At 40.9% G+C, this 258,276-nt stretch overlaps 4 protein-coding genes across 12 annotated transcripts; 3 read left to right on the top strand and 1 right to left on the bottom strand.

The window, feature by feature from the left end:
- Positions 1 to 32,695: 32,695 nt before the first annotated feature.
- SLN (sarcolipin) lies at positions 32,696 to 34,515 on the top strand. The gene is made up of 2 exons (XM_048295207.1): positions 32,696 to 32,797; positions 33,857 to 34,515. Exon 2 carries the CDS (start codon positions 33,966 to 33,968, stop codon positions 34,059 to 34,061), a length of 96 nt encoding a protein of 31 aa, XP_048151164.1. The 5' UTR covers positions 32,696 to 32,797; positions 33,857 to 33,965; the 3' UTR covers positions 34,062 to 34,515.
- Positions 34,516 to 54,517: 20,002 nt separating this feature from the next.
- On the bottom strand, positions 54,518 to 98,080 carry ELMOD1 (ELMO domain containing 1). 4 transcript variants are annotated; one of them, XM_048294720.1, is made up of 13 exons: positions 97,700 to 97,786; positions 82,678 to 82,772; positions 76,377 to 76,499; positions 72,703 to 72,848; positions 72,523 to 72,551; positions 71,235 to 71,332; positions 65,695 to 65,824; positions 62,510 to 62,643; positions 61,227 to 61,295; positions 60,914 to 60,937; positions 58,794 to 58,844; positions 57,182 to 57,315; positions 54,518 to 56,338 (listed from the first exon to the last, which is right to left on the bottom strand). In XM_048294720.1, exons 4-13 carry the CDS (start codon positions 72,845 to 72,847, stop codon positions 56,166 to 56,168), a joined length of 987 nt encoding a protein of 328 aa, XP_048150677.1. In that variant the 5' UTR covers position 72,848; positions 76,377 to 76,499; positions 82,678 to 82,772; positions 97,700 to 97,786; the 3' UTR covers positions 54,518 to 56,165. The 4 variants fall into 4 exon arrangements, with proteins under 4 accessions (XP_048150677.1, XP_048150674.1, XP_048150675.1 ...); XM_048294717.1 differs by lacking the exons at positions 76,377 to 76,499; positions 97,700 to 97,786 and adding an exon at positions 97,881 to 98,080; XM_048294718.1 differs by lacking the exon at positions 76,377 to 76,499 and having other exon boundaries at positions 97,700 to 97,785.
- Positions 98,081 to 108,957: 10,877 nt separating this feature from the next.
- Positions 108,958 to 153,726, top strand: ALKBH8 (alkB homolog 8, tRNA methyltransferase). 4 transcript variants are annotated; one of them, XM_048294833.1, is made up of 13 exons: positions 108,958 to 108,994; positions 109,686 to 109,871; positions 113,875 to 114,015; positions 115,534 to 115,774; positions 116,827 to 116,958; positions 117,812 to 117,907; positions 119,267 to 119,371; positions 122,396 to 122,466; positions 140,337 to 140,443; positions 143,487 to 143,641; positions 144,452 to 144,717; positions 151,691 to 151,840; positions 153,013 to 153,726. In XM_048294833.1, the coding sequence occupies exons 2-13, from the start codon at positions 109,686 to 109,688 to the stop codon at positions 153,580 to 153,582; spliced, it is 2,220 nt and encodes a 739-aa protein (XP_048150790.1). In that variant the 5' UTR covers positions 108,958 to 108,994; the 3' UTR covers positions 153,583 to 153,726. The 4 variants fall into 4 exon arrangements, with proteins under 4 accessions (XP_048150790.1, XP_048150791.1, XP_048150792.1 ...); XM_048294834.1 differs by lacking the exon at positions 108,958 to 108,994 and adding an exon at positions 109,277 to 109,298 and having other exon boundaries at positions 113,875 to 113,952; XM_048294835.1 differs by lacking the exon at positions 108,958 to 108,994 and adding an exon at positions 113,350 to 113,473 and having other exon boundaries at positions 109,785 to 109,871.
- A 14,764-nt stretch (positions 153,727 to 168,490) lies between these two features.
- CWF19L2 (CWF19 like cell cycle control factor 2) lies at positions 168,491 to 239,469 on the top strand. Of its 3 annotated transcripts, none has more exons than XM_048294705.1 (18): positions 168,491 to 168,572; positions 181,572 to 181,652; positions 182,397 to 182,516; positions 183,900 to 184,007; positions 186,312 to 186,431; positions 187,579 to 187,672; positions 188,822 to 188,937; positions 189,226 to 189,950; positions 195,871 to 195,964; positions 198,849 to 198,938; positions 214,192 to 214,317; positions 215,569 to 215,706; positions 225,083 to 225,295; positions 226,822 to 226,938; positions 231,041 to 231,196; positions 232,509 to 232,589; positions 234,830 to 234,931; positions 235,940 to 239,469. In XM_048294705.1, exons 1-18 carry the CDS (start codon positions 168,507 to 168,509, stop codon positions 236,078 to 236,080), a joined length of 2,688 nt encoding a protein of 895 aa, XP_048150662.1. In that variant the 5' UTR covers positions 168,491 to 168,506; the 3' UTR covers positions 236,081 to 239,469. The 3 variants fall into 3 exon arrangements, with proteins under 3 accessions (XP_048150662.1, XP_048150663.1, XP_048150664.1); XM_048294706.1 differs by lacking the exon at positions 168,491 to 168,572 and adding an exon at positions 168,608 to 168,784; XM_048294707.1 differs by lacking the exons at positions 168,491 to 168,572; positions 181,572 to 181,652 and adding an exon at positions 182,928 to 183,439 and having other exon boundaries at positions 182,459 to 182,516.
- The last annotated feature ends 18,807 nt before the right edge of the window (positions 239,470 to 258,276 follow it).

Raw genomic sequence — 258,276 nt, 5'->3', positions numbered from 1 at the left:
GAACTGCTCCCCTTTCTTTCTGCAGCAGAGTAAAACTGTCTTTAGCAGCATTATCAGGCTGCTGGCAGAACTTGGAGTCAGGTTCATAACAAACTGAATTAAGACTGTTTTAAAGAAGACCTGAATTTTTCTTTTTAATTTGCTTGTTGCGCTAAGAAGTTTTCCACAGGGACTGCCTCAATTTGCCCCAGGTCATTTAACCACAATTCAGTTAGCACAAGTGATGGATTAATTTCATTAAAATGATCCAATATTCAATTTTGATTATAATTTGGAGATGCTGCATGTTGAGTTACTCATTACTGGATCGACCTTTAGCGTCACAGAAGAACTCTTCTGAGGATTGCGCCCCACGTCCCCCAGACAAGGCTGACAGGTTTGTGTCCATGAGGCACTGACCGTGTATTGAGAACAAGGCCGGCCTTAAAGTCACTGCAGAACAGGTGCTGACCTGTGACCAAATCCTTCACACTGTTTCCTTAAAGCAGGGAAGAGAGACCAGATGACAACAGCCAATCTAACTTCTCACAGTAAGGAACTGTCATATGGATGCTTTTGTTGGATGTATTTTGGTCACATTCCAGGTTTAGTTGACTAAAGCTGGCTAAAAAGAACTTGAGCGCATTGGTCTTCCCTTTCTGCCATCAGCCACAGCGAGGTCAGTCTTGCCCCATGATGGATATGTCCCGAGCAGTGGCTGCTGGCAGCATGGTCTGGCAGGGGGGATGAGGTCCTGAGTGGCCCTGTGGGGCCCAGGAGGGAGGGTCATGGGCATGGTGCCCACCCCAGGTCTGCCTGCATTCCCCCTCTGCTGCTGAAGGCTGCACAGACAAGTGGACACTGAGGTGTGATGGAGCAATTCTGAGTGACCCAAGCAAGAGCTGTGGCAGCCAGCCTTGGGGATGTGACCTGCCGAGGCACCCCTGAGGTGTGCCAGCATTCCAGCCTGGACACAGTGCTGTGAAGCACCTGACCATCCTGTTGCTGAGATGTAACCCTGCCTCCTCCAGGGATGCAAAGCTGACTAAAGAGCCTCTTCATTATGGAGGACACACTCTCTCTCCTGTGCTCCGATGCTCTGGTGCTTGCAGTGAGGGCCCTGCTGCCAGGAAAGCCTTGCAACTGCGTGTGCAGCCACATTCATGGGGTTCCAGTTCTGCCCAGCCCCTGGAAGCCTTTGATCCAGCACAGCATCGAGATGCAGCGGAGTTGTGTCCTTCTGGGACTACTTCCCATCCAATGAAGCTTCTGTGTGCTGTGATCTCTATCTCAGTAGTAAGCTGATCCTCTGGCAGGGTATTCGATCAGAAATTAATTAGTGGGAACAAAATGTTGTGCGTAAGTACACTCTTAAGTTTTTATTCTAATAACCTAGTTAATCATTTTGCTTCCTCAAGCAAAGAAAAAGTGTGAATTCCAGTGCTTTGATCAGGCCTTGACATTTTGATGCTAAATTGCTGAGATAAGAATCCAGACCAATAGTGTTATACAAAAGCAATTTGAAAGACTTTTGGTAGTTTTGAAAGTGCCCTTTCTGGAAGATGGACCAGGCACTCAGAAAAAGGTCTGTGCCCCAACATGATACCAAAAAATGTTGGTGCTATATGAGGTGGGGAGGAAGTTGCGCATTATCCAGTGGTAACTGGATTGAACTGCAAAGTACTCAAGACTTTAATTATTTTCCTTAGGCTCTGTTTGTGAGTGGAGGCTTTTGGGAATCTCAGGGATGCAGAGCAGGCTGCAGGAGAACACCCCCTCTGATACCACCGCTCCTTGTTCTGCTATTCCTGTCCAGCCAAAGCAGAACATGATTTTTGCTCCAAAGTCTAGCAACACTTAATTTTTCTCTGCTTATTCTTTTCATTCATATTCCTCAAAAATGAACATGGACTTTATCTACTTGGTACAGATCTTCACCATCTGCTGGTGACACTCAATATTCTCATTTTGTTTTGAAGTGGCCTAATTGAGTAGAGATCATGTTGCAATGAGACGTGTTAGAGAACACGTCTGCAGGCAGGCTGCAGGAGTCAATAGAAGCAGTCCCTTCTCACTGAAACAGACAGAGCACCTTCCTAGAAGGAAATCATGAGTTAGACCACTTACACTGGTATTTACACGAACAACCCATTTAACGTAAACACCAGAGCAGATGGACTCCAGCATTCCAATGCCCTGCAGCTATGTGCAGCCCTGGAATCCCAGCTCGGCAGAGAACAGCACTAACAGGAGCTCCCTGTGTCCTGTAAGACAGGTCAGCAGTGCTCATCTGCAGGTTTACTGCACTAACAGGAGATGATTTAATGTTGGCATTTTGAAGCTGGTTGTTTTACTGAGGTAGCACAAAGGCAAGGATGTGAGGTTGGGGTGGGATGGGGTGGGGCACTTTTCCACATCTGGGACTCTACTTACAAGCTAGTGGAATATTTTTTTGATTCTGAGCTTAGTTTTCCGTCTTTCCTTTCGTATAAACCTTTTTATTTTGACATGAAATCAATAATGCAAGCCACTGGGACACTTGCCCTTAGTGGGCTGTCATCATCACCAGAGTACACAGAAATACTAGCTGTGGATCAGCTTGGAGTTGTTTGGAGCAGGAGGGCATGTGGCACACAACAAAAATTGCTCATGGCCAAGTGGGATCATTCTTAGCAGAGTGAGCTTAGACAGGGATTTTTCATGAATCTGGCACCAGAGCTGTGGCACTTGTGCCCTCTGCTTGGTGGAGGTTGAGACTGGAATACTCCAGATTTCTCTATGCAACCCTTCATCAGCTGATTAGAAACCTGAAATCTTTCTGAACAGAAAAATAATTGGAAAACCTCTGTCACATTTCTCCAAGTTCAAAAATACAGTTCTGATAACTCGAAACATCATGGTAGGCTTCAGAAACTGGGATAGTACTCGTCTGTTAGACATCATTGTTGCAGTGGGGATCCTGCAACACGCATATCTCAAACCAGGAGTCCCGTGGAAAGGAAATATATATGGACAGACAGATTCTTGATAGCTGTTTCAGAGAGATGTTTATTTCTCCAGCCGCATGGCCGGGGCTCTGCTGAGGAACTGTTCCAGTCACGGGACCAAGGGTCCTTCTGCCCGCGCAGGGAACACAAACCAACCAATGGGAACGAGGCTGAGCAGGGGCAGGGAAGCCCCGTGTCTGTGCCCTCAGGGCCCCTCTCCCAGGGCTCCATGGCAGGGGAGGGACCCCAACACATCATCTGCCTTGATACCCATAAGCTCTTTCTAAATGGAGGGGAACTGTAAGGAAAAGTGATGTACTGCAGTCTTGTACCTGATTTCTTAGCACTGGAGTGCCTTGAATAACTACTTTTTGTGTTAGTTAGTTTGGAAATAATGTCTGTTATTGCTTCATACCACTTCTGTCTAGCCCAGCATATTTCTGGTGGTGGCCTTATGCAGTGAAACTTCTGTGTTTTGTAAGTGGCTGACATTAGCTGGTCAAACACCAAATAGATTTGTTTGCAGTGACTTTATTGAGCTCTGTTTTGATCTTCAGATCTTCCTCCTTAGGAGTGCTGCCTTGCAGACAACACACTTCAGGTTTAAGTCCCTGTCTGGAGAAAGACTTTCAACTGCAAAGGTGCTATAACATTTTCAAAGCTTTCTTCATCACAGATAAAGATCTATACTTGCCTACAGTCAACACCTTTGAAACACCATAAGCAAAACAGAAGCCATCAACAAGCTGCATTAATAGTTTAGAAAGGTGTTTAATTATTTATGATGAAGCTTCAGCATATTCTTCATATAAAACTTCACTGTAAAGGAGTTGTCTTTAGATACACTTCTCTCTGCTCACTACCGTACCACTGGGAACAGTTTATAGGGCTTTTATTTATCAGAGATCATCAGCAACATTTAGTTAACTTGGAAGAAGTGTATTTAAGGTATTTTGCATACAGAGGTTGTGGTTGCTGCTTGGGTAGGCAGGAGTCAGCACAGGCTTATTTGGTTTCTGCTGGCAATACTGGCAGAGGGAGAGTGCAGGTTACTTAGAAAGCATGGATATAAGGTATTTTATTACAGGTTCTCAGATAACACAATGAAACTGCCATGGTCTGAGCAGCTGTACTGATAGCTGAGACCCCAGTGCTGAGCCGGGAGACTCTGTCTGCCAGAGCACTGGGAATTGAATAGTCATTTGATCTTCCAAACTCAAGTTTTCCAGGTATTAGAGCAACTTCCTTTGTAAATGTTTGTGGAGTTAGAAACAGCTTATAAGGGACTCAACAGTCTCAAAGGACTGGGAGTTAGAAATGGATTAGGAATATTAATATCTAAATATTATTATCTAAAAGTTAATTTATCTAGCCAGACAAGAATATAATTTCCTCCCTGATGTCCATTAGAGGACCCTTTAATGTGCAACATTGATTTTATGTTGTAGCACCAATGAATCCAACAATTTAATTTGCCCGGCCAGAACAGGTGTCTCTGTGTCACTCTCCTCTGCATACTTGGCTTTCTTGGGGAAGCTGGAGGTGGCAGGAGAGAGTCAGGGACACAGAGTTTGTGTTTCTGTCCTTGGCTTGTCTCAGGCTGAAATTAAACAAGTGTGACATGAGGTGAGGGCAAATGAGGAATATGGGCTGAAAAGGTAAAACAGATTTTCAGGAGATAAAATCTGGTTTCTCAGAAGCACTTCTCTCACCACCAGCATCTCTCCTGTTACATCTGGATGCTCTTACCCTGCCTTTCCAGGTTAATTTTTCCCGTTTGCAAAAGGATCTTAACATTTCCTGCATTCGTAGCATTGCATCCAAATGTATAATTCCAGAGACTATCAATGAACTTTCACAAACCCTCAGATTTACCAAGGCAGAAGATGTTAAATGGTCACTGATGTATCAAAAGACCATTGCTAAACATGGAAGTTGAATATTGTCTTCCTGAGGTCCAAGCTGGTCCCTACTCCCACAGCCCTGGGGTGTGCTCCACCTTCTGCAGAGGTGTCCAGATGTGTCACCCCTTGATGGAGCTTGGGTCACTGCATGGAATGGCTGGTAGTCTAAGTCCCGTCCTCAGGGAAAACATAAAGAGCAGGATAATTAGGCTAAGAACACAGATTCACAGGCAGATTTTTTGCACATTTATTGGTACAGCCAGTGGATAGGAAAAAAAAATGGTTAGAAATAAAGAATGATGTAGTCTTATACAGTAGCAGAACTAGAAGGAGTGAATTTCACAGCTTCTGCTGGGAGTTCATCTTTTCTTTGACTACTGCTAGCCTATACCTGCTGGGCATCACTTTTATCTCTGACTCATAGGACACTTCTGAAGAAATGTCCTTCCCTGGCACTTTTTAAACTTGAAAAAATCTCATAATCTAAGGCATTTCAAAGAGGAAAAAGAGGCTCTGGACCTACTTGCAAGAATGTTATCATGCTACCCTCTAAAAGTCCTGGTTTTCCCCTCTGTATGTGAAACAAAAAAGTGCTGAAGAAAAGAGAAGAAAAGAAGACCAGGTACTGTTACAGTGCAGATACTGCAACACGTGTATCAAACAACGAGGCCCGTGGAAAAGAAATATATAAGGACCAATTCTTGCTAGATGTTTCAGAGATGTTTATTTCTCCAGCCGCATGGCCGGGGCTCTGCCAAGGAACTGCTCAATCGCGGGACCCGAGGGTCCTTGCCGGGCAGGGAAACACAAACCAACCAATGGGAATGAGGCTGACCAGGGGCAGGGAAACCCCGTGTCTCCCCCCCAGGGCCCCTCTCCCAGGACCACATGGCAGGGGGAGGGCCCCAACAAGGTACCAAGTCAATGTGCTTGGAAAACAAAGCAGCATTTAGAGACAGGTTTATTTAGCACTATGCCTGTGATGTTTTTGGTCACCTTGGGAACTTTTAGACCTGTGGGTTCTGAAGATCTGAGATGAGGCTCTTGCCTTCTACAAATAGTAAATTTCTTGCCCTTGTGCTTGCAGAGGAAATACAATCCAAAGGAATAGTAACAGCCTAAGTCAAGAGAACACCTTTGCTATTTAAAGAAAATTGTGTTTGGACTAGGGGGAATCTGGCTCATCATACTTAAATATTTGAACCTGGCAGTAGTAGCCTAACTCTCTGTTTCCCCACTTGAAACTTCCATGGGCTCTTCACAAAGTAATCATCGTGGTGACAACACTCAGGGACCTGAGTCTTCCCTGTTTGTGCAAAAACTCACAGTAATGGCACAGCTTTGAGCTTTGGTGTTCTGAAACAAGAACAAGAGGAAAAAGAAAGACAGGATTCAAATCAAATTGTACATTGATTTAACTAGCTTAGATCCCTTCTCCAAGGAAAATGCTGCAAGAGCAGAGATCTGGACTTAATGATCTGAAAGTTGTATTCGTGTTTCAAGCTGAGGTCCAGCTCTTCTCGCAAGACATCTATTGTATAGGCAGGAAATGTGAAGTTTCTCACATTTTCTCAGCTCAAGAATGTAGATGGAAACACAATCATTTGCCATTTTGCAGGTATCTTATTTTTGTTCTACCAGAAATGTGTACCATTGAAATTACTACTGCATAAAAAGTCACTAAAGTATCATATTGAGGCATGGTGAGATGCAATCTTCTTGAGCAGGCTTTTGTTTCTCCTATGAGAAGCCCATAAGTAGAATGGAGATGTTATGGAAGTCTTTCCTTTAGGTAGAGTATGAGAGCTCTTGGACACTTTTGTCTCACACAGCAAATTGGCTATCACTGTCCTAGGCAAATAAACTGCTCCAGAGCAGTACTCCCTCTCATCGCTCTATTCCCAAATAACAACCCCCTTTCCCATGTGGACAATTATGAGGAAGGTCAGCTCCCTTTCTGTTCACTGTGCACATTATGCACATACATGGCAATCCTTCGGCGTGTGGAAATTTGCTCCAGAGGCCCTTATCACCTAGGAGACAAGTTTTTAGGCCAGCACCACTACTATGAACCCACTAGATGTCCATGCACAGCCTCTTGGTTCCTGGGGCTCTTATTTGTCATCTTGTTGTTGTGAGAGAGGGCCTGGTTAAATTAAAACTGGAGAAGAGCATAAGCACAACTTCAGCACTCCTGCAAGAGTCTGTTGCCACTCTCAATATCATCAAGCTCTGGCAGAGGAGGGGCTGTGGGTTTGTGGCCCAGCTGAGCTGCTGCATAATATAGTGTGGATTTTGAGGATGTAAATGAGTTTTAACCAGCATTGACAATTGCATGCATCCGTGTCTTTCCTGCAGAAAGTCCTGCAGAAACAAAAGCAATTATTCTGGTTAAAAACAAGGCTGTAGAGCAGGCAAAATGGGCTCCAAGAAAGCAAGCATGCTTTTCCATTAAAACAATTGGCATAATGTAGTTCTATGAAACATTTTCTTCATTTCCAAAGTTATTTTTATTCACTGAGCTCGATGTTACTTGCTAATTAAAAAAAAAAATTTAAGCAGAGGAAGGGTTTTAATTTTAAAGGCTTCCTCTGCCTTTTTGAAGTAAGAAACTCAAACCGAAGCACTAGTTGGTAGCTTAGATTCAGAAATAACTCAATGCAGATCTCCTTCCTATCAAAGATGTTTGCTAACTCAGGGGTCACTGTCATTGTAGAGGGGACACAGCGGGTATGCAGCCTGTGACATAGCTTTCTGGTTACCATGCTCTGAAGCTATCAAAAACTTAAGGTCCAGGTTATCCACATCCTCACCCTGAGCTGGATCTGTTTCATTCTGGTTTTTTTTTTGGTCCTACACACATTCTGCTCTGAGAGGCTGATGCCTTACCCAAGGATTGGATGTTTGCCTGTTCTGTGTGTTTGCCTCTGTTTGTTCTGTGCGTTTTGACTTCATGCGTTCAAAACACCATCAAACAGAAGGAGAATTAACAAACCCTTAGTGTGCTGGGGGTTGAGTGGTCATATCAGCATGCAGAAGCTTCTGGCCATGGCAGCTGCCTTCATTTTGGGGAACTGAATGCCCACTTGGTTAGACATAGCAGAAAACTATTGCATGTGGGCAAAGTGATGAGGATGGTGAGACACTGGAACTGGTTCCTGAGAGAAGTTATGGATGCCCCATCATAGGAAGACGGACTAAGCTTTGAGCAACCTGATCTAGTGAAAGATGTCCCTGCCCATGGTCAGGGGCTGGACTAAATCTTTAAAGGTCCCATACAACCTAAACCATTCTATGATTCTATGATGAAGTGATGAGTTTGGACCCTGGGGTCCAGGTTGTTTCCTAATGCTCTGACTGAAAAACCTGAGTAGGAAGGAAAGATGTGGTAGCTGCTGTGTATTTGTGAGAGAAAGAGGGAAACCATCAAGGTTCTGCTCTGTAGGCAACCAGAGAAGTGCTTTCTGTGAAACTACCAGAAAAAAGAAACAAAGCATGAAACTTGGCGTGGAAGGAGTCAAGGCCAGAGAAAATGTATCTTACTATGTACTCAGGGGAAAAACACCCTTTACATACTTGGAAAATAACATACCTCTCAGCCTTTTTTCCTAGTAGAAACACTTTGCAATTTTGTTCAATTCCTTGGATCAAAAGAAGCAACTACCCAGGCAATTCAGACCAAGCTACAGACCACAGCCCTGGTTTCCTTGTGCATCACAACAGCAGGGTGGTGATTGCTCTGGTGCTCCTTCCTGGTTGTCCTGAAGATGAGGACTGGGTAAATGAAGCAGAACAAAACCAACATGGAGAATATTATCATCGGTACACAGCAAATGAGTCACACAATGTTCCAGGTATTTGAGTGCAGAAGTTTTCTCTGCTGGATTATTTGAATGAAGCATATTATATTTGATTGTGTCGGTAGAAAAGATTTTTCCTCCAGTAGCATTTTTAGATTACTTGTTCTTCCTCATGCATTTATTTGCAGTAGATGCAAAGAAAACGTGTGTGTTCTGCTATCTCTTTTTATACTGTTGAGCATAGATGTAAGTTCTTTAAGACAAGGATGTTATTATTTGTAGCAATGGGGAACAAAGACTCCCAAAGTTATTTAACTGCTTGGTGCATCCTGGGGGCGGTCTGATCTTGAAACACTAACATTGTAATAAAACATGATGATAATAGTGTCTTTGGGAGGGCACTTACTGAAATTGGTTTTTGGGTGTTGTCAAGCACTTTTATATACCAAATAGATAATAGACAATAAATTAGAGGTAGTAATTAAAAATTGGAACTTATCTGAATGTAATTTTCAAGGAGATAAGGGTATTGCTATTCATGAAATCTACAGTGCTCAGTCAGGAAGGTGACAATCGTGTGTGATTCAAGTGATCTATGATATTCTAAAGCGGCAAATCACATAGCTGTGGCATTTAGTAACAGCTATCAGGTGACAAAGAAAGATGGATCAAAACATGTTTGTACAAAACATGTCCATTATGAATGACAAGTATTAATAAGTACCACTGATTTTAATGCAAATAAGCATCACATTCATAAACATCATATTCCGCTGAGAAGCCCTTCATATTTTAAATATGGTCTCTCTTTCTTGCTGTTGTCTCAAAGGCTGAGAGTGTATAGGTCTTAAATCTTCCAAGTTTTGACCTCTCAGTCAGGATCAGTTTTTGGCCATTCCCTACCACCCATAGTCTCCACAGCAGCTGAAGGAAGGGGAAAGTAAAAGGTGGTGGAGACCCATCCTCCAACTCCTGCCTTCAGGAGATCTGTGCATAGAGTCTGATAAATCCTATCCTCAGTCTGTGAAGGTTTGGGGAATGGAGAGGCTGGCTCTAACTTTCTGTTGGGCACTTAGTGTAAATGGTTAAATTTACATGGGAGAGTAGTGGTTTGAGTGGCCAGAAGGGAAAGGGCTTGGTGTCCATCTCAGGGACTGTAGGAGAGAAGATGCCTCACAGCCACTCTCCATGGTGAAAAGCTGGCCAACAGTCATCAAAACTAGATTTGATTAGCTGGGGGCCCAGGCTCACCCCAGTGAATGTCCTGCTTGGTCCTCTGCTTGAAAAGGGGAAATTAATATCTCTCAGGCAGACCTGTGGGAAGTGGTGATCCTGTAGCTGGGGACAGAGAGAGCCCTGGCACAGGGACAGCAGGGGAAGAAGACCTGCCCTGGCTGTGCAGGGAGAAAAGCTCTTCTCTCCCACACATGGCTGCCTGGGGCAGTCACCTTTCCCTTCACTCAGCTTGGCCCTCACCGCTCACCTTGGCACTGGGGTCTCTGGGCTCTGGTCTAATGCACCACAAGGCATCTTTCTCAGGCTGGGAGCAAGGGTGTCCATGCAGCGGAGACCCCCATGGGGCCTCCTCTACGATTTCCCTTGCACTACTCCCCAGTGCTCCCTGGGTGAGGAACCATTTGTGTCTCCAAATGCAGCACTGAAGCACGTACTTTGTCCCCAAGACCTGTCAGCTGCTCTCAGTGGGGAGGAATGTTCAGTGTAATTGGCACTTGGCATCCCAGAAAGAACCAAAGGTGGATGCTAGCAGTGGCTCTGGCACTGGGTGTGGATGCCCTGACCCACTGGGGGAGCTGCTGCCTGCTCATGGCTGCAGCCCTCGTGCCCGGCCTGGCCTTGCTGGGGCTGGTGGCCCGGCTTCGAACGTGGCAGCTTTGCACTCTCACATGGGGCTGTCTGCGCCTTGCGAGCCCCAGTGATAAATCTGCCCTGGGATTAGTCTCCAGCAGCCCTGGCAGCTGCCATTCCTGCTCAGCTCCCTGTGGTGTGCAGGGAGAGTCAAGGTGCCCATGGGGTCCGTGGTGCCCTGGGAGGGCACACTGAGGCTGGGCAACTTGGCAAGAGTCCAGCCAGCCCCACAGCCTGGGTGCTACAGCCATGGCACAACCAGGGCAGCACTGCAGCCTGCCTGGCACAGCAGGGCACAGGGCCACGGACATGCCTGCTGCTGCTTTTTGGCCTCCCTCACACTCCCTGGGAAATGAACCCAGGGATTTGCATGGACCTCACCACCCGCCAGTGGAGAGGGAGTGGAGGTTCCTCCTTTGCTTTCTTTAAAATAAAAATTCAACCCTTATTCCATGCCCTCTCTGCCTCCCACACAACTTCTAATACTTGCAATTAATTATTTTTGAGTTTCATTTTTGTAAAACACAAATGTTTCTCAGGGAGAGAAATCTGACAGCTCTTACCTAGAGGGTGCTATATAATCCTAAAAGTAGGGGGAAAATTAAAAGTAGAAATAAAAGCAGGAAAAATCAAAGATATCTGGCTGTCACCAGAAACCCATGAGTGTATTTGATCTCAGGAAAAAAATATGTTAAAATGAAGTGGAAAACCCAGAAAACGATAATGGAAAGACAGGTGTAAAATTAGGACCTGGTGCAGCCAGCAGTGAACCAGGGAGATCTGAGTCCTGAGCACCATGAAGAGGTGGGCTGAGTGCTGCTGAGTGCTATTGCAGTGACAGGGAGGGCAACTTCTTGCAAGGCTGGTTTTAGGTCACAAATACTTTGCAATCAGCTTTTTTCCCTCCGTCAATAAGTGAAACCTACAAAAGGCAAAAGGCATCTTGTCGATGCCTTAAGTGGAAAACACCCTCTCAAGTATGTTTGATAGTGATCTGAGACACAGCTGCCAGTCCTGGCAGGCAGCAGCAGCCCAAACATGCTATTCTTAGACCTGGAAAGCGTAAGTAGGTCAAGTTACAATTGGTTCTTATAAACACCATCTCCACTAAAATCAGAAATCAATATGAGGTCAGAAATTTGCAGTATGTTGAATCAGCAAGATAAAATGGATGGGGTTGGTAAGAGCATGGTGCTAATAGCACCAAGGTTGCGGGTTTGATCCTCCTGTGGGCCATTCATTTCAGAGCGGGACTTCATGGTTCTTCTGGGTCCCTTCCAGATTAGACTATTCTGTGATTCTGTACTTTTGGTTCATCCCCATTTTTACCAAATGTGGTTTTGCTCCATATGCTATCAGCAGCTGGAGACTTCTCCCTGGCTGGGGAGGTACCATGAGCCCCCTGAAGGTCTGGCAGATACAAGACAGCAGTACAGTTTGGGGATGGTTTTTATTTACACATCCTGAGGTAAAGCTAAATAGTTAATGAGATTCAAAAAATAATTGCAACTTGTCAAGTGCTTGGCGATTGATAATAAACACATGGCAAGTGTGACTGGGCTGATTCCAGAGTCACAGGGCCTTGCTTGCCACAGCTGAGAGGGATGCACAGGTTGTGCCAGTCCATCCGGGTGCCTGACTCCTGGAAATGCAGTTCTTCAGTCATGCCTGTCCTTGGCCAGTGCCAGCCAGCCAGGAGGCCTGGAAGCTTGTGGGAGTGACCACTTCCAGGCCGTTTGCTGAGCATTCATTTCAGGTCCCATTCTTCACTGGCTGCACCAAGGGCTTCCCAGGGACTGGGGCATCAACGGTGACTGGAGGCACAGCAGGAGGCAGAATTCTCCCGAGCAGGGCTTCCCAAGGTGTCCTAGAGGAGTTACCATCACTGATCTCCTGTGTCTTTCGGAGCTGCTCACAGCTGGTTGACACAACCCTGAGCAGCAGTGGGCTGCTTTTGTTAAACTGCTGGCTGGAAAGGAGGCATGAGGAGCAGCAGAGGTGGATGGGGCTGGGCAGCTGAGGTGCTCCACAGGGCACTGTGTCCCTGAGAGGGCTGTGCCAGTGTCCTGCCTGCTCCTGAGGGTGGCTATGCCTCCACCAGTGTCTCTGCTCCTCACACAGGACACATCACCAGGGTCCTGGCTTGCCCAAAGCCACTGCTCTCTGCTCTGTCTGTGCTCTTGCCTCTCTTTCTTTCTGGGATGGAAACATTTAGACATGGAGGGAGTTAATTTGTAGGCCAAAATGTGTAAAATGTGTAGAAATTGTTGTAAAATGTGGGTAGAAAATACAGTGTAGATTTTAATCCTGTATTCTCTTTTCCCCCCACCCGTTTTCATCTGCTCAATTTTATTCCATATTTTATCCAGTCTTTGGGTCTGGCATTACAGATTTGTTTCTACTCTATTCCACACAAGTATTACATTACAGCTCAGGGACCTCCTTCACATCCATTTGAGCACTGCCTAATTATAGCTCGAGCTGGCCTTGTAAATAGGCACAGAATCTTTTCCAAATCATGTTCCTCTTCATCCTTTTCATTAAAAAGGCAGATGGGCTGCAGTTATTTACAGCCACCTTGGTGGAGGAACCAAGACCAGAACATCTTTATCAGCACTGAGCTCATACTGATCATGAAGAAAACATCCATGCTTGATTGCAGACAATGAGAAGGGAGGAATACACCAAAAGGAGGTTTTCAGATAAGTCTGATAGGCAGGGAAATGTCTGGAGACTGATCAGTAAGCTTTTGACAGAAAATACTAAGGCTTAGCTGTACCTGAAATGAAAGAGGGATCTCTTAATTGTGAGTCTGATACTGCAACTGAGTCAATGGACTGATTTAATTCCTTGCCCTCGTTAAAACAGATTCAAAGTTCTGGCATGCTTGGGATCCCGTTATCAACCAAAATCTAAGTTAAATCTTTAAGAACTTCAGTTTTCACTTGGTATAAATGTGTCAAGTCCTGTGATGCATAACGATTTTCACAGTGTCTTTGAAGTTTCCCTTGCAGCTCCAGCATGAAGAAGCATATTAGCAAACAGGAATACTCCACTTAAACTGAAAATCATATGTGCATTTACTGTAGTTAGAAGTGCTTGACAATAGGAGTCCTGAGGTGCAAAGCCATCCGGCAAATGACCTCCTAACCTAGCAATTTGTGTTTCACCTTTCAAGCAAATGTTCTGGTTTCCAGGTCCTAATTCAAAGGGCAGCAACAGCATCACTGTTAAGTTCTTAAGTAGCCCTTGGCCATACTGCAGCTTTTAATGTAGGAATAAAATTGTACTTATGTATTAGCTACAGCTTGGGTAGGTCCTGCCTATGTAACTGAATATATTTTTCATTATATCCTCCAGGCTGCTCAAGTCCACTGATGGCAGTGTTTAGAAGACTAGTAAATCACACCAACTTAACTCTAAAATGAAATCATTCCCTAAATTTATTCATTAGCAACACACTTCCAAACAGGTATTTCTTGCACCATATTAAGCATTGCCACTACAAAGAGAGAAGTCTTAGTCCCTGACAGTCATAAAATTAACTGTGAGTGTATGATACCACAGAGTTTGCACTGCTGGCTACAGTCTCGGTCATTCATAATCACCGAAGTCCTGAGAGCTCATCAGAAAGAGAACTCAGAGCACAGGTGGGCTCTTTCTTCTCTGATTTTCCTTGTTGATGCCTTTGATTTTCATGCTATTGACCCTCTCCAAAGAGCAGCAGAAGGTCTCTTTTCTTCCTGATGCCACTTGTGCTATTTTCTGTTGTCTTGCCAACAGTTCTTATCCCATCTATTTCTAGGCCCCTGTGCTTCTCCTCTCTCTGGGCAAAGAACCATTTGTGTATCCAACTGGTTTTTTTACTGGGATATCTCCGATGCACAACTACAGCTATCTTTTCCCCTTTGATGGTGACTTTGCTCACATGGTTTTGCAAAATTGTGGCTACCAATGCCATCACAATATGACAAAATACTTGCATGCAGTTGGTAATTGCCCTGTTTTAGTGCCCAGGTTGAAGGCAAGTTATCACTGATGTTATCTTGACTAGTGCATGTCTCTTTTATAGGTGTCAGGCCTCTGTTTTGACTGCACTGTACTGGTATGGAGCAACCCAACCAATACTCCATCTGCAAGGACATGCACTTCTGTAACTGAGGTGTTAAAGAACATGGTACTGAAGCAGACATCACATCAGTCAAAAGAATCCCAGAAAACCAAATGCAAAATAGAATCAAAAGAACCAGTTTAACAAAAACCAGCAGGGGCTAAATCAATTAGAAACTATTATCATAATTTTTTAGTAGTAAGTTCAACCTCCTGCTTCTGGCAAGATCTGCCTGGCTGCAGGACATTTGAGGCTTGTTGAGGATTCCTGGGAGCCCTTTCTCTATATGTCTTTATGGAGTACTTTGCCCTCATTTTGTTTGACTTCTGACATCCTCCTGGAGGTTTCCAGCTGGTACCAATGCTACAACAGGCAAAACAGTGGTCCAAAGGGCAACACCTTCTTTTACTGACCCACCCCCAGGATGAGACTCTGAGCAAAGAATGACATTGAAGGCCTCTGAGAAAATGGCCAGTGATCCCAAAATTAAACCTATCAGGCTAGCTGTGGTGATGATCACTGGGATCTGAAGAGGGACTGAGACAGAACTGAATCACTTCAGATTCAATGTATCTCTTCAAATGATTCGAGCCAAACAACAATATGTTCCTGTATGTTGCCCAAATTCATCATGCTCCAACGTTTGGGTCCAGGATCTGAACAGGGAACATGGGTTGGCATCACATCTCACTCAGAGGTCTCCAGAGGTGCCACCTGGTTCTCTTGGAGCCTATATATTGATCTGTGCATCTGTGTCCCCACACTTCTAGGAAGAGGGTCCTCACTAAATTCAGTGGTGGCACTGGTGACTGCTGTGACAGCTGCTTGTCTGGAGTGCAATGAGAAATGACTCCAGCATTCACATGGGAAATAAAAGACCTGGAGTCAGTTTCCTCAGCCTAGGGAAGCCTAGGAAATACCCTAGGGGGATATTTTTCACCCAGTGCTGCAAAATGTGGCATTCAAGGCTCATGGGATGATAGGGACTTGGGTTGTGGGGGGGATGGGGGTGACAGGACAGTAACTGAGGTGCAAAGTGTCCTTGACCTGTCTAGGCTGAATATGTGGGACCAGACTGCTGGAACACAGGGCCATGGTCCCTCCCTTTGGCTCTGTGGGCCGTGGTACATGGTATCACCCTCCTGTACACAGAGCAAGGGTTATGTACCCATTTCATGTACTGCCTGAACATGTGGCTTCTGGCTAATGGAACGGAAAGCTTCTAAAAAGCTGAAACTGGTTACACTTCAGCTGTATTGGCATTTTCGTGATATTTCTTGGACTACAGAAAGCCCCTCTATTGGTCAGTGGCAAAATCTCAAATGGCTGGAACAAGACTAGATCCAGTTTTCCATTAAGAGCATTACCATTTGAATATAACATGCCTGCATAACAATTTGCCTGTGGCCTGATTCAGCAAAGATCAAGTGCACCCAACTCTGCGTGAGAAGAGCTATTCTGAAATCAGCAGCTGACTCACGAACAGCTAAACATGCACTTAAGCACTTGTTGGGATGCTGCAGTGTGGCTCCTTGCCAGCGGGGACCTTGGCACCCAGCCAGGCTGGGGATGGAGGGGATGGACATCCCCCACCCCCTGAGTTGTATATGTATTATACTATCACTTTTTTGCCACTAGGCAGAAAAGAGGTTGGGATCTAAGAGCCAGTGGCACTGAGGAATTTTTCCTTCCCTGTCCTGGCTCCCTTCAGTTCCAAATGGGAGTGTGGCTCTCAGAAGGTCCCCTCCTGTAGTGTCAGCTGGGGTACAAGCACGCAGCAATCTGTGCACCCACATTCCTTCCACTGTATAACTAAGGCACTTACTTAAATGTCTTAAAACGCTTGGCTTGTAAGTGAGAAGGTATTTTTTCAGGCCCAGAACACTCACAGGGAGGTTTGGTTTTGTTGCTTACTTTGATTTCATCAGCTGTGTCCATTTTGGGGTTGCCTCTTAGTAGGAAGAAAAGGGCTGAAGGTGACAGTGGATTATTTAACCAGTGCCCTCAGTGAAGAGTTATCTAGTCCTCCTAATTCTTCTCCATATGTTCTCTTGACTTCCATGCCTGGAAGAATAAGAGTTCCAAACTTTATCTGAAACATTATACTGCAGGATCCTCACTGTAGAAATAATTCATCCAAACAAGTCCTTCTAGGATTAGATAATGCCCACCCAGTCCTTGATCAGATTTTGAAGCAAGAGCTGACAGGTGTCCTGTGGCAGGGATGGATGCACATTCCAGGGACAGCTGTGGGGGGGACTTTGGAGCCCCAGACCCATGGCAACAGTGGCATGATGTTGCCTTGGCCACGTTGTCAACAGCAGGCTCTGGCTCTACAGGCTTTGGCTGTTTGAGACCACACAACTTGTCCCAGGAAACCTGCCAGGCGTCACGACTGCACTGGAACAGGGCTGGTGTGAATATATAGAACTACGAGCTGTAAGGAATACTTCAGATGCTGCTGCAGCAAGGACTAATGACTGAAAAGGAAAACTCTGCTTGAAATTCAGGGTCTATGAAGATTAGCTTTCAACCCTCTACAGACTATCAGAATCTGTCCTTTGCCTGTCCATAAATACCAAGGCCTTCAGATTATCTCCTCACAGGAATGACATGATCCAAAGGTCTGGTAAAAGACCCATATTCACAATCATAAAAAAAATCACAGTCCCAACAGGGAAATCTTGCTACCTAGAGCATGAGCAGGGAATTTGTGGTCGGTATGTTTCTTTTTGAAAAAATAATTTTTGAAATAGACTTTAAAAAACCTGAGCTTTCTTAGATTGTTACAGAAGATATTTGCAGTACATAGAGTATATTAACAAGACAAATAGTTTTAAATGTATGACTTTGACAAGTGAGACTGATCCTGGCTGGGTTTAGATTGCAATTTTTAAGCAAATTTATTTCGGTGGCAATAAAGGGGTTAGTGGTGAATCCTGCATGAACTCCAGACTTCATATCTAGACTTCCTCTCCTCCTTGCTGAGAGCATCTTGTGCCATGGCCATGTTCTTTCTGTGTTCAGGAAGCAGGTTTGTATTGGAATAAAATGCTTATAACATATGAGAGTTATTTTGGCATCTTTAATGGTGTCTAGTTATGAAAATATTCCTTCTGGTTCTTCTCCATCTCCAAGCTGGAGATGGAAGCAAAAGTTGGAAGCAAAAGAAGTTACTTTTCTAGTTGTCTGGACGATGCTAAAAAGAAATGTAAATGTCTTGTGCTCATACATATCTATACGGCTGCTTTTTCTCTATTCATCTCCACCTGAGACTGAAGCAGGTGGCCTGTGAAAGTTGGAGAACTCAAGCTGTATTAAGGAAAAGTTGCCCCAGCCCTTCAGCACTCTCAGGAATTTCTTCTTGTGTTTTCTGGCCTCTGCAGATACCACCAAAGCTGTTCCAGTCCTGTGTAGACTTGAACTGCAGCATGACCCTTCTTTATAAGTGCTGGACATGCAGGGATCCTTGTGCTCCTGTGAAAGGCTTGGCACTGATCTCGTGAGGTTGGCTCAGGAAGGCTCATCCCCATTCCTGGGGATCTGCAGGTTAGACCCTCCCCACAAGGGGTGGTTGGGACCAAGGCAGACATCTGCCCCAGCACCACCCCACTGTCCACAGTGGCCTGCACTGGCTGACATCCCTCAGAAGAGTCTCCAGAGATGCTGAGGTTGGCCTTTCTCCCCACTGACTGCTGGGGCATCTCAGAAAGATTGGCCTTGCTGGGCTGAAGTTGTGCTTTGGCTGTGTGCACCTAAGTCTTCATCACACAGACAGGTGAGCAAAAAAAAATCGTGCTGGCTTTCTGTATACATCTTACTCATCTTCCCCCTGCCCCACCACCCCCACCCTGTTCTCTCCTCTGAGTTTATCTAGGAATAAAAAAGAGTCGATGCAATTGTTTCATTGTCCATGAACTACTTACGGCAAACAGCTTTCCAGTATGCCCTTTATCAAATGGAAAGACTATAGCTTGGTCTTTAGTAATCCTCAGCTTTGAAATTCAAAGAAAAGAATTTGCTGTCTATAAAGTAAACAAATAAGGCTTTTGAATGGAAAACAAACCCCAACCTTTTTTTTTTTTAATTAGCTATATTTTCAGGCTTTCCTCTTTCTGTCTCTTCAATAAAACATCCAACACTTTTTCAAAGAATTTTTTGTCCAAATGAAATGAGTAGACCTGAAAATATTTTCAATTTTTTCACAATAGCTTGTCCTGCAGGTCCATCCAGTTTTCACAAGAGTGTGAAAGGTCCAAGAGATGGACAAAATAAGTATTGCTTGAGCTAAAAACATGACAGGGTCTCTCTGCATTTCCTGGGGCTTAAATCAGGCCCTAGAGCGAGGTTGTTTTGCCAGCTGTGATGTTTCTCCCTGAGCTCACTGCAGACTGCAGCTACAGTTTGCAGTAAACATTAACTGCTTCTCTACTGCAATTTTCACATTTGTCCAGAAACATATTATAAGAAAATGAAGAAATAGTACAATATTTACAGATCAGATGAATTTATGTATTCACCTCAGTGAACTGTTCTTAGGAAAGATAGTGAGAAATAAACTGTGAATAATTCATCCCCAGTCCTACCAAGAGGAAGATGGGAGAAGAGGCATTTTAAAATCTCACTCAATGTGTCAGCAATTTTCTCCAGGCTTTTTTTTAGCTCAAATGGTTTTTAGCAAAATTAAAAAAAAAAAGGTGTTAAAATAAGTCTTTTTCAGAAGTTTTCAGGGAATGTTTCTAATGGAAAAAGGTGCATACAAACCCCAATGCACCTAATTTAATACTCTTGACATTTTCTGGTAGCTGGGATTACGCAGAATGAGGAAATTATGCAGAATGAGTAAAAGCTATTGAAGCACATGGACCTGCCTCCTCTTACTGCCTTCCTGCCACCAAGCTGGTTTTAGGTTAGAATGTGCTAGCTAGGGTGAAAGGCTGGTGAGAAATTAGGGGTTGCCACTCTGCTTGCGTTATCTTTCTATGGCAGAAACCAGGATATTCCTGCAGCGAGGTGTGCCTCCTATTGGCAATTCCCACCTGTATAGCACGCTACCCTTTAGAAACACTTGAAATTGGGAGAGTAGCTATTAATGATTTACGTCCTCCGACATGCATTGATTGGTGTATCTAGAATGTAAGCAGGAAAATGCCATAAGATTTCCATAGCTTGGCTTCCTGAAGTTGCCTGACTTGGCTTTGACTTTTACAATGCCATGAAATCATAACATAGGCTCCATGGGTACTGGGCAGTCCCTCAAGGTCCCATTTGCGTGCTGCTTCCAGAGGGCACTACAATGATATTTGAGTTCCTGAACACCCTCCTGTGTTGGGGTGGTGTGCTCACGGCGTGGGTGCAGCACCGGTGCTGTGCTGCTCTGCCTGTGCTCAGCCCAGGGCTGCTGCCTGCCCTCCCTGCACCGCAGCAGTGCTGCGTGTGGGGTGCCCGAGCTGAGCCGTGCTCCACCTTGTGCTGCTCCAGCTGCCCCAGCTGCGAGTCTCGTCTCTTCCTCCCCTGGGAAGTGGATATCAAACACCGACATGAGAGGCTGGACAGATCCACAGTCCAACTTAGGAAGGGAACGTTCTTGTAGCCTGCATTGATGTACAAAACCCAGGGGCAGTCAAGTCCCTGTTGAATTCCCCAGAGAAGACAAGCCTGTGTCTTTCCTTCTGAGTCAGCAGACCTGCTTGGGTCTGGCATCTCCTTCCAGAGCTGCACATGTGGTCATGGCTAATCCTGGGCCTGAGTGGCCCTTGGCACAAGGGGCTTCTCAGCTACATGCAGATGTACTACAAATTCAAGCAGCAGAGGAGGGCAGTGGTGTTCCTTCAGGGCTGCTCTTTGCCGCAGGACTGTGACCTTACAGTACTTCTAGTGCTTCATTAATTCCAGGAGGTGACATCCTATTAGACCTCCTTATCACATTCCAGAAGTTTATTTCAGAAATATTACATGGACTGTAAGTGGGACAGCTGTTCCCTTGTGACACTGTTATTAGCATGGATCCCCTTTGTCAGGAGTCCCGGAGCTCCTGCTGCTGCTCCTCTCCCAGGCTCAGTTTAACGCTTTGCTTTTTCTTTCAGCCCAAAATAACTCAAATGAAGGTCCAACAAGGTGTACCAGGCAAGGAGGCTTGGAGAGCTGGGCAAGGGGCAGGACCGAGGGCAGGTCAGGCTACTCTGAGGCTGACCAGCCTGGCACAGTGTTACTCCTGTGCAGCTGTGCCTGTGCTACTAAATAAAACAAATCAGGGCCATCATTTGCCCTGAGAGGGGGAGGTATGGCCCAGCTGCCCTGCCTATAGCTCTCTTCCCTCTTAAGATGGGATGATCATATCCAGACTGCCTCCAGTGCAGGGTCCCAGTGTCATGCTGCAGAAGCCGTGCTTGGGGACATGCCTCTGTGGGGCTCAGCCTGTATGTCCTGGGTGGACAAATGGTACTTTTTGGACTAGTGGGAAGCACAGAGGTGGAGGTCATCTGTATGGCAAAGCGAGGAATCTCTGGGGTTTTAGAGGGGAGCAGAGCCCTCCACTCCTGTGTGCCTGGACGCTTTGCTGAAAAGACAAGGAGGAGCAGAGACACAGTCCTGACAAATTTATGGGTAGGTGAATCCTGTCACATCTTTTTTTTTCAATCTGGAGCTTAGCTAAATTACAGCAGCCCAGTAAATGAGGATTTGCACCTAGCCATGTGTGAATTGTGGCAAGCTGTGCATTGTTCAGTAAAAGGGCCTGCCTCCTACAGAGGATACTTTTGGGTTTATGGTAAACCTGGTGGGACTGAGATCAAATAATACAACATGCCTTTTTCCTCACTTGCTATGTCATGTGCAACCTGATAACCTGTGATGGGAACCTGAAACTTCTGAATAAAGCACAACAGAAAGGGAATACAAAATACAGAGCAGTGAATGGGACAGACATGCAGAGCTGGTGGGCACTGGATCTGAATTCAGAAGAACAAATTTCCTTCCTCCATGAGGACAGGGCTTGGTGGGTACCAAGTACATCATGAAGTCCCTCAGGGTGGGCACGGGGAATGCTGCAGACAGATGGCTCCAATTTTTGTCTCTGTTGTGCACTCAAGTCAGTCACAAAACTCATCACCTCCTGCATGTCTTCCGTGATGTGTTTTGGACAAGACATGCACTAATGAGATTGAATCCCAAATCCAAGGTTGTATTTGTAGGTGGGATCAGCAATATTTCTTGCTGAGATTATGGTTGTTTTACAGGCATCAGCCTGCTAAAGTGCCAAAGGTGTTTATGAAATTCATAGCTTGAACAATTAAGAAAACCTGGGTCTGAGCTGAGTGGTTATGGATGAAGAACAGAGGACTGTTGTGAGGGAAGGAAAGCAGCCCAAATAACCTGATTTTAGAAACAATCTCTGCGTAACGAAACTGGAACAGGCTTTTTGTGCTCTTGCCTACTGCATTCTTAAATCTGTAGCTGTCTGAATTTCTGCTGAAGAAGGGATTTTGCGGTTAGTTGGTAAAACCCAGTTATTTATACAATCATGTTTTATTTGCAGTTTTCTGCCCAAAATAAAATGTATTTCCCTGACATTTCTAAACCAGCTCTGTTATGCTTGGTTAGTGCAGCAAAGCCAGAAGAACCAGCCTTGGCCAGTAATCACAGTAAGTCCCATTTTGGGTACCACTGCTGACCAAGTAAAAACTGATGGTGGGGTCGATCATGATCAAAAATATTTGTTGCTGGATGCAGAAAGCTCTGTGCCCTACATCTGTCTCCAGCTGTGTTCAGCCCTGTTCTGTCTGGATGTGATCTCTGAGTCCTGCCAACCTCACTGTAAGTACTTGGGGCCCAACAGCATTTTCTAAGTCACTGTGACTGTCACCAGTTTCCCTGAATTTGAATGGGGCTCTGCTTGGCCACTTTTCCCTCCAACCAAGTTTAATAGACTGTATTTCTTTAGAAGACTAACGGGGCAAGACCTTCTTTTACTTCCAAGTTAAATGGCTTGGGAGACAGTAAGCAGGCAAAGGCATGCAGTCATGCCTCTGGGGGTGGGGAGCAAGCAGGCTCCTTGGCTCAGAGTATCCTGTGCATCCTGCCCCCCTTGGATAACACACACTCCTTGGCTGACATTTCCCCAGCACCTTCCGTTCTCTCAGGCTGGTCATACCCAAGCCACGTGCTGCAAACCTCAGAAAATAATTGGCACAGAACCAATAACTTCTTGTTATGAGGAAAACTGCACGTAGAAAACAACACAAGCTAGCAAGGTTCTCGTGCCATTATTGCCCAGGTAATCATCAACAATTTCAACCCTTGTCAGTGTGTCGGGGTGGAAAAACTGAACTTTAGCTCAAGCTAATGAAGCAACATCCCTCTAATGTTGCCTGGAATAACAAGTTTCTTGTCTGACCTGGCACAGATTGCTGCTTCTCTCCAAAAGCATAACAAGCCCCACAGGAGCTCTGCAGAGGATCAGAGTGTGGTTCCCTGGCTGTTCCTGATGGATTAAGAGATCCTTCTATCATCCAGGGTTGACACAGGTCAGTGTCATGTCATCCAGCCTGAGCAGTCTATTAGGTGTCAGATGGTTGCTTAGGTCCTATGGGCAAAGTACTGATCTTGTTAATGTTATCAAATCAAGTCAAAGAGCGCACAGACTTGCACCCCTGACCCTCTCTTGCAGGGAAGAGTCATAATCATAGAATCATTTAGGTTGGAAAAGACCTCTAAAGTCACTGAGTCCAACTGTTAACCCAGCACTGCTGTGTTCACCACTAAACCATGTCACACCAACCCCTGGTGACATATCTACGCATTTTCAAACATCTCCAGGGATGATGACTCCACCACTTTCCTGGGCAGCCTGTTCCAATGCTTGATAATCCTTTCAGTGAAGAAATTTTTCCTAATAAAATCTAAACCTCCCCTGTGGAAATTTGAAGCCATTTCTTCTTGTTCTATCACTTGTTACCTGGGAGAAGAGGCAGACCCCCACCGTGCTACACCCTCCTTTCAGGCAGCTGTAAAGAGTGATAAAGTCCCCCCTTGAGCCTCCTTTTCTCCAGGCTAAACACCCCCAGCTCCCTCAGCTGCTCCTCACAGGACTTGTGCTCCAGACCCTTCCCCAGCTCTGGTGCCCTTCTCTGGACACGCTCCAGCCCCTCAATGTCTTTCTGGCAGTGAGGGGCCCAGAACTGAACACAGGATTGGAGGTGTGGCCTCAGCAGTGCCGAGTACAGGGGGACGGTCACTGCCCTGGTCCTGCTGGCCACACCACTGCTGATCCAGGCCAGGATGCCATTGGCCTTCTTGGCCACCTGGGCACAGCTGGATCATGTTCTATGATGGGTAGGAGTTCATTCTTGCTGACACTTTAGCCAGACCACCTACCTGGAAAGTGTCTCCTGTGATGCAGAAAGCTCCGGAAGATGGCAGATAACACATCTTCCAATAAAGAAGAACTGGAAGATACTTCAGAGGGGCAAGTGCCAGAGGCGCCCTGAGCCAATGCTTTCAACACAGCACTTTCAAGCAGAGCATCTTGTAACCATGAAAAGGTTTGCACTGTGCAGAATGGGTAGCACTGAGGAGCACATCCAAGGGTGAAGGGAAGGTGGGGTGCCCAGCTCCAGCTGCCATAAACACTGAGTGCACGCTGGCAGGTCACCTATTCACTGCTGCAGGATTATGTCCATGACCTGACTCAAAGAGAGTCATGCTGACAGCTGGTTTGGTAGTGCACAGGTTTGATATTAACAGTTACCTAATCAAGCCCTGAGAGGCTAAAACAAGTAGTTTCCTATTCTAGGGAAGGGAATGAAAGATAGAGTATTAATAGAGGAAGGGAAGGAAAGGTATGATAGCTGAGCAGGGAGTGGATCTCCTATTTGCCCCTTAGCCATATAACACTTGAGTCTGTGGGCATAAGCGTGGGTGACTGTGTGCTGCTCACTTCCTTCTTTCTTGCAGTTGTACACCCTCAGGTAATGAAGTCTCCATCTGTTCATGCAGAGATGTGTTAATTGATTTTGTAGAAAGCAAAAAGTGGATTTAACTATTCATCAGTGATGCACAAACTGTGATTACTAAGACAAGAAGAGGGCAAAGAACATTTATCGCAAACAACAGAGGAAGCTTAACCTTAGTGATGCAGCTATCTAGTGTTGAAAGACTTTGCTCCCAATACATTACTGGTCAGTAGTCCTGTTAAAAGTTATTGTTCACTCTTAACACTTGTCTTTCCAAGACCCAGAACATACACCCAGCAAAACAGACTGGGAGAGCAATTATAATAGATGTGGATTTTGACTAAGAGGAAAGAAGAAGCACTGGCAGGGCCTGGGCTGAGAGTGCTGGTTTGGACTGTTCCACTAATTTGGCTGTTCAAACTTTTTTTCTGGATTAAATCCTGACAGTCTCAAAAGCTTTTTCAGCTTCATTTCATAGCCTGGAGAAGCATCTGGGTCCTGGAGAGGGAAGGGGTTACTGGATTGTTGAGAATATCCATGTTTTTACTTCTTCTCATTTATTCCATATAAGTACATTGCTCTGAGAAAGAATAACAGTTTCTTTTCATTAGTTAGTTACAAAACTCTGGTCTACATTGTCTTGAGTCAAGGTTTATTTCAGATTTCATCCCACTTACACAGGGTCAGTGACTGATGTAATTAGAAAGTCATTAGAGACCTCTTGACTCTCTTTGGCTGTGTATAGACACCTCAAAAATGAAGGGTGAGTCTGTGTTGAGAGAGGATCTTCTCCTGCTTTCCCCCACTATCAAGTCAATCCAGCCCTTATTAGGTCTGGTTTTTTTCTAATGAACACAAAGCAATGCAACCAAATCCTTTGGGTTCAACTCAGCCCTTGCTAAAACCCATAGCAAGATTCCTCTGGAATTAAGTGAGAGAAGGATCAGATCCTTCATGAGCTTTTCTTGCTAAGTAATACCGGCTTTGGATTTATCTCAATGGATAATACTGAAATGTGAGTGTCAGAATCTCTGCAAAGGGTATTTGTGGTAGTGGTGGGCTAGAAGAGATGTTTTACGTCCTGTTTAGTGGCAGTTTATCTATTCATCACATGCCTTTACATTTGTAGAGAACACCTAAATCTTGCAGAAGTATTAGGTCTTCCAGCCCTGATGGCTTCCCCCTGTCCCAGGCATTGTCTGAGGGTTCTTGTCTACAGCATCCAGAAACTCAGACTACTGTAAAACCCAGTATCTAACTGATGGTGCGTGCTAAATTGTGCTTTACCAGGGCTCATGCCATGAAGCATTTATAGAGATAAACTTTTGTTGTTTAAATTCAACAATATTCCTGGTTCTAATACAGATACCTAACTTAGTGTGGTTTCCTCTTTACCAGTCCTGAGCTGGACCCAGAGCTCACCCCACATGTTCTCTTTTGCAGACCCCCATGCTTCTTTTTCTTGATTCCTGGATGAAAGTATGTGGCTTGCTGTGTATCTCTGAGCTCCACAACTCCAGAAGCAGGGCAGTTGCTTTCTATTTGTTTTTCTATTTCTTGGTGGGGTTTGTGGGGTTTTTTTTGGTGTCTTTTCATTTGTTTGTGGTTTGGTTTTTGTTTTTCCTTCCTCCTCAGCTTCAGCTTGCTGGTTCTGTTCACATGGTTCTCTGAGTGTCCCTAGGGAAGAACAGTTCCTTTCCATGTTCCCAGGAATGGGCTGTCTGTCTTCTTACTGTGGATGCTGGACTATATAACATGCCTACTGCTGGTAGTTACTTCCTGATGATCTTCTGACTGAGGGTGAGGTCCCACCATGGTGTTTTTTGGTTGTTTTTTTTTTTTTTTAATTGAACCAAGTGCACTATTTTGTCAAAGAGTTTGCTGTTGGTGTTTGTAAAGTAGTGAGAATGGGAGGGAATGAAAGCTTGTACTAACAGGTAGCACATACCCAGAATTTCTTGCTTATTGGAGTGATATTTGAGAACCCAGTTTGGCCAAGGTTTAGTCAGAATTCCAGGGTTCTTTCTTTGCTGGGTTCAGGTGGAGCTGTCAAAGGATTTGTTTCCCAGGTGCACTGAGAGAAAGTGGCCCCCTCCACTCCTTTCTGACTGTGCATGCACAGGCTGCTCCCCTGCAGCATTCTTCCTTCCATAGTGCCTATCCTTCAGGACAGCCCCCATCACCCCTCTGAAGCACACCCCTCTTTGTATTCCTATAGCCAACTAGGGATGTTTAACACTCCCCTGTGACTGCCACAGCTTTGTCATGAGGATTTGGGCAGGACATTGTCTGCCTGAGGTGAGATAGTGCTGCTTTCTTGAAATGCAGCACCTGCTCCGTGGCATCTGTGTTTGCTGTTCCGTGGTAAATACGACAGAGGCGGAGGGACCACACAGCACACCTGGGGTAAGGGCAGCCATGTGCTTTGCAAGGTGCAGCAGAGATGGGCTGGGAGGTTCAAAGGCAGGTTCATTGGCCCACAGCCCTGAAAACCACACAAACGCTGTTGGCTGGAAGTACCAGGATGTGTTGGCACAACAGCTGGTGGCTACTTAGTAACTAAAGGCAAACCTTTTTCTCAGGAAGGGGTTACAGGCTGCCTTGTGAGTGACTTCAGAGACGCAGAACCCACACAACAGCTGTATGGGTTAAGTTGAAAGCTTGTCACATACCAGTAGTGCTGATAATGTTATTCACAGAGATAAAAATTGTATTTCTTCATGGCGCCAGGACATAGTTTATTGAAGACTCACTTCTTTCCACGGAAGAGATCAAACCAGGCCGTAAGTGCACAGATGCCTCACTCTGTGCTAGAGTAAAGGGAGAACATGACTGACATCAGTGGAAACTCGTGGCCTGACTCCTACTCAGAAGTTACTCTACAATTACTTACAAAGCTGCCCCTTTTTTTTTCAGAGATAAGCACCCTATCTTTGCTTATATGCCCATTTACCAGGACGCAACCAACAGGTTGTAGGTTCACAGCCACCCTTGTTGCTCTGTGTCCATACCTGTTCCAGGATAGCTGGACCCTTTGCAGAGACTTGTGACATGTTGATAGCTACAAGGGCATCAATAATTCTTAATGAAAAAGCACTGAACACCAAGGCCTGAGTACAGAAATCTGCACTTCTTTGTCTGTGACCCTGCTGCACCAGTCTCTCCTCCACCACATGTAGAAATTTCCTGCACCACTCAGAAATCACTTTAAAAAAGATTGATTTTGTTTCTGATTTGAATGTGTTCTTCTTCCACTGCAGCTTCTGCCATCAATCCCTCTCATGTATTTCCTTACTAGGTTGCAGATTGTTTTTTCTTTGAACCACTGATTACTAGATTTTTGATCTGTTCTGCTAACACCTTATGCCTGTGGACAGCAGTCTGCTGGTTCAAGCATAAAACCTCATAAACGGCATTCATCAGAAGACAGAATCTTTACTGTTGTGGCAGAGGTCACAACTACTGTGCTTCTGATGTTGCCAATGCAGGGGTTCATATTCCCAGGGATTTAATGTGCTCCTGCCTACTCTGTCTGCCCAAACTACAGCTCTGTCTGGCAGCACATTTTAAGGTGGTATGGAAGAGTATGGCCTCAGTAATCTACACATCTGTGACCTTGATCCTGATTGCTGAAATTCGCTTTATGGGCATTTAAGCTCAAAACCCTCTCCATAGCTTCCCTGGTGCTGTCTGGACAAGGAAGCACAGCGATAGCATATCCCAGTGCATAGCCATGAATTCCTGACTAGCCTTTAGTTAAATTCCTGGAGAAACTCATTAACTTCAAGGTCTGACATTTAGCATCATGGAGAAGTTGACTTTTAATGGTTTTCTGTAAAGCCCTGTGAAAGACAAAGTCTGTGTCCCAGAATTCAACTCCATTCAGAACAAGTGGGATGTAAGAATATAGGAGCCAAGATGTAAAATACATCCATTTTTGTCTAACTTTCAACGGCATTTTTGCATAATTTCATCTGTGATATTTAATCTCCTAATGCTACTCATTGCTTGATTGTCCCTGGAGTGACTGGGTCACTGCTGTTGAAAGTGAATTGATGTTTTCTTCACTCTTGACCTGACATTTAAATTTTTTTTGAGACAGCCAGCTATAAATGTTTAAAATCAAGGCCTCCTCTGCTTTATCTGTCTTATCTTACCTCTCATTTGTGGTGCTTTAGAAGTAATTTCAAGTTTTCTTCTTTCCCCTCTGTGTTCAGGGTTGCACGTGATCTTTTATTGGTCTGACTGCATTGCCACAGAGGGTTGTAGTTATGTGCACAGGATTGCAACATTTGTCCAGTTGAAAATGTTGTAGAGAAATAAAAGGAGTATCTTCTGAAGTCTAAAATTAATAAAACAACTGCCAAAACCTAAGAAAAATATTATAAGAACAAGTATAAAGAACAAGTTCTGACAGAGAACAAGGAATTATGCTGGCAACAACTGTAAACATCTGTGTGATTCATGGCCCATACTTATACATACATATACTGCATTTGGTAAGAAAGGTAATGCTGAGAGCAAAAATGAACACAATATCTTCTGTGTAAGAATGGCTTTGAAAGATTATATGGTACTTCATTAGTAGGCTGGGAAGAATGTGAGATAGTAACAGCAGCTTTAAATATAGACTAGAGCCTTAAGTTTGAGTATGCAAGGCATGAAAAAGGAGTTTTGGCATGGCCACATGAAAGCTGAGAACATCCAGATCAGTCAGAAAAAGAAGAAAAAGTGACAATGACTAGCATTTAAAGTAAAATCACTACGTTCACTCTTTCTCTCCTTTCTACTTTCCTAATCAGTACTAAATCACTTGGACAAATAAACCAACTTTTTAAAGATACAGCCTTTTAGGTCCTTATGCTTTTTGTTCATAAAGAGCAGGAATAAGCGGGGTTTTGTTGGTGGAGGGGAGAGTTGGGTGGAGGGGGCAGAAGTTTCAACCTCTGGCAACCTCAGACTCTAATCTATGGCGAGTTGAAGACAGATGTTCAGACACTGGTTGGATTCACTGTTAACATCCAGGCACATTCCACAGCTCAGGGGTGTTTATTGGACCTCCTGGTCAGTGCTAAGCCCTTTTTTTTTCACAAGTCTGTGTGTGTGTGTGTGCGCGTGTGTGTGTACATACGTAATATATAGGTACATCCTGTCAGATGACATCAGAAGTAAATGTAATATAATTTGGCTCTTCTAAAGTTACTATGGTCTATCTCTGTCAATCAAAAAGTGTTTCTTGGCTACATGCTCTCACTTCTAGCAAATGAGCTGCCTTCAGTTTGCTGATGGGTTCAGAAAAGTTACTTTCTTTGCTATACAGAATATTTTAATTTGCCATATAATTTTTATAATGAAAGTATGTAGCATGTTGTGTAGAGAAGCTCAACTATGAACAAGTTGCCTAATCTAGAATTATGCATGGAATGAGCAAGAGGGAGCCATAAATCCAGCATGTTTGTAGTACCTATCTAGCAATCCCAGTAGACTGATTCCCAGACGTTTGAGGATACCTAGGCAAAGATCATGTTACATTTGCTGTGTTTCTCTATGCTTTTCCTGGATTTCCCTACCAGTCAGTGTGTTGGGTTAGATGAGTTTTGTTCTGGTTCAACAAAGAATTCTTGTGATCCTAGATGGTCATCCATGGTCTTCTGCAAGATCCTCAGCACAAAAAATGAGAGAGATGTCTGTGCCTGCAGAGGTGAGTTAGGGTGTTCACTGTGTGTGCTGATTAGTGACATTTATAGCGCTGTTTCCCTGCTTTGAAGAAGGGAAATTTTCTAGCTGCCGTGCAGGACATTCAAGAAGGAGATGAATTGGGACAGAGGAGGAAGGGGTTCTCTGTCAATGTAGAAGTGCAAGTACAGGCCTGAGGACCAGAGCTGACGGGTTCTAGGTTAAAAATACACTTTTTGAGTTTTCTGTTAGCAGAGAGTAAAATAAATCCCGAGGTTTCCACAGCCCAAGGGGAATATTTGGGCAGTGCTGTGTAACATTCAATAATTAGGGTGAATGGCATTCAAATGTTTCACCATTTTTCTGGTGAAGATTTATGTGTTTCAAGGTGAAGTAGATGAGGTATTGCATGAGAAATCCACAGATTTCTGCTTCAGAACATGCCAAGGGAGGAAACAGTATAGGGTAGGCTCATGGTAGTCATAATCTTGCTTCCTGCGGGCTAAAAGGAGCATTTTCAACCTATATTTCCCAAATCCCTGTTAAGTGTGGGATGTTTGCCCAGGTTTTCCTTGAAAGGATGGCTCAGCAGAACAAGCATGGTAACAGGACCCTACAAGCCTACTTAGGCATGTAACCCCTGAATGAGGCATGGGTTAAAGCCTTTGCTGTTTGAACTGTGTACTTTAGCTCAAGACTCCCACGCAGCATACTGGCTTTTTTGAACGTGCTGCCTGGTTGTGTAGGAGGGCAGTGGCAAGGCAGTCAAACCAAAAGGAAGGCTTCTACTGTTCTGATCCCCCTCCTACCTCCACTGATCCCATGGGAAGATTATTTAGGGAGATCATCCAGCAAAACCCAAGTAACACTCCCCTCCTCCCCCCTGGTTACCCACAGCTGTTTGTTTTGTTGTGTTTTCCACCGGGTAGGTTTCCAGCCAGCTGGCCTCCCTCACCGGGCCATCGTCCCATGATATGAGTGCCAGCGTTGGTGCAAAGGGAGAAACCTGGGAGCTCAGGGAGGGGGACAGTGACAAACAAGCTTGGATACTCTGAGCTAAGGTATGTCCGAGCATGGCTGAATATAAATATACAAAAGGCATCAGAATTAATAAATAATCTGCATGCTATATATCACACCGTGTTTGGCAGTGAGAATAAGGTCAGCGTTGTGGATAGCCTTACACACTTTAGCTTGATCAGGATCCCCACACTCCTCTGGCAGTACTGTGCTGCAGAAGTGACCCCTCTGACTTCAGTGGAAGTACTTGTATTTTCTAAGTAGGGGGAAACCCATGGCACTCCCAGTTCATTCCAGCTCACTCTGCTCTGTCAATTCAAAGGAAGCAAATAGCCATTTCTACTTGTTCATGTTTAGAGCAAGTTCTAGCAGTGGCTTGAGCAAAGATAAGGGAATGTGGGGTTACAGCTCTCTAGGCCACAGAGCAGTGTCTTTCTGGGGTGAAACACTGCAGGGTGGCAGAAATATTTGTCTGTTTGCTCAGACAGGTGAAGCATTCACACCAGCACTGAAATTCAATGAGGGAAGAGCATGCAAGAGTGACAGCAGTTCTTTAAAGAAATGATTTCCACTTATCAGCACAAACTAGTCTCGAACTTTTCTATCCAGCAAATGATCCTGTTTCAGTTATTTGTATTGAAATGAAAAGTATATTTTGCTCCTATTCACTTTCTTTTAAATGCATATGAAGTTGAGAAGCTGTGCAAACTATAGATATGTGGAACAGCAACAGTTGTACTGTACTCAAAAAGGTAGATATGTAGACAGGCTCCATATCCTGGAAATGATCTTGAGATCCTTAGCTCTGCACACAGAACTCTTCAAGTTCTCTTTCTTTCCCTTTCCCCACACTGGGGAAGACACCAACAGGCTAAAGGAAAGAATGTAGTTACAGAACATGGGAGAATGGCTTCCATCTCAAAGAATAGGTTTAGATTAGATACTAGGAAGAAATTCTTTACTGTGAGGGTGGTGAAGCACTGGCACAGGTTGCCCAGACAAGCTGGGTGCCCCAATTCCCAGAAGTGTCCAACGCCAGGTTGGATGGGGCTCTGAGCAACCTGGTCTAGTGGAAGATGTCCCTGCCCATGGCAGGGGAGTTAGAACCAGATAATTTTTAAGGTTCCTTCCAACCCAAACCATTCTGTGATTGTATGAAATTCTCTATCAGATCCAATTGACTCCCAAGGGATGCACACAGCTCTGCTGTTAGCACAGCACCATGGCAAAAGAAGCAAATCAGCCCACAGGGTCCACTGCATAAACAGCCTTAACCAAATCTTCAGCCCAGCTTAGACCTTTAAAAATATTTGGGGGGGTGATGTCAGCACCTGGGTTGCCAACACACTTGTTGGTCTCCACCCTCAGCCTACTTTAGTTCCCACAGAGGGACAGAGCATCCAGACCAAGTGGGAGATAGGCAGAAGCTTGGAGGGAAATAAAATCTGCACTGACCCAAAGTCCAGAAGCAGAACCACTGGGCTCCATTTACCTCCTCAAGGTAAAAGAACTGGCTTACTTATTAGGTCAGATTTTCTCATGTGCAAGGACATAGGAGGCTGGCAAAACAACTTGAAAATGTAGGAATTTGTTAACTGCATGCACTAGGTTTTTAATATTTAATCTGCAAACTAAAGCAGTTTCAATTGAAACTCTCTGTCTTCATACTGGTATGGTCCTGAGGCTTCTCATTTGCACCAGAGACGTTACAGCCTAATCTGGTTGCGTAGCTGAAATTCTTTGTCTAGAGTTTATGCTTCATTTGTTTAAAGGTTCTTATTTTATTTACCTGGTATGCAAATTGGATTAGTTCATGACATTCATGATAAAGTATTCTCTTTTCTCTGCATGAACTCCAAAAGCATGTAAAATTCAAAAATTGCTGTCATAAACTAAATAAAAAACAATAACCAACAGAAAAGTTTTTGAGTACAACTTGAATGGGATTTTTGAAATATGAGATTTTCAGCATTTTTCAATTCATTCTTTCCTTGAAATTTTAGGAAAAGAAGGAGTTTCTTGAGAAAATACTATTTCATCTGTAGGAATGACTCACAAAATATGTGAAGTTCTTCAGAAATGAAAATGTCTAACCTTAGGTTCTCCTTGTACTTTTAGTGGTAACAAATAATTCAGATTTATTAGTCTTTCTCTATAAAATAGTAGTTTACACTTAGTTTCTTAAAAAAAATACACAGATAAATATAGGAATTTAAAAACTCTTACCAGTAGTATATTTACAATGTATTCTTGTTGAAAATGTTAATTGGGGCTTGGGCATTATTTATTTGAAAATGCTTGCTCTAAGCTGGATTGATGTCCACGGACTGCTCACACCTGTGCACTGTATTTTGGGGTGACACTGGGAACGTCCTTGTCAAATGCTGGAAATCAAAGAAGGTGATGAGCTGCCAAAGATGGCTTTTACTTCTTAGCACCCCAGTGCTTTCTGACTCCTGGCCACTGAAACAACATTTCTTTAGACCAACGTAAAAAGTTCTACTGACTCTGCCACCTTCATGCATCTGTCCTTTACATATTTTTCTTTTATTTTTTTAAGAGAGCCTGAGACTTGAAGGTTGAGCTCAAGGACACATCCAAGCAAGTCACCGAAGTTTTCCCTTTGCTCTGCCTGCTGACCTCTGCTCTCTCCTCATTATTCCCAAAAAATGGAACATTCCACACGAGAAATTTGCCTCAACTTCATGATTGTCCTGATTACTGTAATCCTCATGTGGCTCCTCGTGAAGTCTTACCAGGATTGAAACTCTCAGGAACTCTGGAGGTGATTTCAGTGTGTGCCTCCACAGACATCAGTAACACCCACAGCATGCCACAGCAATTAGCTTTCAGTCAATTGAGGATGTCATGAACCCCTTTTTTTACTCTGTCCTATCTTGTGCCTGTGCTGATGTTTGTTATGGGTCTGTGATGGTGGAATTATTTTAGTCTGCAGTGATCCAGCTGTAAAATGTAAGATGCTTAGGAATGGTTTGATGTGGCTCTCTCCTCTGGTAGTTTCTGTGAGTGCTGTATCCCCAGCCCACCATGCTGGCTCATTTGGCAGCAGTGTGGGGTACTTGAGGGTATAAAACTGCAGTGTGTAATGCAAGAGCCTGTATTTTCCAATGTAAGAGGAATAAACTTGCTTAGAGAAAGGAATATGAAACCTCTGCTTTCACTTGCACATTTTGTTTAAATAAAGACCATGTAAAACCATTTTTTTTGAGCGTTCCTTATCCCTCTCCTGACCTGAGCTGATAACAGCTGTGGTACAGTGTGATATGCAAGTGGGGTGGTTTGCTTGTTCCTCCTACTTACATTTTAATTTGTATTTAAAAAAAAAATGCCGTAGAATGGAAACCCTGCAGCATAACTGACATGTAACCACATACACGACCTGTTGGGGTCACTTTTCTGTCCAGAGAGACTTACACACTTGGTGCCTGAGGATACGGACTTCAAAGAGAGCCTTTGTCCCACTGAGGCATTGTCAATAATTGCGTTCTCTGAGGCTTGATTTTGGGCAGGGATTCCCACAGTCCTATTTTTGGCCAAGCTATTTTTGGAGCAGTGCCTGGAGGGATGAGCCTGGCCAGTTGCAGGCATAGGTTCCCGCTGGCACCCCAGCCCTGCCATGAGCCTTGGCCAGAGCAGAAGTCCCTCTGGGTCCAGTGTGGCACACCAGGTGCCACGGCACAGCCGTGCCCAGCCTCAGGAGGCTGAGGTGTGACTGTGTCTGGGTTGCTGTGATGTTGTCGTCACCTGCTAAAAAATCTTGAGCCAGCTTGAAGATCCCACAGTTCCTGGGCTTGTGAAATCAGTGATCAAGCTCCTCCTCATCATTCCCCATCTGTCATTTTAATGGCTTCAGAGAATCAACGTCTTCTACAAAGTACAGCTTCCTGTAGGAAGGCAGTTAAGTATGTGCCATGCTGCTGATTACACATCTCTTTTCTTTCCAGGAGCCTGGAAAGAGCAGGCAACATTGCAGGGCTGTGCTGGGCTACCCAGGTCTTTGATGGTGAGGCAGAGCTGGCCCTCACAGGTGGCATTTGGGCCCACGCTTCAAGGAAATAGCAAATATTCTTTGTCGCTGTTGTACCGGGGATGGTGAAAAAGCAACATGGAGTTCAGTCCAGGAAGGGAATGGAATTATTTATTAATTTCCAAACTCATTTATATAACCTGGTTCGCCTGAATGGCATAAGGTTATTGGTCCTTTGACCATCCACCTCTTAGAATGATTGGTTAAACCTACAACACCCATTTCAAAATATTTCTCCAGTCAGTATCATAACAATACTGCACAACAATCTTGCACCTGCAAGATAAAGGATTGATTTACAAAAACCTCTCACTGTTTTCAGCAAGCATGCTTGTGAAAGCAAACTTTCACATGGATGCTGGCAGAAAGCTGGAAAATTTCTCAGCATCAAGCTTTCCGCATCCACAATTCTTGTAGCACCACTTATTGAGGGGTTTTGCTGCTTAAAGTTTGCTAACAAATGAGCCCTTGCCCTGTGTCGTTTGTACTGTCTGGGTTTGCAGTCTTGCAGTATGTGCCTTTCATTCTCCCAGTCAAGGAATCCCCACTGCAGTGCAATGATAAAAAGTCACCTCTTGTTTATTCTTGGCTACAAATGAGCAAACTTGCCTCCAGCACTTCTAGGGATGGCAAATTTTCTGAAAAAAAAGTGCTGCGACATTGAAATGAACTTCTGTCAGCAGTGGATGCAGCCTTTCTCTGCAGCCCACCTTGTACCAGATGCTGCTCTATTATCAGTATTGCATCTGGTCTGTTTGTGTTCATAAGCTTGGCTGAGATATGCAAGCAATGGCTGGAGAAGGACATGGAAAATCTGTTTTTAAATACTGTGAATACTTTATAATTCAGTATGAAAGATGAGAATCTTTCACTGGCTGTAACTCCCAGAAGAGAGCAATACCATGAGTAAATTGACATTTTTGGGCTCATCTCAGTCTAGCAATGGAAAAACCAGAGGTGTGGGCTTCACTATCTGAACTAGCAGTGGTTCAGAAACAGTTCAAAGTGATCCTAGCAGTTTTCAGATAGGAAGAATCACAGAATGGTTTGGTTTGGAAGGCACCTTAAAGATCACCTACTTTCAACCCCCCTGCCAAGGGCATGGACACCTTCCCCTAGACCACTCTTTCACTCTAGATCTATCCCCTCTTGTCCTATCACTATATGCCCTTGTAAGAAGTTCCTCTCCACCTCTCCTGCAGACCACTTTAGGTATTGGAAGGCTGCTAGAAGGTGTGCCCAGAGCCTTCTCTTGCCCAGGTTAAACAGCTCTCTCAGCCTGTCTTCAGAGGAGAGGTGCTCCAGGCCCCTGATCATCTTTGTGGCCCTCCTCTGGACTCACTCCAACAGCTCCATGTCCTCCCTGTGCTGGGACCCCAGAGCTGGATGCAGCCCTGCAGGTGGGGTCTCACCAGAGCAGAGCAGAGGGGCAGAATCCCCTCCCTGGCCCTGCTGCCCACACTGCCTTGGATGCAGCCCAGGACACCTCTGGCTTTCCAGGCTGTAAGGGCACATGGCTGGGTCATGCTGAGTTCTCATTATCTCATTATCCAATGCCCCCAAGTCCTTCTCCTCAGGGATGCCGTGAATCCATTCTCCACCCAGCCTGTATTTGTGCTGAAAGATGCTGAGAAAATGTTCTAGAGAGTATGGATCATCCACAACTTTTAGTCACCAACCTTTTTCGGAGTCGACATGCGTCTGACTTTGACAATACAATTAAGGTAAATCACCTGGAACAAGTTCCTGAAAGTGAAAACACCAGCCTAAGTGGTTCTCTTTTCAGGCATTTCTAGTTTTCAGGCAGACTTTGAATGAGATAAGTTACTTGCCTAGGTCATTTGCCTGAAACTGAGGAAAAAGGCAATTCAGTATTTAGTGCCAAATGCTGTGAAGAGTCAGCACTTTGTAGGTGTACAGGCACATTAATGTCAAAGAACTTCAATCAAATACAGATCTATAAATACAAAATTTCCTAGTTTGAGGGGCCTTAATGTAGGTGTTTGGTGTGACCCTTAAGGCTGAAACTCTCCATTACCTTCCTGCTCACCAAAGAACCCCTGGATGAGAGATGGTTCTGTGAAGATATATGCTATCATGATTTTCCATCCCTTTCCAGTATAAAGGAGATGGAGAACATCAAAGGACTTCTGGGCTAATAGTGATTTGTCTTTAGTCTATCAGCCAAATTATTTTAGGCAAAATTGTAATTAAAACAATACTTTAGTGTAAGTAGCTGCTCTAGCCCCTTCAGCCTCCCTGGGTAAAGTGTTGGAGTGCTTGACAGTCCTCACAGTAAAAAAGGGTTTTCTTATGTTTCCTGAATTTGGGTTTGTTCTCATTTCCTCTTGTCTTGCTGTTGGGCACCACTGAGAAGGGTCTGGCCCTGTCTTGTTCATTCCCTCCCAGCAGGTGTTTACATACACTGAGATGATCCCTCTAAGCCTTGTCCAGGCTGAACAGCCCAGCTCCTTCAGCCTTTTTTCATATGTCAGATGCCTCCTCATCTTCATGGCCCTTTGCTAGAGTCTCTCTCTGGAAAGTTCAGCTCTGGGCACAGCATTCCAGATGTGTCTCCAGCTCTGAGCAGAAAAGAAGGATCACCTCCCTCAATCTACTGGCAATATTCTGCCTGATGTAGCCCAGGAGGCTGTTAGGCTTCTGCTACAAGGGCCATGGTTGGTTCATGGTCAGCCTGGTGTCCACAGTGAGCCTCAGGTCCTCTGCAGAACTGCTTTCCAGCTGCTTGGCCCCATGTATGCATTTGTATGTCAACATTCGACCCGCAAGAAGTTTCATACAGTGTGCCCAACACATCAGTGCAGCACAGTTCCTGCTTGTGAGGAGGATTGCCCAGGTGACACTTTACTACCCTCATTCCCTCTGCAATCCCACCTCCTCTGTTAAAGGCACTGTGTGCAGCAGCAACTGCCCACAATGAACAAAACAGTGGTTGCTCATGACTGACCTGGCCCAAACGGGGTAATTTTCCCTCTGACATCTAAGCACAGAGGAATTAGCCACACACAGATCCAGAAGTCCAGCAGCAGTCTCTCTGGTCACTTTACTGGGCTTTGGATCAGGCCATAGCTACCTAATTCCAGATGTTCAGATTTCAGAAGCTTGACTCTAGACCTGGTAATTTGCAATTGCTAAGCCCTTAGCACCTCACTCCACAGAAACTCAAGACACAGGGTGTTCAGCATGCTTTTGGGAAAAATCAGACCACTAGTTTATGTGCCTGGATACTAACCTAGAAAAAATTTAGGCACTGAGATTCAAAACTTTGGCTAAATTGTTCAGTGGGGTTTACCAGAATGCTTTTATCAATTCAGTGTGTTTTCAGCTGAAACCAGTTTCTGTATTTTTTTTCAAGAAAACCACTTTTATCAAGGAAAAATAAAATTTGTCAAAGGCAAACGTCATGATTGAAAGCCAACTGTGTCCACTTTGCTTTTGAATGATGAGTCACTGCTGCTGTAGGCTGTGTGACCTGTGCCCCCTTCTCCTTTATTGCCCAGGCTCCAGGCCAGGCAGGTTCTCTATCCCATGTGACATAACCAACCACTCTCATGACATGCTACCTCCAAGTCACAAGGTAGGAAACTGTGATGCAATGAGAGAGAGGTGAGTAGAGAAAAAAAAGTGATTGACATCAAGGAACTGCACATGCTGCATTCCTAAGTGAATTGATTACAAACATTTTCTTAGTGACATTTTTTTAGTTTGCAAAGATACACTCAAAATTCAGTTTTCTGCAGAAAAAAATGGCACACTGTGTAATGTCTGTGTTCAGCAGATGGAAATATATAATGTGAAATGTGTAAGTTCTGTGTATGTATTCAGCAGATGACATAAAAAAGAAGAAGGAAATGCAAAACCTGGGATTCTCAACCTTATCAAGGCAGCATTCCTCTGTATGCACAGATTCTTTGTCTGGGTCATGCCAAAAAAACGTGAAGCATAAATAACTTCCTCGCTATGTAGCAAGTCCAGCACAGTTCTCTTTATACAACTGCATTTGGAAGTGTGCCAGAGGCAATAGATGCCCTTGCAATTCAAGAAGAACTTGGCACAATCATAATCTATATTTTGCTGGTGCAGTGAGCTAGAAGGGATCAAGAAGACTGACAGGTGCTGACACCTGGGTTGCCATTGCAGGGGCTCCTAAATCACTCCTCACCTACACAGCTGAGCCGGTTTGCCCCCTGCGCGCAGGGTTTACCCATGGATTAGTGTCTCGTGGGCCTGAGTTGGAAAAGCCTTTGGCACATTTCTCAGGGCCACATACAGCTTCTGCTCAAGCCAATCAACTCTGACCTCGCAGCTTAACAGTTCAGCTGTCAGCTTCTGCAGAGAGATGACAGCATTTTCAGGCAGGCTCTGCTATGCTTATCAGCTAATGCCAATCTCTACTCACACTGATCTCTGAGGGAGTGCAAAGAAGCCTAAATTCATACATGGAATGAACAGAGATGGTCATCTTGTCCCACTCTGTGTGCTGTATTCCACTTGTACTTTCCAGCTCTTGGCTGTAGTGGCTGGATGAGGGAGATGAGTAATAATTTGGTTTTGGCAGCAGTGGTTAGATAAATGCAGACCCATTCTACTACAGCTTGTATGGCAGGCTGAGAAAGTTCTTATACGTGCCTGGATGTGCCTTAATCTTTTGGCTTTGCATTTATTCCTCTTGTTGTACCCAGAAGAGCAGCCACAGCTGTTTCTCTCTCCCAAATGACTGTTTTCCTGTCGAATTTCCTGCATGTTCACTCGTCAGAGGAAATCACTTCCAGGGATGGGACTAGGCGATTACACAAATTTATTGTTTAAAATAACAAACACATCAGTCGAGGCATGAGCTTTTACAGCACCTCCCAATAATGGTGACTAGTCACAAGATTTAGAGTTACATCGTAATTTATAACTTTCTAATCCAATAGGCACTTAAAATGACACTTTGTTTTGGATTTATGACCGATCACCTGTGGCACTTCTCACTGCAATGCAGCTGTGTCTTGACCAATAACTTCTCATGTCACGTACACACAGATGTCTCTCTTATACCATCTACATTCTTAACTTAAACTATATAAAATCACACTATTATATTTTAAAGTCCTCCACTAGAACACCCAGTGTACAATTTTACTTATAATGATAGGAACACAAGCTTGTAATCCTTTTGCTTAAGATCTATACATCTCTGTCAATTAAGCCAGACCTAGTCTCTTCCAGGGCTGTAAATAAAAGCCTCCTTTAATTGCAGGAGTTTCTACTCCTCTGTCTCCCACATTTTCCTTGTGTTTCAACTCTTCCCTCTTGGGAAGCAGGCAGTGGGTTTTGTCTCAGCCTCTTGGCCAGAGATGTACACAGTCTACCAGAAAAATGTCATGCTCTGTTCATGTCTGCCCCTCCCTGCCGTCCCTGTCGTGTGTATGAAGGCCCAGAACAAGTGTGGCTCAGGTGACTTGAAGATCAAATTGATGGGGCCAGGATATTCATGATGATCCAGGTATCTAGGTTGCTCATGGAGATGTGCCTCGGGAGAAGGGCTCCTGGAGAAGATCCTACCTTGTGCTCATAGAAATCTGCATATTTCTACATGCACATGCTGTGTATGTGGGCTTGCACATCACTGTGACAGCCTGGCCCAGATGCATAAACCAAAATATCTAGTGGGAGTGACCCAATTCCTTAATCAAAACTATGGGACATACTGAGCAATAAATAATCTAGAATGAATTTTGCATGTACCTCTTTTCCCTGCTGTATTCAACCCTTTTGCTGTTTAGCTTCTTGTCCACAGACATCTCTTGGCATAGCTGAAAGCAGGCACATAATTTTTTAATACCTGCAGCACAGTTTCACTGGTGACTGCCAGTTCCAGTAGGATTGAGCCAAACCTTGTTACCATGACAGACAGGATCTGTTTCTGCTTGCTGCAAACCATTTCCCCAAAGTGCTCCAGTGGAGCTGGGCCTGGTTATATCAGACAAGGATCTGCCCCTCTGTGTCTCTCTGGTTCTGATCTGCCCTCCACAAAGTTCTGTTTTAGCATCATCAGGAAGAGATATGCCAGAAGTAGCTTTAGATCTTTCACATCAACACAATTTTCAATAAAAGAATTTCACTACAAGCAATATTAATTAATACTTTAAGGAAGCTATGATTTGGAAACAGTAAGCCTCACACTTTGAATCTATAGCTGTGTTTCAAACTATGCTTTCGAATTGCTAGGTTCTAAAACCTATTTGGCTTGGAACAAAATAAGTAATAACAATTAACTGAGTTTAATAGACTTCTTTTGCAACAAATTTATTTTTACAACCCCAGTAGAACTTTAAATCTAGTCTATTTCTTTTTTTAATGGTTTAAATCTAAGTAAAGTCAGAAGATAAGCATTTAAAACACTAAGCCTTGGTTGTTTTCTTCTTTCTTCAGTATAGGATATTTCCCTACTTAATGATACCTCTGGATACTTCAGCTGCATTTTCACTTGTGTTGTGTATCAAGAAAACTGTTAAGCTGAAACTATCTCATCAGATACAATAAATTCCATGTCATAATGAGGCTAAATAAATAAGTGGGAACTTACACCTGTTGACCCAGAGTTGCACTCCCTTTGCAGCCTTGGTTGTGAGTTTTGACTCTTTTCTCTGCTGAGGCTGCACTCACTTGAGCACTGAAATTACTGGAAACTCCCTTTCAGGCTTGGGGAAAGCTTGTCTGCATAAACAGCCAGCTCCAAATGTGTAGTGCTCAGCTTCTAGATTTAAAATCATACCATACTGCATCCCCTGATATGGATCAGGGAGAAATTCATATGGGAAACAAAACAATCAGCAATTTCAACAAATAAAGGCCCATTTAGCCAGAAACAGAAAAAGATCACAGTTAGGCATATTGGTTTTTTGGAGTTTTTGTTTGTTTGTTTGTTTTTCTGGGAATATTACTAACCACAAAATGAAGCTGTGTGATTTGGAACATCTGTTTGTTAACCAGGACTGGCCTCTGAGAGAGGTGGGAACTGGGAGACAACCATAGGACGTGGTGTTAATGAAAATACCAGAAAGACAAAGACGACAGTATCAGTAAGGAAGGTGCAGCATACATTAAAGAAATCTTTATCAAAATAAACTAGCTGTTAAGAAATATAGTAAGCTTCTAGCCTGACATTTAAAAAATAAGAAAAGTGCAATGAGGACTAAAGTGTGAACCAGAATAAGACACCATAGAGGCTGTAAGGCAGAAAGCACAGTGGCCATAGGAAACATCAGCTTCACACTGCCTCCACAAAGCGGAAAAATGTCAAACTGGACTCTAATTCTGGCTACATTTTTTAGCAACATAAATTATTTCTCCTTGGGCAGTCAGACATCACAGAGGGAGAAGCCATGCAGCCATTAACAGAGCACAGGATCAGCATCAAATGTTACCTTTGTAAAATGATGGTGTGACCGTCACCACAACGTGCATGAGTGAAACTTCCTTATGGGACTAGGAAGGGTAAAAGAAGAATTAGCAAAGCACAGGGAGGAGTTATCAATAAAATACTACTACTCAAAACACAGAAAATGTGTCTACATTGGCAAAACTTAAAAGAACTCAGAAAAGTTAAATAAATGGTTGTAAGGAGGGCAAGAAAAATGTTGATTAACACCAGGGCAGATGCATTAAAAGCTAAAAATAAAATACATCAGAAGCAGGCAACCTGCCAGGAGACTGCAGGGTTTGCAGATGATAGATACAGAGCAGGAGTGCTCAGAAAATATGTTTGGTATAGGAAAGGTATATTAATTACCTGCAGCAGTGCTCACTGTGGAAGGGATTAGGAGAGTTTCCATGCTAGAAATTTTATCTACAGGTGATGAGAAATGGTCTCAACTGACAGGCCAGAAGCCAATAGCATGAACAGTGATATATCAGCGGGACCAGATGATGTTCACCCAGTGATTTTGAAGGAGCTTGGATATGAAATTGCCTGCCAAGTTACTGTGGAGTGTAACTTATTGCTCACTCAGACTGGTACCAGAGGAACAGAAGGTGGCAGATGAAGTATCAGTTTTTTAAGAGGACACCTGGGCAGTTACAGACCAGGAAGCTCCCTTTCCATATTGGAAAAAAAAGCCAAACCACAGAAAAGAAACAGACAGAATCCAAAGGCACAAAATTGCCTTGGGTTGCTAAGCATTAGAACAGGCTGTCCAGGGAAGTGGTGGAATCAACATCTCTGGAGGTATTTAGAAGATGTGTAGATGTGGCACTCAGGGACATGGTTTAGTGGTGGACTTGGCAGTGCCAGATTAATGGTTGGAGCTGATGATTTTAAAGGCCTTTTCCAATCGAAACAATTCTATATTTCTATGATTCTAAGTGGAAGAAGTCAGCAAGGGTTCTGCAAAGGGAAATCCTGCTTTTGGTATCTGTTACAATTCTGAAACCATCAGTAAAAGTGAGCTGATCAATATGTTTTAAAAACCACAAACTGTCATGGGACAGAAAGGGGAGTTCTTCCTTTAACTGGGTGAAAGACAGAAAGAGGATGGCAGTGAACAGGGAAATTGTGTAATAAAAGGAGGTCCACAAGAGACTGCACTGTTTAACATATTTACAGGAAAAGCAGAAGGATTGCAAAATTTTCTGGTGGTATAACTGTCATAGATGAGGGGATTGCAGAAAGTCATCTGAATGCCAAATCGTAAGTGATAAAATGGTAGATAAAATTAAAAGTTGATAAGTGTGAAGGAGGATGCATAGGGAGAAAGAACATTCCAACACATGAAAAAATGAGCTCAGCAGACACTGGCATAAAGGAAAAATCTAGGAATTACTGCAGAGAGTTTCCTGAACACATCAGCTACATTGTCAGTGTTGGAAAAATTGCAGAGGGCAATAAGAACATAAAAAGCATTGTAACAGCTTTGACTTGGGAAGAAATTAAGTAGAACTAGATCCCTTTACCTTAAAAAAAAGGTAGCTGAAGAAAAGACATGAGTAGTAGCAAATAAAGGCACAAAGACTGGCTATTTGCAGTCTCCCAGTCCATCAAATAAATAGCAAACATAATAGCGACATATAAAATGAAGAAAGGCATTTCACAGAGCAAAAATGAGATGTAAAACTCGAAAGTACAAGATGTTCTGAAAGAAAACAGAACAGATGTGTTTAAAAATGTTTAGACAAATCGACAGAAGGAAAAAAAAGACATCGAGTCCTGACAAATATGAGGATAGACCTGCTGGCTCCATAGGAAGGTTAACCCACAGACTGCTAAATCTCAGGAGGTATTCAGGAGAGTTATTGCTCCTTGTTTCACCTGTCATCAGGGCACCAATGTGACCAGCCCCAGCAGCAGACACCAGGCACCTCACTGGGAATGGGGGTGGGCCAAATAAGACAAAAGGAGATTCTTAACAGCCTTCAAATACATACAACATAGCAGCAAAGAAGAAAGCAAAAAGTTCTTTTCATTGCACACAAAGTAATGGGTTTGGATGTTAGCAACAGAGACTTCAGAGCAGTTTTCTTAGTCTAACTAACAAGTGGCATAGTTGATTACTGTCTACACTGTTGAGAGGTGTGGGGCTACCAATGTCAAGAGATGCTGCCAGTGGTCCCATGGAATGGGTTCAAAAATCCATCAGAAATCCTTTATAACAACCGTCCTAGCTTGGAGAGGGATATTGCCTCTTGAGGAGCTCCTGTGAAAGCAAATATCAAAGGCTTCTTTCAGGGTTTAAGAGGCCTCAGCCTTCCCAGCCTGGCACAATGAAGAGGAGAACATTTTAGGATGGAGAGAACCGCTAATAGAAAGCTGCTGCAATTTTCTTACAGGAACAAATGAGGGGTATATGAACAGGCCTATCTGCACTTTCCTTGATGGAATTTAGGAGGTGTTTAGGTGACTCAGAGCAGTGCTTCACAGCATGGAAAATGCTTGCCTCAGGGAAGACAAATGCGGCACTGGTTTTATTTCCTTCAGGCTGCTCCTGTCTCTTTGGGATGTCTCAGATCTTGAGGTGCAGGATCCTTGGCAGACTTTCCCCAAGGTGAGGGAATTCACAACAGCCAAATCCTATTCAGGCAACTTTTGATAGAATAGAAGCATAAATTATGTCAAGTTGGAAGGGGACCCATAAGGATCATCGACATCAACACCCTGCTCCTCACAGCAAAATGTAAAACTAAACCAAATGGCCAAGAGCATTGTCCAGCCACTCTGTGAACTCTGACAGGCAAACTGAGCGAAAAATCACCCGGTACAGTTCCAAAGCCCTAAAGGGCATGGCCTCAACATGACTGCCAAACTCTGAATTCCATCAGAAACTCAACTATAGTTTACCTAATTTTGTTACCAGGGCTTTCTTGGCGATGGTTACAAAGCATCTCCACTGCTATTGTTCCAGCACTCAGTGGCAGCAAAGGGCTGTAACACGGGAATAAGCAGGAGCTAGCAGGGCGGGTTACTATTTTTGCCTCGGAGGCCCAGTACGCCCAGTCAGTAGCCCCGGGAGCGTTCTCTGCCCTGCACGCCCAGCGCTCTCCGGCGCTGTCCAGGGTGCTGAAGCGGCGACACTTCACCCTCCGCGGCTGCGGGGGCCGCTCTGACCGGCGGGAGGCGGTGGCAGCGCCGGGGTTGGGAGGGAGGGACCCTGGCACCGGGAGAAGGGGGTAGTTCAAAATCTCTGGATGTTTTTGAGAACAAAACGAGAAATCTCGTTCTTTTAGCCCAGAATGGTCCTTGGTTATAACACAGAGGGGTCAACTGGAAAGAAATTAGTCATAGAATCACCTGAGTTGGAAGGGATCCACAAAGATCACCAAAGTCCAGCTCCTGGCCCTGCGCAGGACAACCCCAAGAATCGCACCATGTGCCTCAGAGCATTTTACAAGTCCTTCTTGAGCTCTGTCAGGCTGGTGCAGTGACCACTTCCCTGGGGAGCCTGTTCCAGTGCCCAACCACCCTCTGGGTGAAGAACCTTTTACTAATACCCAACCTAAACCTCCCCTGACACAGCTTCAGGCCATTCCCTCAGGTCCTGTCACTGGGCACCACAGACAAGAGATCAGTGCCTGCCCCTCCTCTTCCCCTCACAAGGAAGTTGTAACTGCAATGAGGTCTCTCCTCAGCCTCCTCTTCTCCAGGCTGAACACACCAAGTGATCCCAGCCACTCCTCAAACAGGTTCCTCTCTAGACCTTTCACCCTCATGATGGCCCTTCACTGACCATAATGTGAGGCTGTTCATAAAAATGTTGGTGCTTATGGCTTTGAAGTTGTTGTTCGTGGTTTTGTTTTTGTTTTTTTGTCTTACAATTCCAAAGTCATTGTATAGTCAAACATCAGTGGCAAAGACTTAGGTTGCGGGGGCCTTGCAAGAAGAAAAGTTTTGAAGGGGGAGTGAGACTTTGGTTTTGAGGAGATAAGAATACAGGTGAAAAAATAGGCAAGGAGACAAAACCCAAAGGTATGATGGTCAACTAGCTAGAAACTAGAAAAAGTGCCAGGCATTAAACAGAGAAAGCTGCCCCCTCTGCCAGGGGTATCTGACTTTCTGTATTTAGGTGGTGGTGTGGTTTAGTCCCAGATGGCAACTCAGCACCACCCAGCCACTCCCTCATCCCCCAGCAGTGGGATGGAGGAGGGAATTAGAAGGGTAAAAGTAAGAAAACTCCTGGGCTGAGATAAAGACAATTTAATAGGTAAAGCAAAAGCCTCACACACAAACAAAACAAAATAAGGAATTAATTCACCACTTCCCATGGGCAAGTAGGTGTTCAGCCATCTCCAGGAAAGGAATCCATCACATGTAATGGTTGTTTGGGAAGACAAACACCGTCACTCCAAGCATCCCCATTTCCTCCCTCTTCTCCCAGCTTTATATGCTGAGTATGATTCCATATGGTCTGGAATATCCTTTAGGCCCCAACTCTGTCCCCTTCCAAATTCTTGTGCACCCCCAGCCAACTCACTGCTGGGTTGGTGTAAGCGCTTCTCAGCAGTAACAAAAATATCTCTGTATTATCTGTTTCCAGCATAGATCCAAAACACAGCCTCACAGTAGCTACTATGAAGAAAATTGACTTCATTTCAGCCAAAACCAGCACAGATGTTGCTTAGAGGTCAGATTTCAAGTGCTGCAGGATGATGACAATGATGTGATAGCTTTAAACAAGATGAGACACTGTGTTCCATGCTCAGTGGATATATGTATGGAATAACACAAAGTTCAGCCATGTCAGAGAAGTGGCTGGTACAGCAGCTAAGACAAAACAATGAGATCATACCTGAAATTTGTATTCACCAACTATAAACCAAGATATTTCATTCTCAGAGGGTATCTTACTTGTCTTTTGGAGAAAGCTTCCTCATGGCTAAAGCAAGAAGGGAGAGCATGGGAATTCAGGCCTCTTCCATGCACTAGCATAACTGAGACCTGTATTATTTTGCGCCTCCTTTTCCTCAAATGTGATAAGTAGGTGTTCCTTGTCTGGGTACAGGAATTTTGTGAAACTGAATTCTGTATGATGGGCAAAGCATTACTTGTAGTCCTTGCTGGAGCATGGCTATTGGGACTCAGGCATGCAACAGCAGTTACCTGAGATACACTGATATTACGTGGACTTGTCAACAAAAAAATTTTCTCTCTCTAAACCACAATATTTTTCCCATTTCCCTTTTGTTACAGACAATTTAATAGGAAGGAAATGAAAATATTGCAACTGCGTTGATCCCAGGAGCAGCAGTGAGCTGAGGTATCCTGGAATTAACTCCTGGCACAGTGCAAGACCGATGTAGAAGTCCCACTGCTTGTACAGGTAATTCATCACTGCAGTCCCCAGCTGCAATGGGCATTTCAGGCGTATCTTTTTCCTAGATAGGTACATGGTCTTATCAGCATTTTCACTTGTGCTTATATTCCTCTCTGAAGTTTAGGCAATTGATATCAGGATTATATTGATTCAACTTTCAGTAGCATCACAGATGACCTAACCCAAATGACACAGGCGGCATTGCCTCCCACAGTGATCTACCCCAAAGGCAATTCTCTCTCTTTGGGGAAGAGAGTCTCTAACTCTCATCACTCGGATGTCTAGGAGCTGTGATTGCTGTGCCTAAAAATAATGGAATAGAACTGTGACATAGAAGTTAATCACCATTATGTATAAAACTCATAGGCAGTGATTATAGACATCCATAAGAAATTTAAGAGGATCACAAAAGATACTGTTTCTAGACAGTGACATTTAATGCTTTATTCTCTATCCTTAAATTGCACCTATACATGCAAAATAAATTGCCAGCATCTCTCTCTGGTTTGCGGTTCAGACAGCTCCAAAATGCAGTTCCCACCACTTCTCTGTATCTTTTGGATCTCTACTGGAATTAGAAATTAGTTTAGTGCTCCAAAAGCACTGATACTTCACACAAGGAGAAAGTCACTGGCAAACTTTTAAAATAGTCTGTATGGCTATGAATGCTTAGTCTACCCTTTAATGCAAGGGCACTCACACCAATGGTCAAGGAAGTCCTTCTGACCCACTCACTGTGTTGCCAGATGAAAAATCATCTACACCTGGTGAGCTAACACAATGCTTATTCTTCAAAACCCACTGGTCTGTGGAAGTGCACAATGCCCATTGTGTAAGGAGAACTGGAAAGCAACCAGCCCCAGTTCTGCTAACTTTTCTAAGGTCACCAATCATTCAGGTCTGACTTTGGGATTGCTGACCACCAGGGACCACCAAAGACACCCCCAGCACAGAAGAGCACATGTGTGAAGGGGAGGGAAAATAAGTCAATGATTTCAGGGAAATGACTATGACAGATGTATGTTTATTCTGGAACAATCAGTGAATATGTATGTAAAATACAGTATATAAACAAGAGCTTTCCTGTACTCAGCATGGTATTTTGGAGGAGATATTCCCTCATGCCTCCAGATGAATAAATAATGCCTGATTCTTAATATTGCATGGTTGTTAAAGAGTTTATTTTATTTTTACTGATTTTTGGTTACATACAGCTAGATAGTTGATGTTCAGATCTCCCTCAGACCTGTCTTTTTATCCAGCTAATGAAGAAGAGTACTGTGCTGGGATTATAACTTCTTGCTGGGGCTCAGGATGCCTTGTTCTTTGCTGTTGCTGAATTCATTTTTTCTGGTCAGATTTGGAACCAGTGTAAATTTGCTGAGTTTCACAGCAGACAGGCAAGAATTACACTAACTGAGGCTGGTCTCGGGCATGGACACAAAAAACCCCCCAAACCCCCATTCTATTCTGCAATACAAAAGAAGCTGATTCTCCCTGGAGAGAGCCTGGTGGGAGGTTGAGGGTGCTTTAGGGGCAGAACAACCCCATGCACTGTTAGCAGCTGAGCTAGACAAGCCCTGGGTCGTCCATGCAGCCACATGCTCATGTCCCTTTCCCACAGCCCTCAAGAAAAGCACAAAGCAGTTGGAGACAGCAGCCTGGAGACAGCCAAGCTTAGAGCATCTTTCCTACTCCTGGTGTCACATTGGCCCCCTGCAAACTGGGACAGGAGGAGCGGGCTCCCCAGGTCAGGGCACTTCAGAGCAGCCTTCTCAGACCTCTGCTCCCACTGTTCTCCTTCTGCTCTCTTTTGGCCACAGAGATACGGAGAAGTGACACTCATATCCTCTGCAAAATGGCTTGCTGACAAATGTGTGAGAAGGGCCAGTGGGGCCAGAGGCATGGAAACCAGAGGCGAAGTGTGTGCCAGTTGGCTTAAATTCAAACCAACCCACTGTGAATGCAAAACTGGGAGAGAGTGAAGAGGCAAAAAATGGCTTAGTCATAACAGCTGAAAGGAATATGTGAGACCATCCAGAGCCAAAGCAGCATCACAAATTCCCCTATCAAAGAGAGACAGCAAACTGCATCCTTGGGTCTTCTGCATCCTGCCCCTTTGGTATTCCCCCATCCAGCACATCAAGCAGAGGCAGATTCTCAGGGGTGAGCAGGCAGGTTTCACAGGCTGATTGCCTAGAAGCACTTTCTAACTGTGAGGAACACTCCTATCTTGTCTCTGGGCTATGACCAAGGGCCCCACTTTGGCCCTTAACCTCCCTTCAGGGCTTTACATCTAGGCTATGTCTACGTCTTATTGATACTTCCTGACTAGTCTCTTTTGAAAATCACAGATTTTCTTCTCATCTATGAGGTAGGCACCAGGGATCACAGAATAGTAGAACGGCCTGGATTGGAAGGGACCTTAAAGTTCATCTGGTTCTAATTGACTGCAGAGACGCCATTCACTAGACCACGTTGCTCAGAGCCCCATCCAGCCTGTCCTTAAACACTTCCAGGGATGGGGCATCCACAGATTATCTGGGCAACCTGTCCAGTGCCTCACTACCCTCACAGAAAAGAATTTCTTCCTAATATCTAGTCTAAACCTGCCCTTTTTAGTTGAAAGCCATTCCCCCTTGTTCTGTCACTACATGCTCTTGTAAAGAGTCTCTCTCCATCTTTCTTGTAGACCCCTTCAGGAACCGGAAGGCTGCAATTAGACCACCCCAAGGCTATGCTTTTCCAGGCTGAACAATCCCAATTCTCTCAGCCTTTCTTTATAGGAGAGGAGCTCGATCCCTTTAATCAATCATCCTGGTGTCCCTTCTCTGAAATCACTCAAGCAGGTCCATGTCCAACCTGTGCTGAGGACCCCAGAGCTTGAGGCACTGCTCAAGCTGGGGTCTCACTTCTGTCCTCATTTCCAGTGTCACAGTGCCATGCCCTGTTGTCCACTGGTTAGGTTTTTCACAGTCACCTGCATGTACCTCCCTTGGTTACCCTTTCAATTGGGCAATACTGCCTGTAAACATAAAACAGGAGACCTCATGCCCCTTTTTTCCAGCTCCTCTTGTGCTGCTCTGCTTTGCTGAGCTGCCAGCTGTGCTGGTGTGTGTTGTCCTCGTGCTCCCCTGTCCTGCTCCTCTTCCTCATTCCAGGTTGTAAGCTCTTTGGGGAATACACCACCTACAGCTTTGAGAGTCCTTCAGCACAGTGGAGCCCAGGCCTAGGAATGCGACAACCCAGGTAACCAGCCCTCTGCCCTTCCTCATAGCTCATTCAGAGCTAAGCTGCTGTACCCAGCTCTTTCTTGGAGGTTTTAGAGCTATATCTCTTTTCTAATTATAGTTCTATATAGACTAGAATACTTTATTAGAATGAGTAATGACCTGATTTCTATGTGCACTGCTCACAGGGGAAAGCACAAAGCCTGTCCTGCTATGTTCCTATAGGATCTGGTAGGAAGAGTCCTGTATAATCTTTGGCAAGTCTTACAGAAAACCTGCATTGCCGCAAACTAAGGAAAACAATGAATAATTCATTTCCTTATCCATTTCAGGATTGTTTTCTGCAAAACATCTATTTTAATAATTTATGTGATTTTTAGCTGCGCCATGCCGCAGATGCAAGAGTACAGAGGGGAGCCCCACTGTTTTTCTCAGTGTAGCCTAGAGGATTCATTAGTGCAAAATCTGAGCTCTCATTGGACGAAGTTCCAAGTGAGGAATGAGAGGTGGAAATCAGGGTGGTTAACAAGATTCAAAGTACAATTCTCTGAAAATCACAGTTCCAGAGGAGTCTTCCTGTGATGCCAAAATGGTCATATGTTGATGATGTCAAGCCTGTTAAGAGCCAGCTGGGGGACAGAGGGAAGTATATTCAGAGTTCTCGTATTTCCCAATGTGTACACAGAGTTTCCCTATTTTCCCAACAGCACTTGCCAAAGACATGAACTTAACAGTAATAGAATTGCACTCCAGTTACTATTTCAGGCTGTAACTGATTCCTACCTCGAGTCGGGTCCATCCAAGTGGCAGAGCTGCAGATTGAGGTTTCCTTTAGAGCTCGGGCAGGAAATGACTACAATCTGCAATACCCCACTAGGGGACAACCCTGCAATGCTGCTCACTCCTGTGAAGGGTCAAAAATCTCTGGTCACATTCTGACAAAAAGGGACAGGTCAGCAAATAACATGTTAAAAACTAACCACAATCCATGAAGGGAGGGATTAAGAAGGAAATGATCCCTCATAATGGAAGGCACTGTGTTCATGATGCTACCAGTGATTCTTTGGGTCAGTAGAGGTGGATCTGGGTTCATTAACCTGACCATCAGCACTCTGTTCACATACATCCTGTTCCACCTAACAGCACTTACTTCAGCTGGGGATATGCTGAAAATGCCCTGCTTGCAGCAAAGTGTTTCAGCCTGCTAAGTCATCACCATCTGTCTGTGCCCCATAGGGCACACAGTGGGCACAGGTGCTTTTAAAGATTGCTCTTTCATTAAAAAAGACAAGAAATTAATGTCCTTTACCCTCTATATGACAGTAATTTTTCAATCAAGCTTCAGTGCTGCTTCAAGGAGCAGCCAGGAGACACAATTGTCCAAGACAAATCATATAGATAAGGTAGACCTTGTTTGCGTCTAAAAATAGTATCTAGAAATACCACCAGCACCGTCATTTGAAAAAATACCCTCCAAAAGAGCCAATTAGAACAGCAGCAAAATTATTTCTCCTTGCCTCAAAGGAAAAAAAAGCTACAAGCCAAGAAGTGTCAGGAAGCTGTAGGTAGCACTTGCTATCCTCCTCCTGGCTGTCATCAACCCCCCAGGCGCAGATCCTGTTGGCTCTCACATCCCAGCTCCACAGATGCTGGCAGAGCACCAAGGTTAAAGAAGACAAGTCAGTGTCCACCTCTGTTGTTGAAGGAGCCCTGGCACCAATTTAATTACACATTAGCTGGGATAAGAAAATGCTATGGGAAGTGCCTGAATCTGTAACAGAGAGAAATATAGGCCACCCTTATAAAATTATGCATACAGAATTAAAGAACTCCAATAGTACATAGCCCTTTTTTTTATCCTGGCTTTAAACACATCAAGGTAAATATTTCTGCATTTTAACACATTCAGCCTTCCAATATTATACTTTCATCAATGATAGTTTCCTCTGCTGACCCAAAGCAATACATATTCTGCATAGCTTTAGCATGCTATCTTGAATTTTATACAATAAAGTAGCAGCTTAGACTTACAACACAGCTGGGCCTTTTTAAAATGACACCTGGGCTGTGTGGCATTGTCGATGTAAATTAATTACCTGAGAAAAATTATCTGTTAAGAAAGAAGGTGTCCATTTACTTTACAGTCTGGGCAGGAAGCACTTGCTGCCCAAGATGCACATGGCCAGGCGTGAGCCTGTGGGAGAGCTGGGTGGTAAAATGCAACAACCATGAAGCTGTGGAAAGTCTGTCCAAAGATCCAACCTAAACTGTCTCTATACTTAATGAAACCAAACTCTGCACCCTGCAGTGAGTATAAACATTGATTCTTCTTTATTGAAACAACTTTTTATACTTTTCCCCCCCATTTCTTTCATTTTCTCCTCCCTAGGGAAAGCAGCATCCAGTTGCTCACAGGTCAGTTTGGATCTGTACTAAGTGATAGTGTAAATTCTAATTTTTTTAAGAAAAGCTTGGGTTTGTGTCATGGTAAGAGGTCGTTCCAGAGGAGGAAGGAGGGCAGTGCCAGACAGACACCCTCCCTCAGCAGTGCCCAGCCAGTTTTAGGCACTCTCCAGGGATATTCTCTGCCCCAGGTTTGACATGGATTTTGGGAACAAGCATGTCACAGGCCAAAGCTGAAGCACAAGGGGGCAGAATGATAAAATTTGGAGGCACCAGAATGCAAGGGCTCCACAGGAGAAAGAATTTCACACTTAGCTTCATTAAATCCATCTTCCTGCAAGACAGGAAAAATAATCACCCAAACCAGTTAGATTACAGTGATACAATCTGACACAGAGCCAGATGACATTTTCTGATTTTATTTGAAGTTGACACCTTGAGACAAGGCATAGCTGAGAGGATCAGAGCAGTAAAAAGGTAGCAGACACCTTCCCTCCCTCCCCCGCAACTCCATGAACTCCATTGCAGAGTATTAAAAATAAACCAGTGTAACCTAATAAATTGCAGAAGATTTTTAAGTCAGAGTGGGGCAAGGAAAGAAAGTGAGAGCCTAAAATTTGAAACAATGGAAACTGTTCCTAGAAACCTATTTTAGAAGCTTCAAGAGTGACACAAAAAGTCCTTAAGGCCTAATGACTATAAAAAATCACTTTCCAAAATCAATGGTATTAAGTTAAACATGCATAGTTTTTATTCCTTGTATTCTCATGCAAAATACGCTAATATTTCCAGTTCCAAAATTCCAAATTCATTGGAGAAGACTAATTATTGCAACAACCATAGAATTTTGCTGATTAACTCCACAATGAGTGCAAGTTTCCAGCTGTGTAGAGAAGTGCTGACCCCCAGCTTACATTTTAGCGAAGAAACGAGAGGGCTTAAACCCAAGGAGTTTCCCAAGAAGTTGAAGTATTCCAATTTCTTTATTTTTTACTTTTTTCTTAACAAAGTGATGGCCCAAGCAGTAACTAAAACGATATAAAGCACCTTATCTGAAGAAGCTGCGATCACACTTCAGACTTGGGGACACCACAGAGCTGTTACATCCCATTTTACCCGATCCATTATGCAAAATATTTTTCCTCTGTATTACTGCATCTCTCAAAAATAAAACCCACAGTGCTTCAGTTTAGAATGATGTATAATTTATTCATATAATTCACAAGTAGTTGGACACTACTCAATTTAATCTCCATATGCAAGTGATTTACACAAACATATAATACTAAAATTGATTGCTTAGAAGGTAAAAAATACCATGGGTATGAAATGCCATGGTAGATGTTGTTCAGTATACTACACAATCTTAGTGTCAAACACTTTTATTCATTTATGGTTTTAGAAAAAAGGCAGTTTGCCATTTTACATTTTTTTTTTAAAAGTAGTCTGGGAAACACAAGCAGTTTTGTTCTAAACCTTCTAATTAATTATTTCTCCCAGCTCTTAGGAACTGAATTGACAACCAAAGCAACATTTTCAGCAGTTCAAAGAAAAGATACGTATTTTTGTTCCCCTGAATTTACCAAGCACCACGTGACCAAATCATGTTGCCCTCCGATGTGTGACACAAAACACTAACCTCTGTATACCTAAAGGAATGTGCAGGAATCTGGACCATGCTTCAGCACGGTGGTGTTGGTAACAACAGCCTGATGTTATAATTTTGGCCCCTGCCAGTATCTGGTAGTTGTGAGTGTGTTCACAGTTCACTGTATTAGCATCACCAGACCATTTGGAATTCATGCATTTGATCGTAATTCTGCGTAAACTCTTCCCACTGAAACTTGTATCTCATAAGCCTCATTAATTTTGCATTAAGCATATAATGGCTGCATGGAGAAAATTGGACTTTAATGTGTTTGCCTGCATTAGATTAAATTACATTATCTTCTAGATGAGGTCCAAACATATATTTTGCTTGAAATGCCAGTAGTTATCTTAAAACATACCGAGAAGTTAAAAAGCTTTCACAGTACAAGATCCAGCTACTTATTCCACATATACAAAACACTGCTAGAGAAATACAATTCAATTGTCAATGCTGAATTATGAGGAAAGTCTAAAAAAATAGAAAAACTCTGATATCTGGACATCAATTCAGAAGGTAACACTGCATAATGAGGCGATATGAGCACCCATTTAAAATGAAAAATCCCCAACAAGAGAAGCATAAGGGGATCATGTGACAAAAATAGATGAACACTGCGCCAAAAACATGCACACGATTGCCATGGTCATTTCAGTATGCTAGTGATGGTCTAACAGTGATCTAAACCAAGAGTGAGACAGTGCTTCCAAATAAAATCAACTGAGTAACTACATATTGATTAAACTTTCTGATGCAGCAAAATGAGGACACAGAGCCATCTCTGGGTTCTGGAGCTGTCTCAAGATTCGCTTGTAAAATTTCTCTCTGACACGATTGAATTCCATTATGTCCAGTGGATCCTCATCAATCCAGAATTTGTGGAATTCATGCATTAAGTAGCCTACAAAATAATAAAAAGGAAGAAGAGATAAATACAGCATATAAAGATGACATATAAAATTAGAAAGTAGCCTGGAATTAACTATTAGGATTTGCACAGAGAATCCTGGTCACTGAGATCTGACACCTCATGACACTGTGCAGGAACAAGACTGAACCAATTCTGGACAACCCCAAAATTGGATGAATATTACACACACTGGCAGAACTTCTCACAATAAACACAAGAAGTCACTACTCATCCTGACATATGGATTCACGAATTGAAGCATAAAACCAGGGAAAGATGCTGCAGGTGCTTATTATCAGTTCCTTGCCTACACATTGAAAATATTAGAAGTGTTACTCCCACTGTGCAAAGAGGAACAGCAGGCCTCTGCTGTAGAAGGGATGCTCAAATACAGGGGAAAGAGCTGTCAAAGCATTATTTTGGCAGGGGAGCTGCAACTCTGCTGAAGGGTGGAGAGTAACACTTGAATGTAGATGCAAGTATCATATAGCAGTTGGATTAAAGGGGAAGCAATATTCAGACACTCCTTAAAGCACATCTGCTTTCTTGTTATTATTTAAAAAACCAGGAAGGTCATTTGTTAAGGCACTTAGTGCATTTTTTTGTTTGTGTTTCTTCATTTGTTTTACACCTTGGTTTGGTAGTGGCCTCCATCACAGCTAAGAGCTGAATCCAAGCATCCTAAAGACAGGAGAGGGAGACTAGCATTACAGTCTCTGTGCTGTGTCAGCAGATTTTATTTCTTTTTTTAAACTATGGGCAGTACAACAAGTGTTAGCAGAGCACCAGTTACGCCTTTCCACCCCTTGCCCCACACTCACACCCAGCACTTACAGAACGTCTGCTGGAAGTGAGTGAGCGTTGGTGCTTCTGGAGCAACGTTGTAGAAATGGGTCTTCAGAGCCCCACTCACAAGCAGGTTGTATGCAAGGTCTGTTATGTTAATGCCCACGATAGCAAAAGAGTAGCTGTAAGGAAAAGCAGCAACTTCTGTTGAGAGCTCACCTTTCAGCACATTTTAAGAAATACTGATGACCCTGATGTTGCAGATTGCATGTTACTGAGATGTATTAATTCTCTCCTTTGTGAGTTTCCAAGGTGTGTGTGGGGTGGAAAGCAAAGAAAACATTTATTCTGCATGCTCTGTACAGTATTTCCCTTGGGAAATACATGGTCACAGTTAAAACAGGAATTTCATCACTGTGCCAGCCATTTCAGTGGAACGGTACCGATTAATTCCTACAAAATAGGAACAAGCACAGACCTCCCTGTGCGCCTGCACTCTCCTCTTAAACAGGGCAAGGACTCCACACGGTGGCCACAGCTGCAGGGTGACCCATCATTTGCTATTTTTAACTGCTGGAGTTCCCCCTGGAACTCATTACCGATAGTTAGGAATATCAGGTTTCAATAACCTGTCCTATAAAGACATTAATGTGGCTAAAAAGCTTGTGAAAAAGATCCAGCCAAGCCACCTCTAATTTCTTCCTAAAAGAGAACTAGAGACAAAGGCCAGAAAACAGGCAAAAACCTAAATCAGAGCATGCTGGAAACAGAAACATGAAAATCAGGCTCATTAAGCAAACTCTGTCCTGCTAAGAGATACCAACAAATGAAGTATATTTAGGCACAACAAAGCTCGGAAACTGGAATTTAATTTGTGAGGCTGGTGCATAAAGAACTTGACATTTCTAGCAGTGATTATTTCCCAAGAAAGCATGTAAAGACTCACATGGACATTTAGTGATAAAAGTAAACATGCTTGGATATTCGTTCTCAGCTAAAGACACCTGTCTTCTCTAGACTGTCCTGGGTATTTTTTCAACTACCTCTATCAAGCAAACCAAAATATTTTCTTTTTCTTCAACCTTCTTTTGCATTTCAGGAGGAAAAAATAAAAACAGAAGTCCAGAAGTTAACTTCAGAACGAGGCCTAATGGCAAGTTTCACAGAAAAATTAAATATGGGAAGTAAAATCTTGTATTACAGATTTTCAGATACATTCAGAAGGAACATCCAGTTCCATACTCATGAATAATGCAGGTATACCAAACCCACTGCTTAAGAAAAAACCCACACTACTGTTTCTTCCCTATTATGCTTTCCTGAAAGCAGTTCTGAACCTGGCTTTGACAGCAAGAAGTGAGACTTGATCGTGTCATGTTCTAAGAGGAATTTAACAGATATTAATCACTGCACTATACATAGCACACAAAGTTTCTCCTTGTTACAAAATTTTTGGGTTATTTTTTTCTAAATGTAGCTTGAACTGTTTCTCCTGTAATCTTTCATCAAAACCAAGGTGTGGTCAAGACAGCAGATATTCATACGCTCTCAGAAGTTTCCTTTAAAAAGTAACCAGGAAACACCTTTTTCTCCTCAAATATACAGCATCATGGTTACCTGCTTTAATTTGTAGCAAATTAAAAAAGATCTTTAAACTTACCCAATTGCCTTATCGAACTTTTTCTTCTCCCATTCAGCTTTGCTAAGTTGGCTGAGGAAAAAAAATAATTAAAATCTAGATATTGCCAAGCATTACTAACTGACAAATATTTTCTTTCCACTTTTCTAATGTTATAACATTGACTGAACATGGTATTTTCCCTTCTTTTATATGGCTAGTCCCATTTAACACTGCTTCTGGCTGAATGGATTGATATAAACAGACTTGAAATGGGTGACTAGTTTAGAGCACAGCCAATAGACTTGTCTCACCATTACAAAATGCACCTATGTCAATGCTCTCAGCAAAAGCCCGTTGTTTTCTGAATTGACCACAAAGATGATCCACCTCAGTTAAGCTTGAGCTGTACAAAAAGTTGAAATTACATTTAACTAATCCAAGATGGCTTTAGCTTTTTTGTGTTTTCAGAGATATATGTTATACTCATCACTGGAGGCATGATCCACCTGAGGCAGCAAGCATGAAAATACTCCTCTGACAGTAAGTTTTTATGACCCGCCAAATAGAAATCACTCAACAGTCAAAGACAAGGAACAGTGTTTCCTATTATTTGGCACAATAATGCAGTGCTTTTCAAGGACACAGAAAACGCCTCCCTTAAAATAAAATTAGTTAGGGAACAGATTGATTTTAAACTAAATTTCAGCTCTTCAATGATTCAAAAGAGCTGTGTGATCCAACCAGTCAGCCAACATCCCGCTAACCAGATTTGAGTCTACTGAAATAAGCAAGTTTAGCAGAAATCATTGCCTGCATTTATAACCAGCTAAAGGCAGGCACAGAACTGACCCTAACCAGGGTGCTACAACCTTGACATGGCTGTGGGAGTTTTGCCTTAGTAAGGCAAATCTGAGTTTGCAAGCTTTAGGTCACAAATTATAGGCAGCTATGTGTGAAAGCATTGTTCTTAGACTATTCTTGAACTTCAACAAGTGTATACTTGTATACACTAAAAACAATTCCCTGAGCTTCAAGTAAATATAGTATATAAAAATTGTTGCCATTAAGTACTTAAGATGCTAACAGATTCATACCCATCGTGACCTGAGGGTTACTAGGTGGCATGCATGAGGACAAAACTTCAGCTCTTAAATAGCTTAGCATACAGGAATACACTGTTCTTTGCTCCTCTAAAATCTGAACCATCTTTGTAGGCTGTGGTATAACATCAGTTAGAAAACCCCAGGTAAAGACCCAATAATAAAGGTGGCACACATAGGATGTGGGCAAGTGAAACAGTTCAACTGAGATAGAAAATCCACTCATCACGATCCCATCAGAAAACAGCACAGCTGCTAAGCAACCACATCAGGAAGATCACCATGGGCACCACCTGCAGCATCTATCTTCTACTGAATGCTCTGTCAAGGCATAGAAATTGCACATGCTCACACAGCACTCCAGGACTGCCCTTGGTAATCAAACATGCAAACGAAGAATACCAACATGTTCCAAGGGCTTTTTGTCACAGAATTACCATTAGGAACTCAACAAAACCAAAACCAAAACCAAAAAAAAACCAAAAAAAACCCCCAAACCCCTGAGGAGATCAAAAGCTTCAGGATTTAGGTGTGAACCAGCTTTATGGATATCTAACATTACTGGCAGAAGAAAAATGTCTTTTAAGGCAACTGATTTCTAACTGGCTAAGAGGCCTCTATCCCCCCAATAATTATGGAGTAAGTATCTTACTGTCAAATTACTCACAACACAGTTTGTGACACTTGAAGATACCTGATCTCTTAACAGTCAGGACAATGGAGTAGCCAGATTGGAACCATCATTAGTCAAGGTAGACAGGGTATGTGACCATAATTAAAGGGGCTTTTCAGCTCTGCTAACAAATATTTGGCCTAGACTACTTATGATTATCAAGTCAGTCACTACAACAAGCAGGATGGATTTCATTTTTGATATATAAGCATGCTCATATATACCCAGTGTTCCATCCCCAGGTATGTTTGGGTCAACTTTAAAGAAAAGAATATGGATCTCTTGGTGTTGCAACAAAGACTTAGATTTTATAACACACCAAATTGTAGTCCGATCTTTATTTACATGTAGTGTCTCAGAAAACTTAGAAAAAAGAAAAAAAATACCTTAGTTCCTTCTTAGTGACTTCCCTTTATTATGGAAAAACACAAACAAATTAAAAGAAAGGTAAATAAAAATACAAAAATCACTTGAAAACAGAAGTGATAACATTTAACGCTAAATTTAACTATTTCCAAGATTCAGAATACAAGTGTGCCTCTTGCACTTGATCAACTTTCAGGATCAGTACTTTAAAACAGACATCATGTTGCCATACCCAAGGATATTCCCAACAAAGAGAAAATACCCCAGCCCCCTTCCTCAAACAGAGCCAGCAGAGTGCTCTCTCAAGTTATTGTTTCTGGTCTCAAGTATTACCTGTATTTAGGGTGAAGAGAGTCAGTGAGAACTTGCTGAGCTATCTCAGTGTCCCATTCAGCAAAATACCTGCAGACATATATGTTTAGGGAGAATTGTTAAAAAAAAAACCAACAACAGCAAAAAAAGCATCTGAAGTCATACTAAGTTGTCCATACACGCCTTTTTAAAGGTCAGTGCATGTGTTACACAGTATGAGTAGCATTTGACATGTTAAACTCATTAAGCTGCCACTCAGACCCCCAAAATGAAAGATTAAAGCAACCACAAATGACAAGCACACTCCCATATGAGTTTAGTGAATGTGCATTACCAGAGTTTCCTTTCTACCAACCCTACACAAAATCAGTTGCCTATTACTAGAGCATGTTGGGTGCTGAGCTCAAGGGAAAGCAGCTCAGGATTCTTGATCTGGCAGATTCATTAAGCCAAGATGAGTCATCACAGAAGACTAAGAAATTAAATACATGCTAGGGATTAATTTCAAATGGTAGTTCAAAGCCAGAGTCAAGAGTCCAGATCCTCAACTGAGATTTACTAGAGAACAACATACGGACAGAGGATGATTTATATCCTTCAATCTATAAAAGCAGAAAATATTTCTTTTTCGCCTCAGAAGGAGAAGTTATTTTACCAAATGTTTCCAAGTTATGTAACTACCTGCAGCAAATGCAAGGGCTGGAGAAAATAACAGGCATTAGTCAATTCCCAAATTACAAAGCGCAGCTACGGCATTAACACCTGGTGTGTGTTAGTTGGAAGGAAAAAGTGATGTAAACTCACTGCTTAATTTTGAATATCGACGGAAATTGAAGTAGTATTCAAACTGCCTAAGTGGGCCATCAGTGACTGCATATCAAGTGTTTTGCTTATGAATTCAGCATGAAATTCCCAAAGAAAGCAGCTGAGCAGTAACATAACCCTCCCACCTACATACTTCCAGGGTGTTTTGTTTAAGGAGATCTAGGTACTGGTGAAAATACACTTTACAGTTTCCTTCTCGTAGGAAGAGAGTGCTAACTTACTGTGTCACAGAGAAACTAAAAAAGGAGCTTAGCAAGTGGTATTACGGGGTTGAATTATGAATACTGAAAGAAAGAAGACCACTTTGAGAAGAGAAACCCTCCAAAAATTAGGCTAGCAAATAAATTCTTTCATTTTCTTAATATGAAGTCCCTAGCACTTTTATAAGTTATTCCCACAGATTTGCTAAACTCTGCAAGTAATGCTGCTTTTCATGACTTCAGACACACATAAACCCATCTGCACAGGAACATACTTACACCAAATTATATAAGCCGAGGAGACCCATTCCTCTAAAGTCTGTTTTAGGATCGTCACCTTGGAAACCAATTTCGCACCATTGCTTTGAAATCCGAGCTTTCAGTGGTGAATTTGGCTTCAAGCATTTCCACAACTAGGAAGATTACAGGTAAAAAATAATTAAGCTTCCACACAGTACACCTTGGTTTTTTTCCTCTTTTTAAACCAAGCTAAGTTCTGATTTAACATCACTGCATTGTTATCCCAGCAACCCAAACACAAAATCAAATGAAGTTCCTCTGTATGGGGGGGTGTGGGGGGAAGAATCCCAAGCCACTCTGAAGTACTGCAGACATTTCAGCCCTACAAGGCCCTTCTGGCCCTATCATCTGCTCTAACATCTCACACAAAGACTTGTTTTGCTCATGCTTTGTGCATCGAAGTGGTGTCTGCCTCCACAAGCACAGAGACAAGAATGGCCTGGAATTTGGTTGTAAATCACTGACAGAGCAGCAGAGCAGCTTTGAGTCCCTGAGGCTCTGCAGCAATCTTTTCTCAGGCACCTTTTGCAAGTCTCTGGAAAGGTTATAAAACAAGAGAGCTGACTTGGCTACCACAGTGTTGAAGAGCAAATCGGAGAACATAAAAAAAAAAAAAAATCCATACAAGGATAGCATGTGCACCACCATATTTAACTAAGGGAAGAATCATTCATTGATCTCACATAAAGAAATGTCCAAAGTGATTTAACAAGCCCCATCATCAGCTGGAATAAATCCATTTAACTGCACTGGTCCAGCAACTTTAGTGCCTAAGTACCATGTTGCTATGCACCTGAAAGCAGCCTAAATCGACATATGACAAATACATACCTTTATGCACACCTCAACTGCCATATCACAAACTCACCCTTTCTGAAGTGTATTAAGAAATCAGAATTTAGAACTAAGAAAGTGTATTAATCACCAACCATGAGTTGGTTAGTACGGCCTCAAGAAAAGCACACAAAGCCCACCCAAGGGAAAGAGCTGTATGTGCGTTTCCCAAATAAAAACAGAAATTGTTTTAATTTTAGCAATTCTAACAGCATTTAAATTAAGTGCCCTAGGAAGGTTAAAACTTTAATGATTTCACTTTGTAATGACTGCATAAAGCATCATTGTTTAAACCAATGTTCATCCATCAACAGTAAACACAGTATTAATCATTAGTCCAATCACATTAAGTTAATCTTTCTCTCATTCATAAAGTGCTCTCCTGGTAAACATGAATAAATGATAGCCATTAGGAACCTGAATTACCCATTGCAGAGATCACTTAGCAGAGTATCTAGAAAGAATGAAAACCAACCAGCCACAGTGAGGATTGGAAAATGAATTAAACCCTTGGACATATTTCCATTTGACATTTGCTAAAGTGGAACACCTGCTGTAAACAAGTGCTAATACGTAGGTGAAACTGATACTTTTTTCAAAAGTATGAGTTTGCATAATGTTGCATAAGCTGCACTGTTTAATCTCTCCTCAGACAAAAGCTCAGTTTCTATTCTGTTTTTATGCTCATGCCACTATGATTTTAAAGCACTTACATGACTATACATCACTGATGACGTGATTCTCAGGACCTTGCCCTCACAGGCTGGGTGGCTGGGAGAGACTACAGTCAGCTCCTCGGTCCTCCTCACCTATGATCCCACCCTCAGACCCAACTTGCTCCCTGGGCAATGTAGATTCCCAAGGTATTTAGGAATGCTTTGCTGGAGCCAAAGACCCTCTTTAATCTGCAGTGAGGTGCCTGCTATTTTCAGGGACCTACACTGTAGGCTGGCACCTGGATCTCTCATCTCCAAGACACAGGCTTCCTCAGTGGGTAAATCTGTGTGTCCCTTTATTTAAAACTCACTCTATTTCCACAAATTTGTGCATTTGGCTGCACAGGGGCAGGACGTGAACAGGAGGAGCCCGCCCATCTGCCCAAGTCTCCCTGATGGTTAGCACACTCCAGGGCAGCTCTGGATTTTGACCACTCCTTGGTGACACTCCCACGTCCCAGCAGTGGGCAAACCTTAAAGGCAGCTTTCCAGACACCAGAGGGAACCCTGACCATTTGAGGCATTTATAGAAGCAGTTACTTGCATTTGACAGTGCTTGTATAATGTGCCTACTGGGATTTTTGGAAGACCAAGTAACTGTGGTAAAATTTCCAGAAATTCTCACTGTAACTTGTGCAAAGCCTTGCACTGCAAGCTAGAGCATGGAAGATATCTTCATCATCATGTGGTATTGTTAAAGTTTTCAATATTTTTGTTTTAAATAATTGAAAAAGAAAAATCCTCACAACCGAACAGGTAGTATGTTTTTATAAGAACTCTGAAAATTCTCTAAGAAGGCCTTTTGCTTGTAGCTAATAAGCTCACTATCACTTATTCTGTTTCTTGGCATTCCTCTGAAGCATCTTGCAATAGCGGTGGTTAAAACCGGGATCAGGACCAGGGCTTGCTATTAGACGGTTTTCCAGACCCTTTAGTCTTTCCTCAGTTTCCTTCTAGTATAAGAACTCTCTAGCTCTTCCTCTGCTTATGGCTTCAAGAAAAAAAAAAGCTTTTATTATCTGTTCCAGTGCAAGGCTTTCCTGAAAGCACGAAGGAAGTAAAACCCATTTGGTAAGGATTGCATAGCTCTGCATGTCTTATCTAAAGAATCGTTTCATTTTGTTTTCATTCGAAAATATATTTGGTAACTATAAATGTGTAAGTCATCAACTCCCACTCTTCCATTCAACATAATAAAAACAGATGTTTGCCACTGGTAGACACTGCCCTCAAAAATACAAGAAATCAAAAAAATTAATTTGTAATTTGATTAATAGAGAAAAATATCCTTCTTGTGTTGGAGAAAGGTGTACTGAAGTAGGACATAAAGCTATTTTTCCAGAGCTCACTGCAGAAAAGTGCTCTAAGAGCTGCATATCCAGCGCCTAGACATAGTCCAACCAAGGGAAATTCATTTATCAGCTGGGGAGTGAGCTGCTTGCTTGGCAGGTGTTACACCCAGACCAGATTATAATGCTGTGTAGTCTTATCTTCAAACAGGTACACGATAAAGGAAGGTGACAATAGCTCTGGATGTTTCAAATAGGTTTATGAACCAGGCTTGGGAGCTGACATGAATACAAGATGCCCTCTAAGTACCTCTTCAGCGCCTACCTTCAGGAGCATTTCCTCGTGTTGCGGATTCTCTGAATCGTAAGGCTCTCGGCGCAGCTTCTCAACCTCTGCAATAAGGTTTCTGTACCCCACAATCTGCAGCAGGCATGCCTGAAGAGATACTCCCAACCTGAGGGTGGGAGGAGCAATATTCTCCAACTCAATCATGTATGGCCATGAAACAGTGCTACCATGTACACACACAGTTAATACACATGACTAGTGTTACCTCCATGAATTGATAGCCTAACACTTCAATTGCAACGGGAAAATTTCCAAGAGATCAATATTACATTAAACAAGGCATTGTGAAAGGCATAGTCTCATTTAGTGCCTTCCTTAGATGATAATACTTGGGATTTTTTTAAAACCGTGAACAGTGATTTTTCACACTGAAATCCCATAATAATTATACACAGCAGCTTTGAATGCCTATAACAGCACATTACTGAATCTTTCTCCTCATTCCAAAGACAGCTTCTCAAACAATTCTCTGGGATCAGAGATGTGAACTTGAAAAGGGCTGAGGGGGGAGAGAAAACTCAGCAAAAAGCAAAAATAATCATTTTGCTTCTGTGCCACAAAAGCTAGCATAAAGAAGCTAAAACCCCGAAGTAATATAGTTTCAAATCTGCCTCCAGGCAGATTTGGCTTTTGTCTATGTTAAGAAGCATCATAATGGTTCTTTTTTCATTATAATGCAGATTTTTGTGTTTCCTTTTTACATTTCCTGATGCATCATCAAAAAAACCAAACCCAACACACATGAAATAACTAGCCTCAAAAAACCCCAATCCAAACTTAAAAAAAACCCACCAGAAAACCCTGCACCAAACAACAGATTTACATTAAGATTTTATAATACAAAATGCAAGTCATGCAGTGTGCAACTCCCATGCTCATAGAAATATATGCTTATACGTGGGAATAAGTCCTTTAATATTTAATAGTGTCTAAAATTATTTGAACACCCTAGTATGAATTTGGAGGGCAAGCTAAGCGTGCACCCTTATTCCTCTGTGGAACACAGGCTGCACTGATACTAAGTTGCACAGGTTCCTCATCTGTCGTGTTTGATACACTGAAACATTTTGTTTATTCGGTAATACTCTTAAATTTTCTGAACAGAAGAATTTTCACTGCTTGTCTTTTGAGGCAGGTCCTGCTTGTCTAAATTGATCTCCTTCTATGGCAAGGTGACCTGCCTAGGGGATGAGGGAAAGGATGTGGATGTCGTCTTCCTGAACTTTACTAAGGCCTTTGACACTGTTTTCCTCTACTGGAGAAGCTGGCTGCTCGTGGCTTGGGTGGGTGCACTGTTCACTGGGTAAAACACTGGCTGAATGACCAAGCCCAGAGAGTGGTGGGGAATGGAGCCACATCCAGCTGGGGGCTGGTCATAAGTGGTGTTCTCCAAGGATCATTTTGGGACCAGTTCTGTTTAATATCTTTATCGATGATCTGGATGAGAGGACCAAGTGCATCCTCAGTCAGTTTGCAGCTGATACCAAGTGGGGCAAGAGTGTTGATCTGCTGGAGGGCAGGAAGAGTCTGCAGAGGGATCTGGACAGGCTGGATCAAAGGGCCAGGGCCAATTGTATGAGATTCAACAAGTCAGAGCTCTTGGACCCCCCACGACAAGAAAGACATTGAGGGGCTGGAGCGTGTCCAGAGAAGGGCACCGGAGCTGGGGAAGGGTCTGGAGCACAAGTCCTGTGAGGAGCAGCTGAGGGAGCTGGGGGTGTTTATCCTGGAGAAAAGGAGGATCAGGGGAGACCTTACTGCTCTCTAAAACTGCCTGAAAGGAGGCTGTAGCCTGGTGGGGGTCAGTGTCTCCTCGTAAGTAACAAATGACAGTACAAGAGGAAATTGCCTCAGGTTGCCCCAGAAAAAGGTTAAATTGGATATTAGGGAGAATTTCTTCACTAAAAGGTTTGTCAAGCCCTGAAACAGGCTGCCCAGGAAAGTAGTAGTCACCATCCCTGGAGGTATTTAAAAGGTGTGTAGATGTGGCACTTAGGGACATGGATTAGTGATGGATTTGGCAGTGCTGTGTTAACTGTTGCACTTGAGGATTTTAAACCTTTTCTAACCTAAATGATTCCATGGTTAATCTACAGAATCAGAGATGTGAGCATTAATCCATTTCTCACGCTGCAATTTTATCCCATTTGAGGCTATAACCCTTTCAGACAGAAAAAGCTGCACAGCATTTTCCATCCTCCTTTTCTGTTTGGTTTTTTTGGTGTGGGTTTTTTTTGTTTTTTGGGTTTTTTAACATGCTTCACTAGCTATAGCCTCCAATTTTACAGAAAGTCTGCTTTTCAGAGAAAGCTGAAAAGCCTGACAGACTGTGATTTGCTGCAGAGTATCACTAAATTACAGCCATAATGTTTTTAACTTCTCTATAGCCTCAGAAGAGTTTAGAGCAGCACAACACAGGCTGCGGCAAAGCCGAGCAATTTTATATTTAAAAAAAAATGTTTTTAAGATCCAAGGTGCACAATACATTCAAAGTAAACCATTTTTGCACTTTATCTAAAGGCAGTCAAGAGTTCCATGCAATGTTATTTGGGTGAGGGGATGGGGGTCGAATGAACTTTCATTTTCATTAAGGCTTTGTTCTTCTTGCCAAACACAGGATGGGGGTGAGCTGCTGATGTCCCACACCTGCTCCTTGTCATCTTTGTGCTGGCTGTGGCAGTTCTCACAGCACAGGAGCAACGTACCTCGGCTTGCACCCGCACTGTTCTCAGCTCCAGGTGCTCCACCAGATGAAGGCAAGCCCAAAACTGGAGCTGGGGAACTACATGATCCTTAAGTTCCCTACCAACCCAAGCCTTTCTGTGATTCTATCTCTGCTTCCATAGTTAGTGTAGACTGCACATGTCACCACCAGGTTATTCAACCTACTTGGTCCTACTGCTAAATACACCCTTATCTGAGAGGCATTGATAAAGGAAAATTACTGTGGGCCACGTCCTCCTCTTCAGATCACACAGCCTTCAAGAACAGCCCAATGCAGGCAGCCCTGGGATGCTAGGTCAGCTCTGCAAAGATGCCACATTAACAAAAATGACTGCATAGATTTGCAGAAACACATACAGTATGACTCGCTCCCTTGTCCTTACCCCAGGAGATTTCAAGTGTCTGCCAACACAAGGCCAGAGCTTCTAAACAAGATGATTTGGATGCAGGTTTTTTATGTTCAAGAGAAGGCAAGGCATTGGATTTTCCTTAATCATGTCTAAAGAAACAGCTGACCTGCTTTTGCTCAAATTTCTCCAGAAAACTTCAGTATAAAATAAATGGCTCACATGTAAAACTTCAGTGCAGATGTCTAACGTTTAGCAGAAATATGTTTAATTTAATATAAGGACCGATTTAGGGGTAGAGTGTGTATCTATGTATGTGGCATCATCTTGCATAGTTCAGGCCCCCATTCCTCACTGTTTTAAAAATATATTTTACCAGACTGAAGGGAGTGCAAGGGGGAAAGGGGATGAAAGACTCAAATGCAGTAAAATATTGAGTGCAAGGGTTCTTGTCTAAAAATAGTGAAGCATTTGTCCTGTGCTAAGCATATGAACACCACTGGGATCAGAAAAGATAATTCAGGCGATTTTGTGTTTGAGTTGTTTGGGGGTTTTTTCTCCCTTTGTGTGGTATTTAAAAAAAAATATTATTGTCAAGTCACAGAATGGTTTGGGTTGGAAGGGACCTTAAAGTTAGTCTAGTCCTAACTCCACTGCCATGAGCAGGGACACCTTCCACTAGATCAGGTTGTTCATAGCCCCACTTAACCTGGCCTTGAACACTTCTAGGGATGGGGCATCCACAACTTCTCTGGGAAACCTGTTTCAGTGCCTCACCATCCTCACCGTAAAGAATTTCTTCCTAACATCTAATCTAAACCTACTCTTTCAATTTTAATCAATTCCCTCTCCTCCTGTCACTACAGGCTCTTGTAAAACTCCCTCTCCAGATGTCTTGTAGGCTGCCTTCATGTACTGGAAGGACAAGATCACTCAAAATATGACCTAAAGTTCAGGGTCCTGAAGCAAGGAGAAGCAAGCTTCCTCCTGAAGCAAGGAGAAGTCATTTGCACCTCTGTTCTCTCTCTCTTCTGAAGGTCAACATTTCTTCAGAGGCCAAAGGCATGCCATGAAGAGAATCAGAGGGCAATCTCTGGTGTCATACAAAATAATAATTTCTTGTTTTCTCCTGAAATCATTCCATCCATTTTCCCAAGGGTCCAACACTGAGAAGCTAGAATTTGGATCATCCTGACTGCTAAACATTCCAAGTACTGATGTCCACAGGACAGGCTCTGAGCTGTGCACATTTACATCCTGCAGTTTTTCCTCATATATCACCTTCACTAATTTTGCTATTGCTGGTTTTTTTCTGTATTTCAGCTATCAGCATCCTGTGTAACACAAGAGTACCAGTGCTGTGACACCCTCCTCAGATGGCAGCCTCTCAGAAAGGCCTCACATCCACTTGAAGCAGCTGGTCTTTCATCCCTCCCTTTGAACAGCATGTGGGCAGGGCCAAGAGACACCCCTGGAAAAGCTCTGTGCTTACTTCCAGAAAAAATTCAAAGGGCTTCTCACCTATGAGAATGAGGGGTTCTCTTTGTTTTGTTTCTGTTATTTTCTTCCCTTCTTTAATTGCTGGGTCACCATTTTTAGAATTCTTGGTAGTGTGGTCACCATCACAACAGTTGTCTCTCAGCCAGACCTTGGGACCACATTATCTGTTGATGCTGATGACCACTTAAAGAAAAGTAGCTATCAATTTATGGATGCCCATTTTTAATTATGTATGTCAACTTCAAGCTTGGGAAGAGGAGTGAACCTCAGACTGATCACCTGGCTAATACAGGTCTCAACTTACCTCCTAGTGACTCCTGACCTAGACATCTTGTGCCTTAAGCTAGGAAATGAGAGGTAAAGCAACCACGAAAGTGTTATCATCTACTCTTGAAATACACACTTGTAAATTTAATGGTTGATTGTCAATCTCTTCTTACAGTAATAAATATCTTCTTACAATAATAAATATAAATAAATATAGTAAAAAAGTGATGTTATATCATTAAAACTTCTGTTTGGATAATTAAAGGCAGTTTTAAAATGCAAACCAGTACATGTTTATATCAGCTAAACCAGGATGTTTTCTTCCCTACTCAAAAGGCCACATACAGCCTTTCTAAGAAGCCATCACTGTCCCTGCCAGGATCCCTGGTTTGGTGGTATTTTATCCCAGGGGAAATGACCCCCATAAATCCATGCATTGACAATATACTAAGACAGAACCAGCTAGATAAAAAACTTGGGACAAGTCACCATTAAAAAATCATTCATTCTTACATTTGTTTTTTTACGGCAAAGCTAAAATGAGAATTTTATGCTGAGAGACAGGATTCGTCTTCAAACTGTGTGCCACAAAAACTATGGAGAACCAGTTCTCCATGGACCTAGGCACTGAGGAAATCAGTAATTCCCACTTGCTCTGTAAGGAAACTATGAACTTACTGTGGATTTATATCTGGATTAATCCTTTTCAGCTCCATGATGTCATCTATTGTTTTTTCAATAGCATCAGGGTGAACATTTACTGATGTTTGCAGCCGCTAAAAAGAGGTTTTAAACACACATTAATTCCTTTAGAAGCTATTACTCAACAGAAGTTAACAATGCTAAATTTGATACCCGAAAGCTTCTACATTAAGAGCCCAGAAGACCCAACTCAACACATGTGCGTATCTTTCCAAACTATTCAACCCTACTGACTCATTTCAGAGCACTTGCCCCATAAGAACTTGAGTCTCTTGGCCCTTGTAGTCAGTTTATTGCATTTCTGTGGTAGCTGTCAGTGAAGATGATCAAAGGCCTCAGTGCAGATCAAGAAGCAGCTTCAGACCATCCCCCTAATTACACTGGAATTTCTAGCCTTCATTTGACATTCCCTCTCTCCACATGTTGCAGTAACACAGCAAAACATTCTTTCCTTTCTTTCACACATAATTGCTATTTGTAGAAATGCCCCTGGAAGTTCAGTATTCAAAAACCAACATGCCATCTGAAAATTTAAGAGGTTCAACTTTCTTGTGCTTTGTCTCAGAACTACAGACTTGCTTAAATGCAAGCTTTTAAATAAGATTCTGCCTTTCTGTTTGTGCTAGAAATACATTTGGAAGTACTATGCTGAACTAAGAGCTCCATGACATCATTTTTGCTAATGCTGAGGTAAGCTTTTCAACATCACTGACTCTTGTGACAGAATTTAAAGGCTGAAAGATGCTACTTAACATATACACAAATCCTTTAGAGAAGAATTTAGATTAGCATAACCACTAGTACAGTAAAAGGATGAAGTGAGAGAGGCTTGTCCCCATTAATGCATTTAAAAGGAAAGGAGGGAACAAAGTTGGGAAAGTTCCTTTCCAGACAAAAACTTACTTTTTTCTTCTAAGTTTGCAAGTGACTGACTGCAGATTACAGATATTCTAAGACAGGATGAGGAATCAAGCCAAGAACCCTAGATTACAACACTTCACTCTCATCATCTCCACCACGGCAAATTTTTCCCTTGATTCCATCCTTGCCACGGTGGGCCTGTCCCTGGAACACAGGACACTCTACCTGACTTTGCAAGATCAACTGCTATTGCAGACACAAGACCCTCTTCAGTGGAAAATGGTTTAAATGTAAAATCATATCAAATCTTAAAGTGATTTTTTGGGGTGAGCAAAGAGCAGACTGAACAAACCAACAGCACAGGACACAATAGAAAAGATGAATAACAAGATCTTTCACTCACCTTGCTTTTTGAACCTTTCAGGGATGCCTCTGTAAGGGAACAGTATTTGAAAGCATCATGTCAGATGAGCATTTTGACATTGGATCAATTTAACAACTTACTTCTGATAACAATGGCATGCTATTTTTAGCACACGCAGAAAGTTACAAAGGTGTGCAGAACTAAATATTTTGCAGTTACCTATTTTCATAGTTCTGGCAGCTCCAGGTTTGGTATTGTAACAGATCCTTTGCAATTCACATTGACCTGTTAGTTTCCTGACCACAAATTTCAGGCAGCGCCACAAGCATTTGCAGTAGAAGTACAGGCATACCTGGACAAACATCCTGGCAAAAGAGGAAGACTGAAAATAAGAGTCTGGAGCAGAGTTTATTTCAACCTGTTAACCACCCAAACAGAAAAGACTTCCTCACCCCAAACTCCCATTGCCTAAGGGCACCTTTAGAGCAAAAGCAGCAAACACACTACAAACATTTATGCCAGTAAATGTTAAATGGCGCTTTTCAGTATTAGCCAACGAAACAACCCACACAGAAAGCACCACAACTACAAGCACAGAATAAGTAAACTCCAGAGGTTTCAAAAGAGTACTTATAGAAAACTCTTTGCCCTCTTAACATAGAAGACTGTATAGTTCCTACCGATGCTTTGGGGAAACAGGACTACATGAGCAGGCAGTACAGCTCACCCTGATACGATGGATGCTGAGAATCCAAGAAGACACTACACCCCAGCTTAGTTTTGCCTCAGCAACCATCTGCTCCAAGAAGAGTGGTTAGTTATCCTGACAAACTTGACATGCTGAGAGCATTCATGTCAGGTCCACAAGAATGAAAATTAACGCAATCGAAGCTTCCTCCCTTTCAAAAGAAAAGGTGCTTAAGGACCTGTCCTGAGGATTGCCAGTTCTTCCCAAGATCAGCTGTTACACAGCACTGATGCTGCACAATTTCTCAAAGTATAGAACTGACAGTAAGCCAAGAAAGCCTTTATTTAGCTACTGCAACTAGTTTTGAGCCTCAGCAACAGAAGACAGACTTTGACAAACTGGATGTATTTCAGTGGAGATGGTAGGGCTGGAGCAGAAACCCTGTGAGGAGAGGCTGGGAGAGATGGGCTTGTTCCAACTGAAGCAGAGACAGGGGATCTAGCAGCAGCCCCCACTGCCTGTGGGAAGATCTTGGAAGAAACAGAGCTGGGCTCTTGACAGTGCAAGGCCAGTAGACAAGGGACAATAGTCCTAAGCTGAAACACAAGAGAATCAGCTTGGTGAAGAGAAGCTTTTTCCCCTCGAGGACAGTCAGGTAGTGGCACAGGCTGCCCAGAGAGGCTGTGAAGTCTCCTTCCTCAGTTTTTTAATCCTTGACTGGAAGAAGCCCCAAGTAGCCCAGTCTGGCCTCAGTGCTAACCCTGCTGTGAGAAGGAGGTTGGACCCGAGGCCTGCTAAGGTCCCTCCCAGGTTCAGCTGGGATCCTACAAAAGCCCACGTACATGAGAAACACTCTATTTTAAACTTGATTAGCATTACAGCTGCTACCAAAGCCCACATACTGCTACCCCAATTACACAACACACCCCAAACCCATACTTTTTATGGGAAACAACTTATTTGGAAATATTTTATCTTTCTTGTTTCTCTGGCTATGATGGCACAGATCCTGCCATGTTACCCAACTATCTGTCAACCTCCTGGGGTGCACATGGATCCATCCACAGTCCCCGGGTTCAGAAACACATCCCATAAAAGACAAATTGCGAAGAACTAACAGTAGGAACATTGCCATTTGGGCCTGGTCCTTGGTTACAAGTGGTTCTGCTAGAACAGGGGGATGGAGTAGATGACCTCCACATGTGTCTTCCAATCTCAACCTCTCTGTGATCATATTCTGTGATTATATTATAGGAAAACATCAATACAACTTTGATATGCTAGCTTGCCAATAAATATTCACAAATAGTTTGGTCCATTATGTTCTAAGCCTGTGTGTATGAATATTCGTCATTAGCCAATTATTTTCTGCTGTTGATGCTTTCAAAGGACAGTTATTTCTTAGGAGAATCTATTATCCTTTTCAATAGACTGCAGTAATTATTTCAAAATACTGAATTCCAGATACTCAAATCAGTTATAAATACGTATATGTATGTATGTAAAGCTTGAAGAGCTCCATCACTTGCTAAAAACTTCCTGAAGGGCATGGTGTAGAAGGATGTTCAAGGAAGGGAAGATGAATTAATGCGTGTTAATGTCCACACAGGAGTTTAATCTGCTTTATGTTAGCTTCAGCTTAATCATCTTTGAAGGGGGATTAAGCTATGGGAACTAAAGACATTTTATGTCTAAATGGAAAGCATCCACACAAGTATTTAAAATGCTTTAAAAGCATCCACTTTATCTTCACACTTTTAGGTAATTCACTTAGTACTCCCCAATGCCTGCATGCAGGCAAGCCTCCTTGGTTTTATGCAACAGGAAGCCTCTATTTTAGATATAAGTTGACACCTAAAGAATGGGGAATCAGTCCCATGATGGAATCAAGTTTTAGACAAAAAAAGAAGTTTCAGGTGCTAACATCAAAGTATTTGGGTACTCCCTCATCCCTGACTCAAGATGAGATCTGTTCAAGTGCCAGAACACACTACTGTGAGGAGCTAACTTGTGCTTCACAGCAGGTTATCACCTTCAATATTGAGAACAGCACCAAGTACCAGGAGTCAAGGCCATCATCAGGCAAGCAGCCATTTTTTAATTTTCCAACAGTCAGAAATAGAGTAATAGAATCAACACAGAATGATTTGGGCTGGAAGGGACCTTAAAGATTATCTTGTTCCAAACTCCCCCCAGTCATGGGCAGGGACACCTTCCACCAGACCAAGTTGCTCAAAACCCCATCCAACTGGCCTTGGGATATATCAAATAATCAATCTCAGATAAAGTTAACAAATACCTTCAACTGCAGCCTTTAATAGTGGCTTGGAAAACCCCATAGGCTAACATTGGGCATTTTGGTTTTCCAGTAGACATCTGATATCAACCTTCACAGATCTGAGTAGTGCCACATCCGTGAAGAATTCAAATATAATCTATAGCCATTCCTTAGTTTCCTCAGCACAACTCAGCTCTGTAGTCAGGCTAAAGGCACAGGAAAACACCAAATTGAAAGGTGGAGTACGGTAAAACAAAGTCTTGAGTTTTCATCATAGATTTGTAGTAGGAATTAGAGTTGCTTTCTTTCAGTCTGCTTTGTTTCCAAATGTTAGGTCTCTTTTAAAGCAAAAAAATACAGAGAGCCCATTTATATGGAAGATGAGAGGAAAGACTCACTTAAAGTCATGTTAACAGTCCATGTAAGATTTCCTTCTAGTGAGCAAGACAGCTCCTGTAAAAACCACATGCCCTTTAAGAAAGTTCATGCCTATACTTAGTTGCCTCCAATGCTGAAACATGACAACCCATTTCATTAAAAAACATTTTGATTACTATATTGTGGATAATTGAATACTGCATGTTGTGGATAAGTTTTGGGGGCTTAGAGGAGGGAAGGTATCAGGTGCATTTGAATTACATATTTTTGCCTTAGGCTCAAGGACAGATTTGCAAATTGAAGGGAAGACTCCAAATGGGATAGAGCTGTGACCACATAATTGCAACCACTTTCTCCACTAAAGCTCTGCTTTGGCTGTGGTTTGCACAAAGATTAATAAAAATTAATCTACTAAAAACATGACGCTACAACACACAAGCACTCCTCCTGTGATTCACTAAAATATGCTTAGCAGCTATTACTAATAAACCAAACACACACTAATTTTGACTAGGTAGCTTATAGAAGAAAGTTAGCCTTTGTGGGTACCTTCAGTTTTCTACTACTCATCCATCTCAAGCTTACAATTGTTGAAACCTTCCATTTGTAACACGATAGACACAAAAACTATCACAAGCTGTTTATAAAAGGGAATTCTTGCTTGCAGAAATCCTGTAATAAAAGCACACCAGTGATTATGCAAGACAAGTTTTATGCTAGCCCCTATGCACTTTAGAACAAAACACAGTGTATCAGGAACGGGAACCCCCAAAAGCACAGCACGAGCCACATGTTTGACTGTGGCACAGCAGCACTAATTTCTGGTTTGTTTCAGAGCTAACTTCCAAACCTCCTCTCCACTTAGTCTCCTCCGTGGTTTTTTTTCCTTGGTTTGTTATTCTTGTTTATTTGTTCTGTGGGTTTTTCCCCACCTGCTTGCCTGTGAAGGTTTCTCAGCACAGAAAATAGTTTATGTGGTCATGTACCGCATTATTTCAGATCCTGAGGTGAGGTTTAAGAACAGAAGTATTCCAGGAATGAAGGCATTCCTCAGAAACTCACACTCTACTCTTTCCTATTCCAATCCAAGTTCCTTCTCCTGTATTCCAAGCAGCTGTAAAGACCTGCATATTTGTGTTTATACATGCATTAAAACAGCTCATATGAACATTTATTCAAGTAAAACAAAGAAAAAACTGCATAATAAGATGTCAAATCAACATTTGGTTCCCTTGCCAAGGATGCTGTATGACAAACCCAATCAAGCAAACAATCTCTATCAGCAATAATGGGGCTCAGAAGAGATTCTGGAGAGCTCTCTTCCATGACAAAAAGGACAAAGAAAGGGGTTTCTACAATTGTTCAGATCCTTGCAAGACACAGAGCAATTTAGAGCCAAAACTAGCACAACATAAGAGTACTGCTGCAGCAGTGACAGTACTTCTATTTTCCACAGCATGTGCTGCTCTGCCTGGGGAAAGCAAGCACGTGGCAGTGACCAGCAGAGAGCTCTGAGCACGTTGTTTCTCACCCCAACACTGCAAAGGGAAGGACATGAGTGGTTTTCAACAAGGCATTTCCAGGTTTGCCCTCAACTAGCCCAGCTGATGCTGGGACAGTGTGACGGAAATGGCACATGAGATGGCTATTAGAACTTACATCTCTCTCCAATGACAGTATGACATCACATTTTCATGGAAACTGGCTTTTTATTTAAAGGTGACTGGCCCTAAACAACCTTCTCCATGATAAACTGTCAGAAGCAAAATTGAACAAAACTTTCCAAAGTTGCCCAGAATTTCTGTGAAGCTCTTTCCTGTGTGATCTGTTCACCTAAACAGCAAGGTGTATGTATAATGCAACACAAAGTACTTCCGGAAGGGATGTAGGGATTAATTACTGTGCAACATTTTTGAAACTAATAAAATAAAAGGTGCTTATTCCCTCCCTCAGTAATTTCAGAATTTTAGTATTTTCAGAGCTAGTAACAAACATAGGTACTCTGGATAAAACGAAAAATTTCAACTAGATATTCAATGCTAGTTACTGGACTTAAAACTGGGGGGAAAGCAAGCAAACCCCTAAAACAAAAAAAAACCCCAAACCAAAAAGCCACCCCTACCAGAAAAACCCCAAACACAAAACAAACCCCAAACCAACCCCAAACCAAACCAAAAAAACGCACACCCCCAAAGCCCCTCTTTTAAAAGAATGAAACAAAAGTCACAAGTCACTGAGCATACTTACACATCATTTTCTTTCCTTTGTGTCCTGTTTTAGGTCCTATGGATACTAAAGATTGTTATTTTTCCTGAAGGACATACTCATCTCAGAAGAGAGTACAGTACATATCAGTATTTCCTTTCTGAGAATTCTGATTACAGTTTGAGAAGTCAAGGACACATGAGTCATGGCTGATAAGTTGTCCAAATGGGTGAGTAAGCAAGTGATACAACCCTGCTCATTAACTTGACTATCTTTGGTTTATGTGCATAATTTACAGTGTGTATACAAGGTCAACCAAGAAATGAGGTAGCAGTCACCATTTCTGCCATAGTCAGACCTGCTGTTACCTCCTTTAAAATACAAGAAATTGCTTTCATTCTGTGCCTTGGCAGACTTGACAACTGAAATCCACCTTATCTCCCCATTTAGACATGGGAGCAACTCACCGTGGCAACTGGGGAAGACATAAGAATAGATTTTAACAGCAGCTTTCCACACATTCACTGTTCTTGCTCTTTGCTGATTTGATTTTCATTTTATCTGATATGACTCCAGTACACTTAAAATCTGCTAGTGCTTACAGTCTGCTTTGCAGTAGATCAAGAAAAGATGTCAGATTTCTAGGATTTACTGAAAAAAACCTAAGGGTCTACTAGAGTTGGTTTTTCAAGTTATTATTTCAGATGTTTAAGATAAGTTACAGTCAAAGTAGAAGTGTTGTTGACAGATTCCTCAGAACCCCTTTACAACAAAAAGAGAAAGCCCTGAAAGATTAAGTATTTAACTGAGAAACAGCTTTATTTTTTCATAAGTAATATTTCAGATGTCAGAAATAATTCTTATCAGAGCAAGCTGGTTTCGGTTTCCTTTCTGGAAAAGAAAAGAAACCTAAACCAGCTATTTTCATTTGGACATCACCTTGAATTGGAAATATGAGCATAAGAGTCTAAATTTAGGGATTTAGAGCTACTCCAACTACTAGACTGTTTAACAGACAGACTCCTTCTCCAACCAAGTTGGGTGGGAGTGATGATCTGTTAGAGGTAGATCCCTCCAGGGCCAGTTGTGTGAGGTTCAACAAGGCCAAGTGCCAGGTCCTGCACTGGGGTCACAACAACCCCAGGCAGTGCTACAGGCTGGGGGCAGTGCCTGGAAAGCTGCCTGGTGGCAAAGGACCTGGGGGTGCTGGTCAACAGCAGCTGAGCATGATCCAGCTGTGCCCAGGTGGCCAAGAAGGCCAATGGCATCCTGGCCTGGATCAGCCATGGTGTGGCCAGCAGGACCAGGGCAGTGACCGTCTCCCTGTACTCGGCACTGCTGAGGCCACACCTCCAATCCTGTGTTCAGTTCTGGGCCCCTCACTGCCAGAAAGACATTGAGGGGCTGGACCGTGTCCAGAGAAGGGCACCGGAGCTGGGGAAGGGTCTGGAGCACAAGTCCTGTGAGGAGCAGCTGAGGGAGCTGGGGGTGTTTAGCCTGGAGAAAAGGAGGCTCAGTGGGGGAAATTCATCGCTCTCTACAACCACCTGAAAGGAGGGTGTAGTTCTCCCAAGACAAGAGAAAACAGCTTCATGTTGTGCCAGGGAAGGTTTAGATTGAAAATTATTTAAAATTTCTTCACAAAAAGAATTGTCAAGCATTGGAACAGGCTGCCCAGGGAGGTGGTGAAATCACCATCACTGGAGATATTTAAAGGAAGCATAGATGTGGCATTCAGGTGACATGGTTTAGTGGCAGACTTGACTGTGCTGAGTTAATGGTTGGATTGAATGATCTTAAAAGTCTTTTCCAACCTAAGGAATTCTATGATTCTAAAGAAATGGAACAGGTTTTTCAGGTAGGCTGCAGAATCTCCATCCTTGGAGGTGCTCAAAATGTGTCTGGATGCAGCCCTGAGCAACCTGCCATAGCTGACCCTGCTTTGAGCGATGGGATAGGACTTGATGATTTCCAGAGCTGTCTCTCAACCTCACTAAACACTTACAGCAAGATGGATTTGAAATCCACTCTTCAAAGTTCTCCTTGGGTCTCCAGGTGAATATCTGCTGCATGAAGTTGCTACAGGTAAAGTACTGTCACTACTTAGAAAGCAAAGTCAAGGTTATCATAACTTCAGAGATTAAAGCCCTGTTCCTCTCACCATCTGTTTTATAGCATTTTCCATGTTGCAATCAACAAAATGACTTGCAGTTTGTGCAGACTTAACTCATTGGTTTTAAACACAAAGATAATCTATGCCATCAGCATCAGCTACTCTGGGGTCTGTTCCACGTTGTGCAACAAGGAGAACACTGTGCCACTGAGCAGTCCCTGCCACCAGAATTCTACATTTCAGCCATGCTTTTGATCTTCAAAAACAGTTAAGGATGATTTAAGCTCCCAGGTGGTGCTGCTATTGGTAACAGATAAACACGGGGACACAATATACGTTAACTTGTTTATTTTCCAACTGATTTCCAAGCTGGAAGGCTTAGTATCCTTGTCTTGCACATATATGTCCCTGCAGTTCCACACTTCACTGCCTTATTCCCCATCACACAAACCTGTGACTGCAGGTTGCAACACATAGAGCAGAACTCATTATCCCCAGTAAGTGCTTTTCTTGGAGGATTTTTGCTTCTTAATCTCTCTGGTTTTCTTCTATATTTACAAAATATGGGGAGGATTGTACCCTTACCAATTCATGTCAAAGGATTAACATAATATAAGAGAATCCAGATGCTTGTAAGCAAACAGAAATAGCTTTTCTATTTCAACACTGTGTTCATATTTTTGGTGCTCTGTACTCTCCTCCCCCCCATCCCTTAATCCAACTTTCTGTTCACCATTTGGAATACTGGACTTTCTATAACAAAGTCCTAGACTGTCCTGTTTAGATAAGCAACTGTTTTTCAGAAGATCCACCTTGACTATTTAAGAGAATCTAGCACCACCAAGACTTTTCAAATCTTTTAGGATTCACTGACTTCGAGAATAACATGAAGAGAAGTAGAGGGTAGTTTCTCCATGATAGCCTCAGGAGCCCACATATTCAAAATAGCACTCTTCCTCCAACATGGAAAAATCATCAAGGGGCCAGGAGAGCTGAAGGTGAGCAGAACAAGTAGTTTAACAGGAAGAGAGCTGGCAGCTTCAAACTTGTCAACAACTCAGCTTCTCCATCAGGAGGGAGTAAAGTTACTTCATGTTCAGAAAATACCAGACCATTATGGGGGCAAGCTGTAACACCCTCTGTGATCCCAGCCAGAGGTTCTAGCCCCTCTCACAGGATGGTAGAGTCCACTTTACGAAGGACTCATGAACCAAATCCCATGTGGCATCAATTTGTGACCTTGGGTCAGGCTGCTGAACAAGTCTGTACAGAGAAAAAAGGTAAAAATTATAGAGACAGGACTGTTGAGAAGGAAATAATTAGGAGGATTCCAGAAGAAAGGCTCTGACATGAGATTACAAAATTGTAAAGGGAAAAAGCAGTGAAGGATGTTAGTCAGGCTACTTGTGAATGTTCAGGTCACTGGACCAGCCCCAATGGAATTGGTGGAAGACCTGGGACCACCCAGGACCTGGGGCACAGAGCTGCAAGGATCAATTCTTTCCCTCCTGGCTGGTGCCTATCAGGTGGTGAGCACACCAATGTTTAAATTAAGGCTCAATTCAACCTTGGCTGTGTTTTGTGGATGTTAGGAAACAAATAGTTGCTTTATACTTCTGGTCTATGTCCTGCTTACAGAGTCCTTTTGCAGCTGGTTCAAGATACCTGGGGAAGCTGGCCCAAACACTCCACAGAAATGCTTAAGCCATGTCTGTCTTGGCAACAAAACCATTATAGATGATCAGCCTAAAGGTAATGATGCTGATATGCATAGTGTGTAAGATTCTTTCCTACAAGCAGTCTAAAAAGGGAGAAAAATATAGTGACAGATGCTCTATACAGAAGCATATGTTTCAGTCCTCTTGAAAAGATTCCTCCCATACAGACGGAATATGATTTCTTTGGTTTATACACAAATCAAGCTCTTGATCTGCATTAGTTTTGAGAAGTGTTCAAATCCCTCCACTAACTACAGAACAAATGCAACATGGGCTTTCTGCACCTTACATCTGTTGTCTGCAAGTCCCCCATTCCATCCCTGGTTTATAGGGAAACAACTGCAACCCATATATAGGAGCAAGTAATTAACATTTCTCCTGAAAATTGAACATAATCAGCTTCAAAAACACTTGCACATCTTCAGCAAGCTTCTCTGCTTTCACAAACAACACTCCAAAAATCCAGAGAGTGGACAAGAGCAGGAAGGAAAAAACCCGATGTTTTTCAAGCTCTGCTCTATATTACTATTTCTTCTATTTTCCCCTGACATATCAGGCACTACTGATTTGATACATCACTGCTCCAATCCCACAAGACAGTTCCTACATTCTTTGCTTCTAAAAAGAACTGCAAAGGAAAATTTAAATTAAAATAGCTTTAATTAAATAGTGAAATCTAGGTGAATGGGAAGCAGTCTAGTATAAACTAGTTTACACCTTCTGTAATACTTGTAACAGCTAAACCACTTAGCTCACTGCAGCATAAAAGTAATTAGGATAATTCAACACTTTTGAGAAAATACAGAACAGTTACCTCAGGAAGTGTTTCATGGTGATGGTTTGGTTGGTGTTTCTAGAGCTGTAATATATTGATCACTGATGACCTCTTCTTCACAGGTGATATTAGTGCTGTAGAAATAGAATTGAGACTTATTTACTGATAGAAAAAAAAAAAGTGATACTTCAGTTTTTTAAAATTGCTCTTGAAACAAACACCCATGGAAATACAAGGGAAATACGTTAAGAAAAAATCTCATGTAAATAAAAACAAAATGAAAAATAAGGTGTTCACACTTCAGCCTGAGCACATACTTTGACCAGACTATACTACCTGTGTGTTTTTTCAGAGAAGTAAAAAACTTGAATGAGAATACAGAAATAAGTGAGAAGGCTTGAAGAAGTACCTAGACATTTTCAAACACTTGTGTTCTTTGAACACCTGTCTGGTTCACAGCAGCTCCCAAGTGGCAGCTTCAAGAGACATTCAGTTCACTCTGCTGTTGGAAGTCCTCTCTTCACCATAATTTGCATGCTACATACCACAGAACAGTAAAATATGCAGAGTTGGAAGGGACCTAGAAGGATTATCGGGTCTAACTCCTGGCCCTGCTCAGGACACCCCAAGAGTCACACCATGTGCCTGAGAGTGTTGCCCAAACACTTCTTTAATTCAGAGTTCTTAAAATACAGTTGACCGGGCTGCCCATTGGTTCTGTGATCTAGTGTCCTACAGTTAATGTTCATTAATGTTCATTAATGTTCATGAGAGTTCCAGCAGAGGAGAACAGGAAGAATTCGTGAAGAAATTTCATAAATATAACCCTGTCTACGTACTGTAGACTCTCCCCAGTCACCACCTCTTTACTTTAAGTTTCTAAAATTAAGTATGCACGTACAAGTGGTATTTGACTAAAAGATGCAGACTTTTCAAATTACTGTACTTCATGTCCTGTAAAAGGCATTAAAACTTTTTTACTTGCTGCCAGAAAATGGGACACTGCTACACATGTCTGTTATTGGGACAACTTAATCCAACACTTAAAGGGAACAAGACCATGCTTTTGAGCTCTGTACTAGTACAAACCACACACAAAGGCCTGAATGAAAGTTCTTCCATTAAGAAATCATTTAAGACCCCATTTTTCCTTAGCACTGCATGTTGAAAAGTGCTGAAGGCCTTAAGAAGTCTGACTTCTTTTGTCACAAATTTATAAATCTAGAGAACCTCAAACCTGTTTTCTTCTGCAGGATGTATCAGCACTGATAGAATAAAAATCTTCTTGCCCTACCATGTTCTCATATTCTTTCCTCTTTGTAACTTGCAAGTTTTATATTGTGCTATTGCCTGCTGACAAAAACAGAACAAGCATTTAAGTTCAGAAAAATACAGCTATCTTGTTGGGTTACATCACATACAGCTTGCTAAAAATATATAATCCCTGAACTGTGAAAGCTTCCTTCATTTATATTGTTTTTGACTGGCTGAATCATGTTGCTGTCCTCTGAATACAGCTGTAATTGGTGCTGGCTGCAGTGACACCTGCTTGCAAGGGCAGAGAGATGCTAACTCTGGTTCATTAATGAACACAAGAGGCAGGCTCCAAACACTTCCTCCTATAGCTTTTGATAGGTCTTCTACGACAGCGAGCACAGGAAATAGGCAAAAACTGGAGGGGATGTAACCTGCTCCCCTTCTCCAGTCTAATAATTTGCTGTTTAAAAGATACAGTTTGTGAAAGATTCTCACAGCTGAGTCTCAGCGTTTTAACATCAACTTGAACAAAGGAAGTTCCACCACAAAATTTGACCCATAAGGGCATCAGTGTAAGGAACACACCAGAAGTGCCAGAAGCTGTCAAATCAACCCCCTCTAAAAATGCTAGTCTCAGCCTCTGAGGTCAGCTCCTTCTTGATTCTGACCAAGGTCCTTGCTGAAAATTATGCTGCTTCGTTATTACTGCTTTAAAGGGAAAAGAAGTTCCACTTCCTGCACCTTCAGAAATGGCTCATACAAGCATGGCACGGTAGGAGCTTCAAGATACTATCTCTTCAAGAATAGTTACCAGCTACAGACAATTATAAATTATAAATTTGTTTTGAATGCTCATTAAAAATTAGAGCATCTCTGTAGCTCTTCAGAGACACTTGTCTTCTATGCAAAAAGCTAAACTCAAAGGAAGGTAGTTGATTGAAAAAAAAAAGAAAAGCTAAGTGACACAACAAGCATGACAAGTGGTTAAAAGCGCCTATTTTGGATGTCTTCAAAAGCCCACACTTGAAATTACAAGAATAAATTTTCCTTGCTCTCTCCCTTTTAATTAAAATGTATGTGGGGAAGTCTATAGAAAGAAACTTTACAGCTGAAGACCTGATGCCATAGAAGTCAGTATCAAAGCCCTTCAACTTGGAGAGAACGTGCTCACCCTGCAAGTTCAACAGCCAGCTCCCTACAGTACAGTCCCAGCTAATAACTGGGTCCATAGGAAGGCCATGGCCTCAAAAGCAGTTTCCTCCACAGGGGCACAAAGCAATCAACTTCCACCTGACTCTGTTAACAAGAGGGCTTCAAGATCTAGAGGCAAGACTTCCAACTCAAACAAAAGTACAGGGTATCTATGCTGCTGTCTTGGTTCATAAGGTAAAAAGTTTTATTTTTGTGTGTGGAACACAGCCTTTCTAAATGCTGTCACCTGCTAAGTACAGAGATAGAAAGCAATGCCATGCTCTCCAGTTCTTGCAACAATTCACTTCTGTGAACACACACGTACACATGGCATTAAGCTATTTACATCCAGGCTAGACTGAGAAGCTGAATCAGAAGGTGAGAATTTACAGTCATCTTTAAACAAGTAGGACTGGAGGGCAGCATTCTCTATTTCCATATACCTCCTTAAGTGAACCTCTAGTGGAGTTCAGTAAAGATTTTCTGTGAAGAAAATGGTATTTAAACTCTTTAAAAAGATTGTTACTACAATTTACAGCTAAGTTCAACTATTCATAAACCTGTAAAGCCAGAAGACCTAATTTCTGCCAATGTCTTTTTATCTCAAAATGTAATAGACTTCTCATAGACGAAACTTTACTTCCAGTGAGGTTGTTCTAGCATCCCAGTGAACAGGAAGAACAGCCCTAGCTTAGAATGGTATGTTCTATCAGCAATTCAGAATTTACCCAAAAACTCACTTGCCATTAAGTGTGCTTAGAAAAAACCCAACCCAAACCAAAAAGCCACACATTCATTTTTATTCAGGGAGAAGGACTTGACTTCCAGCCTCCTGTTTTCTTTAAGAAAGACCTTCCTCAGCAAGTTGGATGTCTGCAGATCAGGAAGGCTTTCAAGGTCCACTTGTAGGAAAGAAAGACACATGAGAAAAAAGATTCTCATCAACAAGCGATAATCTTGTTGATAAATGTTTATGAGTTTGCTGAAAGAAAGGGCACAACAATTGTACAATTCAGTTGAGGAGCTGACAGCAGTTATGGATTTGGAGAGACTCAAATACAAAATTCTGAAGACTCAACAGCAGGACACCCAGAGACAGCAAGTGCTGGGGAGCAGCCAGTTTGCCCCAGCACCCACCCACTGCTCAGAGCCTGAGTTTGTGCTTTTACATGGTTTCACTCACATGAACTTGTAGCTGTGGGTTGTTTTACGGCTTAAGAAAATGTTCCAGCTTCATGATATACACACAGTTTCTCACTAAGGAACCCTCAAGATACTTCTCTTCTTCTGTGGTCAGTTTGTCAGCCTTTCCTGATTTTAAGTCATGCGGCTGAAATAAGTCTAAAGACAAGTAGATTTGACTTCGTTAGCAATTTTCCATTAACTTCGTAGAAATTAATTGAACCTGCAACTACAGAAGCCTCTAGACTCAATGTTTGAAGGGCACCTTTGAATGCTCTTTGACAGGAAGAGACTCATTCATGTTCTAAGCTTCTATATTGAGAATGATGGGGTGAGGATCAAGTTTGGATTTCCCATACGCTCAAGTTTTCAGCTTGCAGGACTTTATCCCATACCACATCACTTCCACAAAGCAGCTTCCTACTCCCTCCAACAACACACCCACGTACCCATCCATTGCCAATTGTTTCATCCACTTTATTTTAAACTAGACAGCAGTTTCCCCTCCTAAAACTAACCACAGCTTTTCTTGGAAGAAAAGCAGTACTACTATAATCACATAGAACAGCAAAAGACCTCTTGCAAGATCTGTCTGAAAATATAAAACAAGCTTTCCTTAAATAAACACCAGCTATTTGAATTTCTTGTGACTATGATCTTTTTAGTAGTATAGCAAGACATGCTTCAATCTGAAAGGTTAACAGCTGCTGGAGGCTTAAAGAAAACAAGAGTAAGCCTTAAACATCACTTCTTTATCTAAAGCTGAGGCTTTGCTTTGTTTGTCTTCAATAAAACTGCAGATACAGCTGCAGGGAAAAGTTGTGTTATTTAATATAAAGCACCATACTTTCAGAATAAAATATAAACCCAAGGTAGTTTCCTTCACAATTTTTGTTTTGCAAGCTAATGGGTATTTGCAACCTGGTATATTGCAAACACTTTAAAATGTATATTCCAATTATAAAGAAAGATTAGGTTTGCTGAAGAAAAAAATAAATCAGAAACATAAATGTGAGCAGGCTGGATATAATACTGGATATATATAATATAATATCTTTTGTTTACATGTATCATTAGATTACCAAAAAAACCCGAAACCAAGTAATTTATTTTTAAGTTCAGTTGTTGCAGTTTTAAAGTACTTTCTTCTGAATGCCACCACCATGAAGTTGATTTCAGGTTGCCACTTTTCTTTCCAGTGGTATCCTGGGTTGGCATCTACTCTTCATTCACCTCAAAAGCCTACATTTACTTATTTTTGAGGGACAATAGGCTTGAGCCTTATGTCACCAAAAGTGTTTTGCTACTGTGTATTCCTTTTTCTTTTGCTGATGGGAATGTTAGTGCTTCTGTGTCTCGAACACCAATCTGAGATAACTAGAATTAGAAAGGGGAAGAATAGCTGATACACATTATGAAATGTCCCTTGAGGTCCTGGAGGATAGCAAGCTGGCTGGAAGCCAGCAGGATGCAAAGACAGACAACAGCACTCTGGGCTGTATAAACACAAGCAGAGCCAGTAAGTAGATTGAGGGAAGAGATTATCTTCCTCTACTCAGCACTCTGGGCCATATTTAGACACTGCCTAGTTTGGGGCCCCAGCAATACACAAAAGACACCAAAAAATTGAATAGAGTTAAGCAGAGACCACTGAGATGATGGGGGTGAGGCTGGGGGAGATGAGTTTGTTCAGCTCCAGGCTGGGATAGCTTTGAAGGGGCACAACAGCACCTCCAGTGCCTAAAGGGATGTCACTGAAAGGTCAAGAGATGGACTCTTTACAGCAGTGCAAGACAGGAAGGGGAAAAACAACAGGCAAAACTTAAACAGGAGTGGTTCAGTCTGGATACGAGGCAAAAATTTTTTCCCAAGAGGACAGTCAGACAGTGGCACAGGTTGCCCAGAGAGACTTTGAGGTTTCAAGCCCCAACTGAATGAAGCTCTGAGAAGCCTGACTTGAAAGCTGACCCTGTTGTGGGCAGGAAGTTGGGTCAGAGATAGTCTGAGGTCCCTTCCAGCCTTTGAGTCTCTGCTTCCCCCACAGTCACTCCCATGGGGCCATCTCAAACATCCTGCATTATATCCAAATACCCTTAGTACTATGGTGCTATAGAGATACAGCTGACAGGGTGCTCAAGTCCCTGCTATTTTATCAGTTTGAGAGCTACCTGCTTCTCAATAAATTCCTATATACTTTGCAATGTTTTCCAAGAAACAAGCTTAGCTTTAGGATGGAACAAAACCATTCCCTCTCTCATCTCTCACCACCACTCCCACCAAAAGCCTCCACCATGAAATTTGACCACAAACAAGTCTTATTATGGTCCTACAATTCAAGAACAAGAGTCTACAAGAGTCATGCCAATATCAGCACAACACACAAAAAACCCAAATACAAATAAACCCAAACAACTCTAGGACTCCAGTTTGGCAAGCCACTCTAATTCTAAGCAAGCATTGTTTATCCAGCTATCCCATGGAATAGACACATACCTACTTGCATCTTCCATCTTGCATTCATGTGCAAAGGTGGCATAAAAGTCACTTCAAGTGTATTAACCAAACTAGTAAAAACAGAGGATCTTCAGCCATCTCAGTTACAGCATAATCATTTATTGGTCTTTGAATGTTATAGCAAGAACACTGCTCAGACCTCTCCAACTCAGAGGACATCCTGGGAAATGCTTGTGTGAGCTCAGTTTCCCATCTCAGTAGAGAAGGGTATTTTCATTTCCATGTAGCCCAAGATGAGGCTGTAGTCAGCGTCAACCATTCTTTAGAAGAAAATCTTGGAACAAAATGTCACACATGATCGATGACACTAATAAGCAAGACTTGACTTCAGTCACACGGTCACAGGTAGTAAGATTTTTCCACTTCTAATCACCATCAAACATTGACATTTTGCATTTCTGTATTTCACTAGGAGAGTGAGGGCAAGGCTAGATATGAAGAAAAATTTAACTGAATTTTAGTCCTGTGAGCATGAGCACATACCACACAATTAAGCAATAAAAAGAAAAAGAGCCCTGAATAAAAGGTTAAAATCACAGCAGAGTTGGGGAGACAGAGAGCACAAAACCCCCAGCTTCTCTCAAGCTACAGAACAGTGCTTTGAAAGTCTCTAATTTTGTAGTTCTAACTTAGCATTTCAGTCCATTACTGCCTCTTAAAAGCATTACCAATGTAAGGAAAGATCAAGAGGGTCTTACAAGTCTCATAAGAGACAGTCACATAGGATTGTATTTGGGTTCAAGAAAACTAACTTCTCAAATCTCACATGGCAAGTTACCTCTAACACCACTCAGTTCAGCCTACATGCTGTAATTCCTCTGCAGATTTTTGCTCAGTGATAACCCACAGTTTGATGAAGACAAAACCAAACCAAAACTCAGCATAGTAGAAGCATCTCCACCTTTCATTGTCAATCTCTGCCCTTCAAAAGAAAAAGGCAATGATTCTCTACCTGACTATTTGAAGCAAGCTAAATCCTAGAAACTCAACAAAGGAGATGTTCATGCATACAGATACACTTTGCACATGGATCTGTGATGATAATCTACTTTTACCAATTTCTATTAGCTCTGCTCTATTACAAGGTTGAAAGATGTAGAGGACAAACCTATATGAAGTCACTTCAGGTCACTGGTGAAGACTTTGCTGGGTACATTATATTTCTAATAATATACGAAGTTAAAAAATAGAGGAAGCTCTTCACAACCTAGAATACCACAAACTTCTAGAAAGGTAATCACATGCCTAAATTCAACAGGAATTAAAGTACCCAAGTCTTGTCTCTGTCTATAGTGTGTCCATTCTTAACAAGCTCACTTTACATATTGAAGAAAGTGTATTTTATCCAGAAGGGGACTGAATAAATGACATACCAGGTAAAAATGAAGTTCTCATTCTTGAAAACCGTCTTCAATGTACAGCAACCTCCTCCACTGCCCTCCTTCACACATTAGAAAAAGGCATAATTTTTAGTCACTTCTCATGAACTGTCACTGGACCACTGATGAGTTCACCCGGGAGAACAGCAGCTTCATCTGGGTGGCTCACGTGGGTCTAACATGGTTTGCAGTGGGATGTTTCTGGCCCACTTGCTCTGTTTCCAGACACACTGTACAACAGCTTGTATTGCAAGGAAGTCTGTTCTAAATAAAACATCACACTTCGTAGCAAAAATCCTTCAAGTTTAGAATAAATCATACAAGGCTAGGTGCATCAAATCCAAAGAGGCTGCCTGGCTACCTTCCAGACTAATTACTGCAGAAGTTTCATGGAAAAAACCCCAAAATTACTATTTCTAAAAGTGAATGACTGATGTGCTTTTGGTCTCCCTCCCTTCTTGGTTTCCACTCCATTGCCTAGAGACGAGTGGAGGGCACAAGTTAAAATGCAAAGATGAAGTATTCCTTTGCCATCAAAATAAACTGAAGTCTAGATTTCCTTTACGGCCCTATCAATTCCTTCTTTGTGGGGAAGAAACATCATCCTATCAACAGGTTACATACAGATCTGCAATGTCAATAGATTTACACCAGAGATTCTTGTTCTATCCATTCCCCTACTTTTCCAACGTCTGTTATATTTTCTTGGACCAAGCAGAGCTAACTTACCCATCAGATTAATACAACCTCACATCAAGTACCAGCCTGAAAGCATGTAAAACTAAGGACTGAGATTTAGTTTGTTAACTGACCCTTTCCCTCCAAAAAAGTTAAGACAAGGATACCAGAGGTGTCAGGACAATAGCCAAACTCAGCTTTCAGGCTAGAGGAGCATAAATCAATTTATTTACCCAGGAACCTGGTGAAGATCAGAAACAAATCATAGTGATCTAACAGAAAATTGCTCCATGTAGTGCCATTTTCCCATCATTTCAACACATTACTTTGGCATGGAAGTGACAACTTTTCCACAGAGCTCTGAGAGACAGACATGCAAGAGTAGAGCAAGTAGGATCCATTAGAGTTTCTGCATTTCCATCTGCAATTTGACTAAGAAGGGATTCAAGAATGATGACCTCCCATGCACTAAGCCAGTTAGATGATGTTATGGAGCACCACACTTGTGAAACCATAAGCATCCTATAGGAAGTATTATGCACCAGCTGTTTGCTGCCTGCACTCCTGCAGCCTGCAGAGGGACCACAATAAATAAAGAACAATCTTATTCAGCAGACGGGAGGATCTAAAATCCCACTGCAGTTACTTTGCAAACTTCATGGTCTACAATTTAATCTCCTGGTTGCTGCTCAGTGAGATGTTCTGCATCCCAGGAGGTAGGAAATCAGGACAACTCCAAGTACATGACCTTGTTGGAAGCTCTGGTTATGCATTTGCTGCCCAGAAGGACATGTGCAGGATAGATCGCTCTAGTTTTACCAATGTCTGTGTGAGGAGAAGTGGAAGAAATAATCTATTTTATCACAGAAACCAGAAAGTTTTCTTAAGTTTCTTTAATATGTATTGCAAACTCCATGCTCTGGTTGAACCAGGTTTAAGCCCTTCTTTAGGGAAAAGTTTTGAATGGCAACACAGTAAAAAAAATAACAAGAAAAAAATTAAAAAAAAAAAAAATCACTCTAGGGCATCTATCCAAATCTGTTGTCCAGACAGGCCTATGTACCAGCAACTATCAGTTCAACTTGGAAGAGTCACGAGTATTTTACCAAATTTTTATCTCCATTAACAAGAGCTGTGAAGAACTGTAAAAATGACTGCACTAAGACTCCCTTCACCTTTCTGTAGCTTAAGATACCTCCAAGTAGCATCCGTCAAACACTGCTTCTATAAGCAGTGGAGAAAGAAAGCTATGATGGAGTTTGGTGACAGGGACATTCATAGAAAGGAGGGATACAGAAACACAAACACCACACTAACATGACAAAGTAAGAGCAAAAGGTGATGAAGAGGTAAAAGGTAAAGATGGAAAGAATGGTTTGAAGGTCAATAAACTTACACCAGCTGGTAAGCAAGACTTATGAAACACACTTTCAAGCATGGCATAGGAACCAGTCTTATATGGCAATTGCACAAAATGTATTTTCTCAATCAAGTAGGAAAAAAACCTGAGTGACAAGGGAAGTGCAAGGTGCTGTGGTGCTCTTCTTCCCTCTGTCACTTCCTGCTTGGTTCAACCAGACCTTTACTTTCTTTCAGGTGCCCAGTCTCAGACCGAAAAGGATGCTGGCAAAGATTTGAAGTAGAAAACTGGAAAGAGGGGAGAAGACAACGTGGAAAGAAAAGACAAAGAAGAAACATGAAGACCATTGAAAACTGTTCCTGCAACAACATTCCAAGGGAAGAGGAACAAAGTGGAGCAGAGAGGAAGACAGACTAGCACAGGATGATTGACAGGATTGCCATAATGCATTTACTCCTAACACACTGCAACACTGAAAATCTTCTTCCTTCAGAGTCTCCTTCTACTTAGAAAAGTGGGCATACTTTTATTTTTTATAGTCTTACTCTTTACATCATAAGTGTAAAGTGATAGAAAAACTTCTAAAAGGAAATAAATTAAACAAGTTTCCAGAACCCTTGCAGCAGATACACCCATAATAATTCAGTAATATGAACTGATCTTATCCTTGAGATGGTAACCTATACCAACATAGCACCTGTTGGTCAGGACAAAGAACGTTCAAAGAAGAACATGACTATCTCAGACCACTGGAGATATTGTTGTAGTCCTACTTGAAAAAGTTGGGAGTAGGTTGTGTGGCATTCTCCTAATTTGTGCTTATGGTATGTCCTGCTTTCCATGTCATCTTCTGGGAGCACCACCATTTCTTTCCCTTGCTCACTCAGTTCAGCAAGAACTCCTTTTTTCCTCCTTCAGCCCATCTGTTCTCCTCAGGCTGCTTTAACACTGACAGCGTGAGGGCCTAGCAAGTCCAAAATTAACAAACTCCACATTGATTTTAGTGTTTCAGAGGAACAACCTGTTTGATGGCACACGTCCAAGCCAATGTTGATATGGATATAGCTTTGTGAGAGCAGAGTGGGAGAAGGAGTAAGAGACTTGCTCTTATAACTGCCTGCCAGAAGAGGACTATAGTTTCCATGACCACAGGACAGCTTTGTACTAAGGGACCCAACTTTTATCACCTACACACCCACATGACTGTGCAAGTATTATTGGTGTAGTAACAAATTGTCGCTACGCCATGGACAAGTCTCAACACCCAAGTCATCCTGGAAGACAATAAAAGGTAGGGATTTAATTCTATTTTTCAAATATATGAATAAGAATACTGAAAAAAAAAAAACCCAAAAAAAAGAAAAATAATTGGAAAGCTTCTGTTCATTATTAGTGCAATCTGTAACTAGGCCCAGAAGCCCTTGCTCAACTGAGCAATTCCCAATAGTATCAATTTTGGGGTCCTAGGAAACTTACTGATTCATTTTTGGCAGACAAGACATGGGCACAGGCATAAAATATGGGCTTAAATGGCAGATGGTGTATATATATATATAAAGGAATAACTCCTATGTCTGTGAAATTGATAGCCAACTGCACATAGTCCTAAATAAGCCTTCTTTGCAGAAACTGCCTTTCCTCCAAATGCACCATCAGAAAACATTAGTTAACCATGGCAAAGGTAGCAGGATGATACAGAGAGCTGTGGAGATGGGACTTTGTATAACCAATTCTTTTGGCTTTGGTCTTGTCCCTTAATTTACCTGAGTATCCTTCCCTGGGAAAGCAAAATACATAGCTACTACAGAAGCTCCAGCTACATCAGTGCAGAGCACCAACCAACAGAAATGCTGCTGCCAAGCACTTGAAATTGAAACTACATAGGATGGGGAGAAGCTGTTTTTAAACAAAGCACCCTATGCAGATGCTGGAGTAGCCCCAACCTGGTCCCTGGTTCTGAATGCCAGGTTGCAGTTGGTGTGCTCCCAAAACATTTTCACCTACTTATTTTCAGGTACTCCAAGATGAGCCCACAAAGAAAGGTGAAGAAGCTGGGAGGTTTGCTTCAAAAACATGAGGGTAGACATCTATATTTAGACTAAAAATGCCTGTGAAGTAATTTCCTACAAGAGAGGGAAGAACTCACAGGCACATAGTTTGCTATGGACACAGTCCTGAGCACCACAGTATACTGCACCTCCTAACCTTTCTCTAACAAGTTACAATTTCACCTGCTTATACTGTTGTTTTCAATTCCAGTCTTCATACCTGCTATATTACTCCTGTTCCCCAGGTTCTTTTTGATGTCTGTGGCTATATCAGTCTGAACCAGAAAGGAGTGCTCAGTCTGCAGATCTGCAGACAGAACAGGATGAGGTAAAAACACTATGCCAAATCCCTCCATTTCACTCAGGTACTATAACTACTGTAAGGGCTAGAAACTATCTTCTTGAAGGGCCTCTCAGCTGTAACAGAAAGCTGGGAAAATGCTCACATTTTGCAGAGGAGTAGGATACTGCACTCCAGAACAAACTGCCAGAAACATTTGAAGCTGATGAAGTTGGTGTGGGGCTCTTCACTGGTTTTATGCTAAAGTGGATGAGAACTGTTCACTAGACTACAGCTGAGAGGTACCTTAAAGAAACTAGTATCTTTCATGCAAGGCTCAGTAATTGAATAGGAACATTCCCAAAGCAGAAGTCCTGGTGTAGTTTCAATGGGAGAGTTCAGATCTCTTGCAGCCAGGCTGCTCTGAGACCTGAACCACTGCAAGGCAACCGGAGAAGGTCTTTGGAGGATGTGTCAGATACTTAAGCCGGATGCAAGCCAAATCACTAGTGTAAACATATCCATAATTTGTCTCAAGGCAAAGTCAGACAGGTCAATTTGTCACCAAAATGCTTGCTTTGCCTTGAAAAGGAATGCTCACGCAGTCCCACGTACCACTAAGTAGTGACTCGGGAAGCTGCTCCCACACCTTCTGCTGTCATACTTCCCTTTCCACTGCCTGGCAGGAACAAGCAAAATTTCCACCTCCGTCTCAGGCTTGGCAAATCCTGCAGTACAGCACTGCTCAGCACTCGAACTCAGTTACGTGGCTAAGCCTGTATCACATTAGATGGATGCTGAGGATGCTAAGCCTGAACCATAGTCACAGTCCTGAACTACCACAAACATTCTGCACATCTCTTTACACCACTCTCATTTTTAATTTATTTTTCTTGACTTCATCCTTCTTTCCTGTTTGGAATCTCACCACATGGCTTCCTTCTCAGTATTCCAGCAAGCCCTGCTCTAGAGTTTACTTTTCAGGCTTCCTTCCCAAAGCTTGTATTCAAGGAGACTAACATATTTCATGCTGTCCTTTGCCCTGCATTACCAAGCAAAGGATTTTAAAGGAATGTCAAATGAAAGAAGCTTTCCAATCAAGAAAGCTGAGCAGATGTTCATTAAAAAAAAAATAAAAAAAGAAGTAGTCTTATGAGCCAGAGGGCATTAAATCCAACAAGATTTTATCTCCAGGCAACCCAAGCTTGTTCTTCTTGCAATTTTCTGCTAACACTTCAAATGACCCCTTGGGAAAAATAAAGCTTGCCTGGCTCTGTATAGTTATAATGCCCTGACTGTACAACTGAACATAATTTTTGTTTAAATTGGTTTATAGTTGATCACAGCTTAACCGCAAGTACAGATTCTCTGCACAACTTTAAAATACAAAATTATTTAAATACTAGCAGCAGACTAGAGCCCTACATATGCCAGTATTTGTGCAACAACATTTTCCCCACAGCCAGCACCAAGTCTGTTTGCGCAGGGAAGATGATAGATAACAAAATAACCACTTAATGCAGCATAGCCCTGAAGTTTACCACTTAAGTATAGTTTAGCTCAGAGGGCTCCAATTTCCTGTCAAGAGCAACAGGAAGATGTTTGATCACAGGAAATTCTTGGGTTCACACATGTCACTGAAGCTAATGTGATGCTGTCCCATGGTTAATAAAGCCCTGTCTCAAAACTTGAGCAGGCTAAGGATTCGTAGACACTTTGGTTACATGCTCAGCCACAGCAGGTTTTTACACTAGCAGAACATGTTTTACTGTGTATCAGTGAGCCAGTAGGAAAGTTAAATGCATTCCGTTGCACGATTTTTCCATTGTTTCGTGCTTTCCTGGAAATATCTTCAGCCCATTTTCTGTTTAGAGTGATACATACAGCATCTGATGCTGTCACATGATTTCACTCCTGAAAATCATAGGCTTCCTGTCTCCAAGCTTCTATTAGCCTTGATGATAAGTCAATTGCTACAGCAATGTAGTTTTGCATTAGTTTTAGTTGAAATATTGCTTAAAGTGATATGCAGATTATGAGAACTGAACAAGTCAAAGGATATTTCTAGATGCAGCTCCACCTGTTCGGTTTGGTAACGCAGTGGCCCACATTTTTTAAGACAGTCAGAGAAAAGCAGGCTCTCCTAAGAATCAGTAAATCTCACCTTGCTAAATAGATGTAAGTGTGCAACACCTACCAAATTACGACACATAATGAGGCTTTTGCTGTTCTGTTCCTGGGCAGATGAGATGTTCTTATCACACTCAACTGATTCAACTATTCATTGACCTACCAGTACAAAATAACATTCTTTAAAAATGTGCAATGAAACGTTTGAAACAGAAGGCAATCAGTAAGCTTGTTCTAGAGCACAGGGATGATGCAGGATTTTAGAAATGCTGTTTTTTCTATTCTACTTCATTTTAGGATAAATCAGAATAATGGGAAGTGGAGGAGGAGGGCAGCGGGGAGCAGAAGAGAAAAGAATGAAAACCTGGATTTACTAAAGCATGCAAGCCACAAAATAAATTTCTTTCAGTTTCTAAAATGGCTCCTTTGTTTCAAATGCCTTTGTCACAAAAAAACCAGCTTGTTGTGATCTGACTGTTGAGTTGATTGAATTGGGACAAAGGTGGTGTTCTTCCCTCCCCCCCACCGCCCCCATTCTGACATACACTTTCGCTACTCTCTTTTAGCGATTTTAAAGGAAATTGTAAGAAAAGCAGGAACGGTGAGGACAAAGGGAAACATCAAAGACATCAATCCTGGAGTAAACTCAGAGCAAGTGTAACTTCAATACACAATGACCATGTAAGGGGGATGAAGGGGCGGCAGGGAAGAAGAGAGTGCCATGGAAAAAAAAAAAGTCATCATTATCATGTGCGCACGTTTGTGTAAGTGAAGTGCACAGAGCGCAGGGCAGGTGCAGCGGGGCAAGCCAGGCCAGCGGCCCCGCGCAGGGCGGGCTGCGGGGCAGGGCAGGGCAGGGCAGGGCGCGGAGCCCACTGCGGAGCCGCAGAGCCGTGCGCCTGGCGGCCGCCCAGTGCCGGCCTCCTCCTGTACAATTATAAAGGATGGGGCAGTTAGAAAAAAAAAATTAAATAAAAAATTGTAAAAATCAACTAAAAGCCCCCAAATGCGCAAACCACTCAGCGTCTCCAAATTTCCTTACGCCGCAAGGTCTTTCCATAAAGCGTCCCGCATTCAGAGGGGCAAAACTTCTCTCCCACCGCCGGGCGGTGAACGGGGGAGGGAAGCGGTGCAGGGAGCTGCGATGCGATGCCCGGAGCCGCCTCCCGTCGCTAAGCGACCCGCGGGGCCACGGCCGGGGCCCGCCGCCGCCGCGCACTCACCACTCCGCGCCGCTCCATCCCCGCGGCGCAGCGCAGCCGCCGTCCCGAGCCGTCCTTCCTCGCCGGGAGGGACACGGAGCTGCCGCCGCCGACGCGATCTGGGTCACCCGGCGCGGCGCCCGGCGAAGGTGAGGAGGAGGAGGAGGCGGAGGAAGGCGGGTGGCGGTGCCGCCTACCGGCGAGCGCGGGGGGAGGCTGCGGCGGGGCCCGAGCCCGCCCCGCGGGGAGGGGAAGGGGCCGGGGACCGACGGGAGCCAAGGCGCGCGTGGGCGCTCCCTGCGCGCCGCCTGCTATCGGTCCCCGGCCCCAGCGCAGAATGCACCTCTCATCCCTGGACTTCGAGACCTTCCCCCCACGTCGTTCTCCCCGCGCTTGCCAAGGAAAGGCGATACCTGTCTTCTCTTCAGGGGAATCCAGTCACAGTTAAGGTGATACAGGTGGTACAGTTAAGGTCCTACAGGAAAGCGAGAAACATCTCCAAGGTGTTAAGGTCCCGACTAGCTGGGGTAGTATTCAGCGAGCCAGTATCCTTCCTCCATATCCCATCCCACCGACCTGTCAAGCAGTTCAGTGTCCTTTCTTCCCCAGCAGCATATATCCTGAAGGCTTTTGATCTTCAAAGTTTAAAGTCACCTAGTCGGGATCATAGGCATAATTCTATTTATATGGCTCTCCCCTCTAAGAGAATAACAACCTTGTCTGCAGCATCCACAGAATAATTTAAAGTTGCCCAGTGCAGTATCTACTGCCAGTAGGCAAGTAGTCTGTGTTTCATTCATCCCTGCATCTGTCCAGATGTTCCTTTGAAGCTGTGAGCAGGCTGTCAGGCCACACTGGCATCCCAACATTGGCCAATAGTCTCATGTTTTCAGAAGTCCTTTGAAAATGCTTATTAACCTATTTTTCTAAGTGTTTTCTATGCCTAATTTGAAAATAGCTTTCTGCATGCCTCTTTCAGGGACATGGTTTAATTTCTTCTGAATCTCCTTTTTCAATCATTTTGAACCCATAATCAACTGTCACATTCAAGAAGTATGGTGAAAACACTAGGGTCGTTGTGTTAAACATTTAATGACTAGGAAACGCTGTTCCTGTCTTAAGGCAAAGCAGACTGGTATTTAATTCTCCTCCTAGCTAGAGCTATGTAGTCTCTCTTCCACTTGCCATCAGCATGCCCAATGCACCTGGCTGGCAGGTGCTGTGCCCTGCAGAGCTGATTGAATGGCAGGGACAGAGGAGGTCCCAGCAGCCACTATGGCTGTGTGGTCCATCAGCAAATGAGGTCCGACACTCAATGGAACAACTCAACAGTCGCTATCAGACTACAGCTTTACCACCTCATCTCTTATTTACATCATGCTTTGCACATTGAAGTAATCTTCCAAGCTTAATTCCATGCATCAATGCAACTAGAAAAGTAGTTCTTTCTCCTGTCTCCTGCATTATGGCAGTATTTCTAATTACTATATCACAACGATGTCCAGCCCTTAGGAACACATCAGATCCTTGCCCTTAGAACCTGTGCCTGTCAGAAACTTCTCCGGCACTAGGCCAGAGGAGCTGCTGCAGGTCTGTAGATGTCTGAACAAAATAAACTCTAAATTGGGGGACTTCTCAGGGGCTTCAGGAGCAGAGTTCAGTTACACTTCCCAAAATAAATCTAGGAACAGAGATTTGTAAGACAATTCATTCATAATTATGCAAGATGAATCATGAGCATGAAAAGCCAGATTCTTGCTACAGAAGTAGCCTTACTTTCCCACAGGACATGTTCTGGTTCACAAATACTGAGGAATCCAAAATGTAAGATGGAAAACCTTATTGATTTATTCCCTTACTGTTATGGCAAACTTAGGGGATCAGACCAACATGTTTGGAGCTTCCAGATGGCCTCCTGCCCATTCTCTGGAATCATGCAGCAGTACATAGCTGTACTGTAGTCATGCAGTGCCATTTCAGACTCGCCTGGATTTTTTTGAGACCCCTGTTGTCAAATTTCAGTTTGATGTACCCATTCACTCAATAGGTTACTATGACTCCTATGTTCAGCATCATTGTTTCATGGAAATTTGAGGCAAACCAGCATTTTATAAAAAGCTCTTTTGTTTATAAGCAGTTAGAGAATATTTTATTATGCTGTACTTTCCTTTTAGCAGAATAATTACTTTTAATTTATGGCAAATGAAAGAAACTGTGCATGACAGCAGAAATATAGCCTGTACTTAGAAATGGCAGTGAAACCATATAAGAAAAAAATGGATGTAGGACCCCACTAGTTGAGCAATGTCACACTTTTCCAGCAATAGCTCATACAGCCCGCTGTGCTTAATAAAAACCAGCAAGGTCACCTGCCTGATTAATTTAGCATTGGAAAGAAGGTGACAGAAGCAGCAGAAAAAACAGATAGCAACATACCTCGCTCAGATATTGGTGAAAAATCAAAAACTCAAGTCCTTATTATTTTGGATAGAAGCTCTTGCTGTTACAGAAATTACTGATAAAGACGAAATTGATAACAAGGACACGTGCTGTGTCCTTGTGAAGAAACTAACTATTTTGACACCACCCAGCACTTTTCTCAGACAATGTGCTACCCAAGCATTATTAAATGCACCATAAGGAGTTATATTTTAGTTAATATTTTTATAGTATTATTTTGTTTCCTTTTTAACAAGTACCATTTTTCATTTCATGACAATACAGAGGTGGCAGAAATACTTCAGCTACACTTGTATTCTTTGACTTAAAATAGACAAGAGAAAGAATGTATTTTACCTAACAATCCTAGTACTGCTGGAATAATCTTAAAAGCTGTAGTAAGAAAAGATAAGGAAGGAATAGGAAAACCCTCCCTATTTCCATAAGGAACTTTCTTACCTCAGTTTTCAAAATCTGTAATTCAGATTATCAATCCCTCTAGTTTTCACTCAGCAGAAGTTAGGCTACCCTCTCCATAAATGACAAGCTTCTCAGGCTGTTCTCACATTTCCTCAACTGCCCCTTTTGAAGGGATTCTTGTCAGGAGGCAATTCTTTGTGCCTGGCTTAGGACAAGCATCAAATACAGATTGTCCTGCAATGGTGAATTATATGGCTTTCATATACACCGATATTATAGCAACTAGGGCAGTGGGCACACAGGCTTCATGATAATTTTTTAAACCAATCTCCTGGTTACTTCGTTCATTTCCAGTCCCACACTTTGCCTCACTTGTATTCCTTTGACAGAAGATGCCATAAAGTTTAACACGGGAGACACTAACAGAAGCATGTAGATGATGGTAACGTGAGAGATGAAGTGTGTCAGGCTTACTCACAGAGCCTTTAGAGAGATGACAGCTAAGGGAAGCAGCCAGTATGCTCATTTAGTTTACCCATTTCTTGAAGCAAAGAATTTTGCCAGAAAAGACTTCATCTGCATATGAGTTAAGAGCATTTAATAATATTTTAATTTAAATCATTCTGATTGACATTTCTACATAGAAAGAGTAAAATAAAGTGATGTAGGCATGAATTTCAAATATTATATGCTAGCAACACCTGCTTTTTTCTCTTAATAAAAGTGAACAAACTCGAATATGCTGAAACGGTACCCTCATAATCACCAAAACATGTACCAATCATATTATGGCTGTGTGAAAAAAAAAATTTGCACTTATAGGAGAAAAATTTTAAATCAATTTCAAACAAGGAAAAAAAAAAAGGTGATATGATTTTTTTGTATCTATTCTTTTCATTCATCGTCTACCATTAATTACAGCCATACTCTGAATGCATGTGCTACACTTCATTCACAGATTAAAATGTGTTTCACCAACAATGCTTCATGAAGATTCACAACCCATGGTGATTTGGGTAAATATTTATGTAAATGTCATACAGATCAGCAAACTGACTCACAGACAAGTGGTGTTCGTAAAAAAAAATCACTAAGTTTGGATGCATCTTTTTTTTTTTTTGCCTATTCAGTTTAAAAGCTTACAGCTCCTGTTTTTCAGATATGACAAGTGTGCACACAGATCCAGAGAAATAATGAAAACTAGATTACAAGAGCAGCAAATGGGATGACCCAAGCATCTGACCATGTTTTTGTTCAGAAAATTTTAACTTATGGTCGCACAGGTATTCTTCTTACAAAGACAGTAAATCTATTGCATAAGCAACAGCTAATGAGTTGTCCTAAGTTGATGCCTGAAAGGAGATGAAAGAATGAGCCCCAGTCTAAGGAATACATTGCAATATTCTCTCCAGTCAGGGGGAGCACCAAGGATCTCACTTATGATGGAAATGTAATATTTAGTTCTCTTCTGTAAACAGTACTATGTCTTTAAAAATTAACTTCATAGATTGTGTCCAAACTGCAAGCACTGCATCCCTAAAAATGTATTGATTGCTCAAGTAGACAGAATCAGAGCCTAATATTCCATGATTGTTCTTATGATACATTTATGCCCTGAAGTTATAACTGTGAGAAACAATGGTTTCCAAAGATATGCAGGAAAGCAGACTGCCTGCCCAGTGTAGATATCAGGGAGGATCCCTGTGCAAGGTCGCATTGCTTCCTGAATGCCTATCAAATCCTAATTGCTTGTGACAGAACTGAGTTTTGCCAGGTTACTGTAAGATTTTGACTGTAGGGCCAGAAGAGTATAATACAGTTCAAACAGTATTTTAAAAAAATTCTATTTCCTATTTTTTTAATGTAAAACAGGCATAAAGATCAGGAAGAGAATGTAAAGTACATTCAGACTTTGAAGGGATGACAATTTTCAGTCTTTGTGTCAGAGAAAACAGAAACATTTTGTGAGAATCTTTCTAACAACATTGCTTTCAAGGCTAAACTAGACCATGTGTTGATAGGTTTAGTGATTTAGAGGGAAATAAATATTTTGTATAGTTCTTCCAGTACTTCATCTTACTTTTCTGACACCCCAGAAAGTGTACTAGACTGGCAAAAGATCTTACCTAAACTTTGCCTGAACTGCAAAGAAAGAGTCACATGGGCAGTGAGAGCAACAATTCCTGTTCAGCAGAGAATTATCATCTTTTCTTCAAAGCCTGCATGGCTTTGGAAAGATTTAAAGCCCTAAGTTGCCAAGATTGTTAATGCCCAAAGAAAATTAAAACTGAGGACAAAACAATTTCATGCAATGTATGGTTTTCTTAGTATTGCTGCATGTGGGACTTTGAAGGCTGAGGACCATTCACTGAGAGGTTTTATTTGGGCAGAAAAAGCTGGCAGGAGCTTCACTGGAAATTTCTGAATTAAGTTCATGGATATTATGCTTTCCAGTAGTTTTGCCCAGGGATTTTACATCTCTTGGGTTCTTCCTCAATCAAATCAAGAAATTACCTGTGTCCACATGTTGCAGGGACCTCTCAAGAGCTGATTCTTTGCACTGGTATAATGCAGTAATTTCAGACTCGTAGTATGCACACCATAATTACAGTAATTTCTGTCTTATGCCTGAAAGTTCACACAAATTTTCCGAAGATTCACCAGAAAAGGATCAAAGTTTTTCTGTTTATTGGGGCTCACAGATTGCGCTCCCAGTTCTAGTGCAATATTAATGGTCACCCAGCAGTGTAGGCAGGCCTTTGCAGTGTGTCTGACAACACAAGTTAAAGCTGTTCCTCCCTGTCTCTAATAAAGAATCTTGAACTTCATTAGTGCAATCTCATGGCATAGCACAAGCGCTCAGTGTAGCTAACCCCTGTTCAATCCTAAACATTCACCGTCCTGTTTGGTTCTCTAGATGACAAGATCTGTAGCTGTCCCAGTACAGAACTGGAATGTCCCTGCTCTGAAAAAGCTGTGTCATCATGCTAAAGAAACTTGCTCCACAAGAGGGTCACACCTGGTAACAGTGGAAGTGAACCTGCCAAGAATCATGCATTCGTGCCAGAAACACAGTGTTGCCAAATCTTACAATTTTACCATGAGATTTATGCTGTTTAGTGTATTTCTTAAAGTTCCAGTACACTGAGTCTTGAGATTTCAGGAAAACTGCAGCTTTTATTAAAGGAAAGGGGAAAAAAAAGTACTCCAAAATCTTATGTTTGTGAAAAAAAGCTTGAAAAAGTTTGGAGGTATGAACAGAATGTAGCCTAAAGCTTAGAAATCAGAAAGCATACTGATATTACTTGACATTTTAAGTCTCTTGAGACTAGAAGCATTTTGATCACTAGCATTGGAAAATCCCACTGATTTTAACAGGACCCAGACTTCTCATGTCTCTTTCAGTCTTATGCAATTGCTAAAAAATTTCTAAAAGATGTTTTTTTCTGACTGTTTTTCTTTTTTAGAAAGAAATATGAAATCTAGCATTGAACAGCACAAACACAGAATAAAAATGACATGCAGCACAGAGCCAGCCTTGCCTTCTTCCTGAAAAATATAAGCCCTTGGCATTGCAGAGGTTTGTTATGGAGAGTTTTATTATCACAAGCAGCAGCAGCAGCACATTTTGAATTTAGGTCAACACATATTTGTCCAAGCGCTGAACTATTACATGAATGCTATCCTAAAACAATTCATCTTGTGTCTCATCCCTTATTACAGTACTTCTCTACAGGACTAGTCATGGGTGATTTTGAGCTGGATTTTGTGCTAAGAGGTTTCTTCTTATTTCTGTAACAAACTGCTATCCTGAAATATATCCTATTTGTCATGATTCTTAAACTGCAGTTTCTTACACCAAGAGATTTGATATAGAAAATCCTATCTTCTTGCAATTCCCTTTTAATTGGGCTTGAAAATAATGGAAATCCAGTGTGATCACATTAGGCTAAAGCATGGCTTAGCTTGCTTTGCTATAAAAGGGAGTAAGATTGTCTTTCCACCTACAGACCAGTAACCTCTTGTTTGTTGAAGGAAATAGAAGTGTTTACTTGTTATTGTGTGAAGTTAATTCCCAGGGACTGATTAATGCCTTGATTTTCCCTGGGAATGTGGCAAAGATAAAATAGCTAACAGCATAGCAAATAGTGTAATTTGCTCCTGAGAAAAGTCAGTAGGATTTTATTTTTCACCTATGACTAAATAGGAGCATGATATTCTGCTTTAGAACATGTTTCCTCATTATCAGTTTAAAAAAAAATAGAGCCAGAGCTAAGATTTTCTGATATAAACCTTTTTTTTCTTAAGAAAACTATTATGACTTATTATCAAACTAGAATACTTGCTGAAGTTTAAAACCAAAATATTATAATTACAAAAAAGGGATTTTTAAAAAGAAATACTGAGTTTTCTGCTAAAGCACTTTAAATGAGAGATTATAATAACATCAAAGGTAAATGTATTTGAATCCCCACTTCTGTGGACTCTGTTGTGGGTTAGTCAGTCATAATGTTATTAATGGAGATGTATTTTTACTTGTGGTCAATAAGCACTGTGGTATCTGTAGGAGGAGTCTGTACCCATCTTATCTACCATGGGAGGAGAATGCACAGGGCTTCTGGGCTTGAATCATGAAGGGCATAACAGTTCTGGTTTGAAATAATCTTGTATTAAACCCCTAACCAGCCTTTAACTGGTTATTCCTTTTAAATGGTGGAAATTTCCTATGCGAGAATGTTGTTTATAGAATCAAAACCTTGATGCATTATCAGAGGAAATGTTATTGCAATATGCATGGCAAATTCTTGACCAATGCTAATCATACAGAGATACTTAACTCCCTCCTCCCCCCAGTGAGTTTGTTCTCCCCCAGAGAACACACATGGACACGCACATAGAAGGGAGAGTCCATAGAATCTGGAATGTGGGCACTTATGAGAAACAACCTTTGGGCAGGTATTTTCCACTTGTCAGAGCAAATTGGTAATGAATTACAAACTGGTACCATCAGGATCATCCTTTCAGTACCTTTCAGGGTTGGATGGTTTCCAGGGCTGAGAGCCTTGGAGAATATTTTAATAGAGATGGCAGCTGTTGATGTGGCCTGGTTGTTCTTTCCCCATTCATTCTGGCTCACAAGATGACCAGATGAAGATAAGGCTTAGTGTTTACAAAGGTTAACAAGCTCTGTACTTTACTCTTACTAGGTAGGTAGTTAATAGTCACACTTTACATATAAGAAAACTTAGGCAGAAGATCGGTGCTATCACAACATTTTGCTACCCACTGTGTGGGTCGAGGAAAGAGAGTGATGTAATGCCACAGACTGTGGTGGCGCAAAAGAAGTGGAACCACCCTTCTGAGCAAATACTTCCTACCTCCCAAATATTACAGGCTGGTGGATATGCCCTGTCAGCCTCACATGCTTAATGCACTTGTACCTACTGCACATGGAACAGCTGTGTCCCTAGCACTGGACATGGAATACACTCCAAGGGAAAGAGAAAAGATTTTTTTGTTGTTGTTTTTCATTTGGTTGGAATTTTTATTGTTTGTTTGCTTGTTTGTTTTTGTTTTCTTCTGGGTAAGCACAGCCATGGGTAGATTCCTCCAGAGTGTGCATCTGGGAAAAACTTGAGGAGCTGGCTTCTGTCTACAGGCTCATCAGTCACCTGACACACCACCCGCCTGGGAATCCCACGCATCATTGATGCTGAGAAAGGTTACATACCCACAGGAAGCTGAGGGAGGAAAAATAAAAACCAGCTTGGTACTTAAATAGAGAGAGAGAGAGAAAAAAAGAGTTAGTATTTTGGTAATAAGATGCAGTGAGAAGTAGAATATTTGTCAGTTAAACAAAAAGTAGGTAATCCCAAATTCCAGCATTTTGGATAAAGAAAGGGGAAAGGTTATGTCTAGGGGCATAGTATAAAGCTTGGTTTGCCTGTGAAGAAGAAAAAAGAAGTGAAGGCTTACACACTGTATCTCTAATTTAAGGGACCGCTTTCTCCGCAGGGAGTCAGTGAGGTGTGGAGATGCTTCCCTTCAGCGAGGCAGGTCTCTCACTAGTGTGGGCTCACTTCACAGCCTTAGTGAGGTTGCTGGCCAGGTCAAGAGTGGTGCAGTGGAATATTTATGTAGAACCAGAGGCTCGGTCTTCACATGACCTTGCCTGGACTGGCATGGTTTTATCTTCCTCCATCTCTAGCGACGTGCCAAAGGTAACGTGATCAGTGCTGGCTGTAACGGTGGCTTGTCCAGGGGATGGTCTCTTCTGGTGAGCACCGAGGCCTGGGAGAAGCCATGATGCTGTCTTTAATCCATCCTGGCCTGGTGGAAGCTGTCTTTAACGTGCAGTGTGGATGTGGCTTCCCCCACCTGGTTTTGGATCCTCTGCACTGGAGGAGGTTCCAATGAAGGAGTGGAGGGAGGTGTGGGACTGAGGGATGGTGCCCCACTGCATGTGGGGGTTAAAGCATTGCACTTGTTCTGTGTGAAGTCAGAGGGACACTCCATGGATGGAGAGAAGGATGACAAGGAGCTGGCTCCACTTGGAGAAAAGGTGGCACAGGGAGGGCCTGCTGGCAAGTGGAGTTGGGAAGCATGGAGTGAGCAGGAACAGGAGGTGGCACCGTGACAGTAAGCGTGTGCCCATGGAAAGTAGTTGTAGGGGATCGCTCACTCCCCTTCCCCTTGCCACACTGACTGCCCTGCATCCACCCAGCATGGATGTCCCTCTCCCCAGGACACGGCTGCATACCATGGGAGAGCCCTGGCCTGGTCACTGGGAAATCTTGACACACAGCACTGGCTGCTGCCAGCAAATCAGAGAGTCAGTTAGGTTGGAAAAGACCTTTGGAGATTATCAAGTCCAGCCTTTGACCCAATGTGGGAGACAGAGGAGTAGAAACTCCTGCAATTAAAGGAGGCTTTGATTTACAACCCTGGAAGAGACTAGGTCTGGCTTAATTGACAGAGATTTGTGGACTTTAAGCAAAAGGATTACAAACTTGTGTTCCTATCATTATAAGTAAAATTGTACACTGCGTGTTTTGGTGGAGGGCTTTAAAATATAATAGTGTGATTTTATATAGTTTAAGTTAAGAATGTAGATGGTATAAGAGAGACATCTGTGTGTACGTGACATGAGAAGTTATTGGTCAAGACACAGCTGCATTGCAGTGAGAAGTGCCACAGGTGATCGGTCATTAATCTAAAACAAAGTGTCATTTTAAGTATCTATTGGATTAGAAAGTTATAAATTACGATGTAACCCTAAATCTTGTGACTAGTCGCCATTACTCGGAGGTGTTGTAAAATCTCACGCCTCGACTGATGCGTTTGTTATTTTAAACAATAAATTCGTGTAGTTGCATAGTCTCATCCCTTAAAGTTATTTTCCTCCGACATGTGAAGTGCAGGAAACGGACAACCCAACATCACAATGTCAAATAGGCCATGGCATTAAGCGCCACGTCCAGTCTTTTCCTAAGTATCTCCAGGGACAGTGACTCTACCACCTCCCTGGGCAGTCTATTCCAAGATCTAATCACCCTTTCCATGAAGAAATTACTCCTAATGTCCAACCTGAACCTCCTGCAGCTTAAGCCTATGCCACTTGTTACCTGGAAGAAGAGGTCAACCCCCACCTGGCTACAGCCCCCTTTCAGGCAGCTGTAGAGACTGATAAAGTCTCCCGAGCCTCCTTTTCTCCAGGCTAAACACCCCCAGCTCCCTCAGCTGCTCCTCACAGGACTTGTGCTCCAGCCCCTTCCCCAGCTCCGGTGCCCTTCTCTGGACACGCTCCAGCCCCTCAATGTCTTTCTGGCAGTGAGGGGCCCAGAACTGAACACAGGATTGGAGGTGTGGCCTCAGCAGTGCCGAGTACAGGGGGACGGTCACTGCCCTGGTCCTGCTGGCCACACCACTGCTGATCCAGGCCAGGATGCCATTGGCCTTCTTGGCCACCTGGGCACAGCTGGATCATGCTCAGCTGCTGTCGACCAGCACCCCCAGGTCCTTCCCAGCCACTCTTCCCCCAGCCTGTGGCGCTGCCTGGGGTTGCTGAGACGCAAGTGCAGAACCCGGGGCTTGGTCTTGCTGAACCTCAAAGCTTGGCTTCCTTGATCTGTGACAAAGCGACACACGTCAATTTCCTCGTCAATTTCCCCCGCAGGCCAGCGCTCCGCGGGCAGCGGGGCAGGGCGGTGCCATGCCGGCGCGGCGGGGGCGGCGCTGGTGCCGGGTGCCCGCCCCGACATGGCCGCCTCCTGCAGGTAACGCGCCCGCCGGGCCGGGGCTGCAGTGCCTGGGCCTCGCCCGGCTCCTGCTCGGGACGGGGAGCCGCGGGGGCGGCGGGAGCGGAGGTGGCCTCTGCCGCCGGCTCCCCTGCCCGCCGTGCCGCCCTGTGCGGGGAGCAGAGCCTGCGGCGGCCTGGCCGCGGCTCCGGCTCTGTCCCTGTCAGGACGAGGTGGTGTAAGGGGGAGAAGGCCAAGTCAGTCCCTACGTCTGCCTCACAGCTTTTACAGCCTCCCCCGTGTTTACTCAGGGCAAAGCGGAACGGACCCTGCCGTAAGGGTGGTGAGGCCCTGGCACAAGTTACACAGGGAGGCTGTGGATGCCGCGATCCTGGCAGCGTTCAAGGCCTTGAGAAACCTGGTCTAGTAGGACGCGCCGCTGCCCATGGCACGGGGTTTGGGAGTGGTTGATCTTTAAGGTCTATTCAAACTCTTAAAATTCTGTGATTCTAAGGCACATTCCTATTATCGTTGCTGTTTGTAGCGACTGCCCAGAGCCCGCGGGTTTGCGGGAGTGTCGGTGGGAGGTTCGGTGCTGGCTGTCCCTGGCAGAGGTGGGACAGGATAGCCGCGGGGACGTGCTGGTGCCTGGATGTGCCGGCGCCTTCGGCCAGTGCTGGAGCTCTTAAATCTCACCTTCGGGCCTCCTGAATGTATTTTTTTTTCACAGATGTCTATGTGTATACAGCGTCCTTATACGTTTGTGGTGGCGTGTCTGCCGCACAAAACCAAGCCAAAACTGAGTAACAAAGAGCCAAACTTATCCCTGATCGTGGCGCTCCCTCTGCCGACAGCCGCCGCTCAGCTCTGCCTGGCCACCAGGTGCTTTCGTTTTCAGAAGCGGCTTTTACGGCAGGTAAGTTTCCTGCATTGCTTTAAAGCTTTACATTAAGCTTTGTAGTAACTTCAGGCCATTTTGTGACCTGCTATAACCTGAACTCGCGTTGCAAGAGGAAGCCGTTTTCAGTGTGTATTTTCAGGAGCTACTTTTTAAAAATACATGTTGTAAAAGTAGGTGGTAACAGTAGTGAATGCAGCAGTGGATTATCCCTTTTTCTTCTGTAGTCGTGTTGGCCTTTCTAAAGGAGGTGTGAGATCCTAGCAAATGAACTTTCCTACTTCTATACAGTTGAGTGTGATTCCTTTATTCAGCAATCAGGGCAGACTGTTGGTTTCTGTGTCTGCCGAATTGAGCCTCCTGCAGTGATGCAACAGACGAGAGAGTTTAGACCCCGTTCAGACAGACACCAAGGGAATATTCTGCTGTCTCAGCTATGCAGGCAGTACTGTTTGAGATGCCTTCAGGAGCTGGAGGCACCAGGGTGGTGCTGGCAAGCATGACACAGCACATCAGGAAGGTCTTCAGCTTCTTGAGCAGCAGGTGAAAGGCTGAGTGTTGTGGGGTAGGTAATCTCTGCCAGTGTTACATGCTCTAAATTTAGACAGCTGAATCACACCTCATCTGTCCCTTGTTCAGTTTAGTTCAGTGGTTATGAAAGGATAGAAAGTAGCCTTTCAGCTTCAGTTTCTGTGCTAGTTTGACGAATATTGTGGCATGCCTTACTTGCTTTTGCCTGGAGAATGTGGGAGTTTGTGAGGACCTGACTAAAGGCCTGACTAAACTCAGAACTGCTTTCCCTGGAGAGCAGATGAAGTCTTCCAGTATGTAGAGGTGTAGATGTTATGGGAGAGGCCTGACCTTTTCAGTTTGAAGTCCTCTGTTCTGCTGGCTGCATGACAGTGGTCTCAGTGGTATGGATGATGTGCATTGCCTCCACGCTTTTCCATCAGAAGCCCACTTTCCCTGTTTCCAAAGTATTAACCTGCGCTATATTTTTGCTTGCTTTCTGTAAACTCATCAAATCAAAGATGCGTCACTTTTCTGTGAAGTAGTTTGGGACGGCCTGACACCCTCCCCAGAGGAGCCTGCACATGTGTAGGCTGTAAAGATGTGGACCTCTGTTCACCTGTGTGTGGCAAATAAAGTTGAGCAGGCCAAGCCTTTTGTACGAAATTGTGTAGATGGTGATGCTTAGGGACATAGAGTTTAGTGGTGGGCTTGGCAGTCCTGGATTAACAGCTAAACTCAATCTTACAGGTCTTTTTTAACCTAAATGATTTTTTGATTCTATGAAATCTTTTAATTGCACAGCTTGGTCACAGTAGGCTTGCTGAAGGAGCCTGCAAATCAGCTGAATCTTGGTAAGAGTAACCTGTTAGATGCACTTAGAAGAATTTACTTGATGAAAACTTTTTGTTCTTCTTCTCATGAGACTTTTATTTTTCCCCTCCCAGGTACCTAGCCTTCTAATTATCTTATGCTTTTGGGTGTTGGTTTTTTGGTTTTGTTTTTGTGTGTGTGTGTCTCTCACTGTGCTTTTTTTGGTTTAATCAAGTTTGAAATTTCTTGTTCATTATTTAACTAATGAAGGTTAAGATTACCATTGCTCTCTGTGTGTAAAACACTGTTGATTAAGTGAAGAATATTTTGAACTATTTTGAGCTATTTTTCTTTAGAAGGAAGCATGTTATTTTCAAAGAATGAGCTGTGGCCTGTTTGCAGGTCTGCCATCAGGAAAGTAAAATGATTATTTAAGAAAGTACGAAGAGATTCAGGAAGGGAAGGGAAAAAATCAGAGTATAAAATAGGCAAAAACATTTTGAGCTTTATGAGCTTAAACTTTATGAGCACCGTCGCTTTGAAGGGAAATGCCAGACAGTTCCTAACAAATCTGTAATAAAAATAATTTTGCAGAGATCAAGATTGATTCTATAACCCATTGATCTTCTCAGCCTCTACCCTTCATTTCTGAAGTCATGTGAAATAATTATTTTAGTAGTCCTCTCCTTTTTCTGAAACTCTGCCCTGTTTCAGTTTTGCTATTTGTGAGATTTTATTCTCATGCATTTTGCCTCCATTGCATGTGAGCATGGCTGTGCTTGAATTCTCTCTAGGAGATCCTGGGAAATGTCAAGAATCTAATGGTGATAGGATGGATTTCAGTGCTGAGTAATTTATTCCGTGTCTTTTGTTTTTTGGGTTTTTTTGGTCAGGCTCGGATATAAATATGACCTTTATGTGGTCAGATATGTGTAAAAACTTACATAATGCCAGGAAGTCAGGGTTCAAACTGTTACAGCCATGCATGTGACACCTCAAACTTGATAGCAGGCATCTGAAACTGTATCAGGAGAGAATTATTGGTGCCTACCATGCCAGTATCTTGCTATGTTTGCTTGAAATTGTTGTTGACAAGTGTTCAATTCATTTAAGACCACTGTAAAATCATGTTTGAGAATGGAAGAGGAATGGTAGGAGGATGAACCAGTAAGTGGAAAGGAAGGGCAAAAGACTGAGTCTTCTTTGGCAGCATTTACTCTGCTCCTTTTTGGAGAATTAGAATCTTTTATTTCCACAGAGCGCTTTTGTCATTCTGATTCTCTTTAAAGATTTTTCTCTTGCAGCGCAGTTAAAAGTTGTGCAGGTTGATGATAGTAATGCTGCAGCAATCACAGGGAATACATACTTACAGCTCCTGTGTAACACTTCAATATTTTATAACAATTTTAGTAGCATATTAGTGCTTGTTTAAAACAAAATTTTTGCTAAGTCATTCAATACAAAGTTGCAATGAATACTAATATGAGGGATTTTTTACCTTTACCATTTTTTGTGGTACGTTGTCATATTATCGTGATTGTGTCTGCAGTTAAGGTATTGGGAAGCAGCTCTGCAGTCATGCAAGCCTGAAGGCATGCAAGTGGATGAGTGACTTCTGGGGCAGTTGACACAGTTAAATAATTACATATGGGGTGATTGACCTACTTTTGTTTCAGTTTTTTCCTTAAAAATAACTGAAACAAAACCATTTTTTGACATGAAGAGAAGATGGAAGGATTGTGTCACGTTGATGATGATAAAATAATGGAATAGGACAGACAACTGCAGTTGGACTGTCCAGCTATACTTTTAGGAGGATTTATAGGAAAGAAGAGAAGATACCTCTAAGATACAGGTAAGGGGTTATGTTGTAGGGAAAGATGAAGTCAAAGTCAAGCTGCATCAGTGTCTGGGAGCTTTGTCATAATCTTACATGAGGTCTGGACTCTTCCCTTGGATTTGAATGAAGTAGAATAAAGAAAGGAAAAGAATGTAAGCTCAGAGAGATGTGGGAAGGTGCTGTATGATCTCAATATAGTGTTAGACCAAAAGCAGCAAAAGATGCAGCAAAACCTGGAGAATGCCAGTGACCCTTAAGTACTCACTGGTTGGTAAATGCTGTGTTGCCATGAAATTCAGTAGTTAATATAGATATATATTTATATGTACACAGGTTTCTGTTCCTTCTCACGACAGGAATGTGATTTGCATTAAGTTTGGCCTTGGGAGATGTGGTGAATGAAGTGTGGAGCATCCGACATCTAAGTATTGGACACATTTTTCTACTCTCAAGAAAGGCAAGTTTGGCCAAATGCCATACTTCGTTGCAATTAGGAAAAAGGAGCCAAACATTTCATCTCCAACTCAAGCATTGGGTGAGGCATGAGAATAACTGAGAAGCTGAGACAATACAAGTCTCATGGCAGTTCCACACATAATTTTTTTCTCATGTTCTGCTCTGGAGAGACAGTAGAGAAAAGGAAATTAGCTGAAACTACTGTGTGAAAACAGGAGGGGCAGACAGGTTAAAACCCACAAATGGATGTAGTAATACTGTGAATGTGAATAAAGGAGTGAAGAGGAAGAGAAAAATGGGAAAATGAAATCAAGCATCATAGCAATCTTTTAAAGCTTTATTTTTGGGAGAGATCCTTTTCAAGCTGCACACTCACTGTGTGTTGTTATTTCTGCTTTCCAGAACACCAGCATGGAAGCTAAAACCACTGAAGATCATTTGAAAGTCCATAAAATGAAGAAGAAGGTACTGAGGAAGCAGGTCAGAGCTCAACATACACTGATGAGACATGAGGGCATAGAGTGTGTCTCCCATGCCACACAGGTGACTGGTAGTTGTGATTTTGATGGTAGTGTTAGAATGCTGCTTATCTGTGTTCTGTTCTCACATGTGTCTTGTGTAAAATGCAGTTCTTCCAAATGCACTTCCCGAGACTGATGGTTTTCTGTGCTTCTTTGATTTCAAAGCAGAACTCTACATCAGCAGTTCAGTGTCTATGGAGAGACTTTGATGGCCTTTGGATAAGGTTTTTTTAACCTGAAACAGTAGTTGCTTGGGTTGAGGAGGAGGAAGCATTGGAAATGCTATTGAAGTAGATAAACTTTTCTTCTCTGTCTCTGTGGTTTCTTTTTTATTTTCTCAAGCTTTTAACTTTTGTACCTTTCTGTCCTCTGTACTTCTCTCTCCAGTGTAATTTGTCTCATCTAAACTCCCTGTTAAAAACATGTCGATATTGGAACTCTTTTCCATTTTGTTTTCTTCCCCTAAATAAATTAGGGCTGTGGTTCTGTGGGAGTTGAACTGGTTGGCTGAATTGCAGCTGTTGAAATGGGGACAGCTTTCTCTCTTTCCTTGCAGAAAAGCGACCTAACAGAAAGCTATTCAGATTTTTGATTTGTAGTGTTCTGCCACAGCAGAGTTATAGCAGATCAGAGAATGACCTCACAGATACTGATGTAGCAAAAAGTGACAGGAATTTGCAGACACAGAAGTCAGAGTTTCTAATTTCTCTCTCTCATTTATGAAGAAATACAAATGGCTTGAAACACTGTAGAGCAGTGTCATTTACTCTATGGTTGTTCATCCCGATCCTGCAAATTCTTCCCATTCAAGTGTAGAAAAATCAGTTAGATCTTTACACATTTTTGTAATCAAATTTAGTTTAATTTTCACTCAGATTTCACATCACATGGACAGATGCTAATGACTCAGCAATCTTGTCTATGTTGTAAACTCTTTAGAACAAAGACTGAGTTTTTCTAGTGTTGCTTGGAAGTGGATCTGTAATTTGGGACTTGTTCCCCTTGAAACTGTTCCAGGTACCAAATTATCCATCTAATCTATCCAAAGAGTAATTCTGGGGTCCAGCAAGGTCCTTATTGGTGACAGAACATTTGAATAAGTGATACATGAAAGAAAATCATAGTGCTAGTGGTAAACTTGTGTCAGGAATACAGAAAATGCTTCCAGGCTTTGTGCAAGAGTCTGATTATCTCCAAATTGCATCATCAGTTGCTGCATGTTCTGCAGCAGTTGTGTAGTGGGGTCTTTGTAGATTAAGTGAAAGGAGTGGTTTGAACCTCTGCATGTCCTTCACACGCAGGCCTCTCCTGCATTAACTGAGGAGATGTTTCTAGTAGAGGTTGCAAGGCTTTCAGCCAGACTGTGTGCTGGGCAAACTCATGGGAATGTAAGTATCTTGTGCAGAATACATAAAAGAGTGCTCATGGGTTTAAATTTTATTTATAGTGCTGTTCTCTTGGTAAAATGTTAGTTTTAAATGAACCAACAATAATTACTAATTCTCTTTTTTTTTTTTTTTTTAAATTCTTTTTCAATTAGAGCCTGGTTATTGCCAATGCTGGTCTTGGTAATGGAATGAGTAGACAGCAATTGCTCAGGATACTAGAAGAATATGGAGCAATGGAAACACTCTTAATGCCACCAAATAAACCATATTCATTTGTGAAATATAGTACAACAGAAGAAGCCAAGAAAGCCTTTAATGCCCTTAATGGAAAGGAAGTAACACTGGAAGACTGTGACCAAAACATTGTTCTATATATTAATTTTGTGGAAAAAGGTACAGTTTTTCTGCTCTCCTATATATCCAGCTTCCTGCACACTGCTCTCCTTTGCTTTTACTTCCTGGGTTGTAAATATAGGTGAAAGCACACTAGTTTTTATAAGTAAACACAGAGAATGAAAGCTAGAATCTGAGATGCAAGACAGAAAATAATCTTTGCTTCTTGTATTTTATTGTAGGATACTCTAATTTCAACTCTATTACTTGGAAGCAAAAGGGAAAAAAAGATTTGAGTAATTTCCTGACCATTCAATACTGCACGTGAAGGTTTTGTGGTTAAAGAACCTGGAGAATCTCCAGACAGTTCATTGGATTTCTTGTGTCACCTTAGTCTTGCAATCTCTAGCTCAGCTTCAAGAAGAAAAATATGCAGAATGGAATTTCTGTCTTTTTTTTCCCCTTATCCCCAAGATTTTTTTTTTTGACTGATTATAAGCTATTTAATACAAGATCTGTTGCTCTTTCTGTGAGCTTTCATAGTGTCTAGCAAAAAGGGTTCCTAGTGTTGGTCTGTACATTCTGCCAGCAAACAGATTTTTTTGACCTCTTAGGATAGCAAACTGAATGTCCCAATGTCAGTGATGTTTCACCTGGGTGTTGTTTTGTACTCCATATTTGTACATATTTGATTACAGAGTACTCTCTGTGGAAGCAATCTGCTGATATGGTAAATCGCTAAAATTCTACAAAATTAAAATGAAATTTGGGTAGAACCTTGAAGTGATTGGGAAATTCTGTTTACCATTATTTTGACAGGAAAAGCACAAGTGGTTTTGTGTTTAAATAGTGTAAAGTGTTGTTCATCTTATGCAGTAAAATTTTTAGAAAGTGCTTGAATGATGCAAAACTTGGGCCTTACCCTGTTTTGGCATGACAAAAAGAGATCACTCATTCTCCAGATAAGACCACAATGAGGGCTTCATGGTATTGTTAAAGATTTCTACAGCTGTAATATATTCTCATACCAAGTAAATATATCCCCATAGGGAACACATGGTTTTATTTTCTCTAAACAGTGACAGAATTCTCTTTTTTTTCATATACCTCAGTTTCCTTGCAAAATGCTGTTCCTACAAGCTTGCCTCCAGGCTTAATGGTAATTGAAAAGATTATTTCTCCAGAGGAAGAAAGGAAGATGTTGGAAAGTATTGACTGGAAAGGAGATGAAGATACTCAAAATGGTGGGCACAACTATAGGAATCCAGATATTCTGTACTTTTATGATGTTTTTTCCTACAGTTTCAGGTTATGGGAAGTCTACATCTTGGTAAATGAATTGTCAGAAATTATCCTGTGTTTGTTCTTAGCGTTTTAGGAATTGGGTCTTATACTGCAGTTGATCAACTCCTTAGGGAAAGTGGTCTGAATTGATATTCTAGAATGGATTTACTTGAATAACATACCTGCATCCAGAGACAATTAAAGTCTTTTTTATGTGTCTTGTGCCAAGCAGAAGACTTTGTAATTTGATGTCCATCTCAAGAGCTGTGTCTTCTTTTAAGTAAAAAGTAACTTAGTGAGGCATACGTTCCGGATGCTGTCGTGCTTTCACTTGAGTTTGTGGAGTTAAATCCTTCAATAAATGAATTCTTGGAAATCGTTTCAGAGTTGCTGTGTAAATTTGTTCTGTGGAGCAATGCAAAAGTTATGTTGACCTTATCTAGTGTGTAACTTGGTGATTGATAAAAGCAAAGGGTCTTGAAGTATCTCTAGGGTATTCATCTGGTGTAAGTTCAGAGATCAGGGCAAGAAAAAGGTGCATTAAGCATGGCTCAAGAAAATGGGTATTCCCTGCTTCTTGCATGTACAAAAACACCATCCCTTTGACTCAAAACAGCAGTGAATGTTATGCTTGATGAAATACAAAAGATAATAAGGCAGAAGTGTGTACCACAAAGAACGAGGGTCACATACACTGTTTTAACTGCTAATTAAAGAATGTTTAGGCTTAACAGGTCAGATGGAATAGGGAAACATAGCAAATTGCTTGCAATGTTTTATGTAGTCTAACTTTAAAATTATGTGTTTTTACAGCCCAGAAGACCTTAAAGCATAGAAGAGTAAAGCATTTTGGATATGAGTTTCGCTATGATAACAATAATGTTGATAAAGACAAACCATTACCTGGAGGTGAGAACTTCCGTATTAAACTGCACTTATTTTGCCCTGATGTTTGAACCATTATGTAAAGCCTTTAGGCTTAGCTGAGTTATGGCTGTGAGATTCTGGTTAAAGGAGAGCCCTTGCTGTATCTTAAGGACACACCAAACAGTGCCTTTGAGTTTTGAGATTCATTCCAAATTATTGTGAGTGCTTTAAGATTGTTGTCCAGTCACTTGGAGCCAGAGGTTGCTGCCCTTTGTTGAGGTCTGGTCAAATAGGGCTTTTGGGATTGTAATTGTCATTCCTTTTTAGCTTTTTGTTCCATCAAACAATTGCGTGTTACAAATTGCATATTAATTTGTTTGGGGGGTGTGACGTATGTTGCTGTGTATATTTATCTCTGCCAGCTTGAAGCTTGTTGGATGCACACTGAAATAAAATTTCCTTTGCTCTGAAAGCAATTTTGTAAAGGTTTCAATAACTCCTATTTGGAGTTGAAAGCTGTGAGTCAGAGCAAAGCCAGTGAGTCATCTTAGAGAGTTAGATTTAAAAATAGTAAAATAGGAGAGTTAAATTCCTGTAAAACTTGAAGGTGTTTAAGGTGATGCATGTGTACTGGGGTGGATGCAGCATGCAACAGAAGGATTCTGGTTATATTAAGATTTTAACTGTGAAGCTATATCATTGTAAGAGGATTGATATGTGAATTGTTTTCTAGTCTCACAGACTATTTTGTGTGAGAGAGAAGCATAAACACTTCTTGAGGGAAAACGAAAATAAAAATCAGTAGATTCATGGATGGGATAGTGGTAACATATTTGTTGGTGTTACCTTCAGCAGAATTTTTCAATCAAGTCCTCAGGTAAAATAGCAAACCAAAGCTTCGGTGGAGGACTATGCCTTCTCCATTCCTGTTTCAAGACCATCTTAACTTCAGCAGATTTTTTTGGTGATATATTATCTAATTCAGTTACAGATTTCCAGAGAATAAATTTTTTGGAGGGCTCTCTGCACGACTGACTCTCTGCATAATAATTTTGCTTCTTAACTGCAACTCTTTTATTGTAATTGGTGGAAACTTTGCCTCTGGTTTGATGTGGTTTTATTTATGTGTAGAGATACTACAGTTTGCATTTGTTAGGGACTAATCTGCTTCTGAATGCAGAGGCCTTGGAGGAGTTGGCATTTCTAATTTTGAGATCTTAAAAATATATTGGACTTGAAGACTAGGCCCCCAGTTCTGATGTGTGTGTTAGCAGCAGATGCAGAGTAATCATTATTAAAGATGGACTTGCATGTATATGAAGCTATTTCTATGTATTTTTCCAGTTATATTTATTGTAAAAAGATGTCCTGTCTTGTTTACAGTTCTGTTTCTGTAACTAGGTCTTCCTGAAACTTGCAACCCATTCTTGGAGAAGTGCTTAAAGCAGGGATATATCAAACATAAGCCTGATCAGCTGACTGTAAATCAGTATGAACCTGGACAAGGTAAGTTTATTTGTCCCTCAAAAATTGTGAGCTCTTTATCTTACATTGTGGTTTAACCCTGGTAGGTAGCTAACCACCATGCAGCTGCTTGCTCACTCCCCTCACTGAAGTAGAGGAGAGAATTGGAAGACAAAAGTGAGGATTGAGATAATGGGTTGAGATCAAGACAGTTTAGTAAGTTAAAAAAAAAGAAAATAAAACAAAGGAAAACAAGTGATGCAAAAAATACTCCTTGGCTACTGGCCAATCAGTGCTCAGCCAGTCCCTGAGTAATGACATCCCTGGTAAACTTCACCCTTAGTGTTATTACTGATCACAGTGTCATATGATCATATGGAATGTTCCTTTGGTCAGTTGGGGTCAGTTGTCCCAGCTGTTTCCCCTCCCAGCTTCTTCTGTACCCCCAGCTGACTTGCTGGGAGGGAAGCATGAGAACCATAGAAGACCTTGATACTGTGTAAGCACTGCTCAGAAAGAGGTAAAACATCCAATGGGTATTATGTACACTGTTTTCATCACAAATCCAAAGCATAGCACCATACAGGTAACTGTGGAGCAAATGAGCTACATTCCAGCCAAACCAGTACAGCTTCCCTAAAAAGCAGAAGAGTGTAGCATCTAACTGTGACATGGTGTAGGGACAGGATTTAAGCACTTGCTTAGGGTATTTTCTCTCTAACCAGAGATGCTTTGAATCAAAACTAAAGTCTTAATACTGGTTTCCGCACATGGGAACTTAGTTCAGAAGTGCAGTCTTTGATACTACTGTTACGGAAGATGATGGTGTTTGAGTCCAAGGCCATAGTTTAAAAACTAACTAAAAACATAGTTTAAAAACTAACTAAAGAGATATAGGAATAGGTAGTCATATTTGTTTTTTTTATTTAAGTGCATTTTTTTACGCCAAACTTGTATTGCGTCCTGTAATGTGCATATAGTCTCCATGAAATGGCTCTTGCTGTTAGCGCATATGATATAATGTTAGTGTATGTGATATATGGAGTCTTAAGTATGATGCAAGCAGTGTTCCCTTATCTTAGTAATAAGGAATTACTGTATTTTTAAAATTTTTCCCAAACTGGAGGCTTCTGAAGAAAAATAAACTTCTAATCACACTTCTAGGGAATAAATCACATGCTGTACTTTTTGCTAAGCTTAGTCATCAAGGTTAAGTATCTGGCTTGCTTTCCAGAGTGAGTATCTCATTTGTCCTTAGGAAGAAAGAACATTGGCTTTACTCTCAGAATTAATGTCTCACATCTATTACAATGTCTACTGAACAAGGGTCTAAAAAGCTGATCCTATTTGTGTGTGTATCTGACAATACACAATTAAATTGATGCAGCTGTGTACTTCTGGCTGGGATATCTGAGGAGATTAGTTAGAATTGTAGATTTCTATCAAGAATGGAAGCAAGTTTTCTTGAAAAATCAAACAAACAAAAACCCAAGCCCAAAGCAAAATACCCCTTCTTAAGTGCAAATCATTAGGATATGAATGAGTACAGAAGTGCAGTCAGATTAATACTGTCTGCATCTTTGTTCTGAGCCATGTTTTCACTGGAAATTATACCTGAAACTTTAGTGAGTTATGGCTATGAGTGTCTAAGCTGGAAGGGCCACATATAAGATACTTTAAATGAGGTGGGTAGATCAGTGTGGCCTCGGTTGAATTATCAGTGATAGTGTAGAGAGCTGTCAATGTTCCCCTGCTGCACAGTGAATTGCACAGACTTCAGTGTGCCTCTTAAGGCAGAACCTCAGTGCTTTGTACTGAGGCAAAGTTATGAGCTGTAACAAACAGGTATCTTATCTGTCCTTGGTTTTCAAGTCTCACTGATTTTCTGTCAGATTAAATGTTGGTCCCATAAAACACTTGTATTGTTTTCACTGAAACTAATGGAATTCAGAATATTTACATCTGGATGTAAAATCTGCCAGGTAGAAAGGGTACTTTATAGAGCTGACTGACACTGTTAAAAAAAATTGTTTTTAACTCAGGAATTCTCTACAGAGTCCCAAATGAACTTGGGTAGAATTTTTAATAAACAAATAAAACTGTTTCAGTTTGGATGGTTGAGGAGTTACTCTGTCTGCCTAGGCCTGCAGTGGATCAGAGGACAGTGTAGTTGCAGTTCCCCCAAGCTGCCTGCTGTTCTCCCTTGCTCCACTGCTGACTGCCATTCCCCACCATGTGGTGAGATCTTGCTGTGGCATGCACACTGCTGTTTTAGCACTTGGTGTTAAAATGTGTGACACAAGCTGCGGGGATTGGCAGTTTCTTTCTGATTAGCAGATATGAAAGAAAAATCTAAAAGGCAAAACTAAAAATGACTGTCCTTTTGGCAATTCTCAGTTATGTGTGTGTACTCAAACACGCACCGACAGATGTATTACCCAGGGCTTAGCCTAGCAATGATGTGTGTTTGCCTAGGAAGTGCAAAACAGAGGCAGGACTTGATCCTAACAGTGCCTGCCCCTGAGATACTAGGTCCTAATGCTGAAGCTGAATCCCTTAATGCAGTCATTTGCTTAGGAAATAAAGGGATTTGAGATTACTCCTCTGTGAAGAGAGTTAGGAAGAAGTACATGATTGTGGATGAACTAAAGCCCAAAATCGTTATATGTGCCATAACTGTTAGTGCTGAGGGCTGACCTGCCTACAAGGAAAGTGAAGTGATTTAGCTGCTCTCTGCAGCAGGGAGAGCGTTTGGAGTCATCCAGGAGTGAGGGAAGCCTTGGACTAACCTGGACTATCTTGTAGGTATTTTTACTGATTATATAAGACACCTAAGTTAATTGTGTACATCTAACCTGGATGTGTAAATAAGACAATTGCCCTGAATTCTTATGGAAGGCAATTCCCTTGTTTATGATAAGGTTGGTTTGTTCAACCATACATCCCAGTTTTCCATATGGACATCCATAAAAATAGGGCTTGCTAATGGAGATAGCACTCTATTACTATTGTTGTTATTATTATTATTATATTGACTTTTTTGTTGTTTGTATTTTTTTAAAACAGGAATTCCTCCCCATACTGATACACATTCTGCTTTTGAGGATGAAATAATGTCTCTCAGTTTGGGAGCTGAGGTACGCTTAACATTTGCATGTGGTCTTATGCTTTACTGAGAAGTTCCATTTTTATACTGTTAATTTGTTAATTTGATTTTCCATGGTGTCTGTCCACATTCATCCAAACTTAATATTAAATGTGAAAGGTAATGTGATATGCTAATCAAGTAACTTCAATACAATATTGTCACTGGAAGATTTGCCAGTGATAGCAATGATTCTTAAATCTTGGCATCCAGTTTTCCATTGACCTTCCTTCATCTTTATTTCATGCTTTAATTTTACATCTTCTGCCTCAGTCCTGCAGCCCTGGGCTTTCTTATCCTTTCCATTTCAATGAAAAGGCTGACTCTGGCATGGATGCTGTGTTACTTCTTTGATGTAACACCATAAGTAGTGCATTTCTAGGTTATTGTATTACAGCATACCTGTGTGATGGTCTCAGAGATAGCCAAAACCAGTGATTTTAATCACGTGAAAAATACAAACCTTTTTGGGAAGTGGACTGCCTGGAGCGTTTTGAAGCTGTAAAAGGTTGGAATGTGTACATTTCAACCAGGGAGACAGCTAGACTTGGGCCATTTCTAGATATTTCAGGCATAGGCATTGGATTACAGCCTGTTGGGTATCTCACAAATTTTAGTGCCTTTTCCTAATGGGCCATAAATAAACTTTTCAGGTGCAGGCAGTCAAAGCACAGATGCAGTAAAACAAGCCAGTAGCCCATGACATGCTGCATTGTTTAGGGCTTTTCTTTCTAGTACTTCTACAATTTTTTATGATTTCTTTGTAGTTTTGTCCACTTAGCTCTTCATCTGATTTTAAAATGAAAATGTCAGTTGCAGTAATACGTGAGTTAGCTATTTTAGGAGTGAAGCCCCCTTCTCTATTCCCATTAAATCTTGCCACGGGCAAAATTTACACACTCTCTTAATAAATAATTGGACTTACACATACAGCATCAACCTTTGGTGTCTTTCTCTTCTTCTCTTCATTTTTCTCTCTGTAGGATGACTTGTTTTCCTACCTGAATACATTAGGCTGCAAGGTGGTAGAAAACATGCATAAAGCCATATGTCTTGTCCTTTTTTGTTCTCCTCAACAGTAAATGCACACATTTAAATAAAAAGTGCCATAAAGAAATAACCTTGCAACCCAGCTGATTCTGTATTCTATTTTGGAAATTGGCAAACCAGACACTTCAGAGGAAAAGAAGGAAGCAGAATGCCTCACTATGCTGAGGAATGGAAAGAGCATTTCTTTCAATTGCTTATATGCTTGTCCCTTCAGGATCTGAATTAGGCAGATTGTGATACTTAATAACTAAAACAAATGCATTGGCTTATGAAAAAGAATACTGGCAGAACAGAGGACTAAACACAAACACGCTCCTAGCGTGGTGACTTAGTTATCACCACAGATTCTCAAACTCCTTATGTCATGTTCACAGGCCCACAGAACTGTTTAAGTTGGAGAGGATCTCTTAAGGTCATGTAGCCCAAGCTCCTGCTTAAGCAGGGTCAGCAAAAGTAGGTTGTCTAAGACTGTTTCCAGTTTTGTTTTGAATATTTCTGCAGATGGAAACTCCAGAACCTCTGTAGGCAACCTGTTGCAGTATTTGACCTGTGTCATAGTAAAAATCCAAACTGTTTCTTTGTGTTTTGATGGAATGGCATGGGGTTTAAATTGTGCCAATTGTTTCTTGTCCTGTTGATGGACACTGTTAGGAAGAATCTGGCTCCCTCTTCTTCATTCCTTCCCATCAGTTATTGATACACTTTAATAAGAGCCATCTTACCTGACCCTGAGCCATCCCTTCTCCAGGCTGATCAGTCCCAACTCTCTCAGCATCCCCTTATGTAAAGATACTCCTTTATAATCTTCCTGGCCCTGTCCTGGACTTGCTCCAGTAAGTCCATGGCATTTTTGTAGTTGGAAGCCCAGTCCAGTCCCAGTACTGGACAGAGTACAAGAGATATGTCCTCACCAGGGCTGATTAGTGAGGAAGAATCACCTCCCTTTAACAGCTGACAGTGCTCTTGCTAATGTAACCCAGGACACTGTTGGCTTTTTTTTCTGCAAGAGTACATTGGTGGCTCATGTTCAACTTCTTGTCATCAGGACCTCAAGGTCATTTTTGGCAAAGCTGCCTCCTAGCTCATCAGCTGCCAGTGTGTAGAGATACATGGGATTGTTCCTGACCGGGTGCAGGACTTTGCACTTCTGTTTGTAGAACTTAATGGGGTTCCTGTTGGCAGCAGTTGTCCAGCCTGTCCAGATCCTTCTAAATGGCGGCACAACCATCTGGTATCAGCCACTCCTCCTAGTTTTATTTCACCTGAAAATGTGCTGAATGTGTGCTTTGCCTCATCATGCAGGTCATTAATGAAGTTGTTAAACAGTGCTAGCCCTGGCGTCAATCCCAAGGGCAGCCCACTAGTGACAATTCTCCAACTGCGCTTTGTGCCACTGTCATCTTCAGTGGTACTTTGCAACCTAACTCACATTACTGAGGATCAGTCTTTTCCTCAGTGGGGAATGAGTTTATCCAGTAAGAAAGCACTCTCTACTATTTTGTTAGAGGAATCACTGTAAGTTTAATTTGTTTCTGCAAACCTGATTTGTATTGAAAAATGAATAGTTATTGGCATGTATGCTCATTTTAAATATAAACAAATAATCTTGAGAACAAAATAAAGGCATGATTCTTCACAACACTGCACTTGTCTTGCATCAGAAAATTGACAGCAATCCAAGTTCTTGTGTGAAATGAGGTGGAAATGTAGGTGTGAGATCCTCTTTCTGTCACATGAAACAGCTTTATCAAGAGGCACAGAGTGGCCAAGTAGTTGCCCTGGTTGGTGCAATCCATTGTGTTTTGAGGATTTTACAAGACAGATTAAACTTGTTTTGGAGGAGAATAAATCTCATTATTGCTTTCCACTTCTGCCTAGCTTATAAAAACTATTGAATAGTGTGAGAGCAAAGCAGTGAGAGGTGATTTGTCTTGTCTCATAATACTTCAGGAAAAGTGAGGGTCTCAGGCTAATCATTCCCGTTTGTAACCCATTTCTTTGGCATCTCCTGGGAAACTGCAGAATAAAATGAGACTTCTAGAATGTCCTGTGGGCTTGTAATTGCATTTTATAAATCACCACATTCACCCTTTCTTTATAGACGCTGATAGACTGAAAATATTAATGAATATCAGTGTCGGTGCTGTTGTATTGAATGCACTTTATTTGGAAATTGTCATAGTAGGAAAGCCAAGGTAATGTGGTAAATTTAGGTGAGTGACCTTCTATTAAATTTAATGGCAAATCATATTCTATGTCCATGAATTTGAACAAAGTACTGCAAAACAGTCCTTTCTGTTGAGAATGTTGGTTTTATTTCAGTTAGGTGTTATTTTCAGTGCCTCCATTTGGTGTCTCTAAAGATATGCAGTTTTACATCTATTTCATCTTAGAAGCCTGGCCAAGTTTGCAGCTGTCTCAAAAGAATCCTAATTTTAAAGCCTGTGTCGAATTTCTCTTTGCAAGTTTGCGGCAGGAGCTTGATCAATAGTGAGATTTCTGTTTTTCCACTTTTCCTAATTTGCCATTTTATATGCTGCTGTGTAATGCTTGATTCATTAAAACTTTAGAAATACAGAGGTAGCATTTCTAGTATGAGCTAAGTAGTGCTACAAACATATCCAACAATAGAAGAATTTTCCCTTCCTGGCTGCAGATCTTACTCCCAGTCAACAGCTGCCAACACCCTGCAGTCCCTCCTTGTCAGCTCTGCCCCGCTGTGTCCAAGACTGCTGTGGGACACCCACTGCACCGTGCCAGAGAGCAAAGCACAATCATAGTTTGCTCAGAGGGGGTGTTGTGTTGGTACAATACTCTGATTTATGTTGCTGTGTCCCATTTTCCTAAGATCCAGCCCCAGGCTTGTTGTTCTCTTCTCTTTAGCTCTGCTTTTCCTTGACTTACTCTGCTTCCTATCCATATGCCTTGGGCTGGCAAAAGGCTGATACAAACACTGAGAACTGCTTTGATGCTCTGTCTAGGCCCTGACCTAATGTCTGAGGAAGGAAAGCTTTAGGGATGTCAGCCAGACTTGTGGCTCAGGGTTAAAGAGGGGGGCCATGTATGGAGGATCCTTGACCTTTGCCTAACTTCTGTTAATCTGACCACATTGATCATCTCTTAGCCTGCGGATCTTAAGTGCTTTGATCTATAAAGAAAACCTGTGACTCTCTTAAGCCTTTGAAAGAAGAGCAATGTTACAAAGAAAAACTTTATGAGACCTTTTGAACAACCTTTGAGTATGGTCATTCTACCACTGATAGAATGAGGTATGCTGCTTCTGCTCATCTCTCAGTTTGATAATCAACCCTTTTTCTGGCACTTTTGCTTCTTACCTGTTGATTGATTTCCAATCTGTCTTGGTTAACAAACAGAAACCTGTAGCTGGTATAGCACCAGCTGTTTCTGTAATGGCTGAGAGATTTTATGAGAAGCCTATAGAAAGTCTAGACTGTACCCAGCTTTAGACAGTTAGCAGCTGTTCTGTGTCTTGCATGAGCTTTAACAAGATAGGCAGGCACTGCATAGTGTTGTGTGGTCCAGCTCTTATTCTGCTTATCTTGGTTAGTTGCTAATTCAGTTTAATTTCCTTTTTACATCTATATTGCTTTATTTTTTTTTGTTAGAAAGCATCTTGCCTATTTAAGGAATTACTATGGTAGTGGCTATACCGAAGTTTTTTTCTCCATCTGTGCTGGTAGGATGATGGTAGTGGGTGAAATAGTGGTAAGAACCATCATTATTTAAAAAGAGATTGTGTTGGCAGAATCAAATTGTCTCTGAACCCAAATGGAAGACACTAATTTTAATCACTACAACCTAATGCTGAGTTTAGAAGTTTGTTCAGATTAGGTAGGATTCCTAAAGCTCAATAGTGTGCTTTTCCAATCTGTAAGACAGGTGCAACTCAAGAAACATGTCTTACAGACATGGATTTTATTGGTTCTTGAAGAATAGTGACTTGCAGTGGTTTTAGCTGGAAATCCAAATGGACTTTATTTATACTTGTATACCAAGTTTAGTTGGTTTGTTCCATTTAAAGTGGTATTTCATTTTTGAAAACTAATGCAGAGCTGCTCCATGTGAAAGGTATCCTGAGCACCGTAAATTAAATTTATCAGGCTTCATGAGTCTGTCTCTCCTGTTTGCATTTGTTATAGCTGTGTCCTGTGTGTTTCTTTCTATCCATGTCATACCATACTGTCACTGAGCTTGGATGAGATACAAGAACCACCAAAAAAGGAAGAACTTCCTGTTAATGTAATTGAACATTGAAATATGCCCTCTGAGATAAGCAACAAAGCCTGCAGCCCCTTTGTGGGAATACTTAAAACAGTCTTACTGCCTCTTTTGGGAAAGGTGAAACTTTCTGTACTGAATTTTTATTTCTGTGCTGGATGTCTCTTCCCCATTTTCATACAGGATTCTCTTCATAGATACCAACATGTCCTGATGCTTCTACCTGATGAGTTATTTTAACCTTTGGAAAGATCCTGAAAGCCCAACTGCAATGTAAACTGTTCAAACAGAATCTGCATTAAAAAAAAAGACTCCTTGGTTGTTGATAGGCTAACTCCTGTTTCAGCCAAGGGTAACAAGAGCAAGGCACCCACTGTGTGCAATTAATGCAGACAAGCATTTGTTTCCAAGTGCTGTCCAGGAATCTGCTAACCAATTTCAATTTGCATTGAGATGGTACAAGAAGAGCATTTGGTCAAAATTGCCCCCAGAAAAATGATTTGATAGCATTATTTCTCTGGAAGCTGTATGGCAGTAATTTGTGAAGAAACAAGACAGCAGTGTGGAAATCTTGCTTTCTCTGATCTCTCCTAAGCTCCTTGGGAAGAACAAAATGAAAGCTAAGCTATGATAGAGCCACGTTTCAAAGTTTTGTAGGTAAAAATATGCTTTTTTGCTTCCCTTTCATATTGGTGAGACATAGTTTCCAGCTGCCTCTCTCTCTCTCTGAGATTGGGCATTTACCACCAGGGGGCCAATACCAGGCAAGTAGCTCTGCAAAGATTGGTCTCCTGTCTCCCTTCTGTTAGATTTATACCAGCCTGCCTTCCTCTCCACAGAAGGAAGAAACTTACCATCTCCCATCTCCTTCCATAAAGCTGTTCCCCACTATGCAAAGCCTAGTAGCAACTACATCAGTGCTGAGGAAGGAAAGCACCCTGTAGTTTGATTGCTGTGGCATCTCTGATCTGCAGAATGTGCTGTGACTTGCTGAGTATTTCTCCTGGGTCTGCTAGACTGGGAAGCTGCCTTACTCCATTCTCTGTAGTGGTTTTGTTTCCTGTTCATGGTCCCTTATTTTGGCTACTGAAGGGGAAGGCAGAGCTGCAGCCCCTCCTGGTTCATACCCCTTTGCTTTCTTCACAGCCAGCTGGTTGTTCTTTTTAGCATCCTGTGTTTTGTTTGAGCCTTTCAGTGTTGAGAAAGGGTTGTGGGAAGAATGTTCTCTTTGTCTCCTGAACTCCTCTGGGCAGTGCATCCAAAGCAAATGTGGAAAGAAAGATAAAAGAAATGGCAATTAGGAGGAATTTGAAAATGAAATCACTCAATATCACATAGAAAAATATATAGAGATGCTATAAAAATGTCATATGGTTCCAGTTATTTCTGTGTGATTGTGAGAAAACTCCTACTGTGAGTGAAATACTTTCTAAAATGTTTGCAGTCTGCAGTAGGGCTTATGATTTTCTGACTGGGGTCATAACTGCTAAATAATGAAGGAAAACTTCTGCGTAATTCCTTTACCAACTTGATTCTGTTCTAACAGAACCTGTTGTCACCAGGCTATTTGCTGTTTCTGTAGTGTGCTTACTTTGTATGCTGAGGCAGCATCATTTCATTTTCAATTCTCAGACGTCTGGCTGTTAAGGCACTACTGTGACACACAAATACAGATACTGAATTTTTCAGTGGAAGCAAATGTACTCTCTAAAAAGTGTCTTGCTATTCCATAGCTATTGCTACATTTTTCTAATTGGTTTTCATGTGGTGGTGTACTAGTTTGAAAACAAACTAGTGGTAGGCACCAAGTCAGAATAACAATTTAATGGGGAAATTCAAGAAAAGGGGGGGAAAAAAAAAAAGAAAACACTGGTTCAAACTGACAAGAGTCAAGATACAACCTGTTAGTCAGGGTGGTGGTAGCAGTCTGGTAGAATGGTAGCTGTAGTCCTCTGAAGTGGTAATCCAGTAGAAAGGCTCTGCTCTTCCTCAGAAGGTCTAGTGGTGGCTGTGTAGCTCCTGTCCTCTGGAAATCCAGTGGAAAGGTTGTCTCTGGTGTTCAGAGTCCCAGCTTATAACCACGATGGGATGCTTGGTTCCTCCCTCTGGGTGGAGCATCTCACAATGGGGTAATGAGTCATGAGGCAGGCGTTGATTAGGCTCATTAACAGAAGATAGTCCGGAGGGAGTTATCTCTGAGTCAGGCGGCAGGACAATGATGGGCCATTAACAGAAAGATAGTCTGGGGGGAGGAGGCAAGGAAACACTGCCCCACCTGATTTCAACAGCTCATGAGGATGGTAATAGAATACACTGCAACCCAGGACAGGTAGGAAAAATATAGATAGATAAAAATCTTGGGAAAATATTACATTATGGTGTACAGTACTGCTAGTTTTAAATGAAAACCTTTTTTTCTCTCTTTTGCACTTCATGCTTCCCATGTATCCTTCACTATGATGCATGAGCCATTCTTCCACGGTGGTGAGATGAATTAACTGTTTAAATATGAAGTTTCTATTAACTCCAGTGAAAAAAATATTGTAATAAAAGAAAAGAAGCATCAAACAGGAGACCAAAGGCAGTGTGGTCAACAGGTTGAGGGAGGGGATTCTCCCCCTCTACTCTGCTCTCATGAGACCCCTCCTGGAATACTGCATCCAGCTCTGGGGCTGCCAACATAAGCAGGACAACGACCTTTTGGAGAGAAGCTAGAGGAGGATCATGAAATTGGTAAGAGAGCTGGAGCTTCTGCTATGAAGACAGGGTGAGAAACTTGGGATTGTTCAACCTAAAGAGAGGACTCTAGAGAGTTTTCCAGTACTTAAAGAGGGCCTACAGAAAAGTTGGACAGGGATTCCTTATTAGGGAGTGTAGTGACAAAATGTGGAGTAATGGTTTGATACTGAAAGAGGGGACATATATATTAGATATTAGGAAGAAATTCTTTACCTTGAGGGTGGTAAGACACTGGAAGTTGTGAATGCCGCATCCCTGTAAGTGTTCAAGGCCATGTTGGATGCTTCTTTGAGCTGGTGTAGTGGAACATGTCCCTGCCCATGGTGCTCTCGAAGGTCACTTCCAAACCATTCTAAGATTCTGTGAAAACTAACAGAGTATTTGAATTTACATTTCAATTGGTATTTTTACAGCTAAAATGGTTTCTGAGTCAGGTTTTGAGTTGTCATTCTTGAAATGTAGTTCCATTTTTTTATAGAAACCTCTGTGTTGTTTTTTAGTAGTTAATAATTTCTTAATTTTTTAAAGCATTTTTTATTTTGTCAAGAGGTTCATCAGTGGAAGGTATTTCAATTCCCCATGTTATTTTTAGAAGGTCGGTACTCGCTGTGTGACATGGAATCCTGGTGTCTGCTACCAATTAACAGCAAACAGGCTGAACTGGAGCATTAAAGATTTGTTATCTTTAGCTGTTGCATTTCAGCTGTACTTCAGTTTTGGAATTCAATTCCTTTTGGAATAAGGAAATCTAATTTCATTAGCCAGTGATGTCATCTCTATTGTCATAGGAGCGTATTTTAAGACTGTGGCAAATTTCATGAAGAAATGCCAAGTAGTCAGTCAATAATAACAATCACAAGTAGCCTATAAGCAAAGAAACAAGCTTAGCTTGTTAAGCTCCTGCTGTGGTGTATTGTCTCTCTTTGCTTTGGACAGAACTTTGTCATACCAGTAAGTGTAGGAAATGGGGTTTGAAGTCTGTCTGCATTTATACTATCTTTACAAATCTGAGTATTTTGCATGCTGTAATGTTCTGTTTCTGTTTTTCTTACCAGCTATATTTTGGGAGGAGTTTCTCCACAGAGCTCTTGTTGCAGAAGAGTTGAATTTTTGCTGAGGAACTGGCAATTTTGAGCAGTTAAAGTGTGCTGGAGCTGTCAGACCTGTGATGCTGATACACTTGACAGAAGGATTCTGTCAGTGGGAGAGTCTTGCCCCTAGCAGAGAAGCAAGTAGGCAGGCAGCCTGTTGGTGCTGCCCAGAGGCAATGCAGGGAAAACTGGTCTCTTTGCTGAGGCAGCAGAGGAATGGTTGGAGGAAACCAAAGTTGATGGTGCAGCAGAAAACAGTGAGAGCTGGACACCTCACAGTTCCTTGTGAGGTGTTCTTGTTCCTCCTGCCCTTCGTGTTACTGCCTGCATCTCTGCAGTGCGTGTTCGTTCATGCAGTCTGTTGTAAATTCAGGGCCAGATGTTGAGGCCCTGGTTAGAGCTCTTCTGTGTAACTTTTGGCTGCATTATGAGAAGACAGTCATTGTGCTAATGAAGCAGATGGAGGGAATGACAAAAGAAAGAGATGACATTATTTAGATGAAAATCAGCAGTGTTAGAATACTGCCTATCCAGATTTCAGAATGTGTTTTCCCTTTATGGTTGTTTCCCCTGCTTTAAAATAGTATTTATATGTCAGATGTGTGGGACTTCTGTGGGGTGAAACATAGCAATTGAGTAATTGATAAAACAGTTTTCTTCAAATGATTTTAAAGAAGTGTCTTTGTGTCATGCAGCATTTTGAATTATACTTTATGGCCACAGGAGACATCATTAACTAAGAAGATGGCTTTCATTAGTTCTTTGGGTTTTGTTTGAGGGGTTTTTTTTGTGGGTTGGTGTTTTTTTATCTTTGTTTTTGTTTTTGGTTGGTTGTTTTTTTTTGTTGTTGTTCATTTGTTCGTTTGTTTTTGGTGGGGTTTTTTTTTATTTGTGGGGGGTTATTTTGTTTGTTGTTTGGGGTTTTTTTTTTTTGGTTGGTTGGGGTTTTTTTGAGGGTTATATGCTTTTGACTGCTAAGGAATGATGTTTCTTAATGTATTTAAGGAATTTCTGCAAATTCATCCCCAGATCTTTGTTCCTCAGTAGATTTCCCTTCTACAGTGAAGATGTAGAGGATTAAGAAACAGGCCATATGGTAGTTTCTATAGCAATAGATTAAAAACCATGTCTTGTCAGCCCTTATGAGAGATGATGCAAAAATTAGTTTGGGAAGGCACAGTTTGCATGTCGTGTATCCTGGAAGTTCTCTTTTATTGTAATGATCTCTGAGACAGCTGTTAGATGCAGGTATGAGAAGGACTAGCTGACCTTTGTTTCAAACTCTGAGTGAATAAATTCATCATTTCATCCCTTTGAATTACAGGTATTCAGCACCACACTGTTTCCATACTACTGTCTCAGAATGTAGGGGCCAAGATTTTAGTGATGATAATAGTGCAGGAAGAGGTTTTAATTAAGGCAGAACTCTTTTAAACAGAGTTGAAGCATCTGCTGAATCCATACTTGGATGCCTTATTTAATAACTTCTTGTCATTGGTATTCAGTCTGGGATTAAAGCACTGGAATTTTAGAGTTTACGAGTAGGTGTGCACTGCATGTGTACCTGTGCACTGCATGCCTGAGCCCCTCTGTAATCAGTGGGGGTTGAGTCAGTCCAGCCTATGGGTAATTCAGCTCATGCTGAGTTAGACATCTATTGTTTCATTTCATAGGTTTCAGTTCCCTAATGGGTTGTTTTAAAATCTAAGGCCAAATGTAGGTCCTTATCTTGAACTGATTTGCCTGTTTCCACCCCAGACTTTACGTTAGCCTGAATTCCTGTACTATAGCACTGCAAGCAGAAAGCTGAGACCTGCAGAGGAGAATAAGGTTTGATGAGCAATCCCAATGTTTGTAGAGAGTGAGGGAAGATGGTTTTCCACAGTGTAGGGTAATGAACACGCAGCATGTTTTACCTATGCCTTGAAATACACTGAACCTGCAAGGAGTTGGGCTGTTTTACAACAGCTGGCGTGTCTGTGCCACACTAATACTTGGTATGAGTCTACACTTTGAATGTAAATATTTCAGGTCCTGTTTCCTGCAAATTACACTTTCCTGTTTTATTCCATGTTTGGCAATATTACTCAGCCAAAGACTGGTTTTTGCTGTATCAATTATTCTTTATACTGAATGGAGGCTTTACAATTCCTCACACTGCTTCTGTTGTAGAAAACTTGCAATTAAAGGCTATAATGGTTGATGACAAAATGATAAATGTACAGGTAACGCGGAATGGACGTAAAATTACAGTTGAAGGGAGTCCTGCTTATGTGTATATGCAACCTCAGTAGCGTGAGAATTGTGTGTATTTCCACAGATATTTGTAAACCATCAATGCTTTAGAAAGGTGCCATGTGCTTTTTGAATACTGAAGTTGTTCCCCTTTCTACTTAGATATTGAGAATCTCTTGAGACCTTTTCTAAATGTGTGGAAGAATTACAGATATGCCACGGCACCACATAGACCGTGTGCTACCAGGATCCTCCAAATATCATAGTTGCATATAAATTTGTGCTTATTACAGAACAGCTGTGTCTGTGTTGTAAGGACTTGTTCAGTGGTTTCTTGGTAGACATTTGGTACAGTATTAAACATGTAAATAAGATTATTTGCTTTCAGGACACAGAGTAATACATTAAGTGCAAGTCTGAGTAGATGTAATCGAGGACACAGAACTGCTTTCTTATGATGTCTGGGTGTTACATCTTAAGAGATTGAGCTCTCTGGAGCCCATCAGGGTCAGGATGATTGTGCTCTTCCATTGAAATGTACTCCATTAGAAAGCAACTGATGTAAAACCTTAGAAATTTCCTTTCCTTTGGAAGGGAAGATGAATGATTTGGTGCATTTCTGGCACATTCTGCCCTGGTATAGTTGGATGCAGTTCCCTATATGTCAGTGTAGTAGCACCCATGGATTTAAAGGAAGGTGTATGACTGAAAGAATGGAAAGTACTGCAGAGGCTAAGTCAGTAAAATAAATTAAATAAAGACTAACAGCATTAGCTTCTTGCTTTCTGTGTACTAAAAGAATTTAAGCTAAGAGCTAGGGAGGCAATTTATTAAAGGATGAAGATGAAATGTTAGTGAGAATAAATAAATTGGTTCTTGTTGAGAAAGACTCTTTGGATTCACAAAAGGACATCAAGGTTTTATGCTTGGGTTGGGATAGCACTTTCCAGAAAGGAGCAATCTATACCTGTTGGGGGAGACAGAGAGAGAGAACCAGTGGTAATGTAACTATTGTCTTTTACTGTAGGGATTGAAAGCCTTTTACATGTGAGTCTAATATTAAGCATTGAGTTTTAACACAGGCAATGATCTGGGAAGGTGCAAAGACCACAGGTAATGTCCTGACATAAAAAGAAGCTTGGTATTTTAGAGGCAGTAGGAACTGACATATTTAATGGCTTTTGAAACACGGAGTCAGCTTGAGAAGACATAGGAGTGAAGCACAAAAATTTGTAGCAGCTGTGAGGGATCTTAGAGTGGGAAGAGCAGCAGTCAGAAGTTGGTGGGACAGTGCCAGAGGTACCACCAGCATCCCATCCTCTGCCAAGGCTGGGCAGAGCAGCCACCTCGCTGGGCATCATAAGGAGCTGGCATCCAGCTAGTGAGGTGGCTGGTAATTTCTGATAACTTGGAGCTGGTGAACTTCCAAAAATGAATCCCTGTGTACAAAAGGAGAGTGGTGTATGTTCCAGCTAGCTGTGACAAGGCCTCTAGAAGATTTGAAGCTCCTCCATCCAACTGTGGTTAGCTTGAAAATTGCAATAGTTTTTCTCTTCTTCTGCACTACCTGAACCTTTTAAACAGAGGCCAGACAGTAAGGGAATTTGTATCATGGAATCAACAGCATACAGAGTAGCTAAGAGAGATACTGGTGTGCTGTTCAGTGGATGCACTCAACTCCACTTACCAAGAAAATCATAACAAGGTGAGACCTCAGATATAAAGAATGAAGTGCTGTCCATATATTGAAATATTTTTTAAACACTCATGTGCTAGACTTTGATTAAAAGGAAGAAAGGCATAGATACTTAAAATGACACAGAGAATTCAGGAAGATGGATGTAAAATTGAGTACAATTTTTGAAGAAAGGAAGCCTAGTAAGTATACTAAGCATCTGAGTAACATCGCCATAGTGCCTAAGTGGATAAATAAGCTTAGCGAGAGATGGTCTACTTTGGTATAAATCTGATACGGGGGAGGCCTGCACATGTGTTGAGAGATTTTTGAGAAAGGCAGTGCTGAAGTAGTTCATTGTCACGATTGTCAATGCTGCACTCGTTTTCTGAAGTATGGCCAGAGAACATGATATAGGATGTAAATATCTGCATACGTTACATAAGGTTAATTTGCTATGATGTGGATTATTCAGGAAAGATAGTCCTAATTGCTTTCCTTTAAAATTTCAGCATTTTCTGAGTCCCAAGTTTTGGAATTTAGCATGGTTTTTTGCAGTGCAAGGTGCTGTGTGTTACCAATTGATTGCCTTGGTCCTGCGTGAGCCAGCAGGCTCTTGTCTCTGCATAGAGCCCCACTGTGGTGTTCAAGCTCCGTGTGTGGGCTTTAAACCTCTCAGCTGTCTTTGAAGTAGACATTCTTCTTCATCTGTTTTACATGTGGGAAACTGTTATGTAGGCTGGCTGTCTTTGCTCTCTGAAAATTCAGTAAATAATGTCAGAGTCTTGAGAAGCATTCCACATTATACTTTTTTTAGCTTTAGTGTGTGTTTCGTCTAAGGTAGTCTATTAACATCAAATACAAATTGCATCAGAGACAAAGCTTAGAAAAATAATTGTCATTCCCCACTGTAGCTGTGAAATTCTTATTAACACTGTCCTTATAGCGCTGTTGCATTATTTCTATTTTGCCTTTGAATCTTTACTTATTTTATAGACCAGTCACTCACTTTCATCCTCCTACTCTTTCATGAAGTATAGTACCACTGCACCGAAAGGTGGTGCAGACTTCTGCATGCTGAGGTGTTAAGAAAAAGATACTTTATTCCCTTCTTATGTTGGATTATTTTCTGATTTTTGCACCTTGCCATATTTTATGCCACAGGAACAATGTTTGTGATGTGGGTGTCTCTTTGCTTTGATGTTTAGCCATCGTTGAAAGCTGTTTACTGCTTCATGTGCTCCCTTCTCATGAACACTCTCTCTTAAATAACTTGGCATCATGACAAGTTACTTAAAAACACAAGTAGGTATTAACTGTTTCTTTTAAGGTTTTTTTGCTATATTTAGAGACACACTTTTTTCATTGTAGAAGGAAAAATGGTAAAACTTATATAGCATCCACTGTTTTTATTTTTTGATTGTAATCCTTGGATGATGCACCATGAGCTAGCTGGAAATTTGATCTTTATTGACTCTGCCATCTAAGAGAAAAAAGAAAATAGGTGAAAACAAAAATAGTAATTGGAAATAGCTCCTGTGGAGCAAAGCTGTCGTGAAGCAGATTGATTCAGCAGTGGCAAAGTTGCTTTATTGATTGTAATTCGTTAGTAAATTAAAAAGAGGACCACACGCGTTAATCTTCTGTGTGCATGTGTGTTTGACAGTTAGAATTGAGAATGCTGTCCCAGGATAAAGACACACAGAGGAGTGTGGGAATGCTATCTACTTCAGTCAGTAACAGGCTTGCCAGAGATAAGAACAGAGTTCTTAAAAAATCGGTCTGGGTTAAATATTCTTTACTGTGCTGTAAACAAAGGATAGAAGAAGTACTCCTTGGTTTTTTAAGCATTCAGGTGCAGTTAATCTAGGTAAAGGAATGAAGCATAGGAATTATACTAATTATCTTCAGATGTTCCTTAAATTTTATTCTGTCTCAGTTGCAATGTCATATTTATTGTTAATAGATCAGTGCAAAACTTTAATATATTCTAGCTGAGGACCTCAGTCTCCTTCATGAGCAAAAGTTGGTTTTGGATTTAGATTTTTGACTCCTTTAATTATTGCAAATTACTTGATGTCATTGTCCATTTCCAAGTAAATTAATCCTTTGTTTATATTTTCCTTCCCAAATCATCCCAGCTTCTCATAAGGATGAAATTTAGTTAGATGGGGAGCAGCCACACAAAATGAAATTATAGTACAGAAGTTTTCCCTTCCCAGAAAAGTAGGGAGCAGGAACACAGCTGGGATTCTGTTCTGGTCAGGACTAGATGTTACCAAGATAAATTCTTGCTTTTCAGCCTCAAATTCTGCACCATCAGAAATTTTGTTTCATGTATTTCTTGTTGGTTTAGTGTAGTTGAAATTCAGCCAGGAGAACATGCTCTTCTCTTCTCTATTCTCCTGCAACTGCTGTCTGAAAATCCAGCTGCTAGGGATAGTTTTGTGGCCTCTCATTGCCAGTGTGTAACCTGCTGTAGAGCACTCTGAACCTTTGTTGTTTTGGATGCACAGTTGTTTACAGGACAGGGTTTGAGGAGCATCTGCTGTGAAGAGACTCTGGGGCCACACAGATGGTGGGGGAAAAGGAATTGGAGATGCATGAAGTAAAACAGCAGAGAAGGCAGGGAGCTGGGGGTACTGTTGTTTTCCACTACTTCATATGGAGTCGCCAGCCTGGCATGTGGGAGTGAAAGGGAGCAAGGCCCTCTTTTGGGCCCTGGAGGGAGATGGGAATTGGAAATGCAGGGGACCCAGTAGAGGTCTTCTCATTGATTCATGGACAAAGTGCAGGTTTTTAATATCATCTGCAAGAACAGATGTTTGTAGTTACTACTGACTCAGAAAGAGGACCAGTGGGGTAATGGGATTCCTTCCTGGAAGGAACGTGGGCACTCATATGTTCAGTTTATTCTGCCATACTGCTGAAGAACCTAGTCTCTATCTTGTCCCCTCACACTTGTCCCCTCACACTTGTCCCCTCACACTTGTCCCCTCACACTTGTCCCCAGCAGCACTGAGCCAGAGAGGCAAAAGACAGACTGTGGCATCATCTCACCCATTTCATCCTACCACTTCACTCCCCATTTCTTTTCTTTTCATGCTTTTTTTTCCTTACGTGCTGCTCCTGATTAGTTATCTTCTGGTTTATTTGCCTTGCCAGATAGCTGCATCTTTTTAAAGAGATTTGCTGCTACTTGTGCTTTACAGGACAGCATCTCCATCAGATTTGTAAAGCCACTGTATTTTCTTCTTCTTCACCCCATGCTTCTTGGAGGTTTCCTAGAAGAAATTGCGAAGTGCAAGGGAAGGAGTACAGTAGCAAGTGGCTGCCATTTGTCTATTTGTGTAGCTATTGAAATGTTTCATGATCACTAATCAGAGCTTATAGTTAACGCTTTATTCCTCTTCCCTGATATCTCTCTACCCCTTTCAACCCCACTGTTTGTCACCCTTGTCACTTCTTGCCTTAAATTTAGATAACCCAACAGGAGAAGAAGCTGTGACACTCTATGTGAGTGGTAGTACAGTATAAAAAATTTTTTTCCTAAAAATGTGAAGTCCCTTGTGCTTTGCTTCAGTGTGCACATTAAATAGTAATTGTTGTTAGTGGCAATTTGTAGTGTTTAAGAGTCTTGCTTATTCAGTCTCTGTCTTACTGAGTTTTTGTGCTGAATGACTGATTGTTGCACCACTGTTTTCTCTTTGTTAAACACATCTGTACGCAGAAATAGAACTGCCTAATTTGTTTCAATCTGGCATACTGGAGTAAGTCTGCTTTTAAATTGCCTACTTAGTAGGTTACAAATCAGATGGCTGCATTTTCATGGTGCTAATTCTCCAGTGTACCAGGAACTGCTGACTTGAATAGTTTTTGACCACTTTTCTTTTTCAGTAGGTCTTCTGTAACTCATTTGGCTTGCTTAGATGACCTGCTCCTTATTTTCCACAGCAAGAGTTTCTCTCATTTGGGAAATGTAAAAGGGTAACATTCCTAGCCCAAGTAGAAGCAAAATGTACCACTGCCATCTGGGCTGTGAAATTGGAATAAAGTGGAAAGCGTTACCTCAGTATATTGCCATGGCTGGAAGCCAGATGGCAGATAATAAAAGGATGGTCTGGTAGTTGGCGTGTTAGTCAGGATCTGGGGATGTGCTTGTTGTGCTTCAAACCTCCAAGAATGTGGGCAGGTTGGAAATTATTTCTCTCACCTAATACTGCTTATCTGAATGTTATGTATCTACTGAGTTAATTGTCTCCGCTCCTCTGCTGTGAATGGATAGGCATTTCCAGAGGGCATAGGGTCATTCCACATCACTTAGCTGTACATTTTACACTAGGATGAATAGCCCTGTGGAGAAACTTGTCTCTCTGCATAGATATCACAAAAAGACAGTACCTGACGGCCTTAGTCCAGGTACATAACTTTCAGATGCTTGAGATACAGCAAATGAGCCCTCTCTTCCTCTTATGCAGCTGCCTTTAGTTGAGGGATGGCAGTCCTTTCTGCCAGATACACACAGAGGTTGAACAGTGCTACTGTTCTTACAAAGTTTTTATTGTGAAAAGAAATTGATATATAATTTTAGTTATCTCTATATACATATATTTGTGACTACTGATATTTGAACATAGTGCTGAAAGGGAGAGAGCTTTAGGACAGGAGACCTGGAGACTTTTGCATCCCTAGGAAATATGTAGCTGTTTAACAGAAATATTCAGTTGAACACATTAGAGAGACAAACAAAGCTAGGACTTGAGAATACCTGGCTTATGTATGAGGCTCTATAAGTCATGCTCATTTGTGGTGACTGGTTTTGTTTCTTTTTAGATTGTGATGGATTTCAAACATCCTGATGGCCGTACAGTGGCAATTATGTTGCCCCGATGTAGTTTGTTGGTGATGACCGGAGAATCCAGATACCTATGGACACATGGGTATGTGTAAGAGTCCCTGCATTGCTGATAATAGAGGAATAATAATGTTGTTTGTTTACTTTATTAATGATATTCTGTACTTAAAATTACTCTGAAAAAAGTCAAATCAAGTTTTAGAATTAATATACAAGTTCACTCTGCTGCTCAGATGCTGCTTAGGTTAAATTGAAGAACTTGGGGATTTAGGGAGCTAATTGCCAGTCCCTGAGGTGCAGTTTCCTGCTGCTGTCACAAGTGAAGTTTCAGCTGGAAATTGCTCTCACTTACATCTGCAGTGTGAAAGTTCTCAATGACTCTGAGCTTGCAAAGAATTGATTGTAGTGCAATTAGTGTCACCATTCTCTTTCTTTTCAGCTCACAACTTTTCTCATTGGATCACATATGCCAAAGCCTTGAGAGAGGGGTTAGTTTAAGAGAGTGACTTTCCCTGCACTGGGAGCCTCAGGGTGATGGAGGGGAGTCTTCCTGAGCTATTCCCAGCTGCTTTAGGGATACTTTAGCTGCTGGTAAGACTGCATTGAGCAGTTTTGGGAAGCTGGAAAGAGATTTCTTGAAATATGTCTTGGGGCTTTGCTTATTGTAGAATCTAAGTACATGCTTTTTAAATTGTACACCACTGGGAGATACTTACAGTTGGAGTGCTGAAATTGGCAAAAAGCGTAACACCTTGGTGAGCTCTGAGTGTGATAGTAACGCACTTCAGGTGAGTATGGCAACCCTGAATTGGACAGAAATGCCCATAGTAAGCATTTCTTCCTTTGTTTGACCTAAGCAGTCACTGGTTCAGCAGTCAATTGGCGACACTAACTACATTCTGTGTAAATTAAACACCAAATCCTTTTACTGGCAGAAAATCTTCTGCCTTTTAATTTTGCTGGTTAATATGTATTATGAAGAAGGGTGAATATGAACTCCTTGATAATCTTTACGTTGTTAATTTTTATAGAGCTCTTACACCACCTGCATATTCCCTCGTTAAATTGAAGAGTTGTAAAAAGCACTCAGTACTTCTGCTGTGCATCATTATAGAAGGCCAGGGCAGTGAACTCCCTTGTTGTTTGATATCCAGGACTGAACACAGGTACCGGCGTTGTAAGTGTCTTATGCTGTCCTGTCAAATACTGTCAGCTGCCTTTTGGAAAGGCTACATACAGCTCTGAGAACACAGTGCAGTTTCCGTGTCAGTGACATTGCTGGCCAGGAAAGCCAGTGGGCAGTCCCCAACCCCAGGCCTCAGGCAGCTCCATGGGCTGGGCTGAGGCCAGGTTGGAACATCAACCAGGGGTCAAGGCAGTGGCCATACACAGACAGAGCTGGGGATGCATCTGGGGCTGTAACTGGAGCATGGCCCAGTGGGACAGCCTGTGCTTAAACACAGCTCCCAGGGGAAGGAGGGCTCGCCCTTGCTGAGGCCTCAGCTTTCTCCAGGGCTACCAGCTCTGCTCCTTCCAAGCTGGCCCTGGGCAGCCACACTCCCAGGAGGCAGAAGGATGCGTGCTGGGCACTTGCAGTACTGGCCAGCAGCCATTCAAGTTGGAATAGTGTACCTGTCTATTAACACCTGCAATGAGATGATTACTTAACTCCCTTATACCTTCAAGTGATGGTTGTCTTTTGAGAACCAGTGAACAAATGACATTGAAAATGAAGATCCTAGATCTTTTTACTCAAGTACAAGTGATTCCCATGCTGGTTCTTGTCCACCTTTCCTAAATAATAGTTTTTCTATATTTTTTTATAAGCAGTAGTGGGTCAGGATACTCAACTGGAGTAAGCTTTCCGTCATGCCACTGGAATGTCATATCGTAATCAAAATTAATAATTCAGCGAGAAGTTGTAGCTAATTCACTTGTTTACATAATGTCAAAATGTATTTAATAACATTTGTGATGCCTTTTATCTACACCTCAGAAGTCAAATCATAAGAGCAAAAGAGTCAGTTCTGAAATTATTCTGGACATGTTTTCAGTGTGTATACTTGGAATGCCAAGGAATTAGAGACTTCGTTTTGACCCCATTAACAAAGTGCACAGGAAAAGTGCTTTTGTTCAGTTCTCTCTGAAAGAGAAACACAGGGTTTAGAAATAAGCTATGCAGTGTCATCAAGGAGGACAAAAGATGTATTCTCTTTTTGAGTCATAGGTGAAAGTAAAATTCTGACTTTTCTGATGAAGTTCATTGGTGATGTTTTTCGTATTTGGTTGGGTAACCTGGCAAAACTCTGTTCTTGGCACTGCAATAGTAAAACCTCCCTGTGCCAAGCAAGAGGGTCTGCAGCATTTTATTTTTGGCATTGAGAAGTCCTTGTAATAGTAATGAAAGGGAGTGAGAGAGACGAACAGAACCCAGGAGGAGCAAGTGATGCACAATGCAGTTGTTCCCCACCCACTGACTGATGCCCAGCCTGTCCCCAGCAGCGATCGGTGCCTCCCGGCCAACTCCCTCCAGTTTATACACTGAGCATGATGCTCTGTGGTATGGAATATCCCTCTGGCCAGTTCAGGTCAGCTGTCCTGGCCGTGCTCCCTCCCAGCTTCTTGTGCCCCTCCTCACTGGCAGAGCATGGGAAATGGAAAAGTCCTCACTTAGAGTAAGCACCACTTAGCAACAACTAAAACATAAGTGTGTTACCAACATTATTCTCGTACTAAATCCAAAACACAGCACTGCTGCTGTTAGCACAGGTGCTTAGAAGAAAATTAACTCTATCCCAGCCAAAACCAGGACAAAAATAAATATATTTTAAAAATTAAGTATTAGACAAATAAACAATCAAACTTTATGGAAGAAAATGGAGGGAGGGAGGGAAGGGAAATGTAATTACATGCAATTAAACAACACTTTAGTTCATGTCATTAGTCTGTGTCATCTCTTTTCTCTCTGAAATTGAATAAGTGGAAAACTGAGAGGCAGAAGTATGTGAAATAGGATGTTGTAGTCAAATTTCTCTCAGAGTGTAAAAATTACCTTCTTACAAAGGCGGATTAGGTTTTTTTCTGATGCAAATTGAATTATTCCTTTATTTTCTCTTGCTTTATTTTAGGATCACACCCAGAAAATACGATGTCATTCAAGCATCAGAGCTTGGGCAAAAAGTTGGAACAATCACTGCTGATGCTGGAGATTTAACATTAAATCGAAGGGAAACAAGGACATCATTTACATTCAGGAAAGTGAGGAGGAGCCCTTGCAACTGCAGTAAGTGTCTTGAGGCAACCTTCAAGTCAAAATTGTTATTTATCACCAATAGGTAGCTGCTTTTGTTTTTGAGCAAATCATTTGATTCTTTTGAGTAGTTTTGGTAGTCTTCATAGCTATTCCTGGATGGTTCATAGCGTGCTATATGGCTTGAATTGGTTGCATTCATGTGGTTGCTGGAGTTTCTCTATACAGGAAGGCATTTGGCTTGCTCCAGAGCCAGGTGAGTAATCTGGAGTCTTGTGTTTTATTGGCATTTCAAGTGCTTAATAATGTAACAAAATAGAAATAACTATTCTTCAAGTTTTCCTCCTTTTTTTGATTGTTTTTTATTTGAGGGGGCCTGTAATTTTGAGACAATAAGTACATTAGAGAAGGAGTCGTATCTGCAGTGACAGAGCCATGTACAGTGCCTTAGGGCAGTAGAGATAATAATAGGTGGCTCAATGATTACATGGAACTGAAGTCCATTTATGCCCTTAGAACAGAATTTCTGAGGCTGAATTGCGATGATGTTGTGGTCTTTGGCATTGGGGACACTATCTCAGTTTTGAGAGCATAAACATCATTAACACAGCAGATTAATGATCACTGCAAACAGCCTCTGGTACATGTGGGCAGGTTACTCGTTTTCAGGTCATCAAGCACTTCTGCAGTTTGACCTGTGTTTCAGTTTTTAAAAGATAAAGGAGGAATGAAGCATTTTTTTGCATTTTAATATTTCACTTTCAATTTAATTTTTCTAAACATGCTTAATCAACGAGGAGTTGCTTAAAAAAATTAATATTTTGTATCCATTGCTGTATCTAGTTTACCCATCTGTCTGTGACAGCCAGAAGGGACAGCATAGACTGGTGCAGCCTTCATTTCCCCAGAATGAGATGGAAGCCTCAAAGCTGGAGCAAGAATATGTGCACAAGGTGTATGAAGAGATTGCCACACACTTCAGCAGTACCAGGCATAGCCCATGGCCCCGAATTGTAGAGTTTCTCAGGTCCCTGCCAACAGGGTCAATAGTGGCTGATATTGGCTGTGGTAATGGGAAGTACCTAAGCATCAACGAGGATTTGTACATGGTAAGTAGTAGCTACTGTAATTTGTTTTTCTTGGTTCTGGTGTTTATTCTGTCATACACTTGTAGCATGCTGGAGGTTCAGGTTGGCATTGGAAGAATGCCGAGAACAGAAAGCTATTTCTTGATCCAAGATCAATTACCAATTGTCTTAAGTTTCCACATGTATTCATTATCTGTGTTGCCTTTTTCTTTTTTTCAAAGCCACTTTTGCATTGTAATTCAAAATATGTTGAGAAAAGTAGTAATGGGTGCAGTGGATTGAAAAATTCTAGTGGATGGTTTAGCCATTTTTGTCATTGTTGTTGAATAAATTTATTAAATGGTTGGGCAATCTGAATGCTTCCAACAAGATTTTCACTTGGTTGGTGGGTGGGTGAAATCTCCATGGGCAACACTATTTTTCCTGTCCTCTTCAGTTCCTTGTGATATGTCTCATTTGTGAATGATGTCATGTTTGGCTGTTCCACCTCTGGCTCTGTGCACAGGCCCAGTAAATACACCAACATAAAATTCACAGGGAAAACTTTGGTACAGATTTCTGGCCCTTCTCTCCCTTTTCTTCGCTTTTAGACAATTCTGACGTCATTCTTGCTCATATTCTCTCTTCTACTGTCTCACAGTCTGTACTTAGTCCAGTTATACATCTCTCCCTTCCTGTCAGGGAGAGATGAAGTATATACAAATATGAACCAAGAGATAGCTTTCATTGCAAATATTTAAAAAACCTTTTTGGGAAAAAAAAAAATCAAACTTGCTGTTTTAACCCAAAAGAAATCTCCGAGAAGTGTGTCTTACGGTATCTGCTCTCTCCCAGGATTGTCCGATTCTTTCACAGGTTTGTCCTCTGAAACACTCTGAAATCCGTCAGGCTTTAAAACTTCTATATAGGGCAAAGCATTCATTATTGATATTAAAACTTGGAGTTGTTTGTCTGTCTCAGGAGTTGCTGTCCTATTTATATTCAGCTAAAAAAGATAAGTTGTTATTTACAACCCTGTTTGTATTAGTAAATTATCTCCCTTACTGTTCTTATGGGCTAGAACAACATCATCCAATTAATGAGTAGGCATCTTTATGCCTGACTGCTGTAGCCTGAGTATAATTATTAATTTCAGTACATTTCAGTCTTTCAGTCCTGACTCCTGTAAGAAAAATCAACAAGCCTAACTAGAGAGGAGAAACATTTATTAGGGTAGCATGAAGCTCAACTGGTTCTAGAATGGATTTGGTAAATTGCAGTTGTGGAGGTCTGTGGTAGACTTTTAAAGTGAAATTAATGCAAGATGCTGTGTTCAGGAATTGCCAGCACCAGTCTGTTTTCTGGAGCCTGCAGTTAACCAGCTAAGGAAAGGAAAGACCACATTGGCTGGCAGTCAAAGGAAAGCCAGCTCCTCTCCTCTATTACTTTAGGACTCACCTCATTTCATATGTGTCTGCAGGAGAGATAAAAAACATGAAAAATAACAGTGAAATGGAGGAAACTGTTAGAAAAGCAGTTGAAACAGTTGAAAAATAGAATCTGGGAATTGCTTCATTCAGTTGACCTCCCTAGATGTTTTATTTTCCACTGGAGACAACTAGTGCTTCTTAGATGGAGATAGACTCTAGACTTTGCATTTGGTTGTTTTCATCTACAAGTCAGCACAGAGCCTCAGGATGATGGATGTGACTCCTTTTTTCTACTAGACTTATTTTTATGTAGCCTCCAAAGTATGGTTAAAGAAACCCTGTGTTTATTGTGTTTACAAGTGTTTTTAAACTTTTGACAAGGTATCTCAAGTGCTGTTAATTCCATCTACCATGGTTTAGGCATGGAGCTGAGGGTGAGGGATTACAGAATGTTTTATATATCAGGTGCATTGTTGGGTTAAAGGGAGTGCTCCCTAGATGCAGAGCATCAGTTTTCTCCCTCATTTACTCCTCTTTAGTTGGAGGCGTGAAAACCAGGCATAAATTTAGTCAATTCTACATCCTTTTTTTGTGCACAATGTATTGGAGCTCTTAGCCCAGGTCCTGTTGGGAAAGAAGCAATAAAGCAGTGCTGCAAAATTAGGAGTTGTGTAGGGATTGGATGGAGCACTGTTGGCACAGCTCTGTAGCTTGGGGTGTTTTGACTCAGCAGTACTGAAAACCTGAGGCAAGCATTTCTGAAGGCAAGCAATATGCTTTACAGGTTATTGTGCACTTTTATGCTTTAGGTAGCAGTGCTAATGGTAGATCAAGGCTAAGGTGGCTCTCTTGATGGTTTTAATCTTCAGGTACTGTCTGAAAACATCTCCACTGTGGCCTGTGCTGTTGTACTTGCTTCAGTTTCTCCAGATGATTACAGGCAGCCTTATCTACTTGAGTATCCAATGTGACAATGAAATGCACGAGTCCATCTATGCTCAGCGAAAGTGACAGTGCTGTAATGGCTGCATTATTCTGACACCGTGCGAGAGCAGCAATTTCATGACAAATTCAGATTAAGAATGTTTCAGCTGGAGGTGGAATCCATGTCTGATGTAGCTAGCACAAAGGCTGGAGAAAGGTTGAATTTAATAGAGTTTCAGATTACTTTTTCTGTCTCACCCACCTCTTTATTGTTAAAATGAATGCAAAAAAGAGACATGTTCTTAGGGTTGTTTTTCCACAATTCTCTCCCCATCCAACCTCATTTGAGGGAATTATTTTAACAGATTTTATTTAGGTGCTTTCAACCTTAATATTCATATCTGTAAGCAGAGCTTTTATTTTTATGGAACACTGTGTTTCAGTCTTAGGCATTCCCCCAATTACCACAAGGGTTTCATTGATGTTATGGCAATGATCTCATCAATTTCTATATGCTTTAGCTTTGTCTCCTTGTTTCCAGTGTTCAGATAGGTGTGGTGATGTGTAAGTCTCTGCAGGAATGTTCAGCATCCTCACAGGGCTAAAGTGTGAATGAAAAGTCATTGAAGTCTTTCAAATTTGTGGTTTACATTTGTAATCGAACTGATAAATTGGTGGGAAAGTCAATGGCAAACAACTGAAAATGCCATAGGGTAGATATTTTTTCTTTTTATATAAAGAAATTACGTGACAGAGTACTGATGATAGGAAAAAAAATTTGGCAATAGAGGAGCCAGAATGATTTGCTTTAATACAGACATTCATATTTCTGTTGTGTGTCATTCAGAGGTAATTGGTAACGTAATTTACATTTCACAAAACCTTGTAAGACACCTTTTTGCTGTGCGATGTGCATCGCTGTTTTCTGCATTACTGGCCCAAACTGTGATCTACTAGAACTATATAAAAATTTGGTTTTTCCAGGGTGTGGGGAGGAAAGAGAGTGAATATTTACCGTGGTGTGGTTGCATAATGTTGGGTGGGTTTTAGTTGCACTGGGTTTGTACAGATTGAGAATAGATTTCTCTCCCAAGGATATTTTAGTAGTGGGTAAAAGCAGGAGGGACAAAACCAATTAGTAAAGGTACACCTGGAGTAAGTTCACCATATCTTAGCAGTTGAAGGGCAAGGCAGATGAACCTTTCCTGCCCTTTTCTCTCAATGAGTAACAGTCATTAAATGGATGAGAGAGCTCAGAAGGAACTGGCAAGAGCAGCACAAAACCAGAATGAATGCTGAATGGGTCAACTTGGTTCTGTTGCTTTGTCACTGAGAAATGAACTCTGGGTCTTAGGCATAGCACTTGCTTTCAGAGATACCCTGACTATATGCAATGGAAAACCAAAACACTACATGAAAGGAATACTGAAAGCCTGACTCAGACTAATTATTCATAATTTGGTTTCTTGAGCTTCTCATGCTATTGGTTATAGCTGAGGCATTTCTCTGGAGAGCCACATAATTCCATTTGGTGGCTGGATTTCAGAATTAGATGTCATTTTGTTCATCGCTTCGTAATGTGCTGAATAAATCAGGTTCCCAGATACTTAAATGGACTAAATCTACCAGGCTGAGTTAGTTATAATGTAGAAAGAAAATACATAGTGGTGGGTAATGTCTAGCTGTCTTTACCTATCTTTATTTCAGCATGCAGGAGGATTTATCTTTTGCAGATTTGCAGCATCATTACAAAGCAAGCTATTTATTAGTCTCTTTTGCCCCCTAATGATCTATACCAAACCACTGCATTAAGCAGATTTTATAAAATCTACTTTAGGTACTCCTTGCTGAAAAAGTGGAGGTGAAGGTGTATGGGAACATGAAGGAGCAGGATGGCATAACTGCATATGTTATCCATTTCCAGGAAGCCAGTACAGAGCTGCTGCAAACGTGGACAAGTCACAGGTGTTATAGTTGTTTCTCCCTCTCTTCTCCTCTTGTATCTTGGTCTTTTTTTACATATATATTTCGGTTGTTTAAAGGTTTGTATTATCCAGTGTGCCCAGAGAGGGTGTGGTATGCCTGATGACATACCTTTGCCCCTTTCCTAAGTTTTGTGTTTGCTGGGGTTCTAGTTACAGAGTTACAGGCCTCCATACTAATGTAGATTTCCTGTCTTAAAATAAGAGTTGGGTGCAGTTAGTATTTATCCTTATAAACTGAAAATCAGCGCATGAAATCCAAGTGGATTTCAATCACAGTACCTGTCAGCAGCCACTCTGGAGCTCCTGTGAGCCATTGTTTACATCACAAAAAAGACGTGCAGAGAGGGGTAGAGGTACTTCCCAAAAAGGCAGGGATGTGGGAACAGATGTCTGGATTATAATTATTTTGAAATATCACGTAGAGATAATTCTAGTAAGCATGCTAAAGTTGCCTAGCTTCAGCACCAGGCATCTGTGATGACTCCCTCTGTTCACAGTTTATGCATATATGCATAGCACCTATTGTCATGTTTACATTTAAAACCATGTAAAGTTTTAGCCTAATATATCTATTCTAGAGCAACTGTGTGTTCAAAGTGTTCTGTTTCAAAGTCTCCATTTTCATTGCGAAACAGCCTCTTTTTGCTTTGGATGTATATTTGCTTTAGAAAGTATGTCAATACAAGTAAACCTGACTTCATAATATTTGATATAATTTAGATGCAAATGTGGACTTTGCATTCTGGCAGTCATGCCTTTGTTCTCATTCTCAGTTCATTGGATTTCATCAGCATACATTGTAGTCCTTTTCAAGGTCATTTTGGGAACAGAGGATTGTATTCCATTATCCAGCCCATTTTTACTCTAGATGTAGAGGGCCAAAGCAATTCTTTCTGGGAAAGCTTGCTGTCAGTGGAAGCTGCAAATGTTCTTCTTCCTTCTTCTGCCAGCAGTGAATTTCGTCCTTTGAATTTTATTATTAAGTACTGCAAGCCAATGTCTTAATTGCAGAAGTAGTTAAAGGTACCAGTAATGAGGTGTGTAATCGCTAACATGCAGGTTGTCAGAGTAATTCAAAGACACTTCAGTTGGCTGCCAGTGTCAAATGATGGGGATTTGTTTGCTTTCAAGTAAACAAGAGTTTCCTTTTTTTATTCATAAACAACACAATTCACTCAGTGCTTTAGTAAATGTGAGAGACCAAGGAATGAATGTGAAGAAAGCAATTGATTGAAGGATTGATCTTTCCAGGTCTGTTTACTGCAGGATAATATATACATATTCATAGTTTCTGTGGAGGATTATCTTGTATTGTCAGGTTGGCATTTTCACAACCGTTTCATTTACTTTGGATAAAAAGTCAGGGCCCTGAGTAGAAGGCCCACCGGTAAGCTTTCAGGACATAAGACTGGAACAGAATTCTGGTTTTCTTCAAAACTGTGATGGTAGGCTGAAAGATAAAAGGATTTGAATGGATAAAATGAAAAATTATGATGGAAAATAAATATATTTTCATTAATCATTGCGAAAGAGGTTTTCAATTTTAGTGGTACTGTTGTCTCTTCTGGGTTGATTAAGCAGAGTAAGTTGTTTGCTATTCTTGTATCAAAGATGGTTTAGTATTCTTTCGGTGTCATGCAACAAACACTGTCAACAGTAATTATTTAGGATTCTGAACCTATTCTCTGCTATCTACTTGTTGTTGGTCATTGAAAAGAAACAAATTTATTATTCTTATACAAGCAAAGTTTAATATACAGCCTGGTAGCAGGGCTTTAGTTTGAGTATTCACTGTGCATGGCAGACATGAAAACAAGGATGGCGCATGTCTCACTCTATTTCTTTCAGAAGGTGTCTTGATCAATTTAGATTTACTGCTTTTATGCAGGCATGTAAAAAAACACTTCTAGATGCTGATTTTTCAAAGATGTTAAGTTTTGTGTTACTGTCTTTGATGTGGACACTGGGCAGGGTTTAATGGGGAAAAAGACTAATGTTTTATGAGGTGTTCTGAAATGGCTCTTAGGGGTCACTTCACTGGACTGTGTAGAACCTTGGAAAATTATGTTGTGCTTAAATATTTTTGTGGATCATGATACTGAGGGGTAAGAAGAAGATATCTGAGCACTTCTTTACTTACACTGAAATGACAAAACCTGGGTGATGAGTGAAGCTGTATGCCATACTTCAGTGATGCCACCAAAGTCCCTGGATAGTTGTTTACACTTGTAGGTCAGCTTTTGTGAGTTCAGTATTTGGGTACTTGAAATGTTGTCAAACTACAAATGGCAGTTTGAATGAAAACAAAATACTGAGGTTAGATCACCTCTCATTTTGCTCATTTCAAGACACCTTAAATGGGTTTTGAAGAAAAGTTAGGTTGAAACCTGGTCCGTCTTAAGCTGGTTCAAAATCAGCGTGCTATAATAAGCTACTACCCGGTCTTTCATTTTTGTTTTAAGTAAGCATCAAGGTTGTTTTCTTTTTGTCTATACCTGGGAACTATATACTTCTCTTAAAGATATTTTCTCACACTTGCTCTTGTTTTGATTTTAACTGTGTTCCCTCAGTGGGAGACTGTGATGACTCTATTACTTTAAGCATCAAGTGAGAATCATATTCCAGTCTCATAATTATCCTCTTTTGAAAAGCTTAAAGAAACATTATCTGTTCTAGGTTGGCTGTGATCGCAGTAAAAACCTGGTGGATATTTGTGCAGAAAAACATTTCCAGGCGTTTGTCTGTGATGCCCTGTCAGTGCCAATCCGCAGTGGTTCTTGTGACGCCTGCATCTCCATTGCTGTAATACACCACTTCTCAACAGCAGTAAGTCACCCCTCTCTCTGCTCCACTCTACCGTTGTATTGCTGTGCAGAGCTGCCAATACTACAGTACAAGCAAAGGCAAGAACAAAATGGGAAGAAATCTAAGGTTTGCATTTGGTGTAAGCAGTTGTCAGAGGAGAGTTAAGCTGTTGTGCTACTGCTGCTTCTTAGACTTTCTCTGCTTTTCAGATACCCTTGCTCCCCCTGAAGCTTTGGTCCTGATGTTTGGGTTTCATTTTTGTGTGCTTGCAATTAATGACACTGGAGAAGGGGGCTCTGCTGTGGAGTCAAGAGATATATTGCTTCCAGGCTCATATCTTGGGCAGATCTTGTGATTTGGGGTTTTTTAATCTGTGCATTCGTTGTCCATCTTCAAACAAAAGGGAGACTACTCACCAGTCTGCTGTGTCCTTGGGCTGGGTAAGGTTCTCCTGGCAGGAACTGTGCCATGGTAACAAGCTTCTAGACCATCTTAGAGAGGCCCCATGGATCTTTCCATACCAGAAACGCAGTGAATGATTCCAAATCCAGTACAAAAAAATAGAAGGAACTCTGTTTTGGAGAAGGCTGACATATCTTTGTTTGTGTGGTCAGAAGACCTGTGTTTAAGCTGTAAATCTGACCCCTTCAGGTGCAAACTTAGCCTGTGCATCATCAGGTACAGTAGATTTGAATCTGGGATTTTAAATACTGAATCACCTTCTTGAAAAGGTGTTTGTCTTTTCCAGGTGGGCTGGTATGTCCAAGAAATCCTGCTCAGCACAGAACTATTTTCAAATGGAATAGTAGAATCACTGAGGCTGGAAAAGACCTTTAAGATCATCAAGTCCTGCTGTTAACCCAGCACCACCAAGTTCACTATTAAACCATGTCCCTCAGTGCCACATCTACAAGTCTTTTAAATACCTCCAGGGGTGGTGAATCCACTACTGCCCTGGACAGCCTGCTCCAATGCTTGACATGAGTGATGTCTTGATGAAGAAATTATGTCTAGGAAAATGTCTTGGCTTGCACACAGTGATGGAGGCTATATTATGAATGAAAATAAATAGTGGGAAAAAACACCTTCCTTTCAAGTTTTAGTGTGTCTTAGGCAAGGAGGAATTGCTGCCATTCCATTCTCCTGACTTTTTGTTTATGTACTGACTTCACACTTTTGCTTTTCCTTTCCAGGAGCGGAGACTGGCTACTATCCATGAACTAGCTCGGCTTCTAAGACCTGGTGGAAAAGCACTCATTTATGTCTGGGCAATGGAACAAGAATACAAAAACCAGAAGTCTAAATACCTTAAGGAAAAGAATGGTAATAAAAACAAAGAGAAGGAAATGAATACTGGCACAGCCGAGAGACCACTTAATGACCAAGGGCCTGATAACAGCAGCCAAGACTCAGCATGGTCTGACCAACTCCTTAATGGCTTGAAAGATGAAAGCTGTAGTGCCAAGCCAGTAGCAGACTTCAGACTGCCTGTTCACACTAACAGAACCTCCTTTCACTCTCAAGATTTGCTAGTTCCTTGGCACCTGAAAGGTGGTAGTAAAAAGAAAGAAGAAAGTGTTGATACAGTATTAGTTCCAGGTGGCTCCAAAGAATCACAAGAACTCAGCCCTGTTTTCCACCGCTATTACCATGTGTTCTGTGAAGGGGAACTGGAAGCAGCGTGCAGATCCCTGGATTGTGTCAGGGTTCAAAAGAGTTACTTTGATCAGGGAAACTGGTGTGTGATTCTAGAAAAGTTGTAGCCTATGGTGTTTCCTCTACCATCTGTAGAGTTTTCTTTGTTTTTTACAGTGAAAGGTATTTTGTGAAAAATATTTTTAATGCAGGCTGCAGCTATTGCCTCTTTTAAAATAACAGAATAAAGATTGTGTATTGAGTTAATAATAGTGGCTAGCACTGTGTGCATATGTTAACAAAATAATGGCCAAATTCATCTACTTCCTCTGCAGAGTGTTTGCTTTACTTCTCTGAATTACAGTGAAGAGGATTAAGTGGGAAAATACTGCCCACGCAAATCACAAAGTCTTGAGCTTTTAAAGACAAAGGGTCTGGTTCTCCCTTCTCTTACACCATTTTATATTGAGGTAGCTGCAGTGGTTTCCCTGCAGTCCACAACTAATTGAAATGGAGCTCTGGGCAGGAAAGGCAGAGCTGTTTGCTGTGTAAAACTGTGGATCAGGGATGAGGGAGTGAATGGTGTATGAAGCAGTTAAGCTGAACAGTCAAACTGTTGCCTCAAGTTTGGTCCTGCCTGTTTTGGTGTCCATGAGGGGTGACAGATCTCTTTCAGTTTGGAATTTACTCTCTTGATTGTGGTAATAATGATTTCCTCAAAGAGAACTGGAAGGTCAGTGGGTACACTGCAGACATTTTTCTCTTCCTTGGCTCTCAAATACCTACAATTCATGCTGTGTGTCCCCAGAGTTCTGTAGCTCTTCATTGTAGTGTAGTGTGAAAGCTCCTCTGAAGTGTGAGTTCCAGCCCAGCTGGAACAGCCAGACCAGCTCTGCTACCCACCTGCATTCCTATGAGTGCACATCTCTGTGCCTGTAGCACCAGGACTCGTTGGGTGGGGTGACCCTGACATCCCCTGTGGGGGGAAAAAGGGAAAAATATTAAAGTGAAGGCAATATTGGTGCAGGTTTTCTGCTGGGTAGTTTCAACCCCTAAATGTTGGCAGTGGAGCAAGTTCTATTTACTGCACTTCAGAAGAGCAAAGGGCTTGAGTAGAGGGAACTGATGCTGGGCTGGCTGACTCAAAGCAGCCCTTTTGGCTGTTGCCTACAAGGACTAGGGCAATTTATTTAATACAACTCTTGTGCTACCAAAGGAACGTGCCACCTGCAATGCATTTCTGGAACTAAAATAATGGGTTGACTTTTGTAGGGTGAGTGGCTATTGGTGCCTCTGGAAACCAGTGCTGCTAAGTGATTTATCGCCTGTAGTTGTCGCAAGATCTATGGTATTGGCAGGTTGTGCTTCTGTAAATAATGGCATTTAAAATGAGTGCCCATCCTAAATCATGTGGGGACTTCGAGGACAGCTGTGTGCCCTTGGCCTACTCCTGCCTGCCTCCCATTTGCAGGCTAAAGGCTGCTGTGCTGGTAGCCTGCTCGCAGTCACTGTTTCTCCTAGGCTCCCATCTTATAATGGAGAAGATCCGAGGGGAATGCTAGCAGTAGGAGAGGAGCTTGCTGCCACCACAATTCACCTTTGCTTGCTGTCTGCTTCCAAAGAGCCCCTGGGAAGGAAGGTCACATTCCCCAGCTGCATATGCTGCCCATGTAGCAGCAGCCTTGTCCTAGCTGATTTCTTTCCTTTGGACAACAAAGGAAGCATGTCTGTAGCAATGAGCCCTCTTGGGCATGTTCAGGGGCTGATTTGCACACATTCAATGAATATCACATAGCTGGAAGCATGTCTTGCATCAAAGCCTGAGCTGGCTTCAGTACTGGGACACAGTGTTTTTGGGTGCAGGAACTCACCCCTTTACCGGCTGGACTGTGGGACCAGACCTAGCCTGGAGAGCTCCAGGGTGCAGTGCTACATGATGTTGGTGTGGCACTGGTGAGAAGGGACAGGGACAGCCTCTGATGGGTGTCTGTGCAGTGACTAACTTACTAAATTGGGCTCCCTATTCTGATTATGTGGATTGCATTCATGTAGAATAAAGTAGGAGGACACATCTCTGAAGCTCTGTGTCTGCAAGGCCCTGTGTTTGCTGGTGCCTGGACTCCTGCTGAGCACACAGCAGCTGCCATTGCGTTTGTACATTGCCTGTAGCTGCATTTACTCTAAGAATATACAGTGTTCTGGCAAGGAACAACTACTTCTTGAAAGTCCTTCTGAAGTGTTGCCGTATCTTGACCTCGTGTGACAAATTAGGAATCAGGTCTGTGGTTGTGCTCCATTACTCAATGTACCCTTGTTCTGACTGGGGATAGCTCAGAGGTGCTGCCTCCAAATTCACTGCTGGCTCTGACTGGACACAGGGTCATGCATTGTTCTAACCTGGGGCTCAAATGCATCAAGTAGACAGAGCCTGAATAATTGAACGTGGACTTTATGTAACACTGATCTATTTTTTGCAGGCCCTGTGGCTCCTGTAGAGCTTTCCTGCTTTCTCTCTGTTTCCCTGGCAGAGGCAGCATTAGGCAGTGTCTGGTGTCACATTCAGCATTTCTTGCCTTCCAGGCTGAATAACATCATTTATTGACTGCCACATGTAGGAATAGGTCAAATTTCCTCTCACCAGTTCTGCAGTGAAGCACCTGGGATGTCTGAGAGACAAGTCAGATTTTGCTGTCAGCCTTTTTGGGTGCCATCTCTCTTCCTGCAAGGTATTCCTTTTAGCTGAATCACAGCAGCTTTTCCAATCCATTTCATGCTGGCTCAGAGCAGAAAGTGTCACTCTCCCTGTCCTAGGCAGCCCGATGGTGGTGAGCTTCAGTGGGTCCTGGTTCTGGAAGGAGGTTCTGGCATGGGGAACACCAGCTTGGTCAACACTGCATGGACAGGCACACTGGGTTGAACATACAATACATAATTCCTTACCAAAGAGGGTTTTCCTGGCATTTCTGAGGGCTGTGAGCTAGAGGACAGTCCCAGCAGCATGTCATCTCTTCAAAGACAGTAGAAAAGTTAAAAGTACTCTGACATCCTCTGAGGCCTGGAAATGTTATGAAGTATTTCTTTGGTTAAAGTCAGGGAGTCTCTTCAGATGCTCGAAGAGGAATCAAGTGGTGATGGAAAAAATGACAAGAGAGGAGGGCAGGTAGGTGTTAACAAAATGTTTTGCAGGGATTTACAACACAGAATTACGTGCCACCACAGCTGCCCTCTGCACTACCGCACTTGCCCCTTTTTACCTCCTGGAAGTGTAATGAGATGAAACTCTTTAAGGTCAACAGTTAGATTTAAATGTTACAGGTTTCACAGTGCACTGGTTTTCATAGTAATTATGCTCCCTTTTTGGCCTTATTTAAATAACAAATGTGTTTAAATGGTTATTCATTTGCAGCCTAGAAGATAAAGGGAAAGCAAATACTCATCTCCATGTGAGTATGACCTGTGCTGTGAATGCCAATGCCTGTCCTATGGCAGTCCTCCCTGATGTCCCAGTCATCATCAGAACTCGGTGTACCCAGGAGCAGCGAGGTGGGAATTTCTGCTCTGGCCCAGATATGACCCTTGGTTTAGGTCTGGGCAGGCAAACGTGCAGGCAAACATCTGGTGGTGTGACCAGAGGTCGCTGTTTTAGAGGTCACTGTCCCCCTTGTTCCCAGCCTCCTGTTCCAGAGACCACCAGGTGACCCCAGATCAGGTGCCCTGACCCTGCACTGGGCAGACCTGTACCATGTGTTGCACTGTCTTGCCCTGACAAAACAAGGGCTTCAGAGCATCCACGGGCTCAAAGCTAAGGACACGATGAGGTGATTTCTTGTCCTGGGGCAGGCAAAAAATGAAGCCTGCAAAACATGGAGGGCTTCTTTTAACTTCATAGGTTTCTTCAGACTGATGTCCTGATGCAGCCAAGCCAGTGACAAAAACTCCCCCAGACCTTGGAGAGGCTGGATTTCCCTGGAAATGCTCAATTTAAGCTTAGCAGGGAGAGGTGTAGGACAGCAGATGGCAAGGGATGACATGCTGATTGCATTGCTTTGCTGAATGAGAGCCACAAAAAGCTGAATGGGGACCACAGCTTTTCTTAAGAGAACTTGAAGGACTGGCCTTGGCACAATGAGAAGATGATGAATTCTTGTACTCCCTAGTGCCCACCAAAGTCACTCAATCATGCCCTTCCTCAGTTGGACAGGGGAGAGAAAATATAATGAAAGGCTCATGGGTTGGGATAACATCGGGGAGAGATCACTCGCTAATTACCATCATGGGTGAAACAGTAGAAAAAGGAGAAGTAAAACTGAATCTTGAAAACATCTTGCCCCCACCCTTCCCCTCTTCCTGGTCTTAACTTTATTTCTGATCCTCTAACTCCTCCTTGCAGTGACACAGAGGGATGGGGAATGGGATTATGGTCACTTCATCACATGTTGTTTCTGCAGCTGCTTCCTGTTCTCATGCCAGGATTAGGCATCTTCTTCCTCTCAAAGAAGCATTATGAATGTGAAACTTCTAATCCATGTAAGTACAAATACAGATGTGCTTCATAAGTATAAGTAAGATTAAAGTGTCCATCTTGCTACTACTGGCTTTTGGCTGAGGGTGTTGATACTGGATATAAGGTAAATAACTCATATTTCAGTCTTTAAGAGTTATAAGGCAGTGTAGGAAGCTGGAAGTTTCTTTAATGTACTAAGAGATGGAAAAGCAGAGAGATTATAAAACAAGTTATAGGGAAGAGCATGGTGAATAGAAACTACAACTTAGTATCAATAGAGCATGACAGAGAGTGGAGACTAATGGTGATCAGTTAAATGCCATGATCCCAGTGGGAGCAATTAAGCATCTATCAGAGATATTAAATATAGGCTAGAAAAACAGCAATCAATCTGAGTGAAAGCAAGCTGCCGGCGTGCATACAGGATGAAGAGAATTTCTGCAGATGACATGGAAAGTCAGCTGTGTCCGTAAGTCTCTCCCAAGCAGAACTCAGACATTCTCCGCATAAAGTGAACGTCAATGAGCACGTTTGGGGAACCGTGTGCCAGAAATAAACGTCACGCAGCTGTCACTGCATACAGCAAATGTTCTGAGTTTTGCAAACTATTCCCCAGACTGTACTAGGTGGATGGGGAACCTTCCCAAACACCTAAATTATGAGAGATTTAGAGTGGTAACATTTTCCATACATTACAAAATTTTCATGTTTACCAGAATCTAAAAAAACTTTTCGTTTCAGAATTCCAGTTCTGTTATACCCGTAAATATCACAGAAACCTTTTCCACTTGCAAAGTGAAAATTGTAAAGATTTGTCTAGGAATACTAAAGAAGATTAATAGCTACTGTCTCCAGTGTGGTTTGTTTTGTGTATTCTTCTTGCTGCTACAATTACGGATTTCTTGTCATTACCACTTTCTGTGTGTCACTATGGTTTTCTATAATTTACTGGGGAGAAGAGAGGGAAAGACATTTCATTCATTATTACAAATCTCTTTTATGCTTTAAAAGAAGTGATTATACTGACAATGTCAGCATTTGGACACTAATTTATTATGCAAATAACTTGCTCTGCCTTAACTAGTATATGTCCTCTTGGGACAGAATCAGAATTGCATTGCTTTGTCCAAGCTTTCTGAAAGACCATACCTGACATCTCAAGTGGCCACAAATGAATCATTTTCCTTCTCTCACCTGCCTCTTTAACAGATACTTGCTACAGAGATGCTTGTTGAAGGCAGACAGCTTGTTCCTGTGCCTGATGGTGCTCTCATCACTGAACTGTAAAAGACACCTATGTTGAAGTGTACAACTCGGGTCAACAGCAAGACCCTGGATTGTTTTTGTCTGGCTGACATCATTTGGTACAGTATTTCTGTCACACTTCTGCACTTGCAGCAAGCTACCACTGGTGTGCAAGCACTGTAAAATTCTCAGAAACTTTGCAAGTATTTTAAGCTATTTTAAAGGTATCCTTGTTTAAATTATTCTAACCTGTGACTTTGTCATAATATCAAGTATCTGATATTGTGAGTTGACTCTTAAAACTGGACATTTTACCTGTCAGCCATAGCTGTGGCTTTGAAGGATAACACAAGGAGGAAGCTAGAGACAATCCAGGGGGTTTCCTTGTCCTCTCTGTTCTTCCCTTCATTTCTAGTAAATAAGGTGGTCTAATAATTTTATTTTAGGGCTTTTTCTAAAGCATCCTGAGAATTGATGGAGACTTGCCCCTCTGCCTCTTGTGAGCTCTGGATCAGGCTCTGAGGTAGGTGGCTTAGCCAGCAGGCTGGGAATACCAGATATGATGTAGGATGACAGAGGCAGGGGTGGTGCTTGTAGGTCTGAGGGCATCAGGACCTCCCAGTAGGCAGCCCCTCCATGGAGGCAGCTCTGTGGAGGTACATCTGGGCACTGACTGGATCAGGGACACAGAGAGAGTGCTCTGACATGAAACTCTTCTCTACTCCTTAAGCAGGCTATGCCTACCATTAGAAAACAGCAACCCCAATGACAGCAGTACTTTTTCCTCTGACTTTATGAAAGCTGTGGCAGGAGATTTCCAATTCACAAGCAAATAAGCTGGAGAGATATGTCATTGCAATATCAGTAATTAATTTTCTCCTTGCAATGCAGAAATGCTCTGTATTATTACTTTTAACATGAGGACAAGCTTACTCTTGTTAAAAAACGAATGCCCTTTATCTAAAAAAAACCCAAATCAATCTTCTATCACAACAATCAACTATATAGATGAATTTATTCTTAGCTGTCTTTGTCTTATATTCCTACTGAAATTTAATTAAAAGGAAAACTATTGAACCAAAGCACAAGACAGTAGAATAAATTAATGTGAAATAGATATTTTTATAAATGATTGTGTGCTTCTTTGTGTGATGTCTTATTCAGACTCTAGATCAAAACTGAAACTGATTCCAAGGCCTAGAGAGAGTTTAGAAATTGCTAACAATAAAAGTAGCTCACAGTCTGTTGCTGAGCCATCCTATCTTCTCAGATAGTTCATCTTTGATGCCTTGTGCAGAGCAGAAGATGAAGCAGCACATTTCTCATCACGTTTGACTGCTCAAATACACATCAGTCCTTAATGTTAGACTTCTCATACACTTGGATGAGTTCAAAATATAAGCTTGCAACCAGGGAGCTGCTAAAGCACCCATCTCAGGGAGGCAGAGTCCTTTACAGTATGCTGCAGCTCTCTCTGGCAGTAATTCAAGTTACAATCTGGCAATATCTGAAGCTCTGTTAGAACAATTACAGTGAATCCCACATTCTTGCTATTAGAAGGCAAACCCTGCCTTCCATTCCAATTTCAAAGCTCCCCAGCTTTTCACACTGCCTTATTCTTCTAGTTAAAGATGGTAAGGATAAGAAACAGAGAAGTTGTTCATTCTTTTTTTTTTCTGCTTGCTTCTTGCTTAGTTTCTGAAAGTGATTTGCACAGTACATAGTTTTTATACATTCTCCTGTTCTCTCTAAATCTACCAACACAAATCTGCTGGTTTCCCCCCTCTTTCTTCCTTTGTAAATCAATTTTTTGTGCACAACATCCCTTTCTGAGGACTTGTTTGTGTGTGCCATCCATCTTTTCACCTTTATTTATGTACATATTTCCTCTCTGGTCCCATGGCCTCTGAATACTCACCCACATTAGATTTCCTAATATACCAATATAGAAGTAACCCCTTGACTCATGAGTAATGCCATGCTTGAGTCCTTGAAAATCCTAATACTCTTTATTTTGCATTCAAATCCTCTCCTCGGATTATTTACCTCTGGGCCTCTTACAGGCATCTCAGGCTGGGAAATTTTGACATAAAGCCTTTTACTAAGTAGCCCATCTGGTAACTAGCCTGATGCTGGTTTTAATATATCATAAGAACCAGTTCCTAGCAGTTTCCAGATGACTCTTTTGTTGAGGGGTTATGCCCTTCAAGAGAGCTTTCTTTGAAGAATGCTTCCTATCTTTTTTTGGTTGGTTGGTTTTTTGTTTTGTTTTGTTTTTTTATTGCCATTGTAATGATTTCTGCTGCATGGACTCACTTCACATCTTACCTTCCTCACTCTTCATCCCATATTCTGAGGAAGTTTCAGAGGGTGTTTTATTCAGAATTCATCAATGCCTCTCACCAAGCTACCAGAATGAGAAGATATATTTCCTCTGGCCCAACTGTTGAGTATTAAAAATACACTAAAGGAAAAAAAAAAGTTTATTTATCATGCATTCTTCTTGGGTCTCAGGCTTTCTTGGGTCTCAGGCTGTACGTGACAAGGATGTAAATTAGAAGGTGTTCTGGAGTAAAAAACATTTGCACCAATTCCTTTTAATGCAGAAATGCTGATTATGGACATGTAGCTTATCTGTATGCCTTAAATTAGAGGAATCACTGAGATTAATCTGTTTCTTTCTGTTGATATCTCACAGATTAGATAAACACAATTCTGCAGTCTCTGGCACTGTTCCCATTCCCTCTCATTTCTGTTACAAAATCTGAAAGACATGGAGCCAGCTTGCAGGCCACAGTTAGATTTATCACTCCAAGATCCCTGGTAGGAGGTTTGTTAGGATGGCCAGAGATCTTGCCTCACCTTTGTTCATTCCAAATAATCCTCTCAGTTGAGTCAATCCACTTGTTCAGATTGACATTCCAAGTAGTCTCCTGGGAGAACAGGCAGGAGGAAACATAGGGTCAAAAATCACTCTCACCCATCTTCCCTATATAAAAAATGCTTGGCTTTATAAGGCATAAAGACTTTGCAATAAGACATTATTTCTGTGTGACGAATCCCTTTCTGAATCCACCATCTTGGCAGGACACTCTGCAGGGATGTGTTTCTATCTTGCCTGTCAGCAGCTTCCTAAAATGCTTCTGAAAGGCAGGGTGAGGGCTTGAAACCACATCATAGAGAAATATTAAATGGAACTTGACTATGGGAGATACTATGGTCTCTCCCATTCTGAAACTTCTAGGGCAGAAGAGCCCAAAAAACATAATAAAAGAAATCCAGCGTCCTCCTACTTAGGGTCTCTTTTCCAGCTCAGTGGTATCCAGCACCGTGGCATATGCTTGGAGATATGCTTGCTTGGTGTAGCCTCTGTGTTAGCATTAACAGGGGCCTGGAGGGGCCTTTGTGCTTCAAAATGAGGTGAGTGGCAAGACGAGCTGGTAGTGTCATGCTTGTCAGAGGGTTTGCTATCAGGAACAGTGACAAAGACAGTGACTTGGGATGTCAGGCATTTTACTCAGTATTTACAGCTATTTCAGGGTCAAGGGCTAAGACAAGAATTAGATATGAAATTGCCCTTCCCTCTAAACACAGAAGTATAACACAAAGAAAAATGAAAAGCAATTTCAGGAATTGTGGGGTGAAAATTGGAGAGGAGTAAATTGCTCAAGTTGCTGCTGAAAGAGACAATTACGAAGACTCTCTGTGGCAGTCAAATTCTCTGTACAACTATTGCCACGGTGCTGTAGTGCCTTGAAGCCCTTTCCATAGAGCAAGACCTCACTGGTGTCAATAATTTTTTCCCACAAGTGCTCACCTTTTCATTAGAAAAAGACATGCTCCCAACTTTTTTTGATTCTCTATATTGCAGTGAAAGGAGGAGACTCTCCTGCAATACTCCATGTGTATAGTCCAGCTGGGAGGGTTACTGCAGCTCCCTTCAGTTTGCTGTGTGCTGCCCACATGCGTGTGCACTGGACTGAGCTACAGCACTGCAGGAGAAAAGGACAAAGACAGCCCCAAGGTCTCAGGAGCAGCCAAAGGCTGTGCTTACTCTGTACACTGTCTCCAGTATCAGTTTAAGGTATTGCTGCTCTTGTAACCAATGGGCTGATACAACTCTTTGTGGGACTACACTACAACACAGCCTCTGGCCTACCTTCTAAAGGCCTACCTTTAAGAACTAAAACTGTGCTTTAGTCTCACTTAAAACCAAAACCAACCCATTGCACTGCATGGAAACTCTAAGAGTATTTTAGTTACTATTGCACTGGTCTGATGGATAGGGACTGATAAATGAAAGCCCCAGGGCTTTAATCCCTGCCCCAGCCAGGTGATCTTGAGTCAGTATTTGTGCCTCACTTTCAATGTAGCTGATCTGAAGCCCCCTGACATGTGCAGCTCTGGACCTCTCCAGGATGAGCAGGCACCAGAAGATGTAGTAATTTCTCCCAAAAAGGTGTGTTACCAGTCTCAGCAAATCATGGACAGGATGAGTGTTACCCCTGCTGTGAGCTTCCTGTCTGACAAAAATGTGTTCAACTTCTCAAAGGAAAAAAAAACTAACCAAAGCAAGCTCCTCAAGACATGAACTGAGTAAGTTCTTTCACATGTGTAACAGCTACCTCACAAAACATTTATTAGTAGAATAATAGAATCATTTAGGTTGGAAAATCCCTCTAATCTAAGACCATTGAGTCCAACCACTAACCCAGAACTGCCAAGTTGTCACTACCGAATTTCCCAGATGAAGGATTCACTTTATTACAGTCATGAAACTTGGGTGGGGAGAGGGAAAATGGATGTTTCTAAACCCCATCCCCCTGGTCTCCTGAACAATGGCTGAAATTATCATCTCTTTTCAAAGAAGCTGAGGAAATTAACAAAATAACAAGTGCTCAGGGGCAGGCAACTCACAATTTGCTATTGAATATGGAACAATGGGTGAATCATTCTTCGATCCACCATTTGTTCCAGCCTCCTCATTTGTTCTCATTGCAAGCTGAGCTCTCCTTTCCAAGAGAGGCTGTCAAGAGCCTCAATGTCACTGGGGCTCTTTTGTTGCTGCCAGGAGCACTCTTCTTGATGGACAGTAGAAAATCGTCTGGTTTTTCAATTCAGGTGCTCACTGCACAATTCAGGCACTCACTGCACAATTCAGGCAAGAGCAACTAATAATCCGAGCATTGCTGCTGCATTGATTTTTGGATGAGGTGTTCTATCATTTTATGGCACTGAATTTAGACACAGTTGCTTTAATTTTCTCCTGAGTACACATAATGAACTTTCTATGAAAGAAATATGCTTTTCTCAGTAATTGCATCATTCTTTGTTTGTTTGGGTTTTTTTCCCCTGCAATTTCTCCAAGGACTGACATTTTATTTCTGAGACAAGACAATGAAAATTCCCATCTGAGTCTAATTAATCCCTCAGAACTGAACGTAAAGGACTGCTCGGCAGTACCAAAGGCAACTGAAAACTAGGTGGTTTTAAAAATGAACAGAATAACTGAAACTACATTATGACTGGGGTGTGTCCTCTTTCTGTCCTCTTACTAGCATCTTACTGGATATTGTTTTTCTTTAGTATGAGGACTTCACAATATGTTGTTATAACTGAGGTAAGAAATTCTCTACAGCATCACTGTAGAGAAACATTTTGTATTCTCAGAGTAAAAGAACTCCTTTTCCCTTAGGGAAACACTGCCTCTTGTTTAAAGAAAACTGCACAGGATCACACTAAGTGGAGACAATTTTTTTAACCTTTTTGAAATAAAAAGAAAACATCAAGCTGAGAGTTGAAGGCAAGCAGTGAAAGCTAGAAGCATGGAGGTTTATAACACAGGTCAGCTGGAGAGTCACCTGTTTCTTTCAGAGAAAGTGTAAAATGTGCCATTAAATGGAAAATAATGCTTCACTAGGCAAGGTCAGTTCCTCCCTGAAGGAGTTAATCAAAAATCAATATCTACAAGGCATTATTGTTTTATTAGCCTGTTTAATTTTGGCACTGAGAATGAGACAACTGAACAGAGGTTCCCAGCTGACCATTAAAAGTTGTATACCAAGAACTAGTTCTCTAGGCTCACTGAAGATTTCTGAGCATGTGAGGACCTCTCAGACATACTAATATCTTGAAAGAAATAAGGCTAAACTTAATTTTTTACCTGCTTCCTTTGAGAAAATGCTTTTCTTGAACTAGGAGAAGAAACAAAGCTAAATTATGTCACCATTTCCCTAACTGCTGACTTCAAAATTAAAGGCAGCTCACAGAAAGAACTTCCTAGGTTTTACTGTTCTTCAGTTTTTGAGATTATACAGTGTATTTGCATCATAGTTTCTTTCCTAAAAACAGGAGTATTAGAAAATGGTTTAAAATTAAAATTTACAGTACCACCCTATTAACGACATGGAGGGTTACAGGTATGAAGAGTAGCACCTAACACTGCAAGAGCTCACCCCATGCTTTGAATGCTCTTCTTTGTAACTTTCTGCTGTAGAATACACATTCCCTGTTCTCACTCCCAGATTGTCCACATCTGTCACTATCCACGCTATGCCACAGTTTCCAGACTTTCTGTTCTCATTTTCAAATACTTCCTAAACTGAGTCAGTCACAAGTAGTTGGCTCAGCTCATGGACTATCAATTTTCTGTTTAGATTTAATACAAATCTATTAAGCCCATATGCCTGGCTGTGTGCTGAGCGAGTTAGAGAGCATCCACTTGAGATACTCTGCTGGCTGCCTGGAACAAGTGGTAGCACTGGGATGGAAAGAAACGAATTTGTTGGTGAGAAGAGCACATCACAATCAAGAAGAGGCTTTCTTAATGGGCCAAACATGCTCTTTTCTTGCTTCTCCTCTCTCAAGCAGTGTACTTTCCTGCATATAGCTAAGGACTGAAAGTAGCATTAGTCAATCCTGCTGGAACATCTTCTGTATCCATCTGTTTGCTCTGTAAATGGCTCCCTGAAGAGGGTTCACATGCTGCTTTTCCAAATGGTGCCTATGAAAGTCTATCAGTTATCATTCTACACCTAGTGGTGATCTACAACAAGTTTTTCTTGAGATGTTGTTAACTGTCAGTATAAATTGAACAAATATGCAAATTCAATTTACACATTTAATACCACCACGGAGATGATGATTAAATTACTGTTATCACTTTGAAAACATACTGTCCCAGGCAAATAGCTAACAACTTACCCAAGCTCTCCACTCTGACCTTTGCCTAAATGTTACTACTTGGCAACTGTGGACACATTTGGTGTCAGACACGTTAATAATGCTCTGATCTCATCCCAAAGAAATTATGTCCCAGATAAACACTGGCTTCACCAGAGTTATAGAAGCCCTGTCAAATACTGTTGCCCAACTGCAACTTTAAGTGCTTGAACACGCCTGTTTTTGAATTTCCCTCCACTCACCCAGACACATTCCAAGCAGCCGCCATCCTGACATTACAGAGGTCACGGTCTTGCATGGATGCACTGAACTGGCTGCAAACGGGCAAGAAAGTGTCTGGAAGATCACCTGGAGGCGTTCACAGCAATGGGGAGCACTGGGCACTGTGTGGAACCTGTGAGCATCTTTTGGGCCACGTTTGTTTGCTCTCATTAATGCTGGTCTGGACAAGCAGGCCAGGGTCTGTGTAAGGGAATTTCAGCTCGGCAGGAGGGATGAGCCTGGAGGTCAGTATTCCCATTGTTGAGGAATACATTTAGTGCTCAGTGTGCAGCTGCAGGCTGAGCTCTGGGGAGAAGTCTGAGCCCGAGGTAAGAGACTGTGAAACTGCCAAAGGGCACAGGGACCTGTGGTGCCAGCCAGGTGCCTGGACACTCAGGGGCATGGCAGGAGCCAAGGATTCCAGACTTTACTGTGCTTGAACTGTGAGGGTATAAGAGCCCTGGGGTTTCTTCATTTGGGGCCCCTCCTTGAAGGCACCCAGCTCAAATTGTTGTTTTGTTGTGGTATCATGATTAAAATATTTTAAGGATTGAGATGTCACAGACTTTGCTACGGGAAACCTGGGGTCGAGCCAGTAAGGAAACCTTGTCTGACTGTGGGGTATGTAGCTGCCAGGTCCAACTCAGGTGATACGAGTGTGACTGCTGGAGTGGCTTCTGGATGGCTGGGCAGGGAAGTTTCCTTAATGCCTATCCTGGGACTGTGTGGTCCTGTTGGTCAAGCAGCACAGGGTTGCAATAAGCTGCTGTGCCATGACATGGTGTTTGCCATGACCTTTGCCTGCGAGGCCGGTGAGCTGTGAGCAAGGTGTGGGGAACCCACCTGGGTGCATGGGATGGGGCAACCCTGGATGTATGGACAGACTGCAGAATGAGACACTGGAAAGCAGTGCCACGGAAAGGGACCTGTGGGTCCTGGTCAGTGGCAAGTTGAACACGAGTCAGCAGTGCCCTGGCAGCCAGGAGGGCCAAGCGTGTCCTGGGGGCACCAGGCACAGCATCACCAGCTGGGCAAGGGAGGGGATTGTCCCACTCTGCTCTGCACTGGGGCGGCCTCACCTCGAGTGCTGGGGGCGGATTTGGGTGCCACAATATAAGACAGACATTAAACTATTGGAGAGTGTCCAAAGGAGGGCAATGAAGATGGTGAAGGGACTGGAGAAGCTGTATGAGAAGTGGCTGAGGTCACTTGGTGTGTTCAGCCTGGAGAAGAGGAGGCTGAGGGGAGACCTCATTGCAGTTAGAACTTCCTTGTGAGGGGAAGAGGAGGGGCAGACGCTGATCTCTTGTCTGTGGTAGCACTCGAGGAATCCGGCGTGCAGCTGAGTCAGAAGAGGTTAGGTTGGATATTGGGGAAAGGTTCTTTACCCACAGGGTGGCTGGGCACTGGAACAGGCTCCCCAGGAAATGGCCTGAAGCGCTTGGACAATACTCTCAGGCACATGGTGTGATTCCTGGGGATGCTCTTATGCAGGAGTTGGACTCGATGAGCGTTGTGGGCGCCTTCCAATTCAGGATATTCTGTGATTCTACAACCCTGTCATAAGCTGAGCGCGTCGCGGCGAACGCTGGGGAGCCCGCACAGGGGCTGAGGGGCCCGGCAGCAGAGCTCTCCTCCGGGGAGGTCCCCGCCGGGCGGGGCGGGCGCTGTGCCCTCCCTACGCCCTGTGCCCGCTGTGCCCCCTGTGCCCGGCTGTTCCCGCTGTCCCCGCCGCATCCCGCGGCCCCGCCGGCAGGAGCCGCAGCAGCCCCGCCCCGCCATTGCCCGGGACGCTGTTCACGACAGTGTCGCGGCGGGGCTGCCGTACGGCCGTTGCGCGGCTTCCGGCGGGCTGTGCCGATGGCGTCCGGGCTGGAGGGCGAGCGGAGCCGGGAGCAGCGGGAGCGGGAGGCGCTGCTGGCTCAGGTGGGGTGACCGGCCTGGCCCAGCCTTGCCCTGGGGCCGCTCAGCACCCCCTCGTTCCCTAGGCTGGGCGCTCCTGAAGGCTGCCGCGGCCGTGGCAGCCTGAGGAGGGGACAACGTGGGGAGAGCCCCTTCTGTGCCGAGGGGAGCTGGGCTGCGGCACCGGGAGTGGCAGGACGCACTCTGGAATTTCTGCGTGACACCCACCTGATCTCGTGCGTTTTGCCACTTGTGGTATTGATCCTCTTGGTGTTCCACTTATTATGTATTTCTGTGCTTACACCTTTGGAAAGAGCTGGAGTCGGTCGTCTTTACATTCTCATTTCAGATTTTTTATACATTGGTAAGATGGCACCACCCTCACTCCCCGTCCTTCTCTAGGCTAAACAGGCCCAGCTCTCAGCCTTTTCCTAAATGAGACATGAAAGGCATCTCCTCCTTGTCTTGTGGTCTGTCTTTACTAAAGAGGCTGTATCTCTCCATTGCAACACTCTGGTCATGGAGTGGTAATAACTTGAAGTTGTGTGCGTGTGTTAAGAAGTGGGAGCCTGATGACTTGCCTGGTATGTTGCTGTAGTGTAAGACAAGAATTAGGAGGCTCCCACTCACAGGTGCTTTGGTAGAGTTGCTGTGACTTGGAGACCCGTGCTAATCCTGATGAATTTTGTTCAAAATCTGCCTATATGCTGATTTTGGTATTTGTGGTGATTCTTGTTGTGACTTGTAGGTAAAGTGAATGCTGAAGTTGTAAATGGCGCATCACTTAGGTGACATGGCTTATTTTGGAGTTTAAGGGGGAATAACAAGAAAAGTGTAAGAGGAGGACAGAGTATGGAAAGAGTATGAGGTTGTGGTGATGGGCTTTTGACAAAAGGAAGGCCAGAGTAAGCAGCAACCAAATCTTACTGGGCAAAGACATTGTCAGAAAATAAGTAGTGGGAAAATGGCCTGAGTAGCCTGATGGTTGCACAACAGCGATGCCTTTTCTCAAGGCAAAGCAGAAAGAGAGAGGATTTCATGTAATGTATCATGTGGGCATCTCTCTTGTACGGTTTTGGAACAGTTTCTTGGCAATAAAAGTTCCCTTCAGTGATTTCCCCCCTTTTGACAAGCAGTTGAAAGGAAATACGTTTAACTTAGTGAATCACACTACCCTGCAAAAGTTTGTTGATGATGTTGTCTGTTGCTTTCTTTACTTGATGTATTTAGGAGTGCTCCTTTGCTCAGTTCAACCTCTTGGATGTTCAGAAAATACACTTAACAGCAAGCAAAACTTATGTAGGACACTATTATCCTACTTTACCTTGCCTTCTCAGCTGGTGCCACTTGTACAGCAAGCTGTCTGGGCCAATGCCACTGGCTTAGAATCCTAGAACAGCTCTGATTGGAAATACCTTGAAAGATCACTTGGACAGCCCCTTGTGGGAAAGGGAGCCAAGGTGAGATTATCTAGTGCTCTGTTCAGTCATGTCTTGAGAACTCCAGTGATGGGGTTAAGGAAACTTTCCTTTCTGAGCATTCAGGAAGCACAGTCCCCCACCTGAATCCCACTCCCACCGCCTGAGGCTGTCACTGCTGGCACTGAAGCCCCTTTGCAGAGGGCAGCTCCAGTGAGCCAATGCGTGTTCTGCTTGACTCCCTACACGCACCACTCACACTCAGTCAGACAAGTTTCCCTTACCAAGCTTGACCCCAGGTGTTCCATAGCAGAGTCACAGACATCTGGATCCTTAGAACAATTTAATTGTGGTGCAGAACACCAAGCCAGCTTGAGCTGGGTGCCTCCAGGGAGGGACCCTGAACAACCAAATGCCTGAGCTTTTATACCCTTGCAGTCGTAATTGTGCCATAGTCTGGGGTGCTCCTGCTGAGTCCCTGGCTCCTGCAGTGTCTCTGAGTGCCTGCTCTCCTGGCTGGCCCCAAAGGTGTGTCTGCTGTGCAAAGGGACAGCACCAGTTCACAGCCTTTTGCCTCGGGCTCCCATCATTTTCCAACACCCAGAGCCCAACCTGCAGCTCACACTGCAGCTGCACACTGAGCTATCTGCACCGAAGGTATTCCTCAGCAGGAATGCCTTGTCCTCTCCCTGTGGCTCCTTGCTTGTGGAGAGAGAACTTCTGTTCTCTTTATATAACACCCTTTACTGGAATACTGTGATGAGTTTCCTCCCTTAGGTATCTCTTCTGAGGGAGAAAAGGCTTAACTCCTTCAGGCTTCCCTCACAGGGCAGGTTTCCCAGCCCTGTGATCATCTTCATGTGTTTTCTTTGGACACTCCAGTTTATCTGTGTCTTTCCTGAGCAGTGGGGGCCAGCGCTGGGCACGGTGCTCTGGTGCAGCCTGACAAAGGCTGAGCAGAGTGGGGTGGTGATGTCTCTGTCTCTGCCAGCAATGCCCCTGCAGATGCAGCCCAGGATCCAGTGCCTTTGTTGCTGCAGCAGTGCAGTGCTGACCCTGCCAGCTTGTCCACCAGGACCCCCAGATCCCTTTCAGCAAGGCTGCTTCCCAGCCATGCAGATCCAGACTTGTGCCAGGCTCTTGGATTATGTCATCCCACGTGCAGGACCTTGCACTTCCCTGTCTTAAACTCCATACATTTCTTGCTAGCCTGCTCTTCCAGCCTCTCCAGGTGTCTCTGTAGGATGTCTTGCCTTCGTGACATGTCCACCACCCAGTTTGGTGTCACCAGCAAACTTGATGAGGTTTCAGTCCCATCATCCACATAATCTATGAAGATGTTGAGCCTGTAGAGCCCAGTATTGATCCTGGAGGATCCACTTGTGACAAGCTGCCAGCCTGGCTAAAAAACATTGATAAATGCTTAATTTTTGTGAAAGCTTTTTACAGGGTCAGGCATTGCAGTAGTTTGAAATCATAGTTTTCCTCTTTTCCTATTTGCTTCTGTTTGCATCAACAATTTAACATGAAATGAAAGTGTCCTGTGAGGATGTTATATAAAAATTTTGCTACAACTTCCTCTTACCAAAATCTCTGTGGATGCTTTTAACTTCTTTTGTTACTACCTCTAAAACACTGTTAATTTGAAGTAAGAATATTTTACATGTAGCATTAAATGCTTTTGTGATGTTTTTATAGCAACTGGTGTTAAATATGCTGCAATCTGTGGAAAAGGCAATGAATTTGTATTTAACCTCTAATCATGTTTGGGTAGGTTTCAGTTTAGGGAGGCAGTAAAGCTGTGGAAGGAGGTTTGGTTGCTGGAGAAACACAACAGCAATGAGCCAAAGCCACTCTCATAGGGGAAAGGTTGACATTGGGAATGAGAACACTTCTTCATACTGACAGTGTGTGGGGAGAAAGGGCACAGGTTGTTTTTGGCAGAGTTTGAGTTGTTGCTAAAAAGCATGGTATCTTGAGTACAGGGGCTACACTTCTGACGACACTGTTAGGATATGTCTCAAAAGTCCTTTGATGATACTGTAGCTTCACAGGTCCTAACTCTTAGTGTCAATATATTCTGCTCATCAGCCTTGCTGAAGAATATTAGAGAAATTGACGTGGAGTTTTTAGAATGAAACCAATTCTGATGTGTTTTCTTATTGCTTAGATGTAGTATATTAAAAGGTATGTATGTAGGATCTGTGTTGAATGTTGTCATTTTCTTTGACTTGAACGAGAAACAGACCATCTTTGTATTGTTCAGCATATTTTTAAAATGCAATGAATACAAATTACTCCTACATGAATATCTTAAAATATATGTGCAATTTTTGTGTGATACTAAAGACAACTGAATGCACAACCCTAATTTTCTAGAGTAAGGCAAAACTGATTTTCTGTGTACAGCAGTAGGCTCAGAGTTGGCTTTTACCATTCAAAACTAACAACTGGGGAATAAATAGCTCTATAAAGATGTTACATCGTTGCTTAGACAAAAGATGATGAAGTGTTAGAACTACTGTGAGAAGAGGAAAGAACAAAGCAAATGGTTGCGCAGACATATTGCACATCATTTCTGTGCAATGTGAAATAGCTTATGCAGTCCTGGTCCCAGCATCTCAAGAAGAACCAAACAACCTCGGAGAAGGTGGGAGGAAAGGTGCAGAGATGATCTTGGTGCAGACTGTCCAAGGACTCTAGAGGTTTTGAGATGAGGGAAGATAGGCTGAAAATAAAGTTAATACAAGAGAATTCTGTAAATTGTTAAATGATGTGGAGAAGGGAAAGAGAAGTGCTGTCTGCCGGTCCTTTCAGGTCAAGAACTAGGTTGTATTAAGGGATTTGCAGGTAGCCAACTCAGAGCAGACAAAAGAAGGGAACTTTCAGATGATGCACAGAGAAATTGTACAGTCTCTTGTATAGCATGTTGCAAATACTGGCACTACACTTCCATCCAGATAAGAGTAGCCTAAAATCTAAAATACATGTTCAAAGTTATTGATTGAAAAGTTGTTGAGCCCCAGATTGCTGGAAGTTCCAGGAATATTTTGGAGATGGCTCACTTTGGACTTAAGCCTGTATACACTTCAGCTTTCCTGAGCATTACTGGACATTTTTTAGTTAGGATACTAGCTTAGATTCTCGGGTCTGAGAATGTCAGAGCACTGAGAAATCCAATACAGGGAAACATAATGGAGTATAATTTGTGAAATACTAGCCACTGTGGTTCTTCAGATCCATTTTTTGTGGAGTGTAGGAATGGATCTGGAGACAATGCCGTTGTTTTCTACAGAATTTAACCATTATAGGTGCTTGGTCCCTACATGGCCAATGAGAAACTTCCCCAATGTGACTTTTCAGCTTCTTACTGAAAGTCACAGTATAGAGTCTGTGTTATATTTCCTCATTGTTATGTTTTCACTTCCAAACAAACTAAAGCTAAGTCAGATTCTTTGATTTTCAAAGATTGTCTTGAGTGCATTGGGTAATACTGAAACATACATTAATGATCAAATGGTTTTCTTTACTATTGCTTGTGGAATTTGCTGTGTTCATGAATGAATTCTTATGAATGTCTTTGAACTACTTCTTTTTCTTTGCAGTAAGACTGAAAAGTTGAAGTAAGGAGAGGACATATTGAAGATTGGGAGCTTCCCCCCCTGCCCCCTTTTCTATACCAAAGTTTTAGAACGTAGCTGAAATGTATCATAAGCATTTTATCCTGTACAAGTCCATGTGGGCCAAAAGAAGCTGTAGAGATTCCTTTATCTCTAATTTGGCCTATAGAGAAATTTAGGAATTAAACTTTTTTTTTTTTTAAACTCATTGCATGTTTCCTCTTCCCATTTATGGACCCAATAACAAAATATTAAGCTATGTCAAAGGGCAACATTTTAAAGACTTCTTCTGTAGCTATTCTGTTATTTCTGTGAAAAGTCAATTTAGCATTTTTTAATGTGCAAGCGTGAGGATGTCATAATTGCCACGTTAATACTCTGCTGTCTGCTTTTCAGAAATGGACTTGTTGCTGCCTGTGTGAGAACAGATTAATGTCCTAAGTGTATTGACTTTCTCTGCTTTACTTGGATTATGGTTGGACTGCCTGCTGCAGTGGAACGGCCAGGCAGTCGAGGGAGGGGATTGTCTCACTCTGCTCTGCACTGGGGCAGCCTCACTTCAAATCCTGTGTGCAGTTTTGGGTGCCACCATATAAGAAAGACATTAAAATATTAGAGAATGTCCAAAGGAGAGCCACAAAGAGAGTGAAGGGCTTAGAGGTTGCAGCCGTATGAGGACTGACTGTGGTCACTTGGCTGGTTCAGTGTAAGAGAAGAGGAGACTGAGGGGAGACCTCATCACGGTCTGCAGCTTCCTCATGAGGGGAACAGGAGGGGCAGACACTGATCTCTTCTCTGTGGTGACCAGTGACAGGATCTGAGGGAATGGCCTGAAGCTGTGTTAGGGGAAGTTTAGGTTGGATATTGGGGAAAGGTTCTTCACCCAGAGGCTGATTGGGCACTGGAACAGGCTCCCCAGGGAAGTGGTCACAGCACCAGCCTGACAGAGTTCAATAAATGTTTGGACAACACTCTCAGGCACGTGGTGTGACTCTTGGGGTTGTCCTGTGCAGGGCCAGGAGCTGCACTTTGATGATCTGTGTGGGTCCCTTCCAACTCAGGATATTTAATGATTTTATGAACAGAACTGGGAGAAAACTATTGCAAGACTTTTTCTCAATGTGTTTTGATTGTTTTGGTTAGAAAGGCAGCAAGAGATTTTCAGGAACTTACCACAGCTGGCTAACATAGTCAAGACAGTTATTTGGTGATTGCGATCCTGGAAGCCTTTTACTTTGGGAGATACAGTTTGAAAGCTGTGTATTCTTTGCTTCTGGTAATCTGAGAAGTTTGCAAAAATAACTGTACTTTAGCAGTTCTGTTTCTGGAAAGATGAGATGTTCAGCCAACTCACCTTAAGGAGCTTTTTGTTATGAAATATTGAACTTACACTTCTTTTGAAGAACCAAAATGCCACACAATCCGTTGATCGAGATTTCCCTTTTAAATTTTGGAGGTGTATTCTTTTATTTGTGTAGTCTGTCTTCCAAACTGCACTGATAAAGCCCAGCGGCTGATAATGTTTATGATAATGATCAGTAATCAAATAATTGTTGACATGCAAATTGTTATTAAGCTTCAGAAATAGCATCTTGTTTTGATGAGCACAATAGTTCATGACATTGCTATTTTGGTTTACAAGTTTACAGCAAGAAAATAATCTGATGGTTGTTTTGGTAAGTGCAGGAATGTGTATTTTTCCTAGACATGAACACTTCTTTTCTTGGTACAAACTATCAAGACTTCAAATTTTGGAATATTCTTGCACCAGTGGTATCATATAGTATTTTTGTATTTTAGGGTTGCTCTTCTGTTACTTGGGTTTTTTCCATGGACTTTGAATCTTTCACTCTTTGGCCTCTGAGGGTGATGTGATTTGACCATTCCTTGTGCAGAAAATCCTGCCTTTTGATTTTTAAGGATTACTGACAGACTGGACGTTGAGTATAGGTAAATAAGACTTCAGTCAAATAATGTATATTACTGAAACAGTGAAAATAAATTGATACCATCAAACAAATTCGTTGCACAAACAAGAAATTATGTGTTTAGTTTTACTTATTTATATTTCTGAAAAAATTGATTTGAGATTTGCAAGCCATTATTTTTGGAAGCATCTTGTTCGATGCTTTTGACTTCAACTTCTCCCTTCAATTTTGGTTTACATTTTTTGTTTTATTTTATTTGAAAATACAACTTAAAACAAACCAAACCAACAACGAGTGTATAACAGTATCACTGCATTCACAGTATTAGAGCTCTAAAGAAGTTGTGAAATCAGCAGGTTTTGCTCGTGAAGTATGATCAGGTATTTCCTCCTAAAAGCCTAACAGTTGGCTCTTTGCAGTGATCAGTATTTGCTGAGGTGATGGAGTGCTTGGCAGTATTTTACGTTGCAGTTTTCAGTGGAAAATTACAGAAATCTCTCCTTAGGCAGAAATTAGTAACAAAACATGTCTCTGTAAGGGGTTATAGTTTATTCTGTGCTGTAATACTAAGCACCTCCTTTTTGTTCTTTCCCTTTTAAATCCTTCATGAAGTGTTACATCCCTAACTCTATCTGTTGAAGGAAATAAACACTTCAGCATTTAAGTCTGAGATATTAGAAGAGTAATGGTACTGAGAAATGAATACTTTTCACAAAAGATTTTCAGATTTTTGTCAAAGCACCTCTATGCATTTTTGCAAGTAACATCTTTGAACAGACCCATCGTTTTTGAAGGTCAGTGATGAAGACAGATGTCTTCACTGTTATATTCTGTAAGGCCTTCCTCTGGAGCTTGCTTTGCCACAGCAGTGGAGAGGTCCTACATTAACACAAAATACCTGTTTACAGTAATAGCAGTCCTAGCAGTAGTAGCTTCTATTTATCTGTTGTGTCTGCATGTGTACCAGCAGAACCACTGCTACCTCGCCGATGTTTCTTGTTGAAGGCTGACATCTCCTGCACCCTGCTCTTTAAATCACGTCTGACTTTTGATTATTGATCATAAAAAGTGTAAATGATTGAAGTGATAGTCGCTCCAGTGGCCTTTCTTCTGTGCATTTGGCAGGTGAAAATGACAGAGGGGTGACTTTTTCCAGTTGGCAAAGCTTTGTCTGGAGGAGGTGGTGGTGCAGGCAGCTTTCTGACTCAGTTGCAAGGTGCCACGTTGGGGTGGAAGCTAAGCTCTTTCTTGTGTTTCTAGTGTTGTCCTCCTTGAGAAATCTTTGTGGATGTAGCAATAATTGGAATATTGAGACTAGAAAAATAATCTAAGCATTCACAAAAATAAGTGTGTTATTCAGACAGAGAATTGGTATAAAAGCATCGGAACTCTAAAGAAGGGTATGTTCAAGTTCCCTGGAGGGAACTTGTTGTAATGAGGGCTCTCTATCCCTGAGCTTTGGAGTGATGGAAACTGGGAGGGTAATACATGCCACAGCAACCTTTCTGATAGTTGATTATCAAAACAGTTAAAACAGTGGAGTGGTTTGTATGATAGCATGGGAGATGATACTAAAATTAGAAAGCTGATTGTAGATACATTGAATGCCTTATGTTGGTGTCTGAAGGACTGGCTAGGTGTTAGATTTTTTGAAATTTCCTAACAGAAAGCTGTTGCTGAAAGGAAGTTTTTTCCACAGTTCTTTTCCCCAAAGTGCACTTTTCCCCCTAGTTCCTTGTGCTTAGACTGATAGCCTCGATGACCTTGCTAGAGTGGCAGCTTGTAAGCTTGGTCTGCAGGAAGCCACACCCTGCTTTTGGTGGGATTCATTTTATGTCAGCGTGGTCCTTGAAGTGGCTTTCCCTGAGACTGGAGTACAGAAACAGGTCTGAGTGGCTGAGGTGGTGGGAACACTTGAGGGGCAGAGAGAAATGTGGGAATGGAGCCCTGCCCTTCCCACAGGTAGCCAGGACAGCAGCTTGGCTGGTGCTCTCTCTTTTGAATGTTTTTGTCATACCGTATTGATCTGATGTTGTGCTGTAGATTTTCTTCTGATTGCTTATGGAGGTAAAGGGAGTTTTTCTTCTTTTGGCTGAAGAAGTTGATTATTGAATCATGGTGATTATCATTTGAAGAACTAGAGGTTGACCGCAGTTATAGGTGGAAAATTGCAAGGCCTTTGTAGTGCTGTAGCAAAGTTCCCCTGGCCTTGGTGAGAGCTGGAATAGTAAATAGAGTTGAGGTCAGGAAAGAGAGTTGGTCAGGGTTTCTGTGAGCTGGGGAGTGAATTTTTAGCCCTAGGTGACATCCCTCCATCCCTTCTGGACATCCCTGAGGGACTGCTGTGTAACAAGCTCCATTTATTGTGTGACCTCTAACTTGGCTGTTGGCAGTGTCTTTGATCTTTCCTGCTTCCTCCTGGTGTGGCATGATGTAATTTTTATAGCTTTTGGGTTTTGCAACTGCAGTGTGTTACAGGCTGCTTTGGAGCAAATTTTAGTCTTCATTTAGTAGATAGTGTTGTCAGCTACTGGGCGGGCTGGCCTTAATGACCTGCTTGATGAAAACCAGAAAGCACTTTCCTTGAACTTGGTTTCCTCCCACATTCAAATGGATCTGTGAAATTCAAAACCCTTTCGCCTACGTGCTAAAGACTGCAAAATGTGGCTCTCTTCAACCATGGCAAAAAATGCTGACATAGTGCTGTAGAATAATTATGGTTTTTATAGCATCTTATCAACAGAGCTTGCAGAGTGCCTTGCCTGCCTTAGACTTCACCTTGTTTTTGTAGCAAAGGAGACCATGAGCAATTTTATTAGGGTGTTGCGGAAGTGCGTAGTGTGGCATGATGCTTGCCCTCCTTGACAGGTTGTTGCTCATAATGTGTTCATGTGTACATGCACAGGCATTTGCATAATTAATGCATTACTTTTGAAAGAGGGGTATTTCAGAATCATCCTGTATTTATGGAGAAAAAACTTAAAAATATTGCTGTGGTGACCTAAAATGTACCTCATTTGTAAAGGGGAAAGTATAAATTATTGGATATTCCTGTGGTATGAAAAGTATTAATGAACCTTAATGTGAATTAAATGCTTGGACTCCTGTGTGTTGACAGATGTGAAACTATTAGAGTTGGTCCTCATAGATAGAATGGTAAGCCTGACAGGGAAATTAATTAGTTTTTTTTTTTATTTTTTACATTTTATGACATCCTAGTAAGCCCTGCAGCTTTTGAAAAGAAAAGTAGAATATAAAGGTAAGTTTTGAAGCTAATAAAGTAGTGTAGGCAGATTTTCCGCCTCACTTCCACTTGAAGTAATTGTGTGTGTATGAGGGGAAAGCATCACGAACAATAAGAAATGAATATTCTAATTTGAGGGAGCTAGATTTTAGAGGTAGAAAGATTTAGAGGGTATTGCTGCTAACTTTCTAGTCTTGTGTTAAAATGATATTTTAGGTGAAATTATAACTTCCATATTTTTAGATCTTTAGGCAGCTTTTTTTTTTTTTTTTTGAGTTTGCATAGATATGTTCTTAAGAATCTTCTATATTTTGTATCTTTGTCTAGGCGACACAAACTTTCACCTGATGCTTTTGTTTCTGTCTCTCTTTTTAACAGCCTGGTGGTCAGTCTGCCACTACACATTCACCTTGCCCAGTCCTGTTTCGTTCAGTATTCAGGAGACAGCAATCTATAGTCTGATGATGATTTCTAGTCAACCTGTGTTCTAAATGAGTATTTGTGTACTTCAGCCAAACTGATGATCCACCTCTTTCATCAGGATCATATATCTCAATTACTTAAATACTTGCCTTCATTTTTTCTGTTTATTTTTGGATCTAATAAAAAGTATAAAAGCTCCTTTTGTACCTTATTTATAACATTAACCTAATTTTATTCAATGTTTATTTGTCACTTTGGTAGCATGAAGAAAATAGTAATGTTATTTAAAATATACTTGTCATTATAGGAAATTATAAGAGGCTAAATCTTCCATGACAGGCAGAGAGCATATACAATGAAGACATGGTGACAAGTTGATCTTGAGTGACTTTTATTTGTGGCATTTATAGATTTATGTGCCTGAGAGCTGCAAAAGGGGTGGAAGGGAGCTGTTGACTCCAGCTGCAGTTCTTTCTCAACCAAAAGAGGAATGGTATATAGGGAAAGCCTGTCTTTTTTTCCAATCTACATCTTGGCAACTTGTTTTGTGTTTCCTTGTGGAGCAAACGGAGTATGGTTTGGTTTTTTAAAAATTTTTTTCCATTTAGAACTGTATTCAGGTTCCCTTTATATCCAGTGTTTCATCTCTGTCCAGTTATAAGCTTAAGTTTGGAGTCTGTGGCTTGTAGATGTTTTGTGAGTTGCATAGCTGAGGTTATTATCCTTCACTTGTTCAAAAATGTGGCATGTTTACTTTTACTCAGATGAACATATTTTTAAGACAAAAGGGCCATCATTGTCTATATGGTCTAGAAGAGAATGTATAAATCAGTGATTTCTGCATGAATTTTCAAGGGTGTTGTCCTAGATGTCTTAGGGTGGCCAGGGTTACCTCTCTGGATCATGAAGGGGTAGCAGGAAACACACCTGAATTTTTTGGAGTCCTGGGTGGTTTTGGTGATGCTATGTTGTGCTTAACAGCTATTTCACTCGCACTGAATTGTAGTCCTGCTCATTCTTTTGTTGCTTTGTTTACTTATAAACTGGAAAATGTTTTGATACTGGAATAGGTGTCTGAATGTGTTCTTAACTCATTCTTTCTTTATGCCTGCCTTTTGAATTTTAAGAGGTAGCGTTCACCTTTGTAGACTGTCAGCTTCATTCTAGATGGAAGTCTCAGTCTTGGCCTCTTTATTCAAGCTGATTTATACTATTTTTTGTTTGTTTTACAATATTCCTTTGTTTAAAATCAAGAAGTCTGGGTAGCAGCCTTGCTTTGCTTGCATTTAAGTGCATTGGAAAGTTTTTCACCTGGAGCTTCTGAGAAAGTAGACAATGAAGGTTTAAAAGAGTGTTTTGTTTGGGCACAGATGTGTAGGGTTTTTTTTTGAGTTCTTTGTGTTGTGCCACTTTCAATATGCTGATGCCAATGTTCAAAAACACAACAGCAGTCCTATCTTGTGAGTTAGCACTTTAAAAAAAACCTCTTTTCATCTTATTTTTCTTATTTTTTTAGCATATATTTCTGTTCTTTGAACCCTTATAGTGTATTGGTCATCTTCCTGCAAGCATTGTTTTCTGTCAGGACAAAAGCTGCAGATTTCCTTCTTGGCTATATCAAAAAAAGAGAAACTGGCCTGTGGTAGGGAGGTTACTGTCTGGTGCAGGGAACAGGCTTGGATCTGGAGAGCTGATAGGTGACTAGGAGGAAAGACCTCAACTGCTGTCTAATCTCCTGAGAGTTTTTTATTTGCTTGTTTTAAATATTGGTCTTTTTAAAACTTGTATGTGTTCTCTTGGCTTATGTTTGACAACACTTTCTGGTAAAAGTTGGTGTTTAAGGATAAAAATTCCAAACTCTACCTTTTTGTTTTGATTTTAGTTATTTTAAGAGAAACCCCTCAAATAAACAAAAACCCAAAGGCACGTTAAAATTTGCAAGACTTATCTAACACAAAATTAGGTTTGTTATAATATAAAATAACTTTCCTCCTGTTCAATCAGGGTATGGTGATATATGGCATATGATAGATGGGATAAAGAATTTCCTAAGGACAAGTTATACTTCAGTAAACTTGCTTCCAAAAGTCGTATTTATGCTTAAAATAGAGTGAACTTCAGAGGCTGAAAAAATAATTATTTTATTGATGTGGCTTATAAAAATCCTTTTTAGGTATTGAAACTGTTTACAGTGATGGTTATTTTTTCAGAAGAAGCAGTAAAAGTATTTCTAGTTTTATCTCCATAGCCAGAAAGGGAGGAACATTCTGAAGCCTGAACTGCAGTTCTCAACATTGTGTATGGTTGTGTCAGTGTGGCTTGCAGAGGTGTGTCTGTAAGGAAATGCTACTGAGCTCCACCTGGTTATTTTTCTTCTCTGTTCATCTTAGGCCAAAATTAATTATGAAAAGAAGGAGAGTTGCAAGCTGCTAAAGGATCTGGGAGGTGAAGATACATGGATGCCTGCTGATGTGAGTGAACGTATGGAACAACTGGAAAAAGTGATAGAATTGTAAATCATTGAATTAGATTGTTACCTTTACAGCAAGTTTATATGAACAGAAGACTGAGGGCTTTAAGGTGATCCTTAAAAGCATCCCAATTTCTGGTTCATTCATGCTTTGATATTAGCTTTTTTTAAGGTAGTAATAATCTTTTACTCACCATGAGGAAGAAATTTCGTCATTCAATTCCAGTGTTAATTTCTACCAAATGCAGATGAGCAAGTGCTATCAGACAATAATAGTTCCATGGGAAGAAATCTGGAGGATTCAAGGCTTCATAGCAGTCTCATTTGTGGTCATTCACTGGAGAAACCTTAATGGAGCCTCTGAATAATCACACGCTGTTAGTGTGCAGGTATTTCAGCAAGAGAAGGATGTGAATTGATAATGTAGTGGTATCTGAAGAAACAGGTTTGACCAAAGTAAATGTAGTGTAGTAGATACTATCTGTATAGTTATAGTGCCTTAGTTCCAGTGAAAAAAATATTGAGAGGGCAAGAAAAATTGATTATTGATGCAAGGTATGCTGTCCCTGCCCCAGCACCCCACCCCAGCCCACCCCTCTCTTCATAGAAGAGAGAAAGGGTAGTAAAAGGTAGTTATGTGTGTTTTACCTTTTTTCAGTGTGGTTTGGTAAGTAGGTTTTGATGATTTTTTTTGTATATGGGTGATTTGGTCTACTAGATCTCATTCACAAACATTTACTTGTAGGAGCATTCTGTGCAGAAGAAAAAGAAAAAGGATAAACATTCCAAAAAAGCTAAGAAAGAAAAGAAGAAAAGTAAGAAACAAAAATCTGAAAAGAAGGATGACTTACTTGATAGTTCTTCAGTAAGTAAGAAATTTTAAAATAATTCAAATTACAGTCTTAGAACTTGAACCATTTTAGTCCCTGTAGATGCACATGGTTAGTAAAATTAAGGCTTAGTCTCATCATTTTCTATTGGGAAAAATTGTGGCAAAATTTGTCAGTTCTAATATACTGAGTATTTAATCAATTTAAAATAGGCTGTTATGTGAGTGCTTGTGAATTTTATAATATTGAATCCACTCATTAGGAACTATAAGGGATTTATAGTTTTTCAGCAGAGAGAAAATGAAAAACAAAATCCTCATTCTGGTAGAGAGAGGAAAGTTTCCTAGGTACCCCATAGTCTGTGGTATATGATAGAAAGAGGTGTCTAAAATTGCAAATACTTGACTTCGATTTTAAGCACGAATTACTTCTGCCTTTTCCCACAGATGTTCAACCATGGACACTCCCAACAACATGGGAGTTGAACATGGGTCTGAAGGGCTTGTACATTTGATCTGTAAGGATATGCCTTCACATGGAAGGGCACTCTGGCAAAACAGTGCAGAGACTGCATTTGAAATCTGGTTGCTGCCTTCTGGCCACATTGTGGAAAACATCTTCGCAGCATTTTTGGTGCGGGTCAGGTGGCACTGTTACTTTGAATTTTCAGAGAGTTGCTTTTATGGACTGAAGGAACGTGCATTATAATGAGATTTATTTCTCAGGGATTGATATCAGAGATGAACTATAATACCAGTGTGGGAAGTAACCAAAGGCACAAATGTCCCACATTCTCCATGGGAGTAACCAAAACCCTTCAGATCACAACAGGGACTCCTAGGATACAACACAGTCCTGGCTGTAACTTCCATCCAAACTCTGTTACTCCTAAGACAGGTTCATGTAAATAACAAAGAAACTCTGTTCAATGCAGTCCTATTGGCTTCAAGTGAAAAATGTGAGTACACTGTTTGCAAATGCAAGTGTAGGAAGCTAGATACAGAAATAGCAGGCAATAGTATGTACCGTGCTTCATATTGTGCTGTGCCCCTTTTTAAATGTGAAACATACTTAGTAATGAATTTAGATTTTTTAAAATTTTGTTTTTGTTATGTCATAAACGCAATTGGTTTTCATTTTAGCAGAGTTATGCACATAAACTGCCAGTATGAGCTAGTGTTGCGTACTGTGATGTGCTCATGAAGTGTGGTGGAGTGTTCGGATCATGAAGAAACAATCTTCTGTGGGAATATCAATATTCTGGTTTTATTATCAGTATTTTTAAATATTAAACAGTATTATATTAATAATGCTAATCAGCATTTATTTTAATTATCAATATAATTTTAAGTATTGCATGTTATCAAGTAGTGTGTTAAGGTATTATTTTTATTCTTTACATTAAACTCTCTTTTTAGGATTCTTCAGTTGAATGGGTTGAGTCAAATGTGTCACAGTCAGATGACACAGAAAAGGCTTGGAAGATCAACAAGCAACCAGATGCTGCAAAAGAGCCTTCCCTGCAGGTGAGCAGGCTCACAGCTACTCCAGAGATAAAAGTTTGTGAAACGTGCTTAGGTTTCTTGGGAGCTCTTTTGCAGGGTGTTGAGCAAAACCTATTTTACAGACAAATGTCTTTGTTTAGCTGGGTAAATGCTACTTTTCATTGATTGTAAGACTTCTCTACCTAATAATCCTTAGTGTTTAACAAGGCACTACTCTTAATGTTGCCCTGCACCAATTCCTTCTATCAGGTTTTGAGGCTCTAACAAGTTAGCTTGATTTTCTTGAAGAGATCATCTTAAAGGTCTCGACTAGACATGTTACTTTTTTCTTCATAATTTTGGTGGCTGTTCTATGATTGAATAAATTTTTGCCTCTATGGTGCTTAAACAGATACAAGAAAGAGAGATGTAGAACTTTTCAGCAATAGTACTTATGACATCAGTGCCTCTTTTGGTCTTCCTAGGTGAATTCTGAGCTCAGTGAGCAGTATTTATTCTAGAAAATGTAATACTGTAATGTAGTACTGAAATGAACTGTGGTGGTTTTAGAAACAAGTGTAGCCATATACCATGATATCCTTAGTCATGTGAAAATGATTTTTAATTTAGTGTCTCAATTTTTTTCTTCTGAAAAATGTCCCTGCTTTTCATTCTGAATTTGTACATCTTGTTAGGAGAAATAAAAAGGGTCTCTCAATTCTATCTTGGAAAAGTATAAAGTATGAAGTAATGTCTTGATAATTTATACTGCAAAACCATTTTGTTTTCAAGCGTTGTTTTTGTATGATGTGTTTCCTAGGCTTGTGTGGTTTTGGATAAAGAATGTGCTTTTGACAGAAATTTCATGGTCATCCCTACATTATGTTTTTTGTCCCACGTAATGAAGAGCTCTTGGAGCACATAAATCCATATCCTGTTGGATTAAACTAAATTAGAAGAAGTGTTCTCAAAGCACACCTAAGGTGCTCTATGTGACCCATCTTGGACTAGTCCAGAGTGCTTACTTAAAAAAAAAAAGGAAAGACAGAAACAAAAATCTCCAAACCACAGATTTGAAGCCTAAATAGAAGACAGTCAGGCTTTTTTCAGTAGTGCCCAGAGACAGAACCAGAGGCAATGAGCAGGAATTACAGGATGTTGCTTCTGAACATCAGGAAACATTGTTTTATCACAAGGGTGATCAGGCACTGGCTCAGGTTACCTGGAGAGGTTGTGGAATCTCCATCCCTGCATATATTTACAAGCCATCTGGACATGATCCTGGGCAACTGGCCCTAGGTGACCCTGCTTGAGTCGGGGTTTGGACCAGATGACTGCCAGAGGTCCCGTGCACATCCACATTTGTTGATGCAGATAGCTTGCTGATTTGGACATAGATATTATTGAATCACTTGAAGATTGATAATTTTTCAGTTCCTTCTCTTTCTTGGAGGAGATCTGAGAAATTGAATGTTGTGTTTCACCTCTGAAATTCTCTGGCATGTTGCCTAACATAATTTTTAAGTAACAGAGAGAAAGTGACATATAGCATCTGTTCAGATTGACAACTCAGACTTGAACTCTGTTGAAGATAGGAAGATTCTTCTGCAAGGACATGTTTCAGAATAGATGTAATCTTGTCATTTTGGTTGCCATACTAGAATTATAGAATTGCTCCAAATACTTGTCTTTATAGAGTAATTGCTTACAATGTGTATGTCACTGCTTGCTTTTGAGGCTTCAGGTTTTACCTGTATAAAGGTAGTAGATATATCTAGGCTTTTAATGTGCTGCTTTTCTTTAGACTAGTCCTCATTTTTAAGATCTCCTTGCTCTGGCTTAGGTTTTGTAGGTGCAGTTTTCTAGCTGTTGTTGTGGGTAGAGTTCACAGAATTTAGATGTGGAACTGTTGAATATGAGAGTGCAGTTAGTGCCTGGATATCTGAGGTATGAACTATGCTCAGGTACTGATCACAGATTTTCTATACAGCAGAAGAAATGTAAGAGATCATGAGATTAGAATTAGCAAAATGATATGTACAGTATTTGTTTATACTAATAATTAGCATTCTGTACAATCTGCATGTTTACTAATGTCTTAAATACCATTGTAAATATGTATTTCATATTACAGGGAGACACAAAATCTGTTTGAATATTAAAAAACTGGAAGATTAGGGTTCTTAAAATCATGTTTGCTTTTCATTGAAGTATTTCATATGCGTTTGTAGAACCTATACTGTTTATTGTCAGCAACATTTGTCAGTAGTTGCACTGGTTTGGTTTGTACATAAGCCATGTTTTTGTTGGAATTATGAACACTAATTCTTTGTGTTTATTTTAAAGAGAGAAGAATGGATGAATTTAAACTTCATGTCATTGAAAACAACATCAGTAGCAGCTGTCAAAGGTGAAAGACACAAAGAAAAAGTATTGGAACGACAGAAAGCTCAAGAACTTCAGCAGGTAGGAGGAATTAACATCTTAATTTTTATCTGCATTTTACTAAATTTTGTGTCATGTATAAACTAATAAATTGGTTCGAATATGTAAGTCTTTATTATTAAAACTAATGCCTGATGTGATAATGAATTTAATTAAATTGGTGCTTGGATGGAAGGTTTCATACTTCAGGCTTATCTTGTGGAGAAAAGCCTTTTAACTATCTTCCAGGTAAGGAGAAAGTTACTTTTGTTAGTACTAAGTTCTGTTAGTAGCAATGACAGACTGTTGGTCTGGCCTTCTCTGTGGTGTGTAAAAGGAGCACCATTGGTTCGTGTGATAAAGTTTACTTAAGTTACTGTGTTAAAGTGTATGGTGCTGAGGCTTGTTTTTTCCTAAAGAAAGAACTCAGAGCAATTGTTGTGCCTTTCATGTTTCAGTTGTTGGTGAACACAGGAGTGACTCAGGGTCTGGCTGGAGAAGGGGTTGCTGTCATTGAATTAATTCTGTTTACATATAGTTGATGGCTCCTTCATTTGTTCATTCACTTCCTTAGATGCAATGTAGTAGTCTGATCTGAAAAGATAATTACTGATCACTAGCTAGTATTTCCTTGTCCTCATACCTCACAGTGGGCTGTTTGTTGCTATTAGGTTTTCCAGTTGGCTGTGTTGTGCCTGGGAACCAGGTTGACCTGGATCACTGTTCTTGTGTAGTATGCAGAGCCTTGGTTATTGTCTTTTGACAAGGGATTAATACTTCAAACATTTTTTTCTCCGCATGATTTTTTTTTCCTGAACATTATTTCAGAGGTGTTGGAGGACCGTTTAATGTGGACATCTTAAATCACTAGAATGTCAGCATGTATTAAATGGTTAATGACAATTTATATGTGTTCTTAATCCTAGGAAAGTATGATTTCTATAGACTCTCCCACCCAACTACTTGCTGTCCATGCAGGTTTATACCTCCTGTGTTTTCTACACCAGAGTGTCTGCTTTTCCTTTGGTCCCCAAAGCAGTGTGTACAACAGGTGCTTAGGCCATGAAAGTGGTGGTGATGAATTGACAATATAATACAGACTTCACACACAAGTCTTTCAAAATTTATCAGATATTCTATAAAATATGAACCATATGCTATGCACACATTAAAATTATTTCTGGTTTAGGCCATGCTGTCTGAGAGAGAACTCAATCCCTATTGGAAAGACGGTGGTACAGGTTTGCCACCAGAGAAGGATGAAGAAACTTCAGTTAAGAAAGGTAAACAGCAACTTTTAGTAATAATCTTAAATTTCTGTCTCTAGTTTCTGTTCTCTGTGTTGCTAACAAATTACTCTTCGTATTGTTGTAACAGAGTTATGAATAATATATGTATTAATATATGTAATAAAGTAAAATTTGGATGAAAATTCCATAGTGAATATTGGGTTAGTATCATAGTACATTGTTTTGCAGAATTTCTCTTCACTGGTTTTTAATCTTGAGTAGTTTGACCTTCAATATCCTTACAGAAATTCTCCATTTTGAACTAATTAAAGAAAAGCATGATTTAACCAAGACAAGATAAATTGTTGTCAATTAATTTGGTTCCTTTCATTCCATTGCACAAATTATAGTTTTAAAGTATTCACCCACGGAAGGCTGAGTCACATCAAAATGAAGTACATTACAGATGCAGTTTGTGAAAAATATTATTTCTCTAGCCTTTCCACTTTTTTCCTTACCCTGGGTTATCCTGCCCATTTCCAGCAAACACAGTAATAAAAAGCTTTTTCGTAATGTCATGAAACATTTATTATGTGATAAGAAGGGTCTTTGTATTCTGTCAGCAGGAAAGAGTGGGGTCTGTGGCTTTTTGAGAGCCTTTCCCTGTGGACAGTCTGTCCCAGAAACCATTAGCCTCATGCCCACTTTTGGGAGTCACAGAGATCAGCGATCTATAAGAGATGACAGGCATCAGCAAGTGTGTGTTCAGAATGGTAGGACCTCTGCTAGCTTCTCACATGGGAAACAGTAGGTTACTCATTCAATTTCTGAGAAAGGCAGTTCACTTGTTTGTGTGTAAGGGGTATGCCCGAGGATGGACACAGATGGAAACAACAGGAAGGTTCTTTAATGTCATAAAGAAACTCTACAACTTCTCATCTGCCACTCCTGTCTTGGAAACTTCTTGTGTTCTATGATAAACTAGAGAAGCTTAAATTAAATCAGTGGATTGCTGAGGTATAACCGGCATTAACTAATGAAAATATGTGATTGTATTTGTATATTAAGTCTGTTTTTCTTTTGCACTCCTTCAGTTTTTGCAATAAGTTTAGGTGAAGCTTTAATGTCACATACAGAGTAAGGATAAATAAGAATAATTACTTGAGATGTGAAACTACAATCTCTCATTGTTTTCTACTTTAGTTACAGTGGTAGAAGATGCTGGATTAAGTTGGCTGCGAAAATCATACCAAAGGATGAAGGAGCAGGCTGAGAGAGAGAAACGGAATTTTGAGGAAATTGTAGCTGAGAGATACGGGGTAAGGATCTTCAGTTAAATTTTCTTCATACTAATAGATGCTTGGAAAAGGTTACTTTCATATAAAGGCACAAGTACTTAATGTGTAGTCTAAGACATGTGAAAAGAAGCAGGAAAAAACAGCCTCTGAAGCTTCTCTCAAGTGATGAAGGGTTTAAAGCTACCCAGCCTTTAATATATTTTTCTTATTAAATGTTTTTAATATATGGGATCCTATAGCAGATTTAAAATACTTACACAATACTCCAAGGCCTTAAAAGTGGTATGACTTTTTTATTCTTTCCTTTAGTCAGTGGAGGTATTTCAGTCACGATTAGAAGAAGCTGAAAAAGCTGCATCCAAAACGGAAAATTATCATAGAAGTGGAAGATGGAAGAAGACTGACTATTCAGAAAGTGAGAAAGAGAAGAAAGAGAGGAAAGAACAGCATATTGAAAAAGCGGCCCGAGATGAAGATGGTAAAAACAGAAACACATTTGGGAGCTATTGGGAGAAGTATGGCAAGGGGTGGGCACAGGAAGACAAGGGTTACAAAAGAGATGCATCAAGAGCAGACCAGGAATGTGGACACAGTAGAATGGACTCAGTATTAAGGGGCTACAGCTCCAAAGCAGAAAAATACTCCAGTGAAAAACGAAATCAGGAAAAGAGTTCATCTCTAAGCAACATGAAACACAAATTTTTGAAACCCTCTGAAGATGATTTATCACCTTACAGTGCACCCAGAGACTCCAAGTCCCAGCACTCCTCTTCCAATCTGTCAGCTCATAGCTCCTTGAGCAGCCGTTTCCAGAAACCTGGTGAGGATACTGCACTGTGGACCAGAACACACACAGAAGATAGCAATGAGAAATTAATACCTGATCAAAAATCATCAGGTACTAGGGAACAAATTGATGACAAAAGCTGGAAAAGAGCTCCAAGTGACGAAAAAGAGAGGTCACGACAGGAGCACACAAGCAATACCTCTGAGAAGAAACAGATTTTATCTGACAGTAAAACATCATCCTCTAGGTATTTTATGAACATCTTTACTTGGTTTTTATTTGCTGTATTTTTCATGGCAAAATGTAACAGAAGCTCTGTCTTGTTTTTGACAGTATAAGCACTGATCATACCACATCTCTTCAGTTTGTAGGAGTCAGACTCCAGCTAAGGGCAGCTGGAAGAAGTTAAGCAGAAGTAGTGAACATCCCCTACCTGACCTATCTCCTCAGCAGATTTGAGAATTGCTGATGATAGGTTATTTTCTGCTTCTAATGTTAGTTCACGCTGCAGTAAAATTGGCCTCTTAGGCAAAAAACCCTGCAAAATATCTTAACAATCATTGAATTTATAAAATGCAATCTTGAAATGTTAGGAAATGCTGACTAAAAACTGGAATAATTAATACAGCAGGGATAGGTTTGCCACTTGTGAGATGAGCTCATATGCTAAAGTAGTAGCATATGAAAAACAGTAGAAGGTATTGATTAGAAAGTGTATTTTCTATGGTGAAGAGGAAGCATTAATAGGAGTGGAAGGGAAACACACACTTAATAGGCAGCAGGAATTTAATTTTCTGTGATTGGCTTTTGTGAGAGACAGCAGAGAGGTGGTCAGACAAGTAAGTTGTGGAGAACTGACCTTTTGCTCTGCTCAAGGCCTCCTGTTCTCCAGTATTAGCAACTTGCTGGCTCTTCCAGTGATTTGACTAGTGTGGTTATTAGTATGAATCCTTTCTTTCATATCTTTCCAATAATTTGTAGGCATGTGCAAAAATATTTTAGAGTCAGATTTTATTTAATTGCTTGGGAAAGCTGAACAAGTAAATATTCTTGGTTGGAGTATGTAAAAAGAATGATATGGTTTGATTGAAAAAAGCATTTGATAAAATATGATCAAATATAACTCCTTTCTTACATGCTTATGTCAGTTATTTGCAGAAAAAACTTCTTATAGTGGGGTTATGAAGTATTTATTTTATTTATAATTGTTCCTACATGTACTACTTATATATCTCAATGTGTATTTCCAAAGAAAAAGTGTACATTAATCAGTACTGCATGGCTAACCAGAAACAAGCATCTTAGTCTATACAGTTTTTTATATTTTGTATGTTGGGTATTTTTTCCAGCTTTCACTTGCACTTTGGTGGAAGCCAATTAAATTTAAATTTTCATTGATAGCAAAAGTATAAATTATTTGCATGATGTCCACTTAATCTATTTCTTTTTTTAAAGCATGAGCTTGAGTATATGTCATGGCAGGAATAGTTCCAAAATCGGGTATGACTAGTTTGTACACACTATGGAAAGTCCCATTCCTAAGTGTTTGTCATGTCTTGTTTTGTTGTTTATTTTATTGTTTGCCTAGGTGCTGTTTTGCTGGAAAATAAGAAGTATATTTTTATAGTTGTTTTAGTTACTCTGAAGAAATGATCTGATAGCATTAAACCTTTGATGCATGAGACATTATTAGACATTCAAATTTAGTGATTCTTTTTCTTCTCCTACGTATTGCCCCAATAGTTATTGCACTGAAGTGCCTGGGGTTTACCAGTTAAATGCACTTTGTAAACTTCTGGTTAGAATAATCCATGGTGTGTCTGAAGTGAAGCCTATGAGACTTCCTCACCTCTTGAGTCTTGGATTGTTCATGACTTTGTTCAGGTACAAGGTCTGCACAATCCACAGTTGTTTTCCACCTTCCTTTGTGGGGTGTGAATGGGGATGGGGCAGAAGGTGTGGAGGTGGTTGTTGCTTTGTGTGTGTGGTGTGTTGAGCCCAGCAAGCAGCTAAGCATGTCCCAGCTGCTTGCTCATTCTCACTCCTGCAGAGGGAAACCAGAAGAGCAAAAGGGAGAAAAACTCATTATTGGATAAAGGCAATTTAACGAGTGAAGGAAAGGAACAACAACGTGTGATGCAAAGGTAGTCAGTCACTCACCAGCTCCCATGAGCAGACTGATGCCCAACCAGTCTTTGAGCAGCAGCTACTTTGGAAAGACTGCTCTCTCCAGGTTTTTTTTGCTGGGCATGATGTTATGTAGCATGGACTAGCCCTTTGACCAGTTTGGCTGTCCTGGCTGTGAGCCCTCCCAAAGCCTCTGCTCCCTCCAGCCTGCTTGCTGGGGGTGCACAGTGAGAACCAAGAAAGCCTTGAGGCTGTGTAAGCACTGTTCAGCAACAGCCAAAACACTGGTGTATTATCAGGACTGTCTCCAGAGAAATCCAAAGCACAGCACCATAGGGGCTGCTGGTCACAAATGAGTGGTTTAGAGTTGCTCAAAGAGTCACCATCTAAGGTATTAGCAAAAGTGGTTTTAATATAAATCTATAAAAGTCATAAAAATGAGACTTAACCAAGTTTGGTGGTAAGGTTCACTCTATTATTTACTACATGGATGAAACATATAAAGGAAAACTGAGTTAAAATTGATTTAGAGTGTTTTACGCAGAGTCTGAAGACACAAAAGGGTGAGGGGGACCCTTCCATTGAGTCACAAGGTTCTGAGTGGACCCTTGCTTTCTAAACTCCGGGTGTAGCTTAGGTGTGGCTAGGTCAATCTTTGTCTCAGACTTGATCAACAGTTTACATCTCAAGGATTACATCTGTAATTAATTAGGATCACCTGAAGAACCACTGTCCAAGGTATCAGAAAGAGGTGATCTCAGTATGATGTTGTAAAAGTGTTAGTTCACCACAGGTGAAATTTTTACATGGCTTCTGATATAGCAGCAGTCTGAACTTTATTTACAGTTTTAAGATGAATCACAAGGTTTTATCAGTACTTAATTATTGACTAATTTAACATTTGCATAGTGAGTCAATAGGATTTACTACAATCACAAGTGACAATTACAGATCTGAGATTGTAACATTCATACTCGCTGTAAGGTATCTTAATTTACACATGCATGCACATGGACAAAAAGAGATATATAGGGATAGATGTGTGTAAACATATAAAAGTATATGTATGTGAATATATAAAAAATGCCTGTTAAGAGTTCCTCTTGAGTTCAGTGAAATACTTCAAATGTATTGGAATTTATCAACGAGCAGGAGTTGAGTCTCAAGGAGTGGAGGGTTTCAGCCCAGGCCCCCTTTTCAGCTTTCTGTGATGGTGCTCTAATCCTTGCAAACTGGGGAATTGGTGTGTTCTTAGAGGTGTCCCACTCAGTGTGATGCTGGCACAGCCCACTTTGGTCTAGGAGAGCTCAGAGGGCCTCACAAAGCACCGCTATTTCTGGGGTCACCACATGCTGGGCTTCAGTCATCAGTAAATTTCCATCCTGGCCACAGTCTGGCTCAGTCACTGGAATTTAGAAGATTTCAGTGGGAGTGGTGCTATTCCACTTAGGCTGCGCTTCAGGGGAATAATTTTCAGAGGCTGCCAGGGGCTGACTGATTATTTCTGCATTTGTTCCCCACCGTGGCAGGCACCAGGAGTTCCAGGTGCAGGCAGTGTGCTCCCACCTTAGCCAGGCTAGAGTTTCTGCTACAGTCAAGGGATATTTTACTGCCCAACTCGTTAGCCTACAAAGGCCAAAGCATAAGGGGAATTCCTGGGATTGCAGAGTGGCCTGGGACGGGGAGGGCTAGGCACAGTGTGGAAGAAAATGTACCACCACATTGCTGTGGAAGAAATAAATTCCATCCCATCCAGCCAGACCTAGCAGAATGTGTAATTATGGAGTAGATACCATTGCCTCAGTATTGTTTTCTTGAAAGAAGCAGCTACTCTTTTTCAGTTTGGTTTTTTTTTTTGGTGAAATAATGGTGATTCTCTTTTTTTAATTGCAGGTACAAAAACCGTACCTTTTTTTTAAACTGCCACTTTTACTAAGCGCAATGCTAATTGTAACCGGACAAAGCTGCAAATTTTGGGAAATGAGATTGTGTGCGGAAGTGGTCTGCTTATTCAAGTTCAAAGAATTCAATTACTATGATAGAAAAGATTATTCTTTTCCTCACAGAAGAGAACTAGACATAGAAACTGTTCAGCTGGTATTTTCTTTCACATGTGTTTTCTGTTCTGGTACTGTTAAACCCAATTGTGCATCTTCTTTGATATTTTAATCATATTTCTTAGCCAATGCAATTACTAAGCTGACTTATTAGTAAAGTGGGGATTACTTAGGCCTGCAAAACCATATAGCCTCTGCTTACTGATATAACTTATTTCCAGGTTCTTCTAAGATGACTCTTAACTCCTGAGATTCTGTGTGTTTGAAATAGTGAATAGCCTGTTTTCCTGTTTCCTTCAGTCAGATGTCCTTGTTTTTTTTTTTTTTGGTAGAATTTTGTAGAAAATTCTGGCTTTTGGAACATATCAGGTTTGGATATGTGCCACAGTTATCCGTTGAGAGTAATTTTTAAGCTGCTGCTTTCTTTTTCTTCTTAAAGTTTCAAGACTTGTAATAAAGGTACTCTTTCAGAAGTGTTGTCAGTCACAAAAAGTAAATCATCTTTGAGGTGAAGGCTTGAATTAATAGGTGTTGCTGGTTCAGTTCCTCATCTCTCATGCTGAAAGTATAGCTTTTAAATTTTATCTTTTCTAAAGCACAGGACATTTCTTCAGCCTATAAATCAAAGTGTTTTGGACAGTTATGACACAGGTTAATTAAAAGTGCTGATTAGATGTCCAAGGGATCTCCCCAGAGGAAAAGTCCATCAGCTAGTGTTTGCTGGAAGTCACACTTAATAATATGACTGCTTCAGAGTTTAATTTGAGACAAGCTAAAAAGCAAATCAAAACAATGTCTCGGGTCTCAAGAAGTTCAGAGAATGAGTCAAGCACTAGCACCACTTTAAAAAAGCCTATATGAATTAATAAACACCTTTTGTTCCCTTTACTGGAATAGTGTGCCTTGCTTTGAAAGATATAGCTTAAGGAAAAGTGAGAACTTAATCTTTGAATGTTTTGTTTTGGATGAAATTGAAGTAAATTTTGATGAGTTTTGGGGGTTTGGATTGAGCATCTTGAAAATGATCAAAAGCAACTTTGGTAATTTTCGCAGGACGGGGGAGATCTCATGGTTAAAGATGATACCATCTTCAAAGATTTCCCTTTTCTTCAAATATAAATCTCTATTTGATTTCTTCAAATCCTACAGGGTTTAACCATATCAATTAGTGAGTGAATTCTCTCTAACAGCAGGAATGAATATCATAACTGTACTCTTATGTCTCTTTTCTGTTAGATATTTTAGAGTTAGCCGGTTCTGGTCTTTCCTAGGGTTAGCGAACAAATGCCAAACTTATTTGATGCCTCTTTGCAGGATTTCTTGGAGTCCTTATTTAATAAATACCATAAGAACTCACATGCTGAGTTTTTAATATTAAAATTAAGATACAATAGTCTTTATTACCAACTGAGGCTTCTCTAGGGGGGACTTAATATTTTTAAAAATGGTACCAGTTAATTTTCCATGGAAACTCTACTGTATCAGCCATAACATATTCAGATGCAAGGATTGTACTGTGAGCAGGTATAAAATGAGAAAACAAGTAATTTTCAAGAGGGATAAGGCCATTTGGAAAACAGAATAACTCAGAAATGTCTGATTTTGCAGGAGCTGAGAAGTAAAAGCATGACCAAAGCCAGAAAGAAGAATTAGAGTGGATTGAAATAACTTTCTGTTTTTCTGCTTATACCTGCTGCTGACCCTTGACGGTTTTTTCATGCTGGGAAAATGTTCATAGATAGTGTTTTTCATTTGAATTGATCTCAAAAGTAAAAGGAAACAAACCTCATAAAAATTTTATTCAAGTGCTTTGGTTTCAGAGTCCTTGGCAACTTTGGACCGCATATATTTTTATAATACATCATTTTCAATTATTTTGCCGATAGGAGCATATGTACTAGTATAGTAGGCTTATCATACTTAATTACACAGGTGAATACTGCACTGTTTTTCTGTGGCTTTAGTGCAGCTGGTGTTTTACAGATCACCAAAGGATGAGCCACCTCGAGTCCTTAGTGAAGAGGAGATGAACAGACTGGGAGCGAGGATTGTGAAAGCAGAACTCATGGGAGACACGGTAATGTCTGTGAAAAATGGTCATGATTTACTGCAATTTTTCTTTAAAGCTCCAAGTGATTTAATTGTTTGGGGTTTTTTTTTTAAGGGTGTTATTCAAGCAAAGAAAGACTTGCAAAGTTGGGTAGAATTTGAAGATACTGCTTTTACAGTAACTTTTGCTTTAAACGCAATGGTTCATAGACTACAGGGTTCAGGACTCTGGCCTTTGTAGGATAAGCAGCATATCCAAAACCAGTTGTTCTCTGCCATTTTTGTAGTATTTATTGTCTTTTTATTTAAAAGGGAGCTGGTGGAAACTACAAAGCTCCCTGTCTATGTTACAAGGTAAGCAGCGTCTGGAGCTTTATTTACTTCATCAGCTTTGTCACAAGTAGTTGCTTGTGGTCCAGAGCTCTGCTGTATAAGTGAGCTTATTAATTATGATACGGAAATTGTAAAACTGAAAGGAACAGCATATGCCATTGCAGCCAGCTCTGCATTGAGAACAGCTGTGGAATGCTTTGTGGTCCTGCCCTGGTTGAGGCTGGTCTGTGGAGCTGGGAGAAACACCTGCATATTTAATGGAGCTTGTTTCAGCCAGCTACCTGAAGGAAGAAGACTTTCACTCTTGTGGAACACTAAATTCTGGAATTATATGTGTTTTATTTATTACATTAAACATGGCTATAGTGAGTTAATTCCCTTTAGTAGTACTGTCTGGAAGTTTCTGTTATAACAAGGTCAGAGTCTTGTTAGTTTTTAAGCTGTGTTTTTCAAGTGTTTGGCTCTGAATAGCTGCTCTTAAAAGGAACTATTTTCGTATTTTTAGAAGCAAGTGCTATCACTGTGGGCCTTTGTATTTATTTTTTAAGATTAATTTTTACTGCAGCTATTTAGTTTGCCTCTTGTAACATAATATTTGCACCAAAATCGGCATCTTTAAGAAATAATAAATAAATATTTATTTATAGTAATATATAAAACATGTTATGTCTCTAAGTGGTAAATTAGTATTTCTCAAGGGCTGTTGATTCTTTGATTTGTGGAAAGTTTAAGTATGTTTTGTCATTATTGCTGGCCTAGGACGTGGTGCTGACATGGTGTTGATATTTTTTAAAACCCCTATCAGATAATTCAGATTTTGTTAGGAGAAAGTGTCCATTTTATAAATATTTTCTATTCAAACCCATTTTATGTTATGAATTCTTTTCCCACAGACTTTAGACATAGATAGCTTTGAAAGTTTGAACAGCAATACCTTGTCTAGAAATCCTGTCCGTTTGAAATGTTATCAGCTTCAAAGGTGAATTAAAAGTCACTTCAAGCAGTGTATTTCCTACTAAGATACAGTGTTAATGATTTAAATAGATGTGTCCATATGTTAATCTGTAGTTTTCCTAATTAATACAAAAAAACATACACTAGTGAGGAAAAATATGTTTATGAATGTAATTATATGATAGGTTTGTGAAGGACTGGTGTAGTCACTTAAGATACTATATTGTTTAATACATTTTCCTGCAGGGAAAAATGATTGAAGCTATCTATACACTAGTTGCTAAAGTACTGGGGAGGGAAGGTTTTCCAGAGACTCTGATGGAAAGCAGAAATCAGTAAACTTTTTTTTTTTTCTAATACTGCTCAGCTTCAATACCATTGCCTAAACAAAACTTTGGGCACAAATCTGGTCTTTTTCTTTTCAACCTGGTAGGAACTGAGTACAAGTAATTTGATGAAAAATATACAGGTTTTCTGTAATTAATTTAATATTCTATAATTTTGTTTTGTTTTGACCCAAATCATGTAGCAGAAACCAGTATTACAATTTTGCTATTATTTTTAAATATCCAGTTTTCTATACATGCACTCTGAATCAGCCTAGTTTAAAAAAAACTAAAACAAAACAACAGTTTAAATAATAAAATAGCTAATATAATATATATAAAATATAATAGCCTCATGGCATTTTAAATATTTTTCATGGTCTTTCTCTAATCCAATTGAAAATACAATTTGTTTAAAAAAGTTCATCCCCACACACCAGATTAGATGGTTATGTAACAGCATGTCCTGGTGGCTGGAGCTCCAGGTTGGCCATGTGGGCCAAATGAATTCTGAATCTATTTTTTTTACTGATTTGCTGCCTGGTGTTGATCAAGTGACTTAATTTTGGGGCGGCAGGTGTGGGCACGATGGTTGGAGTCCAATCAATGAAAGTGGCAGAGGGGTCGGAGTATAAATGGTTCTATTCCTTACAGGTTGATAGGCTGGCAGTTCTTAGCAATCCAAGATATTCTGAAATACTTGTATTTATTTAATAGGCAGATGGATAAGGGAGCAGGAGCATCAAAACCAATTTGCACAAGAGTGTAAACAGTTCTTGTACATTTTAATTCTCAAAATAAGGTCTTAAGGGCAAGAGTTGGACATGGAGTGTAGAGAGATGTGAAACTCCATAGCAAAAATTTCTGAGAGATATTTTCCTAGACCCATGGAGTGGATGTATGTGTGTAAAGGTGTGTATGTGTGTGTACAAAAAAAAAAGGATATGATGTGTTCAGGCTTCCTTATCTAGCTTCCTATACATAAAACAGTATCTATGCTTAGTTATGCAAAGCGTATATTAGTGTAACTTAATAATGTTGAAGAATACTTTTTCTGGTCTTTTTATGGCAATACTTGTTCCTATACTTCAGATGCCTCTATTCTGAGCTTTTTTTTCATGTTCTATCCTATAGAGAGTTGTGTGAATTCTATTGGCATGTTTTCTTTAGTCTTTTGTGTCATTAGAATTTAAAATATTTATCAAAACACAAAAAATGAAATGAAAATTATTTTGATATAAAAGTCTCTTAAAAGTTTAAGATAGTACTCCATTAGTTTAACTATCACTTTCTTTGAAGGATTTAGCTTCAGAGCTTCAAGCAGAACTTGACAATGCTCGCAAGTTGAGAGAAACTCAAGGACAGATTCCAGCAAAGGCTGGCAGAGAGGTAAGTGGAAAAATATTTTTCTTTTCTTTGCACTAACACAATGGTATGATACAGGTAGCAGCTGATTTAGAGAACATCAAATGTACTTAGGAAAATTAGAAGGCGTGACTTCAGGTGAGTAACTGTCCAAACTGAGTTGCACTTTTTGTTGGTAAACAAAACTTTCTCCATTGTACTTTAGCAAATTCAACAGGATTTTTTTTACTCATAGTATTTTCTCAGCAAGGATATATATCTTCCATTAAAAATGAAACTCCTGTGTGCTGGCTGTTACATAATTTTGCTGTCTCTGAAGAAGCTGGCACTTCAAATGCTATTCCTTTTGAAGGGTGGTATTTAAGAAGTGTAAGAAAGCTTCTTCCATACCAACACTGTTATGTAAGGAAACAGGGTTAATATCTTAAGTTATGAGCTCTGTCCTCATGATGGAGGGGAAACTTTTAGGCAAAAACTAAAATTCTTCAATTTGACACCAATTCTACACTGAAAATTCAGCTGCTAGTGAGTTGAGTTTGAAAAGCCACTAACTTTTTTTTTTTTCCAAAAAGGCTTCATGTCAGACCTCATACACTGACTAGTATTTCTCCAATCTTTAAAATATAAACTGAACTGGAAGATAATGTGTGGCCTCTTGCTGGCTGCCTTGTGACAATAGTACTAAAGTCTCACACCTTGAATTCACAAGAATTTAAAATTACAAAAGCTCTGTGTAGGTAGACTCTGCTTCATTGCAGTGCAGTTCTTTGGCATGTTTTTTGTATATGTAAAAAAAACCCCGAATAAATCAGATTGGAATTGTGTAATTACACAGGAAAAATCCATTCAGATTTTAAAATTGGGAAGTAAAGAGCGTGTTGTGGGTGGACACTTACTCCTGAGAAGCTGGGTTATGAATAACAATTTTGGTCAGCCTTGGTCTTAACCATATTCTGATTTTTATCTTCATTTTTAATTAAACCATTTTTACAACCAACAGCATGTAGTCATTGCAAAAGTACCAAATGTAAGTACTTATGAATATGCCTTGCCTGTGCCTCTTTTGTAGCTTCTTCTAGCCTGTATTACATGGTGTTTGAGTGTCAGCCATCCAGCAGAGCTGACTAAGCCCTGTCTTTGTGATGCCAGGGTAGTCTTACTGGTTTTACAGCTTTGAATTGGTTTTGAACTACTGGGACAGAAGCAGGATGTGTTTGGCACTCCTGTGTATCAAGGGCCAGCTATGCCACACTGTGTCTCAACAGCCCAGATGTTCAGAAACCATCTCATAAGACAAGGGAAGCTGGTTTGTGCAGGCGTGTTTGACTCTGTATGACTCAGCCTTCCTGTGGCATAGACCACCCAAGCGACAGCCTCAGCCACTTCAGCCAAGTGTATTGCAAGGGAGGTACCTGAAGCAGTTTCCACAGAAATGGTTTTCCGGATGGATGTCCTGTTGATCCCGAAGTTTGAGAGCTTTGCCTCCACTGCCAGTAACAAACATGAAGTATTTTGTTTCAGGCAGGTCTGTCTCTGCTTCTGCAGAGCAGCATGGCCAGTGTCATGCTGGGAGGTCCTAAAACGTGTCTTTGCCTTATTTTAATTTTTTTTGGGAGAGCTGGGGAGATAAATCAGGAAGCAGTGAAGGCAATTTTGAATGCATCTCCCTAGGAAGTTTTTTTTCTTAATTAATTGGACATGGATCAATTTCCCAGTTCTGTTCCCAGTGTGACTGAGTGGTATAAGGGGGTCTGTGAATGGCTGGGGTTTGTACAGAGGACAGGATCAATTCTTTTGATAGTGGTGCTGGCTTATTCTGCCTTAAAGTGATCAAGAAAATACAGACTGAAGAGACTATAAAGTGCTAGCTTAAATCCTAGTTTAATTTTAAATAATTTTATTTTGTTTCTAAGTGAGAGTAGTGGCAAATACAGCTTTTGCAGTGTGACTTAGTGACTAGTTCTGTAGGTTTTTTTTTTACTTAGACAAGAATTCTACCCCAAGCAATCCCAAAAATGTGGTTTTGAAGTATAGTTTTGAAAAACTGATGTTTTGACGTGTAGAAACCTTATGTTTCTCAGCTGATATACTTCACCAAGTCTCACCTTGGGCAGAGCCCCTCTGTTGTTCACTGCAGGCTGCCTTAAGTATATAACCCTATAAATTTTAGTATGAATGTAGTTAAATTATCTATTAATGGAATTTGGAGTCTTAATGGGTATTGTACTTAAATATTTGAGTCACATGTGTACAACTACAATGAATGCACATGCAAAGATCCTTTTAAAAGGATGAATTAAAATGTAGATTGTGCTTGTTTTGTCTTTGAGCAGGAGGCAACCTTCAATGTCTGTGGAAATCAAAAACCTTTTGATTTCATTTGGGATAGAATGAAAAGGTGCTTATTTTCAGATGCTTATTGTCTAATTTGTCATGGGCATTTTGAGAAAGCAAGGCTGCACTTTGAGTCCTAGTGAAACTGTGTAAAGAGAAGGCTGCTGTACCATAGGGTTTCTGAGTTGAGATAGGTGATGAGAATGATGCCTATTGAATGTAGGGAGACAGCAGAAAATTGGAGACTTCGGCATTTAGAAGACAACTTCCATGTGTTCATAGTTTACTCTTAAATACAGTTTATATTTCTGTTCTGAAAGTGCTACACAACTCTAGATTTTATTACATTGGTTATGACGGTGTCACCTCTGCCATTGACAGTAACAGCCACAACTGACATAATTTATACTTTTATTCAGTATTTTTATTTAACAAACTATATCTGGAACATTGGCACTCCTTTGAGGGACATAATTTACAGCAGGTTTTGCTAGTACAAAAATTGGAAGGTAAAAGTTGAAATGAGGAAGAGGCAGAATATAGAATATATCCTTTGGAAGGGACTTTCCGTGAACATGTAGTCCAACAACATGCTGGTAGATAAATAAAGTATAAGAGTATGCATCTTTTAAAACGGTTTTCAATCCCAAATGAGGAATGGCTTAGAAGAAAAGCTTCTCAGCCCTAAGCCTGTTTCTGTATTCTCTAGGACTTAATTAGTATGCAGGAAACAGAAAGTAGTCTCTGCTGAGCAAATGCTAGAGACGGTTTTCAATAATGATGAATTGCATTTGAAAGAGAAAATCAATACAACATTGAATGAGAGCTGGAAGGTGGTACTTTAAGCAAAATAACATGGTAGGATATACTGTCACTGAGTATTTAAAAGAAGAGAGTTCTGAAAAATAGAAACAGCTACAGGCTTTTCTGTTATGCATTTGAGAATATGTAGGCAAAATACGAGTTATTTCATCATCAAAAATCTCCATTTGAATAACTGAATTTTCTGTGGAAATCCATCAGCCTTTGGTCTAGTATGAATGTTTTTCTACTGAAGAGTGTTCAGTGCTTCTGTGAAGCCTCTTAGGCATAGAAGACATCCGTAGAGTAAGACTTGAATTTTGGCAGGCACAGTGTTTCACTTTACAGTAGATATATGGCTGACATGATGCTGCTTTAAAGGAGAAAACCTTTCTTAGGGTACCTGTTGCATCTGTAAGAGTAACAGACTTTAGTCCATTGCTTGTGCATCTCAGATGGAGAAGATTTATAGTGCAAGGAGAAGTTAATTTAGTGAGTCCTATGGCATACGTAGGGCTCATCTTTTAGTGAAAACCCTCATAGTATTAAGAGCTCCATATACTTCAAATGCTTCTTCTATTTTTATTTATTTATTTAATTTTATTTATTTATTTAATTATTCTTATTTAGTATAAAAAATAAGGATGATTATGTTTCCAGCGCCTCCTATCTGAACACAAATTTTGATGTATTGAAGGTCTGATGTTTACTTTGGATTCCTGAGATGCATTAGACTCCAGACTGAGGGGGAATTCTATGGAAACTAGCTCAGTATAAATAATATTTTTAAAATTCTTTTTGAAGAACTAACACTGTTTTTCAGGAAAGAAACTGAATAAAACAGCTTGGCTTAAATCTCAAGTCCTACTTATCTGAAGTGGGCCTATAGGGAAGCCAGAGAGGGACTTTTTGTTAGGAACTGTAGCGGTAGGACAAGGAGTAATGGGTACAAATTGAAAGAGGTGAAATTTAGGTTAGATATTAGGAAGAATTTTTATACTGGGAGAGTGGTGAACAGGTTGCTCAGGGAGGTTGTGGATGCCCCAATCCTGGCAGTGTTCAAGGCCAGGTTGGACAGGGCCTTGAGCAACCCTGGTCTAGTGGAAGGTGTCCCTGCCCATGGCAGCGGAGTTGAGACTAGATGATCTTTAAGGTCCCTTCCAAACCCTTAGCATTTATGATTCTATAAAATTGCATCCATTGCATCCCATTGTGTATCGTTCTGCATCAGGAGAGAAAGGACAGAACATGCTGGATCTTTATCCAGAGAAACAATTTGCAGCACAGTTAGTATCCTGAGACAAGTAAACCAGTAGGAGTAAGTAGCTGAGAGGAATCAGATGTGGAACAAACCTGAAATAATATTCTATTGGTTCTAGTAATGATAATGGGGAGAACAAGAATGTATGTTTATTTTTCATATGTTTTCAAGATTGATCTGTTCACAAATAGCTTAAAAATGACAGTGATTCCTTGGAGGAAGAGACAGTTATCTCAGTAAGGTGGGGTGTGTGTATACATGTGTGTTTGTGTATATGTGTGTATGCATGTAAAATTTAGACAGTGATGAGTACTTCAGAGTAGGAAGTGAAAAAAAGAAGGAAAATAATCAATGCTTCTGATGTCTGGGTTTTTTTTATTTAAAAGGAAACCAAACCATTGCTAAACAAACACAAAAAAGCAAAAGCCAAATCACCCTGAAAATTAACATTCAAAATTGCAGGTGTGCCAGGATGTTTAATTTTAGGTTTGGGAATTGAGACTATAAACACAGATATTTTTCTGCAATGAAAATATTTGGTTGTCAAAATTTACCTGTAATATATTTTCATAACTTTCATTCTGACTTAACTAATGCAGAACCTAAATACAGCTGTAGTAATGCTTATAGACTTACCATATATAAAGAATCCTTTAAAAATTATTTAAAATTGCTTTGCAGAAAGGTATAGCTGAGATACTTGTATAAAAACTAGAAAGCTGGGGATTAATGATCCTCACTAAATGCACAATAAAAATCTCAGATTTTATTTGGAACCTCAGATGGTAGGAAGATACAGCAACAGATGGCTCATGGCCTTTTACTCTCAGATGTTTTCAGCTCATCATAATTTCTGATTCCTGCTGTTCCATCACACTTGAATCTTATCTGCAAGATGGCTGTGCCATCCTTTCTCCAGAAAAAGTTTGTGTTTTCCATACAGAGTTGACTTGCTCTGAGCAGAACACGGAATAATGAAGGGGGTATACTTTTGCAGAACAGCTTTCATATCATTAGTACATACTTTTAAGAAATAGTAGGTGTATGCAGTTATTGATTAGTGTGTTTCCTGAACACTCTTGTTGATGTCAGTAAGAGAGGATTATGCAATTATTTAAGACAAAAACATATTAAGACAAAGTGGTTTATTTTCCTGAATGTAATTTATAGGAAATTGGCTTTTGCAATTAAAACATATTGGAGAAATTGTAGCAGTAACTAAATGATGTAAATATCTTATCATTTCAGTACATGTAAAAAGTATAAAAGGGCAGAATGGCTAAAATGTCTTAAATTTCAAACTGAGAATACAAAAACTTTGAAGTATGCTTTGACACCAGAGACAAAAGCCCTATCCGAGTGCCATGCAGCACTTGTAACTGATGGGGCCCTTTTTTCTGGCTCTGTTTTTCTCCTAACACTGTGTTAAATTTCTACATATTTTTACTGCTGTATTTACCCTTTCACTGTGTTAAATCAGTTGATAAGATGAAATGGAGATTTGTGGACTTAAGAACCAACATGCTGCAATACTTTCTTTTCTTATGGTGTGAGTATATATGTTTTGTGTCAGATGTTCTTGCTGTAAAAACAAGCCATTACATTTTTTACAAGTTTTCTTACATCTCATACCTACAGTGGCTCATTGATGAGGCTAACCATTTCAAAGCATAGCTAATAATTTAGAGTATCAAACTGAACCTTTAGAGCTTTTTTTAAAGTTGTATTTTCAAAGCTATGTGGCTGTAGCGGGTTGAGTTTGAAACCGGGCAGAAACACCAATTAAATGTAGTGGTTTTGATTCAAAATATTCATTATTTATTTATTTTCCTTCTGTGAGATAAGAATTAGGAGAAAAGCAAAGCAGGCCACAAACCTTAAACAGTTGCAGTACAATGAAAGAGCTTTATTACTAACAGAATTAAAAGTAAAGAGAAAACAACAAAACAAAATTAAAGTAAATTCCCCCCCCCCCCCCCCCCTCTTTCCAGCACTTCTCTCCTTTTATCCAGCTCACACAAGGGATAACAGAACATGGGATGTTAGTCAGTGTTGTAGTTCTTGAAAAGTCTCTCTCTTATGCTTAAGGAAAAAAAGGGTTTTCCTTCAGTTGCACGTGGTTCCCAAACTGCCACCAATAGCAGACCCGCCCGGAAACAAACAGTCTGCTGTGTGTAGAACATCTCTCCCATGAAGAATTTCACAGTTCTTTCACACTACAGAACATGGGCCATCACATGGGGTTATTCATCTTTTTAAGGATAAGTTATTTTGGCCTGCACACAGAGGCTTTTCTTCGCCACAAGTCTCTAACAGCCTCTCACTGCTTCTATATAGCCTGGCATAGGCACTCTTCACAAACTTCATAGGCACACGTTGATTCTCCACCCCCCCCCCCCCATGTTCTTCAAATGGATTAAAGAGACAAACAGTTTGTGGTATTACAGTTTCTTACCACGGCATGCAAGAAGGTTTCTTTTAAGCTGCGCGCCAGAATCGCGGCACCGCCCTCTTTTCTCCCGTCGCCATGCTCAGCTCCGTCCCACGTGACTCACTTCTCTTTCTCTCTGACTCTGACGCCGCCATGTTGAAGGGTGTTCTTGTTCGGGCTTTACGGTGGGGAAAGCCTCGCTCCCTCTGTGCTGCTGGCTGCGTGGTGTCCTCTTCAGTTCAGCACGGAGTGTGCTGGCTGCAGACAGGAGGCTCTGCCGGCTCCCGCTGGCTCCGCCGGCTCCGCATGGAGAGGAGAGGGACCCGCCTGTCCCCAGAAGCCGCGCTGGATGGGTTTAGCTGTGAGCAGTCCATGGCTGGTTTTAGCTGCCTGCGGCTCTGGGACAGTCCCCCTCAGTGACCCAGGGTCCGTGCCGCAGCGATGGGAAAGGGGGAAAGGGGCAGTGGCCCCGGCCCGGCCCAGCGGGGCCGGGAGGCTCGGAGCCCCCCCACCTTCCAGCAGGCGAGCTCCGACCAAAAGGGGAAGTCCCGCCTTTCGGTGCGGTTTAAATATGTAAATTGTGAGAAGCGTAATTGGTCTTAAAGACTGTCCATCAACTCAGGGTCAACCCAACACATTCCACCCCTCGCTTCTCAAAATTTACATATCCAAAAGTTACTTAAAATAGCAAAACCAGAGCTAAAAGAAAACAAATTACATAAACCTCCACCCCTAGAATTTTTACCACTACTACAAAGCAAATTTCTTCTATTATTCTACTTAATTTTATAACTTTCTACTTGCTTTGCTTATTATTTTCTCCTAATTAGTCTTCATCTCACAGCGCTCATTAATTGCCCGCATTCTCCACCATAAATGTAGCGGGTTGAGTTTGAAACCGGGCAGAAACACCAATTAAATGTAGTGGTTTTGATTCAAAATATTCATTATTTATTTATTTTCCTTCTGTGAGATAAGAATTAGGAGAAAAGCAAAGCAGGCACAAACCTTAAACAGTTGCAGTACAATGAAAGAGCTTTATTACTAACAGAATTAAAAGTAAAGAGAAAACAACAAAACAAAATTAAAGTAAATTCCCCCCCCCCCCCCCCCCCCCCCCCCCTCTTTCCAGCACTTCTCTCCTTTTATCCAGCTCACACAAGGGATAACAGAACATGGGATGTTAGTCAGTGTTGCAGTTCTTGAAAAGTCTCTCTCTTATGCTTAAGGAAAAAAAGGGTTTTCCTTCAGTTGCACGTGGTTCCCAAACTGCCACAAATAGCAGACCCGCCCGGAAACAAACAGTCTGCTATGTGTAGAACATCTCTCCCATGAAGAATTTCACAGTTCTTTCACACTACAGAACATGGGCCATCACATAGGGTTATTCATCTTTTTAAGGATAAGTTATTTTGGCCTGCACACAGAGGCTTTTCTTCGCCACAAGTCTCTAACAGCCTCTTACTACTTCTATATAGCCTGGCATAGGCACTCTTCACAAACTTCATAGGCACACGTTGATTCTCCACCCCCCCCCCCCCATGTTCTTCAAATGGATTAAAGAGACAAACAGTTTGTGGTATTACAGTTTCTTACCACGGCATGCAAGAAGGTTTCTTTTAAGCTGCGCGCCAGAATCGCGGCACCGCCCTCTTTTCTCCTGTCGCCATGCTCAGCTCCGTCCCACGTGACTCACTTCTCTTTCTCTCTGACTCTGAAGCCGCCATGTTGAAGGGTGTTCTTGTTCGGGCTTTACGGTGGGGAAAGCCTCGCTCCCTCTGTGCTGCTGGCTGCGTGGTGTCCTCTTCAGTTCAGCACGGAGTGTGCTGGCTGCAGACAGGAGGCTCTGCCGGCTCCCGCTGGCTCCGCCGGCTCCGCATGGAGAGGAGAGGGACCCGCCTGTCCCCAGAAGCCGCGCTGGATGGGTTTAGCTGTGGCAGTCCATGGCTGGTTTTAGCTGCCTGCGGCTCTGGGACAGTCCCCCTCAGTGACCCAGGGTCCGTGCCGCAGCGATGGGAAAGGGGGAAAGGGGCAGTGGCCCCGGCCCGGCCCAGCGGGGCCGGGAGGCTCGGAGCCCCCCCACCTTCCAGCAGGCGAGCTCCGACCAAAAAGGCAAGTCCCGCCTTTCGGTGCGGTTTAAATATGTAAATTGTGAGAAGCGTAATTGGTCTTAAAGACTGTCCATCAACTCAGGGTCAACCCAACACAGTGGCTTTCTGATATCCAGTATTATTTTAAAGTTAGACTTAATTGCTTTAGTTTTCCCCATTACTAAGTGTGTCCCTGGACAGACACATTACAGGCTGCTGTAAGTTATACATTACTAGTTCCAGTTTTACTTCCACAGGCTGGCAGTATGACTCTTACTGAATTTGACTTTAGATTTGTGTGTGTCCATTCTACTGAAGAGATGATATTCCGATCACCCTATCTTAAAGATGCTCTAGGAAAATAAGTACTGACTGGAAATAGAAAGATTTTTGCATGCAGGGCTGATCGGAGGCATTAGTTGTAAAGAGGAGATTAATAAGAAGACCAGGTTGCTTATTCTGAGTAAAAATAGTCTAGCCAAAATAACCTTTTTGTAATATAAGAACAAAGAATTGCTGAATTTAAAGGGCAACTGACTTTATATCAATAAGAACAAATGAAGTTTTGTACATTTTGTGTTACTAACCGGTGTCACTCACTGACTGGCAGAAAGAAAGGATAGAGACCTAATCCTTTTCCAGGGTTTGGAGCTTTTGGGGCTTTTTTAGTCTCATGCTTTACATACAAACCAAGCATTACCTGATAAAGATTCTCTTCTATAGAATAGTTCATGTCTGTGTTGCAGCCTGCATTAGATTTTCTAATGCTTCTCTTCACTGTTAAACACAAGGGGCCTAATTATGGCAGACCAACTTTCTGATCTTGTAAAACCTTTGTAAAATCCCATTACTATGTTAGCACCTTTTGAACATGTAATAGTGACTCATTAATATATTTATGAAGTCTTTGTCAAAATACTAAATTTTTAACCTAGTTTTTAGAAGTTTGCTTTTGCTTTCCTTCCTCATGCTGCTGATTCTCTTAGTCTTATCTTTTTTCTGCTGTAAGAAACCCCAGTCAAAGATACAACATGTATACAATGGACTGCTATGACAGACCTCTGACCATTTTAATTTCATCTTCCTGTGAGATCCAAACCTCAGTCTTGCTATAGAGAATGGTTAACCTACTGATTTTTATAAGCATTATGTTGAAGGTTACAGTGCCATTATTCACAACAAATCTCAGAGTCTGAAGGGGAGCTTAGATACTTTGAAACCTGTTACCTGGGCACTCCAAGTTGGGAATACAGTGACTCCTAAATATGAGACATGATGCCCTTAGGAATAGCCAGCACTGAAGGAGCCCATGCTCTTTCTAGATGGGATTTATTCATCCTTCTGGTAACTGGTGATTATATGTGAGTGCAACCTGAGAACCTAAGAGGGGGGTAACTGGAATGGGAGAAGAAGGAGCAATGGAAGAGAAAGGGAGACAGTGGGTGGAAGAAATAGCTGAGCCTAGCACTCTGAGAAGTGCTAGATATCTTTTAGACACTTACTGATACTGTAACGTAAGGACAGATTTTTCCAATAGAGGAATAAGACAATATTCAAAGCATTTCCAACTTTGCCAAAGACTGTAGGAGAAAGGAAACAGGTGGCATGCTTAATGCAGCATCTGATTTGACAAAGCTAGCAAGGCGTGTTCCTTGCTGAAGACTGTTCCTGAGCTTTGCTATTCCTTCATTACACTGCGCTTGTACCACTTGAATGGAGCTCTCAGTAAACACTTGCAGACAGCTTTCAGTGCATGCAGCATCCAGCTTTTTGTTGGCTCAGTAATTAAAAAAAAAAATTGTTCTTTCCTAGCTCTAGTTGTTCCCTACCCCACAATGCACTGACTGTTAAAATATATTTTATTCCCTTTAGCTATTAGCATTGAAAAACAGTTCTAATGGAGTAGATCTTATCTCAGATACTTGGCCATGATGGCCAGATGATTACTCCATTTGTTCACCTGCTCCACTGTCTGTTCCTCAGATTATGCTGTGCACTTCGTGTGGCAGAGGATTTCCACTTCCACCTGCTGGATTCTGGAACAGGGATAATCTCTGGAGAGTTCAAAAATCTCTTTCGGAGCTGCATCTTAGTTATTTATTTATGTATTTAATTTAAAGCTTTATCTTTCAAAACCAGACTTGTCTGCTTGTTTTGTTCAGTTGGATGTTAATTGCTATATAGTGGTTTGTACATTTGGTGAGAACAACTGTGTACTTTGCATATTTAATTGGCCTGAAGTAAAAATTCATGTTCCTTAATTAATGGCAACAAACAATTCCTCTCTCATTCTGGAAATACATACTTCTTTTCTTCATTTCAGACTGTAAACTACATTGTTTGTTTAGCAATCATCACAAGATTCAGGGATAGTGACTGAGCCTCTTCTCCAGTTTCAACTGTAACATTTAACAATAGGTATCATATTTAAAGGACTGTAATATATGTTTTTAAACCCATGTTGTACTTAATAGAAGTATTATTTATCTGATCATAATTACTAATGAGTATTTATTACATCACAATGACCACATTGTGTTACCATATACCATGTCATATATTCACGGAAATGCAAGTGTAAAGAAAATATCAATAGATAGAAAGAGAACATTAAGTAATTCTTGCAGTTAGATTGCTATCCACACTCCTTTGAAAAAGTCTGTTACTTCTGTGAGTTGTGGATTTTTCCTGCAAAGGCTCTTTCTCAGTATGGTGTAATTGTTAAAGTGTAGAGGAGTTCTGGTTCTTAATATACTTGTGTGAACTTTTCCATTATAGATGTTAGATACATTGCCCCAGAATTCCCAGAATCAGCCTTTGGCACATTTTAAAGCCTTTTATTGTATTGGTCACTTTCCATTATTTTTGTACTGAGACCTATTTAAGGGATATAGTATGTGCTAAAAGATGTGGACATTACATATTGGAATTCTTTTTTGGAAGCTCTAGTGAAAATCATTACTTCATGGCAGCTTGCTTAAAAAGCTCCTTTTACTGATATTTCGGTTTAAAGATGATTTCTAAAGTTTATTCTAGGTTTTTTTTCTTTTTTCTTTCAAAAAGTGTTGTTGAATAAAATACAATTAATTAATTTATTATTCAAATATCACCTTCTGATAATGCTGTAACCACTTGAGCATCTTTTTCTACCAGAAAGCTTTTTGCTTCTGATGTGTTTAGAAATAGCTTTACTAGTTATTGTTGGTAAGATCCTCCTAAAAATCAATTTTTTTTGCATTAATACAATTAACCGTCTGTTGTTATGCTGTGTTTTTAAGTCAGTTCTATTTAGATAGGGTTTTGAGTTCTGAAGGATGTCTTTACCTCTAATAACATCTTTAATCTTCTGAATAATCATGTTTGGCTTGCATCCATTGGATTCATCTTGGTTCCTAGTATGCATTTGCTGTTAGTCTCTAACATGGCTTCACATTAGTCTTCATACTGTCCATAATTATTTTATCCTTTTATCTGCTTCCTTTAATTTCTCTTTGAAGGATCACTTCTGGTTTTTTGTACTTTGTATTCTAGAGCTAAAAATTACTCTAATTTTTTGCCTTTTTTTTTTTTCCTCTGAAATATTATATCTAAATACATTATGGTCAGTATTACATGCCTTGTGTCAAGACTCTTGGAAATTAGTGAGAAAAAACCTCAAACCATCATAAAGCAAACAAAACCTTGCCAGCTGTAGGGTTCTGACTCAAAGAATTCAGTATGTATTATATCAACTGCTCCCCTCTCCATTCCCTGTCCCTGTCCTAACTCGTTCCATGGTTCAGATCCAGAAGATACTCTCCTACTGCTTGTGTGTTAGTGCATTAGTATGCAGAAATGGGAAGAAAAAAGAAAGTGCAAATGTTGGATCTAACATTTTAGAGCCCTTCTTCAAAGGCGAAGAAAGTCTGACATGTAGAACACCTTGTGAGTTCCATTAACTTTTGGGAAAATAGCAGGCTGCACTTCAATGGCATCTTTTCTGAAGTGCCTGTATTAAGAATTTTAGTGAAGACAAATTTTGGGATGGGTGTCTTTGAAAGGATCTAGATGGTTGTAAGTTGATATAAGAATCTGGCATTTACTGTTCTTTGCAGTTCTTGAAGTACTGCTATTGTAATGACTGTTGTTTTTAGTGATTTGTGTTTTTTGGAAGTCATGTATACAATGAGGTTAGAGACTGGGAATGGAAAAGTTCGTCCATTTTCTTGTCTCAGTAACACAGAGGTATGGGGAAGGAGAGACCTGAAGTCAGCATCCTTTTGGAAACTCTATAGAGGCAGCAGGTAAAAGGAGCTGAATGATTGGAAAGATGCTCCTGACTGAGAAGTTCACATAAACAGGACCCTTCAGAAGTGGTTACTTGGTTGATTATTCACTGAAAACTGTAAAGGGTCTGCTGTGTGGATTTGACTTGTCCTCTTGTGAGAACTTTATATCCCTACTTGGCCACGTGAGTATGGTTTAGAACAAGTGTGGATACAATATTGCTGCTAGCAAGAATTTTGCTTCTTTCTAAGCCCGTGGGATACTTTCCTCTCTCACGAAGAGATTAGCAGAAGTTCTATAAGCTATGAACACCTGCGACCTTGCAGAGCTTTTGTTTATGGTACAGTAGAAAAATATTTTGACAATGGATATTTTAGGATTTTAGCCAATCCACCCAGGGGGTGGCTGATCCTTTGTCCAATTAGACTATGAAGAAAAAAGTCTATAAAAGAGTTTGTAAAATCATTAAATAAATCAATCTTGCTGCACAATTCCTGCCTGTTGGATCTTCTCTCCTCTCCTACGGCTGCAGGATACAGTAATAAACAAGGTTGGTTTTCTTCCTCTACAGAAGTCTGTTTCATTTCAGACTAATTAGCAATGCTTTGGGGTTTTGAGTTTTCCCTGTGATATCTATGGTTATGTGTTCAGCCTCCCAAATTTGTAAAGTTACCCAAGTTTTAAAGGAACTATGGCATTTAAGAAGTTTCGTGTGATACATTCTTATTGGTGTTAACTTCATCTTTGCTTTCCATATCTGCTGTGAATAAGGTTTTATTGCATAGTGATGACCTGAAAACATGGTCCCCCCAGTCTGGCTGTTTGTGTCTCAGCCAGGTGTGACCTTTTAATGATGTGACACATGTGGGGTGAATACACACAGCCTTTTTCTCCCATTGGGATGAATCACCTTCTCTCCCCCTCCCAACAGGGAGAAAAGCCCTTATGTTGTGAAAAAGTAACAGGTGAGGCATCTACCTGGCTGATGCCAGAAGTAAGTTGTGTTGTATTCTCAGAAAATATCATTATTGTTATTGGAGCCAAAGTGGTGCTGAACATCTTGGTTTGCTTTGCAAAATGAGATTGGCCTTTGGTGTTACAGAAGAGAGAGGTCTGACTTACCTAGGCAGCTTTTTGGTCCATAACTTCTACCTTCATATGATTTTTCTTGGAAAAAATGTAATTAAGCTGTTGAAGTATACTTCAGTACCTACAGATTTTACAGACTTTATTTGGGTTTCTGGGACAAGCTTTCCTTAGGCAAGGATGGCAGGTGGAAATCAGTTTGGTAGAAAATAGCTTCAAATTAAGATTAATGAAGTTGTTTATAAGATTTGACAAAGGCTGTCCTAATATCATCTGATTAAGTGGTGACCCCATTATGTGCTCTAATTTAATCAACTGATACACCTAAATATCTGTGGAGTATAATCAGGAAGTGCTCAGGCTTTTAAATTATTTTTTTAAATTTCTCTTAATATTTTAGAAAGTTAAGTACTTACTTTTTGGTAATTTCTGCCTTTTTTCCTGCCCTCTGTGTGTGTATATATATAAAATATATATACAATATATATAAAATATATCTTTATTTAAGTTTGAGAACACCCCTGTGAAGTGGGGGCCCTTTGAAGGACCTTCCAGCTTTTTGGGGGACTGAGATGAGGGTAGTCATTCTCCACACCCCTAGTTGACAAAAGAAGTGGTAATGTGCTGTAGCTTTTCAGATGGTTTTCAGGAATACTGCCTTATAATGATGCTGGCGTATATTAGTTCAGTATTATCTCTTTAAGTCTTCCAGAAGCATTGTGTGTCTTTTGGAGATAAAGCTTTATGAGAAAAAACCAAGAATACGAATTTGGTTCTTTTGGAAAAAAACCTCTGCATTTAACTAACTGAATACTTTTTTCTGTTTGAGTGTGAATAGAATATCTCGCTAAGTTGATACTGTCTACTTTGAATTATAATGAACACGCAAAATGTAAAGAATCTGTTACTTAATCTTTAGGATTTTAAACATTTATTTAATGTGGATTAGGTATTTCTTTTGGCTTGTCTGTACCATCTGTTTTAAATACGTCTTAAAACCTGACACAGGCTTCAAGGCATCAAGAAGATGAACAAGTGGTCCTTGTCAGAACAGATGGAAGTGGAAGGGCATGGCCTGTGACAGGACCAGCAGAGCCACTGGAGCCAAAAGGAGGACGAAGAAAGCAGCAGATGGTAAGTTTTACAAATCTGAGTATTAAACTGCAATTCTTAAATTATTTCGTAGTTTTACTTTTATGATGCCATAATTAATGAGTATCTTATCAGAATGTCAATAGGTAGTTAAAAAGTTCCCTTCAGAAGATGATTGTAATTAAGTATTAGAGTACATATTTATTAAGCAATATATTAAGTTTATTTTCAGGTTGTATTTCCCAAGGGATCACTTTAGGGCTTATTTAAATGCACATTCAGGGAAAAGTTATCACAGTCTCTTAGCCAAGTAGTTTATATTACAGAAAGTTATGTAAATAATGAAGATTACCAGAGCTGAATATTTCTGAATTAAGAAAGGTTTTACTGAGATACTCACGTATCAGGGTAAATTTCACTTTTATTCTAATAAAAAATATGGCTTCTGCTGATAATAATTATGACCTAATCTTTGTAACAAAATGCTTTGGGGAACAATGAGTAGCCTGGAAGCTGGAGCAGTGTTTTATTCTTAGGATAATTGCTTCCAACAGTAAGTATAGTAGCACTTTGATCTTTTTGAGATAAGAGGAGGTATATGAGGATACTACCTCATATTTCTAGCAAGCATGTTCTTGATTAGTAGGACAGATCAGTTTGCAACACTGCTATGGAGAAGTGAAAGGCACAGGAGGGTGAGGATGTTGTTGTCATCCTCCTGTTTCCATTTTGAAAAATGCTATCCTAGTTTATGTTAATGACCACTCCCTATGCTCCTTCAGAATTTTGTTTAGTCCTGCCCTAAGGAGCATCTCTGTTCTCTTGTGCACTCTGTCTAAGATGGCAACATTTCTCAGCAGAGGTACCATATTCACACAAGTTTTCATTACTGTCTGTGATTACTGTGTTTCAGTACTGTCTGTGACTTTACAAAAGCTTTAGAGTTGTGAATAATGAAAATTGCTTCTTAAAATATTTCATTTTTATGAGCTTATTATCTGTTTCAGTGAAGCACTGTATATCTTTCCCGAGTTGTTGCTCTGATACCTTAAGGATATAAAGGATAGAGTGACTTTGGAAAGAGGCTGTGTTTTCATCTAGGCGTACTGATGCAATTGAAGAAAAGGAAAGATGTTATTCTCCTTAGACAAAATGGAGCTGTTAGCCCAGTTGTTTCTGATCTGCTTAGCTTGATTCGTGATTCTTTAAACTTGTTGAAATTGTTAGGGTCTGAATTTTATAACTGATCTTTCTCATTAGGTTAATATTTATTTTTAATGTGTTTGCTTCCAGGTCCCTACTCATGTAGATAAAGAGAGAGTAAGGTATTTTCAGGATGATGATAGTATGAACCTGAAGGATTTGGTCAAAAATGAGAAGATGAGAACAGCAGAGGATCAAAACTCACTGTTCATGCGTATGGCATCAAAGGTAAGGTGTTGTGTGTATGACTTTTTAATTAAGCATGTAGTTATTAGAAATATCAGGGAGGATGTGAGGCCTGAGTAAAGGGAAGGCCTGCAGGAAGATGAGAATTGTTTATGGTTATATAATTATGCAGGACTGTCAAAAATAGGGGTCACTGTAAATTGTATATTGTAGAATTTCAAAGTACAAAGCAGGGATTTTTCTAACATTGTGGAACATCTGAGCTGGTTCTTAAGATTCGCTTTAGAGAGCTCCTGGAGAGATGTAAGTATTTTAGTGATGTGAGTTACCTGTCCTATTTTAAATGCTGTCTGAAAGGCATTATGGGTATAAAAGGAATTCAAATGTCTAGTTCAGACACAGGGCTATAGAACTCTCAAATAAAAAAGAAGAGATCCCATTATAGGTATTGAGGCAATAAATTCAGATGAAAGACAGGGTTGATGAATGCAAATGTTGGTAATCGTGAAGCTGTGACTGTACATATACAAGAGGCTGTCGATGCTTGATTTGAGAGTCATTGTGAGTCTGCAAGCATCATCTCAGGCTGGTGTGATTAAAAGGAGAAGCAGAATTTTGGAGGTTATGAAAAGGGAGAATTTAGGAACATTTTAAAGCATGTAGTGAGCACATGGTTGCACCCATATCTTGAATACTACCCAAACTGGTAAAGCATACCCTGTAATCAGAGGCACAGAGTGTTGGCCATTTGAAGAAAACCTAAGTAAACAAAAGTTCTTCAGCTTGGGGGGGTGAGTGGATGGGTAGGGGAAAGCAGCTGCTAAACTAGAACAATTAGCATAAAAGTTGAATAGAATACAACTATTTTTGTTTCTCATATGGGAAGTGGCCACAGAACAAAGTTTAACATGAAGGAGTGGTTTGGGATTTTTTTTCAGTGAAGAAGGAAATTGTAGAACTTGTGTTGTAGATCATGAAATGCTGTGGAGGCCTTAATTGTGAGTGGGAGCAAAAAAAGATACAGCAACTTAGTGAAATACATTTTCGCTGTTAAATATTAAATAGGGAGATCTAGATAGGTTTTGGCTCAGGATTTCCACAGTAAATGCTGAGAGCTGCATATGTGTAGCAGAAGAGTCAGTTCTATGAGCTTTCCCCCATGCATTTTAGCCATTGCTGGAGACTGATTTTGCAACATAAAATGATCACACTGGGTGAGAAAGCAACTGGGTTTAGTATGTTTCATTCTAAAGCCTTTTTTCCTTTTTCCCCCCCTTGTTTAGTTTTTGTTTTTGTTTATTTTTTAAAGGTTAGAATTTATTAATAGTGTTGCAAGAATGTATTGTATTTCCTAGCCTATGCAAATACTTTATTTTAGTTTTGGAAGGCTCTGAATTCCTACTGATTTCAGTGAGCTTTGGATCAGATGCTATGTAACGTGTTTCTTTTATGTTACTGGTCAAAGATGTACTACATCACATTATTTTATTAGAGCAGGCTTCTTGAATCGATACTTAGCTCTTGACTAACCTTCTAAGATGGAGCCATATTATTTATTTGCTGGCTAAGTCTATTGGAGCATGTGCTCAAAGTAGATATTTTGTCAAAGACATTACTGTTGCAATGTCCAAATTTTAATTCATGGTACTGTAGTCCTTCAGTGCCATGCAATGGCACATTTAGGTTTTGAAGGTACTTTTGTTTGGTTTTCATAGAAAGAAGTACCTCAGATGCCAATTCTTCTTCTCCGTTAAGGTCTAAAATGCTTTTGGTAGTTTCTGTACAGGTGATTCCCAGATCCCGTCACTACAAAATGTGATGGTCTTCCCCAGATGGTGATTGTTTCTTAATCTTAAATTAAGAAACTGGTCCTAGGCCTTCCTGAGGTTTCCGTGTCTTTCCATGTCTGTAGAATGTATTCTTATCCACAGCACAAGATCAGTATTACCACTGAAGTGTTGGCAGCAGTCTGAAAAATTTGGGCATGATCTCAGGTATTCTAGATGATTATTTATGTACTTTATAAACCTATACTACATGGAGTATCTGCATTATGATCTGGGGCTCAGAAAGATAGTCTTCAAAATTCTTTCATCTTTCCTCAGTGGATTCAGCAAGTGTTTTATTCTAGCAGGAAGTCTAGAAAACAAACCTCTTTTGCCAGTTTTAGTTTGATAACATAGTACACAAATTTGACACATACAAATTACTTTCTCCTTCTGCCTTCATTTGAGAAATGGAAGAATTATCCACAAAAATTAATCTGTTGTATTGCAGAAGAGTGGTGGGAGGAAACTGCTGCAGGTCTACAAATGATAATCCTACCTTGGATGGGAGAAGGGAGATCCTGTCCATTAAATTCTGTTCAATAATTTTGTTCATCTAATCACTGGGAATTGCCTAGGGCACTATTGTTTCCTTCATGGATTTTCCCAGGGCTTTTATCACTTTCCCAGACTATGCCCAAAAGAAACTTCGAGCCGCACGGCTGTTGAGGATGGAGGAAATAGCTGCTCTCAAAAATGGGAACAGAATGAGAAAACAGCATGTTTTCTGGCTTTTACACAACTGAATGCTCTGCTCTAGATCAGTGTTACTTTCCTGATATTTAGTGCTTTAATGATATTTCAAATGAAATACAAGCTAGTTGTTATTGAAGATAATAACATAATTGCAGTTTTGTAGAGAAAGATGGGGATGTTGAAGTAGAAGGGTATATATTCATGAAGGGATTTATTTTCTTAAATGGGACTTGGAAGAAATAGCAGTATGTAGACCCAAAATCTCTCTTCATGAAACCTCTGTCTAATCCCATTGGCACGGGAAGGTCTGTATGTTATCTCATGCCAGACTTCCACTCAGATCAACAGACTAAACATCTGTAGTATTCAAGCTGTACTCGTCCCACCTGTCCTTTTCTCAACAATTCAGTGAGATGAGATGAGATGGAGAGAATTTGCCATCTTCTTGCTATTTGTTTACCTGTTTAGTCTTTGTTTTAAATTTAGATTCTGACTTTTTATTGCCCTCTTGTCCATTCTTATTTTTCTAGTCATGGTTCTAAGAAAACCCTGCTGTACTTGAGGCTTTTACCTCCTGTTGCCCTTTGGCCTCTGTTTGGAGGTGGCTGATGTGGATGTCACTTACCTCAGCACAGCAGTTTGGAATGCTGCCTTTCCCACAGCCATCCCATGCATGCTATTATGTCAAATGTATGCATATTGTGAAAAACGCCCAAATCTTTAATTTACAGTGCTGAAAAAAGCTTTCTAAAAACCCAACACTAATCTTTTTGATATATGGAAAAAAAGCAGGCCTAGAGTTTGATTTGTTCATGTTTCACTGTTATGTCTCAAGGAAAAAACCACCCATTTAAATCACTATTTCTACTTTTTACTTTCTTCACCTTTCAAAGTGGTTTTGGTTCTCACTGTTGTAGAAGCATGACTTTAGGGTACAAAAAAGTACCTAAATAAAACATTTGAAAACTGTTTTTTTTCCTGACAGTTTTAGAGTACAAAATATGTGTGAAGTCTTAGGTTTTCACCACTGATAGCTTTAAGTGCCCTGTCTGTAGTTTCTTCAGCCCTTGACTGTTTTAAGTGGTTCAATTTTCCCAAATTCATGGTGTTAAGACTTATGTAATCCTTTCACTTATGTCAATAGACACTTGTGGGTGTTTAGAGACTGATTCCTAGAACATTACCTCAAGAGCAATTACCTTGTATTTATATATATTAATTCTACTAAGGCGGTTTTTTTCCCTTTTTATGTTTTACTTAAAGAAAATGAGAACAATTAATTTCTGTTGTTCATCAGGACATTTTAATTTTGGCCCTAAACTAATTTTATTTTAAAATATGTGCAGTAATTCCTAATGGGAATTTCAGCAGTGAAAAATAAAATGCTTTATTAGTAATGCTGACCTTCCTTTATGGATTTAGCCAAGAAGTATGCTGGTATTATAGGTTTGCAAAAAGGAAATTTGCGTGTTGCCTTTCCTTGCTTCTGTAAAAGTCTGTAAAATGGAAAATTGCTTTCAGCCTTATCATTTTTACTTGCTGTGCAAATCTACCTGTTCACATTTTTGCAATTCCATCATCATAAACCAAAATAAATAGTCTAGAAAAACCTTAGAAGCTAACATGAAAAATACAAAATGTTGTTGCTGCTGCTACTATTATGTAACAAACCTTTTCCTTCTCTTTCTTCACATGGTGAAGCAATTTTAGCACAATATTTAATAGACATGATAAAGCCAGCAAAGCTCTGGTGCCCTGTCGCTTTTTACATTTACTTAAAGATCCTCTGCATGGTTTGCTGTAAAAAACTAATGTGAAAACCCAAGAGAAATAATTTCCAGCACCTTGTTCTGCTACATTTCAGTGCAATGCACTAAACATCCTTTTGTGTATATTGTGTGGACACAAAGTTAAGGCTGTTTCTGCATGTGGAAACAAATCAACAACAGTAACAGCTGGATGAGGGAAGAAAACCTGGGAACAGTAAGAACTCTGTAGATGCAGCCCATACTAAATGACTGCATAAGCATTTAGCATTCTTCCAGAATTAGGTTAAAATGACAAGATATATTGGAAATGAAGACTTATGCAGGACAGTTTTTCCTAGACATTAAAATTATGGCCAGGGATAACTGTAAAGTGAAATGCTAATCACATTTTTAACAGCAGAATGCTGTGGCTGAAGGTATTCTGTTTGGTTTACATTTCATGTCCGTGACTTGTATATAAAGTTTTATCTGTCCTAATAACTAATTCTAGCAAAATCTACAGTTTTCATTTCAAATAGCAGAAACAAAAAGGAGGCTGGTCCCTAGCCATTGAGCAGTCCTCTGTCATCAGCTTTTTGCTTGACTTCTGCTGCTCAAAGGTAATCCTGAGCTACCTTGCTCACCGACATGATGGGTGATCTTTTCCTGTTAGTGACAGAGGCCTTAAAAGTGCCCTGTGCATTGATATCTTAAAATCCTTTGATACTATGTGTTTAACATATTCTTTAATTCAGTGTGATGATAGGTTTTGAAAATGCCTATTTGCTAAATTATATGATGAATTAAACCTACAAATTCAAATGTCTGTGTTCATAGGGAGACTGGAATTGTAATAAGGTTTACATGATAAAATTCTGCCTTTGTTTGGCTTAAGCAAATACTATTTGTGATCAGAAAGACTTTTAGGAGGTGATTTTGTTGTTCAGAATAGGTGCTAAATGCTGAATAAATTTAAATGTGATGAGATGTATTCCTGTGTCACTCAGGTTTGTATTCTAAAATAATAGATTATTCTTCTTTGCAGCTTCCTAAAATATATTATGATACAACATTCCACAAATATTAACTCTGTCATTTAAAGTTGAAGACGTCAGTGTTGCCATGACAATTTAAACCCAAACTGATACATTTTATACAATCTATAGACTTTTTTTTCCAGAAATTTTTCAAGCAGATGCACTTTTATTAGCTTACATGGAAGTAACTCTGGCTATGATTGTGTTAGCAAGGAAACAGGAAAAGCAGAAGTTCAATAGTTGCATACAAAATGGAACAAGAAAATAAGCAGAAAAGAAACAGTATAAAGAAGCTGAAAATAACCCACACTGGAACCATGCAGGTGTCTTTTTTTTCCTCTGCTAATTGTGTTTAATAGAATTTCCCATTTCATCCTCAAACTTTGAAGGAAATTTGAGGAGGGGAAAAAAGTGTACTTGAGGTATTAAATATAATCTCTTGTCATTAGGAGTTCTGTCTCTTAAGGTTTCCTTTCAGTATCACAAAGATACTAAATTCTCTAGTGGGGCTTTTTATTCCAAAGGGCCACCCAAAAAGCAAGTAATAGCAGCAGAGGGAGCAATAGGAGGCACAACGTGCAGCACACTTGAGATGGAGTGTGTAGGAAGCCAGGAGTGTATAAGACTCCAAGGGTTTTACTGTGGAATAAGAAAACCAGAACTGGTTTAAAATTAAGCTATGAGATATGGTTCCAGTGGTCTGAACATAGGTTGGCAGAAAAATGTGGCTGACCCTGGAGTGACCTTGCACAGATTTGCAAGAGTTACTTCAGGAAGTAGCCCCATGCCAAGGTGCCTGATGGCTTCACTGACATAACAAATTAAAAAGGGCATCAATTACTTTGTAAACAGAATGTTATATAATGAAATTTTTCATGTAATATATTCATATTATTCATGGTAATTATCATGATAAGAATTTAATCAGAAAATACAACACTGTAATTTTTCCCTCTCTCAAATAATTCTAATTTATGCATAGTCAGATGCTGATTTCTTTCTAAACTCCTGTGCTGAATGGTTAGAGATCTCACTCATTTTCTTGGGTTTCAGCCACATTTGCACTGTATTTGAGCTATCCACATGAGAGCCCAGAGGGCTCCTGAGAGAAGTTTGGATGCCTTCCCTTACTGCTCTTTAAATGTTTGTGTATTACAGGCCTCTCTTGGCCAGGGCAAGCACAGTTGTGATTCTTCTCTGTTGGTTAAACCAAAGCTGCATCCTGGTTGTGGAAAATCAGATGGACGTAGAAATGACACAGTTGCACAGTTATGCTGTGAGATGTGGGAGGCCATGTCATTTTGCCTGGTGCTACGAGTCCTAAAGCTGCCTTTCTGTCCTCTGGTCAAACAGTGCTTGTCAAAAGAAAAGGGAAAGCTGGAAAAAAGAGGGTGTATATGAAGGAAGAATGTGGCAGATAAGCCCAGAATAAAGAAAAGTGAAGTAGGAAAAAGAAGACTGGGGACTGTAGAAGTGATCTGTCTTATGAGTATTAGCACAGCTCTGGCCTTTGGTCAGTATCTGGTAGAAACAAGGACTTCAGGTGCATTGCCTTTATAGATACCTGAATTTCCTTTATTAGCTTTACGTAATTCAATGATGTTTTGTAGGACATCCCAACTTTAAACTGATAAATCAAAATGACTTCCTATTTTTTTCTGATCTCTGTGCAGCACTTGAGCAGCAAGGACAATACCAAACAGTATCAATCATGGCAAGGGAACTAAATACACAACTTCCAAAATGCATTGGCTTTTGTGTTTAGCAGGTGTGATGCCGCATCTATGATGCAGAACAGCAGCTTTCCAGCAACTCTAATACATCAGCATAGCTCCTTCTTTGGATGTGTACCAGCTCTGTCTTTTGTATGAAAGAATATATGTATGAAAGAAATTGGTATTTAAATGATTACTTGCTTTCCTTCTGGCATTTTAGAGAATGATTTCTTTTTGTTCTTTCAATTCCCCTTTAACTTCTTTTGAGAGATTTAGTTGTAGCTGAATAATGCAACTGGCAGAACTCACTGGGCACCTTATTGTACAAATAGAAGTGTAAATGTTTTAAAAGAGGGATGGAGCACCTCCCCTATGAAGACAGGCTGACAGAGTTGTGGTTGTTGAGCCTGGAGAAGAGAAGGCTCCAGGGAGACCTTATAGCACCTTCCAGTACCTAAAGGGGGATTAGAAAAGAGAGGGAGAGCAACTTTTCACACAGGCAGATACAACAAGGGGTAATGGGCCCAAACAGAAAGAGGGTGGATTTAGTTTAGTTATTTGGAAGAAATTCCTTGCTTTGCGGGAAATCAGGCACTGGAACAGATTACTCAGAGAAGTTGTGGATGCCCCATCCTTGGAGTGTCCAAGACCAGGCTGGATGGGGCCCTGAGCAGCTTGGCTTGGTGGAAGGTGATCTTTAAAGTCTCTTTCAACCTAAACCATTCAATGGTTCTATGATCTGTTGGTCATGACTGTACCAGAAGAAACAAAATCTGGGTTTTAGACAGCACCTACTTTATAAAAGTTGGCTACTTTGTATGTAAGAATTTTGCTTTGGGTCCCAGATGTCATGTTGTATACCATTTTATCCCTGTTGAAGAGAGGCATCTTCCAGGCTGTTTAGTAATATGAATATTTATTCTATCACAAGGGACTCTGTGGAGTATTTTGGAAAGTATTATTACGTAAAAGAGGTTGTGTGTAACAAACCAGGAATTTCCATGACTACTTCTAAGAGCAAGCAGAGCAAAGTAGTAATGGTATTCTGTGCTATGTGTGATACTCCTGATAACCAAAGTTGGTGATTTCCACTCTTCCTTTCCTTTCTAGTCTGCCAGCTGTCATGTTTCCTGTGTATTTCCATTCTCGTGGCAGAATTTTTATTTTAAAAAAACCCAGACTTTATGTTTAGTTATAACAAAATACTGCTATTCTTTAAGCAGTGCTTTGGCTGCAGGTCTAACTTTACCTTTTTAATGCTTATGACAGAAGAACAGAGACTTGATTTTAGACACCCAAACCACTAAATATTTTTTCTGAATCTCAGGAATCTCCTTTTTCTGTTAAATATAGAATTACAGCGTTACAGTAAGACAGAAAAAGAATGGAGTTGGACTCTTGAACTGTTGATTTTAGTCTGCAGCGCCTTCCAGTAGGAAATGTACATAAACAGTTAAGTGTATTATAGCTAAATAAAGGAATATTAAGGAGGCTCCTCCTCAGTTGTTTGATAAGGAAAGTACTGAGCATATTTAAAATAAGGTATTGATCTGTGTTAGAGAACTGCAGTATTTGGTAAAAGCGAGAGCTGTTGTCTTTTTTGGGGAAAGTTACTTACGTACTCTACAAAAAAAAAAATCTTCCTTCTTTTTCTTTTTTTTTTTTTAATATCAGAGTATCTACACAAACTATGCCTGGGATATTTGGAAGAATTTCTTTAATTTGGAGACTGTGCTTCAGTTATGATAGCATGCCTTCCAAATGCCTTCAGTTAGCAGTAGTCCTTTGCTAAGGCTACCCTAGTCAGTATCCTAAAATATATTAAGATCTGTTGTGGAGTGCAACAGGTGCACTGAGAAAGACTTAGGACTGAAAGCAAAGACTGTTCTCTTCCCAAAATGGCTTAGTCCTATTCACTTGGTAAGAATAACAGTTGCGTATTTTCACAGAACGTGAATATGAAGTGCAGAGTCATGGTCTAGGTATTTCACAAAAGATGATTTAATAGTAGTTGTAATAAGAGAGGAGGAGGAGAAGGGAGAGGATAAAATATATGATACAAATGATATATAAAATTGTGCATCTATTTAAAAATAGCTGAAGTTATATCAAGATAATATTGAAATACCTAGCCCTTAATTTGAAATGGAATATAGTAATTTACTCTTCTCACTGCTGTCACATATCTATATTTTAATATCTGTGCTAAGATTGTATATGACTGCTCTCAGGAGAGGCACCTGATGATTCCATCTGCAGCAGATGCCATATGAAAGGAAGAAATGCTATTGCTTATGTATACTTTATGCTTTTCTCAATGAAGGGTACTACAAAGAGCTAAGTAATTTTTCTTGGTACTTTATAAATACGTGCAATTTTTCTGTATATCTTTTCAGCTCATGGAAAAAACTGACAGAGAGTACTACACTCTGGATGACATGTTTGTTTCCAAAGCAGCCAAGAGAGCGCGCAGTGGGGAAGAGGAAGAAGTACAAAGAAGAAAAGCAATCCGTGAGCACCAGCAACTTGCTGCACGCATGGAAAAGTGCCCCTACTGCTTTGATAGCAGTGAACTTTCTAAACATCTTATTATTGCAATTGGCACCAAGGTAAGAAAATGGCAATTTAACACAAATGTAGAAATAAAGAAGAAATGATGTTAGAGTGCTTAAAATTAGGAACGAAATTGCTTCTATGGAAGGATTTATTGTTCTGTATCTTACTTTGCTTGCCCTTTCAGTTGATTCCACCAATTTGTCAAGGGTGAGGAAGAAAAAGATATAAATCTGTCATGAATTTTAAAGCTAATCTTTGATGTCAGGACTTCACATTCGCAGAAGACAGGAGTAATAATGAAAGATCTCAGTGCAGAGATTAGACTGTAGGTGGATTTGTGGAATACTAAATCACACTTCACTGGAGGAAATTTGAACTAGTGAAGAACTGTATCTGATATCAAAGAAAATTAGGTGGAGGATTCAACTTTTAAGCTTAAAATCCTTCGAAATAGACAAAAGTTTGGTTTGGAAACCTTTCTGCTTCTGTTAATGCTTTTAAAAGTTGCATAAATGTTTGGATTTTTATAATATCTGAAATACTTCAATACAGCCTTCTTTGTCATTTTTTCTCTACAGTTTTCATTTATTATTGATGTTTTTATTTGATCTGAATCTATAGGTGAAGGAATTAGGTGCATAGATATGTATTAAGGTACATCACATTCCTTTTTTTTAGAGATTATATATATATAAAAATCAATACAGGTGTATATCTGTGTGTATATATGTGTGTATAATCTGTGTTTATATATCTAATAGATAGATAAATATACAGAGTGTCCTGGTTTTGGCTGGGTTAGTTTTCTTCCCAGTAGCTGATACAGTGCTGTGTTTTGGATTTAGGATGAGTGTAATGCTAATAAGACACTGATGTTTTTAGTCATTGCTAAGTAGCGCTCAGGGACTCTTCTGCTTCTCATACTACCCTGCCAGTGAGAAGGCGGGAGGGGCATGAGAAGTTGAGAGAGGACATGGCCAGGACAGCTGACCCTCACTGACCAAAGGGATATTCCAGACCATATGCCATCATGCTCAGTGGATAAACTCAGGGGAAAGTTGGCCAGGGGCCAGTGCTTGGGAAGGGGCTGGGCAACAGTTGGTGGGTGGTGAGCAATTGCATTGTGCATCACTTGTTTTGTATGTTGTTGTTGTTGTTGTTGTGTGATGTCCAGCTGCCTGCCAGGTTAAACCATGACACAGAATACGCAATTTACATGTATATATATGTATAAAAAATATTTTATTAAAAATGCACACAGCTATGTATCTATATTAAAAATACTGGAATGGACTAAACAGTGTGATTTCATAGCAGCTATGATACCAGTTGGTTTATGAAGCTGATATTACTGCCTTGGTGGTGGAACTGCTTTCTGGATACTACTGGTTCGTTTGAGCTACTGGTGGATAATGGGCCCTTTTAAAAAGCACTAATGTTGCTAATACCGTGCTGTAATTAGTAGCTAATTGCTTCTGTTGGTTTGAAATTAGCAAATGATTAATTTCTTAGCCTCAGCAATGGGAAGGTTTTTAATGCTGGAAAACTGGGCACTTGAGTTTTTGTTTGCTTTTCCTAGGTGTACTTGTCTCTACCAAGCAGCCAGTCCCTTACTGAAGGTCACTGCCTGATAGCCCCTCTACAGCACCATACTGCAGCCACTCTTTTGGATGAAGACATCTGGGAAGAAATCCAGGTCTGCTGAGAAACTGTCTCCTATTCTAAGAGCTTTGTAAAATAATTTTGTTGTGGATAATAATATCCTTGTCGTGAGTACGTATTTTCATGATTTGCAGTCTGGCAGCTCTATTCTGATTCCACTAAGGGGCAGAACGTTCTCGCATTGTGAATGGAAATTAGTGGTCAAATATTAACAGGAAAGAGAGGCAGGGTAAATACTGAAGAAAATTTTCAATTTATTAAGACTAGGAAAATTTTCCTGGAATGCTGCAGAACATGCATCCTTGGAGGTCTTTGAAACCGTGTTAGAGGAATGTCCATTGGAAATGAAGTAGGTACAGCTGATCCCTTACAGAAAATAGAATAACTGGCTTAACAGGATTTTCTTGGGAGTGCCAAGGAAAAGAAAAGAATCATCAGAGCAGGCAGGTCACTTAAAATTAAATACAAATATGTTGTTTACATATCTTCAGTATTTTAATCTATGTTTTGGGTGGATTATCAATTAAAAGAGAACTGTCTTACTCTTAAAATCAATGAGATCCCTGTTCGAATCCAATTTTCTACCTTTTTTGAAAATAATTATTAAAATCAAGTGCCAAGCATGATGGATTGTGCTTTCCAACTGTCTTATGAAGACATTTTGAAGATTTTGAGTTCTGTTTTCTTTGGAGATGGAAAATCAAGGGAGTCATGTAAAAAGCTTCTGCCTAAGAGATTGACTGTGTTTGTCAATCCTCACCCCCTGCCATCAGGATTATTACAAGGGGAAAACAATTTGAAGCCTCTTATATTGAAATATTGGAGACTATATCAGACTAGAGAAAGATTTCATTGTTGTAGTTGCTGAGATTTAAAACCAGCATAATTTATAAGTTTGAAATAATTTAAATAATGTTGGTCTTCCCTCAAGTCTAGGGATGGATTCTCTGACATTTCAAATTTGCTCCCCATATTGATTCTCATGGTTAAAGTTGTTTTTATACAGTGTTTCCTGGTAAATTATGCTCCCCTTCAACCAGGAAGGGAAAGGAGTTATCTTGTATATGACAGAAATGCCTAGGAAAGTTGGATATGAAGCAAATAAGTGCAACAAGTAGGATCAGGAGGAACAGAAGAGGGTGCAGAAAAGTGATAAATATGTTTATCCTTGATCTTCTGTTTTTCCAAATCTCTTAAGTAAACAATTACAATTTTTCTAAATTGTATGAGAAAGAAAATAGGATAAGGAAAAGATAAGCAAATGCAGTCCCAGTATTCAACACTAGTCTTTTACTTGCTAGAAAAGGCCACTAGTTGCTAAAACCATTATCCTTTGATCCTGTGAATATATTCATAGACAGCTTAGATATTTCTTTGCAGCAAAGTATTTTGGAAAGTGATGGATACATGAATTTTTTTCCCCCAACTTCTATGTATTACAGTAGAAGGAATCTGAAAAGCTTTAGCAAGAGTAAAGCAGACAGTCAGTGACTAAACTAACTTTCTGATGCCAGAGGCATATTTTTTTTACAGTTGAAGGGAAATAAATTGTGACACTTTAAGTATTCACAAGATGTTGTATGAAGTACATGTTTTAGCTAACTATTTTTGCTGGGGTTCTTTTTTAGGATATATTGGAGTAAAGCAAAAAGGATTTCTTTATACTGTATGCCTTCAAGCACTTGAATTTAACATATTGTGTAGTTTAGACTGATGTGCTCACTTGCCAAAGTCAATATGCATGGAATATTTTCAATATGAAAGGATATAAATCTTTACACATTCTGTGTTGACTGAACTGTTGGATGTATTAATGTTGTGTGCATCCAAGCATAAGCCAAGCCTTCTTATTTGCCCTTATGGATGGTTTTCTCCTTTCCAGTCCTAATTATTCTTGATGCTTTGGCCTGCTCAGAATTTGGAGGAAAAGTGCAATGTATTTAAAAACAAGAAAATGTAGCTAGGGAAATGTTAGCTAACATCTGCTGGTATTTTAGGCTTTTTGGTGGATTTGCATTTCAGTTGATACTGCAGGGTAGCAGCTCTAAGTAATAGTCTTTCTCAGCCTTTGGTATCTCACCACATTGCTTGCTTCAGTGTGTTTCAGAAGTAGAGGGCTGGTGGCTGGAGTGACAAGGAGAAGACAAAAAGCTGTTGATTCAGAGTAGCTTGTCACTCTGTGCTGTGAAGTCCTGTGTCAGTCATGGAACACTGGGTAGTGTCTCCTGGCTGTAATTCATCAGTTGTTCTAGGGAATGATGGTAGCATTTTCCAGTCACAGCATGGAGCAGCTCATTAGTGAGGAAAAATTCAGAGCACAAGGGCCTGCTTTGAAGAGCTTAAATGCCTAGTTTAGATATATATTTGGCCACATTTCTTAGACTTTTAGTTTGATTCATTCTGTGCAAGATGGCGAAAGGATGGAGAGCTCAATTTCTAGTCCTATTGCATTGAAAACCTGGTAGTGATTTGTTTTCCTTCTATTTTATTTCAGTACTTGCTGATGTTGATTCTGTGTATTTGTTTATGTTTGATTAATCAACTCTCCATTTACATTAAGATAAGGAATCTTAAACCATTAGATGGGATTAGCCTTTCAATGGTGCTGTTTGTACTTCTGAGCATTGTTAATTGGAAAAAATACCAGTGCAAAAAGGACTACCTGTAAATTATGTGAGCCATAGGGCTATGGTACCTTGCTCTGTGAGGCTCCTACAGTTTCAGTGGTTTCTTGGCTTACACTGTGGAAATGGTATAGAAGCATGTGTAATACAAAAATCTTCATTTTTAAAAGACAGTTTTCAAGATCTTGAGAAACTTTCAGAAAAATTCACCCTATCAGAAAGTTAGATCTTTTGTGCACTTGAAAATGAGTTTGAATGACTCTCAGAAATCATCCCTTGTGCTTGATAATTTAGTTCAGCATCTGAACATTTTAAGCTATAGAATGATGCTCTTGCCTATCTTAGATGCAAACGCCAACTGTCAAGAGCCAGCAGCTCTGCAGGAAAGCAAGGCAGGGGTGCAAGGTGATGGGCAGGGCAGGTGGGGGAGGTCATCTCACTGACAAGGCACAGTCCCGTGGTACCAGGCCAGGAGAGTTCCCATGATAATAGACAGGGTCATCCATGGCCCAGGGGTGGCCAGGCAAGTTTGCAGTTATGACTTAGGTTTGAGATGAAGTCAGGGCCAAGAACTGCCAGGTACCTGGCTGGGCACAGGCCTCCCTGAAACAGCTCAGGCAAGGACCAAAAGTGACAGCCTGGACTTAATTGCAGCTCCTGAGTGACAGGGGGCCAGGTCCACACTTCCCACCACTCTTCATTATGCCAGCTCTTTCTGCTGGATCTGATCCAGTCCACAACTGCAGCACATCAGAGCTGCCCACCTGCATGGGCAGCCAGAGCTCCAGCAGCTAGAAGAGGCTGCAGGACCTCTTGGGTGTGTGCAGGACCCTGACAGTGGAGCTGTCAGAATTGTTAACTGAAATACACTTTGAACAGGTGCAGCACCTAATCCCTCTGACAGGGAACTGGTAAATGTAGTTTGAGGCCACATGTATTGATTATTACATTTCGTTCGCTTCCATACAATAAAGATGGTGGCTTTATTTTTTGAGGCAATGTTAATATTTTACTTAAAGATCAAGTATGCCTAGTGGAAATAATTTCCTTTCTTGAAATTTTTTTTTGTTCAACTGTATAATTGGAAGGAGTAGTAAAAGGGTAATTGTAGCTATAGTCAGTAAATTGTAACTGTAGTCAGGTCATTTCATTACCTTCTTAGAAATTGCAAGCTTGGGACCTACTGTTAAAGCCATGTTGTGTTATGGAGCACTGCAGCTAAGAAGTTCAACAAAGTTTCAATTTCAGCTCTAAAAATATGTGTTATTTATTAAAACTAAGTTTGTAGTGTTAATTACATTGTGTTTCTCACAATAGTTTTCTAGACTTCCTGTTTTTATCATAGGAAATACAGTTAATATTAAATTAGTAAATTATACAGATTTTTCCTAGTATGATTGTTTTCCATTTTGTTGTTAGCTTATTACAAATATAATATCCTAGTGAAATAATGCATTGTATCTGAAACATTTGAAAAGTTAGTTTCAATAACACTTTTTTTTCTTTAAACAGATGTTCCGAAATGCATTGGTGAAAATGTTTGAAGCTCAAGACTTGGACTGTGTGTTCCTAGAAACAAACATGAGTATGAAGAAGCGGTATCATATGGTATATGAATGCATTCCTCTTCCAAAAGAAGTAGGAGATATGGCTCCAATCTACTTTAAGGTACATGAAAATGTTTTTTTCTGAGGTAATTTGAATATATGTATCATAATTCATCTATTTCTGGAAAATATTTTAGATATTCAAGTGCTGTTTTTGAAAAGATATATTCTTTGATCTTTTTTCTGGATCCATTCTTTGCTAATAGCCCTTGATCTTAAAGTAAGCTCTGTGAGGTAATTCAGTTTTTCAAGTAGTCAGTGGGAGAATGGTTTTTCACTGAGCTTTTGTCACAAATCTGCCTGCACTGACGAGTTCTGGAAGAAGGTAAGAGAATTGTAGTGTTTTAAGGATTGCAATACTTCTCACTTAAGTCCTGTGGTATAAACTTAAAACAAAATACTTGTGCCTTGGAAAGCATTAAAGTAGAAAATAATGTTAACTGTTTTAAGAAATACCAATGTAGATATTGTTTCATCCCCATTTTATTTCAGTAAGCCCAAATTTTACATGTATATTAGGCCTCTGATGAACATTCTACAGCATGATAGGTACTTCTTCTATAGCTTTTCTGGTCTCTTTCCCCTGACCCTGTAAGAAAAGGTTCGTTGAGGCTTTTGCCTGGAACAGAGTCCTTTCAGCTTTCAGCAACTGACTCATGATTTGCCTTTTATAAGTAAATTATTTTATTTGATTTTAGAAATACTGTTTATGTTTTCTGGAAATAATGTGATTGGGCTTTGATGAAGTGGAGCAGCAGTATGGTGAACAATACAGTAACTTTTACCGCATTTGAAACCCTCCACCTGTTAGATCTGACTGCTGTGCTTCAGATGCTGTGTTTTCTTTGAATACTCAAGGAAAGAGAAGGAACAAGATTTAAAGCAATGTAATTTATTTCAGAAGTATCTACCATTAAAATGCACAGCAAATGAAATTTAAATGGTACCTACCCTACACTGTATCCAATTCCATACTATGGGGAATACAGAGTCAGCTTTGGGTTTTTAAGGGCAATCATCCTTCTAAGCTGGATTCTTCTCTTAGTGTTTAAAAGAAAAAGAAGGCTAGTATAGTGTAATAAACTCATAAGAGGTTTTGTATGGGGTGAGAAAAAAGAGAATATGACCTTTTATTTGAAACTTGTGTCAAGCAAAACTTAAAATAAAAAAAGAAACAGAGGAACTGAATTGGGTGGGTCTGAAGATACTATATGATGTCTTTATAAAGTAGCTTGTGGAAATGAGATAAGTTACCAAAAATAAAGTTTGTTAAGAAGTAATTGTTACTTGCAGTACAGTGTACTTCACTACAGTTAGTTCTTTATTTGCTGTATGAAGGACTATTTTCACATTTATATAAAATCATTTTGCAGAAAGCGATAATGGAGTCTGATGAAGAGTGGTCCATGAACAAGAAGTTAATTGACCTTTCTTCAAAAGATATTCGGAAATCTGTAAGTAATGAAGTGTTTTGAATCCTGAATTTGTCATCAAATTCTTCTAACTTTTTTCATTATTAATTGTTTCAAAGAGAGAAGAAAGGGAACACAATTAGATTAGTGCATCAGAAGATGGCATAGGTATGAGGAGAATTACCAGTCTGTCCTAACTGACATTAGGCAAAAGATTCCCATTTATTTCAACAATTGGTGGACTAAGCTGCCAGCATTAGTTGAGAACAAAGCTGACACTTTGAGGACATGTAATGGCATAATCTGCTTGATTAACTTTAAGAATTAAGGTAGATCAAAGATTTGCAAATTACTTTCCTGGAACAAATATGATGTGTCTTTTTCATTAACCTAGAACAGCCATTTGTGTTGCTAAGTTTATGAAGTGAAAATATAAATAGCATTATGAATCTTTTCTTTATAAAACAAGGGAACAGTACCCTCTCTGTCTCCTGGATACTGAGATGAAACATCTTTATATAAACAAATCTTAAAGAAATAATGCTGGATCTGTTAGGTTCAAAGACTGTTCTGTCTTTTTAATATTGAGGTGGAAGATATGTGTTATATAGACTCTACCTCAAGTAGTTTACTACTGCATAGTAATAATACTTAATTTCTGAAAGTGGCTTTTAGTAGACATAGCACCTTTGTACTAAAAAAAACCCCCTAGTTTATGAGAAAGAGATGAGTTTTAATGATGAGACATGAAGCCTGATACGACAAAGAAGGAGATTAAATACAGAAAAGTAAGGTATTCAAATAATTTGCAGCAAGGGTTTAGGGAAGACTTTAAACTTAAGGTGGATATAAACATAAAACAAAATGGGCTTATTTGGAGTATCTTCTACTAGTTGTTTCAGAACAGGAAAGCCAACATCTATCACAAATAAGTGACGTATCATTTTCTTGTCATGTTGTAAGGCATTAGGACATGCAATTTCTTCTAGAGTCTTCCTGGCCATACATTTTTGTAGCCATTATGTGTTTATTTGAAGGTAGGCCAGTTTTCAGATTAAGTCAGGACAGTTCTTTAAATTAATACAGTGTATCTGAGCATAAATTGTTACACATTTGTGTGATTTTAGCATTATTGTAGGGTAAAAGAAATGTCTGTAGGCTTCAGGAAGATCGTAGAGTGTAGCTTAGAGACTGAGCTGAGGTTTGGGAACTTGGAGAATTGTATTGGGAGATGGTGGTGCCTTAGAATGAAGGTCAGACGTGGCTGAGACATCACCTAGTGGGTGGATTGTGTGCAGAAATTATGAGAAATAAGACAAAGCTGACCTTTTCCTTAAGGTGTCACCTGCCAACCCATTTTTCCTTATTTAACGATTTTTTAAAAGTCCATTTAAAATGTTAAATGTTTCTTTCTGTGCTACATTGCTCCTCTGTATTAAATCTTAATTATTTTTAGAGTCACTATTTCAAGCAATATATGGAACACACCTCCAGAAAGTTGTATAGTTATTTGGACAGCAGAGGAAATGCTTATGAATTGGAGGCTTTGTAAATCTTATTGGTACAGAAGCATCCTCAACAATTAAAAGAGTGAAAAATAACTTGTTGCAGTGAAATAGCAGAAATTACTTTCAGTACTGTACCAATAAATGGATCCACTTCTGTCAGACTGAAGGGTCTTTGTTGTGGCAGGATATCCAGCATCCCCCCTGCAGGCTGAAAAAATTAATAAGTTGTGTGATTTGTCAAGTTAAGGATAATATCCTTCCATTCACATCGAGGGGGTTTCTGGTAATCTGCTGTCTAAGCGAGGTGTTTCCCCTTCCCCCGAGTGTCAGTGTTTTCGCTGGGTAAGTATTTCCTAGTACCAGTCAACATCTTACCTTTAATAAATTTGCTAGTGGTTGTCTTAAAATTTCTGCTAAACCCATGTAATTCAGGGATGTGGAGTCAGAGAGGCATTTGCTCAGTGTGCACACTGCTGCCTGGTGTCCCCATTTCTTACCTGCTATTCCAGCTGTGGCCTCTGGAGGTTCTGCCACCCAGTCATCCTCTCTCCAGTGTCTTTTTGTCCAGTTGCTGTATGTTGTTCTTTTCTCTTACCTGTTTGCTTTACTGTTTCTCTGTTGCAGTTTTGTCCTACATGTTGAGAGGTGGTTTAAAATAAAATATGGTATTGTTTTGAACATGGCAAAACTATGTTCAAATTCATTCTTTTGTGGGGAGGTTGACTGATTGCCAACAGTTTGTTAACATCTGAAAGTATGGTTTTGCATATGTAGGTTCCTAAAGGATTGCCATACTTTTCTGTGGACTTTGGCCTTCAAGGAGGATTTGCTCATGTGATTGAAGATCAACACAATTTCCCTCATTACTTTGGAAAGGTATTGTTATGTAAAAGATTATTTTACCAATTATACTCTGCTTTGGAAAATTAAGTAATTAAAACAGATGCTTCCAGAACAGTTACTTTGATGTACTCTATCTCAGTTTATTATCTGTCTTTTCTTGATGAGTCATTTTAACTTGGCTTGTTGAATCAAGGAGTAGTTGATTTTTTCACTAGCTGATACTGAGATTGTGATTCTAAATTTGTGTTTCTTTTCATTTGATTGGAACTGTAAATATCTGACATTATAGGTATGTAATCTTATAGATGGAAGATACTTGCATCTACTTAAGAATTTTCATGGCCATAGTATTGACAAATAGGTGCACTGATGCCTGGTTGTATAAACTAGTGTGCATACACATACAGACTCACAGATGACTCCTACTAAAATCCTCGTGTGGCTGAATTGCTCCTCGTGATATGTATAGTGTACAATGTATAGTATACAGGGAGATCTGTAATAAATTCTTCCTTTCTTTATTATGTCACAGCAAACATTTTCTGAAAGAATCAGTGTTTCAAAAACATGAAGAGTGACTAGGAGAAATATAACACAATGTATAGTATACAGGGAGATCTGTAATAAATTCTTCCTTTCTTTATTATGTCACAGCAAACATTTTCTGAAAGAATCAGTGTTTCAAAAACATGAAGAGTGACTAGGAGAAATATAACACCAGGAACAGCAAAGTGGGCAGCTTTCTTTCTCTGAACTTTACCTTAATCACAAAATGGATTAACCGTCTTGCACTGTTAGGATATTTAACAGTACATTGATGTGCTGTGCTTACAAGAATTTTGCTGAGGCAACCATCTAACAACTGCAGTTCTGTGTTTAAATTGGTGTATTTTTCAGAATTTCAAGTTTTAATTAGCACTTGAAGAAAATGGACAATCTCATAACTTGAAAATATGTATTTCTTTATTCTGTGATGAGATAGTGTTAAGTAATATGGTAATTCTCCATTTATCATTATCTATCTTACTTTTACTTGCAAAGGAAATTATTGGTGGCATGCTGGACTTGGAACCACAGCTCTGGAGAAAAGGAATCAGACAGAACTTTGAGGAACAGAGGAAGAAGGTGTTACAGTTTGCACAGTGGTGGAAACCGTATGACTTCACCAAAAAGAAGGAATGAGAACAGCCTGGAGTCGAGGACTATATAAGCCATAAATTCTGCTAAAGGATACTTCAGATGTTAAGGATAACACCAATGTGTTACGTGTTGCTAATATATTTTAAAGTATAGGATATTGTTTAATTGCTGATGATCTGTTTCGGACACTGGATCACATGTACCTGCAAGCCTGAAAAACCAGATTTGTACAGTGAGTTTAGTTTCTCCTTTTTCAGCTGAGCCAAAAGGATAATATCTATGTGGCCATTTGAGTTCTTAAAAATGTAACTTTTGCTTTTGGAGTTTTTATAATCTTTGAGACAACTGATATTTTTTTTATATTGTATTTAGCCAGTGCTTAATTATCATGGTGAACTTTTGTAGAAAATGGTGTATCTTTTAAGAATGTTTTGGTTAATACAAATACATTGCTGCAGAACGAAATTGTACAGAAAATAGTTTTCTGGTTTTTGTGTCCTTGTGGTCTTTAAGTTGAGGTCATTGCAGTAACACAAACATTCATAAAGGATGTGACTGATAAACCTGCTGTTGCCCTCCTGCAGAAGAATGAATGCAATTTTTTGTACTTTCTTGCAATATGAAGTAGTGTGTTTCAAGCACAAAGGATAATAAGACAGTCCATAGCTGGTGGCAATTGATAGCTTTAATAGTAACAGTTACTCTGATTACAGTAAAAGAAGAATCTCAAGGGAAAATGCTCTCTGATGGCCAACAACGAAGAAAATCATTACAGGGATCTCCCTAGGTGATTCTTCTCCCCTGGGCATCCCCTGTAGTGCCACAGGTGGTTTGCCATAATACTTTGCCCTAATAGTTTTCATCAAGACCAGCTCAAAATCCCTGCTTGTTTTTCCTGCTTGTGATGCCATTAGAGCTGGTTGAAGCGTGCTCTGACCAGAGGCAAGAGTTGCATGTTAATTGATTGTTAAGCATGGATGTCACTAGGAAATGCCTGCATGCTATTTCAGTGACCACTTTCCACCATTTTATTTGCCAGATTTTGTTTTTTCTTTTGTGTAAAAGTTAGGAAATGAGAGTAGGAAGTGTGAGGTGGGGAAAGGATGATTCTTGCATCAGTGTCCACCACTTCCTGTGGAAACCCTGACACAGCAGGCTTGGGCTTTGCAGGTGCAGAGCTGGGAGAACAAGGAGAACAGGAGACAAGGACAGAAGGACATGGATAGAAACATTGCAGCAGCACAAGGGAAAGGGTGCAGACTTGTGTACAGTGCTACAGGGAGGGGCTGCAAATGATGGAAGGTGGAAGGCCCTTGGTATAGGAGATGTTAAGGCTTTGTGTAACTGTCTCAACATGCTTCCTGTGTCTTTTCCTGCTGAACTATCGCTCTGTACAACGCTGTTAACTATTGTGAACTGCTCAGGTTAAGAAATGGATCACGAAATATTACAGGGTTGATGACATGTTCATTTCTAGTCCCTTGGTGGTCTTTTGCAGCTTTGCTGAAGAGCTGGCGCTTTCCCTGTTCCTACCCCACTGCCACATTTTGGCAAATAAGTCTGGTAGAGATAAAAATCTGCTGTGTTGTGAGTTATTTTCTGTAGGATCTTTGTCAATTGGTGTCACTGCAAGAGAAATAACTTAAAAGTAAGCTTTGATGATAATTTTAGTGATTTAATGTCTGATTTATACTGTGTTCACCAGCAAGCCATGGATAAAAGGGACAGTTCTACTGTTCTCCAGTATGTTTTGATTTTCCTTAGGCTACTGGGAAGATTACTTAGCAAATAGGATGTGAAATAGTAGCTGCCAGTAGTTGCTTAGAATGTGGTAATGCTGAACCAAATTTAGCTAAAGTGCAGTCTTTGGTGGTGTAAAGCATGACTAAAAATTGTTTTCTCTGAAAACATATGTAGCCTCCAGTCTCATCTGCCCCCTGGGATGGCAGCTGGAAGCAGCAGAGGTGACTGTCTTTTAAGGCCATGGAAAAGTCTTTATCCAGTGCTGTGCTGGAAATGCAATTCTGCTGACGTGACTTCTCTCAGAATTTGTGTTCCTCAAGGGAAGTGCTGTGTTTTCCAAAGGATATCCAACTTGTATGTAGAAAAGCCCTCTGACTCGTGGTCTGTGCATATTTTATTATTCTGGTTTCAGCAAAACTACTGGTATTCTTTGGGAAGGACTCTGGAATATGGGAGAAGGGTAACTCAAGCTGGTGATACAGGAGAATGTTTCTTACCCTGTTAGAAGATTTTAGAATGGGAGACTGTGTTTTCCACATACACTGAGAATAGTTTGTTCTTGTAATTGGTCACAGACCAGACATGCATATTGTCAGTTTAACCTGTTCCTCTTCATTAGTATCTCTAAATATTCATGAGGCCATGACAGTCAACACAGCTTGTTAGGGCACTTGTGGGAGGCATGGTATGATTAGACTTCAGTACTTACTCTTAAAAGTATTGAAATATTTTAAATAGACCTCTTTCATCTGGAAGAATACCCAATAACTAAGTTCTTTGGCACTAAGAGGTAGAAAATATAAATTCAGGTGTCTTTAGGGAAAACAGGGATTGGAAGCTTGGTTTCTTACATTGTTATAAATATGCTTCTATGTACTCTTTTGTGTGACCAGGGAGGAAAAGGATCTTCTTTCTTCAGGTGAATCTACAAGTGTGATTTAACAGGCATCGGATTATATCCATGTCCTGCCCTGTGTTACAGGAATATTGTGTAATATGTGCTGCTACTCTTCTGAAAGGAAAAAGTGTTAATAGTAATTCTTACGGCAGTTCACCAATCACTTGAAATCTCATGAAAGAAGAGAAATTTTGATGGTTCCCTTGAGAGTTCTTTCTTCAGCATTTCCTGTTTTCTGCATTTGTCATTTTATCATTAAAGTATGTTTTTCTAATTCTGACTGGACTACTTATGAAAAGTCACGGAAACATAGGCTGCTGTGCTCTTGCTTTAAGTGTAGCTGTTTTGTAAACAAGATCTTTAATATCCTAGGTAAACTAGGACTAGGTACTAGAGTACAAGACATCTTTACCTGCAAGCATCTTTACCCTCCCTGGCTCCTGGGTGTTACCTAAGCACTGTACATAGAGGCACATCTCGCACATTGGTTACGTTAGAGAAAGCAGAGTCTGAGCTCTTGATGGGTGGGTAGTTGTAAAAAGTTCATTCCTCAGTGCTCAAGCTGCATGTGCCTTTGTACATGCAGTCTGAGGGCAGCAGGCTGAAATTGCTCTGATGAGCCAACTTTAAGTTCTGTATTAGAATTGAAAATGCATTAATTCATTATTTTAAAATTTTTAGCTTTTGTAAAGCAAGTACACTACAGCATACATGCAGTAAAAACAAATTTTGCAAAAACCCACAAGCACAATTAACATTTTAGAATAAAGTTGAAGATACTCTTCATGGACCACTGTCTTTGAGGTAGTATTTTTATTCAAGATTTTCTGCTTTGTGATTTCTGGCCATTGATGCACAACTCTTGGTCACCTGGCAATCTGGAATGAGAGATAGATACAGTTTGCTTTCCAGACCAGACAAGATGACTTTTCCAAGTCTCTCCTAGCTCTTTTTGCTGGGATTTTAAGATCTTATTTGGTTCTGATATTTTATGTGAAAATGTCTTGGAACAGCACTGTAAGACAAGATATGAGCAGCTAACAGCTGATAAATATTTAATGGAGCATAAATACAGTTGCCGCTGTACAGCTTCCCCTTGGCTGTTGTCACAGGTTACAGGCCTTCATTTGGGATTACCACGTGATCTCTTATGTCTCTAGATGGTTTTTATAGCCAGTTTCAGGTGTGTGCTTTGCAGTTGTTTGAAAGCATTGCAGCTCTTCCATCTCTTCCAGTATTCTCCCTTTTAGTGTAGAACAGCTCTTTGAATGTTTGACCACAGTTCAGGAGGCCTGAGAACTTGCCAGTGAGGTGGACAACAACGACTAACAGTCATAATGGCTTTATGGATGATGGCATCTCCAACTGGAACTGGGTATGTAGGCTTTTAGTTTAGAGTTAACATGAGCAAATTGAATCAGAAATGGTGACACTGTGATCTTTCAGTCCCTCTCTCTTCTTTCCTGGCTGCTGTTTCAGGACTTAGATCTTCATTATCTTATCCAAGCTGCTTTTTCATTAGGTAACTCATCTCAGCAATACTTGCTAAGACTTGGCAAGTACTTGCTAGGAATGGCTGGTTCAACCTCTTAGCCACCAAGACTGACCAGTCTGTACAACAGTGTTGGGTCTTTGCCTGAATCACCCTTTCCCATGGCTGACAGTAAGGGTTTGCTGATGTTACGTAGTGGAAAAGGTGCAAAGCCTGGCATGGCTACTGTTTGTTACATACCCGCACTCCAGGTCTCTGTGTAACTGTGTGTGTTGGGATATGTACTAGTTACATTTAGGGAACAAGTGCTGAGACTTCATGGGATTTCACTAGAGTTACACGAAGCTTTACACCATTAAAAATGTCAGAGAATGTCCCTTATCATGAGGAGAAGGTAGATTTAAGTACTCAAAAGGAATTACAACTTTACTTGTTCATTTACTTAATCTGCTAATACTGGATTTATAAAATGTCTTAAGTAAACTTTAAGCCTTTCATAAGTGGTTTGTGGCATCCATAGAATCAGAGGAGGAGGACAGGAGATAATTTTATCTTACAGATTCAAGGAGAAATTCAGGTAGGTACCTTTGTGGTATTGGCATTCCTAGGTCTGTTTTTATCATGAACCATTTGGCTTATCTTTAATCTGATTTGTCCATGATTCAAGTTCAGTATTTATTGTCTTGTCTGTTACGAATGTGTGAAACATTATTTCATTCTTTGGAGGCTGCTTTTGCATATCTGAAGACTGCAGTTAGGCTGTCTCCAAATTCTCGTCTTCAGGTTAAACTGTGCATTTTCTTTCAATGTTTTCCTGTAGGTTGTTTTTTTCTATTCTTCTTGTGATTCTTTGGTGCTCTAAAGTCTCTCTGGTTCATTAAGATGGGATGTGATGGAAGTCTTGAGAGTGGATATGATATCTCAGAGAAGTGTTAGCATTGTGTCTGATATGAGAGGATTGATGCCACTGTTGGTGGAATATCCTCCTATTCACAGACACACACATCCCCAGTGCAGTTTGCCTATTTCAGGAGACTATGACATAGTGAAGCCTATGACTCCCTGCAACCTTCAGATCCTCTCCTGCTCTCCAGTCCACAGTTTGCAATTATAGCAAATTATACCCAAGTCTGTGTTCTTGCTCTTATTGTTATTGACTTCATTTCCTTTTTATAGACCTTTTTTATTTTCATTTTGATGAGATAATTTTGAATTCTACTTCTGCTTTTAAATTATTTTTTTACACCCTCTTGAGTCATCTGCAAAATTAAGCAGTAATGCTGTATTGCAGCAACCAGCAATTGATGCCACATCCATGTTCACCCTGCAATATTTGTGTGCACTGGCTAAACTGTTTTCATGCTATCACGTAGACTGTTGCTGATGGACTTGCTGCAACTTCTGGTCCCATTATTCTTGCTACAGGTGTGGCTGCTGTGGGCATCTCAAGTACCAAATGCAATGGAAAGAGTTGCTTTAGTAGTCAGAAACGTCTGTGAGAGTTGAAATAGAAATGAACTCCACGATTGTATTCTGTTTTTCCATAGGAAAAAAATGGGCTGAAAATGAGACATTGCTGTGATACCATTCCCACTCAGATCATCTGCTTGGCTGTGCCCCTTCCCTACCTCTTGCATGCTGAGGGGGCAGAGGTAGAAACAGGAGAGGCCTTGATGATGTGAAAACACTGCTCAGCAATATGTGAAACTTTTAGTGTCCTATCAGGATTGTTTTGGTCACAAATTTAATTCACGGCACCATGCAAGCTTTGCCCTTTGCTACTGGCAGATAGTGACAGGCCCACCACCCAGCAGGAAGGAGTTTTGAGAGGCTTGGTTGTTATTATGTGCCACGAGTTCTTGGAGTGATTTACAGTCAGGCTAGCTGAATTTAAAAGTGTATACTACTGGCCATCCCTGAAAACTGAGGAAAATTTTATCTGTAATGAAGATAGATTCAGGATTTTAAAAGCCCCAAACAACTTGATAAGCTTTGGAAGGCAGAGTGGACAGAAGGCAGAGAAGGAAGGCAGAGAATTTGGCTATTACCTCTTTTTAAAAACAACACATGGCTTCTTGAGAGGTTCCTGTTCACCAGCTCCCCACTTTATTGAAGTGTAGTCTTCTGTGGAAAGCTTTTGGATTATTTTCTCTTTAGAGCAAGAATACTTTGGCCAGTATTAGAAGACAAACAGATGATATGGAATTCATCTCACATCTGTGTGAGTAGTTCTTGTCTCTGTAGCTGTCTGCAAGACTATGGATAAACAGCATTTTATATTTCCTATCAAATACAAAACCTTTTAAAAACTTTGTTCTAAACTGGAAAAAAAAAAAAAAGAATAGCATTCTCCAAGGAAATCTTCATCCTCAGGACCTTGATCTTCACAGCTTCTTGCAAACATGAACTTTGTGTGTCTGAAGGTTTTGACAAACACAGCTCCCTCTGACAGCTGTGAGTCTGCTGTCTCTTTGGACCAAGTGAATTTGCCCCCAAGCCTTTGCACATCCCCTGCCCCAACCCAGTGCCTAGGATTTGGGTTGCTTAGAGCACCTAGAAAGTCCTCTCAGATCCCAGGTCCTTGTGCACGCCTGGGATCCCATCCTCTTCAGTTGAACACATCAGCCTTGAAGTCCTCTTTGTCCATGAACACAGTTTTAAATGATTTATGACTGCACAGTCTTTTATTTTTAGCTTCGGTACAAAGCTTCCAAATCAAATCTGGGTGGGAACTGCTGTCTCTGATTATTTTGTTGTCTTCGTTTCCACTAATGAAAAACAAGTAGAGTCTTGCAGTTAAACAGTGTGGTTGTCTTCCTTAGTGTATTTTTTACACAAATCAAACAGGAATACAGGTAGATGAGAACAATAATATGATTCTGGCATATTAAATAATTAACTTAAAAAAGGTCAGTGAGTCCCTGCCTAACAAAACAGCAATGCTAGAAAGCTTGCATTGTTTTTTAATGTTGGGAAGCAAGGACATGCAAGAGGGTTGTAAGGACTCACAAAGAGGTTGTGAGCTGGATGGCGCAGTTGGCACAACAGAAGGACAGGATGCCATCCTGGGGGGCTGGACAAGCTTGAGAAGTGGGCCCATGAGAACCTCATGAGGTTCAGCAAGTCTAAGTGCTACTCCTGGGTCAGGACAATCCCAGACATGAGAACAGACTAGGAGAAGAAGTCACGGAGAGCAGCCCTGCCAAGAAGGATGTGGTGGTGCTGGTGGATGAGAAACTGGATGTGACTTGTCATTGTGTGCTCACATGCCAGAAAGCCAGTTGTATCCTAGGATGCATTGAAAGCAGCATGCAGGCAAGGGATGTCATTCTGCCCCTCTGCTCTACTCTGGTTTTTATCATCATGTGATTCCTCAGTTCTGATGCTACCGGTCCTGTGGTCTTTCACGTGTCTGCATTATTTGGGCAATAGAATTGTTTCATTCAATTTAAGAAAATTTAAGAAAATGTTTAAGTTCAATTTAAGAAAATGTTTCATTTTCTTAATTTACCCTATATGCATTACTTGGGTTATGCAGACATCTTTGTGCAACTTCTGTTTGATGTATTTTAGCTTCACAGAAGATTTCTGGCTATGCAGTTTTCATTGCATGTTTTTGTTTTTTGTTTTGCTGGGGTTTTTCTTCCCCTGTAACACATTGACTGCACTATGTGTTTGAGGGTGCCAACAAGAGTGCTCCTCCTGTGTGATATCATGCTTGGCTCCTCTGTATGTCACTGAGTCTTAGTTAAGTAGACTGGCACTGCCTGATCCTGGAGAATTCCTGGAGACCTGTGCTGCTCCCTTTCCTAATAGCTGGGGTCTTGGAGAGAGGGTCTGTTTATTGGAGATGGGCTTCATGGTTATTGATCATCTCCCTCTCCTGAAAGGAGTCTGTTGTGTAAGAGGACAGGTCTTGGGGAATAATCTAAAAACTATCACCTTCTCAGGAACTGTGTTTCACATCTGGATCAGCTTATTAAGGATATTTACTAATGAAGCCCCAGTAAGGTGACACAGCAGCCAATTATTTTTTGCACTGAGTTCCCACTTGTTTATTGACTGACAGCAGGACCTTTTAAAACTGCAGGCCTGACAACTTTGTGTTAAATCTGTTATTTCAGTTTAGTCTTTAACAGCATGTCTAAACCCCAACCTGAATCCCCGAATATAATCACATTACAGACCTATTATTCTGCTTGCTGAGTCACTTTGTCAGTTTGACAGCATGCCTAGCAGAAAATTTCTATTCCTTTCAATTCTTTGATTAAAGAAATGAATTAATTCTGAGTTTTATTTTGTTTGGAGATACGGAAATCTGACTTGCCCACAGATTCATAGTCGCCATTTGAAGCTGGAGAGTTCTCTTTTGTGGTAAATGTAGTGAGTAGTCACAATTCTGAGCAAAACCCTTGTTTTTGCCATGCTGTGGTGAAGATCCCTGTATTTGAAGGCCTACTCCCAGCTTTTTGCTTGTATTGGCCAGAGGTTGAGTATATCTCACTGTAGCAGCCATGAATGGCCAATGCAACAAGTAGTCGTGAAGAGGGAATTGATCTGTACAAAGGATCCTGATGGATTATTATTTAAAACAAATATACAAAGATGTGTAGAGAGAGTTTGGAGCTGGGAAAGAACCTTTTCGACTTGAACAAGTGGGTCTTGAAGTTGGAAGTTAGCAATTATTCGTAGTGCTTGACCTTCAGAATATTTAGTTGGCTTAGAAAAGTTGGGTATCTGCAGCCTGCAGTGAAGACTGAGAACTGTTAACAAAATCATACAATCATATGTCTCTGATATATTTTTCTACTCTTTATAATGGGAAAGGAATAGTATTAGTATTGGCATTTTGAAACTGTTTCTCAAATACCGCAAATACATTATGATTTAGAATTTACAAGTATTGTATTGCTATCAGCATGCTGCAGACCAAATCAGCTGTTGTCCTGGCTGTTGTGAAGTCACATAATTAGGCCATGCATGTCATAAGGAGTTAAAAAAAAATCCCACTCAGAGCAGAGGAAAGTTTATACTTTTCATTCCCATTCTGCTAATGAGGAACGACCGACATGAAGATGAGAGCTGGGACAGAGTTCCACTTAGCAGCGTGCAGTCCCTGCTGGACGGATGTGGTCAGCACAGGGCAATGTTTGGTGGGGAGGGATCATAATCCACTCAAAATTAGGGAAAGGAAAATTATTAGAGGGCTATGTAAGGGCATAACGGGAATGTGTGAGGATAAAACCAGAAGGGATAGTGTGAAGCAGATCTAGTGACTTTTAGGTTCATGAAAGACGAGAAGTTTAACACCTGCACTAAGAAGAAAGCAATGATACCATGGTTTCATGGCTGAGTTAGGAAGACTCTCAAATAACTGATGGTGCAACAGAGATATGAAATAATTTTTGCTCTTAACTTTATAAAAAAGAATAATTTTGACCAGACTCTAAACACAATTAAGTTTTCAAAAGGGAAAATATTTGTCAGCAGTGAGGAAAGAAGAGGTAGAACAAAATATTCAGTAACTTACATGCATGTCATTCTCTAAAAAATCAGCAAGAAAGTATCTCGATGCTGTAGAATATTTGGGGGAGATATGAAAATACCATTAATAAATATTTACAGATACATTCAAATATGGTGTGTGTAAAATTGCCTAGACCTATATCCCATAGCTTTGTTCCTGTTCTCAAGGACTTTTTTGGGGGGAAAAAAAGAAGCAAACAAACTTTCAAAGAGAATAGATTTTTTTATGTTCTCTTCATGAGAATTTTCACACTTCCTTAAAAAGTTACCTTTCCATCTAAGCAAAGCTTTCAATATTTCTACTTTGAGTTTTCTGTCATTATGCAGTCTAAATAAAATTCATCTTTGAAAATTTTCTTTCAGATAGAGCTTTTCTGCCAAGAAAGAGAGTATAATTTTCACTTTTCTCTTGGGAATTTCTGCAGCAGAAAGGTTGCTTTGAAGTGCACAAAACCTGCAGTTTGTGCTGGGTAATTTTGCACCCTCCAGTGGCCATGAAGCTTCCTTTTTAGTCCCAAATTCCCTGAAGTAGATAGAACACATTGCTGCAGGTAGCAAAATGTTCAGATTCTGAAAGCCGTCTGTGTCCTTTCTTCCTATAATCAAGTAATCCACAGCTTTTTCCAAAAGGATATATTCCAATAACTCTGTGCTTTCATGGAAATTTTCTTCTTCTTTCCACTGTACTCTACCACTGCTGGGGAAAAAAGAAGGTAGATCTCACCTGTGACATTCTGTTTATGTTTAGTAACTGCCACAGGCAGGCAGGAGTCCTGCAGCATTTTCTAGTCACCTTTGGCAAGTTTTGTAGTATCACAGAAAAATGGCCCTTAGGAATTAAAAATAATGAGCTGTGATTCTATGTCTGCATCTCCAAGCATCCCTTCCTTCTGTTGGGACAAGCTCTCTTGAGAGGAGAAGGTGCTGACACTGTTTATGTATTCTTTCCAAGGCAGGCATCAGCAAGAGGTAGTGAAGTTCTGAGTACCTCAGTGATTGCCTGTGTTTGTTTCCAACTAAATCACAGATCTGCTTGATACTTTGTCCATATGTGGAAAGAAATATCTTTCAAATGTCCATCAGTATCCTCTGGAAGAGAACCTGATGTATGACTGTGGAACTGTAGATGGATTTCAAGCAAGACCCCTTATCTCTCTTGATTTCAGTTTTTTATGTTGAACAATTTACCATTTATCCTCGGAGAAGCCACCAAAGGCAGTGTTACTCGTGCTGGTAAGTAATCCTCAGCCTTCAATTCTTTGGGAATGTGTTAGAATTCGCTTGGAATTTAGTTCTGCAGTTTCACTAGGAAATGTTTCAAAAAGTGTAGCTTTTTTGCTACTCAGTGTGGTGAGATTCAAGGAGTAGAATTCATCTCACCTTAAGTTTGGGGGGCTGATTTACCACCAGTATAGAGAGGATGTCTAAACTCCTGTTTCAGTCAGTGTAGTGAGCAGGGTCTAGAGAGTGGTTCAGTCTACTCAGTGTGGGTGGTGTTCTTGGGATGAGTCAATGGACTCCAAGCCGTGTCCTGTCCTGCCTGGCTCTCCATGGGCTGTAATGGGAATTTAGACATCTGCCTCACATGTAGACATCTGCATTGTAGAAACTCAAATCCAGGAAGGCTGGACTGTAGCCTGTATTTTTATGTAGAAAACTATTGTCATTATTTTATACTCCTACATAGGAGTTATATCCTTTAGAATATAACTTTTCTCCTGTGATACTTGCAGCCATCAGAACACTATTGAATTTTCTTGCTCTAAGACATGAGCCAAATTGTGTCTTATTAAAGGTGGGAAAGTTTAACATATTTCACGAATTGAATGTTAAATGTTTGTTAATGTATTTTAATATTCTAATAAGGGATGGGGAATGTGGGAGGAACTGAGCACTCCTCTTTCTAGAGCCACAGGATCTTAACTGAGGCCAGCCCCCAAAAAATGAGAGTAAGTTTTCATATAAACCAGTAGTTATATTTCAGAAGTCAAAGGAATTGGACAATATCTGAGAGGACTTGCAGAAGAAAAACATTTTTGTAAGAACCCAGGGACCTACACTCTTCTAACCCTTACCTTGGAACTGGGAAAAAAGCAAGAAAATATCTAATGGTTGATATATATGGGTAAGAAAAAAAACAAACAAAAAGGATTTTGAAAATTCCTTGAGGCTGTTTTTTGTTTGAGTGGCCTACAGAGAAAGCAATAGATATGATATATGTGGAATTTTATGCTTCTCTAACTCATGTGTGATACTCCCATAAGCAACCTATGAGAATAATGAAACCCTGGAAGTGTTTGTACATTCCACTATTCAATTCACACCTTTGGTCTTGTGTAGCAGTGGGATCCAGAGGATCATTATGATGCTATTAGATGTCATGTGGTTGTTAGGTTTAGGATATATGTTTTTTATAGCTTTAGCACAATCCTGAAAATGTGAAGAACAGCAAAGAGGTAATTTTGGCAGAATGGGAATTACTTTGAGTTTGTATTTAAGTCCACAGTCAAGATGAAGGACCTCAGAAGAACATTTTTCTCAACATGAGATGAGGCATTGTAGCAACATGTGATGCTTCTGGAATGTAGTTTTGCTGCCTTTGACATAAAAACAACACGGTAAAATAGCAGAGTTGATAGAAAATAATGAAGGATGTAGATTGGACAGTAGCAGTCACATCCATTTTCTCCTTGTCCCCCTGCCCTTAATGAAAAGAACATGATGTTTTTTCCTTTACCCAGTTAGGTCAAATTTAAACATGTCACTTGTGTTCTACTGAGTTCCAGTTCTCAAGTTCTTCTTGCACAAATGGTGATATGTATTCCCTTAGGTCACGTCAGTAGCCTCTCCCTCTGACAGGATAAGCCCCTGTGTTTAATTTTTGCTGACTTTTATGAACCATATTATTTAATGATTTCAGGTGTTTGGGTTTTTTTTGCTTTCCTTGGTACAGGCCCTTGAACAGGTGAGATCTCTTGCTTCACATCATTGTGGGTAATATGACACTTTCAGTCAAGTCATCAGAAATCCCAGGGACACGATAGCTCTGGTCTCTGTACTCAAGCGAGCACAGCAAAGAAGAGGAGTTGCTGGCCTTGAGCTCTGGACTCTTATGCTGACAGTGAACCTGTTATTTCAGATAGGATATGTATCTTTGGAGGATCTGGTGTTCCTTGTGGCTCATGTTTCTGGATGCACTGCAAGAGCATCAGGAAACAGAAAATTTAGTAAAAATAACATACAGATGTAAAGGTCAAGAGTTTGATTATGGATTCATGACAGCTTATATTTGCAAAAAGGTCTCTCTTTTTTTTAAACTATTGCTCGAGGGGCTGAGAAGAGTCCCTGGCTCCAGACTAAAAAGCCCACAATGTGGCATCTGTCCTCCAAAGTTCCCCAAGCAAAAAGTAGCAGAGATCTTTCCCTAAGCTTGAGAAGATTATACAGTTGTTATGTGAATCTTGACTGCCACTGTGATTGCAACTGCAGCAGCAGAAGTTTTCGATATCCTTGTGTTTTGTTGCTTTGTTGTTTTTTTTTTGTTTGTTTGTTTTTTTTATAACTTTATTCTGGTGGAATGGCTCAAGACTTTGGGTATGATATGCAGTGGTATTTCTGACTTTGCTCATTCCTGGTAATATTGATTTCAGACCTCTAACTCAGTTTTCTGTTAGCATGATGATTTTATTGTCTAATAGCTATTTCTTTGATGAAACAAAAGTGATTTGAAGAACAGAGAAAATAACACACTATTTTATTACTACTTTGGTCTCCAAGAGGATTAGACAAGAAATGCTGTAATTATACAGAACAAGAGCAGTTTCTGTCCCAAATACATCATAATCTGTGGGAAAGGAAAGGCTCTCAGCCTTTTATTTAGAGATAGGAAACTGAGGTACAAAAAGATATATTTTCCTGTTACGCTACAGCTGTGATTATGGATATTTTTATTCAAGATGGTTGTTGAGTATTTTCAAGTCTTTCAGATTTGATATTGAGACATGTTGACATGTACATAACAACTTTTAACTACTTGTATCAAAAGCTTTATACCTAGAAATTGTATTCCTTCCTTTGGTGAGACAGAGACAATTGGAACTCAAGCCAACACAATCCACTTGATACAAAAAACCTTTGGTCGCTGATAAATGGACCAGTAAAAGACCTACTCAGGCACAGCCTTTAAGGCATCAGCCTCAGTTTTGCCACTGATAGAGAGGGAAAACATGATTATTGCAAATGTGTTCAGAATTTGAGGGGGATTTTGGGTCTATGTGAAACTGATTATGAGATTTCAGAAGAGGTTTGTGGGATTATGTAAAATTTGTTATGGGAAGTGTATGGGAAGGGAAGGGATCAGAGTAAATGGGTGAGAAGCATGAAGCAATAAGGAGGAGGGATAGAAATGGCTCAATGTACTGAACCCTGTGCCTGCCCAGCATCCCTGTCCTATCTTTGTATTCAATCCTTTCCCCAAACCACTCTTTTGATGCCATGATGATATTTTGCCTTTTATTTTATACCCCTTTTTATGTACCTTTTTATAACTTCTGTACTCTTAGTGTTTTTTAGCCTACATTCTTGGACTTATTTGTCAAGCTAGGAGACTAAACATCTTAGAAGCTGTGTAGTTAGGGATCAGTGTGCTCCAGACAGCAAGGTCCTCTCCAGAACACATTTTGTAAACTAAGAGAGAACCATCCAGGGGAAGATTCCTTGGGGAGGGGGGCTCATTCAAGCCTCTCATTGGGGAATTTTTGATAAATATGCTAATTAGTAAGACCTATAATGATATACCAGATCTTTTGGGGGTGTGCATTGTGGTGTGCATTTCGGTGCATTCCACCTGGACGTGTGCACCTAAGGATCCTTAAAATAAATACAGAGGTAAAATCCCTTTTCCCCTTCTAACCATGTTTGACTCTTGATTTTAAGACCAGGAAAAGGCATCACTTTCTTTGTAATCTTGTTGTGCTCTTTGTGAGAGCTGAGAGGTCCAAGTGACAGCGTCTGGGGAAGGACTGAGGAGGTCTAGTTGTCAGCAACTGTGTATGAGACACCTAAATGCCAGTAACTGGAAAAATCTGTGTCCTGCTTCCTGCAAGTGCTAACAATAAAAGAAAAAAATGTCGTGTCAAAGGTCATGTCTTACTTCCATGAGTTACTATAAACATGCTTTCCTAAAACTCCCACAGCACCAAATGTAATGACTCATTGCCTCTGTTAATTCCTTAATTACAAAGTTCCTATGTGGGGGTCTCAATTTTACGACAACACATCTCACTGGCATGACTTTCATAATGACTCTGCTCCATGGCATGTTTGAGTGCAAGCATGGAAATAGGTTGAGGGAAAAATGTTTCCAGTGGGGTTTCTAGTGATGGATGCCTCCACCATCCCAGCTCCAGCACCTACTGACTCAGACCTGAAGAGAAAATGACTGGAAAATTCAGGGGAAACTGCTGTACCTGCCAAGAAAGTGAAGAAAGAAAGCTGTAAGAGTTAAGGGAGAAATCAGTGATGTACGTGGTGGTACAGGCAGAGCCACATAAAGAAAATGACCACTTCCAGGTACATATTCCATCATCATGCACTCCCCAGAGTGCTGCTGGACCCAGACGGTTGAAAATTATGCTGTTTTACTCTGTAATTTGGAAGCCAGAAGGAATTGTAGTTATCCACTTGACCGATGTCCAGTTTTGATCTGAAATTTGCTAATAAAATAACCTGACTGCCTCTAGTCTGCTTGTGTCTGCTCCTATCTGTGGCAGAGCCTTGATTAATGGCTCTGGTGGTGATATTGCTTCTGTGATAGGAGGTCCTGCCAACCTGAAGAGAAGCTAATCCCAAAAAAGAGACGAGGCACAAAAGGGGAAGCTGCTCTAGACGTGCTGGGAAAGTTGATCAGAGGGGATGAAGGAGGAACTCTGATGGCCCTGAAAATACACTGGGTGAGGTTGCTGAGGGTGCTTGGAGAAAGTACAAAAATGGTTTTTGAAAATAACAAGGAAAACAAAACATTGGAAGAGCAATTGAGAGAAGAAACTGAGAGCAAATACTTTCCCTCTTATTTCCACCCCAATCAATATGATGATTAGGAGAGACAAAAGAGTTTTCAAGAGGTCTGAGTCATCTCTTCTAATGTGGGGGAGAAATGTTCTGCAAAGTCCTCTCTCCTTTTCAGGGTGTGCTTCTGTGAATCAGTCTGCCTAACTGAGGTGGCTTTAGGCCTTGCAGAGAAAATTGGAATTGCATTAAGTCTACTTGCTGCCTTAGTACAAGCAGAAGGAAATGTGTTTGGGGTAGTTGCTGAGCTTGCAAGCACCCACTTTTGATTTTGGTTTCAAAGGTGGCATGTATTACCACTGAATAATTAAAGTGTTATCCTAATTAATCTGGACCTACAGATCATAGTGTCTCTGAAATACATTTTCTCCATTAATTAGGGATTTTAACAGTGTGGTTAGGTACAACAAAGTCTGCCTTTCCCTGGCAGGGGATTTCCTCTAGCTTCTTTTAATGTGATTTTCCAGAAGAAACTCAAATCTGATTTTGTTTTAGAAAACCTTCATTTGGCCAACCATTCCTTGTGAAGCTGTACTAAAAGAAGTTTCTTTAGATGCTTGAGTTGAGGATACAGAAAGAAATAACTGACACACATTCAACCCGAGGAGCTGGAGATGACTTTCCCACCAGCCTTTTATCCAAACAGGTGTGGGTTGCCTAACACATGTAGCTCAGCAATAAAGATTTCCTGGCAAGTCCAAGGACAATACTAGCTCTTGACTTGCTTTTTCTGTGCTGTTCAGGACAACATCACCTAACAAGGACTTGTGCTCATCTATTAATTAATTATTCCTGTTGAGGAACCTCAGCACAATTTGACCCCTAACACAATTTATTCCTCTTGTGCAAAGGAATGACTCAGGTTTTTGTACCTGTTGTGCTTGACTAGAAGTATATTACTCACTTTGTATGAAAAATAATGCTGGAGACATATGGCTCTGTAATGGCTGCTCTGCAGCCATTTTGTGGTCTTTGTGTCTCTCTACTATTATAAATCTTGTATTTTTTGAGGTATTTCCAACTCACTTACTGAAATTTGCATCAACTTAATGTTCAGCCTTCAAGATGCTGCCTAATTTTCTTAGAAAAATTATCCAGAAGTACAAAAAGATGCAGATTCCTTAGTCAAAGGCAGGTTCTCTCAAGACACAACATTTCTTCCTCTCAGCATTTTCCAAGTTTGCATGAAAAGCCTTGGGGAGGGCAGCAAATCCTTTGTTGCAGGGTCTAGGTGTCCCCTTACAGTAGACACCCTATGTACATAGTAAGATTGTGCTCGGCCCAAACAGCTTAAAATCCAAAGAAAATGAGGCCGAAACTGACGAAATAAGTGGGGGAAAACTGATGTTTATGGATAACAGGACAAATTCTCCCTGCCCAACTATAGATTTTAAGCTTCAACTGGACAGGGTGCTGGGCCATCTTGTCTACAGCATGGTTTTGCCGAGAAAGGTTGAACCGGGTGATCCTTGAGGTCTCTTTCCAACCTGGTATTCCGTGGTTTTATGACTTTTCAGCCCAACAAAATTACACTAACATTGGAATGGCTTTATGTTCTTTTTCCCTGTTGCAGTTATGGGGACTTGGTATCTGAAACTGCTACAAGGAGCAGAAAGAAAGATCTGTGATAACGGCATCAGTTTAGGTTTAAAACAGGTTCTTTACCGAGGTGGAAGATGCAAGATGACGCTGAGTACTTTTTAGGCCTATTACCTTATTACAGATGACTGAGGTGCATTTAGACAAATCTGTATAAGCAGACAAGCAATATTTAGAGAAAAAGTGCAATTGGGTGCTTAGACAGTAGTTGTTTTTTGACAGGCCTTTGTGATGAAATGGCAAAAAATACCTGCATAATGAGACTTTGGTAGATGTAGTACAACTGCAATCAAGACACAGATATTAGCAAGATGATGAAATTATTGCACCGCCTTGGTGTCTTGTTCTTGTAAAACCAGATGTGAGACTTGAAAGCACCATGAGAACAGCAAGTGCTTTCTTCATATAATAATTTTTCTAATTTTTTAAAAATATAGTTGAAAATAATTCCAGAGAGAAGAGGAATGAGAGGTGATGTTTTTTGCTACTATTAAGACGCTCCTCTCAGAGTATCACCATTGCAGGTTGGTACTAGGAAGCTTTCAAAAGATGTCCTTATCTCTTCAAACCGTAGGAAGAAACTTCATCTTCCCTCAGAGAAATCAGCTGCATGGAAAACATAGCTTAAGCAGAAAAACTCTCCCTTCCTGTGCTAAAATGTTCTGGGTAAAGTGAGCTACTGAAATGGTCGTGAAAGGTCCAGGTGGGTGTAAAGGGCAGCAGTGCTGGAGCTGGTCCCTGTGCACAGCAGTGAGGGTACAGCCTCCCTGGACATGTGTACTTTCCTCTTCTTCAGCAAGGCCACTTTCAGCTTCTTCGTGGACATCCAAGGGAACCCGATGTAGGTATTGGTGAACTGGCATGGATGGTGTGGGGTCCCTCTACTCCTCTTTCCTAGGCTCAGCAGCAACCGGAAGCTACACAGTAGACTGGTTATTCCTACATCAGCTGCTGAATCCTGCACAAGGAAGGTGGCTGCTCTCATGGAAATGTCCCTGCAAACACTGGCGAAGCTGAGCAGAAGAAGGAAATCTCCAATACAGCAGCAAGTGTTAGAAAGTGTGTATCTGAAGTCATGGCTGAGGCTGAACACTATTTTTGCTAGATAATAAAAGAGAAGATATAAAATATCAAGGGATAGAAAGGAAAAAAGGGGAAAAATATTCATACCAAAAGAAATAATGGCTGACACTAGCTTGCATCAGTAGAGATGACAGCCCTTCTTTTACTAATGGACTTTCCAGAGGTAAATTTATCTTGAAATGACACTTTCCAAAGAGCAGTGTCTATTATAATCTAATTTAATAAACTGTTAGGCCACCTAAATATGCTTTCTATCTGAATTTTCCACTGGAAACATGTGCTTATCAATTCATTAACCTTCCTTCTAATTATGTGGGTACAGGCAGCACTCTGCTATGGCCCTGCAGAACTACAGCACAAGAAATTTTGCTCAAAGTACATGTTCTTTTGCCCAAAGTACATGTTTGCTTCTGAAAAGGGGCACAGAAAGGTCAGAGGGATGTAGTTGTTTGTACCCTCCCTTGGATTTACTGGAATTGTGTTACTTACTTGTTCAGAATTAGCTATTACTTCAGTACAGATTTTATTACAGGTCAAAGACACACTTGTGGAAGCAAAACCAAATCTCCTACTAAAATGAAAAATAACAGATAAAATCAGATACAGTATTTCTACTTCGAGGAAAATATAAATACTTCATTAAAGATGTTCTAGAGGAAATAAGCTGGCTTGGAAGAGTTTTGAACTTTGGGGACATTTGCTTAAGGTGGAGCCAAGTTCAAACCTGCAGTTTTTCTGAAGGGAATGTGGTGGTCTCAGAGGATGAGAATGCTGATAAGCACCAGAGATCTTCTAGGCTGCAACACCTCACAGTGCAGCTTAGAGTGGAGTCCAACCCCTGCTGCTTTTAGGGAGGAAACAAACTTTCCAGGAGACTTTTGGGGCTGACCACCGTTACAGAGGTAGTTTGTTTGAAATGCTCAGTACCTAGAAGTGAGTCTCTGCTATCTGCCATGAACATTTTTCAAAGCTTTGAATAGTGCTATTTCCCAGCTTTAATATTCATTATTTCAGCTGTGTCATGCGGCAGCGATGTCCAAAGGCTGCAAATGCACCAGGGGAACCAAACATTTGAATGAGAATGGGGAAGGTAAAAAAGTTCTGTGTCTTCCTTCAGTACTCTTGGGAGAAACACTAAGAAGATTTCCAAGTGTTTTTCATCCTGCTCTATTTCATATTTATTCTCTCACTCCAGGAAGGGTGTTGCAGGTGTCATGACAGCTGAAGGACAGGACTGTGGCTTCTAAGAAGTGCACTGTCACCTCACGTAGCACGTGAAGAGGATGCCTGTTAATGTGTGTGCTCAAGTTGCAGCAAAGATTAGAGCATGGACCTTTGTTCTGCTCCCTGTTTGCACAATGTCAAATGACACAGGAGCCCTGGTCCATTACTGTGGTTTTCATGTATGAATTCTGTCACCAGAACAGACAGTAAGAGTGAGACAGAGCCTCTCTGATAGTACAGGGGCTATCAGGTGCAAATGTGAATGCTGCTCTAAGCAGCTGTCACAGGAACGCTCCCATTCTCCACAGGGCTCTGTCTTTTGTGAGTGAGGAGAGAGGTTTGAGGGAAAGCAGGCATTATCCTGCATGTAGCACAGAAGGAAGCACAAAGTTCTGCATAAAAATTCTATGCAGAAGAATGTGTGGGAGCAGTGGGAAAGCAGTGCTGAGCCCTGGAGAGAGAGGGCTAAGGACAAAAGTAGATCTATCTCTTTGTGGGCTTGCTCTGAACAGCTGTGAGCCTAGTGCTGCCTGGGCTCTGGATACTGGGTAGCTGTGCTGAGCAGTGCTCCAGTCCAGCATGGATATAACACCAGAATAACTGGTGTTACTTCATTAACAGTTGCTGCTGCACATCACCTGTGTCTTTTGAGGAAGTGTGGCTGTGAATATCTTTACATATCATTTTGAGCTCCGTGCATGTTCTGCCCAGTGAAAAGTGGGGGAAAAGTGGATGCTGCTGGCTACTTTTCACCACAGATGCCTAAAGGCAAAACATGTGTGAAGTGAGGGATGTAAGATTAAACATCTCAACCAGCCCATGATGGTACATCAGGGTGAGTAATCGTGCAAGAAGTAGGACCATTACTGAAACGCCTTGGATTTCCATGTGGTATTCCATTCAGGTTTTCCTGAGAGAAGAGTGGTCACATGCTGGTGTGAGTGCACAGGAAGTGAGTGCTTGACATGAGCCTTGCCCTGTTCTGGTGGACTGTGACAAGCCCTGGGGTTCACTGTTGTAGACTAGTGACATACACCATACAAAATCTAGTATATATGCTAGTCAAATAATGAATTTGAAGGAGTAATGGACAGGGACAACTCTTCCAGCATTTCACTGTTAGATCTCCTCTGCCTGGAAACTGGGAAATTTATTATTCAAGAGGATCTGCCATGGCATTTGGATTCAGCCCAATAAAATATTTTTATTATGATGGGAAGGGCTGAGTGGGGAGACCATGAAATGACTTTTAAGACTAGTTTTCTTGCAGGAACCTCCTTGTTGACAGAAACTCTTTCATGTTTAATGCCATGTAAAGTGCTTTGTACAGCAACTTGCTTAAGTGAATGAGTAATGAGTAATATGAAAGTGATATAATAATGCAAAGATAACATAAAAACCTTTGAGACATTCATGACAAGAATCCCATCTTTTTGTCTCAGTGTATTTCAGAGTGCCCTAGGGAAACCTTTTTTTCTGGAAGAAAAGCTGAGTTATGCATTTTCCTATTATATCTAATTGCAGAGAGAGATTCCTGTAACAAAAATTGAGATGCATTTACCTCTTAAAATTGGAAATCATCCATGAGGATGTGTGGCCTTATTGCCAGATCACATATTTAGTGTTTCTCTTTTGATTTTAAATCTGGTACTCTCCTGAGATAATAGGTGGCTCTGTGGGGCTTACCAATATAGGTATGGAATAAGAAAAGCATGTGGAAATCAACCAAACTGGCAGTAAAAATATAACTGCTTGGACTTTCAACCCCCTGTTTCCAAAAACTTGGCAGAAAGGGTTAAATATGCTTGTAAATATACTTATTGTAAAGCTTTTCTTGGCTGCATGCCAAGTGGCAAGCAGTCCCTCTGGATGCATAAGGGCACATGGTGGTACAGCTAATGCTTCAGAAACCTCTGGAACATCTGGGATCCCAGCAGGGATTAAGCAAAGATAACATCGTCTGTGTGTTCAGGTGTGTGCACAGAAGGTCTCAGCTCACAGGTGTAACTGAGGACCATTCACAAACTTCCTAAGCAAGACTTACCTATCAGAGAGAATACTGTAGTAAACAAATTTCAAATACATGAGCATGGGAAAAGTGTATGAACTCCACAGAGTTGAGGATATTCTCCTTCCCTCCTATGCTTTTCTCAGATTTCTGCCTCCTCTTTGCACTCCTGGGACAGAGGAAAGTGTTTGGTTGAAATCCTTGCAATTCTCTCTGGAACTCTCCTAATCCTTGCTGTTTGCTCCTTTCCTTCTCGAGTCCTTCCTGCACATGTGCATCATAATGCTCTCCAACCAACCTGTTCTTGCATAACGCCCTGTGAGACCTGGGTTTGTGGCTGATCCCTGTCCCAATACTTGTTATGGCCACAGTCCTCACTCACAAGGTGCTGCCTACAACCTCAGGAAGCGGCACAAAAGATGAGCTCCAGAGGAGAACTGAGCAGGAGGTTTGGATGCTGAAGGAGATGGTGGTGGGTACAGGAAAGGTACCTATGTACATTTCTAACTGCAATACAAGTGAATTATTGCAGTCTTTGGAACAAAAATCGTCAGGGTGCTTCTGTTGCACAGGGCACCTGCAGACGTTGAGGTGCTGTG

This window comes from Corvus hawaiiensis, chromosome 2, assembly GCF_020740725.1.
Source record: "Corvus hawaiiensis isolate bCorHaw1 chromosome 2, bCorHaw1.pri.cur, whole genome shotgun sequence".
Taxonomy (NCBI): Eukaryota; Metazoa; Chordata; class Aves; order Passeriformes; family Corvidae; genus Corvus; species Corvus hawaiiensis.
Note: the sequence above shows the minus strand (reverse complement) of the source record. Positions and strands in the feature narration are given on the sequence as shown.

Excerpts from the sequence above, each read along its gene's own strand:
- CWF19L2 (XM_048294705.1), top strand. The coding sequence starts at position 168,507 with ATGGCGTCCGGGCTGGAGGGCGAGCGGAGCCGGGAGCAGCGGGAGCGG. Across the intron at positions 168,573-181,571 it reads GGGAGGCGCTGCTGGCTCAG|GCCAAAATTAATTATGAAAA; the intron begins GTGGGGTGACCG and ends TGTTCATCTTAG. Across the intron at positions 226,939-231,040 it reads ACATCTGGGAAGAAATCCAG|ATGTTCCGAAATGCATTGGT; the intron begins GTCTGCTGAGAA and ends TTCTTTAAACAG.
- SLN (XM_048295207.1), top strand. The coding sequence starts at position 33,966 with ATGGAACATTCCACACGAGAAATTTGCCTCAACTTCATGATTGTCCTG.
- ELMOD1 (XM_048294717.1), bottom strand. Across the intron at positions 72,552-72,702 it reads TGCCAGAACTATGAAAATAG|AGGCATCCCTGAAAGGTTCA; the intron begins GTAACTGCAAAA and ends GTTCCCTTACAG. Across the intron at positions 58,845-60,913 it reads GTCACTAAGAAGGAACTAAG|CCAACTTAGCAAAGCTGAAT; the intron begins GTATTTTTTTTC and ends TTTTTTCCTCAG.
- ALKBH8 (XM_048294833.1), top strand. The coding sequence starts at position 109,686 with ATGTCTATGTGTATACAGCGTCCTTATACGTTTGTGGTGGCGTGTCTG. Across the intron at positions 122,467-140,336 it reads CTCTCAGTTTGGGAGCTGAG|ATTGTGATGGATTTCAAACA; the intron begins GTACGCTTAACA and ends GTTTCTTTTTAG. Across the intron at positions 143,642-144,451 it reads GAGGAGCCCTTGCAACTGCA|TTTACCCATCTGTCTGTGAC; the intron begins GTAAGTGTCTTG and ends TGCTGTATCTAG.